The following is a 288,358-nucleotide window of genomic DNA, read 5'->3' as shown; positions in this document are numbered from 1 at the left end:
AATGACTACTGGGTACATAACGAAATGAAGGCAGAAATAAAGATGTTCTTTGAAACCAACAAGAACAAAGACACAATATACCAGAATCTCTGGGACACATTCAAAACAGTGTGTAGAGGGAAACTAGAATCCTCTTCCCAAGGTGGGTCATAGAACACAGATCCCTTTTCCACAAAGCCAGCGATAAAAGCTAAAAATATTATTCTAACTTTCCTTCCACCTTCATGTACAAACTGACAATAGAAAAAGTATCTGATCTGCCTTGTTTTACTATGATTACAAGAACCCCATTCCAGAGAGAGTTCTGCCTCACACCAGAAGGAAGAAACGCATGCTCAGGGAGGCCAAGAAGAATCTTGCTGGGTTTCCCCAAACAGTCTATCAGCATTTTTGCTCAATCATATTTCTACCCAGCTGTGTATACTTTGTTAAACCTATATATAAAAATGGACAATTTCCCCTGTATCTTTGGGTCTTTATTCTGCAGGCTCCTGTGTCATGTAAAACTATGATCAAATAAATGTATATGCCTTTTCTCCTATTAATCTGCCTCTTGTCAGTGATTTTCAGCAAACCTTCGAAGGGCAAAAGGGAAGTTTTCTTTTGGCCCTGACAATGGCTTCAGAGTAAATTTGAATCACAAACAAAGCAAGCCAAGCCCCAGCAAATGCAACAACTGAAAGTCAGCAGAAAGAACTGGGTTATCACCAGGAAGATGAGCAGAAAGGATATCAGGGAAAGTGAGCAAATGTCTTGTAAACTCCCCAAGAACAGGAGTACATGGAGCAACTCTACTAGCAATTTCAAGCAGATGGGAAGGTGAAGAAAATGTCAGACACACTAACAAGAGTAATGCTTATTTAGAGATGATTGTTTAACCCAACTGGCAGCACCAGAGGCAGAACATTCAGGGCTTGGCCTTTCGATTTCCTGCCCCAGCCTTTACAGAAAGTTCTTGTCCATGGTTCTCTTAAGTAAATTCATAACAAATTTAACATTTTGCTCATGTCTGTATCTAAAAAAGAAAAAATACCAACTCAATAGATAACTTACTGTCATCTTAGCTGAGTAATATAAAAACATCATAAAACCGACTAATGTAGCAAAAAATGCTCACTACAAAGGCTGAAAATATCCTGAAAATGTATTCAAATTTGCATAAGCATTTTTTCTACAGCCCTCATGAAAAACTTTTTTTCATTACCTATGTATGAACCTTATAAGCAATGGTAAAAGAAAATTCAAGGTTATTGTTCCCCTACTAAATGCCAGAAACTGTTCAAGGTGCTTGACATATGTTATCCCATTTAAGTGTTCTTAAAACTATGAGGAGCCTTTCTCTCACTACACTGAATCTAGGAGACAATATTTTGCAACAGTTTATGGTGCAAGAGAGACTAGAGGTCATAATTACTGTAGACACTTTTATTTGGCAATAGACAACTCATACTCATTTCCTGATTCAGTTGCAAGTCATTCTCTTGCTTTGTTTAACTGTTACTCCCTATGGTTTTGGCAAGATGGTGCAAAACTAAGTAATATCATTAATCTCAATTCATGACAAGTTACTTCAACCTAAACTAATATGACTATTTTACATTTAGCTGATAAGAAACGATAGCTTCTAAACACTTCAGAAACAAGAGTAAGGAGTTCATTAATAATGTACAGTTTGCCAGGATTTGGACAACAGAAGATATATAAATACAGAGAAAGTTCACCCATCAGTTAACTGATCCACATGACACAACCCACCTGTGAAGGAAGAAGACTTTCATTCTTCACTACTTAGGTTCAACGGGTTGGCTACGAACATACTATGTAATTCTTTGCTGTAACAGACATAGCCCCTTATGTTTTCTCCATTCTTGAGAGAATGAACTTTCCTAGAGATAAAAGGAGTGAACCAGAAATCAGAGTTGACTGACCTTATTTTTCAACTCATATGTGGATGAGAGTCATTTCACTATTTAGCATTCTTGTTTATTTAATTGTAAAATGTGAACAATGACACCTCACATTCACAATGGGCAAAAAATTCTAATTTTTTTTAACCAGACATTGATTTTCTACTGCATACAGATTCTGCATAAATTGTTCCTCAAGTAAGAAGGCAGGACAATTAAAGAGGGTTGCTCATAAGCCATAAACTTCAAAACATTCAAAACCAACTCTTTATAAGTCTCATGTGGTCCTATACATAGCTTATCTCTACTTCCCAAATGCCTTGTGTTAATATTAGAGCTCCATTTTATTCTGATTCTGTAATGTAATTTTTCTTCCTTCACATATGCAGATCATAAAGTACAGGGAGACAGCTCAGAACATTCCCTTAGGGTAAATGCTCAGGAGAACACTTACCAGTTCCTAGGTTGTCAAAAAGGCATTGCTGTCAGCAAAATGTACAGTAGAGTCTGAAGATAAGTTCAAGGTTCAGTTACTACAGTGGCTTTAAGAGATTTTAGGAAAATGTCAATACTAATATGAGGTGATGCTTTCTCTTATCTATTTTTGTCTAGCAAAACGTCTTGATGGACCTCTTTGAGCTTGAAAGATAACTACTTTATTTATAACTCTAATGCTTCCCAGATTGTGGTTTGGAAAGAGAGGATAACACAAAGAAAAACCTAAAATGTTCTATATAACTAAGAAAGAAAAATGTGACACTTTTAAGAATAGTACAAGAGAAACGGGATCATAGGAAAACAAAACAAGGCCCCACAATAGGATGGGAGGATGTGGGCATCCAGAGGGACACAGCAAGTGAGAAAGCCACGCATTAACTGATGGCAGGAGGTTTCTAAGAACAGTGACAATATTTTAGTTGAACAGTGATTAATATTTTAGTTTTTTTTCCAGCCTCTCTGCAGTCACAAAAACTTCAATGAAAGATTGCCAGATGCAACAATCATGTAGTGGAACTTTAGAAAAGTGAAGGAAGAGAGATGTAGTCCAGCATGAGATGAAGCCAAGCAAGAAAAAAAGACTGCAGCAGCAAATTCTCAGAGTACAGCTAAGACAAGAGAATTGGCATTGACTGAAATAGATAGGAGGTGATATGATTAGGCTTTGTCCTGCTATAAAGATACAGAAAATATGGAAGTGACTTTGAAATGGGTAACAGGCAGACGTTTGTACTTCCTAGAGACTTGGAGAACTCAGAAGACAGGAAGATGTGGGAAAGTTTGGAACTTCCTAGAGACTTGTTGAATGGCTTTGACCAAAATGTTGATAGTGATATGGACAATAAAGTTCAGGCTGAAGTGATCTCAATGGAGATAAAGAACTTGTTGAGAACTGGAATAAAGGTGATTCTTGCTATGCTTTAGCAAAGGTAACCTCTTCTCCCCATTACCCAGGAATTAGCCAGGGGTCATTTTGCCCCTGCCCTAGAGATCTGTGGAGCTTTGAACTCGAGGGAGATGATTTAGGGTATATGGCAGAAGGAATTTCTAAGCAACAAAGCATTCAAGATGTGACTTAGGTGCTCTTAAAAGCATTCAGTTTTATGTATTAACAAAAAGATGATTTCGAACTGGAACTTATGTTTAAAGGGGAAGGAGAACATAAAAGTTTAGAAAACTTGCAGCCAGACAATTCAATAGAAAAGAAAAATCCATTTTCTGAGGAGAAATTCAAGCCAGCTGCAGAAATTTGCATAAGTAATGAGGAGTCAAATGTTAATCTCCAAGACAATGGGAAAAATGTCTCCAGGGCATGTCAGAAAACTTCATGGCAGGTCCTCCCATCACAGGACTAGAGGTTCAGGAGGAAAAAATAGTTTCATGGGCTGTGACCAGGGCCTTGCTGCTTTGTGCAGTTTTGGGACTTGGCATCATGCATCCCAGCTGTGGCTAAAAGGGGCCAACATACAGGTCAGGTTTCAGAGGGTGCAAACCTTAACCCTTGACATTTCCACATGGTTTTGAGCCTGCAGGTACACAGAAGTCAAGAATTAAGATTTGGGAACTTCACCTAGATTTCAGAGGATGTAAGGAAATGCCTGAATATTGAGGCAGAAGTTTTCTGCAGGGGTGGAGCCCTCATGGAAGACCTCTGCTAGGGCAGTAGAGAAGGAAATGTGAGATCAAAGCCCCCACACAGAATCCACACTGGTGCACTGCCTAGTGGAGCTGTGAGAAGATGGCCACCATCCTCTAGACCCCAGAATGGTAGATCCACCAACAGCTTGCACTGTGTGCCTGGAAAAGATGCAGATACTCAACGCCAGCTCATGAAAGCAGCCAGGAAAGCGGTTGTATCCTGCAAAGCCATAGAGGTGGAGCTGCCCAAGGCCATGGGAGCCCACCTTCTGCATCAGCATGACCTGGATGTGAGACATGGAGTCAAAGGAGATCATTTCAGAGCTTTAAGATTTGACTGTCCTGCTGGATTTCAGACTTGCATGGGGCCTGCAGCCCCTTTGTTTTGGCCAATTTCACCCATTTGGAATGCATGTATTTACCAAATGCCTGTACCACCATTGTATCTAGGAAGTAACTAACTTACTTTAGATTTTACAGGATCATAGGCAGAAGGGACTTGCCTTGTCTCACGTAAGACTCTGGACTTGGACTTTTGGGTTAATGCTGGAATGAGTTAAGACTTTGGGGGACTGTTGGGAGGTAAGGCTGATTTTAAAATGTGAAAGGGACATGAGATTTTGAAGGGGCCAGAGCAGAATGATATGGTTAGGCTTTGTGTCCCTACCCAAATCTCATCTTGAATTGGAATCCCCATAATTCCCACGTGTCAAGGGAGCGATGAAGTGGAGGTAATTGAATCATGTGGGTGGTGTCCCCCATGCTTTTCTCATGATAGTGAGTGAGTTCTCACAAGATTTGATGGTTTTATAAGGGTCTCTTCCCCCTTCACTTGGCACTTCTCCTTTCTGCCACCTTATGAAGAAGGTGCCTTGCTTCCCCTTCACCTTCCATCATGATTGTAAGTTTCCTGAGGCCTCCCAGCCACGCTGAACTGTGAGTCAATTAAACCTTTTTCCTTTATATATTATCCAGTCTTGAGTATGTCTTCATTAGCAGTGTGGGAATGGACTAATACAGAAGGTAACCTCTTCTCCCCATTACCCAGGAATTAGCAAACATATTAAGGAGAGCACCAGTGGGCTCCTCCAGGTAGGTAGTATGGATGTCACTATACTTTTTTGGATTTTAAAATAAAGTCAGCCCAAGAAAACTAGAGGACAGGGAGGTAGCAGGGTAATCCAGCCTGATACCATTCAAACATAGTTTACGGTTTATTTCTCCAGCAGCCATTACATATTGGTATGAACAAATTGGATTCATAAGCCATTTAATTGAAAAAAAAATCACTTTAGATAATATACTTTCACTGCATTCCCTTCGTCACATTAATTGTCCTCAAAGAAAATGGGGGTTATTCTGTAGATGATGGTTATACTAATGAATTCCAAGTAAAATTATGATAAAATCATTTGTTCTAATTTAATACATTTAGAATACATGGTAATTAAAAGAAGAAATGAGCTAAGTTTATGTTTATCATATCAATATTAAAGACTCACCAAGAAATTGGTAATAAAAATATAGATATAGAAAATTTTGTTTCTTTAGTTTGTTTGTTTTGAGACTGGGTCTCCCTCTGTCACTGACGCTGGAGTGCAGTGGCAAAATCATAGCTCACTGCAGCCTCAACCTCTCAGGCTTAATCAATCCTCTCATCTCTGCCTCCTAAGTAGCTAGAACTATAGGCACACACCACCATGTCCAGCTAACTTTTGTATTTTTTGTAGAGACAAGGTTTCACCATGTTGCTCAGGTTAGTCTCGAACTCCTGGGCTCAAGTGACCCAATCACCTTGGTCTCCCAAAGTGCTGGAATTACAGGCCAAATTTTGTTTCTTAAAAAACAATTCCAAGCATTGCAGATGTATTTGCTTATGCAAACAACTCATTAGTGTGTGTGCGGGGTGTAGCTGATTGGGCTGGTGGTTTACTACATTAATTATACTGGGTTGAATAGTGTTCCCCAAAATTCAGATCCATTCAGAACCTCAGAATGTGACCTTATTTTTAAATAGGGTCTTCACAGATGTAATTAGTTAAGATGAGGTCATACTGGACTAGGGTGGGCCCTAAACCAATGAGTCATGTCCTTATACAGAAGAGAGAAATTTGAACACAGGGAGACACATGGAGAGAATGTCATGTGAAAATAGAAGCAGAGATTAGAGTGATACATCTAGAAGACAGAACACCAAAGATTGCTGGCAAACACCAGCAGCTGAGAGTCATGAAACAGATTCTCTCTCAAGGTCTTCAGAAGGAACCAACCTGCCAGCTCTTGATTTCAGACTTCTAGTTTCTAGAACCATGAGAGAATAAATTTCTGTTGTTTTAGGCCACACAGTTTGTGGTACTTCATTACAGAAGTCCTAGGAAGCTAACCAATCATGAATTATTTCCACTTGATATAAAGGACATTTAATAACAACATATTTTATTAAGCTTATTTGTATAACTGTAAATTTAGAATGAACTAACTTTCCTTTCTTTGAATAAATTTTGCAATTCAGTGTTTTCATTCATTCAGATCAATGTTCTATCAATTATCCACGTTAGTAACTAAGGTTCTATTAATATTTTCAGTTTTGACATATCTTTTTTTCTAAAGAAATGGCACCCTGTTGTTTCAACTCTTGCCTACTGCCTTTCAGATGAATTTTCAGATAATGGAGATCTAGAAATCAAAGCAAGAGACTGTCACTTACTTATCTTTCTAGGACTATTTTATTTCTGGTTTAATTATCATGGAACTCACTCTTTAAATCCCTGATTCAGTAATCAAATGAGTTTCTCAGAATAACAGATTTTGTACATGGTATTCAGGTCGCCTACTCATTACATCTAATTTGATGGCATTGGAGTGGAGGAGTCATTCCTTAATAGTGTTCAGTCACTTGCTTTCCCTGAGAAGTTGACCGAATTTAAAAACTGTTGGTCAGGAGCAATTTTTTAGTCAATTCTTTAGGAAGGCAAAGAAAAAAAAAAGGTTCATTGACTTTTTTTTGCTGTTGTTAGTCTTTTCCCAGAGGTCATTAGTGTAAAGTGACAATCACGCAATCCCTAGAGCCTAAAATAAAAATTGTTTTTAATATTAGCATTCTCTAGCCAGTACTTTCCACCTTGCTTACAGTGCAGCACACATAGAAAAGAATTGCATTCATACAGCACAACGGGGTAACTGGAGAAGGACGTAACTGACCCGTTCACAGCACAGTGTTGTACAGTGAATCGCCAGATAGGCAGGAGCTCTGACCAGGCTTTCTATTAAAGTATTGGGAAACACATTGCTTTCTGTCTGTGCTTTTTACTGTGGGCTTATTTAAATCTCTCAAATAAGATAACTAAACTAAAAGACAATTCCCCTCTTCCTTAAATTCAGCAGCATTTGCTTATTTAATAGCATTATCTGCATACCTATGACATACATCAAATAGAAATATCTTCATATAATTTATTTACCTTTTCTTCTCTTTTAACTCAGCACATATAAGACCTTTTTTACCCTACATTTGATGAAGGGTGAAGTGACAAATCTAAAGCTGGACTACAAATCTTGCATAATAGTCATGTAGACTCTAAATCAATCTTGCATTAAAATCATAAATCTTAACAAAGGTGCAGCCATTATAGAAATGATCCAAAAGAGTTGTAAAATGTTCATTCCAAGCACTTGTGCTAATAGCTATGTGATATAATTCATCCTGCTCTTCTTATAAGCAAAGTATCATCCTTGTATTTCCTTTAGAAAATATTATAAATTCACTTTCCCTCAACCACACCAAGTTTGCATCCCCACAGAGGTCAGATAACTCATTAATTTACCTAATTTATTTATTTTTTCTGACTATATTGACTGGTTCTTATTTTGTCTTCATGACACCATGCTCAAGAGCTAGTAATGGGGGAGAAGAAAGAGGAGGACTTGAGGTATGAAGAGAGAAAGGAGAGATAGATTAGATTCAAGAATAAAATCAAAACTAAACTTGAAATTCCTAATATTCTAAACTATTTATAAGACCAGTTATATATTCCTATTCTTAAGAAAAATATATTCATAACAATCTAGTCTCCTAAAGATAAATTCTGTTTATATATATATACATTTAAATGAATATATTCATGAAGAATATATCCATATATAGAATATATTCATGAAGAATATATTGTTAAGAATTTTTTATAATCAAAAACATGTCCTTATGCTTGTCAGTCTTTCCCTCCCTCTGGCCCTTGGTCTTCAGCTGCAGTAGAAACAAAAAGAACATTATTTAGTCAACTGGGGGAGAAGCAAATTGATCACTACTTTAAAAGCTATCATGAAGACAAAATGAAAACCAGTTAACTAAAATTAATATAATTAAAAGAAACAAGGTCATTTCGCCGATTGGCCACTTGATGAATTGACTTTTGGCTTATTGACCTAGAGCTCATTTCTACATAAGCCTGGCTCTTCTAAAGTGACATTAGCCAAACTTTTAATAGAAATTGGCAGCAGCCAGGTTATGCTTCATTTATGTAGATAATGGTCTTCTCATCTGTCCCCTATTATAGCATGTTTTGATATAATCCTCATTTGAGATCCGTTTATTCTTGACATCTTTCTCTCTCCACCCAGTTATTATCTTATCACCTAGATTTTTTTTTCTGTTCATTGAGAACAGATTTACAGAGAGAATCACAATAAATAACCTTCTATCCAAATGATAGATGCAAGAAGCAGATAAAAAGGAGGGTCCGTGGAGCATCCTCAACCCACCAGCACACTGGGAGAATGGGATGGAGCTAAGGGAAGTTCGTGCCTTGTGCCGTGGGGAGGAGCCTGGCCTCTTAGCTCAAGACTGGTGGCTTGGAATTCAGTATGTGAGATGGCAGCCTGCCTGCAGGATCCCCTCTCATTTTGCTGACGTTTTTTGTTCCTTTTTTCCTTTTCACCCAATAAATTCTTCTCTAATCAATCTTCAAGGTGTCCACATGCCTAATCTTTCCTGATTGTGTGACAAGAACCCAGTTTTAGCTGAATGGAGGAGCAAAGTTTTGCATCACAAATAGCCTAATACCTCCAAAGTCCCCAGGGAAATTATATTACACTTAACCTATTTTCTTTGAGGGTGACAGGACCCAACCATTTGGCATGTAGATCTTTGTTAACAGAACTAACATTTGTTTGCTTTTGGCATTCATCTGATCTTTGACAAACCTGACAAAAATAAGAAATGGGGAAAGGATTCCCCTATTTAATAAATGGTGCTGGGAAAACTGGCTAGACATCTGTAGAAAGCTGAAACTGGATCCTTTCCTTACACCTTATACAAAAATTAATTTAAGATGGATTAAAGACTTAAATGTTAGACCTAAAACCATAAAAACCCTAGAAGAAAACCTAGGCAATACCATTCAGGACATAGGCATGGGCAAGGGCTTCATGACTAAAACACCAAAAGCAATGGCAACAAAAGCCAAAATTGACAAATGGGATCTAATTAATCTAAAGAGCTTCTGCACAGCAAAAGAAACCACCGTCAGAGTAAACAGGCAACCTACAGAATGGGAGAAAATTTTTACAATCTACCCACCTGACAAAGGGCTAATATCCAGAATCTATAATGAACTCCAGCAAATTTACAAGAAAAAAACAAACAACCCCGTCAAAAAGTGGGCAAAGGATATGAACGGACACTTCTCAAAAGAAGACATTTACGTAGCCAACAGACACATGAAAAAATGCCCATCATCACTGGCCATCAGAGAAATGCATATCAAAATCACAATGAGATACCATCTCACACCAGTTAGAATGGCCATCATTAAAAAGTCAAAAAACAACAGACGCTGGAGAGCATGTGGAGAAATAGGAACACTTTTACACTGTTGGTGGAACTGTAGAATAGTTCAACCATTATGGAAGTCAGTGTGGCAATTCCTCAAGGATCTAGAACTAGAAATACCATTTGACCCAGCCATCCCATTACTGGGTATATACCCAAAGGATTATAAATCATGCTGCTATAAAGACACATGCACACATATGTTTATTGCGGCACTATTCACAATAGCAAAGAGTTGGAACCAACCCAAATGTCCATCAATGTTAGACTGGATTAAGAAAATGTGGCACATATACACCATGAAATACTATGCAGCCATAAAAAAGGATGAGGTCATGTCCTTTATAGGGACGTGGATGAAACTGGAAACCATCATTCTCAGCAAACTATCGCAAGTACAGAAAACCAAACACCGCATGTTCTCACTCATAAGTGGGAATTGAACAATGAGAACACAGACACAGGGTGGGGAACATCACACGCCAGGGCCTGTCGTGGGTTGGGGGGATGGGGGAGGGATAGCATTAGGAGATATACCTAATGTAAATGTCGAGTTAACAGGTGCAGCACACCAACATGGCACATGTATACATATGTAACAAACCTGCACGTTGTGCACATGTACCCTAGAACTTAAAGTATAATAAAAAAAAGAAACACCAAAAGCAATGGCAACAAAAGCCAAAATTGACAAATGGGATCTAATTAAACTAAAGAGCTTCTGCACAGCAAAAGAAACTACCATCAGAGTGAACAGGCAACCTACAAAATGGGAGAAAATTTTTGCAACCTACTCATCTGACAAAGGGCTAATATTCAGAATCTACAATGAACAAATTTACTATGTTCTCACTCATAGTTGGGAATTGAACAATGAGAACTCATGGACACAGGAAGGGGAACATCACACTCCGGGGACTGTTGTGGGTTGCGGGGAGCGGGGAGGGATAGCATTAGGAGATATACCTAATGCTAAATGACGAGTTAATGGGTGCAGCAAACCAACATGGCACATGGATACATATGTAACAAACCTGCACTTTGTGCACATGTACCCTAAAACCTAAAGTATAATAATAAAAAATAAAAAATAAAGAAAAAATAAAAAATAAATAAGTAAAAATTGTCCACTATTATTACTTATCAAAATATTTAACCAAAAACAAATGCACTATAGCAAATTCCACACCTTTATTTAGGCCTCAAAACTATTTTACTCATAGAAATAAATTGTTCAGTATTTTTTATTTCTTAGCTTTTGGCCTATGTTTGTATATGTGGGTCATTTTACTATTTTTAATAAGCTTATTGATGAAAATTAGAAAAAAAAAGTTCCTCATAATCAATTTTCTATTCTGTTTGCTGAAATTTTGCTTCTTAATGGCCCATTTATTTTCTTGTTTTTTTTTTTAAGTAGAAATGCTGGTCTCAAACTCCTGGGCTCAAGTGATCCTGTCGCCTCGGGCTCCCAAAGTGCTGGGATTACAGGCGTGAGTCACCACACCCAGGCTTAATGTCTCATTTGGTTTAAGCAAAAATCTTGCTGATTCTTCATTATAACATCCTATTATAGTTTTTTGAGTGGACATACCCACCTTCATTCTCTCATCTCTGACAATCTGATAAATATAATTTCCCTAATGAGAATCCTTGTGGTGCAGAAGAATCCTTCCCCAAAGCAGATCCTTATATGCTTAAGTTACATCAATGATAACATGTTTTCTGAGTTCTCTAACTAATTTTATAATAATCAGTTGTATTTCTCTAACATTCCGGGACTCACATTTCAAAAGCAAATTTTAAATTTATATAAAGTATTTACTATCTTTCCTTTTCTTTTTTTTTTTTTTTTTTTTTTTTTTTTTTTGAGAAAGAGTCTAACACTGTGACCCAGGCTGGAGTGCAGTGGGGTGATCATAGCTCACTGCAGCATCGACCTCCCAGGCTAAAGTGGTCCTCCCACCTCAGCCTCCTAAGTAGCGTGGAATACAGACACACAATACCATGCCCAGATATTTTTTTTTTTTTAGAGATGGGGTTCCATTTTGTTGGTCAGGCTGGTCTCAAACTCCTGGGGCTCAAGGAATCCTCCTGTCTTGGCCTCCCAAAAGGCTGAGATTAGAAGTATGAGCCACTGTGTCCAGCCTATACACCATCTTCTAAAAATATATGCATTAAAATGTTTTATAACACATCTCAATTTTCAAATCAAGATGATAAATTATAAAATGTAATTTCACAGTAGCAGAAAAAAATAGCAATAACTATTTTAAAAATGAATTCTGCATTTGCACCTAAAATAAATGACATCAATAAAATATGTAAATAAAAGATTTTCTATTAAATATTTCTATTATTCTAGTAAATATAATTTGATGTGTAGAAGTTTTAACATTTGCAATCATAAAGACAAAATAAAAACTGGTTAACCAAAATTAATATACCTAAAAAAAACAAGGTCATCTGGCAAACTCACCATTTGGTAAATTGGCTCCCACAGTTTTTATTGTGAGGTGCTTGTAAGATTTGAAATATCACCAAAGCAGAATAAATAGTTTTATCTAATCACAATAGGCAGAGCAGCTGTTTATAAAAATGCATTTCAAAATGTTCTACCACCTCTTTCTCAGAATTTTGCAAACTGAACTAGCACTTTTTGCCTCTTTTTAAACAGACAAAAGTGGCAGTATTTTAAATTTTAATATATTTTTAAATTTAATGTTCAAATAAAATGATATGTTGTTCTTAGTTATATATATTTATAATTTCTACATATAAAACAAGACATTGAATTTTTGTAATACTCAACTTTCATCGAATACCAGAATCGAAAGGGGAAAGGCCAGTACAAAGAGTTATTCTTGGGTCTGGAGTAGAAAAGACTTGGTTCCAACTGTGGAACTATTTCTGAGTCATGTTTTTATTATCTATCCCATAAAAATATTGTACTTATGAATATAAGATGCTGACATTCCCCTGTCCACAATAACAGAAAGGGGGAACCAAGGAGAGAAATTAGATCAGGATTATGGTTTAAGTGAGGTGTTTATTGAAGACAGGTCTAGGCCTAGAGTAGTAAGACTTTGAACAGGCAATCATCCAAATAAATATTCTTTAAAAATGTACTTGATATTTATTCATGGGAGCAGTTTTAGTTAATGGAGTACTACTCTAGTTGATAGGTGTGAAAGAAATCCAAGTAGAAGTATGTTAAAAAATAAAGAAAAAGATATTTGATATGATTTCAATCTTCTTAAATTTGTTAAGACTTGTTTTTTGGCCTAACATGAGCTATAGTGGAGAACATTGTGCTTGAGAAGAACTTGTCTTCTGTTGCTGCTGGGTGGAATGTTCTATGTATGTCTGTTCGTCTTTAACTTTTGACAATTTAATTATAATGTGTGACAGTATGAATCTCTTTGGAGTCATCCTATTTGTTCTGTGGGCTTCCTGAATTTGTATTTCTATTTCCTTCCCCAGGCTTGAGAAGAAGATGGGAAAGTGCAGCCAGGTTATAAAAATGCCTCTTAAAACAAGCTGGACTATGCTAAAGAGCAGAGGAAAGGATAGTAAATGGTGGAAGATGTGTGGCCTGAGCTCTGTTTGTGCTAGTGGTAGTATTATACTAATGCATGAGAGAAAGAAAACAGGGCTTTTCTACCCCATCTTTGCATGCAACTTGAAAGAGAGAAGAATAGAATATTGAAAAGAAAGGCTTGAGTCCATGATGAGCAAGGTGATTAGAAGAGAGAATCCAGCTGATCTAAATGACTTCAAATTCCCAGGGAGAGGTACACCATAATTCAGAGTGCTAAAATAATTTACCATCAAAATGCCATATTGTTGACACCAATTCTTAAAAACATACAAATACCCAAAGAGGAAATTTGGGAAAATGTTCTTTCAATTGTCCAGAGTCAAAGATGGATTCTGCCGAGCCGTGAGCTCAAAATCGATGACATGCAAAATGCTAGCCTAGATCATTGAAAGCAAGGTGTGTAAATGTTTTCAAAAGGAATACAAAATCATCAAGCCCCAGCCTGCAGTCACTTAGAATAAACGGTAGATTGTGTAGATTTTACTTTAATTCATTCTTTGATAGAGCACTAGACTAGCAAGTCAAAAAACTGGGATACATGCCGATGAGTTTGATAAACTACACTCCACAGGCAAAATTCAGCTGGCTGCTGATTTTTGTTTAAATCAAGTGTTATCAGAATAAAGCCATGCTTATTTGTTTACACTTATTTAAGACAGTGTGGTTCTGTACTGTCTCTCTCTTTCTCTCTCTCTCTCCTCTTTTTGTTATGGACTCAATGTTCGTGTCTCCCCCAAATGCATATGTTCAAGCCCTAACCATTAATGTGGCTGTATTTGGAAATGGGGCCTCTTAAGGAAGAAATTAAAGTTAAATGAAGTCATATGTGTGGTGCTCTGATCCAATAGGATTAGTGTCCTTAAAAGAAGAGACACCAGAGAGTGTGCTCGCTGTGTTCCCTCACACTCACAAACTAAGAAAGGCCATGAGGACATAGCAAGCAGGTCTACAAGCCAGGAAGAGGTCTCACCAGGAAGCTAATGGACTGGCACCTCAATTTGAGACTCCAAAACTGTCAGGAAATACATTTCTGTTTTGTAAGCCAGTCAGTCTATGGTACCTTGTCATAGCCCAAGCCAACTAATTCATTCTTTCTCAACCAATGAGGAACTGAGGCCTCCAACCAGATTCTCAAGCCCCAGAAAAGCATTCAGCCTACTGAACGCCTGGCCAACATTTTGCCTGAAACCTCATGAAAGACCCTGAGCCAGACTACTTCAACTAAACCCCTCCCAGGTTCCCGCCCCTCAGAAACTGTGTGAGAGAAGATTTTTTTGTTTAAGCTAGTAAGTTTAAGTTATTATTTCTTATGAATCATGTTTATGAACCCTACAAATAAATCCAAGACTAGCTCTTTTGTATGTCTACTCTTTCTCCCAAATCACTTGTAATCTCAAGTTGTTGAAAATAAAAATATTTAGGGACATAAATTTTAAAATGCTTCAAGTCTCTTTCCTCCACTTTATCTTCCACGCTGTCAGCAGTTTTTTTTTTTTACAATACAAATTTTGCCCCCATTGCATTCCTACTTAAAATCCTCTGATAGCTCTCTATTATCTACAATTGAAAACCCAGACTTTTCAGAAGCACATACTATATTCCTGCAGAGCCTGACTCCACATTTTTCCCATGCATCATTCCTTCTGACCATAACATTTCCAGATTCCCATTTTGCTTGATAATAAGCTCTCTAAGCAAAGGGACATAGTCTCATTCATTATTGTTTTTCCATGGCCCAGTATAGTGCCTGGCATATGGCTGATGCTAAATAAATTTTTCTGCTCAGCCAAAAATGGTCCATCTTGCTTCCTCCAAATTTTTTTCCTGTCTCCATCTACCAAAAAGCTATTATCCAATCATCACCTTTTGACCTCAGTGTCATCTCTCCTCTTGATTCCTAATCTTATATAAATAGTAAAAGTGTTCTCTACATAATATTTACAGCATTTATATGATATTATAAAATTTTGTTTACATTTAAGTCTTCCCCAGTGGACCTAGGGTAGTTGTCATCATTCGTTTTTCTTGGCCTTAAGGATTGTTGAATCAAACTGAAATCCTTAGCCCTACACCTTGAAGCTTTGGATTCAAAGATCCAAGTCACATTGTGTCCTGAGTCTCCTTATATCAGCCCTCTCGACCTCACTGAGGGGAAACTCTCCAATTTAAATTTCTCATTTTCTCCCTGATTTGGGCCACACTATAAGATTGTGCTTCTCCATGTGGCATAACTCCTTAGTTTTGACTAGTTACCTTCTGTGGCTCCCCTATAAGACCATATTCCTGACTTAAATATCAACCTAGAGAACAAAAGCCCCACTTATATTCTCCATTCACACTATCCTTCCTCCCAGGTTAGAGAGCCACAGAATCAGAGAGCCCACTGCCCATTCCCCTGGCTCCCAAGAACTGACCACTGCTTGACTTTCAGCCCACTCAAGGTGGTCTACCCACCAAATTTAATATTAGATACCAGCTGTAGCTACATTAAAACTGAGCCTGTTAGTACCTTGAACAATAGGGATGTCTGCCCTGTTCTGTGGAGAAGTCAACCATTATAGTCAGGACTGCTTATATTCAGCTCTAAAGACAACAAACAAAGCCTTTTATTTTCCTTCTTTCTTTTTATCCACCAACTCTGAGCTGCAAAAAGCACAGGGGATCGATCATGCTTCACGTGAAGTTATCTCAAAATTTGGCAAACGAGTCTCAGCGAGGCATTTGACAAAGCCTTTTCTGGCATTATCTCACATACAAAAAAGGCAGAGATATAAGTTATATGCAGGAACAATCAAGTGAACAAATATATAGTTAAGTATTCATACCCAAAGGTACTGAACAATGTGCTATATGTCATTCTGGAGTTTTCTAGTCACATGTCACATAGCTCAGTCTTCAGTCTTTCCCCATTCAATGTTTTAATTCCTACTGAGAATAACATTACAAACTTTATTACTTTTGTTCACATAGCCAAGTCATTGTAAATGCATTAGAGAATGGGATCATGATTCCATAAAATCTCAGAATGTTAAAATAATATACCATATATTTTCAAGATAAAATTTAATTAGAAAAATGTAAAATCCCACACTTGGATAAATGTTAATGCATTATTTCAAGTTGGAGACTATGATTTAATGACAGACCTTATGAAAAGAGTAAAGGGTTTTCATTATATACAATTCTCTAATATGTAAATACTTTTGTTTGGCTCATGATTTCATTTGCATAGAAGAGACTCCAGTACATAGCAGGCATTCAATAAATATTGCTTGAATGAAGGAGCCAGGTACAAGTTCCAGCTACTACAAAAAGCCATTAAAATCTTAGGCTGCATTAACAGAAATACAAACAATAGAACAAGGGAGGAGACAGTCCTGTTCTGTTCTCTATAACCAGACCACACCTATATTAGGTTTATGTCCAGTTCTAAACAGCATACTTTAGAGTGGATGTAAAAAGCCAGATTACCCAGAGGAAAGTTGCCAAACTGACAATGACACTCATTTTGCAGCAGGAATCCCAAAAAAATGTGACTCCAGGTGAGACACAGGGTGACCGTCTCTAAATGTACAAAGATCCATTTATGGGGAGGAAGGGTTAGCTTCATATTGGTGGTGCCAATGGGGAGAACTGACACAAGTGACGGGAAGAAAGAATTCAGAACAATATAAAGAAAAGATCTTCTAAAACTAAGACCTATTTAAAGATGCCAGAGATGTCTTAAGAACTAGGGAGTTTCTACATTTGGAAGTGGTAATAGAGAGCCACTAGCCAAAAATGTTAGAAGGGGGAATAAGAACATCATAAATTATCAGCCTGGGAAATATTTAAGATACCTCCAATTCCTTGTTCTTTAAATGATTTCAAAATAAGATAATATCAAAGATGAAATAATGTTCTTCTAACTCACAGAAACCATGGAAAAGTAAAGCAAAAAATACAAGTTCATTTATCAGTAAGTCATACGTGCCTCAAGAATATGGGCCTGAAGAAATGTGATGAATTAGAACAATATAGTGATATGAATGTACTTGATGTTCAGCTGAAGTTTTCTCTAAATATACTTATAAAGAAATAGACAAACATTTAAAATACTTTATTGTAATGATTTATTAATCTACCAATAAAAATGGTAATGACAATGATAAATTTATAAAATATTTATGTAAAAAGTGACCTTGGCTGTTAAGACATAATTTAACCCAATTTTTTTTTTGTTTTTGTTTTTGTTTTTGTTTTTTGTTTTTTGTTTTTGAGACAGGGTCTCATTGTCACCCCGGCTGGAGTGCAATGGCATGATCACAGCTCAATGCAGCCTGGACCTCCTGGGCTCAATCAGTCCACCCACCTCAGCCTCCTATGTAGCTGGGACTACAGGCATGTGCCACCATGCCCTGGTAATTTTTGTATTTTTTGTAGAGACAGGGTTTTACCATGTTGCCTAGGCTGGCCTTGATCTACCTGCCTCAGCCTCCCAAATTGCTGGAATTACAAGTGCGAGCCACCATGCCCAGCCTAAGGTAATTCGTTATTAAAACTCTCCAAAGTGTCTGTCTAGACTGACTAAACACCTACAGCATTGAGATATTTATAACCTCAATCCATTTTGAAACCAGTTATAATTGTTCGAAATTATTTTTTGTTATCGTCCACCTATTCATCCTACCCTGTCCTCCAGAGCTACACAAAACTAGTCCAAACCTTGCCACACATTACCTTCTTGCAAATAATCAGATAGCAAGTCCCTAATTCATTCATTCTCCAAGTAAAGTATCTTCAATTCTATCATGGCTGTCCCCAGACAGTGGCCCAAAAACACACTCACTGCCTAGCAATATGCACTCTTCAATTTGATTAAAGAACCTTCTGAGGTGAGTTTTCCAGAACAGAACACAATACCCTGGAGAGTTCTTTCCAGGATGAAGTTGAGAAGCTCTGTTCCAGTCTTCACCAAGGATATTCAACTTCTATTGTGGAGATCACAAAAAAACCCTGACATATTGAGTATATTTTCAACTCTAACTAAAATACTTCTCACTAATAATATAAATCGTCATATTATCTGGCAGTGATGAACACAAGGAGTTATATTAGTGCAAAAGGTCCCCAACATACTGTTTTTGAAAACATGGGAAATATAACTGAATCAGTCAGAAATGTGTTGGAGGCAAATAATATTATCCCCATTTACAGATGAGACACAGATTGAAGAGCTTATTCAAGGTTACATAGTCAAGAAGAAACAGAAATGAGTCTGGAATTATCTAAATCTACTGTGCTACATTTTTCACTTCACCAAGCTTCCTGTGTGTTTTTCATGACCTCTATCTACAGCATAATTTGTAACAAATAAAATTATCCATAGAGTAGTATAGAATTAGAGTAAGAAATAAGTTTACTTTTTATGTATTTATTTATTTTTTGAGACAGAGTCTCACTGTTATCACCCAGGCTATAGGGCAGTGGCGCAACACAACTCACTGCAACGTTGACCTCCTGGACTCAAGTGATCTTCCCACCTCAGCCTCCTAAGTAGCTGGGATCACAGGCAGAGCGCCACAACATTCAATTAAATGTTTTGATTGTTTGTTTCACTTTGTAGCGATAAGTTCTTGCCATGTTGGTCTCTAACTCCTGGGCTCAAAGCAACAGGTTTACAGGCATGAGCCACCATACCCAGCCAAGAAATAGATTTATACATATAACTCTATTGCTTGCTTTTTACCCTTCTGCATACATCTCAAAAATATCTGAAGAAAAGATTTGGGGCTTGTTTAGTACTTCCCACGAACAAGATTCTTCTTATAATATTTAAAAAGGAAATTGTAATTAATTCAAGCTGACAGGTTATTTTTCTTAAGGGTCTCGAATGATGAGAGTGGTATTTTATGCTAAGGCTTTAACATGATAAACAAAATAAGAATAATTATGTGGTTGAACTAAAAATTATGAACTATAGATTCAAAATTTATTAGCATTGACCTAAAAGCCATTTAAAAGATTGAAAGTGATACCAGCTTTCAGCAGCTTTTCAGTTCCTTTCCAGAAGGGAACTGATAGATCCCTTAGAGCCATAAACCTATGCAAGCAGACAGGATTCGAGTGGGATCCTGCCTGACACAGATTGCACCTGTTGCCTGGAAAGTAAGAGGAAGGTCCCTGAACTAGAGAACTCAAGGAACTTCATGTGTGTAATTTATACACCACCCAATGGTCCCAAAAGTCCTATTTTCTCATAAGCTCGGAGACATGTAGGTGCATCTACAATGATTTTTATTCATTTCTGAGATATGTTGTGGGATTATGTCACAAAGTTCACTTGATAGAAAACCATATTCCCTCTGAATTCACTGAGATATCTGGACCTGGTTCTGCTGCAGATTTATAGAGGAAAAACAGTTCAAATCTGTCATTTCCACATAGTAAGTATCCCCCAAGATGGGGGACTCTAGTCGGGTATGTCAGGGTGACCATCGTGGTTAGGAAAATATGCTTATTTTATAATACAATTAGCTAGAATAGCTCAACCTCTCACCTTCCCGGCTGATGACACAATCCATGGTCATCCGAAGGTCTGGCATTTTACCTTGTCATATTTTACTGCATTCTCTTTCATTCTGTTCTCAGGAGGCTCATTTGGCCCTATTTGGCCTTAATTCACAGGGCACAACCTGACAACAATTTCTCATATAAAATATTTATTTGGCTGTGGAAGAAAAATTTTCCTTATAGTTTTATTCTCTCAAACACAATCAAAGAAGATGCACTCTTGTTCCTGAAGTATTTAATCACTGTTCTTCTAAAGATGGGTAGCTTGCAACAACCACAGCAATTTATTTCCCCCAATTTATTTTGGAATACTTTGAAATCATAAAAAGAGCATTGTATTTAAAATCAGAATGTGTGACCTTGAATCCAGTCTCTGCCACTAGCTTGCTAAAAGTACCTTCACTTCTCTACTCTGAGTCTGGGTTTTGTTCTCTTTTAGGTATGAAAACAATACCTATTTTAGAGCTATTGTGATGATAAAATTAGACAAATTATATAAAAACAAGGAAGCATTCATAATGTGTGAATTTTCTACCTAGAGATATAATTTTTGTGAATAAGGCTATTGACTTTGTAAATCCTCAGAATTCCAAACATACTGTATGTGTTCATCCAAGAAAAATTATTATTCAGGGAAGTAAAAGCCAATATAGTAACAGATAGTGATAAAATCTCTATTGAGTATATTGTTTTTGTTAGTATTATTTATTTGGCAGATCATAATTGTGTACATTTAAGGTGTAGAATGTTATGTTTTGATATATGTATGCAATGCGACATGACTAAATCAAGCTAATTAATATATCCTTCACCTCACTTATCATATTTTGTGGTGAGATATTTGAAATTTACTCAGCCATTTTGAAATACACAATATATGATTATTCACTATAGTCACCTTGCTCTCCAAAAGATCTCAAAGCTTAATACCCAGGCCTAAAAAAAAAAACATTGTACCTCTTGACCAGCAACCACTCAACTATTCATTTCGTTGAATATTTTTACATCTAGGTTCATCAGGTACATTGGCCTATAATTTTCTTTTCTTGTAGTGTCATGGTCTGGTTTTGGTATCAGACCAATGCTGGCCTTGCAAAATGAGTTTTGAAGTATTCCTTCAACTATAGTTTTTTGAAAGAGTTTGGGAAGGATTGGTATTAGTTTTTTTAATGTTGGTAGAATTTAGCAGTGAGGCCTTTAGGTCCAGGGCTTTTCTTTGTTGGGAAATTTTTGATTACTGATTTAATCTCCTCACTTATTATTGATCTGTTCAGATTTTCCATGCCTTCATGATTCAGTCTTGGTAGGTTGCATGTGTCTAGAAATTTAGCCATTTCCTCTGGGTTATGAAATTTGGGGGCATTTAGTTGTTCAAAATATTCTTTTATGACCACTTGTATTTCTGTTGTAACATTTTGATGTCTCTTTTTCTCACTTCTTTTTCATTTCATTTGTGAGTCATTGTTTTCTTAGTCTAGCTAAAGTTTTGACAATTTTATCTTTTAAAAAATCAAATCTTAGTGTTGTTGATTCTCTTATTCTTTCTGTAGTTTTTATTTATGTATTAGTACATTCTCATGCTGTTATAAAGAAATACCCAAGATTGGGTAATTCATAAAGAATAGAAGTTTAATTGACTCACAGTTCCACATGGCTGGAGAGGCCTCAGGAAACTTACAATCATGGCACAAGGCACCTCTTCACAGGGCAGCAGGAGAGGGAATGAGTGCAAACAGGGGAAATATGAGACACTTATAAAATCACAACTCATGAGAACTCACTCGCTATCATGAGAACAGCATGGAGGAAAAACCCCCATGATCCAGTTACCTCCCACTGAGTCCCTCCCATGCGGGGATTATGGAGATTACAATTCAAGATGAGATTTGGGTGGGGACACAGCCAAACAATGACATTTTGTCCCAGCCCCTCCCAAATCTCATGTTCTCACATTTCAAAACAAAATCATGTCTTCCCAACACTCCTCTAAAGTCTTAACTCATTCCAGCATCAACCCAAAAGTCCAAGTCCAAAGTCTCATCTGAGATAAGGCAAGTCCCTTATGCCTATGATCCTGTAAAATCAAAAGCAAGTTAGTTACTTCCTAGATTCAATGGGGGTACAGGCATTCGGTAAATACATCCATGCCAAATTGGAGAAATTGGCCAAAAAAAAGGGGCTACAGGCAGCAAGGCAGTCAAATCTTAAAGCTCTGAAATCCAGCAGGGCAGTCAAATCTTAAAGCTCTGAAATGATCTCCTTTGACACCATGTCTCATATCCAGGTCATGCTGATGCAAGAGGTAGGCTCCCATGGTCTTGGGCAGCTCCACTCCTGTGGATTTTCAGGGAAGAGGCCCTCCCCCAGCTGCTTTCATGAGCTGGTGTTGAGCGTCTGCAGCTTTTCCAGATGCATGGTACAAGCTGTTGGTGGATCTACCATTCTGGGGTCTGGAGGACAAGCGTCCTTCTTCTCACAGCTCCACTAGGCAGTCCCCCAGTGGGGAACTCTGTGTGAGGGCTCCAACCCCACATTTCCCTTCCTAACTGCACTAGCAGAGGTTCTCTCTGAGAGCTCCACCCCTGCAGCAGACTTCTGCCTGGATATCCAGGTATTTCCATACATCCTCTGAAATCTAGGCAGAGGTTCCCAAACCTCAATTCTTGTCTTCTGAGCAACCACAGGAACAACAACACATGGAAGTTGCCAAGGCTTAGGGCTTGCACTCTCTGAAGCAACAACTTGAGCTGTACCTTGGGCCCTTTTAGCTACTGTTAGAGCTGAAGCAGCTGGGAAGCAGGTCACCATGTCCTGAGGCTGCATAGAGCAGGGGGGCTCTGGGCCTGGCCCACAAAACCATTTTTCCCCTCCTAGGCCTCCAGGCCTGTGATAGGAGGGGCCATCGTGAAGTCTCTGACATGCCCTGGAGACTTGTTTCCTATTTTCTTGGTAATTGACATTTGGATCTTCATTACTTATGCAAATTTCTGCAGCGGGCTTGAATTTTTCCCCAGAAAATGGGTTTTCCTTTTCTATCTCATCATCAGGCTGTGAATTTTCCACTCTTCTATGCTCTACTTTCTCTTGAATGCTTTGCTGCTTAGAAATTTCTCCCGCCAGGTACTCCAAATCATCTCTCTCAAGTTCAATGTTCCACAGATCTCTAGTGCAGGGGCAAAAATGCCACCAGTCTCTTTGTTAAAGCATAGCAAGAGTGACCTTTACTCCAGTTCCCAACAAGTTCCTCATCTCCATCTGAGACCACTTCAACCTGGACTTCATTATCCATATCACTATTAGCATTTTAGTCAAAGCCATTCGACAAGTCTCTAAGAAGTTCCAAACTTTCCCACATCTTCCTGTCTTCTGAGCCCTCTAAGTACCTAAGAAGTTCCAACCTCTGCCTGTTACCCAGTTCCAAAGTTGCCTCCACATTTTTGGGAATCTTTTTTTTCTCAAGACAGAGTCTTGCTTTTTCACCCAGGATGGAATGCAGTGGCTGGATCTTGGCTCACTGCAACCTCTGCCTCCCGGGTTCAGTGATTCTCCTGCCTCAGCCTCCTGAGTAGCTGGGATTACAGGCACATGCCACTTTGCTCAGCTAATTTTTTTTGTATTTTTGGTAGAGGTAGGGTTTCATCATGTTAGCCAGGCTGGTCTTGAATTCCTGACCTCATGATCTGCCCACCTCGGCCTCCCAAAGTGCTGGGATTACAGGCGTGAGCCACCATGCCCAATCATTTTCAGGTATCTTCATAGCAGTTCCCCACTCCCTCACTACCAATTTACTGTATTAGTCTGTACTCACACTGCTATGAAAAAAATACCCAAGACAGGGTAATTTACAAGCAAAAGAGGTTTAGTTGACTCACAGTTTCACATGGCTGGCAAGGCCTCATGAAACTTATAATCATGACAGAAGGCACCTCTTCACAGGACAACAGGAGAGAGAATGAATACAAGCAGGGGAAATGCCAGACTCTTATAACCACCGGGTCTTGTGAGAACTCACTCACTACCACAAGAACAGCATGGGGGAAACTGGCCCCATGATTCAATTACCTCTCAATGGGTCCTTCCCAGAACATGTGGGGATTATGGGGATTGCAATTCAAGATGAGATTCAGTTGGGGACACAGACATATCATATCAATTTTATTTATTTATGCTGTAATCTTTGTTATTTCCTTTCCTCTAATAACTATGGGCTTATTTTGTTCTTTTTTTGGTTCCTTGAGGTATAATATTAGATTCTATATTAGAAATATCTCTTCTTTTTGATGTAGGCATTTTTTGAGATAAGCTTTTTTGATACAAGCATAAAGTCGAAAATTTTCTCTTTGGACTGCTTTTGCTACATCTCTTAGATTTTATTATGTTGGATATTCGTTTTCATTTGTTTCAAGGTATTTTTTTAATTTCCCTTTTTATTTCTTCTCTCATCCATTGGTTGTTCAAAAACATGTTGTTTCATTTTCATATGTTTCAAAATATTCAAAGATTTCTCTGATTATTGATTTCTAATTTCAGGCCACTGTGATAAGAAAAGATACATGATATGATTCCAATCTTCTTAAATTTTTAAAGACTTTTTGTGGCCTAACATATGCTCTATCTTGGAGAATGTCCTATGTACACTTGAGAGGACTATACCAGTTGTGGCTGATGAATGGAATGTTTTGTATATGTCTGTTAGGTCCATTTGATTTAAAGTTTAATTCAAGTTCAATGTTTTCTTATGGATTTTCTGTCTAAATGAATTGTCCTTTCTTGAAAATGGGGTAGTGAGGTCCCTTGTTATTGTATTGCACTTTACTCACCCTTTAAGTTACTTAATAATTGCTATATGAATTTAGGTGTTCTAATGTTAAATACATATACAATTACTATATCCCCTTAATAAATTGATCAATTTTTCATTATATAATAACCTACTTTGTCTTTTTTAATATTATTTAACTTTAAGTCAATTTTGTCTGACATAGGTATGGCTACCCCTACTCTCTTTTAGTTTCCATTGGTGTGGAATTCCTTTTTCTGTCCCTTCACTTGCAGTCTATATGTGTCCTTACTGATAAGATGAGTCTCTTGTAGGCAGCACATGGTTGGATAGTGTATTTTTAACCATTAAGCCACTCTATGTTTTTTTATTGGAGAATTTATCCACGAACATTTAATGAAAGTATTAATAAGTAAGGACTTGCAACTGTCATTTAGTAATTGGTGTTCTGGTTGTTTTTTAGAGCCTTGGTTTCTTTCTTCCTCTCTTCTGTCTTCCTTTGTGGTTTTCCTTTGTGGTTTAATGGCTTTCTGTTGTGGTATGATTTGAATCCTGTGGGGTTTTTCTATATTTTGTGCAACTACTATAAGTTTTTGGTTTGTGATTACCATGAGGCTTACATAAACATTTTATGCTTAAAAACAGGCTAATTTAAGCTAATAACAACTTAACTCACAAACAAAAACGCTACACTTTCATTCCATCCTCTTACCTTTTTACCTTTTTTTGTAATTTGTATCCCTGAGCAATTAATTACAGATACAATTGTTTTGTCCTTTAACCCTCATAGCTTAGATAAAAATGCTGTACACACTACCCTTATGGTATTACAGTATTCTAAATATGACTACATATTATTATACTATTGATGTTTTTACTTTAATATGTTTTATGTTATTAATTAGGAGCTTCCTGTTTCTGCTTATAGAACTCTGTTTAGCAATACCTGTACAGCAAGCCTAGTGAGGATGAACTCTCATAGCTTTTGTTTGTCTAAGAAAATGATTATTTCTCCCTCATTTCTAAAGAACATCTTGGCTGGGGAAAGTATTTTTGCTTGGCAGGTATATTTCCTTCTACATTTTGAATATATTATCTCACTCTCTCTTGCTTTGTAGGTCCTACTGAGAAATCTGCTGGTAGCCATAATGGGATCTCCTTGAATGTAATGTTTCTTATCTCTTGCTGCTTTCAGTATTTTTTTCTTTTCCTTTGATTTTTGTTAATCTGATTATGATGTGCACTCCTCTTTGAGTGCATTCAGCTGGAAATCTCTGCACTTTCTATTTCTGGATATTGTCATCTTTCCCAAAATTTGGGAAATTTTCAACATTATTTCCTTAATTATGCTTTCTAGGTGTTTTTCCCTTTCTCTCTTCTCTTTCAGAACTCTTACTTTATGGAAGTAGGTCTCTTGATGGTATCCCATAATTCCTATAGGCTTTCTTTACTCTCTCATTCTTTTTTCTTCTTCTTCTCTGAATGGATAATTCCAAATGTCCTATCCATGATTTCACTGTTTATTTCTTCTGCTTATTCAAACCTGCTGTTGAAAATCTCTGTTGAGATTTTTAGTCAGGTATTGCATACTTTGTCTCTAGGATTTCTATTTTTTTAATTATTTCTATCTACTTGTCAAATTTCTCATATTGTTTAGGAACTGTTTTCCAAATTCTATTTAATTTTCTATTCATATTTTCTTTTTCTCTCCTAAATTTCTTTTAGAGGATTATTCTAAATTCTCATCAGTCCTTTAATAGGTCTTTTCTTCAGGGTCCATTATTAGAACTTAATTAGTTGCTTTGGGTTGTGTCATATTTTCCTCATTTCTAAATAATCATTTTGTCTTTGTGTTGTTGCCTGTGCATTTGAGGAAACACCCACACATTCTGGACTTTGCAGGTAGTTTTATGGCAGTGATAAACCTTCACTATCTAGTCTAGCCTTGGACTCTGGGTGTGCCAGCTGGTAGTAACCTTGGCTAGGCAGACCTTGCCGTCAGGCTCTCTGATTGTGCTGGGCTGCTACCTGTGCTCTGGGATCAAGTGGAACTGTTGGCTGTGCCATGAAGTCCAGTGAGACCACTGACAAGACTCTGGAGTCAGGCAGAGGGGCTGGATAGGTTCTGCAATTGCCTCTGATCATGTAGTGTGCAGAATGTCTTCCCTGGCTAGATTCTATAGTCAGGCATAGCCATTTGACGGGCTCAGAGGCTGGGTGAGGTCTCTGGAGTCACGGCTCAACCACTCAGGGTGAACAGGGACAGAGGCTATGCTCCACAGTTATTTATTAGAATGGGCTTGCCTCCCAGCCTAGTGAGGACAAGCAGAGTACTGAGGCTGAGTGGGGTCACTGCTTGGCCACTTGAATTGGGCAAAATCAAATGTTCCCTTCCACAGATATTTGCTGACCTAATCTTGCCTCCCAGCCTGGGGAGGGCTGAAGGAGAGCACTGGAGCTTAACTGAGTCACTGCTCAGCTGCAAGGCCTAGATGGGGCCAGATGCTCCCTCTGCAGATAATCATCAACCTGCCCTTGACTTCTGACCTGGGGAAGGTTTAAGGAGACCATTGGGATGTGGCTAGCTCACTGCTTGGCTGCTAAGCCTGGGGAGAGCCAGATGCTGCTTCTGTGGATAATCACTGACATGCTCCTGCTTCCTGGTCTGGGTAAGGCTCAAGGAGGGCACTGAGGCTGGGTGGAGAAGCTGATGGGGAACTCAAGCCTGGAAGACCTGTTGATTGTGCTTCCTGCAGAGCAATGCTGTTGGCTGGCTTCTATGGTGGGGAATCTCTGTTGGCTGAAGTGCAGAGCCGACACCAAGATCCTTTCACTGGCAACTGACAGTCCCACCCCTGTTTCTTGTTTCTAACCAATATCAGCTTGTCTAGCCTGCCAATATCCTCAATGTTTCCAATGGGGCACAGAGTACCTCCTGCAAAGGGTCCCAGAATGGTGTGGAAACTGAATGTCTACCTCCAACTCTCTCTTCCTATTGTAATACCATGAAATTTAGTTGAAAAAATACTTTTAAAGTTCTTGCTTCCTTCCCTCTGCCTCATTTTTTTTTTTAACTTTTAAATCTCATCAGAATTACTTCCTGATGGATATATGATGGTATGAATCAAATTTTTGGTGATGAATTGGCTATATATTTTATTTACTTATTTATTTATATTTAGAGACAGGGTCTCACTCAGTCACCCAGGCCGGAATGCAGTGTCATGATAACAGCTCACTGTAACTTCTGAGCTCAAGCAATCCTCCCACCTCCATCTCCTGAGTAGCTGGGACTACAGGCATATGCCACCACACCAGCTAATTTTTATTTTTATTTTTGTAGACACAGTGTCTCTACATGTTTCCCAGGCTAGTCTTGAACTCTTGGTTTGAAGTAATCCTACTGCTATGGATTCCCAAAGTGCAGAGATTACAGGTGTGCACCACTGTGTCCAGCCTATATATTTTAAATATAGATATAAAATGTTCTTGATATAAGAGATGTCTGCTTTATCTTTTTTTTTAATTATACTTTAAGTTTTAGGGTACATGTGCACAATGTGCAGGTTTGTTACATATGTATACATGTGCCATGTTGGTGTGCTGCACCCATTAACTTGTCATTTACATTAGGTATATCTCCTAATGCTATCCCTCCCCCCTCCCCCCACCCCACAACAGGCCCCAGTGTGTGATGTTCCCCTTCCTGTGTCCATGTGTTCTCATTGTTCAATTCCCACCTATGAGTGAGAACATGCGGTGTTTGGTTTTCTGTTCCTGTGTTAGCTTGCTGAGAATGATAGTTTCCAGCTTCATCCATGTCCCTACAAAGGATATGAACTCATCATTTTTTATGGCTGCATAGTATTCCATGGTGTATATGTGCCACATTTTCTTAATCCAGTCTATCATTGTTGGACATTTGGCTTGGTTCCAAGTCTTTGCTATTGTGAATAGTGCTGTGGTAAACATATGTGTACATGTGTCTTTATAGTAGTATGATTTATAATCCTTTGGGTATATACCCAGTAATGGGATGGCTGGGTCAAATGGTATTGCTTTATCTTTTTTAAAGAGAAGCAAGGGTTCCTGCAATTATGCCCCTAGGAAAATTGGTGGAGAAAGATTTGGATGACTCTAATTTATTCACTAAATTAAGAAAGCTTCTGTTACAACATGTTGGTCACTACTTATAAGGAATGTAGCCATGAGGTTGTTATTATTAAATATATAAAAATATTTACTTTAGAATCTCTGTAACATTGTTAAGAAAGAAAGTCTATTTTCCATGGAAAAACCTAGATTGGGCAATTCTTTTTTTTTTTTTTTTTTTTTTAGACGGAGTCTTGCTCTGTCGCCCAGGCTGGAGTGCAGTGGCACAATCTCGGCTCACTGCAAGCTCCGCCTCCCGGGTTCACGCCATTCTCCTGCCTCAGCCTCTCGGAGTAGCTGGGACCACAGGCGCCCGCCACCACGCCCGGCTAATTTTTTTGTATTTTTAGTAGAGACGGGGTTTCACCGTGGTCTCGATCTCCTGACCTCGTGATCCGCCCTCCTCGGCCTCCCAAAGTGCTGGGATTACAAGCGTGAGCCACCGCGCCCGGCCGATTGGGCAATTCTTAAGTCTGGTTGTGTCAATCCTCAGAGAAATCATGGTCCTTAAGAGTGGCCTGCTTAAAGGGGCTAAGAAGGGCATTAAAGACCTCATGTGTAAAATTTAAATAATGGAATATTTACTCAGAAATATTTTAGGGCATGCTTGTATTTATAAAATAAATATATTGGCTGTAGAAGGGAAAATGTTCTCATTAATAATATAAACTATCTTGTTCCTGAGGAATAAGCAATAAAGCTACTGAAGATTTTGAGATCTCTAAATAGGCATACAGTGAGTTGAATGCTTACTTGGGTTCAAATTAAAAAGAGAGCAGCCAAAGTTTTCAAAAAGAAACATTTTTTTTTATATTGACAAGAAGGATCAAGAGACTAAAACACTAAGGTAATGTGGAATAGAAGTATCTGTGAGGTATGTATCCAATACAGACTTTGTTGTGTTATTATCCTAGTCTTTTCAGCCACCTGGCTGTATTGTGAGGTCCCCAGTATATTAAACATGCAGAGATAAACAAAATTACCATTAATCTACTTGAACTGAAGTTTTTCTTCAGATGTGAAGATAATTGCTTACTGTCTTCCCTGAAGAAATTTAGTACAACTTATATTTACTCCAATTGGTAGAGTTATATCACCTACCTATCAAATAACATAGAGAAGGCCCTACAAGCTGGTAACACTTGACTTTAACAGATACTCTCTATGTTCATGTTATTTTGGCAGCTATTCACCATGAATAATGATTTTCCTTATTTTTATTTTTCCTAATGTATGTTATTCTATAATGAATCTCCATTTAGTCTTCCTTCTTATCCAATGCACATATAATTATATTCAGTTATTAATTGTCTACATTTACCTCATGTGCTATTTTTATTTTAAATTTTAATACTGTTTTAGTCTGTTCTCACACTGCTAATAAAGACATACCCAAGACTGGGTAATTTATAAAGGAAAAAGGTTTAATTGACTCACAGTTCCATATGGCTGGGGAGGCCTCACAATCATGGTGGAAGGTGAATGAGGAGCAAAATCACGTCTTACACAGCAGCAGGCAAGAGAGCATGTCCAGGGGAAAACCCCCTTACAAAACCATCAACTTTCATGAGATGTATTCACTATCACAAGAATAGCATGGGAAAGATCTGCCCCCTTCTTTCAATTAGCTTCCATCAGGTACCTCCCATGACATGTGGGAATTATGGGAGCTACAATTCAAGATGAGATTTGGGTGGCAACACAGCCAAACCATATCAAACCTACATAGCTTTTTCCATTGAACACAGGCAAAATACTCACAATAAAGCTTGTCATCATAGTTCTCTTATATTCAAAGAAACTGAGTTATTTGGTATGTTTTACTTTAAGTGAACTGTTGTTTGAATCTGAATATTAATTTTGCTATTTCTGTCAACATAGTAATTTTTATACTATATTTTATCTGTATTAAAATCTTTAGCAAGGGAATTGATTTGAAACTATTTCTGTCCCTATTAAAGCTCTGTTAGGAAAATCAATAAGTGTGCTCCATATCTTTTCTAACCTTTCAAAGACAAATCCAACTCATTTAAAATCCTTCATCAGAAATTGAGTTATTTCAACCAGACAGCATGATTTCTAGAAGCATGAGAAATTTTTTTTTCAATTTCCTAAATAGTCTTCTTTGGGGATATGTCGATATGGCAGTTTCATTTCTTATGTGCTACCTCATCTAACAAAATGTAGCACATCATAACAAATCATATGAAATTAGAAAAGTTGTCAAATGTATGACAATACATTTTCCTCTCTAAATATGTGAAGCTCAGATCTGGGAAATCTATATCTACTTAAAGAATATGCTTTAAATAACAAAAAACAATTTTGTTTGGCAATGGGGTAGGAGATGGCCAAGAACAGAAAAACATTCATTTATAAGTATGCCAAACTTAAGACTAATGAATCAACCTAGTTGTCTAAATACGGATAACAAGTGACAATTAACAATTTCTTTATATTTGAATACTTCTTGGACCATTTACAATATGCAATTTCCCATGATTTGTCAAAGAACTCTTAATATAACAATAGACTTAGGGGAGACAGAACAGGGCACAATAGTGATATTTTGCAGTTTTCCTTTGGCCTGTCAAGCAGTCAAGCAATTCCTAAGCAGCAGCACAAGGACTTCTGCTAGGCTGGCTTGCAATACTTCCATAAATTTAGCCAGTAAGGAGATCACCACTCCAAAGAGATTTTTTTTCAATCAATACATAACAATTGTATACACCAAGTATACAAACTTAGACCCATAGCAGATCTCAAAACAGCCCTGAATCTCAGCCCCAGCCCCTCTCATCTATGATTGAAGAATAGTTCTGCCCAGCCAGGATCATGCTAGGAGACTTGCCTATCTCTGTTCCCATGGCAGGCTTGCCAACATCAGTCCCACAGCATGCCCCAAAACAGCCCTGAATCCAAGTGGATGTAAATAGTTTATTACTTATGTCACAGCAAGCAGCATGAGCTTTATGTTTGCTCATGCTGCTTGCTGTGCCCCCACCAGCTTCACAGGGCAACGAAGAGGCAGGCCCAGGTGACTGACTAATGCACACATAAAGAATCTGTGACACAACTAGGGATCATTGAGCTTAGGAAATGTGCAATCTGCTATTCAAGCTCCATCCAGTTGTGGGGATTTAAGACCAACAACCAATAAATGTAGGTCTACTCAGGGCCTTAAACTGATGCTCCTTCACAAGGTGCCACAAGATCTAAGAAAGACTCATTCTCTTAATGAAGTTTAAAACTTATTTTCTTGCTCCAAGCCTGGTGTGCTTAAGGACAACCCCCAAACAATTTTATTCAAAAAGTTAAAATAAGCTACTATATAAAAATTATCCAACACATGGTATGTATCTCAGCAGCCTTAGTTTTCTCCTTCATACCAGTGTGATTTTTTCACCATTTTTCTTATGATAATTTTGTCTTAACAAATTTGACTATACTCCAATTTCCCCTGTAAAACAAAGCAAACAACAAACTCTGGTGAGACTGTCTGAACCCCAGTCCATTTGACTAATACTTACCTCCTTCCTGTCAGCTCCACAGGCTTAGATTCCAACCTCTGCTCGCTATAATCTTATTATAACTCACATAAATTCCAGTTTTGAAACATCATCATATAGCTAACTATAGCCACCATCTTTTCCTAAGATGCTTCTTACCACCATACAGCCTTGAATCAGTCCCACTATAAGACCATCAGCCAATCCTGAACACAGATTGCAACTCATGCTTGGATGCAATGATTTGGATTTCTGACTATTCTATAGGGAGCTATAATATAAGATTAAAAACCTTTTCCAACCTTAACTACACCCTTTTCCTACCTACCTTTTCTCTTCTTGCCAAGTTGTAGCATACCTCAAGTAATGAAGTTGTATTAACTCTAAAGCAATGAGATAAAGGGAAGACACTAATTTTGCCAAATCTCCTACTTGTTTCCTTCATCAATTTAGAGACAATATCCCTTTCAGGAACTGCTGGTGCAGCATTTATATTTCTTAATAAGCTTCTATTTGATCAGCCTTCCTGCAGATAGCTATAAACATCAGAGAGGGGACTACTTGAAGGCACTGCACAGCGAACATTCACAGAGAGTCAGCACATAGAAGAAGGAAGTTTACAGGGTGAATTTTCTATTGCTATAACTGTCAAACTAAAGACAAGCAACCATTGGCAGCTGGCCATAAATGCATATACTTTCTGACTCAAAGAACCAGAAGGCAGAGTTTGGAGAAAAAGAAGACAAAACAAAAAAGCTGGTATAAAGTGAGCAATAACCCAAGAAAAGAGAAAGCAAGAGAGTGAGCTGAAAGTCTGAGTAAACTGACTACTGAAATCTCTTGCTGAATCTTAACCATATATGAGTAGGACAAATTCAGAGTAGGCCAGATAAAGAGAACTAATCTGAGATTTGAACTTTGAACTGATGCCAAAAATACAAAGTTTACAGTTTGAGTATATCCAAGTTAATTGCTTGCTTTGAAAAAAATCAACAGACTTTAGAAGAACATAACAGAACTAGAGAATCTGTGATACCACATTCAAAATACCTTGAATATATGCCAAAATTTCTCAATATATGGAGAAACAAGAAAATGAGACTCTTTACAGTAGGTGCCTGGACTAGGGTTGGGCAAGCTAGAACATAAAATTTAGAGGCACTTACTTACAGGGTCCTGCAAGTGTGGGTCAGCACCTGAGAGTAAGGATATCCTTAAAATTTGTGTTCCAGGTGTCTTGTTTGCCTCATGCAAGTTCCAGCCCTAATCAACAGATAGCATTCAGTGATAAACCACGTTGTAATTAGCAGACCAGGATTTTAAAGCAGTTATTACAAGTAGGCTTAGTATCCTAAAGGAAACTAAAATCATAATTTTTGAAAAGGTAGAAAATTTCAGGAGAAAAATAGATAATGTAAAAAAGAACCAAATGGATCTTTTAGAATTGATAACACACATATGAAATAAGCAATTCATTGGATGGGATTAAGAGCAGAATATTGATGACAGAGGCAAGAATTACTGAACCCTGAAGACAGATTGATAAAGACTGTTGAATCTGAAGAACAAAAAAGAAATGTGACCCTGCACTTGCAGGACCCTGTGATTAAGTGCCTCTAAATTTTGATGAGGCACTCAATAAAAGAAGAAAGGGGAGGCTTTCTCAGTTAACTCAACACAAATGCTAAGCCTCAGAGGCATGCGTGACTATGACATGTTTGCTGAACACTAATGCCCTTTGCTGGTTCCAAATCTTTTGCGTCTCTTTTCAGTGGGATGGGTGTGGGAGGTCTTTAGTGGGTACTTCCCCTGCAAGAGAGTGTCGCATAAATTGTGGAGGATGAATAGTTTGAGGAAACACATCTACCAAAGACTCCGATTTAAGTTTAAAACTATGAGATCATATAAATTATAAGATGGTTCAATGACTTAAACTATAATGTTAGAATATTTCATTTATAAGATCAAGAAGTGGGGCTTCAATTGTTTAGCAAGAGTGATACTACACCAATCAAAGAGGGAGAATATCATTTGCAATTTTTCAAGAAACTTCTATGTGTAAGGCATTCTGCTAGAATCTGTACACTATATTTTATTGAATTTCCCCAAACAAGTTAGGAAATAGATATTTTTACCCCAATTTTACAGATGAAAAATAGTTTCTGTCAGGTATGTTACGTGCCCAAGTGATAAAGTGTAGATTCAAACACAAGTCTACCTGATGTTTTCCAAACTACAAATGTTTTTCTCACCAGCCTCCTTTTTATCCTAACAGCTTTTAACTCAAGGTCTTTTTCTTTTTTATTTGCTGTTTTATATATATATATATATATATATATATATATATATGTGTGTGTGTGTGTGTGTGTGTGTGTGTATATATATAAATATATATACTATATATGTATAATTATAGGGATATGGACATACAGGTAAGAAGATAAAAATTAGCTTGTTACTCATAATTTTTAAGTTAAGTGACCTGTAACTTCAGTTGATTATCTGCAACAGAATATTGCAGATAATTGTTTCCTTCGAGCCCTAGCATATAGGACGTATTTTACTGTTGAAACAATCTCTGGAGTTTACAAAGCACTAAGTCACATAATAGAATATAATAGTTGTTTATCACATTTCATTGTCTATCACCTCTCGTTATTTTTTATTTTATAACATATTGTTTTTCATACACAAGTTATTTGATATCACTAATTATAACACAATTTCACAAGGAGAAATGCTCTTCTCTTTAGAAATGTCTGCTTCACATTATGGTTTCCCAAAGAATATCAGAGTAAAAAGTGCGGGGGCTGAACACAGTTTAATTTCAGAAAACATCTGGAAAATAAATTTGATAACCGGCATTAAATTTCTCAAAGACAGTTCCTTCTGAAAGCCATGTAAGTTTCTTTATTTCTATGTGTGCAGCTGCTGCTATCCTTTAAGTATGGTATATATCTTTGTCCTTGGGACAGCACTCAGAAATGGTATTGCCATCTCTCGAAACACTCATAGCCACAATCTGCCACTTGTGCATTTTTCTTTTTTACCACCTGGTTGTCCTTTTTTTCCACCACCTTCATAAATGCCTTCTCATTCACTGCCTTCTCTACAGATTATTTTATGCTTGTTTCCCAGATCCTTTAACATCAGCTACCCATATGAGTTCAAAGTGATTTATGATTTAATTCTTCAAATTCCCATTCCCTTCTCTGGTCTCTATTAATATGTTCAGCCTTTAGACAACCAGGAAATCACGTCTCCCTCTTTTCCATAAATTTTATGAATAATGGCATTTTGGTTGATCACTTCTGTGACCTGGTTTTCCACATCTAAAACTCTCCAAATGCCAGAGCTCATGCTCAGATGCTCTTATATTTTAAACGTGTGCAGTAGCCCTATAAAGGCAATGACCTCTTTCTTCCCCTGTTAAAATTTTACCTCAAACATCTTACTCCTATTTTTTCATGAATATAATCTAGCTGGCCCATATTTAGGCATCTTTTCAGCTTCCATATTATTTTACGTTATTGTTCTAGCCATGTTATAGTGTTCTAATTATTTTTTCATTTCAAAACAAAATGTAATCCTGTCTGGCTTCAGAAAATTACCATTCAGTTTCCCTAACATTCTCTTTTTTGTTTCAGGCAAACACTTTCTACTATAATTCAAGAATCAACTTTCTATATTCTGGATACAAGATGATTTGCAAGTATTTTTCCTAGTATGCAACTTATCCTTGCATTCTTTTAACTGTTCTTCCCAGAACAAATGTTTTTAATTTCTACATGTAGATGAATGTTTAAATCAGCACTATTTATAATTGCCCCCAACTGGAAATACCTCAAATATGCTTTAGTGGGTTAATGAACAAATAGGTACATCTATACAAAGGCATTCTACTCAACAATAAAAATGAATGAATTCTAGAACACAACCTGAACCTCAAAGGCATTTTCCTGCATAAAAGAAGTAAGTCCCAAAAGGTTACATACCATATGATTCCATAATATGATATTCTAGAAGAATACAAACAAACAAACAAAAAGATTGGAACAGAGAATAAATCAGTTGTTGCCAGTAGTTAAGAGTAGGGGAGAGGGTCTGGTTAAAAGCGTCAATATGAGGGAGTTCTTTGGCATGTTGCAATTGTTCTGTATCCAGGTAAGATAATGGTAACAAAAATCTATGCATACATTAAAACTTGAAGAACTCTGTGCCAAAAGCAGCAAATACTACTGTATATACATTTTTTTAAAAGAGTAAAACAATAAAAGTTAAAATGAAATTAACTTTGATATTACTCACAGGCATTAGGCAATCTTCATTGTGTCTGCATGGTAGTAAATTCCAAGAGAGGATGCAATGCTCTCTTTACCAGCTAAACCAGCAGTACCCAACCTTTTTGGCACCAGGTTCTGGGGAAGGCAATTTTTCCACAGAGGAGGTGGGAGTTGAGGGGGAAATGGATAAAACTGTTTCACCTCATATCATTAGATTCTTATAAGGAGCTCGCAACCTAGATCCCTCACATGCATGTGCAGTTCACAATAGGGTTCATGCTCCTGTGAGAATCTAATGCCACTGCTAATCTGACAGGAGGCAGAGCTTAGGCCTTAATGTTGGCTTGCCTGTCACTCACCTCCTGCCGTGTGGCCAGGTTCCTAACAGGCCACAGACCAGTAAAAGACCAGGCCTGGGGGTTGGAGACCCCTGAACTAAACAATTTGTGCATTTTTCATTAAATAAAATATCCCGGCAATTGCAATTATGCTTAATTACCAAAAGTCATTCCAATTGAAAAACAAATGCTCATAATTATCATGATTATATAAAATTCACATTAGAAACAATATTACTATTTGGCCAATTTAGGATGGTATCCACATAAATCATTATTTTTTAAGTCTTTGGCCTTCCATCAACAGATTTATAGCTTTGTATCTTATACTAACTTCCCTTATTCAGCTTGTTTCATCTGACTTCATTGTTACTTCTCTTGTGCATATTCCCAAATTCAGTGACTTTTATTCATGTCATTTCTTTCCACTAAATTATCAACTAATTCAGAGAATAAATAAGGGCTCTTTCTACCTGTCCTTCTTTTGAATCAGGAAGTAAAGTTTCATATGGCCAAACTTTTTTATTTAGAAAAAGGTAGAGGGTGTTAGTTGAAAAGTAGCACAGAAGATAAGTGACAATTATTTACCCTTAGCAATATGAACCCAATAGTCTAACGATGGAATACCATATATTTACTTCTTGTGTGCAATACTAGAGAATGGTTATCGTGTCTTAGGGATGCTAACACATAGCTTGGTAATTTGGGAAGAAGAAGCATGATTTAACAGGACAGTACTTAACTTGACAAAATATGGGGCAGTCACTCTTAGCCCTCCAAGGTGAGAAAAGATTAGGCAGAAGCTACATTCTAATGGACAGTCGATATGTGCAGAAATAGTTTCAGACACTTTCTAAATGGGAAATATTTCACCATATATTTCTGTGAGTTACTAACACATTTTAAACTAAGAAAAATAGGCTGTAAGCAATAGAAGATTATAAGCAAAGTAATTATTATGCTCTTTTTCATTTCTACTGGTACAGACAACTTGTACTAAAGAGATCGATGCTGTTTAAATTTCTCTCACGTGCCAAAGAAATGCATGTTAAGTTACAACTCTGGTTGTCTCACTGATGAAAAGATTACTAATGCCTTTTTAGGCACAAACATGTTTAATTATTCTGGTTATAAAATTATATTCCCATACTGAAGTAATTAATCTCTTAATGATGAAGTTCCTTATTTCTATAAGGAAGTTTGAAGGAAACATATTGATATTTCTAACCTAAAAATAAATAGAAAAGTATCCACACGTGTAAACTTCAATTGATTAATTAAATTGCAATGAATAGTATAAACTGTGCTCTACTCCAAATAACACGCTCTTAATCAATATTTTTGAAGGTATTAAGAATAGGAAGTAGGGGACTTTTTTTTCCCAGACCAGACTACCAGGAATATAAGGTAGAATTAGAGCAGTAAATATTATAACATTTCCTAGTACTCACTCCTCCAAAAAGGGCTTTCTAAAATCAGAAATATTCAACAAAATAACATTTTAGTATTTTTGTGGGGGCTGGGAGGACATCTGTCATCCAGGCTGGAGTGCAGTGGTGCAATCATGGCTCACTGCAGTCTCAATCTCCTGGGCTCAAGCAATCCTCCCGCCTCTGTCTCTCGAGTAGCTGGGATTACAGGCACATGCTACTATGTCCAGCTAATTTATGTATCTTTTGTAGAGATGGGGTTTCTCCATGTTGTCCAGGCTGATCCTGAATTCCTGAGCTCAAGCAATCCACCTGCCTCAGCCTCCCAAAGTGCTGGGATTACAGGTATGAGCTGCCATGCCTGACCAAAACTTGTTTACATAAAGAAGACCTTGTGAAATTTAGAAAAATGCAAGGGTATAATCAGGATAGAGATGAATCAAAATCTTAGAAATTATAAAGAAATTTTATTAAACATAGACAAGGAATCTCTGTTACCACACTTCATAGTGGTAAGAGTTGAGAGAGAGAATTGAGGATCATAGAGCATTGTATGCAGCTAGCCAGCAGGGTTCCCTCTTGAATTACTGGTGTTCAAGGGGGACCAAGCAAAAGCAAGAGATGGAAATCTTATTCAAATAAATAACTGAGTCTTCCAAACATGGTTTCCAAAAGTTGAGAAAGATATAAATATCCAAGTACAGGAAAGTCTGAGAAAACAAAACAGATTTAACCCAAATAAAACTACCCCAAGGAATATAATAATGAAACTCTCAAAGGTCAAGGACAAAGAGAAGATACTAAAAGCAGTAAGAGATAAGCAAATAACATATAAAGGAGCTCGAATTCAATTGGCAACACACTTCTCAACAGAAATCATACAGGCCAGGAGGGAGTGATACAACATTTTCAACGTGCTCAAAGAACAAAATTGTAACCCAAAAATAGTGCATCTAGCAAAATTGTCATTCAGATTTGAATGAAAGATAAAGCCTTCCTCAAACAAATAAAAGCTAGGAAAATTCAACACGAGACCCACCTTGCAAAAAATACTAAAGGGAGTTCTTCAATCTGAAAAAAAAAATAATAATAACATTAAAGTGCAAAAGAAAACTTTTCAAGGTATAAAATCTACTAGTAAAATTAAGTATATGGACAAATCCAGAATAACCTGTTATTAAATTTGTGGTTTGCAATACATGCATAACTCTAATATGAAGTCCCAAAGACAAATCTATCAAAAACTATAACAGCCACAGCAACCCATTAAGAAATAGGTAACATAAAATATTAAACTGAGACAACTAAAAGTCAAAATGTTGGGGGATGGAGTTAAAGTGTGGAATTTTTATGTGTGTTTTTCTTGTATTTATTTCTATTCTTTTATTTGTGATCTAAGATAAGTCATCCCCTCTGTAAAATAACTTGTTATATCTATGATATGTATTTTGTAAGCCTCATGGTAACCAAAGTGCAAAAACCTATAGCAGATTCCCTAAAAATAAAAAGCAACATACTACCAGAGATAATCACTTAATCACGAAGACAGTAAGAAAGAAAAAAAATGAAGAGAGGAGCTTCAAAACAATGAGAAAACAAACTACAAAAATGACAATAATAAGCTCTTTCTTATCAATAATAACACTAAATGTAAATGGTCTCAATTCTCCAATTAAAAGACACAGAGTGGCTGAACAAATAAATAAACCCAACTATATGCTGCTTTCAAGAAACTTACTTCACCTGTAAAGACACATAGACTAAAAGTTCAGGGATGAAAAAAGACATTCCATGCAACTGAAACCAAAAAAACAAAAAAGCAAGAATAGCTATACATACATAAAATAAAAGACTATAAATCAAAGGCTGTAAAAAATTTTAAGGGGAAGGACTAGGTTGCAGCTACAACTTGGACAGACAGAGCAGTGTTTGGAGGCTCACATTGTGAATTTTAGCTCCAGAACAACTTCAGGAATAAATCAGCAAACCCAAGAGGAACCACAAACACTCTGAAGGAAGCAGATTCCTCCTGCAGGACCCAGGACACACCCCAAATACTGCGTGGTATTCATAGCTGAGAGACCCATAGATGGTTCACATCACAAGACTCTGTGCAGACAACCCCCAGTACCAGCCTGGAGCCTGGTAGACTTGCTGAGTAGCTAGACCCAGAAGACAGACAACAATCACTACAGCTCAGCTCTCAGGAAGCCACATCCTTTAGGAAAAAGTGGAAAGTACTATATCAAGGGAACACCCCATGGGACAAAAGAACCTGAACAACAGTCTTCACCCCTAGACTTTCCCTCTGACAGAGCCTACCCAAATGAGAAGGAACCAGAAAACCAACTCTGGTAATATGATAAAACAAGGCTCTTAAACACCCCCCCCCCAAAAATCACATTAGCTCACCAGCAATTGATCCAAACCAAGAAGAAATCCCTGATTTGCCTGAAAAACAATTCAGGAAGTTAGATATTAAGCTAATCAGGGAGGCACCAGAGAAAGGCAAAGCCAATGCAAGGAAATCCAAAAAAGATACAAGAAGCAAAGGGAGAAATATTCAATGAAATACATACAATAAATAAAAAACCATCAAAACTTCAGGAAACATTGGACACACTTATAGAAATGCAAAATACTCTGGAAAGTATCAGCAATAGAATTGAACAAGTAGAAGAAAGAAATTCAGAGCTCGAAGACTAGGTCTTTGAATTAACCCAATCTGACAAAGACAAAGAAAAAAGAATAAGAAAATACAAACAAAGCTTCCAAGAAGTCTGGGATTATGCTAAACGACCAAACCTGAAAATAATTGATGTTCCTGAGGAAGAAGAGAAATCTAAGTTTGGAAAACATATTTGGGGAATAATCAAGGAAAACTTCCCCAACCTTGCTAGAGACCTAGACATCCAAATACAAGAAGCACAAAGAACACCTGGGAAATTCATTGCAAAAAGATCATTGCCTAGGCACATTGTCATCAGGTTATCTAAAATTAAGACAACGAAAAGAATCTTAAGAGCTGTGAGACAAAAGCACCAGGTAACCTACAAAGGTAAATCTATCCAATTAACAGATTTCTCAACAGAAATCCTACAACTAGAAGGGATTAGGGCCCTATCGTCAGCCTCCTCAAACAAAACAATTATCAGCCAGGAATGTTGTATCCTGCAAAACTAAGAATCATATATGAAGGAAAGATACAGTATTTTTTCAGACAAACAAATGTTGAGAGAATTTGCCACTACCAAGCCACCACTACAAGAACTGCTAAAAGGAGCTTTAAATCTTGAAACAAATCCTGGAAACACATCAAAACAAAACCTCTTTAAAGCATAAATCTCACAGGACCTATAAAACAAAAATACAATTAAAAAAAAAACAAGATATACAGGCAAAAAATAATCACCATGAATGGAGTAGTACCTCACATCTCAATACTAACATTGAACATAAATGACCTAAATGCTGCACTTAAAAGATATAGAATTGCAGAATGGATAAGAATTCACCAAAAAATTATCTGCTGCCTTCAAGAGACTCACCTAACACATAAGGACTCACATAAACTTCAGGTAAAGGGGCAGAAAAAGACATTCCATGCAAATGGACACCAAAGGCCAGGAGGAACAGCTATTCTTATATTAGACAAAACAAATTTTAAAGCAACAGTAGTTAAAAAAGACAAAGAAGGACATTATATAATGACAAAGGGCCTGTCCAACAGGAAAATGTTCCAATTTTTAGTATATATGCACCTAACACTGGAGTTCCCAAATTTATAAAACAATTACTCAAACCTAAGAAATGAAATAGCAACAGAATGATAACGGGGAACTTCAATACTCCACTGATATCACTAGGCAGGTCATCAAGACAGAAATTCAACAAAGAAACAATGGTTTTAAACTACATCCAGGAACAAATGAACTTAACAGATGTTTACAAAACATTCTACCCAACAATTGCAGGATATACATTCTGTTCATTAGCACATGGAATGTTCTCCAAGATAGACCAATGATAGGCCACAAAACAAGTCTCAATAAATTTAAGAAAATTGAAATTATATCAAGTACTCTCTCAGACCACATTGAAATAAAACTGGAAATCAATTCCAAAAGGAATCTTCAAAACCATGCAAATATATGGAAATTAAATAACCTGCCCCTGTATGACCATTTGGTCAACAATGTAATCAAGACGGAAATTTAAAAATTCTTTGAACTGAATGACAATAGTGAACAACCTATCTAAACCTCTGGAATACAGCAAAGGCAGTGCTAAGAGGAAAGTTCATAGCAGTAAATACCTACATCAAAAAGTCTGAGGGAGCACATACAGACCATCTAACATCATAACTCAAGGAACTAGAGAAACAAGAACAAACCAAACCCAAACCTAGCAGAAGAAAGGAAATAACCAAGATTGGAGCAGAACTAAATAAAATTGAAACCAAAAAGAAAATACAAAAGATAAATGAAAGAAAAAGCTTTTTGTTCTTTGAAAAGATAAATAAAATTGATCGACCAATAGCAAGATTAACCAAGAAAAGAAGAGAAAATCCAAATAAGCTCAATTACAAATGAAACGGGAGATATTACAACTGACACCACAGAAATATAAAAGACTATTCAAGGCTACTATGCCTCCGCCCAAAAGCTACTTAAGCTGATAAGCAAATTCAGCAAAGATTTAGGATACAAGATCAATGCACAAAATTTGTTAGTATTTCTATACACCAGCAACAGATAAGCAGAAAGATAAATTATGAATGAACTCCCATTCACAACTGCTACAAAGAGAATAAAATACCTAGTAATAGAGCTAACAAAAAAGTGAAAGACCTCTTCAAGAAGAACTAGAAATCACTGCTCAAAAAATTCAAAGAAGACAGACACAATCAAATGGAAAAACATTCCATGCTCATGGATAAGAAGAATCAATACCGTGAAAATGGCCATACTGCCCAAAGTAATTTATAGATTCAATGCTATTACCATTACTACCATTGACATTCTTCTGAACTAGAAAAAAAGTATTTTAAAATTCCTATAGAACCAAAAAAGAGCTCATATAGCCAAGAGAATCCAAAGCAAAAAGAACAAAGCTGCAGGCATCACACTACCTGACTTCACATTATACTACAAGGCTACAGTAACCAAAGCAGCATGGTATCAGTACAAAAACACACTGACCAATGGAACAGAATAGAGAACCCAAAAATAAGAGCACACTGCTGCAAACATCTGATCTCTAACAAACCTGACAAAAACAAGCAATGGGAAAAGGATTTCCTATTTAATAAATGGTGTTGGGAAAACTGGCTAGCCATATGCAGAAAATTGAAACTGGACCCCTTCCTTACACCTTATACAAAAATTAACTCAAGATTGACTAAAGACTTATATGTAAAACCCAAAATTATAGAAACCCTAGAAGAAAACCTAGGCAATACCATGCAGGACATAGGCATGGGCAAAGACTTCACGACGAAAACGCCAAAAGCCATGGCAAAAAAAGTTAAAATTGACAAATGGAATCTAATTAAACTAAAGAGTTTCTGCATCTCAAAAGAAATTATCATGAGAGTGAACAGACAACTTACAAAATGGAAGAAAACTTTTGCAACCTATCCATCTAAAAAAGGTCTAATATTCAGAGTCTACAAGAAACTTAAATAAATTTACAAGAAAAAAATCATTAAAAAGTGGGCAAAGGACATGAACAGACACTTCTCAAGAGAAGACATTCACACGGCCAATAATCATATGGAAAACAGCTCACCATCACTTATCATCAGAGAAATGTAAATCAAAACCACAATGAGATACCATCTCATACCAGTCAGAATGGTGATTAGTAAAAAATCAAGAAACAACAAATGCTGGCAAGGTTGTGTAGAAAAAGGTACACTTTTGCACTGTTGGTGGGAATATAAATTAGTTCAACCATTGTGGAAGATGGAGTGGCGATTCATCAAAGATCCAGAAGCAGAAATATATTTGACCCAGCAATCCCATTACTGGGTATATACCCAAAGGAACATAAATCATTCTATTATAAAGATACGTGTATATGTATGTTCATTGCAGCACTCTTCACAATAGCAAAGACATGAAATCAACCCAAATGTCCATCAGTGATAGACCAGATAAAGAAAATGTGGTAAGTATACATCATCAATATTATGCATCCATAAAAAGGAATGAGATCATGTCCTTTTACCCAAAAGAGTAAATACCACATGATTCAATTTATATAAAATCCTAGAAAAGGCAAAACTACTCCAGCCAGAAAAAAAAAATTTTTTTCGGTGGAGAAGGGGGATTGAATGGGAAAGCAAATGAAGGAATCCTTCTGAGCAAAGTTCTGTATCTTGACAGGGTTTTGAGTTACAGTTACATGTATTTGTGCATACTTATCTCATAGTATACTTAAGATTTAGACATTTCATTTTATATAAATCTCACCTTAAAATATATAAATGTAAATACAAAAGTCTAGTTAATATGTGCTCTTAAATATTTGAGAGAAATTATTTGAGAGGAAATACTGATGTTTATAACTTACTTTGAAATGCATTAATAGAAAGGAGTGATGGGTGGATACAGGGCTGTATAGATGGGTAAGTATGTGATAATGCAATATATAGAATAGAAAAGCCTAGGTAGAGGGTAAATATAAATTCTTTCAAATTTTCTTAATGTTTGAAATTTTTTTTCAAAAATAATGAGATAAAAAAGGCACTTACAGAAAATGTGATTTTTACATGATTTTAAAATGTTTCAGTATGACATTTTAAAGGTGATGGGGATTTGGTCATAAATTTAGAAGAACTTAGGTTTAAGTACCAACTCAGCTACCTTCCATCTGTAATTTTATATGCAAGTTACTTTGCCTTCCTCAGCTGTGGTTTTCTATTCTATAAAATGAAGATACTAACACTTGAGCAACAGAGCTGTAAAGACATTTACCTAGGAGAGAATACTAGCCCTTTGGTAACTACAGATTCCCCATCATTCCTCAGTGTTTCTTATAAAATGCCATTCCAGGGAATGCCATGCCCATGGGAAAGATTTTTGTTGTGAGTTAGAATATTTGACCTTGTGGACTTCTGATAATCTCTTTCAACTCTAGGATTTCATGTTTGGACATGTCAGTGAGTCCTAAGTGAATTTCTTACATTTTTATATAGGGTCTCTACATTTATTTTTCTTAAGATTTGGGGGTTCCATTGTATATAAATATTACCTTAAAATAAATATGAAACTCTAGTTAACAATATGCAAGCTTTAAGTATTCGAATATAAGCACTACTTACCAGGACATTATTGAATTTAATGTTACATACCCATTCCACTTCCTAATGATATGAAATGCTGCACACTGATTTAAAAATCTACAGTGAAATTGCAGCAGCCCCAAAAGAACGAAGTAAATATACTTATTAATCTTATACTTAATTTATAAACTTTCTTCTCAAGGCTATTTAAGCTATCAAAGGCACTTTGAGGAAAATATCATTGATAGAATGGAGGAAGCTTAAGCTCTGGAAAATGAATCCACTTATAAATCTCCACAGCAAGAAAAAAACTCTAAGATTTATTGGCTAGTAAAAGGAAAAAAATGCTATCAGGTCCAAAATGAATGTTTACATATATATATATATGTATAGTTTTTTTCATTCACTATAAAAACTTGACTCTGACACAGAAATGATTGCTCAAAACCCCTTTGAATGAGCTTACATGAGAAATACTCACTTCAGGCTTCATCATCATGGCTACCATCAATTATAGCTCATTACACTGACTCTAAGGAGAAGAGAGCCTGGCTTGGAACACCAACGCAACTAGGAAACACTGTGAAGATTTGGCATGCAGAACACAGACGTAATTTTTGCTGCTTTCTATCAGAAGAGGTTTTATAGCAAAAAGTAATGTAATCGATGTACTTAACACAGTTGTAAAAAAGGTTTAAATTTGAGTTTTCTTGTTTCTGGAATGAAGCCTTTTGGGAAATAACGAAGCACTCATTTATTGTATGCCTTTTAGAAATTTCTTAAGAATGAATAGTTTCTATTAGCAAATTAAACGTGTTAGATATAAAGTTTATGATCTTTGAACACAGGAAAATTCTGTTTGGACACATCTTTTAAAATATTACCTTTTGAGGAAATCTGATTTCCCTGTATCTAAAACAAACTACTTCAAAATGCCGACATTTTGAATTTTACTACAATGTTACATTTTGTGTGTATGTGTGCTGAAAAACTAATGCAACTTTTCCATTTCTCCAGCCTTATTCTTTAAGCTAAGCTCCTCTAATTCATTTGAATTTCTGTTCTTATATGTAATAGAACATTTATAGATGAACATATTCAAATAGAATATATCTACAAATAAGCTACATTTGTAGTATTTCTGCTTAATGTGAAGGTTGCCCTCTTAAGAGAGCCTCCCCCAACATTTGTATCTGTAGAGCTAAGAGAAATTGCTATAACACAAAACATCACCGATGCATTTTTACAATGCTGAATGGCTCCTCACAGAAACAAGAAAAAGAAAATTCAGAATATGAAACTTTTAATATGTGTTGTACATATTAAGAATGTATGAAAAAAGAAATTTTACTAAGAGTTATCATATCAAGTTCTTCCAGAAAGGTGGTTCTCAACCAGAGGTGATGTTGTGCCCCAAGCAAACATTTGGCACAATCTAGAGACATTTTTGGTTGTCATGACAAGGGGAAAGGGATGCTTACGGGCGTATAGTGGGTAGAGAATAAGAATGCTGCTAGACATCCTACAATGCACAGGACAGTTTCCCAAAACAAAAAATTATTCATCCTGAAGTGCCAATAAGGTTGCAGTTGAGAAACTGTGTTCTAGAAGCAGAAAATAAGTCAAATTACAAAGCCTATTTAATACATAAAATATCAACAATAAAACAATTGATAAGAGTGGTAATATACATAACAACCTACACATTAAAACTGTGGTGACAGAGACAGCAATAAACCTTCCCGGCTTCACTTTAATTTTTAGGCTTCCCAGGCTAACACAACAGGGGGTTGAGTCATGTACATAGAAGATGTTAGTATACCTTCCTCGTAAGGAAGACAGAAAGTCATCTGTGTGGCAGACTGCTTCCTCTGGTTCCATCACCACCACCAGCACTACAACACTGTTTCAGCAAAAATTTCCCAGGCAATAAGGTGAGAAGTAGTAGAACAGCTGAGAATCAGTCATACAGTTGTAACCTACACTTCTCTGCTAACTCAGGCTCCATTGCTGGATTGACAGACCATTTTCCCTTTATCTTTGCAAACTACCATTTGTTGGAGCAGTCTCTTTAACCATTATATTGAATTCTGTTGGTGAACAGAGAGCAAAGACTTTTTTCCTGGGCTTCATGACCTCTATGTAAATGAGGAGATGCAAATGGATATTTGAGTTTGAGGCACCACCCAAGCCCATTTACTAGAAGCATCTAGTCCCCACTATAAATCTTCACACCAGAAGCCACTGAGCCACATCACGGTAAGTTCTGATTTAAAAAACCTCTCCAAGTATTGTTAAATGTCCATACCTTACAAGTAAGGCTAGAACTGGTGCCTAAAGTAGAAAAATTCGTAGTAGAAATAACCGTCACACAGTCTATCTTAATAAGCTTATTGTTGCTAGAGTTTGCTGGTTATTCACATATTGTCCACCTACCATGCCCCAGATACATTTTCAGCCTTTCTCTGTACCCCTTCTCTATTCTTCAAGAGTCTGAACCCTACAGACTCCATCTTGCCAACTGGCTCCCATTTGTATTCAGCCAGTGGGAGGTGGCAATGATCAGAGGGTAGGGGGAGAACGATGTCTGTGTACTCCTCACTCTCTATCTAAGATGTGTTTTCTGACAGTGCTTTTATCCCTCTGTTACAGCGGTTCCTGTCCTGCACCCCTTGTCCAAGGACTCCAGCTGTCATTGGACTACTAATGGCATCTCAATATTGCTAGTCTCTGAATTATTCAACTTCCTTACCGGTTTCCTTAATCCTGACATAGGTCTCTAAATTCTGTCTTCCTTTATGTCTTGTGTTATCTAAGTTTGATAGTTTCTTCCTGGGACTCTAATTGTTATAATGAATACTCTATATGTTACATATATTTACATGTGTTTTAACCACTCTATTCATGTAATAACTTAGTTTCTTCAAGCTGCAATAGTAGGTGAAATTCTCCATAAACAGCACCTATCAGAAGAGGACCAGTCAGGGAGGCAACTCACTGCCAGCCACCACCAAATATATTACAGTAGCTACAATTCAGTAGTTAAAGGATTAACTTCCATATTATCAAGATTAATAGGGGACATGAATAACAAGATCTCTTATGACTTTCTACAATATAAAACACTCACTAACACCAATAAAATTAAACTAATCTCAGCACTAGATCATTTTGCATGAACAATCATTTCTACTGATGATGTGTCTGTCAGATCACTGTGTTATTTTTAATATATAGTAGGACGGGAAATGTATTAGACAGTTTACAGTGCCGACAAGTTATGCTGATCTCAGCAGTGTTGCCAAGTAAAAAGAAATATTATATGAGGGCAGCATTTGTTCTATACAAAAAAAAAATCTAAGCATATTTCTCCCTTATTTAAATTTGTTCATGGAAACCATTTTCTACAGATAAGTGAACAGTAAAAGTGTTTGCAACGTGCTACTTTATTCCTATCCAGAGCAGACAAAATGAGAACTATGTTTTCATAAATAAAAAGCAACAGACCATGTTATTGCCCTCCTCTTTGAGTCCTCTACCCATGAGTGTATGTGCTGTGGGGGAAGGTTCTGCTTCACACTGGACAATGGAACTCAATATTGATGAAATTTGCTGATGGTCAGTTTTTGGATAAAATGTTTCAGCACAGAACACAAAGGCCATGTTTCCTCTAAATACGGCAGGTTTAATTTGATTTGGCTAGTTAATAATAAATATAATGATTGCAAAAGTAAATCAACTAAGAAAAATACCACAGTACAAGGAACTTATGTACTACGTAATTTCCAACCATGTTCTCCCCGGTGAAGAGTTTAGTTAAAATCTTAGTGCACCAGAAGAGTTGCCAAACACCTTTGGTATTGAATTCAAATTTAAAATAATTTAGCATAGCTTGCTTATATAAAAAATATCTGGATACATTATTAAATCACTTGTAAATGCTTTGATAATTAACAGACAGTATAAACTTAGAGGTAACAGGAAAAAAGTTGTTGAGGCATGATTAAGGCACCTAACATTTATCCGTATTCCCTGCATAAGTCAAATTCATAGTAAATTCTGAAAGACTGTTTGAATAAGTGATTATGTTACTTCCGTTGATATAGGAATTTTTTCCCTTATGTGCTAATTAGATGCAAATCTTAGGCAAAACATTTTCCTCACTACCTAGACTTGGCATACACAAATATATTTAAAAGATACCAGTCATCAAGTGGAAATACAGCTGGTGTCCTCCCTACTCTCTGTTACAATGCACTGCATTTATGTAAAATAAATAACTCTTTATTAAATGGATTTGGCTACAGTAAATCCTTGAAGAGGCTAAAAGGAAAAGCTAAAATAAAATATATGCATTGATGTGTACTTCAAAATTAATAAATATCATTTGACCCAGCCATCCCATTACTGGGTATATACCCAAAGGACTATAAATCATGCTGCTATAAAGACACATGCACTCATATGTTTATTGCGGCACTGTTCACAATAGTAAAGACTTGGAACCAACCCAAATGTCCAACAACGATAGACTGGATTAAGAAAATGTGGCACATATACACCATGGAATACTATGCAGCCGTAAAAAATGATGAGTTCATGTCCTTTGTAGGGACATGGATGAAACTGGAAATCATCATTCTCAGTAAACTGTCACAAGGACAAAAAATCAAACACTGCATGTTCTCACTCACAGGTGGGAATTGAACAATGAGAACACATGGACACAAGAAGGGGAACATCACACTCCGGGAACAATTGTGGGGTAGGGGGAGTGGGGAGGGATAGCATTAGGAGATATACCTAATGCTAAATGACGAGTTAATGGGTGCAGCACACCAACATGGCACATGGATACATATGTAACAAACCTGCACATTGCGCACATGTACCCTAAAACTTAAAGTACAATAATATAAATAAATAAATAAATAAATAAAACCATTTTGTGGCTGGGCGTGGTGGCTCACACCTGTAATCCCAGAACTTTGGGAGGCTGAGGCAGGCGGATCATGAGGTCAGGAGATTGAGATCATCCTGGCTAACATAGTGAAACCCCATCTCTACTAAAAATACAAAAAATTAGCCAAGCGTGGTGGCAGGCAACTGTAGTCTCAGCTACTCGGGAGCTGAGACAGGAGAATGGTGTGAACCCAGGAGGCAGAGCTTGCAGTGAGCTGAGATCGTGCCAGTGCACTCCAGCCTGGGCGACAGAGCGAGACTCCATCTCAAAAAAAAAAAAAAAAAAATTGGTAATCTAGATGTAGAGTTTAAGAATTTATTTTTAGAGCTGGAAAGGCTAACTTCAGTCATTACTCATTGAGCATCTACTATGTAGTCAGATTACATATTAATTTGATAGTGCTAGACACTCTTAGGGACACAAAAATATAAAGCATTACCATTCAAAAAGCTGTCCTTACAGAGATAAGATATGCTCTCATAAAGTTATTAAATATTTGACAGTATATGACTATGATATGATAGTACATTGCTGTAAGACGATGTTGTCTTAGTTTAGGTTTTCAACCATGCATTCAAATTCTTGACTTAATTTTTTTTTTGAGATATAGAAAATTTTATTGTGGTAATTCAGAATACCTTGATTAGGCATGGAGATAATAAACAAATTAAGGATATAATTGGAGGAAGTGCCACCTTTACATAATGGCTCTGCAAAGATTATATGCAGATAATTATCCTTCATTTGTAGGCTGATAAAATAATTAAGATTACAAATATGACCCTAAAACTGTTTTAGAAAATTACTACTATAACAACAACAAAAATCATCCTATTTACAAACAATAATAAAAATTACTATTACTCCTAGTACCACCATTTGTTGAGCACTTATTTTGGGCCACTCATTGCATCCATCAGGCAATATATACTTTATTTCATTTAATCCTCACCTCAGTACTATGATTTAAGAGATACTATCCTCATTATACAAATGTGGAGCAGTCCCTCTGTTTTCTTTTGTGGAACCACATCTCCTCTATTGTTTATCCTTATGGCTCAGGTAGGGAATTAGTATTATTAGCAACAACACACCACACAAACACACACACTTCCCAGAGTACCAAACCCCTTCCAACATTGCTCATCTCTCCTGAAGTCTGTCTTTACTTTCTCTCTAGTGAAAATAAACCCTCTTCGTGACTGCTTCTGTTTTTCCAAACTCCCACCTTGAAGATTTTATAGTAATATTTTGATCAAACAGGTAATACCTTTACATAAAGAACATTTCGGCCAGGCACGGTGGCTCACGTCTGTAATCTCAGCACTTTGGGGAGGCCAAGACAGGCAGATCACCTGAGGTCAGGAGTTTGAGACCAGCCTGATAAACATGGCAAAACGCCGTCTCTACTAAAAATGCAAAAATTAGCCAGGAGTGGTGGCCCCTGCCTGTAATCCCATCTACTCAGGAGGCTGAGGCAGGAGAATTGCTTGAACCTGGGAGGTGGAGGTTGTAGTGAGCCAAGATTGTGCCACTGCACTCCAGCCTAAGCATGTGCCACTGCACTCCAACCTAAGCAACAGAGTGAGACTCTGAGAAAGAAAGAGAGAGAGAGAGAGAGAGAAAGAAGAAAGAAAGAAAGAAAGAAAGAAAGAAAGAAAGAAAGAAAGAAAGAAAGAAAGAAAGAAAGAAAGAAAGAGAAAGAAAGAAATGAAGGAAACAAGTAAGGGAGGAAGGGAGGGAGGGAGGGAGGAAGGGAGGGGAGGAAGAGGAGGAAGAGGGAGGAAGGAAGGAAGGGAGGAAGGGCATTTCTACTCTGTCTACTCTGAACACTAACTTTCTAAGTAAAAAAAAAATGTCTTTTTCTGTTTTTAAAAATTTCCTATAGCTTACAACTGCCAGCTATGCCAGCTAGGTATTACTCAAAATTTATATTTATTACTCTTTTAACAATAGCTTGAATTTATATATTGATTTCATTTTTAAATTTTTATTTTCTAATGAACAACAAAAAATAAATAAGGCCCCATTACAGAATGGCTTACAAATGTAATATTTAACCTAAATTAATTCTCACAACAGATTATGTCAATAAAACTGAGCCTCAGATAGGTTTGAAAACTTAACCATAGCTTTAGAGTTCAAAAATGGCAGGGGATGAATCCAAATCCATTTTTTAAAGAGAAAACCTGTTTCTACCACTCATTTGTTCAGAGTTCGGGCTTTTATCCTATTTAGCTAGGGAGATGAAGCCTGAGAGACAGACCCAGGTAGTTACCGCAAAGCAGGCAGGTGGCTTTCGCCATATGGTTGTGTGCTGGCAGGCCCCATAAAAGGATGAGAACAAAATACAAAGATATTCAGAGCCAGTATAACCTACTGGTTCTTAGGAAAGAATAAACTCAACAGCTTTGAATATGTATGAGAGTTTATAGTCTTACAGCTAGGAAAAATAACACAAAAGGCTCCAGACTTTTCTTTTTTTAAAACTGATATAGAAGTATTCAATACCTGAAAACAATAGGAAATGATTAGTCTCACCTTGGGTTGCTGGTTCCTCAGGCTTTGAATAGTCCCCAAGAATAAGCTCCAAACTGTGAAAGGGAGGGAAAAAAGAAAACATTTGGTGCCTGAGGTATAAAACAGTAGTCAGAGTTGACAGAGTCAAGAAGGTTGGTATTTCCAAATAATGTAACTTTTATTAGAAAATGAAGTTGTGTATCATTCATATACTGAATACTTATATTAGATTTTTCTACACAGCTGAATAATGTGAAAGAAAATTAGAAAAATTAACATTTGACATGCATTAGAATTCACTAAATTTTAGTTAAAACTTCCAGTACAGATTTGAGAGTAAAAGTATATTCTTATACAATGTATAAATTATAACATATTCAAAAAGATATAACATTACATTATGAAATCTATGGCATATTTTCATATTTTCCCTCAAAACTAGCAAAATTCCCAGTGTTAATTTTAGAAAAAAAGTGTATTCTTTTAATTAATACTTATAAATACAAACCATGATGAGTACTATGTAAACTAAATTTTAAATTAATTTGAAAAATACAACTGCATTTCCTGGTATGAGCATGAATTATCAATTTGTGAAACTCAGATGCCACCTATTGTTTGGAAAAATAAATACAACTTTTTTGAGTTCTATTTTTGCTAACTGTAAGTTAGCAAAATGGACTATGCCTCTGGTGTCAGGTCTAAGAGCTCTTGCTTAGCCCAAGCCTAAAGATTTTCTCTATGATTTTTTTTCTAAAAGTTTTACATTTTTATGCTTTATATTTAATTCCTTGATCCATTTCTAGTTTATTTGCATACAAAGTGAGACTTAGGTCAAAGTTCATTTTTTGGCCTATGGATGTGTGATAGCTCCAGCTCTCTTTGTTTGTAATCTGTCCTCTATTGAATTGCTTTTCTGTCTTCGTCAAAATTCAAGCATATTTGCATAGGTCTATTTCTGAGTTCTCTCTTCTGTTTCATTAATTTATATATCTATCCCTCCACGAATACTACTACACAGACTTGCTTACTAGAGCCATATAATGTCTTTGAATCAGGTAGAATGATTCCTTCCACTTTATTCTTTTTTCAAAATTGTTTTAGCTATTTTAGTTCTTTTGCCTTTCCATATAAATTTTAGAATAATCTTGTCTGTATCTACGAAATATCTTGCTGGGATATTGATGAGATTGCATTAAACCTACATATCTACTTGAAAAGAATTGTCATCTTCACCATGCTGAGTCTTCCAATCTACAAACGTATTATGTCTCTCCATTTATTGACATCTTGTATTTCTCTCATCAGCATTTTGTAGTTTTCAGCATATAAGTCCTGTACATGTTTTCATTTACAACTATGTAATAGAAGTGTTTTCTTTATGAAAAAGTATTTTTAATTTTGATGCCCACACGTTCATTGCTAGTATATAGAAATACAATTAATTTTGTATGTTTATCTTGTATCTTGCGACTTTGATGAACTCACTTATTAATTCTAGTAGCTGGTTTTTGTTTGTTGGTTTAGGTTCCTTAGGATTTTGTATGTAGACAATTATGACATCTACAAATCAGAACAATTTTATTTTTTTCTTCACAATCTTTATGCCTTTTATTTTCTTTTCATGCCTTTATTATGCTGTCTAGAAATTATATGACCATGTTGACTAAGTGAAGCCATCTGAATCTGGAGTTCTCTTTGTGAAAAATATTTATCTACATTTCTTTAGTATGTAGAAGTCTATTTAGTTTATATGTTTCTTCACATGTAGCATAAGAATCTTCAAACAATATACTTCCATATATTTTCTTTCCTGCATTGTCCTTTATTTTTATGCATGTTACATCTCTATATTTACATGTTATAAATTTTTAAAAGGTAAACTTCTTACTCTCACATTTCCCATTTCTACAATCCTTTCTATTTATTTATTTATTTATTTTTAATTTATTATTATTTTTTTTTGAGGCAGAGTTTCACTCTTGTTGCCCAGGCCAGAGTGCAATGGCACAATCTTGGCTCACTGCAACCTCCACCTTCCACCTTCCAGGTTCAAGAAATTCTCCTGCCTCAGCCTCCCAAGTAGCTGGGATTACAGGCATGGACCACAACACCCGGCTAATTTTGTATTTATAGTAGAGATGGAGTTTCTCCATGTTGGTCAGGCTGGTCTGGAACTCCGAACCTCAGGTGATTCGCCCACTTCTACCTCCTAAAGTGCTGGGATTACAGACATGAGCCACCGCACCTGGCCTCTACAATCCTTTCTTTGTTCATATCTAACTTTCCATCTTTTGTTATACTCCTGTCTAAAGAACTTCTTTTAACATTTCATGTCTGCTGGAAAGGAGTTATTTCTGCTTTTTGCTGTGTAAAAAAGACTTTTAACTTCCCTTTTTAGGGATATTTTCACTAGGTATATAATTCTATGGTTTACTTTTTTTCTTTCAATCTGTATTATTAAGATGATGCCCTCTATTTGTCTTCTGGATTGCATAGTTTCTAAAAAGAACGCTGTTGTAATTTCTTCCGTGGTTACTCTCTAAGTTAACTTTCTTTTTTCTTAGGCTGCATTCTGCTACACATATAAACCAAGTTGAAAAAATATTTTTGATCTCTAAATTTTCACAAAAGTCAAGTATTCTTAATTATAACCGTTCATAAATAGTTTTGATATTCCTGTCATTTCTGATACACAAATCCATTTGAAGTACATAATTTACCACAAAAATGTACATAAATATGATATTCACAAAGGTGATGAATTTGTTTTATATCTCTAAAGAAAATATGCCATTATTTTTAATATTTCTCTGTGTGAGAACATAAAGAATCACTGTACTTCCTGCCTGTTTTCTAAGACATTTATTTAAATGTCAAACAAGTTCCTCTAAAGTGATAGAAATGGATTCCTTTGGTGGAATTAAGCTTTATTTTCTCACTGACTATACCTCTAAAATTAAGGAAGAACAAATACATTTATTCTTCTGATATATACTGTTGATATTACACATACGAAGCTCAGGATAGTGTGTAAGTCAAGATAGATTGTATTTTACTATGGCCAAAGAAACTTCAGTGGCTTAAAACAACAAAGATTTATTTATGTCCATGCTAGATGTCCACTGCAGGTTGACTGAAGCTCTGCTCTGTGTCATCTACACTCCAAGATCCTGGTCAGAGTAAGTGATCATACCAAACTTCACATCAAGGACATGGCAAGACATTTCTGAAACATACTTCATTCTACTACAGTTAGACATACTACATGTAGACAAAAACTCAAATTTTCAAGTCTGGGTCTTCTCACAGGTATTTAATATAGATTGGCCAATTTTGTGAGGTATGGTATGTTTTTATATGTAATCATTGACAGTATTACTGTTAAAAGCCTCTTTCACTTGTAGCATCTGAGATTTGAGAACAATGTAAACAAGACTGAGACAGATTCAGTTAATAGAATATCACAACGTATTTTTTTTTATCTTATTCTATCTATCAGCACTTAGGGAGCTTCTATGCCTGACTCAAAGGAGGAAATGTTCACAAAATTTGAAAAGTAAATGTGTATCTATACTATATACCAGATGCAATTTCCTTATAATTCTATGCCTTCTATTACCATAAAAATTCAGGCCCTTTAATGCATAGATAGAATCACTATTATGAGAGAGGCCAAAGGAAAGTGTTGCTATTTTCCTTTTCTGGTATATTACCCAAACTGTTGTTTTTTTCTCAGGAATTCTTGATATCCCATTATATATAGGAGCAATTAACTGATAAAATTCCAGTGGCCCGCTTAACTCCCACCTTCCAAGTTCCTATTATACTTTGTCTTCCTTAAGATCATACTTTGATTCTTTAATTATAATAATAGAAATATTATATTTATAATTATGTATTTATAAATTGCATATGTATATATTTATATTTATAATTTATAATAATTTATACATATATTAAATATATGTATAATTTATAAATTATAAATCGATATTTATAAATATATAATTTTATATATATTTATAAATATTTATAAAAAATTATAATAATAGAAATATTCTATTCAGGGCATCAGAAGACCTACATTTCCTATAAGGCTTCAGGGCTTCTGCTGGCATTTGGATTCTTCAACAATCCCAATAGTCTTGAGTCCCAGAGTAGGTGTGGTTCACTTGACTATGAAGGCTTTCAGTGCACAGCCAAGTCTTTTGAATAAAGTTGGATGATCCTTCTAGCAAGTGTGTGCGTATGTGACTAAAAGAAGGGTAGGGTACAGATATCTAAACCTGAAGCAGAAATCAGAAATCCATCGTGACATTCTATCACATCTTGAATTTATCTTACTTAAATAGAAAGGAGAAGCTCCTTACTAACTTTTAAGAAACATAAAAATACACAAGGATGATTCATAAGATACATGTTCCCCTTCCTTATTCTCTCTAAATGGTCAATCTCCAGAAAGCAGGAAAGAATTCTTACAGTATCATACTTGTAAATAACAGATAATCACTGTAGTCTATTAATCTCATGTGCTTCTAATAAGAAGAAAAATTACACTAGATGTGGGTGGCTCAGTTGCATTTTCTCCAGAATCTCCATTATGTATACATTCTTCTCAAAATCCAGCATTAATTCCTCAAATATTTTAGTTACATCGACTACACAGATTTTTATACATATAATTTTTACCTTATTTTTTAATTTATGCCTGAATTATCAGGGACATAATCAACATTAAACAAACAAAAAGGAATGCAAACTGTCTCCAGATACACTTCTTGTTGACAATTGAGAAGGTTATTTCAAGGATAAAGGCAGACCTATTTTAATGTGGAGATTGGATCAGTAATCAAAAGCATCTCAACAAAGAAAAGCCCAGAGCCAGATGGCTTCACTAGTGAATTCTACTAAACAGTTAAACAAGAGTTAATGTCAGCCTTTCTCAAACTCTTCCCCAAAATGAAGACAAAGGAGCACTTCCAAACTCATTAAGCCAGCATTCCCTGATATCAAAGACAAACAACACAAGGAAAGAAAACTACAGGTCAACATGTCTGATTAACGTAGAGGCAAAAATTCTCCACAAAATAGTAGTAAATTTAATTCAGCAGCACATTAAAAGATCGTATATCGTATCAAGTGGGATTTATTTCTAGGATGCAAGGGTGGTTCCATATCCAAAAATCAATCAGTATAACCATGCCCATTAATAGAACTAAGAGTAAAACTCCCATGACCCTCATAATAGATACAGAAAAAAGCTTTTGACAAAATTCAACACCATTTCATGATGAAAACTCTCAACAAACTAGAAATATAAGGAAATTAGCTAAATATAATAAAGGCCGTATTTGAAAAGCCTGTAGCTTACATCATTCTCACTGGTGAAAAACTGAAAGCTATTCCTGTAAGATCAGGATCAAGGAAAGGATTCCCACTTTCAGCACTCTTACTCAATCAAGTACTGAAGTCCTTGACAGAGGAATTATACAATAAGAAAGAAAGAAAAGTCATCCAAATCAGAAAGGAGAAAGTAAAATTGTCTGTTTGCAGATGACATTATCTTCTAAATAGAAAACTCTAAAGACTGCAAAGAAACTTTGAATTAATAAACAAATTCAGTGAAGTTGCAGGATATGAAATCAATATACAAAAAACAACTACACTTCCATATACCAACAACCAGCTACCTGAAAAATAAATTAGGAAAACAATTCCATTTATAACACCAAAAAGAATAAACTTAGCTAGGGAGGTGAAAGGCTTATTAAAAGCTATAAAACACTGATAAACTCAAAGTTTTATATGTCAGAGTCCTGGCACAGGGTGGTGGGCTGTCTGCTCAGGGTCTCAAATCAAGGTGTCCACAGGCTGCTTTCTCAGCTATTTTCTCAGCTATTTCTCAGAGTTCTCTTCCAAGTTCATATAGGTGCAGAAAAAAATTCAATAATTTGTATCTGCAGGGTTGAGGTCCCCATTTTCTTGCTAGCTATTGCTCATGGGATGCTCTCAGTTCCTAGAAACTACTCTCAGATCTCACCACATGGCCCCCTTCATACTTAAAGCCAGCAAGAGAGTTTCCCTCACCTCAGATCTTTCTTACATTTGCATCTCTGACTTCTGTGTCTGAACTCTTGACCTAGATTTAAAGGGCCCATGTGATTAGATCAGGCCCAAACAGGTTAATCTCCCTTTTGCCATTTAAGTAACATAATTACAGGAGTGGCACTTCAGCATATTCACAATTTCCAAACACACTCGAAAGAAGAATACATAATGGCATAGGTCACATGGGGTCATTTTACAATTCTGCCTATCCCACAAGGCATGGGGAACCATAAAAGCTAAAGCATAATTTCTCAAAGAAGGTAAGAGATTTTCAATGTGTTATCTATCCAGTTAGCTAAAAAATCTTATAGACCATAAGATGTTGTTTATCTTAGTACTGCCATGCATAATACATGCCTGACATGTAACAGAAACTCAGTATTTGTTGAATGGAACACTTGACCTTCCTTTGTGAATACAAACTTCTAAAGCATGCATTGATTAAACTTACTCTCCAGTACCTTCAATTGCCTTAATTGTTCAAGGCAATCAGGTGTCCTAGATTCCACTTGAAGTTCCCTGCTAGTTGAATACACCAGCAAAATCTCAAAGGAAATAGTTCCTAGTAAAAGCAGCATAGCTTCACTCACTATGTCCATGAATTATGAAAACCCTGAATATGAAAAAATGAAAAAGTAGTAAACCAATCAACACACATTCACATGTAGTCTAGATGCATAAATTGGTCATGTAACATAGACATTCTTTGGTAATATGTTAACAAGTCCTCTGACTTCTAGCCATTCTTTCTGCTAACTCAAAAAAAAAAAATTGTAAATGCTCCAACCACTGAAAGACATGTATAGTTCACTAAACATTTTATTCATTCATTCAACAAATATTCCATTCAATAAATATTTAATTTTAATAGGTGCCTACTAGGTGCTAAGAAATGTAGTAGATATGGGAGAGGATACAAGTTCATTCAAAATAACAATTCTTTTATTAATAAATAAGAACTGATTTATAAATCCCTGTGTATTAAAATAGCTTAAAACTTGAAAACTTGGAAAAAAGGTTTTCTCCCTACAAGATATTGTGAAAAGATCAAATTGGAAACTTTATTTTGTAAAACTGAGCAGCATTTAGATTGTCCACTAGATGGCAAATAGTTACACAGGGAAATACCCAATAGAACAAATACTTCATAGAATTATAGATATTGTGATAAAGAAAAGGCAGAATTTTTTAACAAATGAAGCAAATGCCAAATAAAATATTCTAAAAGCACCTTAAATCTTAATCTTATCCAGAATAAAATCCTTCGATATTCCTATTACCTTATCATTGCTTATGAATCAAAAACATGGCCAAAAAGAGAAAAAAGACAAGAAATGAAACGTTATATAAAGGAAATATTTCTTAACTATAGGGATTAAATAAAAGGTGCACAATTATTTTTCAGTCAAATAGGTGTAAATAAGATAAAAATGTGCCATAAGCAACTCTGTGAGTAAAACAGTCTAGATTATAAAAGACTGTAATCACTTATTAATAATAACTATGTCTAGAAGAGAAATAATCATATGAAGAGGATCTATTCAAATATGTGATAGTTCAGTGAAGGATAAATATATTACTGGGGGTGGAGCTGATTGCTATAAGAAATCACTGAAAAAATCTGTTGAACCAAAGTTAAATCAACTACAAAGTACGTCATATGCAATAAATGCATATGAATGTGTATTTGTAGTCTTCATATTTTAAGTATTAATGAAGGTAATTAAGAAAAAACAGGAAACAGGAAAGGATAGGCCAGGCATTTTATACTATTGTCCCAAAAGGAAATCAAATGGCTAATAAACATGAAGATGTTCTCCCACCACAAGTATCCAACTAGTAGACTCTGAAGATTGCTAATACCCAGTACTGCCAGATGAGAAGAGAGGCACAGGCAAGGTTGATGGGTAAGTCAAATTTATTGTCTTAATAAGTATATAAATTGATCCCAAGTTTATATTTTCTAATGCATCAAAAGAAAATGGCAAAATAAATGCAGTAAAGAACAGCAAAGAATCAGCAGAATCAAGATAGGATACTGGCCAGCAAGCAGGAGGGCAAGAAACTTATTTATCATATTTAGCATTAGGAGATCATCTCACCCTAGAAGTCCAAGGCATCCTCTATGATTGAACACAAATGGCTTCTAAACTTTTGCTAATATTTAAATAAATCTGTGATGTACATCAGTGTATATAAATATTTGCCTTATTTTCTAGTCATTTTCCTAGAATATATTCCAAGATGTGGAATGGCCAGGTCCACTGCCAATGATATCCTTTTAACAGTACAGTTGCTGATTTACAGTAGTCTTGAGTTATCCAGTACAAAGGAGTTCATCTTTCCAAAAATGGATTCTTCCACAAAAATGTCCTTAGAATTATTTTTGAAATGTTATATTAAAATATTAAAAGTTATCATGTTCAAAAATATAGTGAGTTCTGAGGCAAACAGTGTTGCTAGCTTCTTAGGCAAGCTTTTCAGCAAGAGTTTATGTGTTTACTGATTAGATACACTAATGTGGGGAAAATATCTGACTCAGGTTATAAGAGATCCTCTGACCTCTATGTCCACTGCTCCCACATACTGCCTGCCACAATGAACGGTCCATATGTGACTTTCAAATGAATAGAACTGACAGCTGTTTTTTGTTAACAATGGTTATAGTCTCATTACAAAAAAAAAGGATTATTGTGCATCTTATATGGATCCAGTTGTTTCCATTTAATCTCTTTATTTTTATAGCAGCATAGCCCTATAATACCACTAATTAAGGTACCAAGTTGGAGTGAACATTGTTTTCATCCTGTGAAATGTATATGTTTCAAAATATTTCATGTATGTGAGGATGGGGGAGTAAAATCTCAGCCAGATTTTTGAGCCCCTAAGTCTTTTCTCAATAACATTTTAGAATTTTAGGCATTTTTAGAAGATATAGTCTCTTTTTTAGTGTAAGTTTTATTTAAGTCCACATTAAAAATACACTGGCATGGTCTAAAGTTTAAACAATTCAGCAAGCTGAGAGCCAAATCATGAATGAACTCCCATTCACAATCGCTCCCAAAAGAATAAAACACCTGGGAATATAGCTAACAAGGGAAGTGAACGACCTCTACAAAGAGAATTACAAACCACTGCTCAAAGAAATCAAGGATGACACAAACAAATGGAAAAACATTCCATGCTCATGGATAGGAAGAATCAATATCATGAACATGGCCATACTGCCCAAAGTAATTTATAGATTCAATGCTATTCCCATTAAACTACCATTGGCATTCTTCACAGAATTGGAAAAAACTATTTTAAAATGTATATGGAATCAAAAAAGAGCCCAAATAGCCAAGGCAATCCTAGGCAAAAAGAATGAAGCTGGAGGCATCACACTACCTGACTTTATACTAATAACTGAAACAGCATGGTACTGGTACAAAAACAGACACATTGACCAATGGAACAGAATAGAGAACCCAGAAATAATACCACACACCTACAACTATCTGATCTTTGGCAAACCTGACAAAAAGCAATGAGGAAAAGATTCCCTATTTAATAAATGGTGCTGGGATAACTGGCTAGCCATATGCAGAAAATTGAAACTGGACCCCTTCCTTACATCATATACAAAAATCAACTCAAGATGGATTAAAGACTTAAATGCAAAACCCAAAACTATAAAAACCATAGAAGAAAACCTAGGCAATACCATTTAGGACATAGGCATGGACAAAAATTTCATGACGAAGATGCCAAAAGTAATTGCAACAAAAGCAAAAACTGACAAATGGGATCTAATTAAACTAAAGACTTCTGCACAGCACCTCCCCCCACCAAAAAAAAAAAAAACTTATCAACAGAGTAAACAGACGATTTACAGAACAGGAGAAAATTTTGCAAACCATGTATCTGACAAAAACCCAATATCTAGCATTTATAAAGAACTTAAACAATTTTATAAGAGAAAAAAAACAACCACATTAAAAAGTAGGCAAAGGACATGAATAGATACTTCTCAAAAGAAGATATACATGCAGCCAACAATCAAATGAAAAAAGCTCAATCAAAACCACAGTGAGATACCATCTCACACCAGTCAGAGTGATTATTATTAAAAAGTCAAAAAATAACAGATGCTGACAAGGTCGTGGAGAAAAAGGAATTCTTTTACACTGTTGCTAAGAGTATAAATTAGTTCAACCATTGTGGGAGACAGTGTGGTGACTCCTCAAAGACCTAAAGACAGAAATGCTATTCAACCCCACAATCCCATTGCTGGGTATATACCCAAAGGAATATAAATCATTCTACTATAAATACACATGCATATATATGTTCATTGCAGTGCTATTCACAATAGCAGACATGGAATCAATCCAAATGCCCATCAATGATAGACTGGATAAAGAAAATGTGGTATATATATACACCATGGAATACTATGTAGCCATAAAAAAGAACGAGATCATGTCCTTTGCAGTGACATGGATGGAGCTGGAGGCCATAATCTTTAGCAAACTAACCCAGGAACAGAAAACCAAATACTGCATGCCCTCACTTATAAGGAAGAGCTAAATTATGAGAACACATGGACACATAGAGGGGAACAACACACAATGGGGCCTATCAGATGACGGCTAATGGGAGGGAGAGGATCAGGAAAAATAACTAATGTGTACTAGGCTTTAAGAAATCCCTCAGAAAAAAAATCCCTCAGAAAAATAAAACAGAAGCCAGAATTGCTAAATATATTCTCTAGAATGTCCAGTCTTCCACCAAAAAAAAAATTAGACATGCAACTCTGAGAAAATTTGAGCATCAAATTAAGTTACACAATCCATTGAAATAGGAAACTACGAATTCAAGTTCATATAAACGAATGGAAAGTGTAATGAGGATCAGGATCTTTACATTGTTTCAAAATACCTCTCCACAAGATACATATTATTACAAATAGAAAAAAAAAAAAGAGCAACTTTACATTGCAGAAGCCTGGCTGACAATACCACCTTAATCCAGTGATCAAAGTAAACTGCAAATTGAAATGGTGTGGCACAAGAGAGGATATAACAACACTTCTGAGATAATTGTACCAAACACACATAACATGGATCCAATCATAAAGAATTACCAAACTCAAAATCAGAACATCCTATCAAACAACTGGCTTATAATTCCTAAAGTGTCAAGGTCATAAAAATGAATGAAATACCAAATATTTATTGAAAAATTAAGGAGAATCAAGAGACATGATAGAGGCAATATTTGATTATTTTGCTATAAAAACCATTATTGGATCATTTGGGAAAATATGAATGAAATCTGAGAAGTATATGTCAGTATTGTATCAATATTAATCATTCCCCAATTTAGATGGTTATATTATGATTATGCAGAAGAATGTTCTTGTTCGAGGAAAATACACACAAAAGTCTTAGGGGTGATATAACATAAGGTCAGCTACTCACACAATGGTTCAGAAAAAAAAATTGTACTGAGAAGACAATTTTTCTCTAAGTTTCACATTGTTTCAAAATTTAAAATAAAATCACTAAGTAATCTCCAATCCACTCCACTGCACCTGTGGGTAGCAGAATAATGGCCTGTCAAAGATAGCCATATCCTAACGCCCAGAACCTGGAATATGTTATTTTAAAAGGCAAAAATGATGTAAAGATGTGATTAGATTAAGAGTTTCAAGATGAGAGGCAGGCTATCACGAATTTTCCAAGTGGACTGAATGTAATCACAAGCATCTTTATAAGTGAAAGGAGGAGGCAGGAAAGTCAGAGAAAGAGAGTTGAGGACAGAAGCATAGGTCAGAGTGATATAATTGCTGGGAATCAGGAGCCAAGGATTGTGGGCAGCATTTAGATGCTAGAAAAGGCAAGGAAACAAACTCTCCCCCAGAGCCTCCAGAAAGGAACACATCCTGCCAACATCTTGTGGTTACCCCCCTAGATCCACTTTTTACTTCTGACCTCCAAAACTGTAAGATAATCCATTTGTGTTGTTTCAAGTCAATGCATTTGTGGTAGTTTGTTACAGCAACAATAGCAAACTAATAGAACTCCTTGGGAAAGAAATGTCAGGTATTTCTTTTAAAGCAGAAAAGTGATTATGTAAACGTATGATTCATTAAATCTCAGTAAGGCTGCAGAATAAAAGCACCATCTATGTAACACATGAAATGGTTTCCCTTGCAGCTGGTAAAAGAATCTTTTGTAGGGAGAGGCTTTATTTCTGGAGAATGAAAGTGGGTAAGCAGATCACAAGCGAGATGCACACTGTTGATCTGACAAGCTGACCCCATGATTTCTGTTATCAGTCATCTTTTTGCTGGGGACAATAAACAATCTCACAGTATCAGTGGTTTAAACTCCAAACATTTATTTCTTTCTTTTGAGTACTGGCTGTGGCTCTGCTGAGCCTGGCAGGGTTCCTCTTATCAGCTGGGCTTAATTCAGACATGCCCCATGTGTGTCTCATTGGGAGACCAAGGCTGGAGAAGTAGCTGCTATGTAACGTGCTCTCCTTGGGGAGGATGGCAAGAGTGCAAGAGGGTGATGGGCTTCTGATAAGAAAAAAAAAGGCAACGTGTCACTTCCACTTACCTTTGAAAAATTAGAAAAATGTGCCCTTTCTTTGACAGACTTGTGTCAAAGCACATGGTTTAGTCAGCATCACTCCCTCCACGAGGGTGCTCTAAATCTGCACGACTTTATGCCATAACTATAAGTTGGTTAGGGCAAGAGATCATTCATGAAGAAATGTATTCCTCCCAGCTGTCCACATGAGTGAGAAAAGTAGTCTACTTATATGGTTGCTTAAAGGAAGTGTACATGTTTACCTAAAGTTGGGTATGTATTAAATAGTTTTTTTCTGTTGTTAAACTTCTTAAAAGAAAAGTAAATTTGTTCTGTTTTAGATATTACCAGGCACACTAAAAAGTAATTCACAATTTGACAATATTCTAAGAATTGAAATACTTGAGCGAATTCACAAAATTGTTCCTAGAGATTTAACAGTAATGGAGAAGCAGAGCTGGCAAAATCAGATAAAATATCTGTGCACTACATCTGCACTACAGCATACCATTTTAGAGTACACATTTTCCCCAAAGAGTAGTCAACACAAATTCTATTATAAAATATACAAAGTTCTTCATCCCACCTAGTTTATTTTTTTTCTTTTTTATGTCAAGTCAGGCTGGAGTACAGTGGCAAAATCACAACTGACTGAGGCCTCAACCTCCTAGGCTCAAGCAATCCTCCCACTTCAGCAGGAGTCTCCTAAGTATGTGAGACTACCAGCATGTGCCACCATACTTGGCTAAGTTTTAAATTTTTTGTAGAGATGGGATGTCGTTATGTTGCCCAAGCTGGTCTCAAACTCCTGGGCTCCAGTGATCCTCCCACCTCAGCCACTCAAAGTGTTGGGATTACAGGTGTGAGCCAACGTGCCAAGCCTAATTTCTTATTAGATGTACTATGTCAAAATTCCACCTACCCTTTAGAACCTGGTTAAAATCTCATCTACCTCACCAATGTTAACCTTGAGGTGACTTCCTCTCTCCTCTGATTCTTGGGTGTTTTGCTTCTGCCTCTGTTATGAACTTTTTATTATGATTGACTAAGTTTTGATTGGGAGATCTAGAGAAACCCTATTTATTCTACGAGCCCAGCCAAAAATTCCTTTTTAGCTGAAATCACCCGACCCTCCCTAATCTACACTAGGTAGTTTACCACTCCCTCCTTTTCTGCTAATGGCGAAGGTACACTACACATGTTCTAACTCTGCTTACATAAAGACTGGGAGTAGGGAAACTAAACATTTGTGAGCTCATTTAAGACAGAGTATATAAAAACATCTTTTTCATCTTTGGTCCCCGCATATAATATAGAATCTAGATCAGAGTTCTCAGCCGTGAAACTGTTGACATTTGGGGCCAGACAATTACTTGTTGTGGGGACTGTCCCATGCATGATAGGATATTTAGCAGTATTGATTCTCAGTCTTGACAATCAAAAATCTCAGCAGACATTGCCAAATATCCCCTGGGGTCAAAATTGCTCCCAGTTAAGAATCACTGATTGAAACCATAGCAGAAATTAAATGTTTGTTGACTTGAAGTTAGGAATTGTCTGGTTTTTTTTCCCTTCCATTTTAGCTCTTCAATATCACCTAGCACTAGAAATAAGTGAAACAAACATACTTAAATAAAAGAGTGGTTTAAACAAGTTTCAAATTCAAAGAAAATCTTCCTTCTGAGCCATTAAAAGTAGAGCTTACAAGGATGATATGCATTCATTCATGAGAGAAATGACATGACATATTGGTTTATGGTACAAATTCTGGCATGGGACTGGCTAGGTTCAAATCCAGAGAGCATGGGTTTATACACCAGCTCCCAGTGTTCTAGCTCAGTAACCTCAAGCAAGTCATTGAACCATGTTGCACCTCAATGTTCTCATCTTAAAATGAGGATATAAATACTTCCTACCTCAACAAGACTGTGCAAAGATCATGAGGTAAGATATGTAAAGTTACTGGAACAGGGCCTGACAAGTATCACATTATTCAGCAAATTGAATATCTACTATACACCAGGCATTTTACAAGTAGTAGGGAACAAAAAGTTCAAGCCCTCATGGAGCTTTAATTCCAAAATGCAAGAAGAGAGTAGTGCATTGTAAGTGACAGAATGACAGAGCAGTGACTGAGGTCCCATGAGGAGTTGTCCTAGGCAGTAACTAAAGGAAAAAGGGTCTTATAGGGAACTCTTCTGAAGCCAGACCACACTTGATGTGTTTAAGCTATAGCAAAGAGCACAGTGAAAACTGTGAACAATGTATTGTGTTTTCAAGAAGAAAAATGTAAAATTGGAAATTCTCTTTGAGGAAAAAAAAACTAAGCAAATTTTAAAATACTACAAAACATGCCAAAAATTTAACAAATGTTTTGTTTGGGTAATGAGACTTTGAGTGATGCATTTTCTTTTTTCTTTTCTATAATACCTAAGTTTTCTGAATATATATTATAGTACTATAGTGTTTCTAAAAAATCAAAAAGGTTTTACCAGTGAAAATACTTGTAAATAAAAGATAATTTTGATTTACACAGGATTATTTATAATGTTTTCCTTCATTTTGTAGCCGAAATGTATTTTTATTTTATTTAAATGTTTTAATACATGCCTAACACAGTTTACTCATTATTATTCCATTCAATATTTTGACACAAATTTTTTTCTGCCTATATATTGAACACAAATTTATCTTTTCAGCTGATGGTTCACAATATAGATGTTTATCTTTTAAAATTTCTTCATGTCTTCTAACGTGAAAAAAAAAAATCCCATCCAATTAACAAACTTTTCTTCAACTGGCTAGTCAGCAAAAATATTATAATAGTTCACTTAACGGTTCTTTCAAAATACATTTTTTCCAATTCAAGGAAGCGGCAAAGAAATTGTAGAAATGGGTTCCATATCTAGGAAACAAATGATATTTATAATGTCTTCACTTATGTCTAAATATTTCCATTTCCACATGTATTTCTTAAATTATATGCCTCAGCTACAACACAATTATAATTTAGCATTTCTATATCTAATAGTAATTTTAAAATGATTAAGTAGTCCCTTTTGAATCTGACAGAAATATAACTTTTTACGTTCACCATTTTTGCAACATCTTTTGGTAATTTTCTTGACACAATAAATCTACGCTTTAAAATATTAATTAACATTTCACTATGAACTGTGAACAAACTTGCCAGAATAAAATGAGTGAGCCTGGTTTTAACTGTCAACCCTCAAGAGGCACTCAAAATGTAGCAATGATTTTTCTGTAGTTTCTACTGCTTTAGTTCCCTTAAGAAACGAAGTATAAATCACAGAAATTCTTCACTTCTTAGAGCTGCATAGACATTTAAAAGAGAGAGAGAAGTGTAGGAGAAGAGGAAATAAGAGTATACATTAAGAGTAATTCAGAGGGCCAGGCACAGTGGCTCATGCATGTAATTACAGCACTTTGGGAGGCCAAGGCTGGCAGATCTCCTGAGGTCAGGAGTTCGAGACCAGCCTGGCAAACATGGTGAAACCCCATCTCTACTAAAAATACAAAAATTAATTGGGCATGGTGGTGGAGCCTGTAATCCCAACTACTTGGGAGGCTGAGGCAGGAAAATCGCTTGAACCCAGGAGGCAGAAATTGCAGTGAGCTGAGATTGCATCACTGTACTCTGGCCTGGGTGACAGAGTGAGACTCCACCTCAAAAACAGAAAAAAAAAAAAAAAAGGTAATTCAGAGAAATTCTCCCTTAAGTGTATTCACCTGGAATTGATAGGACCAAACATTGTTGTAAGCATTATCACTATAGATTTGTGGGGATTGGGGATGGAGAGGGCTTGAACAGTTGCGAATTTATATGATCTTCTATTGCCTCCACACTCCTTCTATGTACTTTTTATTTTCTTCCATTTTACACTGGGGGTGAATTGTAGTGCAGGAGTCTGCTTGCTAGTGAATACAGAGGAGAGTTCTAAAAGTTTTTCTCTCATCCAACAAAACAAGTCAGTGTAAAACATACTTGTCAATAAAAGCTATTTTTTACAGACCTAAATAACTGTATATATTCTTGCAAATGAATAACAAAATTTTATTTTAGTTGATGCACAGTAAATTCAATTCTTTACAAATGTTGTTACTTTCTTTAAAATTTTATATAATTATTTGGTGTATCTTATATTAAATACTATCAACAGTGCTTATTTAATGTATTTTTACAATAAAATTAAAATTTTTATGATAGTTTTTCATCTATGAAAATATATATGTGCAAAAATTTTCTTATAGCTAGACATGAGACAACGGGTTAAAAAATGATCTTAATCATTAAGCATATTTTTACATTACATCTTTACATTTTCAGCCAACACAGTGTCAGAATATTTTAATCACAAATATTCTTAAGAATAGTTCTTAAAAATATTTGACATTTCAAAATAATAAAAAATTTCCATTTTAAAATTAAATGTTACTTAAGACAGTTTTTCCTTTCCTAAAAAATTAACAAATAAAGAGCAACAAGAAAAAAAACACTAATCCAGTTAGCAATCTTACCTTCCTTTAGTCACACGTAGTGCCAAGAATAAGGTGTCTATTTAGCATGTTTCTTCTTTCCATGGCTCGCAGTGAATTGTGGGTATCTATTCATAAAGGAAATTATGTGTGAATGCCAGCATGCATAGAAATTTAATTCCTAACATATAAGTATCAAATCAAAACCTTACACGCCAGCCAATGCTGCCCCAAGAATGTAACACACTTGAGGACAAGCTTCCTCTTGAGCCAACTCTGTCAACAGACACCACTTTTATTTCATGTATTCCCATTCTCTGGCACCTCTTTTCTTCCTGCTATCACAAATATGATTTTTTTTAAAGCCACTATCAAGATAGTAAAAATGGCTTTAATTTATAGTTGGTGTATTCATTTCCTAGAGGTGCCATAACAAAACACCACAAATGCGGCAGCTTAAACAGAAACTACTTTTCTCATAGTTCTGTCGGCTGCACATTTATTGAGGTGCCAGTAGGGTAGGCTTTCTCTGAGGTCCTTAAGGGAAAATCTGTCCCAGGCATTTATTTGCCTTTTAGATAACTATTCTTTAGATTAGTGATCCCCAACCTTTTTGGCACCAGGGACTGATGCTGTGGAAGGCAATTTTTCCACAGAAGTGGGGGGACAGGGGTGTTTCAGGATGAAACTGTTCCATCTGATATCATCAAGCACTAGTTAGATTCTCATAACTAGATCCTTTGCAAAGTGGTTCACAAGAGGGTTCGTGCTCCTATGAGAACCCAATGCCTCTGTTTATCTGACAGGAGGCGGAGCTCAGGCGGTATTGCTTGCTGGCCTGCGGCTCACCTCCTGCTGTACTGCCGGGTTCCTCACAGGCCACAGACCAGGTCTGGTCCAAGGCCCAGGGGTTAGGGACACCTGCTTTAGGTGACTGCCCTTTAGATGATTGGCCTTTTCATATAAGTCATCCCTCTGAGCGTGAGCACCCCTGTGTCTCTCTGCATGTTCTAACCTCCCCTTTTTATAAGGACCCAGGTTAGAAATTAAATTAGGGCCAACCCTAATGGCCTCACTTTAACTTAAACACCCTTTTAAAGGCTCTATCTCCAAAAATGGTCACATTCACAGGTACTAGGCCACGGGCTTTCACGTGTGAATTTCAGGGGGAAATTCAGCCCACAGCTCTCAGGTTTTATAGTAAATTAACAAAGTGAAGACAATTAACTCAGTCAGGGACTGAAACACGTCCAGTGATGAATATACTTTTGCTCCATGACAGAAAAGAGCCATATGGCTTCTGAATTTTAATGAGAGAAATGAAGAAATGCATGGGTTATGGCTAACCATAAAATAAATACTTAAATAGAATTCCTTCATTTGGAAGTGTTTCACTAATTTTTTAAAACTATGTGAGGAATATTGTCTATGATTCCACTTTACTAAGCCATAGAATCCACGTAGATTCTACATAGAGAGCCAACAAATGATGTTATGAAGCAGCACATACTTAAGTACGTTACATAGGCAACAGCTACTTGAGCAACAAAGTCACAATTACAGAAAGCTTAGTTCCCACTGCAAAAGAGGGGCAAATACTGTGAAAGGACAAGGGGAATTAGACTGTAGTTTTGAAGAGTCACTTGTAATTTTTATTAAATGTTGATCATTTCCACATCCTAGAGGTAATTGCTTAATCATTAGGAAGTTGCTTTTCTTCCCTTTCACCTCTTTGAAAAAAAAGAAAAAAATGTAATTATCTTACAATTTTCGACATTGAAGATATGAATCTATTAAGAGGACAAAAACTTCATGGTCAATATGTTTGTATTTTAAAATTAATGATGGAGCAATCTACAAAAAGAATTTTCTGTTCTAAAAGCCATTTTGGGGAGATAAAGGAAGATTGTAAGATTTCCTTCTCATCAAACTATCCAATAATGCCTTCATGAGACTTGCTTACATATATGTAAATAAGTATTTTAAATATACAAGTTCTGTTTTTGACCAATAGATACATTACTAAACAGATACATGTGTCTTCTAGTTTCATATACACTTTTTAAGTGATGGAAAACAATCATACATAAAAGAAACATTAGGGATCCCTTTTGTAGAGTGAAGAATCCTTTTATAGTTTGGATATTCACCAATAATTTACGTGTTTATTTCATTTAAGATTTTATGCATATGGTCTGCTTAAACCAAAGTAAAACAAAGTACACATGTTCCGTATTACAAAGATGAAAATATTATATTTATTCAATTATGGTTCATGCATTTAATAGAATAAAAATTATTTTGTATCTAAAGTTAAATCAAGACTAAACATCTGTATGTATATGTGATTATTTTTCTTCCCTCCCACCTATGCTTTTCATATGGAATTAATGATTAAAAAGTATTCCTAAAATGTGAATAAAGCAGTGGAAGAAGAATAATAAAAACTGAAAAAAATACCTACTTATAATTTTAAATTGCTTTTAAAATAAAATTATAGAGAAAATACCTTGTATGTTATTTTACTTCATTAAGCTATAAATTAAGTTAGCTACAAATTATCTATAAGTTAAATTGATAAGCTATAAATTAAATTTTTGTATATCATATGTAATTTTCTCATTAACTATTAAAAATCAGAACTTTGTATTCATACAGGTAAATAGTTTTTCTTTTGGGTGTAAATAGAGCGTACTTTAGAATTCTGAACACTTATCAACCTAAGGTTAGCTAATGAAATGTTAACAATAATATTCAAAACATGAATACAATCCATATATTAATAATATCTAAAGGCAATGAAAGGCTTTGTGTGAATGAATCATCTTTTGTCCAACTCTATCACCTATATGTTTTATTAATGGCTATGTTACAAGTGTCTAAATCCCTGTCCTGGCACATTTCCAATGCTCCTGCCTCTGGTAGTTTATCTGCATATTCAGCCCATCTGTAGCCCTTATATTGATTGAACCCACAAACAGAGAAAATCAAGAATCCCTGCACAGATTTGTATGTGGTTACCCCTACTGTTGAGCCTATTCCAGCCTTGTACTTTGGGGCTTAGGCTTTGATCTTTATAATCAAACCCCATACAGTTGTTAAAAGACATGCAGTATCACTTACACGGTAAAACCAAAGAAATAAACATATTCCTCAGCTGTGAATCCACGAGTATCTTTGCAACATAATTCCACACCTTGCCGAAGAAGATGATTTACTGAACATGTTGGTTCACCACTGACAGCAAGCATAAGGGCTGTTCTGGAGCAAGAGATAGAAATGGATGCCCATGTAAAGATCTTAAACATGCCTAATTTTAAAAATTCAGTCTTCTCAATTTACTACTCAAATGTAGGACCTCTATCAGAAAGAGTCAAGGCAAGAATGTAAAAAGTACAGCAGATCTGCTCAAAAAAGTTTGCCAGTCACAGATCATATCATGGAGTCTAAACATGAATAGTACCTAGGAAGCAGCTAGCTCAATCATTTTCAATCTCTTCTTCCTGGAAGCCTAGTGTTTTCAAAAATACGTCTCAAAATTCCATGAAGGAATGTGTCTTCAGACTTTGGATCCCCTGACCCCATTTAACTACAACAGTTGGTCATCTATGTAAGAGTCTAATGTTAAATTCTAATAATAAATGATAAATAATAATAATAACCAATTGATACCTGGCCCAACTGATTTTACAAAGGGAAAAATAAATCCTAAAAGTTTAGGTAATCTGTCCAAAAGCATGTGAGCATACATCCTACGGGTCTTATGGTTCTATATTTTCCCAATATCATATATATTGTGTTTTGTGGACACACACACACACACACACACACACACATAATCCTATTAGGTAGCTCTAGTTATGTGCTATCTTATTTATTAATTATACCTTTGATAATTATCTGAAGCATTCACATCAGCCCCTTTCTCCAGAAGAAATTTTACCATTTTTGGATTATTGTTAGTAACGGCAACTAATAGTGGAGTACACCCATCCTGAAAAAATTATTTTAAAATGATTAAAATATTGTAGCAAATTTTCATGCTCTTTAAAGTTCAACTTAAAATATGTGTGCATAAGAACTTCTGAATATACACTTTAACTCTTAAAAGATCTTAATACATAAAAAAATGTGATTTCAAAGACCAAGAAAACAAATCAGGGTTAAGCCAGACAAAAAAATTAAAGTTTCTGTTTTAGGCTTAATTCAAATTGTAGGTAAGAGCAGCCTAGAATAAGCAAGTGATGAGCACCTAGCATTTAATGTAAGCATTGCATACCATCAATTCACATTTCATAATATTGTCACATTCAGATTTCCACTGGGTTTCATTTAAACTTCCCAGGCTGACACTTATTTTGGCTGTCATGTAGACAAAATATCAGTAAAGTATCAATACGCTTTTTTTTTTTTTTTTTTTTGAGACAGAGTCTTGCTCTGTTGCCCAGGCTAGAGTGCAGTGGAGCAATCTTGGCTCACTGCAAGCCCCGCCTCCCGGGTTCACGCCATTCTCCTGCCTCAGCCTCCCGAGCAGCTGGGACTACAGGTGCCCGCCACGACGCCCAGCTAATTTTTTGTATTTTTAGTAGAGATGGGGTTTCACCGCGTTAGCCAGGATGGTCTCGATCTCCTGACCTCGTGATCCACCCGCCTCGGCCTCCCAAAGTGCTGGGATTACAGGCGTGAGCCACCACGCCCGGCTCAATATGCTTTTTAAAAAAATTCACCGGCTATTCATAATGCCTCAGTAGAAGAGTTAGATTAATTTTAATATCCTGTGATTAGCTATTTCAACTCTGTTGTTATTATTCATGAGTATATCAATAAAATAGAAAAAAGGTGGGTTTTATGATTTTTATCAATACCCAGTTATAAGAGAATTAAATATTCCTCATTTGTTATGGCCTGTTAAACAATTATAGTTGTTAAATATAGTGTTTCTTTGGAGGTCAGGATTACAATCTGCAATAAAATAAAGACTTCAAGAGAAGAAAAATTTTATCAGTTTTTGATAATCTCTTCTCTTTCTCCCCAATTTTAGTCTGGAAAATTCATGCTTTATATAACATATATTTCAACATAGATGAATTATCTGAAATATGCTCTTCAGTTGCTTTCTAAAATATAGGATTTTTTTCTTTAATAGAAAACTACCTTATTTTTCATTTCAAGATCAGCTTCATATTCAAGCAGTTTTCCAACTAATGACAAACTTTGACCACAAACAGCATAGTGAAGAGCAGTATTATAACGAATATCCCTCAGATCTGGGTCTGCACCATAGTTTAGAAGAATAGTAGCACAATCCTCATTTTGACACTGTACTGCCTGTTAATGCAACAAGAGTAGATGAGTAACCAATTTACTACTTGGGATATGATAAATTAATGTTTGATACTATGTTTTAAAACATGAAAAATCAACAAAAGTTAACTAGGAGAACTCAAACACATTCCAATTGAAAAAGAAAAATTATGGCATACCTTAATCAATGGGGATTTGTTTTCACTATCCAGGACATTTATTTTGCATCGTTGCTCAATTAGGAAAAGTACAACATCTGTATGTCCATTAGCACAGGCTAGGTGCAAAGGTGTTCTATGTCAATAAAACAAAACACAAAGTTAGAGATAAGTCTTCGTTTGAGAAGTTACTTGTTTTACCCAAAAACAAGCCAGATTGTACATTGGTAAGGTACTTGCTTCATGCACATATTTCTATTTAAACAAATGTACATTAATTACAATTACCTTTTATTGAACTTTCAGGGCTGCGCAAGTGTGTTGAAGATTATATTTCACTTCAAGAAAAACTTAACTATAATGAGATGAAAATAGGTTTTTTAAAAAATACCAAAATGATATCTGGGCCTTGGAAAAGATAATAAAGTTAGGTATCACAATAAAATTTAGAAATTATATTTAAAACTTGAAATACATCTAATAGGTAACAGGAGGAAAGGATATTACTTAATCAATGACATGCTATACCTAATTGTGTGTTTTTCTTTATTTACTCAGTGATTAAAGTTGGCATTTGTTTCTGAGAAGTAAAAGGTGAATGCCTAAGTACTCTCTAAGTTGTAGATCTTAACTCTATTTTAAGTTATTACACTAATTTCTACTTCTAAAGAACCCTATTCTAGGTAGCCTACCAGAAACCATACACACATTCATGAATTATGACAGAAGACTAATTAGAGCCATTTAAATTTTGCAGTTTTTAGCCTGGACTGGCCCTCAATAAACATTTATCTACTTCTAAGGTGATATCATTATAGCCTTGCTTTTAGATAATTTTATAATACCAAGGCTACATATAAATAATCCATGTTCCAAACAAGAAACTTATTTATTTTCCTTGTTTCACTTTAGCTCCTCAGAAGTACTCTATGGGTACCTAAATAGACCTGCTACTGACACACAGGAATAGCAAAAAGGTGAACCTCAAAAATAAGATAACTACTTAAAAATAAGGTAATTTTCAAAAAGATAAAACCTATACACAATTACTTATCATCTCTGGCAATAAACCAAGAAAATATAAAAACAGTTCAAAAAAATTGGAGAAAGCTAAAATTCTAGTTAAGTTTACCGGAATGTAATCTCTGGAAGGCAAGACTGTAATACAACTACAATATAAAAAGCCAAATTTTAACCAATTATATTATTATTTAGCTAAAGAGAGAGCACAGTCAGGAAGAGGACAGTCAGCTAACATAACTAAATAAAACCAGAAGTTATAATTAATTAACATACTTCATGGAAAAGACAATCTGAATTTAAGGAACGAACAAAGAAGTACTTTGTTGTAGGACAAAAATGATTCATCAAACAACATGGTCTAAATTATGTTTCCCTCAAAACTATCCACCTTACTTTACTGTGATTCCATCCTTACCAAGCAAATTTCTGATGACTAATTTCTCAGTAATCCTGATACAATGAAGCACTGATTAACCTTTCTGTTCACATTTACAGTTTGGCTTAAGGGTGAAATTCCTTATGTAATAGGAGTTTTCAGAGCCCTCAATCCAAACATAACACAGGGCTAAATAGCTTTAAGCCCACCAAAGATAAGCCCTTGCAGTAGATAGCAAATCCTGGCAAACATTTTGATGTGTCTCCTTCATCTGCCATTACACGTATCTTGAGAATTTAGTTCCAAGGAACTTTGGTGGTTTCCACCCAATTTTTAGATCTGCCTCTCCCTCCAACTCCAATTTTTTAACTAATTTAAAATAAATACATAAAATTACACACACACACACACACACACACACACACACACACACTGCTCTTACTAAGAGAAAGTAAATGAATTCCCAATAGGTCCTCCACAAATAGCTGCTGCACCCTGCTGTATACCTCGCTCTTCTACCAACTGAATCTAAAACCTTCAGTTACAAATCTCATAAAAAAATTTCATGGCTCATATTAATAGCTCCAAGAACTTAGGAAATCAGCCACAAATTCAATAAAATAAAATAGCCATGAAAGATTCCACTTTCAAAGGAGGTATTGAACAATACAGCCTGGGGTCATTTATACAAAATCTGAAAATAAGAACTAATCTAGCTTTGAGCATGCACAAAACACTAAAAAGTTCACAATATTCACTCAAACCGTCAATCTTGCAAAGAAGATTTTTACTTAGAATATTTGACATCCTTTTAAAGCAGTTATCTTAGTTTAAAAAAAAACAAAATGTTTTAAAAACCATACAGATTTAACATTTACATTCATTTTATTTTAAATTTTAGATTTAAGTGTCCTTACATTTTAGAGCTCACAATTGGAGCAAGCAGCAAAAAAAAAAAAAATTTGTCATGGCCACTTATCTATATGTTTACACATATAATGTAAATGCTTCGAGGCCAATAGGAATGCTTTTCCACTTAATGTCAAAAACAAAGGCCATTCTATTTCTTGAAACAGTTGAATGCAAAAAGTCTATTTACAGATATCTTAGAGAAACATTTTAAAATCAATATTATTCCATTTGTCAAAAATCCTTAACTTTCATGAATACATTATACTCCCAATTTAAGACTTTAGTTTATATTGTTACTTCTTAACTCATGGTACTTAATCTAATCAGAAATCTAAATTCCTGTGAAGCTTAGTATTGGTTTCTAGGTTTTCAGGCTAACGGATGTCATTTTGTTTCATTCAAGTTCTATTTTCTCCCAGACTCTCACTCTCTCATATATCGACGGAAAAATTGTCAGCATAGACTGTGGACAGGTGATGAATGATCAGATACCAGAAATCTCAAATTGAACTTTAGCAAAAGGGATGACTCAGATGAGTGTCAAGGTTGAAAGATTACTTTGAAAGCTGAAGTGAAAAGTGTTATCTGCTAGACAGAGTACAGGGCCAGGGCATAGCTGTAGCCTTCAATTGAGTCTCATCATGAGAATGCCCTTTTTAAGTGACATTCTTGGGCTCTTGATAACTTAGAGTTCAGGGTGAGTGAAAGAGAAGTAACCAAGGAAGCTAACTCACACTGGGTCATTTATTTTCATCTCTAGGCTGGGCACTTTCGATGTAATCTAGGTTTGAGTAGTATGGTTGAAGGTATTAATTTACAATTGGGCCTCCACTCACCAAGCTATGTATGGATCTTAAGGGCTTTTTTATTAAAAACCATAAAAGTGATTTTATAGCAGGAGAGATATTAAACATCTCCAATTCATTTTCAAACTTGTTTGGCACAGTGCTCTTGAAATAAAAACAAAAATAGAAGCTAACTACGCAGAGCACATTAACAGGGAGCTATTCTGATTTAATAAGATACCTGCAACAGAGCTTTGCAGATCTTTGTTTAGAAAACACTAATCGAGTAGTAGCTCTAGTTTGAAAGATGAGACTGAAGGTATCTCTGCATCATACAGATGTAGAGAAGGCCTCAAACTCAGATCTTGACTCTCAGAACAATGTTTTTCCTACTAGGCCACTATGGCTTCCTGAACTATCTGCTTATGCTATTTCCCCTGTCCCTTTTTTTTCTTTTTTACCAGAAATTCTAATTTTTAGTATCATTTATTTTACTAGAAAACATATCTAAAAATATTACTTCCATTAGGCCATTAATATGCACATATGCTTACATGAGGTTTCAGAGACCTTAAGCACAACGCTTCCAAAATGAGTCTGTGAAACATTTGATAAAACATTTACCTTATTAAAAATTCAGACAAAACAAATAGTTCCCAATGACCATCTCACTCTACTTTCCTCTGCCCACATTTCATCTCTCTCGGAAATAGCAATTTAAGTATATGTCCTTTAATATTTTATCTTTCTCATTTTCAGTATCTCTCTACACACACACACACACGTTCAAACAGAAATACACAGTTTGAGATTTTTTTCATTCAGCTTTATCAAGGTGTAATTTATAATAAAATTAAAGTGTACAATTTTATGAATTTTGACTAGTCAATTTATAGTCAATTCTTTGCAGTCAATTCTTTCCCCTCCCCCCATATCTAAAACCACTGGTAACTATTAATTTACATTATGTCACTATCCTTTTTTTTAGATTCGGGGTGTACATATGCAGGTTTGTTACATGGGTATCTTGCATAATGCTGTGCTTCTGCTGAACTCATTACCCAAATAGTGAACATAGTATCTAATAGGTAGTTTTTCAACTCTCATGCCCATCCCACCATTCCCCCATTTGGAGTCCCTAGTGTCTATTATTTCCACCTTTATGTCCATGTGATAGAGATAATTTCATATACTCTTTGTCAATTTGGATGCCTTTTATTTCTTTTGCCTGATTTTTCTGGCTAGGACTTCCAGTACTATGTTGAATAGGAGTGGTGAGAGCAGACATCTTTGCCTTATTTCAGTTCTTAGGAGGAATGCTTTCAACTTTTCCACATTCAGTATGATGTTGGCTGTGTGTTTGTCATAGATGTTCCTTATTATTTTGAGGTATGTTCCTTTGATGCCTAGTTTGTCGAGGGTTTTTATCATGAAGGGATGTTGGATTTTATCAATGTTTTTCCTGCAACTATTGAGATGATCATCTGGTTTTTGCTTTTAATTCTGTTTATGTGGTGAATCACATTTATTGATTTGCATATGTTGAACCATCCTTGTATACCTGGAGTAAAACCCACTTGATTGTGTTGAATTATCTTTTTGATGTACTGCTGGATTTGGCTTGCTAGTATTTTGTTGATGATTTTTGTGTCTGTGTTCATCAGGAATATTGGACTGTAGTTTTCTTTTTTTGTTGTTTACTCTATGCTACAGTGCTTTTACCTTTTCTAGAATTTCATGTAAATGGAGTCATTTGTGTCTGGTTTCTTTCAGTTAACATGACACTTTCAAGATTCACCCATATTTTTGCACATATCCATAATTCATTGCATTTATTGCTGAATAGTATCTTTAAGTTATCCTATTTATATGTGAATGTATGTATGTATTCATACTTTCATTCATTTATTTTAAAAATATTAAGCCCTCACTATGGCTAGGCAGGGTTCTAGGTGATGAGGATATATCAGCAAACAAAACATATGCAAATACCTGCTTTTATAAATCATACGTGTTAGTAGAAGAGGTAAACAACAATTTAAAAGATAAAAAGTATATCAGACAATATTAAGTTCTAAAGAGAAAAGCAGGGAAGAAGGGTAGGAAATGTCAGTGAGGAGAAAGGGTACAACTGTAGGTAAAGAGTAGCCAGGGAAGGCCTCACTAGTAAGGTAACAGTTGAATAACACCTAAAGGAAGTGAAAGAGCAAGTCATATGACTATCTGAGGAAAAAGCACCCCAGGCAGAGGGACCAGCAAGTCCAAAAACCCTAATGCATGTCTTGCATTTCTGTGGAACAGTAAGAAGGCCAGTGTAGCTGGAAGTAAATGAATGAAAGGAAGAGTTGTAGGAGGTAAGATCAGACAAGTAACAGGGTGAAGATGAAGATCATATAGGGTTGTATGAGACACTGGATGGATCTGGCTTTTACCCCTAGTAAGATGGGAAGTGACTGTAAGTTATGAAAACAAGGAATAATATCATTTGACATACATTACACAGGATCATTCTGACTGCTGTGTTGAGAATAAGCTGAAAAGGGGAAAGTGTAGTTAAGTGGCCACTGTAGTAATTCTAGTTAAGACATAATGGTGGCTTTGACTATGGTAGTACTTATAAAGGTGGCAAGAAATGCTTGGATGTTAGATTTATTTGGAAACAGGAGCCAATAAGATTTGCTGTTTAATCAAATGGACGTGAAGGAATTAGAGGAATCAAAAATATTCTAGAATTTCAGCCTTAAGCAATTGAAAGATAACATTTGGCATTTATAGAAAAAGAAAAGGCAGGTCAGAAGTGGAATAACAGGATCTTAGTTTGGGAATGTTTGAGACCTCAGTTTGAGAAAGCTAAGTAGTGATGTGATGGAGCTAGTGGTTCTTACAAGCTAACTGTTAAATTTTCAGGAATTTTGCAAGCCAGTTGATATCACATTGGTAGCTTAAAATTGGCCACAATTTACAAACTGTATGAATCAGGGTTTTCCCTCTTTCCCTCCCCTACCCATTAAGGGCCTGTTATTAAACATTTATTAGCATACCAGTGAATATTATATATCCAAGTATAAATATAGGCAGCAAGAGGTCTGGTTGGCTGGAGATTAAAAGTTGGAAGGCACTGGAATATATATATTTAAAGCTAATCTCTCTCTTCACCAGGAGAGTGAAGATAAAAGTAGAGAGAGAATCATTTCTGGTGGAATTCCTTAAGTGTTTACAATTCAGGAAGATGAAGAGAAACCAGCAAAGGAGTGTCAAAAGAAGTGTCCACAGAATTAGGAGAAATGCCAGATGGCCCCAGTGTTCTGAAAGACAATATTACGAATACCACTGATATGGCAAATAAAATACTTTGCTGACATGCCAGCAAGGTAAGACCAAAAACTGACCCCTGAATGAAGTCACATTGAAGTTATTAATTACCTTATAAAGTTATTCAGTGGAGTGGTGTAGGATAAAAGCCATCTAGAAGATTGGACAACACTGTTTTTGTTAAAAAAAAAAAAAAAAAAAAAAGTCATAATACTACCAGTAAGGTAAATACAAATCCTTCTCCTAACCGTATAGTTTTCACTTACCCAACTGTGATGCAAGATGATGCTTTTCATACCCTATGACTTGAAAACTCCCAAAAATATTTTAAGGCAGCCACAGATAGTACATATTTACTGTTACTAATGCCAAACACCTTTGTTTCTTAATATGTATTAATTTTCACAGCAAGTGGTTGTTAATGGGTTTGTTTGAAGATATTATGTAACTGAGGAAATTTTTCATAAATGATCCACATTAAAAAGATTAACCAGAGTGATGTCAGCAATATGACAGAGTAGGAAACCCTGAAGTACCCTTCCTCACAACAAACACACCAATTCAGCAACAGTGTAAGGACAAACTACCTTTGTGAAAACTCAGAAACTAATTGAAAGTCTCCTGCACCCTGAGAGAATACAAAACCAGAGGCACTAGAACTAAGAGAGAGATTCAGAACACCCTCTTGCTGAAGATCCTTCCTCCAACACAAGGCCATATGATCAGAAAGAGATCCACGAGCTCCCAGCTGTACCCAAGAGGGCAAAGGGGGTGGCTTGCCAGCACCCCAGCTTCCCCATAAACAATATGAATCCATGTTAATTATGACAACAACAAAGTTTGGGGGGAGATAAACCACGCGGTGGCTCACGCTTGTAATCCCAGCACTTTGGGAGGCCAAGGCGGGCGGATCACAAGGTCAAGAGATAGAGACCACGGTGAAACCCCGTCTCTATTAAAAATACAAAAAAATTAGCCGGGCGTGGTGGCGAGCGCCTGTAGTCCCAGCTACTTGGAGAGGCTGGGGCAGGAGAATGGCGTGAACCCGGGAGGTGGAGCTTGCAGTGAGCCGAGATCGCGCCACTGCACTCCAGCCTGGGTGACAGAGCGAGACTCCGTCTCAAAAAAAAAAAAAAATTTAGAATTTTTATATGCTATTGAACTTCAAGTGTTAGCAACTTAAAATAAACTGCTATGAGCTATTTTATGTAAGTCCCAAAGTAACCACAAAAAAAATCTGTATAAGTTACACAAAAAAGAAAGGAACCAAAGCACATCAATATCAAAGCACAAAATCAAGAAAACACAAAGGAAGTAAGAAAGAAAAAGACAGAGGAACTATAAGAGTAACACGAAAGCTAACAAAATAGCAAGAGTAAAACTTTCCCTATCTATAAATACTTTAAATGTAAATAGATTAAGCTCTGTAATCAAACAGTGGCTGAATAGATAAAACACAAGATGCAACTACAGTTGACCCTTGAACAGCAGGTGTTTGAACTGCGTAGGTTCACTTATACACAGATTTTTTTCAATAGCTATATTAGAAAAATTTTGGAAATTTGCAACAATTTGAAAAAACTTGCAGATGAAACATGTAGGCTAAAAATATTGAAAAATTAAGAAAAGGTTATGTATGCCATGAATGCATAAAATATATGTAGATATCAGTCTATTTTATCATTTACTACCATAAAATACCAGAGACACTATGATCAACCTCTCTTCTTCCTCCTCCTCCATCTAGTCAATGTGAAGAAAACAGGATGAAGAACTTTATGATGATCCACTTCAACTTAATAGTAAATATATTTTCTCTTCCTTATAATTTTCCTAATAACTTTTTCTTTCGCTAACTTTATTGTAAGAATACAGTGGATAATACATATTACCTACAAAATATATGTTAACTGTTTATGCTGTTGGTAACACTTCCAATCAATAGTAGGCTATTTATAGTTAAATTCTGGGGGAGTCAAAAGTTATTAGCAAATTTTTACTTCACAGGGGGTTGGCTCCCCACCCCAACCCCTACGTTGTTCAAGGATTAAGTGTATATGCGCTCTATGAGAAACTCACTTTAGATTAAAGGAGAATTTGATTAACAGCGAGTTCAAATGCCTGTTTTGAAGCAGCCATTGTGCTCTCAAGTATGCCAAGATAGAGCCTAAAACTGTACTTGTTATAAAGCTAACCTGGGTATGACGCTATCTGGGCAGTCCCTCAGTTTGTCAACCCCAGCTTAACAGCAACTCTGAGTTTGGAGATTCTCAAAGTCTCTTTTAAATTGTAACCAAAGTAAGGACAGTGGTTTAACAGAGTTCATATAGCTGATTGTGTTGCATCAAGGCCCCAGGGGGCTATGAGAGATCTTTGTGACTTGACAAGTTCAATGATAATGAGTGTGGTTAATGAATAGTACGGCTTATCATATTATCCCAGAATCTGACACGTTTCTACAGTTGTTACACATATTTGCAGCATATATTTGGTGAGAAAATGAAATCAGATTTAAGAAAATTGGTGATGAGTAATGGGTAGCAATGAAGGGAGAAAAAAAATCATCCTCTGTCCAAATAAGTCTGTTAAGTATCAATAAACTCAGCAAGCTTCTTTTTCAAAAAATTTAAAAGTTACTTGTTTTGATGTTTCCAAGTGTTAAAATCTAACTAACCAATGTTCCAGGGGGTCGTCTCTACTCTTTTCCTATTCTCCCATTAGCAAAATTGTACATCTTAGTGCCTGGGGATGATCTATTACCAAGAAGTAAAACAGTAAGGTGGGGAAAAGATGGACTGCCAGTGGAAACTAAACCAGTGAGAGGAGAGGATGGATTCAGGAAGGGTAGAAAATATTCAAGTAAGCATTTTTTTTTTTTTTTTTTTGAAAGGAGTCTTGCGCTGTCACTCAGGCTGGAATGCAGTGGCCCGATCTTGGCTCACTGCAACCTCTGCCTTCCGGGTTCAAGTGATTCTCCTACCTCAGCCTCCTGAGTAGCTGGGATTACAGGCGCCCGCCACCACGCCCCACTAATTTTTGTATTTTTGGTTAGAGACGGGGTTTCACCATGTTTGCCAGGCTGGTCTCGAACTCCTGACCTCAGGAGACCCACCCACCTCGGCCTCCCAGAGTGCTGGGATTACAGGCGTGAGTGACTGCGCCCAGCCCAGCATTTTTAAAAAATTAAATAAAAAGCCGAAAGTTGGAGTGGGAACCTCTGCCAATGGTTACCAGACAATCTCTCTTCTTTGGGAAACCCGGAGTGACAATCAGTGTCAAACAGCCCCTACTTGTCTTATTTCTGGTTAAACGACCCAGGCCCCAACCCGTCCTCCCGCGCTAGCTCTTCAGTCTGGTCACCTGTGTTTTTTGTCATGCATGTTTACATCATATTTCTTGATCTGAAGGCATTCCTTCAGCTTCTTCAAATCCCCAATTGAAGCAGCTCTGTGAAGTTTCTTTAAATCCTTTTCTAGAAGGTTGTAGCCCTGGCTGCGGGTCTCATTCTTCCTCTTCCAGAAGCTGAAAAGCTTATTCATGGCGGTGCAGGCTGCAGTCTTTCCCTCAGACCAGGATGTTTCTTGGACTCCTAGCCGTCCGCCCTGCCCCTCTGCCCTGGCACCCGGCCGGCAGACCTCTCCAGTACCTGACGAAAGTGGAAATGCTGGAAGGGCCTCGCGCAGCCGGCCGTTATGGCAGTTACAGTCGTTATGGCTGTTATGGTCGTTATGGCTGTTAAAGTCGTTATGGTCCGGTCCTAGGGGCTCGCAGACCTGCATTCTCACCTAGGACTTGGGCCTGACAGCCGCACCTGCAGTCTTCCTATTAGATCATTAACCTTAGAATAGAAACTTACCAGCTTTCTTACAAATAGCCTCTTCTCCTTCAAAAGCAGATCTAAGGGCTTGAACTCTTGCAAACTAATATCTACCTTCCTTGTGATGGGGATGGGGAGGGGTGGATCTCTTCCAGCGATCTTCCCTCCAACCTACTCCCAGCCTCTCACCTCCCTGGCCACATGCTACAAATTGTCTTTATAATAACTGCAATTCCTCAATAATCTCAATTTCATACACACTTTTTAACACCACTTCTCATATTCCAGCTCACTTTGGTCACAAAACTCCAAAAGTCCTTTGAAAATCTAACTCACTGCACCTACAGTCCATTAGTCTCATATCCTTTCCCTGGCCTGGACCCCCACACCCTGTGTCCTCACTTCACTACTTAACTAAATTCCACGGTCAATCGTCATAATCACTCCCATGCAGATACCTTCACTAAGTTTTTCCCCATTCCTTTTCTTACCTATCTGTGCCTAAACCAAAACCCTCATTAAATCTAAACTCTTTGCTCTGCCCTAAGCCACTGAAATATGACCAAAGGAAAAAACACAGTCCTGCCATCATCTTTCATTTCCAGTTCAGGAAAATCCACCTCAAATGGTCTGTTATTCTTTCTCTCTCTTCACACCTCCTTGGCTCATGGCCCTTTTTCCTGATCCATTGAGAAAAAGATCCCATCAAAAGAGAAACTGTACCAGCTCCCAAGATATCTATCCACTTACCTGCACCTTGAAAAAAAAAAAAAAAAAAAAAAAAAACTTTACCTCTCTCTTGTTCATATAGATGATATGTTCAAGTTTCTAGCAAAGGCCCGCACCATTCTTGCATGTACTAGACCCCATCCTCTCTAGCCTATCCGAAAACATTATTCAGTAAACCCTTCTTCCCTGCTTTAATATGTATCTTTAAAGTTTCCCTCTCTGTAAACCAATTCTTATTAGCTTAAATACATCCTAGTATCTGCCTTATCCTAAAAAAACAAACAGGAAGATTGACCACATCTCCCCCTGAAACCATCACCGCAATTGCTCTCTTTTGCGGCAAAATTCCTCAGTAGGATTGTCTAAAATGTTATAATCGGTGCTAGAATTTTTCTCCCTCTGTTCTCACTTAAAGCAGTTCCCATCATCACCTTTTTGCTCCCATCACTCAATTGACACTACTTTTAAGCCAGATTGACGATGATGTCTATCACATGAAAGCTAATGGTCATTTCTGAGTTTTCATGTAAATACAGAAGCATTTGACACAGCTGACCACTGCTAACTCCTTGAAACACTTTTTTTTTTTTTTTTGGTTTGGTTTCCAAGATATCACACTTGTCTGGTTTGATTCCTACCTCTTTAAACATTTTTTTCAATCCAATTTGTTGGTTCCTCTTTATCTTCAATTATTGGAGAGCCCCAGAATCAATCCACCAACAGCTTTTTTTATTCTTTATAAATCCTTAGAGGCATTCTCAAATTTTATCTTTTATACCTACATTTAGACAGCCAGCAAATCCTGTCAATTGTAAATACAAAATAAATTCAGAATTTTTTTTATTGTATCTATATTCCCTTCTGGGTTATTACGGTCTTATGGCTTTAAATGGCATCTATATGCTACTGACACTCAAATTGAGAGTTCCAGTCTGGTTCCTCTCCTGAACTCCCAACTGATATACCCACTTGCCTATTCAATACCTGAATTTGGGTTGTTTATATTATAGACTCAATAAACATCTCACCCTTAACATGTCTAAACTGGTCTCCTCACATTCCACTCTCTTACTGTCTTTCCTACTTGAGATCGAGTAACCCTATTCTTCCAGTTGATCAAGGCAAAAGCTTTGATGTCAACCTTGACTTTTCTCTTTCTCAAAGGCCACATCTAATCGTTAGCAAACCCTGACTGCACGATTTCCAAAATATAAACAGAATTTGACCGCTCCTGTCAATGTATCCCAGACCAACATCATCTGTCTCGTTTGCATTACCTTTCTTTAATATTTTACACTAGAATCCTGACTGATCTTCATGCTTCTGCCCTCATACACTGCCCTTGCCCTGGTCTATTCTCAACCTAGCCACCTGAATTATCCAGTTAACATACTGTCTGATGAAGTTACTTATTTGCAAAAAACTCTCCAATCATTTCTCAAATTCCTAACAGTAAGAGCTAAATTTCTTATACTGATCCACATGGCCCTATGCAATCTGGAACCCCAATCCCATATGCCCTGCCTCCACTTTTACTTTTCTGACCTCAAGTTCTTCTTACCCAAACTCAAATTGCTTCAACCACAGTGATTTGTTTATTTCCCAGCACACTAGGCATGTTCGTCTCAGGGACCCTGACCTTATTGCCCCCCTTCCTGGAATGCTGGTCCTGCCACAATAATACAAACTCTAAGAAGGCAGCCATTTTTGTATGCTTTACTCCAGCTACTTCTCAACTCTCAGAACAGGGCTTGGCATATTAAGTGCTCAGTAAATGTATGTCAAATGAATGGATAAGTATATGAAAAATAACCTCTGCTTCTATTTGCCTTTTGAATTCTTGGATGCAATTTTGGGCACAGAGCTTTTCCTATGCTCAAACTTTTCCTACTATGGAACAAAGCTAAAAACCAGGCTGTAGTATTTAATAAAAAACTTGAGAGTACCAGATGCAATGAGACTACAGAACTTAATGCAAAACTGGCCCGTCAAATATGCCTACTTTCCAAGACCCCAGACTCCAGTCCATCTCCATAAGCTCCTCCAGAAGGCAGTGTCCTGGCCATGGGAGAGTGCCAGTTCCTATTCTACCCTTAGGGTGCTCCTGAGAGCAGGAATCTTTAAAGAGCAGTGCATAACACTCGAGTGATTAAAAAAAAAAAAAAAAGTGATCTGCTGGGTGGGGAAAAAAGTAAAGTACCAGAACTTCTTCATACCTATTTTTACATCTTCCCTTGAAAATAATTTTATGTGCTCTAGAATAGACTGATATATTAGTGTACTGACACATGAACTCCTATATTTAGTATGTAAATCAAAAAAATACAATCATGTCCCTCAACAAGGGACTGCATATACAATTATAGGCCCATATGATTGTAATGGAGCTGAAAAATTTCTGTGGCCTGCTGGTGTCTTGGATGTCTTGATGATCCTGACCCTCTGTAGGCCTGGGCTAATGTGCACATTAACAAGAAAGTTTAAAAAGTTAAAAAAAAAATAGAAAAAAGCTTATAGAATGAGGATGTAAAAAAAGAAAATATTTTTGTACGGCTGTACAATGTGTATTTTAAGCTAAGTGTTATTACAAAACAGTCAAAACGTCAAAAAATTTAAGTTTATAAAGTAAAAAAATGACAGTATGCTAAGGTTAATTTATTACTGAAGAAAGAAAAATGTTTTTCTATAAATTTAGTGTAGCCTAAGTGCACAGTGCTTATCATTCAATCCTTCATTTCCTCTTCCAGGATAAATCTTTTATTTGGATGATTGCTTTTTAAAAATCCACTATGTTTAGGGTAATATACCCTCTGCCTGACAGAACAAGTCATCAGAATACAGCAGTCCAACATCCATATGAGGTATATAAAGACATATGGAAGGATTATTTCCCTCAGGAGCTCCCTTCCATCTATTCTATTTGGAAATAGTCTCTCCTATTTCTGCTACCTTAATTTAGTCTCTTTATCTCTTGCCTAGATTACTTCTGTGACCTTTTAAATAGCTTCTGTACCTTCACTTTAAATATCATTCAAACAGTGGTGGGCTGGAGGTGACTCATATCACCAGGGTCAGATTGCTAAATATACAAGAACTTTTGGAAGCTTACACTCAGAAATGGGAGTATTTACATAATGAAAATTGGCAGCCAGGCACGGTGGCTCGTGCCTGTAATCCCAGCACTTTGGGAGGCCGAGGCGGGCAGATCACGAGATCAGGAGCTCGAGACCATCCTGGCTAACACGGTGAAACCCCGTCTCTACTAAAAATACAAAAAAATTAGCCAGGCGTGGTGGCGGGCGCCTGTAATCCCACCTACTTGGGAGGCTGAGACAGCAGAATGGTGTGAACCTGGGAGGCGGAGCTTGCAGTGAGCCAAGATGGTGCCACTGCACTCTAGCCTGTGTGACAGGGTGAGACTCGGTCTCAAAAAAAAATAAAAAACCAAGAAAATTGGGGCTTAATTTCAATATTCATAGTATGCCTATTCCAAGCAGTATTACAAAACAGACAATATAAATTTAGAAAGAATAATAATTGAAATCAACTGTTAGAGTATCCAAGCAAGATTTATGAAAAAAAAAAGATACTGAATAAAAGTGGCAATGAAGTATGTGTGCTTACAGTGATAAATGGCTGTTTTTCACATTTGTTTATGGTTACTATTTTTGTCTTTTTTCATCAATTTTCCTACTTCTATAATTAACATTAATACTCATATACAAAATTTTCCTAAAAGTTTAGTATAAAGAAACTGTTCTTGGGAAGTACGGGAACAGAAATCTCATACACCTAAAGATTATATCTCTTTTGTTATAATATTAGTAGTTTCTTTGAATTACTTGAAAATATATAATTCCTTTTCCAAATTAAAGAATGTATTTTTAGTATACTCTGTAGATTTTACAAAGATTAGAATTGAGTCCTACTTAAGAAGATTGAAAATTAAAAATAGCAAAATTGTGAGATATTTCTACACTGAAATTATTACCTTTCTTTCTGAATTTTCTTTAAAAATAGCCCTCCAAGGGCCTTTATCCATTAATTCTTTCATTCATACATACCTCAGAGGTGAATTGAGCCCTATTGTGACATTTACTCCCGTTTCTCAGGACCCTTCCAGCTATAAACAATTTTTATCTACTTCTGGTCAGTGTGATTGAAAAATGTAAAAGTATTAGTACTAAGTGCCAATTGAAGGTTTCTCTGTTTCTCTTCAAAGTAAAGCATTTCTGAATAAAGGCTATTGTACTAGTCGATATTTCAAAGCTCCATTTACAATATAATTAAATTCTAGGTGAGCCATTGAAAATATCTGATGTGTGTATATTTTGTGAAATTTTTCCTCTACTGAGTTTAAATGTCACTTGGCTATAATGATAGTTCCCTGATTCACTGACGCTTCCATCCTTACGGATCACTATTTCTTATCTTCTCTACCTATCTCCTACTCTGATCACTTTGTATTTCACTGACGCAAAAAGCCAGCAGAAGACAACTTACACAGGCTTCCTGGACCACACTGACTCTCCTGCCTGCCCCTTGCCCATTGTTCCTTTTTTCCTCTTACTGTGGATGAAATGCTCCTGCTCCTAAGTAGGCCAGCCCTTGGGAAATAGGTCATCACCTCTTAAGTTCTAAAGGATATTGCTCCACTAATTCTCCCTTTTCTGATTTCAATACGATGTTTTCTTTTTCCTTTATTCAATAGCTACTATAATTTCTCAATGCTTTATAGTGTGCTTATGCACACACGCACACACACACACACACACAGACGCACAGCTGCTGCCTAGATCTCATTTTCTCTTAGCACAAAAATTCCTTAATGGAGTTGTGTGGAATGATTTTTCTAGTTTTTCTCCTCACATTCTTTCTCAAACCTGTTTCCACCAGATGTCTGTTCTTTCTCTTCCGGAAGATAACACCTCTATCCTATAGGACCACCCATCAGAACCTACAGCCCAGGAGATCTACATTTATGTGAGAGGTACACAGACATATAGAAGGGTTATTGCCTTCTATCACTAATGAGCTGTTTTTTATCTTTTCCCTTTTCCCCTTGTCTCCCATTCCTGTTGCCTTAGTCCAGGCTCTTCTTTGTTCCTTAAACTATTACAAGAGACATCTAAACGATTACTGAGCCTCAACTTTTATGACTACTCTTGCCCATCCTCTACACTGCTGCCAGCATTAACTTTATTAAAAACTTTGATGAAAACTTCCCAATAGATCTTCACTTCCTACAACTCAAAATATAAACATTAGCCTGATGTAACATAGAGCAATTGCCCCAAGCCCTGTAACACACGGCCTTGAAATAACACAGAAGAGATAGAGCTGGTTTGGAGTATTTTTCAGATAATCTATTGAGCCCTTGATGTCTGCTTATCTTATAGGACCAGGCTGTGCCTAACTGAGAGAAAAAACCTTCTAGATAATTATTATATAGATACTTCTTCCAAAACATGAATCAAATTGTGTCACTCTCCTTGCTTAAAACTCTACGTTGTTTCTTCATGAAGAAAAATGAAAAATTCTTAGCAAGTATATTTAAGCTTCTACATGATCTATGTTCTGTGTATATCTTTAAACCATTCTCCCTTGCTCATTTGTGCTCATGCCACAAACCATTTGTGATCTCAGGGGTCTCACACATGTTGTTCTCTCCACCTGGGACACATTTTAGCTTCAGTTTTGTACTATGAGTGTTTTTTCCTCCATGGTTTAAAAGTGTACATGTAAGAAGAAGCAGCTTTTCCTGGAGGAGGAGAGAATTTTGATTTAGATGATTCCATCCATAACAGCTGGCAGCAGTCAGTCTAAAGTGAGGACTAAAAATGAAATCCTAATCCCCGCAACTGACTGAATGGACCCCAGAGAAACCTTAAAAACTGGGCTCCCAGCCACGACAGTACAGGAGGCTCAACATGCCTCATTATACCGCCTCCCTTTTGTGGTGCAGACACAATAACTGATCAGCATTAATGTCAAAATAGAGATCGTAAGAATGACATAATGGGCTCTTTGTAGCAATAAGATATCAAACTGAAATAAGATACCTAGCAATAAGATATCTATGTCCTGTTTTTAATTTGTTATCTTATTGCTACAGAGTCATGCCAGGCAAGGGTTAAGTGACACACCCCTACACCTAAAGAATAAACGCTGTTCTGTCACCAGGTTTTGTTTTTTTTTTCTCCAGCAGCTAAACAAGCACTGACCTCAAGATAAGCAATATTCAAACAATTGCATTTCACCAACCAACAGACACTGAATAACTGACCCCTCTGTTCCACAGGCCATAACCTCTGCTTTGATTGGACAAGAGACTGATTTCAGTAACTTTCTTCTGATAAGAGAGCACTGACCATAGACTGGCTCTGGCCAGTTTACAGAGGCTCTGTGCTTGAGTGCCTTTATATCCCTGCTTCACCTTTTGACTTATGGGCCTAACCGTAATGCATGTAAATGCAAAGTGAATATGGAATGCATGTAGCATGCATGTATGCTCATCATTCATGTGACCCCTTTTATGATTATTCACAGCTCTTCCTATAACCTGTTAAATATGTAATCTTTAGCCAACCCGTGCAGCATAAAGTTCCTGCCCTAACACTTCCTCCTTCAAAGTGCCTGCTAACAGTCTTTGCTAAAGGCTAGGCTTCCCAGCCTGTCAGAATGGCCGGCCACCTTATAGGCTGCAACCTTTTATAAAAAATAAAGTCTCCTTTCTTAATTTATACATTTGTGATTCTTATGTTGACAAAAGTGATGCTTGGACACTTTGTACCTCAGGTACCGATCTGATGGTTGACCTGCTCCAAACACAGATTCTACAATGTGCCCCTCTCCCAATCCCCTGCCAGGTGGAAAATCAGAAACAGAACTCGAATTCAAGGTCTCAGGACAAAAAAACTGACACCTCATCCAGTTTTTTTTGGTGACCAGAAACAAAGTCTGTCCAAACAGGATGCCAGCCTGGTACATTCACTGGTCTGTGAGACCAGCTTAAATACCAGGCTTATAAAACACTGGATATGTTTTATCTTGTGATTCTCCTTCTCATGACAAACAACACTTTAGATAGCACAATGCAAAATGAAAGCCCAAAAATAGAGCAAGAAGGGACAAAAGAGAATGGCCTGATTTCACCAAAGATGCCAAACAAATGAGACTCAGTAGCAAAATCCAGATACCAAATTAAGAAACCAAGAAAATCGAAGAAAAAATAGTAGAGGAACTGAACACACACACATAAAGCATAACGCAGACTTGCGCTGACTTAGTCACATCAGCAAAGCCCCAACAAGCCATGAAAAGCAAGGTGCAAGGAACCTCTACGGGAACCACTGGTTGAAGGATGGGGTCTGCAGTAATAGGCAGTATAGACCAAATCTTGCTGGTGGTCTAGGGAAACTGTTCACATAAAGATAACCCAAATGAGAATAACCAGAAACTATTTATTCAGAGTTTGCATAGTAAGGGAGTCAGCCATCATTACTTGCATCTGACAGAGACTCAAAGGCAAAAAGGAAAATGAAAAAACTTTAATGGTGAAAAAAAAAAAAGGCTTCTGGTGTGCTCTGATTGGGGGTTGTTGGCTAACTAGAAATGGTGCAACTTATGTGATTGGTTTGAGGATCTATTTGGTTTTCTCTGGTTGGTTATGGTTGGAGTGAGGCAAAATACTGGCAGTCACTGACCATTCTGGGCTGATGGCTGCAGAGGCTGTGGGTCAGAGTTCTACTATCATACATGGTCTGGCCATTGTCTATTTGTACATGCACTCTCTGACACATATTCTAATATTATATCTTTGCCTCCTAATTTTTACGTTTTAAATCTTCAGAAAATGTGTCTATTTAATGAGAGTTATTATTAAAGCTTTTAAATTATTTTTTCTGTCCTGTACAAACATTGTAAGAGAAAAATTCTCCATATTGTATGCCTCTTTAATATATTTACTATTTCCATTGATAATCTTAATTTATACATTTATATATAAATTAATATATATATATTCAATCTTATATATATAAATTTAATCTTAGTGACAGAATGAAAATGATGTAGTAGATTCAAATTCCTACTCAGCCACTTAGAAGCATAATAATTTTCAAGCTTCTTAACTGCTAGGGTTTGAATGCATCCCCTCCAAAGTTTATGTTGAAACTCACTTCCCAACCCAGCAGTACTAAGAGGAGGGGCCTTTTGGAGGTGATTAGGCTATGAAGGCTCTGCCCTCATGGATGAGATTACTGCCTTATAAAAGGTCTGGAGATAACTATCTTGGCCCTTTTAACTCTTTCCTTCTGTCTGTCATGTGAGGATCCAGTATTTGTCCCCTCTAGAGGACACAGTGTTTAAGACATCATCTTGAAAGCAGACACTGGGCTCTCAGCAGACACCAAAACTGCTGGCACCTTGATCTTGGAATTCCCAGCCTCCAGAACTGTAAGAAATAAATTTCTATTGTTTATAAATTATCCAGTCTCAAGGAATTTTGTCATAGCAGCACAAACAGACTAAGACATTAACCATAGCTCCATTTCCTTTGATGTAATATAAAGATGATGTACTGGTCACTTCCCAGGACTGACCTCATAAAGGAGAACCTTTTCTCCTTTACCCTATGTGTATACTAGGAACCATGTATCTTTGATATAAATTGTATTCATTGGCTACAAATTTGATTTCTTCAGATCTTTTAAGTGTATCTCTATGATTGAATTCATGACACTCATTTGACATTAGGGTTAAAATTTAAACGTAAGGTTTTATGGAATGAGACAGAGCCAGAAGAGGAGAGGAGGAGTGATTCTGCTGAATACCTTTTTTTCTTTACATCTAGGCGTACTTTTCTTCTTTCTTATAAGTTTCCCTTGGAGATGTGCTGCCACACTCTCTGAAAACAGCTGGGACATGGGTTGCTGAATGGGCTCTCAATCATTAATCATCCCCTTTACCTTCAAGAAACATATGCGGAAGAGCCCAGAGGGACGTGGGAAGAGAACATGCTCCAGGACTGAGGTAGCTGCTATTAAAGTGGGATAAGGAGACTCTTAAAAAAAAAAATGTTAAGTGCAAGATGCCAGGGGAAGCTTACTGGGACGAGACTTTCAGGGTCCTGGCGCCCTCGTCGGCACGGCCCAGATCCTGTGCAAGCCTGCTTGTCCATAGACACCGCCTTCCTTTGAACGCCTCCCCATATGCCTCCAAACCTAGCAAAGAACACCACCGCCACCGAGTTTAGAGCCTAGAGCCGGCGTGCTTGGTTTGCGCATGCGCGCTGGGTCTGCGCCCGCCAAAAGGACGCGCGCATGGGCAGACCTGCCATTTACGGAGTTGGCCATGGCGTCCTTGCCCGCCTCGGAAGTCACGGACTGTAAGCTGCAGGGCTTTGCTGCGGCGGGGCCACGGCGAGACCTGCTTTTTTGACCCAGCACTAGTGTAAGGGTTCCTGCGAAAAGCAGAGAGGAGAGTTGCGCGTCTGGACTTGTCCGGGGTATCCTGAACCCTCTCCCCAGAGAGATGAAACGGTTTGTTCTCCCGTAGAAGAAAGGGACAGTGGCCCCCGGCTCCTCTGGGGCTAGAGGAGAGGCCTCAGGGCGCTGGCTAGAGACGAGGGATGGGAACCGTGCCCCATGACAGAGCTCGGGAAAATCCACCGGGGTGCCGCGTGGGCAACGTGGCGAAAGTGCGGCACAGTGTTTTGCTGGGGATCTATGGGCTCAACCTAGGAATCAAAAAGGACAGGTAACAGGAAGGCGCTTCAGGACGCAGACAGGCCCCGTGGAGCTGAGCCCAGGACGGATTCTAGGAGAGGCACACTCCGACCTCGACTCCACCGCTGGGGAGCTGGTCAAGTCCTGAAGTTCTGAGAGGCCTGTTCTGTCCTTCTAAGGCTCCTTCAGTCAGGGACACCGAAGCACCTAAAACAGTAACTGCACACAGCTTCCAGGCCAACTGTGCCTGTCAGGCTTTCATGAATCAAATCTTTAAAAACAGCACAAAGGATGGGAGGGGTGGGGAACAGAGGGGTACGGGGGACAACACACCTTTATCTGGATCCTTGTCTTTTCACAACTCACTATTATAGGCCACTTGATTGACAACTTTAAAGTGGTTTCATTAAATATAAATAGCAATAGAAATAAAGTATATACACCATCATTTCCATTTTAGTAGACACCTTTCTGATGAACAAATATTAGCATATTGTAGAAAAGCATGTAATAAGAGAAAAAACTCCCATAACATATTCACTTATGAATTAAAAATATTTTTGATGAAGTCAACATACCTTTTGTTTGTTTGTTTTGAGACTGAGCCTCTGTCGCCAGGCTGGGGTGCAGTGGCGCGATCTCGTCTCACTGCAACCTCCAACTCCTGGGTTCAAGCGATTCTAGTGCCTCAGCCTCCCGAGTAGCTGGGATTACAGGTATGCGCCATCACACCCAATTAATTTTTGTATTTTAAATAGAGATGGGGTTTCACCATGTTGGCCAGGATGGTCTCGATCTCCTGACCTCGTGATCTGCCCGCCTCGGTCTCCCAAAGTGCTGGGATTACAGGCGTGAGCCGCCGTGCCGAGCCAATAGACAATTTTTAAAGCAGTTTTAAATTCACAGCAAAATTGAAAAGAAGATACAAAGATTTTCCATATCCTGCTTGGTCTCACACATGCATAGCCTACCCTATTATCACCCCACCAGAGTTGTACATTCGTTAGTTGATTAACCTACACTGAGACATCACTATCACCCGAAAGCCCATAGCTTACATTAGGGTTCCTCTTGGTCTTGTACATTCTATGGGTTTGGACAAATGTGTAATGATGAGTCCCCCATTGTTACAGTGTCATATAGAGTAGGTTCACTGCCCTAAAAATTCTCTCTACTTTGCCCTTTAATCTCTCCCTCTCCAACCACTGGCAACCACTGATCTTACTGTCTCCAGGCCTTTGCCTTTTCTCAAATGTCATATACTGTAGTTGGAATCATACACTATGTAACCTTTCAAACTGGCTTCTTTCACTTAGTAATATGCATTTAAGTTTTCTCCATGTCTGTATTAGGCTGTTCTTGCACTGCTATAAAGAAATACCTGAGACTGGGTATTTTAAGAAAAGGGGTTTAATTGGCTCACAGTTCTACAGGATTTACAGGGAGCATACCAGCATCTGCTTCTGGGGAGGCCTCAGGAAGCTTCCAGTCACGGCAGAAGGCAAAGGGGAGTAGGCATATCACCTGGCAAAAGCAGGAGCAAGAGAGAGAGAGAGAAGGGCGGTGCCACCCGCTTTTAAACAATCAGGTCTCATGAGAACTCACTCACTGTCACCAGGATAGCACCAAGAGGATGGTGCTAAACCATTCACAAGAAATCCACCCCCATGATCTAATAACCTCCCACCAGGCCCCACCTCCAGTACTGGGGATTACAGTTCGACATGAGATTTGGGCAGGGACAAATATCCAAACTGTATCACTAGCCATGTTTTCATGGCTTGAGAGCTCATTTCTTTTTAATACTCAGTAATATTCCATTATCTGGATGTGCCACAGCTTAAGTATACACTCAGGTGTCAAAGGACATTTTGGTTGCTTCCAAGTTTTGGCAATTGTGAATAAGGCTGCTATAGAAACCTGTGTGCATGAAATTATAAACCACAAACAATAGACTACCTAATAAGCAATGTTAGGATTTACAATATTTTGTGAATACTGCAGAACTTTGAAATCATAAAACCTATGTTAAAATAGACAATGGGTGTTATTTGGGATTCTAGAATAGTTTCAGTAATAAAGCTCAAGAGCAAATTCTTCTGTTACTTCACTATCTCACAAAATAGTAGTATATGTTACCTCGTTAAATTCTGGCAACAACTATTGTAAGTTAAGAAGGACAGATAAGATCCACACCTGATAGAAGACATTGAGCCTAAGAGAAAGTACTTAACCAAGAAAATACAGCTCCGTGTAAGAGCCAGGGCAAGAACTACTAAACTCTTTTAACTTCGTAACTCTTCCCATCATATCATGCCACCTCCAGTTAAAGAGTTGTACCAACCTCAATTTAGGACTACTCAGCCATAATTTTTTAATTACATACTAATATAAAACTCATACAGCTCAGAAATTTGAAGTGGATAGATATATACTAATTTTATATAATTATTAATACAGTTATGAGCTGCTATCTCCTACTGTCAGAAATTAGTATTACATAATATGGTTGCTACTTTATATTAATATCAGTATTAAAATAGTAATGTTACTTATCAAACTTTTTTTAACTTAGCAATCACCAAGTAATTTCTCAGGAAAAATAAGAGACCCAAACGTTCTTTTTCTCAGATACAGCAATCTGGTTAAAACTTCTGATAGTAGATTTTCTTTTAGTAGTCCTGCTAAAGAGGAAAGTAAGATTATGAAAGTTTTGACAATGAAAAAGCATTTTAAAAATCATTATGTAAATTTATTAGTTTCTCTTAAAATTCAGGAATTTTGGATTATTTAAGAAGTGATTTGTCAAATTAAGAAATAATATCTGAAGCCAAACTTTCTTTTGTAATGGTTGAAGATTTTATCACTGCTCTCCCAATAAAGAACTAGATGAAAGGAAATCAGTAAGTACACAGACAATTTGAACAACACTACCAATCAACTAAACCTATTAACATATATAGAATATTACACCTAATACCTGAAGATTACAGATTCTTTTTATATAGTCATGAAACATTTACCAAGGTAGACCATTGAACCATAAAACAAGTTCGAATACATTTAAAAGGTTTGAAATGCTGACAGACCATGGTGAAACCCCGTCTCTACTAAAAATACAAAAAATTAGCCGGGCGTGGTGGCGGGCGCCTGTAGTCCCAGCTACTCGGAGAGGCTGAGGCAGGAGAATGGCGTGAACCCGGGGGGCGGAGCTTGCAGTGAGCCGAGATCGCGCCACTGCACTCCAGCCTGGGCGACAGAGCGAGACTCTGTCTCAAAAAAAAAAAAAAAAAAAAAAAAGGTTTGAAATGCAAGAGTATATGTTCTCTGATGGCAACAGATTGAAATTAGAATTCAGTAAAACATACATTTCTGGAAAATCCACAAATATTTAAAAATAATATTTTAAGATCATTTTAAATAAGCCATGGATCAAAAAAGAAATCATGAAGGGAATTAGAAAACATTTTAAATGATTGATAGTTAAAGCATAAGGTACGAAAATGTGGGATGAAGCTAATTCAGTGATTAAAGAGAAATTTGTACCTTTGAATACTTATATATAAAGACTTAAAATGAATGACCTAAGCTTCCAACTTAAGCTTTAAAAAAGTAGAAGGAAAAGTATAAGAGTAGAAATCAATGAAACATAAAATGTACAAAAGGTAGAGAAAAAATAAATGAAACCAAACATGGTTCTTTGAAAAGAGTAACTAAATTGATAAACCATAGCTAGCCCTTGTAAGAGAGTGACAGAGACAGAATACAAATGACCAATATCAGGAATGAAAGGGGAGAGATCCATAGACATTTAAAAAATAATAAAGTAATATTAAGAAAAACCTATTACCAACAATTTTAACAACTTAGATAAAATGGATAAATTCTTTAAAATCTAAAATATACCAGAAGTAGAAATATAAAGTATGAATATTCATTAAATAATACATGTTTTTTCAATTTTTTTTCTACGTCATGCCTTTTTTTCCATTAATTTTGATTCTCTTGTTCTCCTGTCAGTGAGTATGCTTGGAAGATGGTACAACTTTTGTGCTTTTTGAGGGTTTTTTTTAGTTTTCAATTAACAAATTATAATTACATATATTTATGGGGTACAATGTGATGTTTTGATGCGTGTATTTATATGGAATGCTCAAATCAGGGTAATTAACATATTTGCCACCACAAATATTATCATTTATTTCTGGTGAGAACATTTACAATCTTCTTTTAGCCATTTTGAAGTATAAAATACATTATTATTAACTATGGTCATCATACTGTGTAAAAGATTACCAGAATTTATTCCTCCTGTCCAACTGAAACTTTGTACACTGACCAACAGCTCCCCCTTTTCTCTCTACCTCCCAAAAACCACGAGCATTTGGTAAGCACCATTCACTCTCTACTTCTGTGAGTTCCAATTTTTTAGATGCCACTTATATGTGAGATCATACAGTATTTGTCCCTCTGTGCCTAGCTTATCTCACTTAGCAAATGCCCTCTAGGTTGTTGCAAATGATATTTAATTTTTAAAACTTTGTTATATTTATAAATAGTTTAAAATTGCATTTATATTTATAAATTATATTTATATTTCTAAATAGTTTTAAAAATTAATTGCCAGTGTTGTTTCCTGCTTTTTGAAGCCTGGATAGTATTCCGTTGTGTATATATACCACATTTAGGAGAAACTTTTAAGTTCTACAGTTCACTATGTTCAAGAAGTCCATATAGTACCATTATATAAGTAAAAAGCAAATTAAGTATAATATTTGTTTTTACTTAAATTAAGTAAATTATTTTAAGTACATATATACTTTGAAATAAGTATATTATTTGTTTCTCTATACTTATAACATTGGATTTGTTATAAAATGGATCTACTGCTTTTACAAGTGAATTATTACTAATAACCATTAAATATGATATAATGATTTATTCATAATAAAAATGCTTGTCTATTTAAACTAGGACTGTAAACAAACAGAAGACAATATGAACTACAATAAGAAATGTCAGATTTAAAAAGAAAAAAAGACATGTCAGGTTTAGACACTGTACACTAATACCAAATTATATTTTCAGCTTACTCTTGTGGATTCTTATAGAAATTAAAAGCATTTTTTTACTGAAAATCACAAGTTATTTTACACATGGTTGTATTAACAGTCTACCAATATCCTTTCCCTTTCATAAGTTGAACGGAATGATATATGTTGACTCCCATTAGAACAAAATACTTTTATTTCATCTGTTGGCTAATTGTCATGATTTACTAATTTTGTTAAAACAAAGATACTTTATTGGCATTAGCCAGAAGATTTGCATTTCTGTAATAAACGTACAAAGAGACCATTGCTGGACTCAAAGTTTTAATAGATGTACAAAAATGCATAACAAAAACAAAAATATAATACTATAGTGAAAATTGTTTCCCCTTAGATGTGGTGACTTGTGTAGTGCATGACCTGAACAACTGCATGAGGCCACCATGAGTTTAGTCTACATTTAGTGAAACTTCTATGAGTCAGGCATTTTGCTAGATGCCAGAAATGCAAACATGAAATAGGTGTAGTTCTGATCTTCAAGGTACCCATACAGAACAGTTAGTTTTAATGGTTTTTCAAAAATCTTTTCCAAGGAAAACATTAATTTCATTCACTTATTCATTCAACAAGTAATTATTAAATATCTTTCAGGGGTACTAGGTTATGCCCTAATATTGGGAAATAAAACATATTTTCTTACCTAAATATACTTTTTAAATTACTTTATATGTTACATATGCTTCTACTTTGAGGGTGATCTCTATGGCCCCTTACTTAAATCTTTAATTATATTCAATTTTCAAGGCAGCTAAGTTTTGTTACAATATACCATAATAGACTAATCAGCAAATAGCTTTTTAAATAGTTTAAAAAATTAAATGCCAATGCAATGGATTGTAGCCATTCGAGTTTTTTTGTTTGTTTTTGTCCTTTGGCATAGGTCTTGTCATAATGCTTGATAAAGCATGATTATAGAAAGGTTTAGAAAAGTGACATCCTATGATGCTAACTCTTTGAACCATCATGCTATAAGAAGTAGTCCAGACAGCTTCTCTGCCACCTAAAAGAGAGAATCCCAGGAGATCACCACTTAAAACAAGAATCACAAACCCTTTATTAGAAATAGAGTTTAGGGCTGGGTGTGGTGGCTCATGCCTGTAATCCCAGCAGTTTGGGAGGCCAAGGCAGGCGGATGACCTGAGGTCAGGAGTTCAAGACCAGCCTGGCCAACATGACAAAGCCTCGTCTCTACTAAAAATACAAAAATTAGCTGGGTGTGGTGGTGCATGTCTGTAATCCCAGCTACTCGGGAGGCTGAGGCAGGAGAATCGCTTGAACCCCAGAGGCAGAGGTTGCAGTGAGCTGAGATCTTGCCATTGCACTCCAGCCTGGGCGACAAGAGCAGGACTCCATCTCAAAAAAAAAAAAAAAAAAAAAAAGGGACAGTTTTGCTTACATGAGATGAACAAACTTTTATCCCACTGGAGAAAGGGACAACTGATGACACACTCTGGAAGCTTGAACATGTTAATATGAGTTGCATCTCCAGATGGTACCACTCTGGCTCATGCCTCCACTTTCTTAGTGGTTCTTCTTCAACTTAATTCATTGAGTATAACCTCCATCGTTCATAATAGATGAATTCTTAACATGGAACTTTTTCATTTGTTCTTTCCAAGAGAACAGAAATGGCCACGTTTGCAGGATTCAGTCAAAGGATAGATAAAATGGCTAGGACTAAACGAATTTATTAGGATCTTCCTGAGAAGAAGAATAGGGAGAATAAGTAAGTACATTGGTCTCTCTTGCACATATCTCCCCTGGCAGCTTGAAAGTTTTTGCAAGGGTCATTGTCTCTTACCTGTTTTCTATCATCTGCTATCTTGCAAAATACAATGCCTCTAGGCCTTACAATGGATTCTTTGTGCCATACTCAATGGTGTCTACCAATATTCCCTCCTTGGACTAAAGGATTAAAGAGCAAAATAAGTATGCTCTCTGACCCTACTGGAATAAACTCAGAAACATCATGCTATTTAAATTTGTCATTCTCCAATTGTGACACCAATTCTGTTCATGATGATAATTTCTGTTAGTTTGATAGGGTCAGGTTAGGATTATGATAACTGTAATTCACTTTTAGGTATCAAATTTTCATAAATCACATTGTCCCTTGCATATGATGATGTGCCACGTGAGATATTTTAATGCATTAATTGCCTACCAAGAGTATAATGAATATTCATTCTGAATACTGTTAAATTATGTTCCAAAGGGGTACTTTGTAGCAAAGCCTCAGAACATTATATTCTTAATGTTATTATATATTTGTCTATTGTTTAATTGAATTCCTTATACTTTTTAGTAATGGATGAGAATTCTGAAGAATAGTCTTTACGCTGGTACAATTTTATGATTATTTTATTATCTTTTAACTAAGGGAGTTGGGAGAGATGGAACTAATATTTATTCAGTGTTTTACTCTGGGTTAGACACCATATTATGTGCTGAGCATATCTTCTCTGCATAATTATAATGACTCTGCAAGGTTGCCATGCTGTCATTTTCTTGTTTTTACTAATTACAAAACTATGGTTCAGAGAGATTAATTGGCCCAAGATTCTACAGTTAAAAAAAGTGGTTAAACCGTAATTTAACTCCAAGCCTGCCAGGCTCCCAAACCCATTCTCTTTCCTCTCCCCATAGTGTTTTTACAGCAATAGTATCAAAATGTGGGATCCAATAAGATCCACTTGAAGAAGTCAAACTTAGTTATGTTTTCACTCCAGTTGAAATTTATTTCTGAGAAGACTGATTAGGCCTAGAGTTTGTTCTAGTTGAAGTAATAATACTTGTTTTCCTCATCAAGTGTTTGAAGGCAGATCTCAGTTAACCACGGCCTCAGGACCATAGGTGAGTTGATTGGCTTCTTTATCTTCATGAAATTGACATAAGCAATACCTACTCTGGCAAGTCTGTTCTTCTAGAAATTACTTTACAATACATATTTTGCAACACAATGTACAATGCAAATATACTATGCATGTGGACTATGTTATACTAATTAGATTCAGCATCTATTTAGAGAGTGTTTCTAGTTGGTTTCTCTATTTGGGAAAATAAGTTGAGGGTAAGGAGTCTTACTGTGAATTTAAATCAAATTAATTGTAGCCTTTTATATCAGTTATGCCTAATAAAATGTTATTTTCTTGAATTAATTAATTACAGCAGTAATCATGAAATCTCCCTGGTACCTCTCAGTTCCAAAGCTTTTATATATATATATATATAATATATATATTTTATATATATATAATATATATATTTTATATAATATATATAATATATAATATATGTAATATATAACCTAAAAATTATATATAATAAATGTAATATTATATATAAACACATGTAATATTATATATTATCTATAAACATATATGTAATATATATAAAGCTAATATATATTAGTAATTATACGTATATAGAGAGAGAACTCTATGTATCTAAAGAGAGATAACTTTTTCTCTATCTTCATTACTGGTTCTATACTTCGAATGAACAAAATCTTAGAAATATTGGTTATCTTGTAAGACGAATTTAAATTCTCTTCCCTAGACCAATATTACAAAGGGATTTCGCTCTACTTCCTAAATATATTCATTAAGAGTATGGTAAAAATTCTTCATCCAAATCCCAGAATGCATGCTCTCCTAAAATAATTCCAGAAGCAGTAGCTCTTGATAACCACAATCTAGAGCTTCCCAACCTCAGGAATTTTTGTTTTATTGTTATTCTTATACCCATTTTATATCTCCTGCAGTATTATAAGCTGTTTGAGATCAGGAGTCATATTTGTAGATTTCTTGGAGCACCTAGAATAATGTCTAGCACATAAAAGGCATTAAAATGCAACGTTACAATAATGCAATCTGCATAATATGCCTAGCAATTAGTATTTTTGAATTTCTAAATGTATGGCATACATTTATAGTCCCTATTGATGTTTATGATGTGTAAGTTCAATTGAGTTATGTTAAAGAACTATAAATAAAAAAGAAGAATACAGTATGTTCTCTGATATCTTCTAATTGTAAGCTTATACAGGGAATTTTAGACCATAATTTCTCATGTTTTAACCCATGCCCATGTATCATTAAATATATGTTTCAAACCATATATAGAAATAAGTATCAGATTTTATTAATTTATCTATTTTTGCACCTCTCTCTCTTCCTCTGTCTAGTAATCTACAGCTGTCAGGTAGTACTAATAAGCATATTAAACTGCATGACAGTTTATAGTTATAAAATTAAGCTATTAATATTTATTACAATAAGTTTATAAATAATTGTAAAATAATATACACGAATTTAATTATAAATGTCTATAAAAAATATATGTATTTTCATGGACTTTACTATTCTTATCTTTTTCTTTTACTTCCTTGGTTTAAGCTCATACCTAATTGGTTTGTCCTGTCACATCTCTGTCTCTACCACTCCTTCCTTCCTCTTTCTCACTCACTTTTCTTGCTCCTTTCTCTCTCTTCTTTTTCTTTGGTAATTGTTACAAGCAAAATGTCCACCTTACAGAATCCATTTATTCAATGTCTCTTTCAGTTCATCTCCTTTTTTTCATCTCCATTGTCAGTGTATTTATTTACAGCTTTCTACTTAGTAGCTATGTGTAAATGCAGACACTCTCCCATTGCCCCCACAGTGTGTGTGTGTGCTTATTTTTTCTTTTTCTTTTTGTTTTTCTGGGAAGGACCTGAACTTACACAATCATTTTTCTTTAGTTTTTTAAACAAACCAAAGCAACCTGTACCATTTATAATTTCACTTATCTAAATGACCTGCTACTAATAATTAAATTTAACTAATTTTTTCCACAAGAGATCATTTGGATGGCATGAAACTGGCATTTCAATATATAATGAATTAGATTCATTTCCAAAAATTAATTATTTGTCAGTAGTACTCTAGATGGTAACCTAATGAATACCCTATTCTATGTATAATCATAAAATAGGAGGAAGTAATGTAACCTTTTGTAGATTATGTACATTTAATCTCATTTAATCCACACCCTAGCCTTATAAAAAGGAGTTAGTAATAGACAGAACGTGGAATTGATCTCAAATATGTCTGACCCCAAACCTGTACTCTTTGAATTAGATCACATAGCAAAGATGAATATTATTGTTATTTGGCCCAATTTGATACTCATTATTCTTCATATTTTTCCAGAATGTACCAAAACCAAGTTTAACAAATGAATAACTACCTCTCAGCTGTATAGGAAAATAAGGTATTTGAAATCTGTCAGTTGAGTTCTGTAATAATTTGAAATTTAAATTTCATATACTTTTTTTTTAATTTTAGATTCAGGGGATACATGAGCATGTTTATTACATGGGTATATTGTGTAAAGGTGGAGATTGGGTTTCCAGTGTACCCATCACTCATAGAGTGAACATTACCCAATAGGTAGTTTTTCAACCCTGAGCCTCCTCTTATACTCCCCCCATTGTAGTCCCAAGTGTCTATTATTTCCATTTTTGCATCCATGTGTACCCATTGTTTAGCTCCCACTGGTAAGTGAGAACATGTGATAGCTGATTTTCTGTTTCCAAGTTAGTTCACTTAGGATAATAAGCTGTAGCTCAATCCATGTTTCTGCAAAGGACATGATTTAATTCTTTTTTATGGCTTCATAGTATTCCATTATATATATATAATATCATATATATAATATATATGATATTATATATAATATAATATATATTATATATTTATATATTATATATAATATATCATGGAATGTGTGTATATATATACACATAATATATATATACACTCTATATACACACACTATATATACAATATGTAAACAGTAAATGTTATTGTGTATATATACAAAAATGTTATATATATGTGTGTGTGTGTGTGTGGGTATATATATAATATGTATATATGAAATATTTCCTTTATCAAATCAACCACTCATGGACATTTAGTTTGGTTCTATGACTTTGCTACTGTGAATAGTGCAATAAGCATACACATGCAGGTGTCTTGTTTATAGTTTCATATGCTTTTTTACTGTAGTAAATGAAAAATATAGCCACATCAAACCAGAAAATTTAATCTTGCTTGAGGACAATAATTAAAATTCTTCTTAAATCATCAAAGTCCAGGGCTTTCTTCAAATATAACCTTTTCTTTTTTAAAAAAGTGTGTCCTTGCTATTTTTACATACCATCACTTATCCCATTACATATCACCCTTAAACTATGGCAAGAATCTCAGAAAAAAAAAAGACATTCTTAGTAGCATCTGTAAAATAATTTATTTTTAGGTGTAATAATTAACAGCAATATATCTATAGTATTAAAATTTACATATCGTTGTTAGAACTGAACAATTCGTAACCAATAAGGGAGGAAAGGAATTAGAAAGCAACCAAGAAAAGCAGCTATAAGAATATGGAGATATTCTTCGTATGCAATAAGGTGGCAAATTTATTCAAAAAAGCATGATAAAGGATGAGTATATTATAATATACATGTGCACATATTAAATGTTTGAAATCACAAATTGTGATTTATTTTCTCGACTAAACTGTTACCATAGAATCAGAAGAAGGAAGAGAATCTTGATGATTTTTCCATTAGAGTATACCATGTTAGATCTGGCAGATGACTTTTCACTTTCTATAGTGCCCCAAAAATTGGTACACTTCCCTTTGCCTTTTGGAGACATCACTGAGTTTGATATTCAGGGTGGTAAAATCATGATACAAAAATCCTTTCCCATTAAAACTCAATTATCCTATTTACTTGATTTTTAGTCCCTTTCTTCATTTTCCTTATTTAGATATTAATCTCTACTAAACAACCATTACTCTATTTAAAAAATTTAAGTCTAAAGTTTGAATAATCACAGCTCTATTAATATTGGATATTGGGACCTCCCCTCAATTTTTACTCCTATGTGATATCAGAAATATTAATATCTTCTTCAAGGGAAATGGGAAAATTATGTGAGTTTTAAAAGGGGTTTATATTTCTTTCTTAAATTAGTATTCAGAGTGCCCCATAATTCTGTTCTCATATAAGCATTTCTCCTGTACAATTTAAAATCTGGTTTTTTAAGATTAAATGAGTCTTCTTAGAACATCTTGCTTTGGAGTTTGGGAGTTAAATCCTTTCATTAAATGTTTAAAAAGAATATATATTCTGATGTCTTGGGATAGAACGTTCTATAAATGGCAATTAAGTCAAGATGGATGAAAGTATTGTTCATGTCTTCTATATCCCTACTGATTTAAGGCCACAGTTTTTAAAGACTGATAGGGAGGGACTTGATGCCAGAACCCTGAAGGATAAAGTAAGGTAAAACAGTGTGTAGAAAGACAGTATAGATCAGTGCTCCTCAAACTTTAATGTGCATATGACTCACTTGGAGAATTTATTAAAATTCATATTCTGCATTTTATATCAGAGATAAACAAGAATCCTGTATGGGCATAGAAGTTGTTTTCACCTGCCTCTGAGATACTTGCTTCTATACTAGCACAATGGCAGGCATTATTGGTTGTCCACCCCATCCCCATTCTTCTCTTTTTCCTAACAGCAACGCTTTTTTTATTTGGAGTGGCAAAATGTCACTATAAAAGGAAAAAAATCCCTTACCTTCCTAGCCTCCCTTGTAGTTAGGGTGACCATATGACAAAGATCTGGCCAATGGCATTCAAGCAGTATATTTTGCCAATATAGTCTGCTGGTTATAGTTGGGAAAGCATTTGTTTTTCCCATATGATAATCTCACTTTCCTATTTCGTCTTTCTTTATTCTAATTAGATGGAAAATACGAGTCACGAGACGCCACAGGCAAATTATTAGAACAAAAGAATGGCAAACAGAAAATAGTGGCCTGGGTACTGGGTCACTTCTTTGAGTAGGTGCCCCAGTCTGAACTGCCTTCCTTTTCACTTTTCTGTTCTTTTCTCTCGAGATAAATGAACTCCTGCCTGTTAAAGCCACTGGCAGTCAGAGTTTCCAGTGCTTATAGACAAATACCATTCTAACTGATGTACTCACCAATAATAATCGTAACTTCCTTTCAAATGACACTTTATGGTTTCTTCATCAGCATTATCTGTGAGACAAGCAAAAACAAAAACAAAAAATCTGCCAATGTATCTATTTCAAGACGTCCCCAGAATTCTGTTATTAAATAGCATTGATGAAGCAGTCAGCCAGAATGTTTAAGCTGTCCTAAATTACTGCCTCCTCTGTGTTTAGGGAGTCTGCTCTTGGTCTTACAAGTCCAAAAGCAGAATATTACAAATTCACATAGAAGTGATCAGGATCTAGAGACTTGATTTATGCCATGCAGATTCACAGGGCATTTGTTTATAAAATTTGTGCTAGAAGATTACTTGTGAACTAGGGCCAAACCCTTAATTATGACTAGGGAAACCCAGAAGATAAAGCTGCATTAAAAGCCTGCTTGATGGAAACGGAAACATACAAAAGATGGCCTTACAGGGAAAAAGTTAAAGTGTTACCACAAATGTATACATGAAATGACCAATAATTTTATATTTCAAATAACTAGAATTGTACAGAGTTTAATTTTACAGCTTTAGGGCAAGGATAAACTCATTTTTATTTTTGCAGTAAAAGGTACAAATATTGAAAATTATGTAGGTTTAAAACTTTACTATGATATAGACACATTCTCAAATTAATGAATTTTACTGAGCTTTTTATATCAAACTTACTGATATTTAATGCAAAATAATAAATATTAAGATTCTTGGTTGTACATTATAAAATGCATCACAGAGCGATTGATGCAAAGGAACTGTTTTGGCTCATGTAAGTGAAACGTCTAGGAGTCACATCTTTAGGCATTGCTGGATCCAGGTGCTGAAATGATGTCATCAGGCCCAAAATGTCTCTTTATTGCTTGATTCTGCTTTCCTGAGTCGGTATCACCTAGGAGACTCTCTCTACATGCTCCATAGCAGCTCCAGGCTCACACATACTTAGTATTAAGATTTTCTCCTCTTCTTTAATATAAAGGAAATTCAGCTAGATGATCTCTACCTTTAGTTCGAAATTCTGTGATATATAAATAACTCGAAATAACTGCTAACAGTTAATGAAACATCTGATTCAGTAAAGATAATGGTTATTTACAACTGAGTATTGCATATTAAAAAGTTCACTAAAGGTTTATTCTTATAGTTATTTCAAATTTGCCCTTTGCATTTTTAGCAACTCTTTATGAGTGATACAAGCAAAACTACAACTTAGCGGAAGTTGAAGTATCACAAATTTCAAGTCAATTGCTACCAAATTACAGATTTTAATATAATTTAGATACTAATATTAGTGTATATGTGAAAAGTGTTTGCTAATGGGAAATTTAGCCCATTAATTGTCAATCAAGAGTCAAGATTTAGAAACCTCCTTTTTTACAAGAAACAAGTAGAAACTGGGATGGGAGAATAACATTAGCAATTGCAAACCTCAGTTCATTCCATTAAAATGTTGATTGCCTTGGGAATAGATGCTGTCACAGGAGAAAAAAGTGTAAATTCAAACACTTAAGGAATAAACTACTATAAAGTACAATGTGCTTTATCAATTAATTAAATTTGAATTCCACGGAATGAAACATAAGTCAACAAATATGACAGTTTATGTTTATTATGGAAGAATCATTAATAATTTGATAATTAAATGGTCCTGAATGGTTAGCCATGTTCTCTGCATTTAAACAAATAGTATAAACATAAATGAAAATATTAAAGTAATTTCAACTTGATAGAGACCACTTATTTTTAGTTTAGGTAGAGTTCCAACCTAATGGCAATAGATTCCAGATCCTAAAGATGTCATGTGAATATTGCTCTGAAAAACCAAAATTAAAGCTTTCTTAAAGATGCTATGTAGGGCTGAGAGATTTTTCACTTGTACCAGTGAGAGCTGCACCATTAATAGTCTTCAAATTCAGCAAGTTCTGCCTCTAGAGAGCACCAGAGCAGCTACTTATGATTTGTTTCATGACTCTGAAACTATTACTCCCTCCAATGGCTCTACAAAGACAATATAATATTCACTTGGATACCTGATCCCTCATGGCTACTGCACAATGCTTAGGTTGTTTATATGTGGAAGTCAGAAAAACATTTTGCTTGAAAGGCATTAAGATGCATGGGGTCACTTAAAGCTGTTGATTATATTTTCATTATCTATTGGCACTTAGGGAAGGCCTTTCCAGATAATTGTCTTCGGTATGGCTAGTCATTAGTTCTCTAATCTGTAATTTTGACACTGCTGTCAAACTAAAACATCCAGTCCTTTGTTAAGCTCTGTTTTTTATCACTTGCCCTAAGCTATGAGCAAAATGCCTACATTGACAATAACACATTTATTAAATTGCTATATCAACCTATTCACCACTCAGTCCAGCCTAGTGTTGCTATTAAACTTTCTCTAGGTGTCTGTCCTGTGGGCTCTCATATCACCCAGTACATATCTTCAACATGTCAGTATTTACTTGCTGGGGAGGTGGCCTTACCCTACACTTGAATTTCTCAAAGTCTGTCTTAAAGACAAGTATCTTGTAAGTCTTTGGTTACATCTAGGTTCCCAGCACTTAGCAGTGTCTGGCATTTGGTAACTCTCATTGTTTGTTGAACAGATTGTTGCAAAGTTAGTTGTTTTCCTTCCTTGGCACCAACCTTAAAGGTTAGAATCACCATTCCAAAATTTCCTTTCGATAAATTTATGTACATCTTTTGAAACTCTGTACTTCCAGCCTTTATCATATCTGAAAATCTGACGTGAAAATGTGTCAGCTCAGTTTAATTACTGCAATAGCTTCCTAACTTGAAACAATGTGCCTCCAGTTTCTCCTTCAGGTTACCAATTCTGTTCAATGCATCCAAATTCATGTTCCCTTAAACATCTTACATTTTTAATCCCCTAAAAACAACTTGCCGCTCTAAGAATAAAGTATTAACTTTGCACTAGTATTGAAAGCCATCTTTTCCCTTCTCACTAATTTTCAATGAAAAATTTATTTAGATAGTGAGTTGGGGGTCCCCAAGATCATACTGAGGTTCATTGATACACTGGGAATCATAGGACTCAGAAAAGCTGCTATGCTCCCAGTTGCAGTTTATTATAGTGAAAGGATATAGATTAAAATCAGTAAATGGAAAAGGTGTGCAGGGTGAAAATCAGGAGAAACCAGGCACAAACTTCAAGATGTCCTCTCCCAGTGGAGCTGCACAGACAACACCTAATTCAGCAACCGTGTTTACCAACACATGCAAAGTATTGCTAATGAGCTCTCTTGAGCCTTGGTGTTCAGGGTTTTTATCAAGGTTCAGTCACATAAATATTCAGCTTCCTCATAACTGACCTTAGCTCCTGAATCTCCAGTGTCCCAGAGCTTAAACTGTAACAGCAAGGCCTATGGTCTCAGGCATACAAAAGCACTCTTTAACAGGTAAGATATCCCAAGGACTCAAGAGGTTTTCTTCCAGGAACTGGTGAAGGACAGGTCCTTTCTTTGCAATATAAAGGATTTGAGCCTTTACTGTACAGAGAGGTCAGTCTACTCCTAATTACTCAACCACATCTTACTCCTTCCTGCCTTCCTGCCTTCCTGTCTGCCAATTTGAAGTTTTCCTAACCATCTATGGAGAAATCCTTACTATCCTTAGGGTCCAGCACAAGTCATCCATCTCCATGAAGATTCTCCTCCAACCTCTCCCATATTGCTATGCATAGAGGAAAATGCATCTTTGCTATGCATGAGAAGCTTTTATATATTGCCTTCAAACGCCACTTTACCGGGCATGTCATCTGCGTTATTGTTGTCATTCAGTAAATACTCAGGAAATGAAGGATTACTAATGAGTTAAGGTTTATTCTTCTTTCTTTAATGTAGAATTTCATTTGACCTAAAATTATCCTTCTAATCTTCATAGAATATTTGGTTTTAATATACAAAATTAAATATGCAAGCTTTTATCCATTCTTCATTTCAGATCTCTGGCATATTCTCATTTCTCATTTATCTTTTCACACCAAAGAAATCTAACCTTTTTATAACTTAATCACTTTGACTTTGGTTCCTCCTTTCTGTACTTTCTCTGCCTCGTGTTACTTTTAAAAATTTGATCAAATTTTTAATTTTAAAAAATGTGATTAAAAACATCACATTACCTTTGCACAAGGGAAACCTACTTTCATTTACAATAAATTTCTAGGTCTGTCCAGAATTTTCCTATTTTTTTCATCAAAATTATCAGGGAATGCTATCAATTACTTCTTAGTACTTTTCCTAGGCCGCAATAAATAATTTGGAATCCATCATTCAATATCAGGATAATTGTTAGCTATCATTAATATTGACAAATTAGTATGTTCTAGGGAGTGCTAACTGCTTATCTTAATCTTGACAGTACAAGGAGGCAGGTACTCATTTTCATAGCAACTAAGACATGGGAAGGTTAATATGCTAAATTCTATGAACTAAGTCTGACTCCAGAATCTATGCCTGTCACTACCATGCTACACTGGACTAGCCCAAGACCCTAATTAACAATTTCCTTTTAAAAATCATACCTCCATTAGTGTGAATTGAAGTGTCTCTGTAATTAGCAGAAGCACAATTAAAATAAAGCTTATCCAAGTCAGATTGAGAGAGCTACTTTTTAAAATAAAGATTTAAATTTTAAAATAAAAAATTTAACTTTTAACCATCATTGTGATCACTTTCAGGGCATTTATTTTACAATGTGAAATAAGCCATAGTGCAGCATTTTCTGGCAACTTGTATCAGTTAATGAGTTTTCTAGAGTATGATTTATTATAATCATTTTCTTGATATGAGATGAAACATAAGATAGCTTGTGCATATTTTCATATATCAAACAGAAACACATTAGTTTCCTGCCTGTTCCCCACCCCAACGCACACTAGTTTTTAATACAAGACACAATGTATTGTGTGCCCTGGAGATGTCTCCCACCCACCCTGACTCCTGGATTCTTTTTAACATATTTCAAATGTAATAACAATTTGGTACCATACTAATTATATGGCATTTGTAAAGCCACTATATGTGAAAAAAAAAAGCCTACATAAAAGCAAAATATATACAGTATTATTGAACATTACCCTAAAGAGAGAAAGTATATCATATCATTGTAGGGACATTGATGAGAATTTGATATAGTTGTAGCAATGCTTGATCTGTGCCATTTCTGACAAGTAATACTCTGTAAAATAAAAAGACTTTGGCTGGGCGCAGTGGTTCATGCCTGTAATTCCAGCACTTAGGGAGGCCGAGGCGGGCAGATCACGAGATCAGATCAAGACCATCCTGGTCAACATGATGAAACCCCGTCTCTACTACAATACAAAATTAGCCACGTGTGGTGGCACATGCCTGTAGTCCCAGCTACTCAGGAGGCTAAGGCAGGGGAATCACTTGAACCCAGGAGGTGGAGGTTGCAGTGAGCCAAGATCGCACCACTGCACTCCAGCCTGGCTGAAAGAGTAAGACTTGTCTCAAAAATAAATAAATAAATAAAAATTAAAGGGCTTTAAAAAAAAAAAAGAAACATTAAAAAAAGAAGGAAATAAAAAGGCATAACAAAAAACTAACACAAAAATTGAGTTTAAAAAAAACTTAATGCCAAAACCAAGAAGACTTCTGAAAGATATCTGGAAGAACAATTCTCAGCTCCTTCATTCCCCAAATGATGCCAGTGGGCAGAAGATGGCATACTGTTAACTAATGAAACAAATTCTCCTGGTGAAGTCCTATTTCGCCTTTATCCTTAGAATTATGCAACCTACAGACTTAGCAATCTTAAAAGAAAAAAAAAATAGATGGGGAAAATAATTGATTTGAATTATATTCATTTTAAAAAGACTATTTCTAGTTGTTTTGAATGAATCCAGAACCCATAAATTATATCCTAGAATACTGAAAGAATCTGATTAAATAACACGACCTTCGACAGTAAATCTGAGTCAAGATGATTTGGCTGAGGTAGATACAGATAGAAGCTTCACAAGGACAAGAATACTGTTCCCTGGCTTATCCACAGCTTTGAGCGCACTGCCTGGCATGTATTAATGGCTTGATAAGTGTCCCTGACAAAATTCCAAAAATCTGTTTTTTTTGAAGTTTGTGGACAGGTAGAAAAGAAAGCAATGTCCACTAGGAGGCAGCATCGATTTACGAAGACCAAGCTGGTCTCATAGTTTCCCACTATACATAGGAATGAAGATCACATCACAGCATCTGACCAAATCTCACATCAATAATCCCTATAAACAGGATGGAGCATAAGTACTAGATATCTCACAATTAAATTAATTTGTCGCTAGTTTCATGGGAGCACTATGCTATTTAATGGGTATCAATCTAAATGGAGATAGCTTTACCATCAACATTTTTTTCAGTATTACATGTAGACAGAAAGGAATTTTTATCAAATTTGCCCATGACTTAAAACAGATTCACAGCCCAAGTTTTTTTAAACCCAAAATAAGTAAAATTTAATAAAAATAAATCTATATAATGAGGTGATGACTATACAAGTACAGAATGGAGAGGTTCCTCTTACATGTGAAAGACCTTTGAGTTTACACTTTCAAACTCCTTGAGTCAAGAGTATATGCTGACATAGAAACAAATTTTATTGTACATTTGTTAAAATAGTGTAAACTTACACATACTTCCCACATAACCTGAATTCATCTATTCTCTTGTAGAGATATGGTAGTCAGTGGGACAGACGCTTAAAAAGCTAAGCTGACAAGACCTGTATTTGTAACTTTTATACATTGGCCTTTGACTACCTGGAATAGTATTAAATGGCTGTTTACCGTTATGTCCTCAAAATCATACCAAATGTTTAAAATGCAGCCTAATGTTACTTTTTACAACCCAAGAAGATAGATGTTATTATCCTTATCTTAAGATCCTGTGATTGAATTCAATTCTGTGGGGTTAGAGACTCATCTCAGCACATAAGTACTAGGTCTTTTAATAATTCCACCACACTTTCCTTCACTGTTTAGTGACTATTCCTTTTTGCTCCATTACACAGCTGCTGAACCACAACAATGAGTAGGGCCCAAGAAAATTTTTAAAGCACCTTAGGTAATTGTAATGAAAATGGCCCACAATGCAGGTTTGGGAACTGCGTTAGATCATCTGAGTATTTCTCATCAGGCTTCTGACAGATGCTTGATAGCAGATTTTGAGACTATACTTTCTGATAACAGCAATATTGTATAAAGAGCTGAAAGACCTAGTTGAATTTGAGCACTGTTACTTACTAGTGCTACTTCTTATAAGGCACTTGACCCTGCTTAGCCTCAATTTTCCCATATATAAAATGATCACTGTAAGCACTCGGCATCAGGCCTGGCACATGATATGCACTCAATAAATGCTACCTACTAATTTTGAAGATGAAGGCCCAGAACATACTAACTATACTGTCAGTTAAGAGCTGCCTTACAACCCTGGCTACTAAACTGTCTGGTTGACGTGCCATTATAAAGGGACTTCACTTTCTCATTCACATGATGAATCTCAGGTTACACGGCTGAGGAAAATGTTGACATCGTTATTCTGTATTTGCATTAAATACCGTTTAAAAGTTGTTTTTATCATACTTATATCTCACATTATTAGCTTAAAAATTCAGAAGGATGTTACAAAGTTGTTAAACAGGATGTTTAAGCAAATATTAGTAAAACTTTCTCTCTTGCTCTTCTGGGATCAAGATTTGTAATATTTAAGCCAAAACTGTCAGCATGTGAGGCCAAGTTACCAAAGTGCTTTGACTTAAAAGCAATGTTATTTTAAACTATTATTTTAGATAGTATCTTGTCAGTTAAAAAAAAAAAAAAGTCCCTTTTGCAGTTAATTGCCCTTTCCAAATAACTTTAATGAAAATATCTTACCAAGAAACATCTCTTTGATTCATTAAGCTGGGTTTAGATTGTGCCTGAGTCACAAAGCACAGAGGTAATTACAGGTTGAAATTGATTTGAGCCTCTTTATAAATAAGAACTGATTATAGAATAAATGTCTCATTAAATACAAAATCTTGACAGCATATATTAATTATGTTACTACTCATGGTTGTGGCTCCCTTACAATTCTCATGCAAAAATAAATCCAATTTTAATCGTCGTGAGCATAAGAAGTCCACCATGTGCTTGTATCCAGGAATAAAGAATTACATAGATCATGTGGCATATTATCATCACATCCTCCATAACTATTCATAAAAACAATAATTCACATTTTAGGAATGCTTTTTCCAACATCAATCAGGAAAATACAGCTTTATAAGGTGTTTCAGATTGCAAGAATACATCACATTAGAAACTCATTATCATGAGGGACAGGACTGGTTTTTATTTACTTGTTTATGTGTAATTTGTTTTGATATGCCAAGTATTTTGAGAAAAGATCTGACTCTGGACTTCATTTGTACTGTTAGAATGCATTTTTCTTAGCAACTGAATGATGTGTACTCTAATTTTTGGAATTACTTTACCAATTAAAAATGCCATGTACTAAAATATTTCATTCACAGTCCCTAAATTTGCCTGTTTGCCTTACCCACTTTCCATGATTTTATTAATAAATTGATTATAAAACATTATACTACAAAAGCCAAAGACTTATGAATAGCCAACACTAGCTAACTTCTCTAATTCTCCCAGAGACAGCCCTTAACATCAACCAAATAATTCTAGGGAATAGTGCTTCTCCCCTTACAAGGCTGATTTGAGTGAAGATATTTGCCTCCCCCAAAAAGCTATTATGTTTAATAATATGTTGGAGTTTAATGTATGTATATAAAGTATGGAGTTTAATATATTTTACAATATGAATGAAACCTACCTCTAAACTCTCTATAAGGATCTATTCCAGAATTTATACAAATTGTTCATTTTTTCTTATTGAACTTGTATTAAGCCAAGGGTCAGCAACTATGCCTTCAAGCCCAATCCTTTTTATAAATGAAGTTTTACTAGAAGACAGCCACTATTCATTTATGTATTATCTATGGTCATTTGTATGCCACAATAGCAGAGGTGAGTAGCTGTGACAGAGACCATATGGCCTTCAAAGCCTAAAAGACTACCTGGATCTTCATAGAAAAAGTTTGCCAACTACTATTTTTAAGCACTTTGATAAACACAAAACAAAGAAACTATTTAAATTTGTTTCAATTACAAGGATGTAAATATTTTTCTATGTTCTTCTCATCACGAAGATACACACTTGGGCCTACACATGAGTTGATCAGAAATTTTATGGACTAGCCTGAATATCTAAACACTACTTACAACATTGTTTCTATCAATTGTTTAAAAAACTAAGTTGACGTCTTCTGAAATCAGGTTTATGGATAATGATGCATGGAAAACTGCTGACAATAATACCTAGCACTACTTCAATATAAACTTAGAGTTTATTTACTCACATTTATAAACTAACTTTAATATTAGAAATTCTCCAATTCTTAAAAATTAAAAATTGAAGACTACGTGGAATCAATTTTTTTCAGATAATATACTGTCTGTAAAATTCAACATTAATGTGTTCATATTACTTTCATACCTAACCAACTGGGCATCAAGAGACTTTACCAATCATCTCTGTCAATTCTACCATTCCTAGTCATTCTTAATATTCAAGTTGGAATTTTTGGCCAATCTATTAAAACCTTGTTAGCATTTTTCCTTTTCTCAAGCAAACACATTTTTACCTACCCACACCTCTCAGTGCTAGGGAGCAACTTTTAGAAGCACTAGCAAACTACCACCAGTGGAATCGGATAAATGCCGATGATTCAGATTAACTCCAGGAAAGATTTACCTTCCTGTGATTTTCCTAAATATCAGGGAAAGAAAACACATATATCCTGTACTACTGTTATTTGAATGCCTGATTTATATAGCACACTAATTTCTCTTTTCCACTAGTTTCCATAAATACTAAAGTATCAAAAAGTACTACTTTTTTCTAAAAGTTTTCAAAATGACCATTATATTTTCACACTATTTAATAAAAAAAAGAAACCAAGCTACCAAACTTATATTTAGGCAAAAAAAAAAGTTTTTTTGTCAATAAAATGTAGAAATATTTTAATTTACTTATTACAATGAATCAATAAGGAGTCAAAATCCAGTTACACATTCATAAAAATTCCATATATCATCCTCAGAATAATCAGTTTCTGTACAAAGATTTACAGATGTCCAAGTATGTAGTTTTTCCTCAGTGTGCTACAGAATTTAAAGGTTCTGCTCGAATATTCCCCAAATCAAGCGCAGAATCTGTTTCTTCATCAATTTCTCCAATGACTGCACTAAAAAAGTCAGAGTTAAAACAATCACATTTCTGAAATAAATTTACATGTGTTTCAAAAATCTTACTAATCAAATCAAAGCACTGAGTACCATTCTTCCAAAATATAAAACTGAGACAGCATAGTAAAAAGAACTAATTAAGGTAAAAAGCAAACAACATTGGCATGAGTCAGTGAACTGCATATTTAAGTCACAAAACTCAAGAAATAATTTGAAGGCACATTATTACAGGAACCAATATTAAAGGACATATTGTACATAGTGATTGTATCATGAATCTTTAAAGGAAACAGACACACAGGGATCGATACAGTAAAAAAACCCTCAAACTTCCAAATCATATTTCAATTCAATTCTAGGACTGTATTAAAAATAAATTTCACAAAATCACTCCTAAAATAATTAGCAAGTAAAAGTATCAATTATTTGAGTAACTCTGATGAATTAAATCAATGATATAGATAACAGCTATTAGATTGTTTTCCTAAGTTTTCAGTTAAATCTAAAGCCAGTTCTTCATATACAAAAATAATAGTAGGAACAAGTACTTTGGTATCTAACAAATCATTTTTTGATGTGATTGGCTCAGGTAAAGCTAGAAAATTTTTTCTTGTTCAACACAAACATAGTATCTATAACTTTAAATTCATTAATACCATGCTAGATAACCAACCCATAGCCCTCTAACTGGAAATATTCAATGTTATCACTCAGACCACAAGATGTCTATGAAATATTATTTTTAAAAAGTATTGGTTGGGTTTACATTTGTTTGGTTTTAAAGAGAGTAAATTTTTTTTTTTTTTTTGAGAGAGTTTTGCTCTTGTTGCGCAGGCTGGAGTGCAGTGGCACGATCTCGACTCACTCCAACCTCTGCTTCCCAGGTTCAAGCAATTCTCATGCTTCAGCCTCCCGAGTAGCTGGGATTACAGGCGCATGCCACCACACCCCACCCGGCTAATTTTTGTATTTTTAGTAGAGACAGGGTTTCACCATGTTGGCTAGGCAGGTCTCGAACTCCTGACCTCCAGTAATTCGCCAGCCTCGGCCTCCCAAAGTGCTGGGACAACAGGTGTGAGCCACTGTGCCTGGCCAAATTCTAAAGACAAATACTAGTAATAAGGGATTTGCCAAATTTTGCTTTAAAGTATATAAAGTCTTAAGTCATCTAATAAATGAAAAATATCAAACTCTGGCAGAATGAACTAAGTTTTCTCAAACTAAAGGCCTCAATTCCACTCTTAAATATTCAGTATCACTTAAAATCCCTATGGTAAGCAGGGAAATGCTGATAAATGTTTAAAAACCAGCTCTCTGGAAAAAGAGCCGGAGCCTGATTTGCAGCATTTACTAATATCCATTGTGCAAACACTCCCACCATGGCCAATTTCAAGCTAGTAACAAGACATCAATTAACTAGCTTGTAAAATTCCTTAAAATATAACAATCTGCTTTCATGAGCCAGTACAAGCTGGCTCTAGCACACCACTTTTTTCACTGAAGTTCAAGAAAAAAAAAATTGTTTTAAGTAGGAGAAATCTTAAAATCAATTATTATGCACAGCTCCAATATAAACAGTGTTGTTCTGATCCAGAGACCTGGGCCCTATCTGCTCTGCCTCTCTCTCATTTACTTACAGCTCACCTTGTAACTCCACCTAAAAGTCATCTCTAAAATATTTTATAAACTCTTGATTTTTGATTACAGATCAAATTATTTATTCATCTAAAGGTGATGCTAACATAAACAACTTAAATGAGTAAATTATTCCTGCATTTTTTAAGTTATTCCAGGGGACAGTTAGTACCCTAGAATTTGTTAATGTATCTAGCTTAAAATTGCTAATGTGTCTTTTGCTTCTTTCCAACTATATTTTGATTCAGTGTAGTACTCACTAGAAAATTGATTTGGCATTCTTCTAGCCTGTGTAACTATACTAATACTGGCCACATGTAACTATCAAAATTAATTACAATTATATAAAATTTAAAATTCAGTTCCTCTGTCACATCAGCCACTTTTCTTTTTTTTCAAGATGGAGTTTCACTCTTTTTGCCCAGGCTGGAGTGCAAAGGCGTGACCTCGGCTCACTGCAACCTCCATCTACCAGGTTCAAGAAATTCTCCTGCCTCAGCCTCCCAAGTAGCTGGGATTACAGGCATGCACCACCACACCAGGCTAATTTTTGTATTTTTAGGACAGACGGGGTTTCACTATGCTGGCCAGGCTGGTCTTGAACTCCTGGGCTCAAGTGATCCACCTACCTCGGCCTCTCAAAGTGCTGAGATTATAGGCATGAGCCATGGCATGCGAACCAAATCAGCCACTTTTCTTTTCTCTTTTGCTCTTGTTGCCCAGGCTGGAATGCAGTGCTGCGATCTTGGCTCACTGCAACTTCCGCCTCCTAGGCAAATTCTCCTGACTCAGCCTCCCGAGTAACTGGGATTACAGGCTTGCACCACCACGCCTGGCTAATTTTTTTTATATTTTTAGTAAAGACGCGGTTTCACCATGTTGGCCAAGCTGGTCTCGAACTCCTGACCTCAAGTGATCCACCCACCTCTGCCTCCCAAAGTGCTGGGATTACATGTGTGAACCACTGTGCCTGGCCCTTTTTTTTTTTTTTTTTTTTTTTTTTGAGAAGGTGTCTCAATCTGTCACCCAGGCTGGAGTGCAGTGGCGTGATCTCGGCTCACTGCAACTTCCACCTCCTGGGTTCAAGTGATTCTCCCACCTCAGCCTCCCAAGTAGCTGGAACTACAGGCGCATGCCACCAAGCCTGGCTAATTTTTGTATTTTTAGTAGAGACAGAGTTTTGCCATGTTGGCGAGGCTGGTCTTTAACTCCTGACCTGATCCACTTGCCTCGGACTCCCAAAGTGCTGGGATTACAGGCATCACGCCCGGCCAATTACTCTTAAACTTTTATATCTGTCTGTCCCAAGTAAACTGAAGCCACAGGGACATCTTAACTGTGTCAATGATACTAAAAAATTAAAAGAAAATGAATAACGAGTAAGTACTTATTTATAAATACACCTATGTTATTGAGCATGAATTAATATTGTTCAAATCAGAGATTTCAAAACCATTTTTCAAACTTTGGCCTTGGACTCTAGAAATATGTTCCTCTAAAATTCTGGGTATTTGTAAGAACGTTTTAAGAAGCCTCTTTACTGAAGTATTTAATATAAGGCAGAGCCTTTTCTGGACTCTACCCAGGCTACTTAACTAGTAGAAAAATGGGCAAATCTCAGGTAAAAGTTTAATTTGTAGAGAGACAGCTTTGGTTGAAACCTAAAGAGGTGTTGACATAAAACATATAGATGTGCCTTACTTTACACAAACATAAGAAAAGCTATATTTACGAAAGAAATGAATGCAAGATTCTACTAACTATGTATGGACAACACAGTAGGGTATTTTGGGGAAAACCTCTTCTCCATAAAGTAAGGCAGTATCATTTATAATTTTAACAGATATATTTTACTTACACGTTGTCACCTCTTACAATGTATAATCCTAGTACCACTTGCTCTACCCCCTGTGAAGAGCTGAATACTCGTTCATGGCTTTCATCCAAAATCAAATTAATGGTCTGGTCAAAACCTTTCAGTGTTCCCTGTAAAGAAAATATTCAGGAGAAAAAGAGAAATATTTGGGTTTACCTGAAAGTGTAAATTCAACCTCATAGTCATTTCAGTTGCCAGGTATTCCAATACAAGTACCTATACAATGGCAAATAAAATGCCTTTTTTATAACCAACAGTATTCGAGGGTACACAATTTACCTCTTGGTTATTTGGCTGGGGTGGGGGGACCTGCACCGCACATCTCACTCATATGCAGAGTTGACGGCAGTTACAAAGGACATCTATGTACTAATGTGAGTATCTCCAAGTAAGTAGCATAAAAGCTTATGTAGACCAGCAGCTAAAGGTATAAACTAAAACAAAGGAGATTTAAGGGAAAATGATAGGCAAATATACATAAGGAAGAACCATACATACCAACTACAGCAATGTAATAGTATCACTATATGCTATATACCAGCACTAGGCAGTGTGCTAAACACACCGTACACATTATCGCAACTCATCTCTACCCTTTAATACTATAATTAGCCCCATTTCAAAGAAGAAACTGAGGCACAGAATGGTGTGTCTTATGGTCACATGGGTAGTAAGTGGCAGAGCCAGGAGGTGAACCACAAAAGGCTAGCTCCTGAGCCAGACCACTAAACCGTAACATTCTATACTATTCTACACAAGTAAACATAATTTGCCATATTTCAGATTCAAATCAGTCCCATAAATATACTAAAAATTTAACTAGTAGTTACATGTAACACCTATTGAGTACATACTAGTTACCAGTGTTCTGTGTGTCTCACATGTATTGTTTAATGTGTATCAAATGGATTTATTGTTTAATTCTCCCAGTAAGGTAGATACAAATGTGACTATACTAATTAAAACCAGAACTTGAAGGAAATAATCAGGGGGAGTTTTATGAAAGCTTAGTATTGAATAAAAGAAGACATGGGTCTAGCATAACAGAGTAACTCACATGGTATTCAAGTTTCTGAAGAAATATCAACTAACACTGATTTTGATGGTTAAATCTCTCAAGCTCTTAAACTGTTTTATCTTCTGAAAGTCAAAATATATAAAATGAGAATGAAATAAAATGAGAATGAAATCTATAACTTGGAAGAGAAAAAAATATGGAGTATTTATTGAACTAGTTAGCAAATAGTTATCATAAACACCCATCCATAACTTCTTGACTTAATTTTACACATTATCCCATCAAATAAATTATGTGTCAAAGAAATACAGAACTATTGAACTTTAGAACTTAAGATGCTCTTTTTATCACTTTCCTTCTTCTTTAAAATTAAAAATAATTTCCCAGTTTACTATCTACCCTGTTAACAAAAATAAGAAAATTTAAACTTAAGGTTTTCACCAAATTAAAAAAAAATACAAATATCTATTAATAGCAATAGGCTTCCTGAAGTGTTGAGATTAAAATATGTTAAACTGTCCATATTTGAAACAATACAATGTGAGGTGCCTAAGCAAACATCATTGCTTTCTTAAGAAAGAAGCCAGGCAACTGGCCTTGGCTTTGATGTCAAACCAAATTTAAATCCCAGTTTGGTTCTGTCAGTTGCTACCCTTGTGACTCTGAGAAAGTGAGTCACCTTCTCTGAACCTGTTTCCTAATCTAGAATACAGGGGTACTTATTCTTCACAAGGTTGTACTGTACATTAAATAATGTAACACATATGCACCTGGCACATGATATAAATTTAGTAAATGGCAAAGCTAGAACTTTGACTAATAATAGTCACTAAGGACCCAGTGAAAAAAAAAAAATCACAAGGCTTAAAAAGAAAATGAACAAAAGCAAAACTGAAGAATGGAAAAATAAGGGATCAAATTATTTAAAGAAACTAGGTAAGGTTAGAAAATAGAGAAAGTTTAGTAGCCTTAAAATTCTTTTGAACGCATTCAGAGTATGAATTGTAAGTGAAGAAATAATCAAGTACCCAAAAATCTTGAGATGAATTCCTCAGATCAAATTCCAAATACAAGTATCACCACAGGAACGTTTTATCTTAGTTATATGACATAAATTAGTAAGGGAGAAACAACTTCAAGGAACAAGCCAATTTTACATATATATGTGTATATATTGAGTCAATCATCATAATGTGTCCTACAGAAGACATGTCACACAACCTAAAATCAAAGATTGTATACAAGCCTTAAATGTTGACATCTAGATATTAATAGTATCTAAATCATTAAAAAGTTACTAAGCATATGCAAAATTTCAAAAAATTCTGATTCATGTGGTGCTGAATGGGAAGGAAATAAAAATGGAAGAAGAAAAGTAAGTTTAATAAAGGTCTACAGACTAGGAGCTCTCTGAGGGCAGAATCTTATTATTCTAGCTCATAGAAGCCTTGTAGGTAACACACAATGTTTATTAGTGAGGAAAACGTGGATTGACAGCAAAGTGATAAAGGGCAGAATTATAATAAAATTGCACTACAGGTGTAATGTGCTGTCTAGGCATTACAGATTAGAGGTTTCACATAAAACTTGCAACCAATAAACCTACAGGAAAGCAGAGAATGAAAATTCCGAAGACTTACCACAATCATTCTCCCATCCGATGTAATAACGGCAACAGTTCCTGATTAACTGAATCAAGGAAACTGTTTCTTAGGGAATGCAAATTGAAAACAGACTCTGGCAAGGTAATCATTTGAATTATTAGAAAAAATATGACAACTAGGTAAAGTATTCAACACAGCCACTACGTTCACTACATAAAAACGTTCAGTTTTTGGGACGCCAAGGCAGGAGGATCACTTGAGGTGAGACTAGCTAGGGCAACACAGCGATACCCCCATCTCTATTACCCTGGCCTGGTGACCTATAGTCCCAGCTACTCAGGAGGCAGAGGCAGAGGCAGAGGCAGGAGGATTGCTTGAGTTCAGGAGTTCAAGGTTGCATTGAGCCATGATCAAGCCACTGCACTCCAGCCTGGGCAACAGAGTGAGACCCTCGACTCAAAAAAAGAAAAAAAAAAAAACTTAAAAAAAGCTTCTGTTTTTGTCTTTGTGATAATTACATGATTAAAAAAGGGAAAAAATAGAAAAAGAAAACCTCTTTCTGTATGTGATCGGTGTATCCTATCTCAAAATGTCCTGGATTTTTGACACTTTTCTACTAGGAATGTTACCAATCTATTATTTCGGGGAGGATATTTCGTTTCTTAGGCCTGTTTATTTCTAAAATAAAAATTGGATGAGTACTAAATTAATCGATGTTGGACGATTTTCCAGCATGTTAAAAAACTGTCTTCCAGGACAGGCTTCTGTAATTCAAAAGTAAAGAAACTATATAAGCAGTGTCACAAGGTACCAATAACGCCTGCATCATTAAAAGCATTCGGTATTTAATTTTTGTCACCCAGTTTTTACCTGAGCTTAACGTAGTGTTTTTGTCCTGAGACTTTAAAATGGTAACACTTGTAAAGTCTATTTTAAGACTTCCCATGGGGTTGTTACTTGCTCCTCACTATAATCCATTATAACAGCAAGCATTTTTTTCATTCTACCAACAAGTTGGGACTTCAAGTGGTAAACGGACAGAAACAGTCTGTGAACCATCGTTTAGCTTTTTGCTATCCTCGAACGAGCAAATTATGTGAATAAAACAAGTACATAGACGTGCAAAACTGTTGTCGCCGCCAGGACGACTGTTCATCTTATTCACAAACTTTTAACACTAATGCCATAGGGAAATAGTAAGGAAGAATCAAGAGCGTATATTTTTTAAGAGAGAAAAGTTCGGAATAATCACACTGGGTTTTCATTTGGCTTTTGCAGGCAAAATGGAAAGGACCCCTGGGCCCGCAGCAGCTGGAAGGCTCGAGGCGCGGCCGGCGAACTCTGGGTCTTTCCGGGGTCCTCATCTCCTCGCCCGCCCCCAGGATCCCGCCGCGGCCGAGCCTCCCAACCTCCCACCGATCTCAGACCGGCGGCCTCTCCGCGACCCCGGCTCGCGCCCGCGGCGGCCAGCTTGAGGATACGGTTGATGTAGTTCTCCAAAGCGGACGTCATGCTGCTCGGCCCGGCAGTTCCGGGTAACGCAGCGGTGCCGGCGACAAGCAGAACCGAAAGGACGCGCCAGAACCCGGCAGCGGCTCGCGCCTGCGGGCCGCAGCAAATATCGTGAGAGTTGCTGCTCCGCAGCCGGGCGAGTCGGAAATTGGGACGAACCGGCCAACCAAAGAGAAGCCGGCGGTGACGAGAGAGTGCGCGTGCGCAGTGTGTTTTCGCTGTAATTCTGGGCCGTGTTCCGGAAGCCGCGTAAGACAAAAGCGAACGAGAGGCGGAAAAAAGGAAGACGATTCCTGAAGGTGGGGTATGAGACAGAAGTTGGGGGAGAGTGGGTTTCCAATCCGAGTAGAAGGCAGTGTGGTGGAAGTTAACAAGAGAAAATGTTGAGACAAGGTAGAGCAGGCAGGAAGAAACGAGATAAGGTGTTTTTATTAGGAGTGAAGGAGAGAGACGAGTGCTGTTGTGTGAAATGCAGGTGGGGGTAGTTAAATCCCTAGTTTTCTGCAGCAGAAGCCGAAAATAACACTAAAAATAAGTCCAGTTGCCCGGGACAGAGTTGCGCACGTTATAACCAAACGGTGTACGCCTCTTAAGAACTCGACAATGAAATGCACGTTCGTATGTTCTGCTTTTGTCTTTAAAAGTGTTCCAAAATGGAGGTGTTTTTACTTTTTAAAGAAACTAAATGCAAATAGACAAAGGTGTGTGACCATCCCTTAGAAAACGAATGTCCACGCTTCTGCCACGCCAGGATGGTCTACCTTTCTCCAGGGTGAAATTAGTAAGTAAAAGGCTGCTGCATCACCGAGAAAGGACTGATGCAGGAAGGCACCAAACTTGGTTCTAATCTTGGCTCTGCTAACAAATTGGTGTCATTGCACAGGTCACTTCAATTCTTCTGGGCCTCAGTTTCCTTAGATAGTGCCATAGGTATCATTTCAGATATTTATTTCCCAATGTGATACTGTTCCCGCTTTATTTACTGTGGTGCCCTAACTTGAGAGAGCTTGAAGTTAGAAAGAGATTTATACACAAAACACCAGCAGGAGCGATTTCCCTTTTTTACAAAATATCTTTATGATTTCAGTTAAACATGTATTAAGAATTGTGGCTTTGGAATAACTCTTGTAATGTCAGCAGTTTTCCTCGGAAAAGGAAGCATTTCTTAATTAGAGCATACCCACAAGATACTCCCAAATAGTTAATATTTTATATTCTGGAACTTATTCCGATCTGTTTGAAATCAAATGTAGTCAGGAATTAGATTGTGAATGTCTCATATTCTCAGGGTAACAAATGAAAGTGTCTTCCACAAATGAAAGAACAAAGATAATTGTGTAATTTGCAGATGTTAGGTGTTGAACCAAAACCCAAAAACTAATTAATGATTAACGAGGTGTTAGGAGTTTTGTTAAAAAAAAAAAAAAAAAAATTGCTGGGCGTGTTGGTGCGTTCCTGTAATCCCAGCTACTCTGGAGGCTGAGGCAGGAGAATTGCTTCAACCCGGGAGGCGGAGGTTACAGTGAGCTGAGCTCAGGCCATTCCACCCCAGCCTGGGCGACAAGAGCGAAACTCCATCTCAAAAACAAAACGAAAACTGATCTCTGTGTGATCTTATAAAAATGAGGCCAGGTGCAGTGGCTCATACCTGTAATCCCAGCACTTTGGGAGGCCGAGGCGGGCGGATCACGAGGTCAGTAGATAACACCATCCTGGCCAACATGGTGAAACCCTGTCTCTACTAAAATACAAAAATTAACTGGCGTGGTGGCGGGTGCCTGTAGTCCCAGATACTAGGGAGGCTGAGGCAGGAGAACCACTAGAACCTGGGAGGTGAAGGTTGCAGTGAGCGGAGATCGTGCCACTGCACTCCAGCCTGGACGACAGAGCGATACTCCATCTCAAATAAAAAAAAAAAAAAAAAAGAAATGAATACTCCCTATGGCTTTTCATCCCTTAGAGTGTGCTTTTGTAAGTCTATGGCCCTGTGTAGTTGTCATTAAATTAATATGCCAGATAAATAACAGATGAACTGTGTTTATAGAGCATCACAAAATCTCTTTGGCTGGAAACTTTTTTTACATGTGTCTTAAAACCGCTATATTTTCTGTAGTCTGTAAGGATCACAGATGTAGCGAGAAAGCCTATGGATAAATAAAAGTCCGTTTATTAAGACAAAAAATGAATTATATCTGGATGCAAACACTACATATGTGATTTATCTATATTAGCCATGTACCCTTGGGAGTACATGAATGTAGAGAGCTTAGCATCTCATAAAGGAGAATTACGTTAAAGCTCCAACAAGGGAAAACTGATACATATAAACATCTGACTACTAAAAAATTAAGAGTTAACAGTGCAACTTGCCCCTTAAGTCAAAATCTCTGAAAGTAATGCTCATTTAAATGACATTATATCACTGATAAAGTATCAACTAAAGTATGCTTGTAATAGATAATTTTATTCCATTACTTCTGAATCTAAATCTTGAGCAGAAAACATTAACCTAAAGGATCAGACTTCTAGTAGAATCCGAGGAAACTGAATTTGCCCTTCTCTGAATAGTTTATGGAAAACTATCACCATAGCAATTTTTTAAATAAAACAATATTTTTAACCTATGTGATGAGAACTTTTATTTGCTTTTTTGCGTTTATGCTTTACTTCCCTACAAGTTGCAAAGGTGTTAACCAATCAGTAATATATATTGAATAGATCTAACTAGAGTTCTCCTAGGCAGAAAAGGACATAAGTAGATCATGCATCTCTACTTACAAGGAAATTCCTCAATAGTTACAGACCTTTACTTATAAAAATGAAATAATTATTGCATGAAAAAAATGAATATTCCAAATTACAAATAAAGGTAATTGATAGTCTTCATTTAACACTATAAATTACAAAGTGCTTTACTTATTTTTTTCATTTAGGGTAATAAAGACAGGTAGATTTAACTCCATTACTTAAGGGATGGAAAAGATCAAATATAAGTGATTTGTTAATTGAGAAGCAGTTTAGGATCATTATTAAGAACACTGACTCATGAACTACCTGAATTTTTATTTGTGTGACTTTGAGCATACTTAACCTTCTGTGCCTGTTTCCCCATCTGTAAAATAGGGAAAACTACACAAAACTACATCTAATTGTTGAGGAACTAAAAGTAGTACTTGAAGAGCCTGATATATAATGAGTACTCACTGTTATTCAAGGACATAGACTATACCATAAATAACCTTTTTTTTTTTTTTTTTTAAGTCTCAAAGCTTATTCCAATACGGTGTTTTGTTCACGGCCATTTTTTATGATTGGACAGATTCAGCTGTGCACATTTTAAGTGCTTAAGGAAGGGAAAGATGGATATGAGTTCGAATCTTAGAAGGTTTTACAAAAAAGGTAAGACTTAAATCAGTGCTTGAGAAGAAGTGCAAATACACTTTAGAAAAATGACCTGACATTAATTTTTTTCTTTTTTCTTTTTTCTTTTTTTGAGATAGAGTCTCGTTTTGTTACCCAGGCTGGAGAGCAGTGGTGCAATCTCGGCTCACTGCAACCTCTGCCTCCCGGGTTCAAGCGATTCTCCTGCCTCAGCCTCCCAAGTAGCTGGGATTACAGACATGCACCACCACGCCTGGCTAATTTTTGTATGTTTAGTAGAGATAGGGTTTCACCATGTTGGCCAGGCTGGTCTCAAAATCCCAACCTCAGGTGATCCACCCACGTCGGCCTCCCAAAGTGCTGGGATTACAGGCGTGAATCATCACTCTTGGTCCTGACATTAATATTTAGCGGAGGTAAAAACTGAAGATAAAAAGTCCAACAGGAGTTCAGGTATGCGTTTCTGATTTGTAGCAGGAAGAATGGAGAGGCATATTCTGTGCTCAAAGAGGTTAATAAGTAATAAAAGAATGGAGAGGCAGAAAAAAATGTGATTTAAAGACAGAGCTTAAGAAAGGTGATGAGGCCAGACCCAGTGGCTCACATGTGTCATTTCAGCACTATGGGAGCCTGAGGTAGGAAGATTGCTTGAGTCCACGAGTTTGAGGCTAGCCTGGGCAAAATGGCAAAACCCTATCTCCACCAAAAAAAAAAAAAAAAAATTAGCTGAGCTTGGTGTCATGCACATGTAGTGCCAGCTACTTGGGAGGTTGAGGCAGGAGGATAGCTTGAGCCAGGGAGGTTGAGGCTGCAGAGAGTCATGTTGGAGCTACTGCCCTCCAGCTTGAGCAATAGAGTGAAACCCTATCTAAAAACGAAAAAAAAGAAATGAGGCAGACAGCAAATCCTAGGTGGCATGGTAATGGCAGTTGGTGAATCAGAGGTTAGCAGTATTAGGGAGACACAGGAAAAGGCAAGACTGCTTGTTAACAAAGTAGATGGGGCCAATCTGTAGAACCGTGTAAACATGATACACTTTGCTCACTAGCCAATGGCGAGGCCACAGAACGTACAGGTGATACTTAAATGGGCATATACTTTACCTTAAAGATCTGGAGAACCAGTATATCTCAGGAGGCCCTCTGTTTCACCTCATAAAGGGCAATATATATTAATAAATACTTACGTATGCTTTTATGCATTGTTTATGGTATTTTTAAAATTGATTTTTATTATTAAAATTTTTAGACCAGGTGCAGTGGCTCACACTTGTATTCCCAGCATTTTGGGAGGCCAAGGTGGGCACATTGCTTGAGCCCAGGAGGTCAAGACCAACCTGGGAAACATGGGGAAAACCCAGCTCTACTAAAAATACAAAAATTAGCTGCACGTGGTGGCCCACACCTGTATTCACAGCTACTTGGGAGTCTGCAGTGGGAGGATCACTTAGGCCCAGTGAGCCGTGATCATGCTGCTGCACTCCAGCCTGGGCCGATAGACTAAGACTAGTCTCAAAAAGCAAAAGAAAAAAATTTTTTTTTTTTACCAGCCATTTTTTACTCCCCAAATCCTGCTCTCCCTTTACATTATTTTTATTTTGGAAACTGTTTGGGCTGCTATAACAAAATACATTAGATTTGGTAATTTATAAACAACAAAAAATTATTTTTAACAGTTCTGGAGGCTGAGAAATCCAAGATCAAAGCAACAGTAGATTCTGTGTCTAAGGGCCTATTTCTTATATATGACACTTTCTTGCTGCATCCTCACATGGCAGAAGGGGGCAAGGCAGCTCCATTCAACCTCTTCAGTAAGGGCACTAATCCTGTTCATGAGGGCAGAGCCCTTATGACTTACTTCCCAAAAGACCCCATCTCTTAATGCTATCATACTGGATATTAGGTTCCAACATATGAATTTTGGAGGACACCGGTATCCAGACCACAGCAGAAGCCAAAAAATGACAAAACGTTCTGTCTGTAATATGCTGTGTATAATACATTCCTGAAAATCTTCACATTTTAAGAAAATGGCTCACTTAAAATAAGAGCCTAAGGAAAAAATAAGTCGGAGAAAGCCCTCTCAAACTCTGAACAACTGAGCGGTGGTTCCCAAACTTTCTACTTACTGATGTGATCTTTAAAAACTGATAGCTGGCTCCCACACTCAAGACATTCTGAATTAAATGGAATGAGGTTCAGCTGGGCCTCAGTATTCTAAAACATCCGTAGTTAACTAATACACAACAAAATCTGGCAACCACTGAACCGTAGTGTTAACAGACACAACTGAAATGAAAATAGTAGTTCATTTAGAAGGACATGTAAAACTCCTAACAAATAAAGCAATGTTATATTAACTTAAAGAGTTTTACCTTTTTAAAAAAGTTGAAGGTTGCTTAAAGAATGACAGTTTACAGAAGGGTAGACACTGATGAGTGATGGAAACAAAGGCAGGAGATCATCAGAAGTAGCAGATGGAGAAGCAGTTGCAAACTTTGCAGGAAATGTAGAGTTGCCGGAGATGGATGGCTCTGACTCATTGTCTGATGTCGCTTTTGCCCAAAGATGTGAGGGAGCTGCAAAATAAGCACTATCAAAATGGTGCATATGGCTGAACCAAGCCCAGGGAAGAATGGGGTCCCACACCGTGAAAGGTTATCGTTTGAGTGCTATATTCCCCCAGGCCTGGTTCAATCGCAAAACTAAGTGCAATACTTGTAATTCAGCTATTGTGTCTTTGTACTACAAAGCATTAAAGTGCTATGAAAAGTTATGTATGAACCAACCCACTTTCCTTATTATTCTAACATTACTCTCCTATTTAACAATCTCATGTGACCTCATGTGTGCTATAAAAAACAGTACTCGGCTGGGTGTAGTGGCTCATGCCTTTAACCCCAGCACTTTGGGAGGCCAAGGCAGGAGGATTACTCGAGCTCAGGAGTTCCATACCAGCCTGGGCAATGTGGTAAAATCCTGTCTCTACAAAAAATTAGCCAGGCATGATGATGCGCACCTGTAGTCCCAGCTACTCAGGAGGCTGAAGTGGGAGGATTCCTTGAGACCAGGAGGCAAAGATTGCAGTAAGCCAAGATCTTCTCACTGCACTCCAGCCTGGGTGACAGAGCTAGACTCTGTCTCAAAAATAAAAAAGACAGTACTGTAGCATAACAGACTATGTTAGTATTCCACTGAGAATCTGGAATTTAAATAACGCCATCCTGTCCCCGTTTTACGTATCTCCTTCTGTGGTTCATACTGTCCTTTAGCACCAAGTAATACTTTAGGTAGGCAGTTCTTCCACCTCTGACTTTGCCCTAGAAGGGTACTTGAATTCGTATAACTTAGGCAGCTTTATTTAAATAGCACATACAGCATATGACTAATCCAAATGGAGCACCCACACCTGATCATTTTTCAATGTCTTTTTTTAAAAAATAAATTACCATGTGTGTGTTATCACTATAGTGAACCAGATTAGGGAACTTTATTTTAAGCTGAGTACATTTACTTTTCTTTTTTATTGTTTTGCTTGGCTTTTAAAAATTGTCTTTAGCAGCTTGCATTGCAATACAGGTAAAATTATACTGTCATTTCCACTGAATTTTTGCATGCCAAAATTGGAAAATAATATTGGTATCAGAAATTACTTAGGTCACTAGGATCTTCAGTCTGAATTCAATTCATTCCTTAATGTTATAATCCACACAGAAGAAATAGATTGATTTGGACTTGTTGCAGACATTGTATGGCAAGGTAGAGCAAAGCTAATTTATTGATTTTTTTTTTTTTTTTTGGAGGAAAATACTGAGGTTAGGCAATGAGAGATGAATAATGTAAGAAGGTATAGAAATGTAAATAGAATAGTGAGAGTGAAGTATAAGAATTACATTGACAAAAGCTAAACATAAATAACCTTGAGTGACCAATGGAAAGCAAATGCCTGAAATTACATTAAAACACATGGGGAGCGAATAAGGGTTGAAAATTACTTATTGGGTGCAACGCTCACTACTCAGGTGATGGGTGCACTAAAAGCCCAGATTTCCTATATGCATGTAAGAAAGCTGCAGTTGTACCCCCTAAATATTAAAAAAAAATTTAAATTAAAAACATGGGGCAGAAAAAATATCAAGGCTTTCCCTTATTTTTGATAAATTCTCGTTATATAAGTTTTGTTTCATTTTTGTAACAAATCAGAATGACTCTCCCACCTCCACCCTTTTTCTTTCAGACTATGGATCACAGATATTTAGAGCTAAAAGGGAACCTAGGAATTTTCAAATTTACATTCTGTGTCATGTGGATTAGGAAACTGAATCCCAAATAAGTTCAGTGACTCTTTTAGGGTTACGTAGTAGAGCCTACAATCAAGGCCTCTTGGATTCTAGTTCAGTGCTTCTTACAATAGTTAATAATAAAAGTAACTGTTCTACTCAAAGGACAAAATTTTGAGTTTATATGTACATATGATCAGTGCATATCCATGGATACGTCGTTGCTATTGTATGTAGACTTTTTCAGAAATTAGAAGGAATGTATATACCTTTGAGTCCAAATACTCAAAGGCAGGTTGACATTTTTCAGATGTCACTACCAATGGGAAGAATAGGAAAGGCAACTAGGATATTGTGGAAGATAGAATAATCTCTGCTACCCCCCCAGCCCCCAAAGATGTCCACATCCTAATCCCTTGGAACTGTGATTGTTACTTTACATGTGAAACAGCACTTTTTAAATGTGATTGAAGGTAAGGACCTCGAGATGGTGAGGTTATTCTGGATTACTCAGCTGGCCCCCTCTAATCATGAGTCCTTAAATGCAGAAGAGGGAATCAGAAGAGTGGGTCTGAGAGTTGTGACATGAAAAGACTTGTCCTGCTGTTGATGGGCTTTGCAGTTGGAGGAAGAGGGCCATGAGCCAAGAAATGTGGTTATCTTTAGAAGCTGATAGCAGCTCTTAGTTTATAGCCAGCAAGAAAACAGGGACCTTGGTCCTACAACAGCAAGAAACTGAATTCTGCCAAAATCTAAGTGAGCAGGAAATGGGTTCTTCCCTACAGCCTCCTTCTGGAGGCATACATTCTACTAACACCTTGATTTAAGTCCAGTCAGACCCATATCAGACTTACAGAACTGGAAGTTGATAAAGTTTTGTTGTTTTAAGCCACTAAGTTAGTGGCGATTTGTTATGGAAGGAATACAAAGTGATACAGATATGCAACCTCTTAATATATTGTCTTCCTGGATAAAAGTAAAGTGTCTATACTGTACATAGGAGGTTTTGAACATTTTTTATTCATTCTAAACAACTTAAGTACTATTGCTCATGGCCATCTTTTTCTGTGGCACTAAGTCTTTCTAAATTCTAAACTTCTACCCAGAATTTCCTCTGTGGTGACATTAAGTAAAAGGTGAGTTTCTTCAAAGTATTATTTAATACATTTGTGTGTTTTTCTCATTATACTGTCATTCTTATAAAGTGGATGCTCCACTGTCATGACAAGTAGGAGTGGTACATGTTCAGTCTTTACATAAATCTTGTCATCTTCGTCAGGTACCTACTGTGTTCCACACCTCTGTTACTCCGGTGGTTTCTGCTGGTTTTTTCTCTAGGTTTTGTCTCTTGCCTGAATTCCTTTTGTTGGTAATTAACAGAGCCACTCTTTAAACCTAGACAGTCAAGCTCCAATGTGCTGCACTGCCATTGAGATTGTTGCCCAAGAAAAATTCACAGTAGTGTCAAGAAATAAAGAACATATATAGACAAAGGATCACTTAAGGTTATTCAGATTTGAGTAGTTGTGACTGTTTCTTCAGATTCCTGGGCCTAACTCTTTACAAAGAAGAAGAGACAGATACAACACTTTTCTGCCTCTGTGACATTTTTTCCATTTCTTCAATATTAAGTATCTGTATTATTACTATTTTCTATAACGGGTTGGCAAACTACAAACCTTGGGGAAATCATTCTGTTAGTAAATGTTATTGGCACGCAATGACAATCATTAATTTGTATATCATCTATGGCTGCTTTGAGGCTACAACAGCAGAGTTGAGTAATTGCAACAGACGCCTGCAAGACCTAAAATATTTATTATCGGGCTCTTTACAGAAAGTTTGCAGACCTCTGTTTTCTAATGTCAACAAATGAGATTTCCAGAGCTTTTATATTACCAATTCATCATTCTGACCAGCCTCATGTATTCTCATAATGCCCATTTTTGACTAGCTTTGAGATATGATTCTTCCATTTTTCTGAACTTGACCTCTTGCACTGAGGATAAACAGACATAACAAAACCTCAGAGGACTTCAAAGAAAGTCTGTATTGTTTCCTCCCTACCTACCCTACTACCTATTGTTTTTAGAATTTCTGTCAAGAATATGGAGGAAAAGAAATGAAAAATAACAACAAAAAGAATATGCAGGAACTTTTCCAAGTCTTTACCCCATGTGATAATAACTCACAAAATGGAATTTTTCATGCACGTGGCATGATCAAAAATAATGGTCTGCATTTTAACATATGCACCAGAAACTAAATTGAAAATCACCAACGTGTCAAAATAATGCAGTGAATTGAAACAAAATCTCAGCAGAGAGATTTTTTGAAAACAAAAAGATAATTCTTATTAAAGACAGCTATTTGTTAGGGACATTAGTCATTGCTTTTTGGCTGCTTAACCTCAGTACTGTCTTTTTTTTTCTTGAGAGTTCCCGATTTTACAAGTTTTGGTGATAGAGCTCAATATATCAGGCACTTTTTTTCTGATGTTTCTTGCAGTGAAAGAGGCCTAGGCTCTGCTTATGACTACCACAGATAGCGAATTGAGGGCGGGTGCTGCAAAGCAGCAAATCCTGTAGAGAAACGACTCTGATGGTCATACCAGTTGTAGCAAGAGCAGATTCATAAAGGAGCATGCCATTGATGCCTGTGGTGACATCCAGGACACAGTGGGCGGTGCCACTGTGTGTTGGGTCAGAAGCTTCAGTTTGATTGTTTGACAGTGGTGTTCAAAGGGTCCTGGCTGACCCAGCTTTACTGTGCATTTGGGACCTGCCACCCAGCTACCTAACCTCTGAATCTTATTCTCCTTTTTAAAAGGATATTGAGTAGCTCACATAATTGTAAGACAATTATGAGCTATTTATGCTCATATGGCTTCTAAATTTTAACTAAAAAAATTTAAACCAAGACCCTTTTATGCATGTTTACTTCAAAATGCTAAATTTTTATATACTAAGTTTATTAATTGCAAAGAATAGAACTTCTAGCACATAGTGTTTTGTTTATGTGCTTGAAATATATTTTCATTAAAATTTTGTAGCTGCAAATTTAAGTCATATTTATGGTAGAGGCCATATCCTTATCAAACCCATTAGCTGACTTTATTTTTCTACTTAAATAAATATGTTACCCTGCATCCTGTGAGTGCTGTTGGAGAGTCAGTCTACCATGAGCCCTGAAAAATCACTGCACATTCTTTCTGGGGATGCTGGTGGTGCAAAGCCCTGACTACTCCTTACCTAGGCAAGTTCTATGTCTCTTATAGGTATATTAGTATATAATAATATCCATTTCCCATTTCGCTCAAAATGACTTCACTGTGCTCCAGTGTACTTTCAATTTTTGATATGTGCATCTCCGCGTTTGAAGGCATTTTCTGCACCCCTGTCCGTGTGTGGCAGGCTAGGAATTCTGGGGAATTAACACTCCCTCAGGGAGCAGTCTTCATTCAGTGACTGAGTTTATAAATAACAGCCTCTTCATCAACAAGGTGGGATAATCCAGGTGCTATATCTCTGCTCATTCAACAGTAGCTGGCTTAATTGTGCACATTTTATTGACTCACTTCCTTTCCTTATAACCCTTCTCTACTCCCTTACTGGTTTTCCCTAAATAATCTACTTGCACTTAAATTCTTGCCCCAAGATCTGCTTTTGGGAGAACTCAAACTAAGATAGAGATCAAAAGTACTCTTCCTTTAAAAAGGTCTGTATCTTGAGTTAGAAGCAGGAGTCTAGCCCCAGTCCTTGTCATCATTTGACTTCACCTGATTCTCTTTTATGTGAAGCAAAGGACAGGGTAGGGTTTCTCCCCATCTTCACAGATCTGCACAAGCCTCCCTAAATATTCCTGAGTAGGCAATCTTTGCTACCACCAAAGTTGGTCTAAAGTGGATTGTTTACTCAAAAATAAAATTCCTGTCTTTAGTAGACCATAGCCTGTCTGCTGCACCAGACTTCAACTTGGCCCAATTATGTAGCAAGAAATGATACAAAGAAGTAACTTAGTTATCTGATTGTGGCACAGCAAACATTTATTTCATGGTGTTAGGATGGACTCTTGACTGCGGGTTGCCCCTTACCTCATCAAGCTGGAAATGTAAAAAGTAGAGTGAGCCCACATTTCAGAGCTGCTCTGACCTACTGATTCATTCCTCTGGGAGGGTGAGATCCCCAGACTCTGAGAGAAACTCCTGCTTGTTGCAGCCACGAATCTGTAATCTCATGTATATCATTTGCCTTGCCTGCTTACTGGTTCAAAGCAAGCCAAGGTGAGAGCACTGTTAGGTGAATGTGAGATGCCATTCTCACCCGTCCTCCAGCAATAACAACCTCTCTCTGTGGACTGGCATAGGTGGTCACCACCAAATAAACCTGAACATCCTCCAAGCACATTGGGCTCTTCAAGCAAACATTTTACAGATTTGATCTCACCTTCCTCCCCAACACCACAGTGATCTAGTTGTGGCTTTCAAGAAGCCTGAGCCAAAGTCACAGTGTGGTGATGTTAGTTAGTCATGGAGATGAAGGTATAAGCTACCCAGGCCTTTTCCCTGGAGTAACTGGGCATGGGCTGGTGAATTGCAAGGGCCTGGAGTTTATGGAATTTCACTCTTACCAATTTGATTAAAAAAAAAAAAAAAAAAGTATGTTTCCACAGAGCATCGTGATGTGAGCCTGTGATCTCAGCTACTTGAGAGACTGAGATGAATGATCACTTGAGTGCGGAAATTCGAGGCTACAGTGAGCTGTGATCACACTTGCACTCTAGCCTGGGTGAGAGTGAATCCCTGTCTCCAAAGTAAATAAATTAATTAAAAGTGTGTTTTCATTTCTTATCTCAGAGAATCTTTGTGAAAGTAGCTCTTCTTACTTCTGTTGTAGCTGGCCCTTCTTTGCCTTCTCCAGAGTTTAGACGGAAGACCAGAAGACCCTGAGCGAAGAAAAAGATCTTCTTTGTAGTCTCTTTTCATTCCATACAAATAGATGACTATAAACACTTTAGACATTACCAGTCTATTTTCAGCAATCGACACAACTTTACCTTAAATTTTCCTCCCCCACCATGCCTCTCCAAAGAAACTTACGCAGAAAACTCACTAACCATAGATGTTGCACTGTGCTTTAACCTTTCCTAGTCACTCATTCAGAAATCTTTACTGAAAGTTTGACATGGTAAAAAAATAGAAAAATTATTTTCATACGGAATATTAGAAATGAGTAAGACACATTTTCTTAAGACTTTTACCTTTTTTGTGGAGTGTGTGTGTGAGTATACATGTCTGTCTGTATGTATATAACATTAACCACCATAGGAAAGCAGAAAAAATATTCAGTGGTGTGTATTACCACACAGATACTGCTGGGAACAGTATCTCTCTTTGCACAGAAACTTTTCGGTTTCTCTGTGGGTGGTGTCTCTTGCCCCTTTCAGTTCCCAAGATAATTGGGTATCAAGAGATCACTACTATACAGACAGCCTTATTTCCTGACCATTGTCAATTCTACAAACGGTGGAGCAAGTGCAAGATACTGAGACAGTCATTGGCTCTCTGAAGCTAAATAAGATACTGTTCCTGCTTTTGAGGAGTTTAGCTTGTAATGGTATCTTTTCTAAAATAAATAGAACTAGCTGAGGTGGTTCTCCCTGTATTGAGTTTGGGTTGGCAGGCAAGGAAATGGAGTTATGCACAATTGGCTCAACTTTCAATGCGTGCAAAATCTTAGATGAAAATGAGAATTGGAAGGATCCTGTTTTAGCATTAGCGAATTATTCCTTGTATCCAATAAGTAGAGTGATGGACAAAGGTCTGTCTGGGACTAGTTAGGAGAGACAAAATAAATCCAATTTAGAAGGCTGATATAAAATTTCTAGATTGGTTTAAGAATCAGTTGAATCAATGGATGTCTCCTCCTGCCTGAGAGAGTGGAATAACTTGCCAACATTGATTTAGAGAGTTTATTGATGTCTCTTGGTCATTTCACTTCTCGACTGGCTCCCCGAATATGCCACACGCTCCACTCAAGGCTCTGCAGTGGATTCTCATCTGCTGAGGGGCAAGTGGTTCAAGCCCATACACAGGATGCCTCGATTATTTCATCCTGAATCATAACTCCCTAGTCTACCCCATTTGTTCAAAATTCTAGGAGAGCTACTCTACCCACATCGGACTCCAGGTGAATAAGAAATAAATGTTGTATAACAACAAATTTGGGAGTTTTAAAAAATAGTGGTTAATTCTACACTAAGATTTCTTTTTTCATTTTGTAAATGAAGTTTAAATTCGGGTGAAGGTTGTAAAACATACATAATTTCTGTTTAAGTTTATTAGTGAAGTAATTCTGAGGCAGTTTCATGAGTGCAATTAATGAATATTTTATCCAGGAGAAGTTTTCCTGGAAGAACAGAAATACATTGGGATGTTTTTAGAATGTTTTATAAATATTTTGTGAAAGTTAGGTTGAAAACTTGGAGGAAGAGGGTATTGAATCCTAGTAAAAATCAGAGATCCCTGATTCTGCCATCCTCAGTATTTGGCCTCCATAGTCATTGAAGAGAGGAAAGAGAGGATTTTGGAATCATATGAAGTAAAAGGCCTTGGTGTGGTTTTCGTCACTTTGGTCTACATCCCATCTTTTAGTACTGAATCACAATTCCCCAACTGAACTAATGGGAGGCCAATAAATACAGTCCACCTGTACACTCAGAAAGATGTGTGGAATTGGTAGACATCTAACCGATTCGTTCTATGTTATATTAATAGAAATCATCTAGAATGAATGCTCTTGTAAAAAGGATACAGTGGTTAAAGGGTTTTCTTATAAAGAACTTGCTTAAGACCATACAAATAATGGCAAAACTAAACCAGAACTCAGACCTCCTGACCACAGTACTTCCTCCACTGTTCCAAATTACCTTCCTACATTGGCTGGGAGGCTTTTGGAAGTACCAGAAAACCTGAACCAAAGTGGATTATGAAAGAAAAAACTTGGAGAGTATGAGTTCATGTAATTGAATTGTGTACACACTGCTCTAATTTTAGGCTTTACAAAAGGGAGACTTAATTCATCAGTTCGTGTTGCCATCTGGACACTGAGTCCATTTTGATTCTTGTAGCTCTGTCTTCCTGCAGCTGCTGGACTAGTTTTCATACTAGGTCCCCTCATGGCAGCATTAAGGAACTTCACATTCTTCTCACACTGTTCATGGAAAGTTCCTGGAACTCCCACAGCAGCAAGGAAACTTCGCTTGTAGGAGTCCTTAGCACATCTGTAATGTTTTATTGGCAAAAATGTGATACATCTCCATTTCTGGATCAATCACTGTCACTGTAGTCAAGTGCAAGACATTCTGCAGGACTCAACCTGGGGATGAGGTCTGTCCACTCCATCCACATGGTCACTTTATACTGAGGTTGGGTAAGTACTCCTAAGGAAATCAGGTTTGTTCTGGTTGGAAAAAAAAAATAGAAATGGATGCTGAGGTAACAGCCAACAAATATCTACTATTTTCTAAGATGTGTTTGAAACTAATGCAAAAAAGCTCTGAGATTAAGATGTGTATGTAGCTCATCAGTTTAATTGTATTTCCTATATATAATATTTATGGTACCCAAACTATTACTAAGATGTTTATTATTTTATTTAAAATTTGGTTGAGGTTTTCTCTATCACCCTAAACCTAAGTTTGGAAATAAAGATTTAATGCTATATGACAGGTACAATTGCTATCCTTTAGTGAAAAGTCCTAAAAATCTTACGGATGAGAATACAATATTTACTTTCTGGAAGCTCTGCTCACAAGCTTTCTGGACAAAGAGCATTACCCACAATCACTGCTAACTAAAAGGATAGAGAAACTTTTCTTGGGCTTTCCTCCAGGATTGTCTGTGCTAAATCAGCTCCCCTATATATTCTCAAATAGCCTCTGAAAATATACCACTTGTCCCTTTTTCAACAAATCCCATAATTCTTTATTTTTTCTTCCTCATAGTTACTTTCAAACATTTACAATATCTTAAGAGTGTTATACAAATTGAATAGAATGAATTGTGCAAAATAACAATATGTTTTAGGTCCAAAAGAACTATATCTTTTTATGTCTGAGAAAAAGTTTTAAAATCAGCACCTACACAGCAATAAATGGTTTAATGATAGCCCTTTAAGTGCACCATCAGAGCTCTTTTATAGAATTTTGTGAAAGACATACTAGATAATTTCCATGGAAATTGGTTTCATTTAAATGATACTATCCTAAGGAACATTTCATATAAACAACTCATATTTTCTTTAAGTTTCTTTTAAAGGTTGAGCTGACATTCACATCAGGATTTGATAAGTCAGACTAGTGCTGATGTTATTACAAGGTAATACTTTTGCAATCATCAGCAACAGGATAGGACTGCAGAACTGTAACAGACTTTGCATGAAAAAATACAAAATAATACCATGTTTGAGCAGTTGTGATAATAAATGATGGCATATCAGTGTACAGGTAGTGGTGAAACAAATGAATTATTAAAGAATATAATTTTTAAATATATTAAAGAATATAATATAAAGAATACAAAATCCTTATTGTGCCTATCTTTTTGTTTTTTTTACTTTTGTCAAATAAACTGGGTTGGTAATTGATGGTAGTAATAAAAGGTGTCCTTTAAAAAATATAGGTAAAGAAGTTTACCTGAAGAAAAGTAGGATAAACAATGAAATTATAGTTGTCCTCAGAAATGGTAAAAGTCATCATTAAAAATGAAATGATATCATCTATATGGAGTGATCGTAGATGTCCTCAAAGAACTTTGGAAGCTAAGCAATAACATGCATAATGCATTCAGTGCAGAGAAAAGCAGAACATTTTAAAGAGATGTGTCTGTTCCTAGGCAGAAAGTTATTAACAGTGGTAAGGAATGGATATGTACTTCAAAAGGAAATTTAGAAATAAAGGTGCAGAAGAAGCAAATTTGTAAGAACATGCCTTCACCTGAAGAGAGAATGCTCTGTTAGGCCGATTCAAGAATCCACTCGACAGGAATATAGCTATTTCAAAGACTGTCACATCAAAGCCATATGTCATTACACATTCCAATAAGTAACTCCTTACCCTGCTTCCTTGCTTCCCAAATACCCCAGGGATAATTGGGCTCACTGGTCAGGGGTCACTATGTCTAGACTGCTTGGCAATCAAACTCCTGATTGTAAATAAATAAAATGGCTTAAATATCAGACCCTGATGAGCTTTGTTAGTATGAATCACCTTCCCGAATATGCTAAATGTGTTCACATTGATGAAATTAAGTTTCTAAGTCTGAAAGGCTAAAAGGACAGATCGTGGACTGGTTGGCTGCATCAAGATACATATCACTTTGTGGTGATACATCTGGGTGAGCAGTACACCTAGAAAATCCCTACGTCTCATGACTTGGGTTTTCTCAACTTTTGCAAGACTACTGTTCATGTTATGTGATATGAACCAAGCTCTTAATGTTATTTTCGTGTCATTAACATATGAGATAGGGAGATAATCCCTTAACAAAAAAAAATGTATTTATTTTGCTGCTGTAAGAACTTGAAGTTTTGCAAAGGAAAAAAAAAATAAGTTATTTGAGTACCTACCTGGCCTGAAATTGAAGCATCACATAAATTAAATATTTCTCATTTAAACTACTGTATATCTTTCTCTTCTCTTTCCTTCTTCGTTGCCAGCCTTTTTGAATGAGCCATTTGCTGCCTCCACTCCTTCAGTGCCAAGTATCTCCTCTCCACCCCCCACCATCTGGCTCCCACCCCCGTTATTCTGCTGAAACTGTCTTAAAGGTTTCTGACTGATAATAGACAGCTTCTTAATCATTATTTTACTTGACTTGTCTGCAAAGTTGGATAGTATGTTCTATGCTCTTCTTTTGAGAACATACCTCCTCCCTTTCCTGATGTCCAGGACCTATCTTTTCTTAATTTTTCTCCTGACAATTTATACCTTTCTCTCAGTGCCTTCTACTGGCAGCTTTTTAAAAAAGAAATATAATATGGCAGATCAAGCTAGTGCCCCCTTCACATGTTAGTTTTCATAGGCAATACATAAATGAATGGTTGTAGATATATTCCAATAGAAGTTTATTTACAAAAATGTCAATGGACCAGATGTGGCCCAAAAGCCACAGTTTGCTGACCTCTGCTCTACAACGTAAATTAGATCATGTATCTCCCTATTAAAGCCTTTCTATTTTCTACAGAAGATAGTGTTCACCATCCTTTAAAATCTGGCATCATCCTTAATTTACCACTTAAGGTCAGTGCCTTAATCTCTGAGATTCCAATCTGTATTCTAACTTGTTCCTAATAACTCTATTATTATCATATCATGTAGTTGATACAAAAGCTTAAGATAAATATAACCTTTTATACAAATCATTAAGAGAAAATTTAACACTCTAGTTGGCAAAATAGACAAAGGGTATGAATAAGCATTTTACACTAAAAAAAAGAGAAATGCCCAAGAAGTATTTGCAAAAAAGTTTAACTTCATTAATGAATAAATGAATATAAATTAAAATGATACATCTTTGCTTATAAAATTGGCAGTTTAAACCATGATAGCATCCAGAGTTGGTTACTATATATATTAATGCTATACAAAGAATCCCCAACTTACAATGGTTCAACTTACAATTTTTCAACTGTAACATGGGTTTATTGGGACATAACTTTATGATAAGCAGAGGAGCATCTGTAGAGGAGGTGCTTTTGGTAGAAATAGAGGATATGTTTATTCAAAACATCTAGGGGAAAATTTTATAGCAAATATTGAAAGCCTTATCCCAGCAATTCCATTTTTACGGATTGCTCATGTAGAAATTATTATGAAAGTATGTAATGATTTAGCTGCAGGGATAATTACTACAATCCTACTTAAAAATACCAGAATACGGCTGGGTGTGGTGGCTCATGCCTGTAATCTCAGCAATTTGGGAGACCGCAGCGGGAGGATCACAAGGTCAGGAGACTGAGACCAGCTTGGTCAACATGGTGAAACCCTGTCTGTACTAAAAATACAAAAATTAGCCAGGCGTGGTGGTGCATGTCTGTAATCCCAGCTACTCAGGAGACTGAGGCAGGAGAATCGCTTGAAACCAGAAGGCAGAGATTGCGCCACTGCACTCCAGCCTGGGCAAAAGAGCGAAACTCCATCTCAAAAAAAATAAAATACTAGAATCCTTGAAATAACAAAGGTCCCACAAGAGAGGATCGATTAAAGAGTACAAGTGTTAAAATTTCTGTAGAAGACCAAGTAGGGTTTATTCCAGAAATGCAAGTCTAATTTAACATTTGAAAATCAGGCAACCTAATTTACCACATAAGCAGAATAAAGGAACATTTTCCACCTAAGGTTGCTAACAAGGCAGAGATACCTACTGACATGATGTCTGCTGTGCTGGAGTTCTTTTTCTTTCTTTCTTCTTTTTTTTTTTATTTTTGAAACAGAGCCTCACTCTTGCCCAGGCTGTAGTGCAGTGTCAGGATCTTGGCTGACAGCAACATCCGCCTCCCAGGTTAAGTGATTCTCTTGCCTCATCCTCTTGAATGGGTGGGATTACAGGCGCACGCCACCACACCCAGCTAATTTTTGTATCTTGAGTAGACTGGGTTTCTCCATGTTGGCCAGGCTGGTCTCGAACTCGTGACCTCAACTGATCTGCCCGCCTTGGCCTCCTGAAGTGCTGGGATTACAGACGTGAGCAACACACCTGGCCTGGGGTTCCTAGTTAGTGTTATAAGGCAGACTAAAGAAATAAAAAACATAATGATTGTAAATAAAGGAGTAAAAATATCATTGTTCAACAGTTTCATGACTGTGTATGTAGAAAATTCAAAGAAATCCATAAACTACCAGAACTAATAAATGCATGTAGCACTGAACACAAGTTTAATATACAAAAATCAATTTTGCTTTTATATACTATCAACAAACATTTCAAAATAAAATTTAAAAGCAATTCAGTTACCATTTTGAGTAATACACCAATAAAATTTTCTTAGTTTGACAAAAATAAATCAGAAATGTAAGATACTAACAATGAGAGTAACTGGGTCAGGAGTACACCAGAACTCTGTACAATCATTCTAACATTTCTGTAAATCTAAAATGTTTCCAAACTACAAAGTTTATTTAAAGCAGAAACCCCGAACCAACAAACAAAGAAAAAAGCAATACCAATGACAGTAGCCACAAAACCCCTCAAATACCTAGGAAAAAAATTAACAAAATATATGCAAGACCTCTAAATTTAAAACTACAAAACATTGCAGAAAGAAACCAAAGAAGACCAAAACAAATGGAATAGTATAATAATGTACTGGAAGATTCCATATTGTTAAGATATCAGTAAACCCCAAATTAATCTGTAGATTCAGTGTAATTCATTTGAAAGTCACAGCAGATTTTTTATAGGAATTGACACACAAATTCTAAAATGGAATTATATAGAAGTGCAAAAAATATTAGATAGCTGACAATCAAAAAAAAAAAAAAAAACCAGGTTGGAAAATTTATTCTACCTTTTTCGTGAGGTATAATTGATACACAACAAACTATACGTCACTAATGTATACAATTTGATCAATTTGGAAATATGCATACACCTGTGACATCATCACTACAATCAAGATAATAGACATATCTGTCACTTCAAAAGTTTCCGGGTGGAGGTTTTTCCTTTGTTTGTTTTTTTGTGAATGTGTAGTAAGAGTACTGAACATGAAATCTACCGCAAACAAATTTTGAAGCACACAATACAGTATTCTTAATTAGAGGCATTATATTATACAGCAAATTTCTAGAACTTATTCATCTTGCATAACTGAAATTTTATACTCATCAAACAACTCTCCATTTTTCCCTTTGCCTAGCCCTGGCAACCACCATTTTCTATGAGTTTGACTATTCACTATGAGTTTGACTATTTTAGATACCTCATATAGGTGGAATCATATAGTATTTGTTCTTCTGTGATTTGCTCATTTTACTAATGCCAATTCTTCTTAAACTCTTCTAAAAACTAGAAGAGAGAACAATCCCAAACTCATTTTATCAGCCAGTGTCACCCTGATTTTAAAGCCTAACACATCACAAGAAGAGGAAACTACAGGCCAATATCCTTGATGAACGTAGATGCCAAAATCCTCAATAAAATACTAGCAAGCAGAATTCAGCAGCACATTAAAAGGATCATAAACCATAATCAAGTGGGGTTTATCCCTGACATACAAGAATTGTTTAACATACAAAAAATCCGTCAATATACACATTAACAGGATGAAAGAAAAAACCACATGGTCATCTCAATAGATGCAGAATAAGCATTTGACAAAATTCAACATCCTATCATGATTTTAAAAACTCTCAACAAAATGAGTATAGAAGAAATGAACCTCAACACAATAAGGGTATATATAAAAACCCACAATCGGCTGGGTGCGGTGGGTCATGCCTGTAATCCCAGCACTTTGGGAGGCAAAGGCGTGGGGATCACTTTTGGTCAGGAGTTTGAGACCAGCCTGACCAACGTGGAGAAAGCCCGCCTCTACTAAAAATACAAAAATTAGCTAGGCGTGATGGTGCACACCTGTAATCTCAGCTACTAGGGAGGCTGAGGCAGGAGAATCACTTGAGCCAGGGAGGCGGAGGTTGCAGTGAGCTAAGACTGTGCCATTGCAGTCCAGCCTGGGCTACAGAGTGAGACTCCATCTCAAAACAAAAAACAAAAACCCTGAACATCATAATCAATGGAGAAACACTGAAAGCTTTTCTTCTAAGATCCAGAATAGGGCAAGGAAGTCCACTCTTATCATTTGTATTCAACATAATACTTCAAGTCCTAGCCAGAGCAGTCAGGCAAGAAAAAGAAATAAAAGGCATACAAATCAGAAGAGAAAATTATGTTTGCAGATAACATAATCATAGAAAACCATAAAGACTCCACAAGGAAAACTGTTAAAACTAAAAAATTATTCAGCAAGGTTGCAGAATACAAAATTAACATACAAAAATCAGTGATATTTCTATAAATCAACAATGATCTGAAAGGTTGAAAGAAAACAGTTCCATTTACATCACCAACAAAAAAATAAAATACTTAGGGATTAAACTTAACCAAAAGATGAAAGACTTGTTCACCAAAAATTATAAAACATTGATAAAACAAATTGAAAAAGACATAAATAAATGGGATGATGTCCTATTTTCATGGATTGAATCATGCAAGAAAGTGCCTTTCTTTTTGTTCCTAAGCAAATAACTACAGACAAAAAGTTAAATGTCTCCACAGGTGGCTACTGTGTGTCCCCCTTATCTTATGTAAAGTGCCAATTTAGTGAGTGTGAGATGAATATATAATTGACTATCTCCTACCTGCTCCTTTCCTCTTGCAATATGTGGATTCGGTAATATGACCATACCCTCCCTCTTTCCTCTAAGACTGATTTTTCCCTTTAAATATTGAAGCCCTGAAAATCATCTTTGGAGAAAGACACAGACTTCTCTCCTGGACATGTCCTTAAACTTGGAAAAATAAACTTCTAAATTGATTGGGAACTCTCTCAGGTACTTTTTGGTCTACAAATTGGTGATCATCAAAAGGGACTCTGAGTGGAGGTGGCCCTGACCTTTGGTAACTTTCTCATCAGTGCTTGGGACCAGCTTGAGCTCTTTATTGCTCAAACCAGTAGGAAAATTTGCTGAGGCATAGGAGCTCCCCACTCCAGAGAATCTGTGATCTCTTTGAGATCTGAGGTTTATTTTGCTGTACAACTCCTTTTCTGGAGTTTTACTCACTAACAACAAGGAATGCGAGTTTACCTGCTTCCATGACGTTAGAGGCAGGCAATTCCTTTCCGGAGCTTTAGCTCACTTCCAACAGGGAAGACAAGTTTGAGAGTTTTTTCCCTGCTTTTAAGGTGTTAGAGAGCAGTTTCAGCCTGGGCCGCATTTCTGGGTGAGTAGCTGAATTATGGTTTTGTCTTGGAAATTCTCCTTAATGACTAAAAATTAACAACCAGGTGGTCTTAATTTCTCTCTACTATTAGAGCACCCCGTAATCATATAAGTTGTGTGATCATTTATTTGTTTTGCTTGATTTTTTGTTTATTTGTTTCTGTTTTGTTGTTTTATTTCAGTCTTTCTCCCATTGGGTTTGACCAACTTTACTTGACTTGGTTAAATCTGAAGGAAAGTTCCAAATTATGGGGAACACAGCCTTTGAATTGCCTAAATTCCCAAAGCTGTGTACAAAAAAAGGAAAAAGAAAAAAAATGGCCAAGAAAAGGAAAAAAGAAAGATTTTGACTACCTGAAGGGCTTTATTTATGTAACACGGTCACCTTTTGCTAGCAAAGCCAAACTGAAAGAGCAACAACGGTGATCACTCCATGCTGTAGTTCAGTAGCTAAGGTTCTGCCCTTTCACCATGGCAGCCTGAGTTTGGTTTGTAAATCAAATCCTTTCTGGATTGGTATTTGTGTTACTCTTGAAAAATCAGTTTGTCCCAGATAAAATATGGTAATAAGAGATTTTAAATGATATTTTAAAGAGTTCAGTGATTAAAAGTCAGCTTAATTAAAAGCTAATTAAGATGTATATGTGTATACATATGCATAATACTACATCTATATGTACATACATATGCAGTGTTTAATATATGTATTTAAAAGGCCTTTATACTTTTGTTCTTTCCCATTATCTTGTTTTTTTGGGAAAAAGGTTTTTTTCTTCTCAATCGACAGAATTCTGTTTTCTCCATTTACTTCTGTCTATCTCTCCTTCCTCTTGCTACCCTCTGCTACATAAGGGACCTAAAATAATTTCTAACAGCCTGGAATGTCTTAAAGAAAACAGTGAAGGCCCCAGACTCCATTCTGGCGAGAAATCTCTGTTTTTCATTATGGAATTCCAAGACTACAAACAGACAAGTTCCTCTCAGACCTTAAGCTGCTTGCTTTTGTATTATGTTACCTGATTTTTTTTATTTTTTGACTAAAATAGTCACTACATACAACAGGGGCTATTCTTGGGTGTTTAAGATAAGAAGTGACATGGTTTAGACACTTAGAGAAATGTCCTTGCAACAAAGTGCACTGTAAAAGCATTACCTGGCCTAGTTTCATGATACGTCTCTGTTTTTGGGGACCCAGGCTTTATTGTAGGCTCTGCCCAGAACTCAGAGGTCCAGTTAAAAGACAGAGACTAAATTTAAAACTACCTGTTTAAATAATACTGGCCTCCTTATAAAATCCTATGAGAGATTTCTAGAATTTTATGTTTGACTTGGCATTCATTTTTAACTCCCTCTAACAAACCAGTCTCTCTCTCTCTCAGTCTGTGTGTGTGTGTGTGTGGGGGGGGGGGGTGTGTGTGTGGTGTTTGTGTGTGTGCATATATGTACTTGAGATGTAAATTTCACTATCTGATTTTTACCGGAGTTTTTCCTTTAGTATGCAAATTTAGGGCTATCTGTCTGACAGTTGCCTAGGGTAATGAAACAGATTATCAAGAAATTGGAAGTCTAAAATAGGAGGAAAAAGGGGTCTTATGAATCTATAAGATCTAATACTACCTGTGTATCTAAAACGTCTGCATATTTACGTGTCTTGTATATGCTTCACTACCAAAGTATATAAAAGAGCTGTAATTAATTGGCTTAAAGAAAAAAATTTTATATCAAATATTTTATCAGAAAAATAGAAAACTTAAGCCCAAATACTTTTTCAAGTTCACGTGACTTACGTAAACCTCTAATAGATAGCTGGTTTTTAAATTATTGGTAAAATAAAATTAGATGTGTCTTCAGATTTGTCAACATACATTATTGTTTAGATTTATTGGTCAAATAGTGTTATATTTATTTCTGCTAGATATTATAAGGTGTCAAAATTTGTCATGAGGATTATAAAGCTATAAATACATCCCAAAAGAGAATTATCTTTGTGTAATTTTTTTAATCAAGAAAGCATTAAATATTGTTGTTTTAATGAAAATAGCTAAATCCTGCATTGTTGGCAAAAACAAACAAACAAACAAAAAAAACCATCTATTTAACCTTAAGGTTCTTTCTTAGGTAAACACAGGAAATTCACAGGCTCTAAAATGGTTAACAGGGAAATAACTTTAAATGTTTTCATAAGTAATCTTGGTAAACTATAATAATTTAGGTAAATGGAATAAACTTGTCATATAATTTGGAATGTAAACTTACATTAAATTAAATACTAGATACTCATTAAATGGCTAGGTCATTTCCAATTTTTTTTAATGATAAGAAAAGATTTTTCTAAAAATCTTATTTGAAGGAAAATAATTTTTGTCTAATTCAAAGGTTTTTTAAAGGTTATTTTTGAAACAAAGTAAAAGGAACTAGTAAAGAAAGTAATAAATATAAAGAGGTATTTTTGATAAGAAAGGTTAGAAGGAAAATAATTTTATATGAGAAAGAATCTTGTATGGTAAGTTTTTGTCCTAAAGTAAACTCACTGGTTATTTAGGAATGAGGGATGTTTAGGACAAAACAGCAAGTCCAAGCATGTTGTAAATGGTTTGTATAGGTTGTAATAAGGTTTGTAAGAGGAGAATTTATGGAAAAAAATTGTGATTAAGTTGGCTATATTTAAAAGGAAATTATTTATAATAGTCTTTTAGAGATTTGACTTTGATATTAAAAATACACTAATATGCCAAAGAATTGATTAGAACAACAAGATTTTCTTAAGGTATTTATTTATGCTTAATAAAATCATAAGATTTTAATTTTTTAACCCAAAAGTTCAACTTTTATCATGTCTCACTGTTTTCAGCTCTCTCTCATTCAAGAAGGCCTGAGATAATACCTCTCTCCTTCAACTTTTTTGTCAGCTCCTGTAATTTTTTCACTCAGCTTCTAACTACTCTTGTGGCCCAAAGCTAAAACTTAAAGGTCTAAAGGACATATTTTCTTCCAGTATAACATTCTGTGCTCTTGGCTTCATACTCTTCCTATATCTAACTAATTCAAGTACCATTTTCATTAGTTTTGACTTGCAGGTTATCTAAGTGGACTCGTTATAGGGAAAAGCAGTCACACTGCAGAAAATTGGTTTTTATTGTTTTGTTTTGTTTTTTGACTTTTGGTAACTGGCCTAACAGATTTTACATTTTATCAAAATAATTCCTAGGTCATTGTTACTAAATTTTGATTTGCTTAGGAAAACTGAGATTTAAACATTTTAAAAATTAAGGTTATCTCCTCCATGTAACTTTCTGTATTGCTTTTAAAGTCCTTGTGCTATTAAGTTACAGGGCTTTGATGCATGGGTCTAAAAAGGACACTAAGTCCTGCTAAATCTCAACACTGACAACAATTAAAGCCTCATCTTCAGACCTGGGAGAAAATGACAATCAAAATACACCATGTTCATGAGACACAGAGCCAGAAATTAAAACTATTCAATACCTCTGGGCCCAGGGACTATTGCAGAATAGGTGGACATGTGAGGTTGTAAGGGCCAATTTTGAGAGACAAAATTAGTTCAGAGTTTCTCTATAAATTAAACATTAATATCAAAAACACACTAATGCAAACCAGCATCTAGGCCCCTGTGTCAGATTAACAAAGTTTTCTTGGAGCACTAACCAACTATTTAATAAAAAATTATAGGAGGTTATAAAAAGGTATATGAAAATTTTATCTTATAGTCAAGATAATTAAAATTTAATAGATTTGTTTATAAGATTTGAGAGACAGATTTAATTGTCCTCATGCTGTCTTTTCAAGGGCTTGTTGTTTGGGAAATTAAGGCCTCCTCTCTCAAAGAATAAAGATTTTTGCCTTTTCTTGGAAATCTTTGAGTTATCATTTTGGCTAAATGAATGACTTATTTTACAATGACCTGTGATTCTACTATGTGATATGAAGTGTCCTAAGCTATTTATATTTGACAAACTTTCTAATATCAAATTTTAAATTCAGTTCTGTTGACTTCATTAATTTTTGATATTAGGTCTTCTGAAGCCCAAAAGAGACATGTTCAGCTTATTTGGTATAATAAAAATCATACAGAAAGCATTGTCAAATACAAAATGGTGTTTAACCTTATTTGGATTATATTTATATAAATGGGTTATTAGTATGTGTTCCAAAATTGTATGAGATTCCTGTGATTCTGTTATGTCTTAATATATGTTATCAGTAGTGATTATGATTATTATGTAAAATTGTTGTATGCCACAGAAGTAACCAAATTTCCTTGTCAATTCTGTCTTTAACCATGACTGTTCTAAGACCTTTGTCATCCACAATTGTTGTTTTACTTTAATCCTTCTATGGGGTGATTTATAATCAGCAATAATACTCTGAGAAGTACTCTTAAATATAGGTTTCTGGAACTTTAGAAATTGTGCCATTGGAATAGAGAGAAAACTTCCAGGACTCTCATGGAGAGCTGATGTATTAATGAGGATTGTTGATCCAATCTAGAGCAGGCTGACCTATAGAGTTGATAAAAGCCCCTTAGAAAAACTGACTTCATACATTGTCCTTTACAGGGTTCTGACTTGTCTTAAGTAAAGAATGTCCCTTTCTGATAGGCCCAGGAACCCCAAGTTTTCACCCAATTCAAACAGGTATCTGAAGGCACAGATAAATTGTTGGCTGGGCATGAGGCTTTTAAAAAGGTCTAATCTTAGATTCCTTATGGAAAAGCTTCCAGCAAAGCCAATTTCTAAAAAGAGGGAGCCAGTATGGTAAATGATTATTCTTGCTGCACCTTATGCAAATAATCAAGCCAAGTATAATACGACTAAAACTTATTTTACAGATAAGTTTGTCCTATTATGATTTTGTGTTTAACAAAATTAGGGAATTAGAGAGAAAAAAATCATGTTTCAGAATAAACTATAGTACACTTATTATTAGATTTTAGCCTTGTCTAGTGTTATTTAATTTTTATTATTTTTCTACAATTTGGACTGAATTCTAAAATCTTTCCTGATCAAAAGTCTCCAAAATCATGTTTTCAATTTTTTTCTTCCTTCTTCCCCCCACCCCCCATTTTTTCTGATTAGAAATATGGAAGCTAGACAACTTAAATTTTGGAAGAAAATAACAGCAACCTATTTATAAGCCATTTTCATACCTGCAATCTTATGTATAGACTTCAGAGTAATATGTTATTTATTACTTTTCCAAGATTGTTCTCCCTTGTTTTTTTTTTTTTTGTTATTTTCTCCTTTTTTTCCTTTGTTTTGTTTCTCTCTTCCTCCCCCTATTTTTTCTTGGTGGGAGTGAGACTACAACATGGTAAAAATGAGCTTTCCTAACATGAGACCTATTTATCTAGGAATAAATTGCCCTAGCCACAAGAGATCAGGCAGAACTTGAGACAAGAGACTAATTTTATTCTAAAAAGCTTTCTCCAAAAGACTTAAAAAAAAAAAAAAAAGGAGGGGGAGAAACGTGAAAGGAAAATAAATATGTGGGACTCCAACTCACTATGCCAAAAGAAAAAAATTAAGCTGAACACTGAGTCATGTAAGAAACTGTCCTTCCTTTTGTTTCTACATATATAGCTACAGGCAAAAAGTTAAATATCTCCATACATAGCAAAAAGAGAGGTTTGAAGCAGAGTGAGTTCATCCATGGATTGGATTTTTTGTAAGATCAGCTCAAGTGAAGCAAAGAAAGGACTGGGAGTTGAAAGTATTTCAAAGAGGGAACTGTATTGATTATGGGATCTGTGTTGAACAAGATGGGAAGTAATGGCGGGAGGGGACTGATGGATAAGAAAGTGGTGAGATGAAAGAATTGAATGTCCCCACATCATTGAGAAACTGTGGTTGTATGGAGTACTTCCATCAATGACCTGAATGCATAGGAAGCTGTAGAAGGAAAGTTAGATGTTATTATTTGAAATTTTTGAAAGCGTTGCTGCTTTTTAAGAGATGAAAAGATCCAAGGTGTGACACAGAATGGATGACTGAAGTGGAAAAAATGAAAATGTCATTGGAATATGGAAGTAAAGAAACTGAGAAGCTGAGAGTTTTTGCATCATCCAGTCAGGTATGGAGATCACCAAGGATAAAGGAAGGAACTGGGTTAGAATGGAAGACCTTTTGCCAGGAATGGAAGACTTCAGTAAATGAAGAGATTTGACTAGGATGTTGGCAGAAGATATTGAGAAGGACTAAGAAATGGTGGTATATCCAGATGACATGAACATCAAAAGAACAGTAATTTTTGCAGGAGGGAAGGGGTGAAATAATTTGAAAGTAGCAGTGGGAGGGAGCAAGGAATGCACATACCTCCAATCCTGGCCCTGACATTCTCTCAGGGACCAGATAGGTTTCAACTAAGGTAAGGCAAGGAGATGATGGGAAAATGAGGGAAAGGGGACTGGACTGCTGAACACAGATGAGAGTCACATGAGACACTAGAAGGGTTTATTTGGGGAGGGGAAGAAGTGGAGAGAATAACAGTTAGTGGATTATGATTTTATGAGAAAAAGAAGGACTTAGAGAGGTTGGAACTTCTGCAGATTAGTGAGCTACACAGGGATGTGAAGCATGATGGGCTTGAGCCTGGTAGTCTCATCTTGTCATCCTCTTAGTGGTGTGTGCAGCCTAAGGCATTAAATTATGGTGCAGCCTCTGGGCTAATAGTTACTCTCTCAACAGTGGAGAGTTCTACAATCATTTGCCATAATTAGATACATTACCTTGGAGAAAGTGCTAAACCCTTCAAAATCCCAATTGCTTCGTCTATGCAATGAGGAACTGATCTAAATTTCCTAAACTTTAGACATGTTAAGGATCTGACAGTGAAAAAGTGAGGTTATGTCACTGGTAAGTTTGCAGTATTAAAAATAAATATTCATCTTTCAAATCAATATATCAGGACCTAATATTAGGAAGAAAGAACTGAGTGTTTATGCATCTGCTGCATTTGACTTCAAACTGTGTTAATCTCAACAAAACAGATACATGAAAGAACAATTCAGCATATTTTAGAGAAATTTGTTTATGCCTTCGTGCTAAAGCAAATACATTTTGTAACATAAATATGAATTAATAATTTATGATCTCTCAAACACTAAATAGTTAAGTTGAAATTGAATTGCCAACCATATCTCGCACCTTCCTTCTATTCTGTTGGACCCCTATCCAACTGATGTATCAGTTCAGTCAATGCTGTAACCACACTAACAGCCTGCTGCACAAAACTGCCTATTTCAATCCAAATAGTGGAACAACTTTGGGCTGAATCCAACAATGAATCTTTCTCTCTGGGGAGCTTTTCTTTAGGTCTTCTTATTTCTCTGAGTTCTGTGTCTTGGCAGGTGTTTTGTTCAATGGTTTAGATTCTTCAGGGAGAGAGGTAACTGAGGGAAAAAGCAGGAAAGGCTGAGCTTGATTAGGAAAGGATATTGTATAAAATCAAAGGGGGATAATTTAGACATTACATCGGTATATATTCACTCATTTGCAAAAAAAAAACAAAAAAGTTTATATATGGGAGGTAAAAGCCTGATACAGGTGAATTAATTTCACTAGGCAAAGAGTTAAAAATTAGAATATTTCAGTAGTTGAAAAATATATTTGCACATATATGAAAGGAGTTCTGAAGTTTATCTTATGACAGTGAATGTACTTTTGCATTTTTGTATTTGAGAAATACAGCTTGTTAGCTTCTTTCATCCCAGATATTGTACCTGTAGTTTGGGTAAGTAGCCACTAGATGGCAGGGCCGTGATGTGAATAAAGGTTACAAAACAATACATGGGTATTCTGTACTCATAGATCATTTAAAAAGCCAACACATGGAATTCCTCCCAACACAGTTTAAAAGTACAAGATGAGCACATATTATGTATTAGGATATTTGCAAGTACTTGAGATGCAAATTACATGATCTCTGTCACCAAAGAGATGCTAGTTTTATAGCCAAAAATATGTATGGGATATTTGTGTTTCTTAAAGCACTATAATTAAATGTGATAAATGTTATTATAGATTTATTTATTTCAAAGTATAATGGGAACATAGGGACTATTATAATGAATTTAGACTGCGACTTATCTTTAATTGTGGATAAAGTGGCAATATAAAATTACAGAAACATTTTCAAAAAACTAAAATTAACTCTAATTTTTTATTTCATATCCAGTGTTTCTCAATCAGGAAAGACTTTGCCTCCCAGAGGACATTTGGCAATGTCTGGAGCTACTTCTGTTTGTCACGATTAGGGTAAGGGTGCCACTGGCATCTAGTAGGTGGAGGTCTGGGATGCTGCTAAACAGCCTATAATGCACAAGACATGCTTCCACTATTAAAAAAAATTATCTGGCCCAAAATGTCATAGTGCCAGGATATTATAAATATAGGCAAAGGTATTCAGAGGTTTAAAACTGAACAAGAGGGCATCAGTAAAAGTTCAGTGTTGCAGAATGGGTTAAGATTGGAACGTGAAAACGAAAAGTTTTTGTCCCAAGATCAGGAGCAGATGAGGTCTAGTGGTTGGAAAGTAAGACTGGAAATGACACCTTGGACTAAGGATATTTGGGCAAGCCCACATAACAGCATTTGAACATGCAACAGTTAGAGCTGGGACAATGAAAGCTTGATTTTGGTCTTGGCAAATAAGGGCTAGAGAGTGTGGAGCTGTGGCCAGAGTCAATTCTGTGGGGACAAGTAGAAAAGGGCTTGGATCTTAGCTTGTGCCTATACTAGCTGAGCAACTCATTTTACCTTGTAAGATTTCCTTCCTTTAAGGTGGGGAAACTTGTTAAAATGATTAGAAATGTATGTTAAATGCCCAGGACATAAATGCTCAGTAAATGTTATTGAACATCATTGAGATACTGTTGAAGCTCTAATTATACCTCTCCTTCCATGATTGTCTTTGCCCCCTTTTGGAAAATTAGTCAGGATACAACTATATTGCATAACATGGAAAATAGAAAAACATATGAATTGTGGGATGGGAAAGGAAAAGTGAACGTCAACAGACAAAACATTTGCAAGACATCCTTGGGCAAAATATTGAAAGCTGAGTCAGAATCACCAAGATCTCTGAACAACATTCCTCTGTCAGGAAGAGAAAGCAGATATTTCCATGAAAATGTGAGGGGGATGAGGAGAGTGGAGTATGCTGTTGTGATCAATTAGCCAAACACAACCTGGTTAAATCCAACTGTGTGGCTCCTGCACCCACACAGCTACATGTTATGCAGCACACAATGATGCTGACCGCTTCCACTTGCACTCATGACCACTGTCCTTCAATGTCCTCAGTACTGTGCTGCAATAATATTATATATCCCAATCCATGCTCTCCTAGTTGATACTTCATACTTTTTGAACCTCTTTGCAAACCTCCAACATCTCTTTTACCATAATCACTGTTAGCTAATGACCTTGATACCTATTTGACAGTCAAAATGGAAGTCTTTAGGAAGAACTTCCATGAACTCTCCCACCTCATCTACTTAACTCCTACATCTGTATCCATTCACTCTACCTTCTTTCCTGCTATGAAGAATTAGCTTGAACTGTTCATACTGTTAGCTAAGACCAACCCCTCATTGATGCACTATGAAGGCATTCCTTTACACCCACTAAAGCATGACTCTAGCAATTCTCAATGTTCTCTTCGACCATAATCATTCTCTTTTGGATCATTCCCATCAGCCTACTGTCATTTCTCCCACCTTAAAAAAAAAAAAAAAAAAAAAAAAAAAAAAAAAAAGTTTTACTGTGCCAATTTCATTTTGCTTTTTCCCTTTAATACAAAAGCCTTGAATTCTCTGTAATGACAGGCTCTACTTTCTCTACTCAAGAGAGAGCTCATTCTCTATCTTAATCCATTAGGCTTTCACCACCACTGTTTTTGCAAAACTGCCCTTACCAAGACCATCAATGCAATTTTATTAGTAAATCTAATAGCTCTCAAACCTCATCTTCCTTGAACTGTGTGGAATTTGACAGTCAAATACATTCTCCTCCTTAAAATACTTTCTTTGCAGTTGACCTTCCATATCCACGGGTTCTACATCTAATACATCTGGGATTCAGTGAAGCCCAGATCAGAAATATTTTAAAAATAGGCCAGGTGTGGTGGCCCACGCCTGTAATCCCAGCACTTTGGGAGGCATGAATTGTGTGGATCACTTGAGGTCAAGAGTTCAAAACCAGCCTGACCAACATGGTGAAACCCCATCTCTACTAAAAATACAAAAATTAGCCGGCCGCAGTAGCACACACCTGTAGTCCCAGCTACTCAGGAGGCTGAGGCGGGAGAATCGCTAGAACCCAGGAGGTGGAGGTTGCAGTGAGCCGAGATCATGCCATTGCACTCCAGCCTGGGTAACAGAGCAAGTCTTCGTCTTAAAAAAAAGAAGAAAAAAAAAGTATTTTAAAAATAAAAATAAATAACAATACAATAATGAAAATAATACAAATAAAACCAATTTAGTATTACAACTATTTACGTAGCATTTACATTGTATTAGGTATTATAAGTGATCTACAGATTAAAGTATATGAAAGGTGTGCCTAGGTTATGTGCAAATAATACACCATTTTATATAAATGCCCTTTCCCTACCAACCTCTACAGTTTAGAATACCCAATACTTAGTCTGTAGACCCCTTGTATTTTCTATCTATCCTCAATCTGTTAGTGATTTAATCCAGTCTTATGGTTTTAAATACCATATGCTGATGATTCCCAGATTTATAGCTGTAGCTTGAACCTCTATCCTGAATTCCAGTCTTGTTGATAAAACTTCCTCCTCAACATCTTCAGTTGTAGGTTTAATAGCCATCTCAAAATTAACGTGTAACAGTAAACCCTCAAACATCCTCATGTCAGTTAATGGAAACTTCATTCATCCTGTTGCTGAGGCTCAAACTTCGGAGTAATGTTTAATGCCTCCCTTTTTTTAATCACACCTCACTTCTGATCTGTTAGGAAATCCCATTGCCTGGCTGTATTTTCAGTTACATCCAGAATCTGTCTAATCTCTCCACCTCTCACCACCTGTACTATTACCATTCTGGTACAAGTCATTGTCTTCTTGCCTGGATTATTGCAATTATCTCTTGATTGATTTTCCTGAATCTTCTTTTGTCCCTTTCCCGATATCTGTTTTTAACACAGAAGCCAGAATGATGCTTTAAAACACTTAGTCAGATCATATTACCCTTCTGCCCAAACTCTCCAGTGATTTCCATTCTCAACCAAAATTAAAGCCAAAATCCTATGACTAAAAGATCCTGTATGACCTAGTTCCCCATCAACTCTTAGACCTTGTCTTTTACTACTGTTCTCTCACTCACTCAGTTCCAGCCACAATAGCCTCATCACTGTTTCTTGAATACATCAGGCACAATTTTGTCTCAGGTTCTTTGTTCTTGCTGTTCTCTCCGCTTTTCTCCTAGATTTCCTTGTTGTTCCGTCTCTCTTTTCCTCAAGGCCTTTCCTCAAATGCCGTCTTCTCAGTGCCATCTTGAGCCACTACTATAAAATTTTAACATCCACCCTTTAATATTTTCATCATCCCTTCCCTGCTTTAGTTTTCTTCCTAACACTTACCACTCTCTAAATACTGAATATTCCCTGTATTTATTCTGCTTATTGTCAATCTCCTCTCTTCAAGAAAACAAGGTTTTTTTCTCTATTTTGTTAATTTTCATAATGCCAGTACCTAGAACAATGCCTGCCACGTAATGTGTACTCAATAAATATTTGTTCAATGAATTTTAAATGACTTTTTGTTGAATGAACATTTAATGAATCTGGTAACTCTGTAACCATCCACACTGAGGAAGAAAATTGGAGCATACATGAAAATCTATTACACAATAATGCTGAGCTAAGTAATTTGGCAAGAGATATCAAAAGTATTTTCTGTCAGAAGCGTTAAAATTATTCTGAATCCTCCACAGCTATAACTGACAGGCAAGGATAAGATAAGGGTTACTATATGACTAGGTAAGAAATAGGCAAAACTACAAAATGCAGTTCTCCAATGGTCATGTTATAGAAGACACAGCTGTCCCTTCTAGGGACTTTGGGAACACTGTTTTATTCAAGGTTTCTTGACTGATATTTTGGCTATTGATTGTTGAATAAACACCATAAAATGTAATGGCATAAAATAATGTTTTATTATAGCTTGTGATTTCATCACTTGACTGAGCAGTTCTGCTGCTGCACATGGTATTGCCTGTTGGGACAGCATTAGTCATCTGGAGGATTGACCATGAGCCCCGCTAGAGCTCTAAGCCAGGGGGCCTCAAGTCATAGCGGTTGGGTTCCAAGAGTAAGCATTTCAAGAAGCAGAAAGTAGAAGCTGCCAGATCAGTTAAGGGCTCAGCCTATAACAGGCACAGCATCAGTTCTCTTGTATCCTATTAGAGCAGTAACAAGCTCAGCCCAGAGACAGCAGAAGGGCTAAACTTGTGACTGCTCTGATAAGAGCCATCTAAGAGGTGTGGTTCACTGGAGGTCACCACATGAACCATCTACCACCACATTTGGGTGCTTTTAGACACCCCTGGAACACTGAATTTCATTACGTAGGCCTACCTCTGATTTTAGCTGTAGCTGTGGTATACATATCTATGCAAGCTCAGATTGACTTTGCATTTCCCACCTCAAGAGAGCCAGTATTTTTCTGCTTTCTGCTTCAAGTCCTTCCCTGATGCTGGGGAACCTGAAAGTACAGGTGAGATAATTACCGGGATAGCTTTAAAGCAATAGGAGATGGAAGCTGGTGGATCAATGTTCCAGCCTCTTGTCCTTTAGGAATATGATTCTGGGAAGCATGACATGTGCTTCTCAGTAAGTCCTGGTGAATTGAGCTCATTTTTCCCACAGTGAGAACTGTGGCAATGAAGCTTTATGTTGGCTTTTCCTATCTTCTGAACTAATTTTTCTGGTCTCTCACTCCTATGTCCTAGGATCACCACCCAAATAAACTACCTGTACTAAAAATCTCCTCTGTGACTCTTCCTCTTGGAAAATAAACTTAGAGAGGTATTTTGTCAGATAATGAAACAAAAAAATCCTTTCATGTTCCATTTAAAGAACAAGGCCCAAAGTTAGGACTGGTGGAAATAGTTAAATTTGTGACTGTAAGTTTTAGTCTTACCCTTTTAGTAAAAGGGCTTACAGTCTGAGGACTAGACATTAGCTTCAGTGTATCAAGCTAATAGAAGTGAGGGGAAAAGTTTAGCCTTTTGTCAGTTAGAAGACCAACTGAGGAAGATGACTTATTCTGTATTAGCCATTCCTGCAAAGAATTATGATATCTACAGATATACTTTAAAATCATGCATTAAATGTGCATGCAACTTTCTTTTTTCAAGATAAAATTATGCCTTGTTGGAAAGAGAATACTGTCTTCTTAGGAAAGGTGGCTATTGCAAATTTCCTTTTTTGGGAAAATAAAATATTTAGTATCTAGAGGTTTTAAATATGGTTTGTAATCTAAGATCTGGAACCTTAGATTCAGTAAACAATTCAGTTGTTCAACTGGGAGAACAACTTCTTATGCAAATTTTGGAGATACTTCAATGTGTATGTGTGTATGTTTATGCCAGCAATTGAACTTGTACTTGAATAAATATAAATATATTTGAACTAATGTATTAAAAATATATTTAATTTACTTTACAATTTATTTATTCCTCAGTTTCTTCAAAAAGTGATTTATAGTTACTTACAATAAGACATGAAATGTGACCAGATGGGATATATTAGGATTGGAATTAAAAAAGAGTAAAAAGGATATGGTGCAAAGCAGATATGTACCCACTTATATGTGCTACTCTGCTGGTTTTTGTATCTCTTCCCCTTGAGGCGAGTTAGGAAAATATCTGCAGAGGGCTAAAGTACTCCCCAAAATATAATTTTAGATTACTTCCAGCATGCAGATTAATATAAAATCAAATCCGAAAGTTCTGTTCTGTGTAGCATGGCAACAATTGATTTAGCTTGAAAACAATTTAAAGCAGTATAACCAGATGCTGTATTTGGAAAACAACCACAAAAGCAAAAATTTTTTAAACTGTCCTTTTACCATCCATATATTGTCCAACTTTGACCAGCTCTACTTCCTCACATACTCTCCAAAGAGATGCCCTGTTTGTGAAATGTTCATCAAGATAATTTGTTGTATGAGCTTGTACTTTATAAACTGGTTAAAAGTTCTGGGACATCCTTCTAAAAGTAATTATTTTCACATTTGAAAAGTTGAGCTACAACTTGGTTTTATGGCAATAATGAGCTTGCAAAGTCAGTTGTTTGTTCAGGCCATTCACGAATAAAGATAATATAACCACATCATTGGAATATAAAACAATATTTCTCTGTTCTATATGAGTCTTTGTCCAGCTCATCTGAAAGTGCCATTCAACCATTTTGAATCAAGTTATAAAGAATAATAGGGGGATAATTTTGTTTAACCCTTATGGAAAAGTTTAACTCTTCTATCAGACAGACCATTTTTTATACATTTAAGAATTGTTCTAGGCTGCTATTCTAGTTGAAGAATAACTTGAATTCATTTTGTTATGTGATTTTTAAAAATAGTATGTTTAATCATCTATCAATTATCTGAGCAGCCTCAGGGTAACATTTATAATCCCATAGCACTTTTACAAATTCTAGTTTATCTAAGTTGATCCTACAATGTCCCCATGACACCAACTCAATAAGCTTGGTATTAGCTCTTTTTTTCCTGCCTTTAACCTCTAACCCCAATACCCTAAACTATCATTTCAACTCTAGAACTTTTTACTTCTTTTCCAAGCTGTGCCAGTTTAATAACAATGGCCTTAGCTAAATCATGTACCCTTCCCAGGTCTTATTCTTCAGCTGAAAACACCTATTTTGTAGTGTTGTGTTGAGGATTAAATGAGTTGATTAAATACACTCATACACAAGAGCATGTAACGATAGTAAGGACTCTCTGAGTGCCTGTTGCTGTTATTGTGATGATTGCCATGATGGGATTCAGCTTTGCCTATACCAGAGCCTGTGTTTTCTCCTTTTTGCACCAATTGAGAATAGACATAAGAGGGGAGCAGTACTGTATGACACTAAGACAATATGGATAGAATTGGAGCTCAAAGTCTCTGGGTCTGCTTTCAGGGTGGGCACTTGAGGTGGCACGACCAGCCAAAAGCTATGCAAAGTCCAGGACTCCTCTCTAAGAGTCCAGATAATAGCTTTACATTTAAAAAATTAAAGCTAAATGGGTTTCTGTTGCCACTGTAGAAGCAGAGTGTTTTTCTTTCCTACAGAAGGTTATAATTCTTCTACTCTCCTATGGCTAAGGAAAAGTTGAGAATGAACCAATTTGACATCTGCGTTAAACTGATATCACTCCCCTATTTACTAATTGTGTATAAGCTAAGTCACATCACAGAAATATATGTAGCAGAACAAAATAGCCTAAGAAGATAGCACTCATGTTTGCTCTTTCATTTTAAGGGTAAAGTCCGTCATTGACTCCTGCTGGAATAGAGCAAGTGGAAGCAGGCCTCGTGTGCCTCAGCGCCTGCAGGTGGGGTCCTGCAGACCTGCCAGGAATAGGAGGGGGTAGGCACACACAAGTGAGCAGCTCCACCAGGGGTGGGTTTGTAGAATAAATTAAGAACAAAGTAAGCCATATGTCCAGCTTTTTTACTCTGCTGGTGGTTTTCTGTGCATACATTTTAAATATCTTCTGTGGCAGCCTCCAGCCATGCTGAGCTGCCTCTCTGGGCAGTCCAAGTTTTCTCTGAGATGCTAATTATTGTTTTGTTTTGATTGGCTTGTTTTTTAGTGCGTTGGTCACCAAGTTTTGAGTGGTCTGCCCTATTCCGTTTTCTCATAAGCTCTGGTAATTTTACTGAGCAGTTTGTTTTGAGCAACACACATATTTTATTATGTAATATGAAACATACACATATACACGCAATTATCTCTCTGACAAAAACCGCAGCATATCAAGAGAATTTGGAGAATGTGGGCCTTCCTGCTTTGTCTTAAGCTTCTTGGTCCAAAGGTAGGGCTGACCTACTAGGGCTTTTTACCATATGGAGGCCAGAAGTAACAAAGAATTCTGATCCTTTTTTTAAAATTTTTTTAAATTATTATTTACAAGGAAAAGGGTATAAGAGAAAGTGAAAGACATAGAAAGTAGGCCATGTATGAACTCCTACAATGTGCCAAGGACACCAACTCAATAAGCTTGGTATTTGCTTATTGAGCACCTATTTTGTAGTGTTCTTAACATCATGGTTAGGAATGTGGATGCTGTAGTCCAGCTTCCTGAGTACAAATCCTGGCTCCTCTACTGATTAGCTGTGTGACCTTAGAAAGTAAGCCCTATCTCCCCACTGGAGAAATAGAAGTGGTATTATGAGTACCCATCTTCTAGACTGACATTGTGAGAATTTAGAGATAACCCATGAAGGGACCATGAAGGATTCTCCCAAGAAGATATGTCCACATCCTAATTTTCAGAATCTGGGAATGTTACCTTATTTGGAGAAAACGTCTTTGCAGGTGTAATTATCTTAAGAAAAGGTGGCCATCCTGGATTATCTGGGTAGGCCTTATATTCTAATAAATGAGTGTCCTTAGAAGCGTGAGGCAGAGGAATATTAGACAAAGAGGAAGAGGCAAAGTGACCATGAAGTCAGAGATTGGAGTGATGCAGCCACAAGTAAAGGAATGGTAACAGCCACTAGAAGCTGGAAAAGGCTAAGAACTGATTCTCCACTAGAGCTTCTACAGGGAGTGCAGCCTTGCAGACACCTTGATCTCAAACTTCTGGTGTACAGAACTGTGAAAGAATAAATCTCTGTAGTTTTAAGTCACAAAGTTTGTGGTACTTTGTTACAACAGCCACAGGAAACTAATGCACCATAGAGAAACACGTAAAATCACCAGCAAATAGGAAATAATAAATATTAGGTATTATTATTATTATTACCCCTGATCAATTGAGAAATGTGGCCTTATAGATACTGGTTTCTCCCTAGTCTACCCAATCAGTTAAGTCATTCCTCTTTGCATTATGAGTTGCTAGTAATTGAGAGTTGCTAAGATCCTTCCTTGGGAGTTCTGAGAGAGGGCAGAAATGTTAAAGTAGCCAACGCTTTCCCTAGAAAAAGGAAACAATGCAAATCCGTACATTTCGAGCCAAGGCTGAAGCATGCAGTGCACAGATAATGAAGGTTCTATTTGTAACAGACTTGTATAGATTTATCTACCCAGAGAAACCAGAGAGTTGGACTACAAATCGCACATGTGTGCAAATATATTTTGTGCAATGTAGCCAGTGTCAAGACTTCATGGAGCTGCAAATAGAAGCATCATCCTGGCAGGGGTGACACAACAACTTGTTTACTGAAAGCTGCTTCTGCACATTTCCTTTTGGAGAGGGAAGTGCACATTATGTAGGAAGGCCATGCCTGTGCGTTCTGGTTTGTCTGGACTGTCCTGGCATTCTCCTGATGTACTTGCACTCCAACTGGTGTAGCATTTGTCACTCTCAAAAATGTTCCAGGCTAGGTGATAAACTATATGCTTACTTTAACATGGAGACACATGATATTCAGCCTGCCAATAAGTAAGATCAAAAATCACAAGAAAATATTTCTTTCCAGATGTGTTAGGCAATTTTGCAGCAGTAGCCCTAAATGTGAAAGAAGTAAGGACGGTGGATTGATCTGTACCTCTGGAAGAGATTTTTTCCCATGATGGCTAGAGGACTAAAAGGCCTAAAAGGCGACATACAGGGAAATGGATGACGTAAAATTCAGAACTTTAGCAGGCAATTAATATTAAAAGCCCTCAACATTTTGGAGACCTTCATGTCAGATTCCAAACCTGCTAAAATCCAAGAGGGGACTTTTGGAGAATGCAGATCATGCTCCAGGTCTACCAGGCTTAAAAAGCCATACTCCTTGGTGATGTTGTGTGACTGTGGCCTGCCAGAGTGCCACCTCCTGAAAACCAGTGCAATCCACATCCACCCGGCTTGAGCCCACCTGGGCAGAAATGGTGGGTGAATCTGCAGAATTTCTGACTGTTTCGCCTATGGGCTGGTGACACAGCAGGAGTCAGGCACTGGATCAGATCTCTCTATCTGGAGACAGTGAAGTGACTGCCCACTTTCTGAAACTTTGTGGTATGTTAGAGATGGCAGAGCATAAGAGGTAGGAAGAAGGCAGATGGTTATTTGATATTGGAGAAGACTTCCTTCATGAGGAAAATCTGTCTCTCAGTGGAGGAAATAAAGCCAACAGGAGATATGGAATAAGGAGGAAACTGTTATCAGAGTTATCATTATGATCTGGACCCAAATTTGATAAAAGTGTCCCTTGAGGGACTCTAGTGTTCTCAGGATAACATCCTTTGCTCTCTAGGGACAAAGAAAAGGGACTGGAAAAGCATAGTTCAGTTATTTCCCTATAATTCTGTTTATTCCAGAATCTGGGGGACTGAGGGGATTTGGGAACAGGGTAATAGAGGTAGAAGGGAAACATGGATCATTTGAAAGTGGGAAAAAAGATACCAAATATGTAAATAATATATAATACATAATAATACTAATATTGGAAGACATGTAGATAATAAAATTGTATGAACATGCATGGGAAAAATGCATATATGCTCTGGGGAAATAGTTATCCTCAGAAGAAAGAGAGGACACAAAGATGGGTAATAATGGGTATTTTAGTTATCTCTACCACTATCCTCCCAAAGTTTTATTAAAAGTGACTGTTTTAAAAGAAGTAACAGGAACCTGACTTGTGCCATAGCATTCCCAGGGGGTCGTCTGGGAAATCCATTACCCCTGGCTCCTCATAAGAGTAAGGACTTAACAGTGTATTATTGGGTATGAAGTTCACCTTGCTTTTCCCTCGTGGCACACATTGCTAAGGTTTTTCTAAAATCCAATCATTATATATTTTGGATACCATGGATTCAAAGTCACGGATTTTCTCATAAAGGGGATGGTGTGAGGTTTGAATAGATAACTTTTCAGTAAATCAGTAACCCACATACAGAGGGTGGCTGGGAAAAGTCCACACTGAGCAGGGAGTGGAATATGTTGGGGAGAATAAAATAAAGCATATTGGGTTTATTTGGTTAAATAAACTAAACCAATTCTGACCACTGGTGAAATAAACCAAACTGGTTGAGGGTACATGGAAAGGGTTTTCTCTAGTATAATAAAGACTCTCTCCCCTGTTCACACACCCTCAGACCGGTGGTTCTCAGAATGTGGTCACCAACCAATAGCATCAGCACCACCTGGGAACCTGTTAGACATGTAAGTTTCCAGGTTGAAACTCTGAGTGTGGTGCCATCAGTCTACTTTAACAAACTATTTAGATTATTCTGAGACACATTAAAGTTTACTAATCACTTCTCTAGACTGCTTTTTGATCATAATTAAAACAAATTATTAAAAATCACCACCACCATAATAACAATCCACATGTGCCCCCACCAACACCACCACCAGTCCAACCAACCAAAAAGAAAAAGAGGAAAATACAGGGTGTCAATAAAACCTAAGGAGAAGAAAGGCCTAAAACTAGTAATTAAAATAAACCATTGGAAAATTCTAACAGGAAAGTAGACCAAATCGAATATAATGATTTAAAATAATAGACTTAGCAACCTGAGAAGAGAAAAAGATGCAAGATAATGCTAAAATTAAAATTCAAGAAAATACATGAAAGTTAAAAATCAGAAAAAGTGAAAAAAGTGAAATTTCTTATAAAAATTATAACATCTGACCCATACAGCACTTCTTTCATATCAGGCAATGTTCTAAGAATGGTGTGTCTTCTATCTCATTTAATCCTCCTCAAAACTCTATGAGACAGGCACTGTTGCCATCTTTATTTTATTGCTAGGAAGGGAAGACAAAGAGTAGAAACTTTGCTGAAAATCAAACAGCTGGTAGGTAAAGTGAAAAGCAGAAATCCAACTAGCAAAGCAGTAAAAAAACATACCTATTAAGACAGCTCATATCAAAAATAGAACTTAGTCCTTGAGGTTAATGAGTTAATGAGTTTAAAATGCAAGGTCAAGAATTAAGCCATGCAAAATATGCAGGTGGGGCAGGAAACAGAGGAGAAACAAAGAATGAGGTCTCTAATGGGGTGTGAAGATGGGTGTGCCTTCCCAGGGTCAAGGCAAAAGGCCTTACTGTTCCTTGCAGAGAAGTGAGGGGTGGAGAGTTTGACAGACCCTCATACCTTCCCTTTCACTTAACTCCCTCTCACGTTCAGCTCTACACAGAGGTCAGATGCAGATTTGCTTAGATCCACAAAGATGTACAGTACAAATACTCTACCTGTTACGGTGATAGGACTTCGTTTTATTCTTTTTTACCAAACATCGAAAACCTTTGGTTTGTCCTGGCTAAGTAGGAGTCATTTGGCTTTGAATAAATAGAAAATTTTGTTTTGCTTTGTTTTCACTGAATCTTGTATATAATGGTTTCAAAGTTTTGAAGGACTTAAATATTCCACTAACTATCCAGTAGCAATGAGAACCCAGAGGCCATTACTGTAACTACTGCTACTACTGGGGTTAAGGACAATTAAAATGGCCTTTTTATTGTAAACTTTGTTTTTTCCCCTTCTAGTCTTATTCTGACTCTAAAATGAGGAGGCAATATCTTAATATGTTCCAAGAACAAGGACAAAATATCAGGGCAGTTCACACTCCAGCAGTCTCCCACTCTCAGAGGTGAAGAGAGAAGAATGAGAGTTTCAGCTTGCTGTGTCCAGATGTGTCCTGGGTGCAGGCCCAGGATAAACTGCCTAAAGCTGTGGCTAATAAATAGTTGGCTTGAAAGCCAGTAGGAAGTTTCTTTGTTTTTTCTCGCTGGGGAGAGATCCATAAGGGAGGTGAATTCTTTCCTAACCTCAGATGATCAAAGCTGGGTAAAATGCTTAATCAAATTGGAGGCAAAACTGAAAGGGTAGCCACTTTTCTGGATTGAAAAACTGATACTCAGCACTACTTTTGAAAGGAAATGTTTAGAATTGAGTCAGTGTGCTCTTCTGCTAAAAGAGAAAAAAGAAATGTTGGGAATAATAAAACTGAAAGGGGCAATAAATTGGGCAATATTAATATAAATTTAGTTCACTAATATAATTCAGAGTGGACATATTTTAATTAAAAACATTTTAAATAAGCAATATATGCATATAATACAAAAATTTAAAACTACCAGCAAATTCACCATTAAGATGAATTTTCTCTTTTACTCTTGTTCTTTGGTTTTCTAGTTTTTCCCAGCTAAGAAGGCTACCAAATATATGTTGTTAAATTTAAAGATTTTTAAATGTTTTAGGTTGTCAATTATTTTATATTTTATTTGTATTCTCAGGTAGGGGACACACTATAAGTTGCCTTTTGGTAAATTTCCTATGCTTTTAGCCTATGCTCTACTTAGCAGATGCCAACAAATGAACAAAACCTTTCTTCTGCATTCAGTAAGCACTGTAGAACCAATATGTTCCTGTAGGTGTGTACTTTTTACCGATGTGTACCTTTAAAGTGAAATACGATTTTCTAGATTTTGGGATAGGCAAGTGGGTGAAATCTGGAATTGTCTTCTGCTATTAAATAAAGTTTTACACAGAGATTTTTAATAAAGTATATTGGAGGATGCCATAAAACCACTTTTTTTTTTTTTTTTTTTTTGAAACGGAGTCTCGCTCTGCTGCCCAGGCTGGAGTGCCGTGGCGTGATCTCAGCTCACTGCAAGCTCCGCCTCCCAGGTTTATGCCATTCTCCTGCCTCAGCCTCCTGAGTAGCTGGGACTACAGGTGCCTGCCACCACGCTTGGCTAATTTTGTTTTTGTATTTTTAGTAGAGATGGGGTTTCACCATGTTAGCCAGGATGATCTCAATCTCCTGACCTCGTGATCTGCCTGCATCGGCCTCCCAAAGTGCTGGGATTACAGGCATGAGCCACCGCGCCCAGCCCATAAAACCACTCTTAAGAAAAATAAAATGAGAGTGAGAATAATAATAATGATGACCATTATTTATCCAGCACCTATTGTGTGCTGGATCTTTTAATGCATTACTTCAAACTTTGGGCTCAAATACTCATAGCAACTCTGAAAGATAAACATTAACATGGCTATTAAAAGATTCAGAGATACCCAAATCCCTATAGTTAGTGACAGCCAGAGTTCAAACCTAGGTATTTCCAGTTCCAAAATCTGTGTACTTATACACTGTTGCTTCTCACTCTGATCCATGCAACTTCTTTTTTTGTTTGTTTGGTTTTTAATTGACAAATAAAAATTGTATATATTTGTCATATGCAGCATATTTTTTGAAATACGTATACATTGTGGAATGGCTAAATTGAGCTAATTAACATGTGTATTATCAAGATACTTTTTTGGGGTAAGATCACTTGGCTGGGTATGGTGGCTCACGCCTGTAATCCCAGCACTTTGGGAGGCTGAAGATGGCTTAGGAGTTCAAGACCAGCCTAGGCAACATGGCAAAACCCCATCTCTACAAAAAAATATAAAATTAGCTGGGCGGGTGGTGCATGTCTAGTAGTAGTTCCAGCTACTTGAGGAGCTGAGGTGGGAGGATGGCCTGAGCCCAGGAGGTCAAGGCTTCAGTAAGCCAAGATCGCACCAATGCACTCCAGCCTGGAAGACAGAGCAAGACCTGTTTCTAAAAAAATTTTTAAAAATAAAAACACTTAAATTTACTCTTAGCAATTTTGAAGAATATAATACATTGTTATTAACTCTAATCACCATGTTTTAAAATAGGTCTCTTTAAATTATTTCTCCTATCAAATTGAATTTTGCATTTTGTATCCTTTGACTAATATCTCCCCAGCTGCTCCCATTCCCTGGTAACCACTGTTCTACTCTTCAATGAGATCAACTAGTTTTAGATTCCATGTATGTGAGTGAGATGATATGGTATTCGTCTTTCTGTGCTGACTTATTTCACTTAACATAATGTCCTCCAGGTTCATCCATGTTGATGTAAATAACAAGACTTCCCCGCTTTTAAAGATTGAATACGTTTTCTTCCTTCATTTATTGATGGACATTTAGGTTGATCGAATATCTTGGCTATTGTGAATAATGCTGCAATGGACATGGGAGTGCACATATCTCTTTAACATCCTGATTTCATTTCCTTTAGATATACCCCATAGTGGGATTTCTGGATCATATTGTTGCTAGATCATATGGTAGCTCAATTTACACTTTTCTGAAGAACTTTCATATTGATTTTTTTAATGGCTATACTAACTTACATTCTCACCAACAGTGTTTGGTGTGCAAGGGTTCCCTTTCCTCTACATCCTCTCCAATACTTATTTTTTGGCTTTTTGTTAATAGTTATCCTAATAGATGTGAGGTGTTTTAATTTACATTTCTCTGATGATTAGTGATTTTGAGCGTTTTTTATATACCTGTTGTCCATTTGTATGTCTTCTTTTGAGAAATGTCCATTCAGATCCTTTGCCCATTTTTAAAAATAGGGTTATTTGTTTTCTTACTATTGAATTGTTTGAGTTGCCTGTATATCTTGGATATTTACCCCTTAGCAGATATATGGTTTGCAAATATTTTCTCTCATTCTGTTTTTTCTCCACTATGTTGATTGTTTCCTTGGCTGTGCAGAAGCTTTTTTGTTTGATGTGATCCCATTTGTCTGTTTTTGCTTTTGTCGCCTGGGCTTTTAGGTTTATGTCCAAAAAATCATTACACAGGCCAATGCCATAGAGCTTTTCCATGCCACCCCTTAAGAGAGAGTGGGTATGGAATTGCTGAGTGCAAAGAAAAACTAGAAACAAAAAACAGAACTAGTGCACGATAACATGTGAGAAGAAACCACAGGATTCAAACAGAAGCTGGGTTATATGCAACAAATCTTGGGTTGCATTAAAAAGTTATTCCATGATTTATATAACATCACATCACAAACTAATGTTTTCCTTTTGCTAGTCATTTTCTGTACTGCTTGTAAAAGTTGTGTTGTCACATTAGATCTTTTGGAGACTCTCTGGAAGGATGTTTTTTTCTTTCTGAATTGTTGTGCTATTTTGCCTGCTTAGTTTCTAGCACAGGTCACCTTGGCCCAGATACTCTAAAACCAATTTCTGGACAATTGGGCTGAAGGTCAACAATATTGAGTGCAAGATCTCCACACTGATTCTAAGTGGGTACTGGAGAAACACCTGTGACAGAATATATTAATGGATTTCCAAGAAAAAAATATAATATTTGCTATCAATTTTTGCATAACTAGTTACCTTAAAGTTTAATGGTTTAAAGAAACTGTATTATCTCACAGTTACTATGGGTGAGGAATCCAGGTGTCTTTGGTTCCAGTTCTCTCACAAGTTTCAAGGGATTATCTGAAGCTATAGTCATCTCAAGGCTTGACCTAGGAAAATCCACTTGCACACTCATTCATGTGGATGTTAGTTGGAGATATCAGTTCCTTGCCACATGGGGCTCTCTATAGAGCAGCTCCCATGGCAGCTGGCTTCCTCCAAAGCAAGCTAGCAAGAGAACAAGAAATGGTGTTCAACAAAGAATTTATAATTTTATATAATCTAATATTGGAAGTGGCATTCCTTCACTTCTATGCTATTCTATTTCTTGCCTACAAATCAATAAATCCAGCCCATACTCAAGGAGACAGGATGACACAAAAGCATGAATATCAGTATATTAGGATGCTTGGGGTATTTAATATGGTGCCAATAAATGTTTAATAAATAAACAGGTAAAAGGACAAATTTTAAAATGTATCATACAAGTGGGCATGTATCAAGCCTTCTATTTAACTCATTAATTGGCAAGAAAACATGTTATAAACCACTCAAGTGAAAGCAAAGTACCAAACAGTTATTGTGAGATAAGAAATGCTGAAATGATTTTTATAAATGGCTGTCATATTAGTCTGTTTTCACACTGAGATAAAGACATACCCGAGACTGGGCTATTTACAAAAAAAGATTTAATGGACTTACACTTCCACATGACTGGGGAGGCCTCACAATCATGGCAGAAGCCCAGGAAAAGCAAGTCACATCTTTTGTGGATGGCAGCAGGCAAACAGAGAGAGCGTGTTCAGGGAGACTCCTATTTTTAAAGCCATCAGATCTTGTGAGACTTATTCACTATCACAAGAACAGCACAGGAAAGACCTGCTTCTATGATTCAATTACCTCTCACCGGGTTCCTCCCACGACACATGGGAATTGTGGGAGTTCCAATTTAAGATGAAATTTGGGTGGGGACAGAGCCAAACAATATAATTCTGCCCCTGGCCCCTCCTAAATCTCATGTCCTCACATTTCAAAACCAGTCATGCCTTCCCAACAGTCCCTCAAAGTCTTAATTCATTTCAGCATTAACTCAAAAGTCTGCGGTCCAAAGTCTCATCTGAGACAAGGCAAGTCCCTTCTGCATATGAGCCTGTAAAATAAAAAGCAAGTTAGTTACTTCTTAGATACAATGGGGGTACAGGCATTGGGTAAATACAGCTGTTCTAAATGGGATAAGTTGGCCAAAACAAAGGGGCTACAGGCCCAATACAAAACTTTAATCCATGGGGCAGTCAAATCTTAAAGCTCCAAAATGATCTACTTTGACTCCATGTCTCACATCCAGGTCTCACTGATGCAAGTGATAGATTCCCATGGTCACGAGCAGTTCCACCCTGTTGCCTTACAGGGTACAGCCTCCCTCCTGGCTGCTTTCATGGGCTGGCTTTGAGTGTCTGCAGCTTTTCCAGGTGCACAGTGCAAGCTGTCAGTGGATCTACCATTCTGGGGTGTGGAGGACAGTGACCCTCTTCTCACAGCCCCACTAGGCAGCACCCCAGTGGAGACTCTGTGTGGGGGCTCCCACCCCACATTTCCCTTCTGCACTGCCCTAGCAGAAGTTCTCCATGAGGGCCCTGCCCCTGCAGCAAACTTCTGCCTAAGCATCCATGTGTTTTGATACATCCTCTGAAATCTAGATGGAGGTTCCCAAACCCCAATTCTTGACTTCTGTGCACTCACAGGCTCAAAACCACATGGAAGCTGCCAAGGCTTGGGGCTTGCACTCTCTAAAGCTATAGCCCAAGCTTTATGTTGGCCCCTTTCAGCAACTGCTAGAGCAGCTGGGATGCAGGGCATCAAATCCCTAGGCTACATGCAGCATGGGGACCCTGGGCCCAGCCTACAAAACCACTCTTTCCTCCTAGGCCTCCAGGCCTGTGATGGAAGGGGCTGGTGTGAAGACCTCTGGCATGCTCTGGAGACATTTTCCCCATTGTCTTGGGAATTAACATTTGGATCCTCATTACTTATGCAAATTTCTGCAGCTGGCTTGAATTTCTCCTCAGAAAATGAGATTTTCTTTTCTATCACATTGTCAGGCTGCAATTTTTCCAAACTTTTATGCTCTGCTTCCCTTATAAAACTGAGTGCCTTTAACAGCACTCAAGTCACTTCTTGAATGCTTTACTGCTTAGAAATTTCTTCTGCCAGATAGCCTAAATGATCTCTCTCAAGTTCAAACTTCCAAAAATCTCTAGGGCAGGGGCAAAATGCCGCCAGTCTCTTTGCTAAAACATAACAAGAGTCACCTTTGCTCCAGTTCCTGACAAGTTCCTCATCTCCATCTAAGACCAGCTCAGCCTGGGTTTCATTGTCCATGTCATTATCAGCATTTTGTTCAAAGCCATTCAAGAAGTCTCTAGGGAGTTTCAAACTTTCCCACATTTTCCTGTCTTCTTCTGAGCCCTCTAAACTGTTCCAACCTCTGCCTGTTACCCAGTTCCAAAGTTGCTTCCACATTTTCTGGTATCTTTTCAGCAGCACCCTACTCCCAGTACCAATTTACTGTATTGGTCTGTTTTCATGCTGGTGATAAAGACCTATCCAAGACTGGGCAATTTACAAGAGAAAGAGGCTTAATGGACTTACAGTTCCACATGACTGGGGAGGCCTCACAATCATGGTGGAAGGCCAGGACGAGCAAGCCAATCTTATGTGGATGGCAGCAGGAAAAGAGAGGGTTGTGCAGGGAGAGTCCCGTCTTTAAAGCCATCAGATCTCATGAGACTTATTCACTATCATAAGAACAGCATGAGAAAGACCTATCCCCATGATTCAATTACCCCCCACCTGGTTCCTCCCACAACACATGGGAATTGTGGGAGTTACAATTCAAGATGAGATTTGTATGGGGTACAACCAAACCATATCAGCTGTAAAACTGGCAAAACTGATCAATATCTACAGGGCAATAATCAATGACATTCTACTGGATGCAATTTACATTTCTATGGACAGAAATTATTCTCATTACTCCCAGTTTTCTACAATTAACTTCTATCACTACAGTGTTGTAAAATAATATAGTCAAAGGCAAAGGCAGAGATAACCTGGATTGCTGAAATAGACAGTATTCCCACTAAATTTCAAAATCTTCCATAATTTTTCCTTGCAAATGCATGGTACAAACTGGGAGAATGTGCACCCCAGGAAAAGCCCAGGAAAGAGTAAAGTCTTACCTCTTTTTAAGTTCATACACTGTTTAGGTCACTTCACTGGAAATCTGTGATCCTTGATTTTTAGAGTATAAGACTTTCCGAATATATTAGAGTATCTCCGATTATCTTTATACCTTCGTAATATGTTCCTGGCTTCTAACACATCACTCTTAATCTTGTAGAATATAGAGTATCTCTGGTGAGAGAGATTGAAACCAAACCATCCCACTGATCCTGGGAGTGATGGACTCTTGCAGGTAGATCTCGAGTTCTCATGGCTAAATGAGATCCAGGGTTCTATCAGCAATTGCCAAACACAGGTGAGTCAGCTACATCAAAATCCTCTGTGGTAGAAGTAGGGAGATGGGGTGATGTTCTTATCAAAAATTTTGACTCTTGGACTCTATCCTGGACATACTGAATCAATATGCTCTGATGAGCCCTGGATAATCTTATTTTTAATGTACTCCTCAGATAATTCTATTTGGCTGGTTTTATGATCCACTGGCCTAGATCACTTCTCATTGAAGGCGTTGAGCAAACTGCAACTGAAGAGTTTATGGAGGCCTCTGAATCTACCACGGAGTGGTTATAGGTGGCTTTCTTCCTGAATTTCTCCAGGTGACTATGGAGAGAAAGATTTCTCCTCTTCTGGGTCATTAATAAAGGAAGTTAAACTTTGAGAAAACATACATCATGCTATACACTTAGCTCTAAAATCATTAAAGAAAAAAACTAAACAAAATAAGAGGTACTAATACACAAATGTTTTCCTATATCCTCAAACCACAGACTATGGTATTATAGAATTACCTCATTTTCTTCTTTGTAGCCTCAATAAAAAAAGCCTTTGTTTTTATCATCAATCAGTGGATGTTTCAATAGATATTTGCAGTGTCCTGCTGAGTCCTGTTGGAATAAATGAAAAACAATTATGTACATTTTTCCTACTATGCAAATTTTGCTGAATCGGTTCACTACATTTGAAAAGCTGCAACTATTTGAAATTCAAATGAACATTTACCATCTGTGGTCTTCATTAACATTATAATGGCATCATGATTTCAGACATTTCTGTTGATGAATATTAGTTTTCTTGAGTCTTATACTGCTACTTTTAATTTTGTAGTCCATAAAATATAACAGGTAATCTGTGATTTATTATATACAAATCATTGAGTGAGAAGACCCTTTAGAAATGATCAATTCCAATATCCCTATTTTATGAGAAAGGAAACCAAGATTCAGAAAGGGGAGCTCTTATGGGCTGAATTGTGCTCCCCTGAAAAAAGTTTGTAGGTTGAAGTCATAACCTGCAGTACCTCAAAATGTGACTGTATTTGGAGACACCATCATTTCAGATTTCCAGCCTCCAGAACTGTGAGAAAAAAAATTTCTGTTGGTTAAACCACCCAACCTGCGGTACTTTATTATGGCATCCCTAGCAAACTAATACGGAAACCAAACTGCTCAAGGTTACAGAGCTAATTAGTTGTAAAACTGGGACTCAAATCCAGGTAGATCTTCTGCTTTTCAGTTTGTCATATAGTCATGTGCTGTATAATGATGCTTTTGTCAATGACAGGCCACATATACAATGGTATACATAAGATTATAATGGAGCTGAAAAATTCCTATCACCTAGTACATTGTAGCAGTTGTGAGGTCATAGTGCAACAAACTACTCTCATGTTTGTAGTGAGGTTGGTGTAAACAAACCTGCTGCACTGCCAGTTGTATGAAGGTCTTGCACATACAATTAAGTATGGTACCTAATGCTTGATAATAATAATAAACAACTATGTTATGGGTTTATGTATTTACTATACTATACTTTTTATTGTTATTTTAGAGTACACTCCTACTTATTTTTTAAAAAAAGTTAACTGTAAAACACCCCCAGGAAGGTCCTTCAGCTTAGGTTAACATGTGTGCTTGTGTCTTAGTTTTTAACAAAATAGTTTAAAAGGGAAAATATTTAATAAAAAAGTTTATGGGATAAAGATGTAAGAAAGAAATTATTTTTGTACAGCTGTACAATGTGTTTGTGTTTTAAGCTAAGTGTTATTAGAAGAGTCAGAAAGTTAAAAATTTTTAAGTTTTCAGATTAAAAAATTATAGTAAGCTAAGGTTAACCTATTATTGAAGAAAGAGAAAATTTTAAATTAAATTTAGTGTAGCCTAAGAGTTCAGTCTTTATAAAGTCTATAGTTATATAGGGTTATATCCTAATCCTTCACATTCACTCACCACTCACCCACTGACTCACCAAGAGCAACTTCTAGTCCTGCAGTGTCCATTCTCAGTAAGTGCCCTGTATGTTTGTACCATTTTTTATCTTTTATACCATAATTTTACTGTTCCTTTTCTATGTTTAGATATGTTTGGATACACAAGTACTTACCATCATGTTATAATTTCCTACAGTATTCAGTATAGTAACATGCCTACAATAACACGCCTACAAGAACTGAATACTGTACTGAACAGTATTCAGTACAGTAACATGCCTAAGCCACAAGGAGCAACAGTCTATACCATACAGCCTACATGTGTAGTAGGCTATACCATCTATGTTTGTGTAAGTATACTCTATGATGTTCACACAACAACAAAACCACCTAACAACACATTTCTCAGAACATATCCCCATCCTTAAGTGACACGTGACTGTATTTTTCTCTGTCACTAGACTACATAAAAGATAATTCTCAAAAAATTATGTTATGCAGAATTATAGTACTATAACACAGCAGTTTGAAGATTGTTCTTGTTCTTCACTTGCCTTGAACATTAGGTAGTCTCAGTGAATATTGTATATTAGCGTAGGGTTGAACATTAGCTATAATACATTTATGCCCTGAAATCCAGACTAAGGATTCATATCATGTCAATACATGGACCTATAAGACATGAAAAACTCTGACTTTTTTTATTATAACTATAATAATCTCATCTTTGGCACCAACTATCAACCCCAATCTCACAGCTGCTTTTTTACATACTGTGTGTAGTGTCTGCAATTCCATGTCTCTTTCTATATATAGTTTGATTCCAGCTGTCATTCTACCATGACAGATAGCTGTTAGCCTGCAGTTATAGCTGAAGCCTTACAATTTGGTGCTGGAAAATTAAAAATAACAGAAGTTTTAGAATTCTTTGATAGAATCAGAATTTTTAAATCTATTTGGAATTTTGCTTTTTTTCCACTTCATCTATAATTTGCCTGTCAAACTAAGGAACCTAAAGTAACTACTGTATTCAATTTTATAAAGTGATTGCCATCTTTCAGATTAAGAATAATAAGCAAATGGAAAAATCTTTGTTGTTAACGTGGAGCCACAAGTCCTGCAGCACAGGTTTTACGTAGAGTTGCTTGATAAGACAGAGGACCCTGTGCAATATTTGGGACACACTTATAATTTGAAATTACTTATTGTTTCCTTGAAATTTAAATTTAACTGGCTGTTCTGTATTTTTATTTGCTTAATATGGCAACCCTAATTTTATGGAATTTAATGATAGATTGAATGCAAAGATTTCTCCTTTTCACGAAAGGCCCCAGAACTTTTTCTTGCTAACATGTGCAGAGAAGATCATATCAAGCACATGGAATCCTTAGTTTTTTAAGACAGAGACCTATTTATTGAAAAGAGAATCATCTAAATATAAAAGATTGTCCATTGCCATCTACCAGACCAACCCATTTATAAAGGAAAACCAAGTTTATTTCTTATTGCTGTATGATAGGTCACTAATAACGACAGTGCTCTAGTAGTGACTTAGGAAGAGAAGGTGAAAGACGAGCCATTTGTTAGAGCTGGAGAGTCTAGTTTATGGTGGGTCTTTCAATATGGTATGCGGATTGACTGAGATTCAGCAAAGTTTATGAAATAATAGTTTAGGATTGGTGTACCCAGCAAAGCAAGGGTTTTGAAGTTGGTCTTAAAGAATAAACAGCCTTTGATGAGACCAGTGAATGATCTGTTACCCTGATCAGGGTGAGTTTAGTGGTTGAATATTTGGATTTCCAGAACACTCTTGTAACAAATTATAAATAACAAATAACAGAAACAACAATAACAGTAACAAAACAAATGCTAAAGTTATTTACAACTTCATCTTCCAGAGCCAGAATTTTGTGCCATAGTTAAGTCATGTTAACACAGACTGTCTAATAACAAAACCATCTTAATGTAGACATTAAGCTGTGTGGCTACAGATCAACAATTCTCTAAGTGTGGTCTAAGGACCACTCAGATCCTGAAATCCTTTTAGTGGATTCACAAGTTTGTCTCTTTTCCAACTATATGTCTGTGTGAGACCAGATTTTTGTCATATATTTCAACCAAAACAACATATTGCAAGAAGAGAATGAATCAGATATGAGAACTCAGCTCTCTATTACTAAGCCAGACATTGAAGATTTGCAAGAAAATGTTAATGCTGCTTTTCTCATTATATCATTTTGTTGTAGAAAATATAGTTATTGTCAAGAGCTGTAAAGAGTATAAGATTTTACACTACTTGCAAGTTAACAAATTAGCTTACCACAGTTCAATGAAGGCTGTCAAAAGACATAAGACTCCTTTGTCAGAGTTGAAAGACTGTTACCACAAAACCTGTAGCCAGCATGTCCACATGTTTACATCTGTTTCCCCCAGTCAGTACCAGTTCCTCAAGGGAGGCACAGATGGAACTAGGCCAACACACACAGTGGGTTGCATGATAGGAGAGGAAGACCGAGTTTGAAGAACCTGCCATTTACAGCAGGCTATAAGCAAGGCTGCTATTTGTCTTGGAAGGAGACATTGCCGTATCTCTCAAGTCTTCCTGCAGCCTTTGCTACCATGAGAAAACCTGTCAAGAACAATCAGAATCTTGCATTCTTGGTATATACTGCAAGATGTCACAGAGCATGAGACACCTAGGGAGAAAGGCCACCCAATAGTTATTTTTCATAAAAATATATCATTATGGCAACATGCCCTAGATATATTCTTGTTATTTTAAATTAAGTAACATTTAAACTTTGTCTTGGTTTTGTTATTGGTAAATATCAATAGCTATAATGGATTTGAACAAGGTCTCTGGGGTCTCAGTAATTTTTGAGAGCATAAATAGGTCGTAAGCAAAAGTTTGAAAACCACTGCTGTAGATGGTTTCACTTCTCACCTTTATATCCCTTTTAGTTATTTCCCTTCCACTTAGTCCTAGAGATAAGTTATTCACTGCTGCCAAGGGAACAATGCATGCTCTGTAATAAACTTTTAAAAATGTTCTCTTGATAACTCACCACTGCTGATCCTCACTGCACTGTTTGCCCCAGAGTACATGAAAAGTTAGGTGGATTCTGACCTAGATGGCAATATTTTGCAGAGCAACTTCTAGTTTTTTCATTCTCCATTCCTTGATTTCAGGATGGAAACAGTCAGTTCTGAACCTTGACTGACTGCTATGTGTGCCATTAGTTAATCTTCAGTTATCTTCTATTAGAAATCTCTGAACTGTTTTTTGTTTGATTTTTCTTGAGAATTCATTGTTCTTTTTGTGTTTATTCAATAAATATTCCTTTCTTTTTTATTATTTATTTGATACAATTTAAGTGCTAGGGTACTTGTGCACAACGTGCAGGTTTGTTACATAGGTATACATGTGCCATGTTGGTTTGCTGCACCCATCAACTCGTCATTTACATTAGGTATTTCTCCTAATGCTGTCCCTTCCCCCAGCCCCCCACCCCCAGACAGGCCCCAGTGTGTGATGTTCCCCGCCCTGTGTCCAAGTGTTCTCATTGTTCAATTCACACATATGAGTGAGAACATGTGGTGTTTGGTTTTCTGTCCTTGTGATAGTTTGCTGAGAATGATGGTTTCCAGCTTCATCCATGTTGCTGCAAAGGACATGATCTCATCATTTTTTATGGCTGCATAGTATTCCATGGTGTATATGTGCCACATTTTCTTAATCCAGTCTATCATTGTTGGACATTTTGCTTGGTTCCAAGTCTTTGCTATTGTGAATAGTGCCACAATAAACATACGTGTGCATGTGTCTTTATAGCAGCATGATTTATAATCCTTTTGGTATATACCCAGTAATGGAATCGCTGGGTCAAATGGTATTTCTAGTTCTAGATCCTTGAATCACCACACTGTCTTCCACAACTGTTGAACTAATTTACACTCCCACCAACAGTGTAAAAGCGTTCTATTTCTCCACATGCTCTCCAGCGTCTGTTGTTTTTTGACTTTTTAATGATGGACATTCTAACTGGTGTGAGATGGTATCTCATTGTGGTTTTGATTTTCATTTCTCGGATGACCAGTGGTGATGAGATTTTTTTCATATGTTTGTTGGCTCCATAAATGTCTTTTGAGAATTGTGTGTTCATATCCTTTGCCTACCTTTTGATGGGCTTGTTTGTTTTTTTTCTTGTAAATTTGTTTAAGTTCTTTGTAGATTCTGGATATTAGCCCTTTGTCAGATGGGTAGATTGCAGAAATTTTCTCCCATTTTATAGGTTGCCTGTTCACTCTGATGGTAGTTTCTTTTGCCATGCAGAAGTTCTTTAGTTTAATTAGATCCTATTTGTCAATTTTGGCTTTTGTTGCCATTGCTTTTTGTGTTTTATTCATGAAGTCCTTGCTCATGCCCATGTCCTGAATGGTATTGCCTAGGTTTTCTTCCAGGGTTTTTATGGCTTTAGGTCTAACATTTAAGTCTTTAATCCATCTTGAATTAATTTTTGTATAAGATGTAAGGAAAGGATCCAGTTTCAGCTTTCTACATATGGCTAGCCAGTTTTCCCAGCACCACTTATTAAATAGGGAATCCTTTCCCCATTTCTTGTTTTTGTCAGATTTGTCAAAGATCAGATGGTTGTAGATGTGTGGTGTTATTTTTGAGGGCTCCGTTCTGCTCCTTTGGTCTATAAATCTGTTTTGGTACCGGTACCATGCTGTTTTGGTTACTGTAGCCTTGTAGTATAGTTTGAAGTCAGGTAGCATGATGCCTCCAGCTTTGTTCTTTTTGCTTAGGATTGTCTTGGCAATGCGGGTCTTTTTTGGTTCCATATGGACTTTAAAGTAGTTTTTTCCAATTCTGTGAAGAAAATCATTGGTAGCTTGATGGGGATGGCATTGAATCCATAATTTACCTTGGGCAGTATGGCCATTTTAACGATATTGATTCCTCCTATCCATGAGCATGGAATGTTCTTCCATTTGTTTGTGTCCTCTTTTATTTTGTTGAGCAGTGGTTTGTAGTTCTCCTTGAAGAGGTCCTTCGCATCCCTTGTAAGTTGGATTCACAGGTATTTTATTCCCTTTGAAGCAATTGTGAATGGGAGTTCACTCATGATTTGGCTCTCTGCTTGTCTGTTATTGGTGTACAGGAATGCTTGTAATTTTTGCACATTGATTTTGTCTCCTGAGACTGCTGATTTTGCTTATCAGCTTAAGGAGATTTTGGTCTGAGACAATGGGGTTTTCTAAATATATAATCATGTCATCTACAAACAGGGACAATTTGACTTCCTCTTTTCCTAATTGAATATCCTTTATTTCTTTCTCCTGCCTGATTGCCCTGGCCAGAACTTCCAACACTATATTGAATAGGAGTGGTGAGAGAGGGCATCCTTGTCTTGTGCCAGTTTTCAGAGGGAATGCTTCCAGTTTTTGCCCATTCAGTATGATATTGGCTGTGGGTCTGTCATATATACCTCTTATTATTTTGAGATACGTTCCATCAGTGTCTAGTTTACTGAGAGTTTTTAGCATGAAGGCTGTTGAATTTTGTCGAGGGCCTTTTCTGCATCTATTGAGATAATCATGTGGTTTTTGTCATTAGTTCTGTTTAAGTGATGGATTACGTTACTGATTTGTGTATGTCGAACCAGTCTTGCATCCCAGGGATGAAGCCGACTTCATCATGGTGGATAAGCTTTTGATGTGCTGCTGGATTCGGTTTGCCAGTATTTTATTGAGGATTTTTGCATCAATGTTCATTAGGGATATTGTCCTAAAATTCTCTTTTTTTGTTGTGTCTCTGCCAGGCTTTGGTATCAGGATGATGCTGGCCTCATAAAATGAGTTAGGGAGGATTCCCTCTTTTTCTATTGATTGGAATAGTTTCAGAAGGAATTGTACCAGCTCCTCTTTGTACCTCTGTTACAATTCGGCTGTAAATCCTTGTGATCCTGGACTTTTTTTGGTTGGTAGTCTATTATTTCTTGCCTCAGTTTCAGAGCCTGTTATTGATCTATTCAGAGATTCAACTTCTTCCTGGTTTAGTCGGGAGGGTGTATGTGTCGAGGAATTTATCTAGGAAACTAGATCTCTTAATATAATAATTGCCAGGTCTGACCTGCAGACCATGACGGAGCGACAGATGAAAAAAATGCACTCAGACACAGGTACCCAGTGAAAGAGCAGGCTAGGGGACCAGGCTGCTCACAGATACTGAGCAGGGTGCTGTAAAGAGTTGTAGCAGCCACGGCCCTGACAGGCTGGCACTGGCATTTATTTAGTACAGACTTAATGACAAAGGATTTGAATCAATACACTTGTGGGTAATTAACATGGTCAGCCCCCAGAGAGAGTAGTCCTGCGTGCGGATGATTAAAGGCCAGGTTCCAAGGCCTAAGTAGACTAACTTATCTAGATCAGTTTAATTACATCCACTACTTAACTAACCTAAGCTCTTAAGATAATTTAGCTGCCTTCAGCCAAATTTTCTTTCGAAGCTTTTGCAAAACCTCCTAGGCTTCCAAGAAGGTTTGCTTCTTTCTATAATTTCCTCTTATAATTTCTCCTACCACCCCTGACCAAACTCCTACATCTCCCCGTTTTCTGTTTTTTGCATCAGGTTTGTTAATTGAAGATTACAGATGTGTGCAGCAACAAGTCTGTCAGGCATGGCAGTTATAACTCGTACTCCAGCTTTGCATCCCAGGAGTAGTAAATAACATAAGACAAACATGAGTATAAATAGCAACATTCTTTTCCAATCAAGGAGTGACCCCCAGGAGTGGGGGTCTATCCAGGAGAGATGTTCTCGCACACCTTTCCATATAGCTGTTTGTTGGGCATGTAGATCTATGGCGTTTAGGGATTCTAGAATTTTAGTTTTAAGTTGCTTTACATCTGCTGTTAAATTGTCATGAAAGGTTCCCCAGAGGTGTTGTTTCACCTCATCCCAACTGTGTATCAATTGATGGAATTGGTGGTAGAGAGGTGACACAGATGTGCTTAAGCTCCCAGTCACAGTTTAATTGCTGTGGGAATGCCAGTGCATCTTGTTGCTCCCCTGCATATTCCAAGGTAACCTCTAGGGCTTGCAAATGTGCAAGAATCTTTTGATCTATACCATGCTCTAGGAGAAGTTCATTAGACACATTTCTGGCCAAATTATCTACAAAAGTAGCTGCTTGTACAGACTTAGTAATAGATGCTACAGCAACACTAGCAGTTGCTGGGATGACTATGGCTGAGACGATAAATGCTGTAAGTGTAACTATGAATCTTTTGTGTCTGACTTTGGACAGGGAACATTCTAAGGTGGCAAGGGCAGAGGAACCTTGCCAATCATGTGTTAAATTGACTGGTAGGAAAGCCTCAGATTGTCTCCTCAATACCATGACACTAGTAATATTTAAATTAGATATAATAATTATTGATACAAGTTAGGCAAACCAAGCCTGTCCCTGCACCCAGGTCACAAATATGGAGTTTTGGGGTGTAATAGAAATATTGGTTCCCATAAGGAAAACATATGGATGGGTAGTGAACATCAGGCACTGATCAGTGTGATTATGGAAAAAGGTCATAGTATAATTGTGAGTGGAATTATGATGTCTCATGCCAGGTGTTAAGGGGGGTCCTAAGATGTGCCAGGCTCCATAAAGTGTTTTGGGGTGGCAGGGACTCTACTTGGGTTCTGAGATATCCCATCCCTCTATCGGTCCAAACTATAGGGGAATGGAATGTGGCCACAAAACTGTCACTGATGCCATGATAGATGTGGACATCAGTATGATCGCCCTGCAAATGGCTGTGAGAACTCCAGGCTAACATGTTATAATTGCCTAACTGGAGGCTATGGGCCTGCCCCCCATGACACCTCCCAGCTAAAGTGGAATCCCTTACTTTCCCAGGTTTGTTCTTTATCACAGGGAGGAATGTTTGGGAAAGTGGCATTGATTGCGTTGTCCACTTTGAGGCTACCTGCAACTAAGACTGTTAAGGCATTTCCTTTGCCATGATGTAGCCATAATTGTGTTTGGGCAGGTACACAGTAAGGGTTAGAACTTTTATAACTTACACACAGTGTGTGGATAGTGGAGTGATATGTAGTGTTATCTGGCATCTTAGTCCAATGTCTGCCATTAATGAGGGACCCCACTGGGGGTAAATCTATCCCTCCTAGCCAAGCAGTTGCGTTCTTAGAGGCTGGGAAGGGAGTATCTGCCCAGGTGACAGGGTGAAAGAAAGGCAGATCTAAGAGATTAGCCCAATAGAGTGTAGCAGGTACAGGTTGCATGCAAAGCGAGAGCATAAAAAGGATCAATACCCTATGTGAGTTGCAATGTACAACAGAGAGCATAGCAAGGAACAAATTATCTGGAGTGAATGGTGTCTGTTTCTGGAGCAGGATTCACTCAGCCTCCTGAGTTTTCTTCTTCAGCATCCCCCAGGTAACGTCCTGGGCTTGTGTCGTCCGAGGAAGCTGCATCATCCAGGGCTGTGGGTCCTGAAGGGTCACTTTCTTCATTTCTGGTACTGGGTTGGGTCCTAGCCATGCCATGGTATGGTTTGAAAAGTCATCTTGGAGTCCAAAGAGGACCCGAGGGAGTGTGAACACAAGCGTATCCTCTTCCCCATGTTAACAATTCATTTGGACCATGCCGTACATTACTGTTTACATCTTTCATAAAACTGCAGGTTTTATGTCTTGAGAGGTTTTAGCAAAGTGCTTTTCTACAGCTGATTGAAATTTATCATTTAAATTTTAAAAATTAAGGGTAAATAAGGCTTGTGCCAATAGTGTTGCAGGGTCCTCACTCATATTCCCCCTTTTTTGTTTTCTGAGCATATTTTTAAGGATGGAATGGGTATGATCTGCTATGGCCTGTCCTTGGGTGTTATACAGAATGCCTGCAGAATGTTGGATGTTCTATATGTGATGAAATTGTTGAAATTATGAGCTGGCATAAGCCAGACCATTATCAGTTTTAATTTTTGTGGGATGCCCCATACATGCAAAAGTTAAAAGGAGATGTTTAATGATATATTGGGTGGACTGTCCAGGAATGGCATGAGCGCTAATTAAGTGAGAATTGGTATCAACGGATATATATACATATCTAAGTTTTCCAAATTCAGGGATGTGTGTAACATCTGTTTGCCATAACTGATTAGGTTCTAGTCCTCTAGGGTTAACACCTGTTGAAGGAGGGGGATGTGGCTATGAGCTGGCAATCTTCATTGCAGGATAATTTGTTTAGCTAGTCTCTGGGTAAGTTGAAATTGTTTAGATAAGTTTCTTCAGCCTTGGTGGGAAAACTGATGTATTGGCAGACCTGTAGGTCTGCTTGATCATTGCCATAAGCCAATGGGCCAGGCAGTCAGCTATAGGCTCGAATATGTGTGATAAAAATAGGATGTGTATGTTGATCTAGCAAATGCTGAAGTCAAAGAAAAAGCGCACATAGGGTGGGCTCCAGAGTGGACTTAATGAGGGCTGTCTCAAGGTTCTGCAACAAATAAACAGAGTAAGCAGAGTCACTAACAATATTGATGGGCTGTGTAGAAAAACTCTCCAGAGTCAATATTAAGGCTCCAGCCTCAGCTCTCTGAGTGCTATTAAATCCAGAACGAGTGAGGGAATTATGCAGTCTCCACCAAACAGCCACTTTTCCATGTTTACCAGAGCCATCGGTAAACAGTGTTAAAGCATTAGGTGTGGGGGATTGAACTATTTTTGTAGGCAAAACAGCAGAAGTACAAGATAAGAACTGAAGGAATTTGTCAGCAGGAAGGGCAGGCTCTATATGGCCTGTGTAATCAGAGAGTGCTATTTGCAGGTCCATATATAAGGGCAATACTGCTTCGAATTGCTTTTAACTTAAAGGAATTCTGATGATATCAGGGTCATAACCTAGTAATAGATTGCATCGTCTGTGGACTGAATAGATGACTTTACTAACTAACTGTATATAGGGAGAGAGTATTTTAGTCCCAATATGTGAGCAAAAAACCCATTCCAGAAAGCGTAGCTCTGGGGTCATCTGTCCTACTAACCGTGTAGGGGAGTGTTTAGTGGGAAAAACAGACAATTGAACTGAATACCATGGATCAATGTGATCTAGTTGCCTCTGAGAAATAGTTTGCTCTACTTCCTCAATTTCCCTTTGTGCTGCAGGAGTTAAATACCTGGGAGAGTCTAGAGCAGCATTGTCTTTTAAGATAGAAAACAGATTCTGTAACTTATCAGTAGTTATGCCCAAGGTGCGGTGAAGCCAGTTAATATCGCCTAGTAATTTCTGATAATCATTTAAGGTGTGTAAGTTGCTAGTATTTAATTTAACCTTTTGAGGTCTTACTGACCACGAAGTTAGTATGTACCCAAGACATTTCCAAGGAGAGGACATCTGTACTTTTTCAGGTGCTATGATTAAACCTCTTAACTGTGTATTCTTTACAACAGAGGCACATAAACTTAGAAGTACTGGATCCATTGGGGCTGCTAGTAAAATATCATCCATAAAATGAATAATCTTGCAATTAGGAAATTCTTTTCTACTGAGGAGCAAAGCTTGATTTACATGATACTGACACATGGTAGGACTGTTTAGCATCCCTTCAGGAAGCACTTTCCAGTGAAATCAGGGAGCTAGCCTTTCATTATTTATAGCTGGTATTATAAACACAAGTTTTCTCTGTCCTGTTCTGCAAAGAGAAGAGTATAAATGCAGTATTTTAAGTCAATAACTATTATAGGACAATCTCAAGGAATCACTGAAGGGGAGGAGAACCCCTGCTCAAGGGGTCCCATAGGTTTCAAATTAGCATTGATAGCATGTTAGTCATGCAAAAGTCTCTATTTACCAGACATTTTGGGAATGACAAAAATGGGTGAATTCTAAGGTCTGTTTGATGGTTCTATATGGCTGACTTTTAATTGCTCTTCAACTAACTCATGGGCTCTTTGCAGTTTCTCTCCCTTTAAAGGCCACTGGTCTACCCAAATTGGATCTTGAGAGAGCCACGTCAGAGGTAGGGGAGGGATAATAACAGTGGCCATTATAGAAAGGGGTCCACAGAGTGACCTCCCATTGGGCTAATAAGTCCCATCCCCAAAGATTAGCAGGGATGGGCGTTATTAGAAGTTGTATAACTGCATTTCTTTACTCTGAATCACAACATGTTAGGGGGTACTTGCTCTGCTTAGCTGTGTGAGCTTCCCCAATGCTGACAATTTTTTGTTTCTGAGTGGCCCAAGGCCAAGTTTCTGGCCAGTTTTGATCACTAGTGATCGAAGTATCCGCCCATGTGTCCAATAAGCTAGTAAAATTCTTATTTCCAATTTTTAAGGTAATCATGGGTCTCTGATCAGTGATTAATTGATTCCTGTATACTCCTGTGGCTCCTGTGCTTCCAAAACTTCCCTTTCCCCTTTCCTTTCCATGGGCGTTGGGGACCTAGTATGGTAAAAGCAGTAACTAAGCTACTTTAATCCAGGGGGAAGAATATGCAGACCTTTACACTTCATCATAACTGATATCTCACCTTGAAAATCACTATCAATCACCCAGGTGAGCACATTAATTCCTTTACTGGATAGGCTTGATCGCTCTAGGACTAATCCCACTGTTCCCAGAGGCAGTGGGCCCCAGATCCCGGTTGCAACCTTTTAGGGTCTTCTCCTTCTTTTAGCACTAATTTTTTGGGGCAAAGTAAATCCAGCTCTGCGCTCCCAGCAGTGGCTGCTCTGAGAGAGAGGACTGTGGGCTTTCCATCTGACCAAAGCAAGCCTCTGGCATTGCCCCAGCTTTTAGTGGGGCCTGAGGCCAGCCCCTCGTGAAGTTTCCCGCCTGGTTACTTATGGGCTTGCCGTTTTTGTCAAATTTGGACCTGAATTGATTTGCCCATTGTTTCTCCTTTTTATGTTGGGAGCATATAGAAGGGGGTTCTTTTCCTGAGTTACCTGGGTCTCTATTTTTGGGGCATTCCCTCTTCATATGACCTGGCTGTCTGCGTAGAAAACAATTTGGGTTTCTGTCCCTTTTCACTTTAGGAGGCCTTAATGCCATAGCCAATATTTTGGCTTTGTGTGTTTCAGTCCTCACCAGTTGACATGCTCATATAAGTTCCTCGACTGTGGCTGCCTTTCCTCTGATTGCCTGCATTGCTTGTTGGCAATCGACGTTAGCATTTTCATAAGCCAATTGCAAAAATAAGATATCAGTGGTCTGGGCATGACTAATTTGTCTCTTAATTGCCTGGGTTAACTGACTGATAAATTCAACAAATGGCTCCTGAGGCCCTTGTTGAACATTTATAAAAGATCCCTGTTGAACTCTGCTTTCAGAAATTTGTCAAGCCTTAATATCGCACAAAGACACGTGTGCATAGGCCTAGGGATCAAAATTTAGTTGTCGTTGTACATCGGCATGGGGACTCCTCCCCTGGAGCATATCAGCGTTATGTTTTGCCTAGCCAACTGATTCTGGTAGGCTTGTTGTTCGCACAACTCATCATATTGTGCCCTCCAGAGGAGGTATTGGCTGGGCTCCAAAGTCGTTTTAGCACTGACCAGATCCATGGGGTCTTATGGAAGTTGTCTGCCATGGCTTCAATAATTCCTTTCATAAATGGGCTAGTGGCTCCGTTTTCTTTAATACTTTTTCTTAGCTCTTTATAAGCATTAAAAGAAATGGGTTCATGTACCTGATTGCCTTGTTGATCTTGCACTACCTGGCATGCTAAGAGCTCCCCTTCTAATGCCGCTTGCCTAAGACAGGGTCCCATAGCTGTAGTGTATCCCTTGTCTTTTTTCCAATTTATTGGAGGAGGCGGCTCAGGCAAAATCTTCGTTTCCTCTTTGTTATTTTGGCCCAGTGTTAGCGGGGCTGAGGGATAAGGAGGTTGTAAGGTAGGTGACGGTTCCTCCTCCCTTCCCTTTTTAGGCTCTTCTGCATAGAGTGGGACTAGAGCCACCCTAAATAAAGCCCATAATGTTAGAGATGTTACTGGGACCTGTTGCCCTTGTGCATGATGTTGTTTAAGATTTCTCCCCACTTGTTCCCACAGCTCTACGTCTAGTGTACCTTCTTCTAGGAACCATGGGTTATGGGAAACAACAGTTTGCATTAGGTCCCTTAATTGAGCCTGCGAAACTGAGGCTGCACTAGCTTTAAGCAGCTGTTTCAATACTTCTGTATACTGTTGCTGTTGAGCTGATAACTGTTGTCCCCAGATGAAACCCTAACCTGAACAATTCCTTTGAACTTGGAAATCCCTAGCGGACACCAATGACTTACTGACTTACTGACTGCACAGTCTCTTCACCTTTGTTTTCAAGGGTTCTGTCGTGAACCGCTGCAGCATTCCTCCTGTGGGCCACCACCTGCTGGGTTCAACCTGCAGATTGTGACCAAGCGACAGATGAAAAAATGCACTTAGACACAGGTATCCAGTGAAAGAGCAGTCTAGGGGACTGGGCGGCTCACACACACCAAGGAGCGTGCTGTAAAGAGTTGTAGCAGCCGTGATCGTGACAAGCTGGTGCTGCAGGCATTTATTTGGTACAGATTTAATGACAAAGGCCCTGAGTCAACACACTAGTGGATAATTAATATGGTCGCCCCCTGGAGTAGTCCTGCCTGTGGATGATTAAAGGCTAGGTTCCGAGGCCTAAGTAAACTAATTTATCTAGATCAGTTTCTTTACATCCCCTGCTTATCTAACCTAAGCTCTTAAGAGAATTCAGCTGCCTTCAGCCAAATTCTCTTTCGAAGCTTTTGCAAAACCTCCCAGCCTTCCAAGAAGGTTTGCTTCTTTCTATAATTTCTCCCACCACCTGGACTCCTACAAATAATTAGTTGGTAGCACAGACTTTAAAGCTAATGTTTCCATTCAAATTCAAATGGAATATAGGCCATTGGACTGCAAGTTCCTTAAGGTCATGAGTTACATCTTATTCATCTTTCTATCCTGAACACAAAGAAAGTGTTTGAGCACCCTACAGGTGCTCAATAAGTGTAATATTGAAGGGATGAATAATAGCACAAATGTATTAAATGCTAATATCATGGAAATCATAGACATCCCCATGGAGTTATCTTCTTACTAGATCACCCAAATGTTCTCATTCCAACCTCTAAATCCCTGAACATAATTTTTCAATAGATTTCTACCATAACTGAATATACCCAACTTTTCTGTTGAACCACATAAAATTCATGTTTCTGTAGAATGGCCAAATAGTAGCTATTACCAGTGACTTATCCTAAATAGATCTAGGTTAATGTTAATTTTTTGTTATATATAATTTGGTAGGGGTAAAGTAAAGAAAATGAAACAGGTGGATGGTCCCTCAAATGAAATAACCTCGTCATGTTTCCACATTGCTGGAAAGTGGTTGGATTCAGGATGGGGGATATTATCACTTGTTAGAGAAACAGGAGGCATTTGTGAGTGGATCAGCAAACCCTAATCAGACATATTTTGTTTCTGAACCACTCATGCTAATGTTAATGGCAGTCTAAAGGGAGGAGAATAAGAATTTGGATTAGAGTTCTGGAACAAATACAGAATGCTGTAGAGTTATATAGTTCTCTCTGAAAAGTGAAGCATATAGATGCACGATATTTCATTTTGTACTTGAGATTTTAAAAGACACTACATAGTTCCATTTATAATAGGAAATGCAATCTAAGAAAAGGAAGTTCTAACTGAATCAGTGATAACCATTCTGGCCAATGATTACTCAAGTAACTGGCCAATCTCATGGTTTCAATTATCCCACTGAAACCTTTCTTTCTGGGAATAATATGCTTTATGGCTGGCATTGTTTGGATTCTTAGAAATGTCGGATTTTCCTACCTTTTGTCTCCAAATAAACAAACATGGGAGAATTTTACTGGTAAAGCAAATGCTGGATACAAGATATGCAAGTTTCTGGGTGGCTTGAGGCAGCAAATATGCTTAGAACAAGTATTTCAAACTTTTTTACTGCAAACCTCAATAGGAAATTTATTGCATATCATGACCCCAACACACACACACACACACACACACACACACACACAACTGAAACAAAAGTTTCATAAAGTAATACTTACTTTTGATATTCAGGATTCATACTAATAACATTAGTGTGAATGAATGTTTATTTTTATTTTATTCTATTTTATTAAAAAATAGCCACACCCACTATATTAGTTTCCTGAAGCACCAATAATTCCCCACCAATAATTGGGAAACAAGAAACAATTCATATATAAACCCATCACATTTGTATTTCAATAACAGCTGATACAAAAAAATGTAAACAGGTACAGTTGTCTACAGAAATGAAAATTTGTAGGAGAACCTCCTTAGTGGAACAGAAAGCCTCAGCAATATTTTTTGAACAATTGGAGGAAATTTAGAAGGACTGCCTGAGGGTGGGTTTTTATTATTGTTTAATCTAGGTTGTTTGGAAGCAGATGCCTTCTATAACTTCTATTTACTGTGTTTCAAATCTACATATGTAGTGTTATTTTGATTATTTTTAAAATGTATCATCTATTTTCTGAGACCTTGTTATTGCTAACCATGGTTTTAATAATCATAGTATTTTTTCAGAAATGCAATTCTCATGGCTGGCAAAGGATTACTAAAGATATATAAAACAATCTATTACTGACCGTGTCTATACATATGTGTACAGTCAGCCCACAGTATCTAAAAGGGGAATGGTTCCAGGACCATTGCAGATTACTAAAAGCTGTAGATGATCAAGCCCCTGTATCAAAGGGTGTGGTATTTCATGTAACTTACACACATCCTCTCATATACTTTAAATCATCTTTAGATTGCTTTTAATAGCTAATACAGTGTAAATGCTATGTAAATAGTTGTTATATTGTATTATTCTATTTGTATTATTTTTTATTATTGTATTATTATTTATTTTTATCTTTATATTTTTAATCCTCAGTTGGCTGAATCTGCAGTGGTTGAATCTGGGTTGGCTCAGTTCACAGACCTGAAACCCATGGATATGGAGGCTTGACTGTATCTGTATCTATATTTATGTTTTTCTGTATATAAGTAAAAAAAATATATATATATATAATATTAAATGGTCATAAGTCTAAAAGCAAAGCAGGGAAAGGATATAGGGAGTGCTGGAGGGAAACAGTTGTAATTTTACAATGGTCAGGGAAGGTCTCAATGAGGTCACATTACCTAAAGTGAGAAGAGCAAGCCATGTGAATGAATATCTTGAGGAAGAGTTTTTAAGACAGAGGGAACTGTGACTGTGAAGAACTTGATACAGAGGCTGTCTACTGTGTTGAAAGAGGATCAAAGAGGCCACCTTGGTGAGGTAGAGTGAGTGAAAAGATGAGTAGTAGGAGATATCAGAGAGGTCACCCTGGGCCAATTGTACAGGATGCTGTGAGTCACAGTAATGATTTTGGCTTTTACTTGGAGTAAAATGTGAAGCCTCTGGAGAGTTGGGAGCAGAGGAATCATATAATTTATCCTACAATTGGATAGGATCTCTCTGGCTGCTGTGTGCTCTATAGACTGAATGAGGGATAAGGGCAGTATGGGAGAAGGGAGACCATTTACTTGGCCTTGGAAGAATCTATACAAAAGATGACAAAATCTTACATTTTGAAATTGAAGATATCTAGGTGGTAGCAGTGGAGTGGGGAGAAGTGGTAGGATTATGGATTTATATTGAAGGTGCTGCTGAGAGTATTTGCCTACATATTGGATATAAGTGTAATAAAAAGAGAGGAGTCAAGGATGACTCCAAGGATTTTGACTTGAATTGCTGGAAGAGCTCTGATAGATCAATTAAACAGTAATGAACACCTCAATGACAAAAAGCACCAAAATGTAATTGAAATTTAACAAAGAGTGATTTTTCTTTTTAAGCAGTATTTTCTAGTACACTTTAATTGAGGAAAAGTGCACAAATAATAAGTATACCACTGAATGAACTTTCACAAACTAAGCAAAACACAGCATGTAGCCAGAACTTAAATCAAGAAACAGAACATCACCTGCACTCAAGAAGCACTCCAAAAAGTCATTATTTTTAAAATTAACTCTATATTTACGTTAAACTTTTTCTAAATAGCAGTTGATGTAGAGCAACAAACCACAGAGCAGAGGAATCTTCAGTGATAAGGGGAAGAAGTGTTAAGAAAGTCATCCTGCAATCCTGTGATGGGAATTAGTCACCCGCTTCATCTCATGAAATTCATACTGAAAAGTTCTTTCCTAATAATACAATGTGAGACAGGCAGATGGTAAAAATAGATACATTTTCCTGCATAGGTTTCAGAGTTAGAAAGTTCACAGGAGTTGCTAAAAAGAAAAGAACCCTGAGTTGACAAAAAAAAAAAAAAAGTCAAGTTGAATATACTAAGGTCAAATGATTTTTACTTTTAAAGTAAAATATTATCTAGAAAGGCTGGTAATGATGAGCATCTGAATAAGAAGCTTTAGATGCTGGGACTAAAAACAGAACATGCAACACAGAAACTATGGTTTTCTCAGAAGTTACATATGAAAAAAAAGATGAACCAAATTGGGTGTGTGAGAGGCTGGGGAGAGAAGGACAGGAAAAATAGGAAATAAAATTAAGTTCCTAGGTGACTACTTCAGTCTCCCACACCATAAAAAAGTACTTTGGAAATAAAAATCTTACATTTTGAAATTGAAGATATCTTCTGTAGATTCTGAAAATGCAAACTAATTATAGAAATTTTTCATTTCCTTGTTTTGGTAGCATTGAAAATGTTAAGTATATTTAAAAAGTCACTGTTTTTATATTTGATTAAAAAATATGGCTGTCAAAACACATTCATGTGACCTTTCAGTCAACAATGGACTGAACATACGATGGTGAAACCATAAGATTATAATACTGTATTTTTACTGTACCTTTTCTATGTTTAGATACACAAATACTTAACCATTGAGTTACAATTGCCTTCAGTTTTTAATACAGTAACAAGCTATACAGGTTTGTAGCCTAGGAGCAATAAGCTTTACCATGAAGCCTAGGTGTAAAGTGGGCTGTACTATCTAGGTTTGTGTACCTACACTCCATGATGTTTGCACAATGATGCACAATGACGAAATCACCTAATGACACATTTCTCACAGTGTATCCCCATCATTAACTGATCCATGACTGTAGCAGAAATTTAGTGTTAAGAAGAGCAAATCTTGATCCCTTTATTTAAAAAAAACTAAGAAAATTACATGCTACAATTATTATATTGAGATTTTTATTTTTGTTTATTTATTTTTGCCTCCCAGTACTCGTTAGCCCTTCTTTGGGTAAGACACCCTTATTTTGTCCCGAGGAAATTATTTATTCCTGATTGTGTACAGTCTGTAAGGGGGAAGTTAAAGTACCTTAAACTCCCTGGGCAGCAAATGGACCTGTGCCCCAAAGGAAGCGAATTATGCTCTCTCTCTCTCTGGTATATTAATTGTGAGCTAAGTGACTGAAGACAGTATGTGGTTAATGCTGGTTCATTGAAGAGGTTGCCCCCCAAAGACAGTGTCCCTCATTTCCTTAACCTGCCTTGATTCCTGCTCTTTTTGAGATCGGTTCCTCAACTTTTCTTTTTTTTTTAATTTTTTATTTTTTATTATTATACTTTAGGTTTTAGGGTACATGTGCACAACGTGCAGGTTTGTTACATATGTATCCATGTGCCATGTTGTTTTGCTGCACCCCTCAACTTTTCTTTCACCTCTGGGAGCCACCTTATGTCCTTTAACTTCCTTTTTTGCCGGAGTTAATCAGTTGTTTTCTATATCTTGCAATCAGAGAATACCAACTGATAACATTCTAATACTATTCATCACAGAAAGCCTCCCTTTCCAAAATTTAACTAGCAATGACAATTTGGTTGAATGTTGAATGAGCATTTAGAAGAAGAAGAGGAATTTTTTTTTGCTATTTATTTATTTATTTATTTTTTATTATACTTCAAGTTCTAGGGTACATGTGCACAACGTGCAGGTGTGTTACATAGGTATGCATGTGCCATGTTGGTTTGCTGCACCCATCAACTCATCATTTACCTCAGGTATTTCTCCTAACGCTATCTCTCCCTCAGCCCCCCACCCCCCAACAGGCCCCGGTGTGTGATGTTCCCCTCCCTGTGTCCATGTGTTCTCATTGTTCAACTCTCACTTATGAGTGAGAACATGCAGTGTTTGGTTTTCTGTCCTTGTGATATTTTGCTCAGAATGATGGCTTCCAGCTGATAAGGAAGTATTTTATATTTATAAATAGAAATGTTTTAAGGAAAAATATTAATTAGTGACATCCTATTTGAGATACATAAATATTTAAGAATAAATTTGATAATTACTAAAGTAATTTATATGTATACACACGTGTATGGATGTGTGTGTATAGTAAATGCAGCTATGAAGTTTTTCATTTTAGAAAGACTAAAAGCAGTATGAATTATATTGTTTTCATATTACCACAATTTCTAGAGGGCAAGATCTACCCTGCTGTTTATGCATAAGAATTTGGTATTTATTCTTTGATGGTGATAAAGGTAGTGAAACTAAACCATAATCCTGCCAGAAAAAAATATCCCTGTTGGATGTTTGTGGAGTCTATTTCTTACAATGACTGAAACTTCATAACTATAATATGAAAGTATTTCAAATAACATGCAAGCAGTCATTTAAATTTTTGTTCAAAACAAAACCTTTTGGGGCAAGTATGTGAATTTTGAAGTAAGAGGCTTAGGTTCAGACCCTAACTCCTAGCTCTGTAGCAATGAGAAAGTTAATTGTCTGCCCTGGGCCCAAGTTTCCTCAACAGAAAATTGAGAATACTTCCCTTATTTCTAAAGTATCCTTGAAAATGATCACTTGTTATTATTAATAATTATGTTCAGAGATAAAAACTAGTATTTCCAGACACTACTTGTATCAGAAATCAGTTTATAAAATTTGCATGTTTGGAAGATAAACTTCGAAGCAAAAAGATTTTCATATTTAAATTCAAACCATGGCTATCTAGAAGTTGAGATTTTTTTTTAAAGGAGAGTTTTTATTTTGGAAATAATTTAGAAAATTACTTATTTCTGATTGGAAAAAAAGACATCTGTAAGTATTTAATGCTGACAACACAGGATGCAGCTGTGCAAATATAATTTTTTTTTTCATTCTTCTCAGGCAATATAGAAAAAATTTTTAGAGCACTAAGAAATGACTAGAAACATTGAAAAACCAACTAAGGTGCTTTCAATAATTGGCAGACAGCAGATAAATAAGCCTGTGAATTACAGCCAAAGAAAGACTCCTTCATATTGATTTAAATATATATTGATCTTATTCTGCCCAGAAAAACTACTCTACTTGATATACCTAAATATTCTTGATATCATCTTCCTTAATTTTACAGGCTGTAGTTCTATGACTTTGAGTCTGATACCGTGTCTTTTGATGTCAGTTAACACACTTGACAATTCAAAACCAGAAAACAGAGATATCAGATACACAAATCATCTAGATATTTTATCTTTAAAAAGCCAACTTAAAAAGACACTCATGCTTGGAATCCTGGTTTCCTGAAATTAGGTCTCCAGAAAATGATAATTCTAAATTCTAAACAAACCGTGATCATCAGGCTTTCAAGAATCACCTGAATAAGAGATCTATTATGTAGAAGGTTTTATACTCAGGAAATCTTCCAACCATTCTAAACTTCGTGGTTTATTTTACCCATTTAAGTGATAGTTGTGGCTACATATTCATATACATTTTATTGCAAAAGCATAATTGTCATCAGATATTTTAGGTATCTTCAGTGGATGTCTACTCACCCTCAGGTATGTTCATGGGTTTATCCAATCTTCTTTTATTGTTACTGTCCTAATCACCTTTTTAAGAACTAACTTTCTGACACCAGAATGGCCTATATGTTCCATGACGGCAAGAACCACACTGACTTTGTTTACTGCCGTATTCTAGCTAGCAACCATACAGTCTACCACAAAGTTGGTGCTTAATGAATGTTTGTTGAATGATAAATTTCAAACTTGTGGAAGCCCATGCACTTGGTGAGAAACCAACCATGACAGTACTCCTAGGTTTGTCTTTATTTTCCTTAGCAGTCTTCTGGTGTTGACACTATCCACTTACAGCATTCTGTCAGGAGGCCTATAGGATGACTGGGAAACATGAAGCCTTAAATTACCCAAACTCTGTTTGCCAGGTATTCTCATGCCAAGCCTAGCAATGTACCTGGCTCTGCCTCAAATATTCATGTGTTACTGCAGACACATAATGGAGTGGGTGGGATTATGTGCGAACATGCTTTTGAAATTGTTGAACTATGAAATATTTCAATGCAATCGCATTCACCCATCCTTCACTTAATCTCAGATATCTGTATCTGAAAAATGTAGTCTATTTTATAGTCATGTAATTTTTATCAAAAATTAAATAAGTAAAAGGCAGAGATGGTGCCCTCCCATCCCTGGAGCCAGCTCTACATATTGTCCACCATAAAAAAAAAGAAAAGAAAGAAAAGGAAAGAAAAAAAGAAAAGAAAAGAAGAGAAAGAAAGAGAGAAAGCCAGCCAAAATCATATAATGAACATTTCTAATATTTTAATTCCTTCTGTCTCCCTTCCCCCAATTATTCCTCAAGAAAGGAAAAGGGACACTCAATATTTAAGTGTCCCTATGTGATAGATGCTTTATGTGTAGGATCTAATTTAACACTTACAACAATGCTGGCATATAGATATTACTTACACTAATTTACACATGAGACTCCTGGAAATGAAGTGAACTTCCCAAATTAGTAGACATAAGAGCTAGAATTTGAATCTTTGCCTGTTTGATTCTAAAACCTATGTATTACATCTCAATATAATAAATGTGCACTAAAGTTTACTACCCTTAAAGAAATATCAGACCTGTTTAACCTTTTTTTTTTTTTCTCACCTGTATTTTAATTACTGTGCTGTTTTCAGACTTTTTCATGGTGAGAGCGGAATAGTGTGAGGACCCCATTAAGGGAACTTTTCAAAAAGGGAATTTATAATGTGTAGCTAAAAACTATGTAAGTGTTTAAGTATCTATTTTGCTACTTCAGTTTCACAGATTATTTACCAAATGTCAGAATTATTGAAATAAACTTTTCACTGTGTAGAAATTTTCTCTCAAGAAAATAAGTTCCTTGCTTTTTGAAAGTATTATTTGGAGCAACCTAAAGGGTAGTACAGAAGTCTGTTAGAACAGATTACTTGAGTCAGCAACTCTGTACAGACACAATCTGAAAGATTTGTGAATTTGGGTAAACACTTCTGGATACCGAATATTTCTGGGTTCCAGCCTGGTTTAGGAGCATATTTTAAATAAACAAGTATCAGTCATTGCTCTTTTCTATCTGTGACTGTAATTTCTTAAACTGTTGAAAGAATGGGCTAACCTTTGCATGCAGCACAAACATAATCATTCCCCATGAGTTATTTGGGCTGAGGATTAGATATAATTTTGTTGTCTATTATTTCATAAAATTCTGGTTAAAAACCAATAACAGTATGTAATATGATGTTTGCTTCTAAATGTTTCCTGGAAACTCATTCATATTTATATGTCCACTTTGCATTTTTTTTACTCATAGTAAGTATGCAGTATATATTTAATTGAATTATAATCTTATATTTTGTCACAGTTGTACACAAATTGCAATCCTTTCTACTCTAATCAGATATACTACATCTAAAGCAGAATGAATTTTGTATATTTCATTAATTACCTTTTTCACATATAGGGATTTATTTTAAATAAATTGAATTTGGAAACTTTAAGACATTAATAGTATTTATTTTTATTTTACCTTCCAGCAAGGAGAAAAGAAAGAAAACCAACTTTTATTGAATACTTATTATGTGCTGTTCCAAACAACCTGCACAAATATTATGTCATAGCATTGTTCATATACCAGTAGATGGTGCTATTATTACCTAACTTCACTAAAACCATACCATCTTGCTTTTGCTTACATTCATTGCAATGGGTTTTAGGTTGCAAAGCTTATACATCCAAATAATGATTAGCTATTTTGTTAATATGAAATAAAAATTATATTTTAGAACTATGGAATTTAGAATAGTGTCCAAATAGCAACCTGTGTCTTGAATTTTCTTCATACAAATTCTTCCTGATGGGAAGAAACAAGAACCTTCTTTCTCTAAAATCCGGTCACTGGTCTTGAATTGATCCCTGAGGGTCATGTAGAAACAATCTGTTAATTTATTATTCAGTAATTATTCATGGAGCATATTCATTTCCTAGGGCTGTTGTAACAAAGTACTGCAAACTGGGTTGCATATAACAACATATATTTATTTTCTCCCAGTTCCAGAGATTAGAAGAACAGAATCAATATGTTAGCAGGGACATCCTATCCCTGAAGGCTCTAGGGCAGAATCTGTTCCATGCCGTCTTCTTAGCTTCTTGTATTCCCAGAAATCCTTGGCATTCCATGGCTTATAGGTGCATCACTTCCATCTCTGCCTCCATCATCACATGGTATGTGTCTGTGCATTTCTCTTCTTAAAGAGACACCCGTTATATTCGATTAGGGCGCATCCTAACGATATCATCTGAACTTCATTACCTCTGTAAACATCCTATTTCCAAATATCACATTCACAGCTACTCTGGGTTAGGATCTCAACATATTTTTTGAGAGACAATTCAACTCAGAACACTGAGCCTGTATTCTACTGTAGGGTTTGGATTAGTAACTGAGGAGCAAAAAGGAGAACATATAGATGAAATAACTCCACTTTGAAAGACCTCAGTGGAAAGAAAAGTCCATAAATCATTAGTACATGTTTAAAATAGATAAGCCAAAATGTTATGAGAATATAGAGGAAGAAGTAACCCAGATTAACTAGGTAAGTGGACCAAGACTTCACAGAGGAAGTTCATTCTAGCTGGGTTTTTCTTCCTTTCATTAATTTTCTGCTTGATTATAAAATAACTCCAAATTCTATGTTGATCATTGGAGGATATGAAAAAGATAAAGCAAATAAAAATTATGTATTGAACTTTCACCCAACAATACAATATTTACTAATTTAGTGAACATTTTTCAATGTTTTTCCTATGCATAAATAAAAGCTTTTATACAAAAAGCCAGATTTAACATAGTTTTGTAAGCCTTTTTTTAAAAGTTAATAAGACCCCAATAATATATTTTTTAATGCATTAAAATATTCCTTTTAGATGTTTTTTGAGTTACATAGTAGTCTGTTTTGCAGACAGATCTCAATTTACTTAAACTCTGTTACAGAAATAAAATATTGTTTTTAATTTTTTATTCTTAGAAATAATGCAGAACTCTTCATCATGATCAAAATATTCCATGCACCACTGAATATTTTCTAAGAGTAAACTATAAGCAATTGAATTATTGGATAAAATAATTTTAAAAACTATTTAGATAAATATTACCAAATTGCCCTCCAAAAACTACTCCAATTTCTCTTACTGGTAAAGAATCTAATTCACTGCCTTGTCAACATTGTGTATTTTTTAAAATCTTGGACGTTTGATTGGTCAAAAATTATATATTGATTTGATTTTCATATCTTTGACTTTTACTGAGGAAATTTTTTCATGTCTATTGATCATATATATTTCTGCTTTTATCAATATTGCAAAAGATAAGATTCATGAAGTTGAATACTTTAGCTGTCTTTTTAAAAGACAGATACTTCTACACAGCAAAAGAAACAATCAACAAAGTAAACTGACAACCTGCAGAAAGGGAAAAATATTTACAAACTATGCATCTGATGAAAAGCTACCATTTGGAATCTGCAAGAAACTCAAACAACTCAACAAAATAACCCCATTAAAAAGAACTCCATTAAAATATGGGCAAAGGACATGAAACAGACATTTTCCAAAAGAAGACATACAAGTGACCAACAAACATAGGAAAGAATGCTCAACATGACTAACCAGAGAATGCAAATTAAAACCACAGTGAGATACCATCTTACACCAGTCAGAATGGCTATTGTTAAAAAGCCTAAAAACAATAGCTGTTGGTGAGGATGCAGAGATAAGGGAATGCTTATCCACTGTTGGAGGGAATGTAAATTAGTACAACCTTTATGGAAAACTGTATGGAGATTTCTCAAAGAATTAAAAAATAGAACTACCATTTGATCCAGGAATCCCATTACTGGGTATACACCTGAAGGGAAAGAAACTATTATATCAAAAAGATACTGGCATTCAGATGTTTATCACAGCCCTATTCACAATAGCAAAGATATGGAATCAACCTAAGTGTCCATCAATGGAGGATTGGATAAAGAAAATGTGAGAAACACACACACACACACACACACACACACACACCGTGGAATACTACTCAGCAATAAAAAATAAAATCATGTCTTGTGCAGCCACATGGATGGAGTTGGAGGCCATTATGTTAAATGAAATAACTCAGAAACAAAAGGTCAAATACCACATATTCTCAGTTATGAGTGGGAGCTAAACAGTGGGTATCATGGATATGCATGCAGTGGCTCATGCCTGTAATCCCAGCACTTTGGGAGGCCGAGGCAGGCAGATTACTTGAGGCCAGGAGTAAGACCAGCTTGGCCAACATGGCTAAACCCCATCTCTACTAAAAATACAAAAATTAGCTGGGTGTGGTGGCATGCGCCTGTAATCCCAGCTACTAGGGAAGCTGAGGCATGAGAATTGCTTGAAACTGAGAGGTAGAGGTTGCAGTGAGCCAAGATCATGCCACTGCACTCTAGCCTTGTTGACAGAGAGAGACTCTGTATCAAAAAAAAAAAAAAAAAAGTAGGAAGATGGGAGGGTGGGAAAGGAGTGAATATTGAACAATTCCCTAGTGGGTATGATGTTCACTATTTGGGTGATGGGTACACTGAAAGCCCAGGCCTCACCACTATGCAGCATATGTGTGTAAGTAACCTGCACTCGTACCCCACAAATATATAAAAATTTAAAGAATTCAAATATATATAAATATGGAGCTGGAGGCCATTATCCTAAATGAAATAACTCAGAAACAAAAAGTCAAATGTCACATATTCTCACTTATGAGTGGGAGCTAAACAACAGGAACCATGGATATATAGAGTGGAATAATAGATACCGGAGACTACAAAAGGTGGGAGGGGCCGGGCACAGTGGCTCAGGCCTGTAATCCTGGTAGTAGGCATACTGCATTTATTGAGCAAGTACTAAACAAATATTTATTGAATGCATTCAGGCATTGCTTAATTTCTTTTTTAAGAAATTAAAAAATCAATGTGTTTGGATTTTTAAGCAATGTGCTTGTATTTTTCTTATTAAATAGTAAGTTCTGTGTATGTTTTACCAATACTTAAATTCCCAATTGTGTTGTTGAATATTTTCCCCACATTTTTGTTTGCCATTAAGTTTTGCTTAATATGTTTTTGGTTGATTAAAAATTTTTATTTTTATTTCTTGTAGCAAAATCAGATATTATTTTCCTTATGCATCATGTCTTTGGTGTTTTCTGAAAAAGACTTTATTCTTAGGTTAACCATTCATTATCAATTGCAGGAAGTAATTTAGAAAGTAATGGTCGAACTCATTTTCTCTCAAATTCTTAATATTATAGGATCATTTCCTAAGTAATTTAAAATTCCAGCTTCATTATATCAAAGTAATACTTTGATAATAGTAATCCTAAAGCTAGGAATTATTGGTGCTTATTGTGTTACTCATTTTAATATAAATTAGCCTGCTTAAAAATTATAATGCTTTTAGTATCTTGTATTATGTGTTATATCATCATCATCTCTGCTTTACAACCAAGAAAACAGGAGCTAAGAGAAATTAATAAAACTCATATATAAGTTTGTTTCTGAAATAGTGCTTTCTGATCATTGTTGCACCAAAACATTGATTATTAGATGCTTTATTATAGCTTTATCATTTTCACATCAAGTAGAAGGATGGACGAGGTTTTTGAATATAGGTTTCTCATGTTCTCCAGACACAGTCTAGCCTAGCCTTCATCCGTGGTGTTTTGTTCACATTTTTCCAGTTGAAATAGCAGCTTAAGAACTCCAAGAGATCCCATAACAGCTACTTTTGAATATTGTTGAGCGCTCATAGCAAAAGAAATTCTTGGAGGTCTGCTCCTTGTCTGTATCATGAGAAACATCTTGGATCTCCTCAACTTGCTCTCCAAAATACCAGCTAACTTAAAGGAGAAAAGTAGCAGATTGGTTTTAGTGTGTTTTCTCTACCTGGGCCTACATGCAGTATATCTAACAGACATCCCTAGAGTTTCTGGCATGTATGAACTATTCATCCCTATTTTCCATTCCCAAGTTAGGTTTTCTTTTTTTTTTTTAATTTTTGTATTCCTTTAGTCATTTCAGTGAGGATTTGGGTGTACAATAGGAAGTTTTTTTTAATACAAGTTTATACAAGTCCAAAATTATCTTTTAAGGATGAGTAAGTGTCCTTAGGCAGAAAAGAGGATAAAGCATTCTAGGTAGGAAAATAATATGTGGCAAAGTGTAGGAGTAAGAAAGAAGTCTGGAACTGATGTAGTTGCAATTAGAAAGACATAATTTGGAAAACTGGAATCAGATTGTGCAAGATTTCCTATGCCCAACTGAGATGTATAGGCTTTGTTCTTCAAGAAGCCAGGAGCCATCAGAATCTATTCTCTCTACAAATGGCGATCCTGCCAACACATAAAACAGCTAGCATATTTCCCTTGAGATTGGCTTGGCAAACTAACATGCCTGGTTTCTTTCTTTTTTCTTCACATAATTTGATTTCTTCATTTTTTGATAGTTCTTCTATAAACATACTTGAGCTTATATGTGACAGTTGCTAAATATAGTTTTTCCTGTATCCTTCCGCATTTTAAAAATGCTGCTTTCTGATATAAAATATCTTGGAAACAGAGACTTTCGTATTTTCCTCTTCTGTATTCTCTCTCCTCCCACCACACATAAAATACCTGAATAATCTTATTTACTGAATACACATATTATTAATTATTGTTCGATGAATAAAGAAGTGTTTTATTGCTAATATTACCAACCAATTTATATCTGGTAGTGATGCTGCAGACCTCTTATTCTCTTTCTCTCTGTCCAACAAAGTATCAGAGTAGATGTTTTTATAAGTGTCTGAAATGAGGTGATACTCAAATATCAAAAGTAGGAGAAAGTCAAGCTCTCAATCGGGCCCATCAATTAAATACTGACTTCTAAAATTTCAATGTTTTTATCCTGAATGCAAAAGGACAATTTATTTAGAAATTTAAAATATTTTATTCTACTGTTTTCTGAAAGCTGGGCTTATAGCAAAGCTAAATCATTACCATGCACTCATTAAGCCAAAATAGAAAGTTCAATTTTCCAGAAAAATTTTCTACTTGTTACATCCCTTAAATTGTCTCTAGCTATGCAGAGTATCTTTAATGGCTTTGTTGTTAACTTGGACATGGCATGGAAAAACTTTTGCAGATGTACCAACTTAATTAGGAAATAAACAATGGCTGTGATACAAAAAAGGGCGGGGTAAAAACAAACACACCCCAAATACTCTAAGCAAATTTCCTGAAAGTCAGCCAATGGAAATTTGGAATGTTGTCTAATTATCTAAGTGCAACACCCACCATTCTTGTTCAGAGGTAAAATGTAACATATTAAAGTGATTTTCTTTTCTTTCTTTCTTTCTTTCCTTTTTTTTTTTTTTTTTTTTTTTTGTGACAGCGTCTCGCCGTGTCACCCAGGCTAGAGTGCAATGGTGTAATCTCGGGTCACTGCAATCTCTGCCTCCCAGGTTCAAGCGATTCTCCTGACCCAGCCTCCTGAGTAGCTGGGATTACAGGCGCCTGCCACAATGCCCAGCTAAGTTCTGTATTTTTAGTAAAGAATGGGTTTCACCATGTTGGCCAGGCTGGTCTCGAACTCTAGATCTCAAGTGATCCATCTCCCTCAGCCACCCAAAGCGCTGGGATTACAGACGTGAGTCACCACACCCGGCCTAATTCTTTGAAAGTGATCGTTTACTTAAATACCTGGCTCAAGAAGAACTTGGAGAAAAAATAAAAATCTCCTTGTGAAAATTAGTAATGAAAGACATACTTTAGGAATAGTTGGCAAGTCCTCTATAGCAAAGGGTAGCTCCCTGAAATTTAAAGTCATCTTTGGCTGTAAGGGATGCTGTGTGAGTACATGGGGGTGGAGAGGAGTCTTGACAAACACCTCACTGTGCTGTCCTATCATGGTCAGTGGGTGGCATCATTTTTGATAATGAAGCTTGTTAATATAAGCAAATGAGAACAATTATAAGAAAAAATTCAATAAGGGATATCAGAACATGGTGAAATCTGAATTTTAAAAAGAATGTAGATGAGTGTGACTATGATTGAATGTTGAAATTAAAGTACTTAAGCCTTAGCTTTGGCTGAGTCCTTAACAGGTATGTGCAAACTACTCCATGCTTCAAAATGAGATGTGCGATTACTAGATGAGGCTTGCAAAGGACATGGTCAAAAGCTAGTTTTCTGTAGGAATTCACCCACACTGAAGTTACAAAAGGGCAGAAATGGAGATTAAAAAAGGTTTTATGGGAAGAACTATCAGAGAATTGTGAGTCCTCTACCTCCCACCCCCTTATTCTACCCAGGAAAATAGGCATCAAAAAAAAAAAAAAAGAAGAGGAAGAAAAGGAAGAAGAAGGAGGAGGAGGAAGAGAAGGAGAGGGAGAAGAAGACGGAGAAGGAAGAAGAAGAAGGAGGAGGAGGAGAGATAAAGGAGGAAGAGGAAGAAGAAGCAGAACAATAACAACAACAACTATACCAAGAGCTTTGCATGTCCTTTGCTACTTGGAAAGTACAGGACACACTCTCAGGCCAGACAAATTGAAGAGTAGCCAACTGACAGTGACTGGATAAAGGAACTAAGAGAAGCTGATACATTAGGGTAGACTATTCTTTCAAAATTTGTTGAGGGAAAGAATGCATAAGAGTCTTTCATCAGGGGCTGGGCGCGGTGGCTCATGCCTGTAATCCTAGCACTTTGGGAGGCCGAGGCAGGTGGATCACGAGGTCAGGAGTTCAATACCAACCTGGCCAAGATGGTGAAACGCTGTCTCTACTAAAAATACCAAAGAAATAGCTGGGCATGGTGGCGGGCACCTGTAATCCCAGCTATTCAGGAGGCTGAGGCAGAGAATTGCTTGAACCCAAGAGGCGGAGGTTGCAGTGAACCGAGATCACGCCACTGCACTCCAGCCTGGGTGACAGAGTGAGACTCCATCTCAAAAAAAAAAAAAAAAAAAAGAGTCTCTCATCTACTAGATAAGAGAAGGAATGAGAAAAGGAGAAGCAGGTTGAGCAACATTGATCTTCAAGAAGATTGCCTGGAGACATGATCAAACTAGAGAAGGGAGGGGCAGGAAGTGTAACATGGATGTTTAGGAGCTGAGGATATGCACTGCCCTGCACCACAGGAGCTTTGAATAAATGATCCTTAGCAATGTGCTTATCTCCAAAGAACCTTGAAAAGCATCTCAAAAGAGAAATAGAGCCTTAAACACCTACCATGCCCAGAGAACATCAGCTACAGTTCTCTATGTCATTGTCTGACAAGCAAAACATTTTCCCTTCCCTCATCTTTTCCCCAAACCCCAGCAGCTTCACCTTGGATGGAAACCACAGGTTAGCAAGCTGGGAGAAGAGAGATACAAGCATAAAACACGAAAGCGAAGAAGATGACCCTCCCTTGAACAGCTTCAAGCTAAGGAAGAGAGAAGAGTTGATATAGATGTAATTGGAAGTTTTTACAATTACACGGGGATTGGTCATTTTAATATTAGAACGGTGACTTAGGAAACTAAAATGACCAGAGGTTATTCTGAGAGTGACCAGAAAAGTCAACAGTATTTGTTCTAAAATGCATTTAAAGCCAGAGTCGAACCAGCCTCACAGAATGGGTTTGAGTGAGCAACTGTTTCCTGGTTGCATGTGAATACTTTTTGTTCAGTATGTGATTAGCTGCCTGCCTCTTGCTAAAGCCTTCTAGGTTCTGGATGTGAGGCCAATTGGATCCCATTCATGATCTCAACATCCTTCTAGACCCAAGAATAAAAGGACCCCTGCATCCCTACATAGTTCAGTAGCTCAGGATCCAGTTACCTTATTTATCCAAGGGAAATATTGCTCTAAGGCCCCTCTAACCTTGTTCTTTATACCTGGTCTGAATAGCCAGTCTTTTACATCTTTCCTCATCACCAAGCCTCCATTTTGTTTTCCAAATCTAAGTTCAGTTTGTTATTTGTCCTGACATTCTCCAGCTATTCTTACTGAGGCCTAAGCTGGAGTCCCTCTAGTTAGACTAACACCACATGTTGCCAATCCACCTGCCAGCCAGCCTGCCTCACAGCTTGTTTCTAGACTTCTTGAGCTCTGCAGAATTTACCTGCCAGGACACCCTACTCCCTTACAAACCTCCCTGATAAAAGATTTCTGCCCAAACTTCTCCCTGTCCCTGGCTCTACATTCCATGTCTTTGCTGAAGCGGGCTCTTTCTGTCTATGTTGAGCCTCTCTGACGATCTTTACTTGCTACTTAAAAAGCCCAAGTTACTGTCCCATGACAATGGTTCTACTTCCTCTCCTGGCCCAAGAGCCCCGAATGACCAGGGACAAGCTCCCTCCTTCAGTCTGCTGTGCTTTGATTAAGGCTATGTAAGACATTTTCCTCGATTTAAGAAATACTTAATTAGTTCCTCCTCTGGTTTAGGTGCTTTGGAGTAACAAAGAAACGTATCTTTGAGTGCCTTATATGACAAATGCCCATTTATATATATGTAAATTGACTGAAAGTTCAATTTAAATAAAAATCTACTTCTTAATTAATTGCCCTTATGCTTTTCTATTCCTTTCTCACCAAACCCTCCTGAATGACAGTTACAACAGAGAGAGGCCTCTTCTATAATCCCAGGCCAATTTACCACGTACCAGGAAAATAATCCCCTTCCACGTCCAAGGCTGCTTCTAGGCAGCAGTGACACCTTGTAGAACAGGTATAACAACATGTCTAGATTTTATTGTATACTCAGATTTATGATTTATTACCTACACCAACTTGATCAGCAGGAGAAGCAATATATCTGTAATACTAAAGATGTCAAAAATACAGGCTTGGATTTACACATTTGTACCAAGCAAATTCTCTTCCTTTTTATTCTCTTTCTGTTCCACTCAGATCCTATCCAGTATCTCCCTATAGCAGTTTTATAGTAAAGCCTACCCTGAAACCATATCTCACATTCTGGGTTCCTTCAGTTCTCATGGCATTTGACAATAAAGTGCTAGAACAATATTAAATTCTAAAGATCAGGTTTGGCTGCAAGTGATGGGAAAACCAAAACAACAGTGATTTGAGCAAGATTCATTTTTTTTATTTATCTGATTTGTATTCTCCACGAGTACTATGATGACTCCATGATCATCAGAGATCCAGACTCCTCCTGGATTTTTGCTTTGCCGTCCTCAATACCTGGCTTTTATCTTGGGTGCAAGGTGGCTGCTTAGGTTCCAGCCATGAGGTCCACAGTCCAGCTGGCAGGAATAGAAGTGACAGAGCACACTCCTTCCGTTTAAGGACATTTTCTAGAAGTCACACAGGACACTTTTGGTAAATCTCATTCACCAGACTTTAATGGCATGACACCATCTGCCTACAAGGAAAGCTGGGAAGTATAACTTTTATTCTGGGGGAACACAGGCCTTGATAAATTTGGTGGTTTTATTACTAAAATGGAAAGGGAGGAAAGATTCTCAGGTGACAATTAGCAGTTCCTAAGACAATTTTCCATTTTGGCAGAAACCTGTTTTCCTTAGATTACTTTTTTACTTATATCTACTTGCTTATAAAACACCATGAGATTTTTAGTTGTCTTATATTTTATTTTATACCTGTGAATTGAATATCATGTCAGTAATGATACAATTATTTTTAATTTTATTGTCACCATAATTAACTTTTAATATGACATCTTGCCTGGGTTTTAAGTAAGGAGATACTGAATAAATTTTTTTTGATTTGTTAGTAATGCAAAACATTGTATTAAGTATGCAGATATATTAATAAAATAAAGCATGTCACCAGTCTAGATTATCCTTTATTATTACTCACTTAGACTTCTTTAATAATTACCCATCTCAAACTCTTTCTCTTAAATATATTGAAAACATCACTACTGGAAAACTTTCCCTGAAATGTAATTATGATAATACACTTTTCTATGTAAAAACTACAATGATTTCCCTGTTCCTATAGAATAAATCAATATTCTTAGCCTAGAATTTATTACTCCTCATAATCTTATCCAAATAGCTGCCTTTAGGTTTGTCCTTCATTATATCTTTTGTAAAAAACTCATCCTTAGTGGAAATATTCCTTACTCCCCATAAGTGCCTGATTATTATGATCTCTCTAACATTGCTTATGAAATTTTTTCTGCTTTGACTAAGCACCCCATCCCATCCCCATCACCAGTTTCTTCTCCCTCTACGTATTTTATCATTTCTTTAAGGATCTGTGAAATGCCACCTTCTTCACTATGTCTCTGGCTCACCACCAATACTTCTTGTAAACTTATTACTATAGGAGTTTGCACATCTCTTCTTCTCTTACTGTATCACACATTTATTAAGTAAATAAATTTCATTTAATTTTAATTCACCCCACAGCACGTTGTAGATAAAATTTATGCAGTAAATATTTACTGAATGAATGAATAACATAATTCATTGGCTTTGTCCACAAGTTAGAGCTCTTTAGAAGCAAAACCTGTATCACAAGCGATAAAGGAGCATATTTGGTCTCCCAATTTGTACTTTCAGTTTAAATTTAGTACCACACAATAGGAAGCATTACTACCTGATATCAAATGAATAATTCACAAATGAATTTGGAATCAGTCTAGCCTCTTTTGCAAGAACAATAACAACAACAAAATTACATTTCAAATTCTACATATTTTATCCCCATAAATAGTGTATCTTTATTAGTCACGTTATTCCTTCAACAGGGATAGTTTAAATTTATAGGTAAATACTTTCTCAACAGTCAAAAAAGAAAAAAAGGTGGAAACCATCAATTTGGACCAATCTGCTTGCCATCAAATTTGGGAGGCACTCAGCATAGGTAATTGAACAGATAACTTGTGAACACTTCAAATAGAATGTGGTAGTGATCAGAAGCCATAAAATACAAGTTACAACAAATTAGACTTGCTTCCTCTTTTGATCAAGTTATCAAAACAGAAAATCAGGGAAACATTATGTACCAAGTACATCTTGCTATCTTTTTGTAGTTATTTTAAAGTGTTCTTTATGTAATATAGAAAATAGTACTATAACAACAATGAAAGAAATAAAAGAGAAACTAATATTACCCCATTCACCACCTAATAATCACTTCTCTTTATTTTCTCAAGTTCTTTCTAGTTCCTAATTCATTATTTATTCACCAAACATTTGTTGAATACTTCTCTATATTACATATAGAATATATTAAGTTAATTTGACTTCCTAGATATTCATGTGAACAATATGATCAAATATGAATGTAATAATAATGTAGCCAGATTAATTCCCAATTTGTTAAACACACCTAAACATGTAGATTAATTACTGATTCGATATTAATCTGAAGGAATGCCAAAATCTTTACTCCTAGCTCAATTTTAATCAATATGTTCACCATAGCCTTAAATGTTGAAAGAAATAATGCTTATCATGTATGCAGACACACAAATGAAACAAAATTTTAAATGACAGGTAACATTATAGAAAATAAAACGGTAATTCAATTTTTCTCCCATTATCATGTTATAAGCTCCAGGGATTGGGTCTATATTATTATTAATAATAATATTGATGGTAGTTAATGCTTTTAAAATAGAACTAATTATGCATCAACTATCAACCATTGGGCTAAATATTTTTCCAATTTTATTTCATCCTTACTAGAAATTTTGGGGTGCGGTGATCATTTCATAGGTGAGGAATAAGGGTCAAATTGGTTAGGTAACAAAATTCCCAGCTAGTCATGAGCAAATCAGGATTCCAGTCTGTTCTTCTGATCATAAAGTCTATCCTACTTTCTCTGCAATGTGTTTTTATCCGAGTACACCTAAAAAGTTCTCTTTAACTTCTCAGTTTTTTCCCCAATCTTTAATTCATTCTGAAGGACTTCTGCTCTACTCATATGATATCTACAGATCTCAGCCTTCTTGACCTTTAAAATAAAAAACAAAAGGAGGAATTCAGCACAGACCTCCCTATGTAGACACTGATGAATTTAGGTGCTTCTCTCTCTCCTCTCCCTCTGAAGGGATTCTTTCGTAACGGTGTTCCTACTCCTTCCTACTCTCCTTAATCCATCATGAGTGACCATTGAGGGGCCAGTGTAGTTTCTTTGAAGTTTTTGACTGTTAACTTTTTCAAAGACTAGTGACCTTAATGCCTATGCCCAATACAAGCTTTTTTGACTGTTATACATTCTAAAATGTCATGGTCCCAAGGTTTCTGTCAGTTTCTCTTCATCAACCCTCTGCAGTCTTCGTAACGTGAGTTTATTGCTTTCTCTAAAATTTGAAAAATAAAATTGTCTTGACAAGTCAAACGTTTACCATATGCACTGATTTTTAGCAGGATGTAGCTTTAGAAAATGCCTGGGCCATTAGCTTTTTCCATTAGGCATACATTTTGTTTCTGGAAAAGCTTTGTGATTGCATTTGGCAGCAACTTCCACACCTCCTATCTGACTAGATAGTCCCAGTTCATAGTTCTCACACCATCACATCGTCATTCATTTCTATCTTCATCAAGATTTGGTCCTCTCATCCCTATTTCTAGAGGACATCCAAAGTTTCTTCCAAAACCAAGATTCTATTATTTGTATTTTCTACCATTAAAAGCATATCACTAAGGAGAGATGTCCTGAAGGGATAACTTTGATATTATTTATTTATTTGTGGTTTTCTTCTTAAATAATAGTAATCATTGTTAGTTGTATAATTATGGTAGGACAGAGCAGTAGTATCTGCAAACTTATCTTGAATATTTTAAACAGATTGCTACTATTTATTAATTGCATTTATACATGTAAATATCTAAGTGAATTTTCCTAAATGAATTTTTCAGATAATCACAAAGCAACCTCTCCTTTAGTAAAAAGAGACTCAGATTCATAATGTCATGAAGGAACCCAGGATTTAACTCCAAACATCCTTGATTCAACGCGAAGACCTAATTCTATATCCTTTCCATAATTCCTGTAGCAGAAAGTGCAGGTTAGATGTTACTATTGATAAGATCATTTTCTGTGCAATTTGAATAGCCTTATCCAATCAACAATGAAAGAGTGAAAAGTGCCTGGAAAATAAGAATTATTTCTGGTATTTAAAAAATGTTGGTTCAATATTAATTGAGTTCATAGATATACACAGAACTAGTTTTCAAAGCAACGGTAACTGAGTTGCCCATAGAAATTCAACTTTTGAATTATTTATTTCTCAGAGAGTTTTCAGTAGGGAAAATAAAAACATACTACTAATAATATAAACATACTACTACTAATAAAAACGTAAGTACACAGGAGCTATCCCATATTTACAGCAGCTGATGTCTGAAAGAAAAATAATGTCGCATTTAGAAGAAATAAATATTCGGAACCACTACAATTTGTACATGATTCTTCCTATTTACCTCATCTTAACAGTATGGAAAAATATGTGCAAGAGAAGAGATAGAAGTTGGGCTTTTTATGTCATGCGCAGGTTAAGCAGGGATATTGTGTTCAACAGGGATACATAGCTAATGGGGAGTAAAAGATCTAAGCACCATTCTACCAGCAAGCCTCTCTATTTGGGTGGAGAGGGAACTCTTATTCTCCATTAAGCAGGGCCATTTTGTCCACTCTGCCTACTGATGAGGGGGCAGTGATTCAATAGGTAATAGACAGCAGGAGTGAGGGAGGTGATTTCACCAGCTGAGGCCAAAAAGATCCAAGTTTTAGATGCATTTAAGCAACCTGTGAGAGCTATCCACCATCATTGAGGGGTGAGATTTTTCTCTATAGTCCTTCCATAGGTCCCTCAGATTGATCTCTGAGAATATATTTTGTTTGGGGGTTTATTTTTGTTTTGTGTTTTTTTGTTGTTGTTGTTTGTTTGTTTGTTTGTTTTTTTTTTTTTTTTTTTGAGACAGAGCCTTGCTCTGTTGCCCAGGTTGGAGTGCAGTGGTATGATCTTGGCTCACTGCAACCTCCACCTCTCAGTTTCAAGCGATTCTCCTTCCTTAGCCTCCCGAGTAGCTGGGACTACAGGTGTGCACCACCACACCCAGCTAAATTTTGTATTTTTAGTAGAGAGAGGGTTTCACCATGCTGACCAGGCTGGCCTTGAACTCCTGACCTCAGGTGATCCGCCTGCCTCGGCCTCCCAAAGTGTTGGAATTACAGGCATGAGCCACCGTGCCTGGCCGATAATATATTTTATTCTCTTCAAGTCTTTAAACCTGCTTTCTCCATATGCAAAGCTGAGTGATAGTGCTGAATATTTAGCATTTCCTGTATTAGCACCCCTTAGGCATACACTTAAAATGTTAGTCTTATAGCCTAACATCTCTTTTCTCTCAATCTGTAGCTCTAACAAAAATTATATTGTAGCATGAGGCTTTCTATCTAGCTCAGTTTTCTGACAAGGACGTGAACATGATGCCATGCTTTCCCCAGGCTGTTAAAGGGCTCTCATTCAGCTCTGTCACTGGTTCAATGTTACTAAGAACAATAGATATTAAAGGCTGATTCAATGGCTTCAGTCTTGGTGTTCTCTCTTGGACAGAAAAAAGCAAAGGATGATGGGAACACGGCATAGCTGCTCAGAAACATCTAATACATATGTTGTCCTAAAAATTGTAGCTGAATTGAGAAAAATGCAACCTCTATCTGTCCAGGATCTGTGTATTGGAAATACAGGCAAACTATTAAAAGTAATTTTAATATTTTGTAATTGTTCTTTTTAAAACTGCCTTAATGATGAAAAACACTTCCTTTCTGTGAAATAGAAAATTGACATTTTTTGAAGAAAGTTTGGACTGCCTGTTTCCTCAGGTGACATTCCATTTATATTTAATGTTCCCAAGTGTGTTTATTGATACTTAGCAATTAATTAGTTGTGAACATTTGAGTAATCAGTCTCCCCAAAATGATGATAAATAGTTCTTCTTAAAATGGAGTCTACCAGCAACAATAGTCCATTGAAGTTATATGACTTTGACACTTAATTAAAAGGTAGTAAGTGGGCAGCTATTTCACTACTGGCCTAGGACTCCAAAAATTAAAATCTTCCCAATTTTCAGCCATTCTAGTTCTCCTACAAATTCCATGGACTGAGTATCGCAACCCAAAATAATTGGTTCTCAAATAGATGCTATCCTGTCTAGATGTCTCTACTCCTAGACATAGTATCCCAGTATTTATTATAAAAGAGAGCAAAGATCTGAAAACATATTCCAAATCTTCTGCTAGCAATGGATCAATATAGACATTGCTTACAACGGTCATAAATACTTTCCTGTATCTGTCTCATTCCAATAAGGTTTGCGGGCATTATTTTATAAGCACTGAGGAGAGGAAGAAGGAGGAATGAATAAAAGCTGATTACAATTAGTTACCCAATTTACTACCATTATGCTGCAACAAATATGAAGAAAAATTGTTTTAATTTAATAATCTGAATTAGTTCTGTGCTCAGCTAAGTACAATATTTGAGCACAGGATTAGTGCTTAATGATGGAAAGAATTTCCACCATTGGACATTGGAATGGTGGAAAGAAGAGGAAAGGGCTCCTGGAGAGAGAAATGGAGCCAAAGTTAGGGAACGGGGTGCGAGGGTTGCCAAAGGCGTACTTCCCCTGCTGAAAACTCTTGGATTGGGGAGAGAATGGAGAGTCCTATTACGGCACATATTAATCAGAGTTGTTATGAATGATTCACAGAAATATGACGAACTCAAATGTAAATGAAAACCCTATTTGTTCACTTGAATTTCAAACTTTCTCATTTTTCTGTCCATCCATAAATTTTATTCATTGTATGTCTGCAGTAAATTCACTTGTTCATTCATTCATGTATTTTAAAAGCCTTACTGTGTTTCAGGAACTGTGCTAGACACAGGAAGTAGGGAAATCCTGTTCGCCCAAGGTTTGCAGTAGGGTAAAAATGTTGTTGTTGTTTGTTTGTTTTGAGACGGAGTCTCACTCTGTCGCCCAGGCTGGAGTGCAGTGGTGTGATCTCGGCTCACTGCAAGCTCCGCCTCCCGGGTTCACGCCATTCTCCTGCCTCAGCCTCCCGAGTAGCTGGGACTACAGGCGCCCGCCACCACGCCCGGCTAATTTTTTGTATTTTTAGTAGAGACGGGGTTTCACCGTGTTAGCCAGGAGGGTCTCCATCTCCTGACCTCGTGATCCGCCTGCCTCAGCCTCCCAAAGTGCTGGGATTACAGGCGTGAGCCACCTCGCCCGGCCGCAGTAGGGTAAAAATGTTATGGTAGAGATCAACAAACAGTGGTGGGGGTAGGGGGGCGGAATCCGGGAAAATTTAACTTAGGAAGAAACATATGAACTGGTGAAGAGCATTCCAGCCCAAGAAAACCACAGATGAAACCCCAAACCTATAAAGATGATGTGACGGGGGAGTACACCCAAGGTACAGTTACTTGGCAGGTTTAGAAGCATAAAAAGGAGAAATTAAGAAAATGCAGCTGGAAAGGTAGGCTGAAGAGAAAGGACTCTGCAAGTCAGGGGTTGGCATTTTATCTTTTGGGCACTAGGGAGACCCTACAATTTTTTAAAGCAGAGGAATAAAATGATAAGATTTGTATCTTTGGACAAAAGGTAGACTTAAAAGAGGAGAAAATGAGTGAAAAGAAACCAGCAGTCAGGCTAATTTTTGTGTGTGTCTTATTTGGTGCAATGTATAGATTCAGTGGATAACTGAGGAAAGAGTAGTCACTGGTTAAAAATACAAATGTGAAGCTCAGAAGAGAGATGGAGATATATAGGAATGGCTGATAATATCAGTTGGGTGAGGCGCCTAGGAAGAGGAAGAAAACATGGGATAGGGCTCTAGAAAACACCAGTATAGAGCAGTAGGCAAAAAATGAGAAATGGGCCAGAAGTCTGGTGGAATGGGGAAAAACCAGGAGAATTTAGTGCTCATGAGCCCGACGGAAGCAAATTTTAATTAAGAAAAATGAACAAAATAAAATGGCACAGCAAGTTCCAGTAAGATGAGTGTTGGTTTAAAGGCCATTGCCGACCATAATGACAGCGGCTGCAGAAGAGTGACAACAGAAGGAAGCAAACCGCCATGAGGCAGGTAGGAAAAGAAAGTGAAGGCATATATAGTGGAGGGAGGAGAATGATGGGATTGCAGCGGAAGTGGGAGAGAGTGTTAAGTAGTGTGAAGACTTTTTTGTTGTTGTTGTTAATTTAACGTGGGAAGAGCTGGACCTGTTTACTAACTGGGATGAGTGGTCAATGGAAAAGGAATAACTGAAGAAGGGAGAGAGACAGAGGCAAAGACAGAGAGAAGGAGAGAATAAATGATGGATCAAATCCCAGAGAAGGCCATATGCTTACTAAGAAACTAGATACCACTTAATTGATTGAAAGATGTTTTATGAGAAGGATATCAGCTTAAAAAATGTTGAAAATGGAGGAGGAGTAGGGGACAGAATTGAGCCATGACACTTTATTCATACATCTGACATCAAAAAGTTGATCTAAATTGAATCCCTAATTCTGGTAAGAAGGGTAAAACACCCAATTTGAATGGCTATTTTTTATCTTATTAATTATTTGTAGATTTGTAGATTTTAGATTTGAACAGGACTTTAGAGGATCTCTTAAAGCTCCTGTCAGGTCAGAGAAGCATTGGTAATGGAGGGAAATCATGACTTTAGGGTCTCTTTTTTTTTGGATCTTGCTTCTAGTGATTGCCACTGTTAATGGACCGGGGGAGGTGCTCCTCTCTGCCTTCTCCTGCTGCTCCCATAGCTGCAGGGAGGTCCAGATGGTAGGTGGGAGAGGATGGGGGCTGAGATCTGTCTGGATCTGCTCCTAAGTGCAGTAAGGATTTATTTTCATTGCTTTTGATTAGTGGTCTCTCTGTCGAGAAAGGGTTGCAAGAGTCCTTTGGGCCTCATAGCAAAAATCAAAACCACTTTTTAAAAACTTCAGTGGGAATAAGGTAATACGAAGTTATAAACTACAAGATAGAAATTTCAGATGCAAGTACAAAGTGATGTCACCATAGCAACTCAGATTGCACACAGGAAACTGGACATAATGTCAGGAATTTCACAAACACCCAATATTTTAAAAAGCTAAATATTATAGAGGAACAAAAATTATTTTTAATTTTACTTCATCAAAAAGTTGATTTGCATTAAAAAACATACTTTTTGTAATATAACTTTCAACCCTGAGAAATAATGAATGTTTGAAATGTTTCAAGATCTACTTTTCAATTAGCAAAGAAAATAATTTTATTTTTCTTGACTGTACACTATAATTAAGACATTAAATATGTATTATAATAATACAAAGAATGTTTTTAAAAATTGTATGAAATACCACCACCTAGAGATAAACACGATTTTTATTTAGGTGAGTATCTCCTCAGATATATTACTGTAAAGCACACAAACATAGAATTATCTTTACTAAATGATTCTTTAATATTTAATGACCTTATGAAGCATTCAAGAATATAAATTCCTGGGGGATGAGACCATAGGTTCTAAACATCCTCAGTGTTAAGGCCTATACTGAAATGTGGATATTCAGAAACATTTGGCATGTAAGGATATTTTATGTTGGTTACATTAGTAGCCATTGCTGTTTTTTTTTTTGTTTGTTTGTTTGTTTTTTTTTTTGGAGACAGTGGTGCTATTTCAGCTCACTGCAGCCTCTGCCTCCAGATTCAAGTGATTCTCCTGCCTCAGCCTCTGGAGTAGTTGGGACTACGTACGGTACACCACCATGCGTGGCTAATTTTTGTATTTTTAGTAGAAATGGTGTTTCACCATGCTGCCCAAGTTAGTCTCAAACTCCTGACCTCAAGTGATCTGCCTGTCTTGGCCTCCCAAAGTGCTAGGATTAGAGGCGTGAGCCACCACAACCGGCTGCCACTGTTTTCAATAAGAAAGTGACCAGTTGAGCAGAAGTTCTTTTGTGTTTCAAGGTAATTCTCCTCCACCACCCACCCCGACCCTTTTCATATAAATCTTTATGACACCTTCCATTTCCTACCAGCCGTGTTTTTCATCAGTAAACAGAAAGAAGGGCACAGCACTCAACAATGATGATATTTATTTTCCATGCCAGGACATAAAAATTGTCATGAAAATAATTGTATTTGCTTAGACTAAGAAGTTTTAGTCACAGCTTGAAGACATGATGTGGGGAGACTTACTCAAAATGAAAAAGGGAATCATATTTTTGTCTATTGAAGAGATTGTAGGAAAAACAGTCATTACCATGTGACTTAGGAGTTGTTCTCTGCCAGACAAAAGGAGGAACCAAAAGACATCTGAGACAGGTGGGGGAGGCTTCCTAAATTCCCAAAGAGAGATGATAGCGCATCCTCTTCAGTGCGGTGCTTCAAGGAGAGCTAACCTATTTTGGTTAACTCTCCTTGGTTTAAAAGAGTCAGGAAAATAATGAAAAGTGAGGGAGAGCAGGAAGATATAAAAGAAAAGAGAGAGAGGAAATAAAACAGAAGCAGAGGTAGTACAGGGGAGTCAGCACTGCCAACTCCCAGGACCCCTAGTTCCTTTCTCTGCCTGGCAGTGGTGAGCTCCTTGTTCCAGGATCCAGCCCTGGAAACAATTGCTTCTGATCGTTAGGCCACATGGATTTGCTCCATTTGTGCCAGTGTTGACAGTGTTTTGATTTGCTGTCTGGTCTTAGATTCCTATCCTTCACTTGGCCTTTCTTGTGTTTACCAAGAAAAGTAAGATTAAAGGGCTTAAAGATGAGTATCAGGATAAAGATACCTGAGGAAGACCAGACATCATACATGGCTAAGGTAATGACCTGTGTGCCTCTCAAATTTCTGTTCAGAATAAGTCTCCTGACTTCCATCTTGAGTCAAATAAGCACTGAGCAGTGACCTTTAGCCCTTCTAGATAGGATGGTGGCCAAGAGCAAAGAGTGAGAAGATCATTGCAAAAGTTCCATCTTGGTTGCATACTTAAGTTATAACTCTACCACTGTTTTCAGTATTTGGTGTCACATATTCTGCCAATATTTACCCATTTGTACTATTTACTGTTTTTTAAAAGAGACTCTTGAAAGATATTTGTGAATAGCCTGTCCTTTTTCCTATTGTAGTTTCAATTGACTGGCACCTTTGAAGTAGCTTTTCTATGTGGATTTTAATCAAATGGAAACAACAGGAGAAATAAAGTGTTTTCTTAGGGTTTTCTGATATATGAAAAGAATTAGTGGTTTGGCTTTTCTACAGAAACTAAAATAAAAATTTAACCCTTTGACCCTTTCACAGGCTAACTAAATCATGCTCTGCTGAAGTAAACATGCAGTAAAACTAAAGCCTAGAGGGTAATCACCCCAGTCTCTGGAGTAATCTGACACTCTGGGCCTGATTATTTCTACTTTAAGAGATGATTAAGTGTACTTCAGTATATAGTCTTTACCATCCTCCTCCTTTTCTGCAGATACACATATATACAATAATTTTTACAGAAAATAAAATGTTATGAAGTAATATTTTGCCTCAAAAAATGACTGAAAGTAAATAAGAAAATATTAGTTGTTATTTATTCTAGTTGGAGGGAATATAGGCATTGTGTTATGCTTTTCTAAGAGCTTTAAATATTTCAAAAAAACTTTTTGCTGATTTCAGTTTTTTATTTTAACATTATTTCATAATTACAGAATAATTGCAAGAATAGTACAAAAGTTCCTATATACCCTTTGCTCGTATTCTCAAAAATTAGCATTTTATCACATTACCTTTAGCACTCAGTCTTTATACATATAGAGGTTTATTTTTCCTGAACCATTTGAGGGTAAGTTGTATATCCTTTTTCCCATAAATACTTTAGTGTATGTTTACTGAAAATCAAGGACATTCTCTTACATTACGACAGCACAATTAACAAAATCAGAAAATGAATACAATATTAGTATCGTGGTGATAAAATACTAGTTGCTAATCTATAGACTGTACTCAAATTTTTCCAACTGCCAATAATGTTCTTTGTAAAGAAAGAAAATTCTGGATTATGAGTGTATTTGACTATCAAATCTACTCAGTCTTCTTTAATCTGGAAGAATTCTTCAGTCTCCCCATGTCTGTTATGACTCTGGCATTTTTGAAGAGCATGAACTAGCTATTTTTTGTAAAATGCCCTTAAACTTGGGTCCTCAAAAAAAATTATTTTACGGTTTTAGAGACAATTTGTTCCTGTTTCTCAAGCTATTAAAACTGCATTTACAATTGCATGCACTTACCCTCCACCAGAACTAATTCTCTTCTATATCTTATTTCCGTAAAAGTTTTTTATCAGTAACCAGTTGTTCAATCCAAAAACCTGGGAATTACCCTTCTTTTCCTCATTCAACCCTCATGGCAGAGATTATATCTTATAAACACGGTTTTGTCATCCTCTACTCTTCTTCCTCCCCACCACTATTCCTGAGTTTGGGTATGCCTCCCTTCCAATAGCCTCTAGGTCATCTCCAGTCTGCACCAACTCACCCCGTGTCAGTGCTTCATCCCTAAAGCTCTCAAAACAATTCTTTGTATCTCAGATAGAAGTCTTTTGGTGTTTCCTCACTATTTAAGATACTTCAAAGATTATACAGAGTTTGTAGAATAAATTGCAAATGTCTTTTTAGTGCATCCCAAGCCTACCTTGCGGGCTTTAACTCCCAGCCCTCCCTTCACACCTCCAATGCTTCAGTCATACTGAACTTCTTGGAAATTCCCAAACAACCCCATTGGTTTATGACTCATAGTCTTTGCATATGCTGTTTCTTTGGCCTGAAACATGCTCCTCCCTCCCCACCCACACATTCTTTTTTATACAGCTGTGTTTTTTTCTATTAAAACTCACCTAAAGTAGCACTTCCTTAGCCAGGACTTCCCTACCTTCATCCTCCACCACTAATCCATCCAATCCAACAGAAGCTTGTCTTTTTTTTTTTCTCTGCTATCTGGGGGGAGAGGGAGCAAGTTTATGACAAGTAAAACCATCAAAGAACATTTTCTCGTAGATGAAACCATTCCTGAACCAAACTAGCAATCCAGAAGCCAGAACTCAACTGTGTCACCCTAAAAAGCATAAAGGATTTACTGATTTTATTTTCCCTATATTGCCCTGCAAAAGTTGGCTTCATTTATGACTACTCTAAGATGTATTTACCTGTATGTCTGGTTATGTGAAGTTTCTTATGATTTTGCTGTTATACTTTAAGCTCTCAAACTGAGGGTTTTCCTCCCGGAAATGGACTCCCGTTTGTCTTTTTAAAATCACTTCACTACTAATTGTCATAGATAATTGGAATTGTAAGAATAGTGAATGGTAGCAATGTTACCACTGTAAAGATTAATTACCTAGGAAAAATGTTCCATGTGATTATTATTGTCAATGTGTTTTGGAAAGCACAATTGGTTGTTATAAATGGTTTATGGGTACCTGGCTAGGTGTTCTCTACTCTAGGTCACTTTGTGCCTAGCAGACTGCCTAGAACGCAATGCATATTTGTGAACTAAATAATGCCTTTGTCAAGCCTAAGATCCAATCAAGCCTGTGAAGAAATGGAGAAACTATTATTCAAGTTTTCTGCATCAAAGAAAATACTCAGTGCTGTAGGCATTAAAACCAATTTTGACATACTTTCACCCAGACTCCTGAAACTGTGGCCAGAGTCTTGCACTGAGCTTTTGTTTGCTGTAAACTTAATCCAGCTTGTGTTTCATTCCTAATTTTCTTTCCTGCAAGTCACTGATTTTCTGCTTTCACATGAGAATCCTCTAGGATGCTTCGAAAAAAAATACTGATGCCTGGGACCCACCCCTAGAGGTTCTGATTTGACTATCTCCAGCACTAGTATTTTTGGAAATTGAGCATTTTAATACAAAGTGCCAGTTGAAAATGACAGCTGGAAAAGAATCTATATTCCTTCTGTGTGATGTTAGAAGAAAAAAATCTTTTATAATTTCACTGTTGTGAAATTATAAAATTATAAAAGTTGGGTTTGTTTTTTAGAGTTTGCATGGGGCTACCATGCTAGTTAGACCTTGCATAATCATCTTTTATGTAGATACAGACATCACTATGTTTAGCATATGATTTTTTAGAGAACAGCAACATGGAAACCCTAGAGAGATTTGACATTTAATCATTTGAAACTCCACATAAGAGTTCTGGAAAAACATCAGTATAATTATAACACTGAAGTTATCAATGCTTAAATAAAGACATATCCTAAACTTCTATGGTTTTTTGGAGTTATACTATGAAAACTACTAATGGACTTTTCTGAGTTCCAGAAAAAATAAAATAGCTAGGAACTCTAGTAGCTAAGAATCTGAACACAGTTTAAAGTAGATGGAAAGCCTTTAACTGATGAATGATTGTTGAGTCATCTAGTTCTTTTTCAAGTGGCCACATGTCTAGTCTTTCATGAAATAAAGAGTTTTCACTGATAGAAAAATAGAACAGTCAACTTTTAAACTATCAAATTGCATAGCAATTGCAAACAAAACTTGTTAAATAACACTGGTTATTTTGCTGATGTGTAGTTTAGATGTCAATCCAAAACTTGAAATCGGAAAACATTCTTTTTATTAGATTTAATTGTTTTTCCATATTGCAGTTGCTTTTTTATTTCTAAAATTATACTCTAAATTTGTAGTCTATTTCAGCTGGGCACATGTAAAGATTAAAGAAAGTCTAAACAAATTGTAGTTAGATTTGGCAAGGTTTGACACCAGATTAATGTATTACAAAGTAAAATTAGGGTTATAAACATTTGTACTATGCTTGAAGTAACTCAAACTCTGTACATAGGGAGAAGTGAGAGTGCTTAAAATAATTTATAATGTGCCAAATTCAAGTCCCTGGTTCTAAGATGCTAATAGGAAAACCATCTTAAATAATATTATTATCATTTAGTTGTAAATGAGTTAGAAACGTGTATTCTGTTTTTATTAAAATACAATTATTAAAAGACTGGTAAAAGTGTAGAAGAGAACAAAGGAGTGGCCAGTCTTCAATTGACACTTGTGCACACACAGATGCTGGTCTTGATTTGACCTTTTCAAATGGGCCCAAACTTCTTGGCATGATGTTCCAGTGGAAATACTGTTTCTAAGCATTCTCTGCCAGCAAACAAGGAAAGTGCTGGTAAATTGATCAATGGTTGCAATACACATACTGTTTACAAAAATAATGGGAAAGTCTCCAGTGTGTCCTGTATCACCAAATTGGAACATACTGATTGTAAACACACAATGAAAGAGCTGCTTTGGAGGTTGTGTGACTTATTTGACAATATCCATCCTGTGGGAACTCCCTTGCTTGGCACCCAGTTATCTTCCCCCTTTGGCTCTGACTTTATGGTTGGGAGGTATAAGAGACAATTTGCTGCTAGGATTTCAAATTTTAAATCACAGCTCGTTTACAGGAGGAATTGCTGTTTCTGTGGCTCTGCCTGCAGAGTATTCAAATATCCCCTTTACAATTATTTCTAAAACAGTGATGATTGTATGATTATAACACAGGGAGTATGAGAATTGTATTTTACTTACCAATGGCTCTAAGAATCTTATTTTATATCATGTAAATATAACTAGCCAAATTGAAAACTTTATAAGCTATGGAGCAAGTGTCAACTGGCATTCTTCATGTACAAAATTACAATGCCTCCTATGCGTATGTGACTTTTAAACAACAGTGAGGTCATGCTTAAATTTTTCTGCAGTATTTCTGTTGCCTGGCCATAGGAATAATGGTCATGACTCCTACTTACTGAGAGCTTCTGCTGGACAGTACCATAGTTTCTCTTCATCCATAATCAGGGAGAATCTGATTGTCTAAGACCAGAGGCAGTATAAGTTAGTGGGTTTTGAGAGCACTCTCAGTGGTGTCTTGGAGGGCTCCTCTAAAGTGTTCTGTGTTCATAGGAATTGAATATTCAGACATGGCTTGATATGCTGGTGTAGGAGATTTGAAATGAAAATTGTTTTTTTTTTTAAAAAAAGAGGCAGTTTTCATCAGTCTGTTCATTCATCCCCTACCAGTTGTGATACAATGGTGAGGGGTGTTAATGGCATTACATGGAGTCATTTGCTTGGGGGAAGTAGGTACAGTTGTGATAACTCAAATGGAAGTGATTTTGTTGACATTTTTGCACAGTTGAAGGCAAAGCAGACTTGCTGCCACTCAAAGAGGAAAAAGCTGAGGAGAACATTGCAATGGGGGTGGGTTAAAATGCTAGGAGAAGAGAAACTCCATTTTCTATCCCTCAAATCTGTAAAATGAGACAGGTTGTGTTTCGGTCAATATTTAAAAAAATAAAGTCATTTCAAAATAAAGTATTATTTTGAGGAGTCTAAGGAGCAATGTTTAAATTTAAGATTTTGTAGAAGAGTTTACATACATTGGCCAAAGTAGGAAAGTACTCTTCTCAGTCAGCCGCCTGAGCTACCTTACACTCATCACCACAAAACATGGCTTCACCAGCACACAGAGAAAGAATGGTTGAGCTTTCCACAAAACCCCTAGGAGCTGCTGTCTGTTTCTTATCGAGTATTATAGAATTTTAATCTGTTCAGCAAGGAACTATAGTAACAATGGGTACTACTGCATTATAAAAAAGATCTTTTAATAGACAAAAGACCATCACCTAAAGGACTTCCCTATCTATTGGTTGTCTGCTCACCACTCTGATTTTAAAAATAAAGAAATAAAACTGTTTTACAAAAAAAGAGTGCCTCTTCATCTTGGCTATTTTAAAACAAACATTTATCACAGCATGTTTTAAGTACCCTGACTCCTCCCCAGATGAAGCATCCTACAGTATTATGAATTCGGATATGACATAAATTTGGATATAATGTGATCAGTGGTTGGCCAGCTTTCCCCAGGCTCCTCATTTCATTAACCTAGAAAATCATTACCCCCACATTTTACTCAACTGAAGATTTTGGACTCCTCATAATATATGATGAGTTTTTACTATATTGCTAAATTATGTTTCAGAACTAAACACTAAAACTTAGGATGTTACATATTGCTCATTTTCCTCAAAAGTATTTGGAAAGGAAGAAATAGTCATAAGGAGTGTCAGATAAAGTCATCATGATTTATAGTCATTATGATTCAGATGGGAAGAACTGGAGTGCTAGTGTTGTGTAACTGAACTGAGCTCTCTCCGAAGACCTTGTTTCTATAAATGAGTGAAGGCTGGAGGGATTGGGGATGGTCATGAGAGTCCTTAATTTTTCTTTTTTCTTTTTTGAGACTGAGCCTCACTCTGTCGGCCAGGCTGGAGTGCAGTGGCGTGATCTCAACTCACTGCAACCTCTGCCTCCCGGGTTCAAGTGATTCTTCTTCTTCAGCCTCCCAAGCAGTTGGGATTACTGGCACGCACCATCACCTGGCTAATTTTTGTATTTTTAGTAGAGACAGGGTTTCACCATGTTGGCCAGGCTGGTCTTGAATTTCTGACCTCAAGTGATCCACCCACCTCAGCCTCCTAAAGTGCTGGGATTACAGGCGTGAGCCACGGTGCTTAGGCCAATTTTTCTAATTAAAGGGAATTTTCTTTTTGAAAATATGTCTCTCCCAGATTAGTTCATCTTATTGGGAAAAATGCTCGGGCTTTCATAGTTCTTTCCCCTCCTTTCCCTCCTTCTCTTCCAGCCAGAGGCATGTGAGCACCAAGAAATTTTGAAACCTCATGGCGTCAGAGGGTTGTCTGACACATGCTGACCTGGGGTGTTCTCTGGTCTCTCTGGGGTGTTTTATCCCCAGGAGCCTTTACAATACTCTGTAGTAATGGATGCTACATACATTTGGGGCAAGTCATCCAAATATATCCAGCAGTTGTTGTCTCTGATGTCTGTGGTCCTTGCTATGGCTTCTGGTAGTAACATCTACACTCTTCTTTAACACGAGAATCTTCCAATATACATGCCCTCTTGATATTTAAAAAAATCCTTCCTGGGGTGAAATTCTGGAGCTTTCCCTGACTTGGGGAACCCGGAGAAGATACTCATGAGACCTCTGTATACCTGAACACAGCTAATTGCTGTTTCTACTCAATAACAGCTAGCCCATGTCATCACTGGTTGCCAGCTGGGAGGTGAGGCATAAATCCTATCTGCCCTTAGATTCCTCTGCCCCCAGTACCCTCCTTATCCCCAATCAAGGTTTTCATTCTAGAAGAGGGGCAGGACTAAGCCCTTCTCAGAAGCACCATTCACCTCACAGACTCTTCTCTCATCACTCTCCAGGCTGTCATGCCCTGTGTGACAAAACATTGTCTTCAGAAAAATCATAATGAATGTTCTTTCTCTTCCACAGCTTGCAGCAAATTTCTATGCTCTATGATTTTTTTTTATATATTTAAAGGGGAGCTTTAGGAATTTAGGGAAGACTTTCCCTTCTCAGGCACAAGGCTGTTACAGGAAGCCTTTGTTTTCATGACCATCTTTAGTTAACTTCCTGTTAGTTTATTCTGAAACATTGTTCTTGGTTGGTTCTGCTCATGCTCTCAAATAATGGCCACTTCATCTTTGATGAGTAAAGGGCTGAGTACAGCAAAAATTACTAGAATGGAAAATTATATCCAGTGATATTTTAAAATATTATTTATAATACAATGATTAACAACTTTTAATTATTCTCTAATAAAAGTATTTTCTTTTACAGGGACAAGCATGATAGGCAAGTTACAAACAATGAAAGGACTATTTGGTGACAGACTGAAACCATCCTATGAAATAAGTTTAAGGAATGCAGGGTTTCTGCTTCTTAAACCATATGGGCCCAGTAGAATAGGGGTGCATAGGAAACAGACTGTATTAATGTGTTAGCAGGTATTACATATCTAGTTACAACATGAATTTTGTATGTTGGCCAAATTAGTTTATTCACATTATTCCTATTCCCTCAAGATTTCTTTTTGGGATCCAAATGTCTGGATTTAGTGACAGACAGCTGAGAGCAGTAAAACTAATGTCTCACCAGGAATAACTTCATTAATCAGCTTGAAGCAGAGAACAACTTTGAGGCAACCATCTTTGCCATCACTATAGCCTAGAAGTTTCCATTTATAATGGATATCAAGGTGAGGGTGGAAATAGCAAAAAACATTTTAATCTCTTATTTCTTAACCTTATTTTCTTTTAAAAGGTAAGCAACTCTGAGCAGCAACTTGACTTGTTCTAAAAGAACCACTGATATGCTGATATATCTATGTTCTCTGATTGCTTCACAGGAGAAGGTTTTCCCTTTATAATAAAATTAAGAGACTTTAAGAGCAGTGACCATGTTATAGATGTATTGTGCATTTTTGGGAATGTCCAACCAATAGTAGGCATGTTCTAAATCAATTGTTATACTCAATCGATAGATTGATTTTTCGTAATTTCACGGTGGATACTTACAGAGGAATCATGGAAATCATTTTGCATGATACATGGAAAGTAAGACAAGATTTCCCTTCTACTTTGAACATTGATAGGCGTTAGTTAAGGACTGAGAGGACAGTTATATTCAGTGAGAAGGCTGGGGAGAGTGAATGCAGTGCATTAAGAGAGAGTATGCACATCCATTTGAATATAGATGGGACAGAACAGAATTAGAATCTGACTGTTGGAATGTTCAAATATAGACAATAAAGAGTAGTGAGGTGACATGATGGAAGCAGGTAAGATTCATATTTCCCACACTTCCACCTACATGGAGGATTAATGGGGCCTCAATAGTACAAAAGGAACAAAGAAGATGCATTCTGGCTTTGGTACCAGCTTTCCTCAAGTCATTTAGAAAGACTCTGGGGTGTATTATGCATAACTCTGATTGGCTTCTTCCTGCCTATCTTGTGTTCCTCCCAACTCCCTGTGATAGACCCTACCAATGGCTGCAGGTGTCCTGAACCATTGCTAAGACATCATCTGTCATCTCTGGTGTAGACATTGTGGCACCCAAATCATGGTCATCTCTCCTGCTTTTAATGTACTTCTGGTGCCATAACACTCAGCTCCTCCCTAGTCCCTTTGCTGAAGTGGGATAACTCCCACTCATATTATACTCTGTTACTTGGTCCATGAAGTAGCAGGTTCTCTCTTCTCAGAGTCTTGTTGAAAATTATTATCGCAGCCTATTGCCCGCCTGGGCTCAGACCACAAGTTGTAGGGGATAAGGAGAAGGCCAGAAAACAAGGTGGATTTATACATACTAAACTGTTATATTAATTATCTATTGTTGCATGACAAATTATCCTGAAAGTTAGAAGCTTGAAACAATAAGCATTTATTATCTCATAGTTTCTGTCAGTGAGGAATCTAGGCATGGCTTATCTGGGTCCCCTGGCTTGGGGTCCCTTCTAAGGCTCCAGTTAAGGCATTAACAAGGGCTGTAGTCATCTCAGTGCTCAACTGGGGGAGGATCTACTTCCAAGCTTACTCACATGGCTGTTGGCAGGGTTCGGGTCTCCTATTGACTAGACACCAGCTCCTTGCCACATTGGCCTATCATACAGTAGCTCAGAACATGACAGCTGGCTTCTCTCAGAGCAAGTGAGGAAAAGAGTGAATGAGAGCAAGCAAGAAGAAAATCACGGTTTATTTTTTGTAAATTGATCTCTGAAATGACATCTCCTCACTTTTGTCATATTCTGTTTGTTACATGCAAACCAGTAGGTCCAGCCTACATTCAAGGGGAGGGAATTACTTAGGGGTATGAATACCAGAAAGGAGAGATCACAGGGGCCATTTTAGAGGCTGCCTATCACAACTATTGAGAACTTCCCTTCTTTTCAGGTGACGGTAATCTTTGAAGATCTGAAGTTCCTTATGTAACTATCAGGCAAACTCACACAAGTCTGAATTTGTCTAGGTGTTCACTCTCAGACCTGGTTTTACAATTTTTTTTTTTTTTTTTTTTTTTCAGAAAAGGAATCTGGCAACAAGGTACTGGATGGATTAAAGAGAACTTGTGGCTGGGGATGTAAACCAAGGGACTATTGTGATAGTCTTGACAGGAAGTAATACAAATCTAAACCAGGATGCTGATAGGAAACTTGAATGAAGGAGAGGGACACAAAAGAGGCAGAAAAGCAAGAATCAAAAATACTTCATGCCAGACTGAATACTGAAAGTGGTAACAAAAGAACAACAATGCCTTGGATTCCCAGGTGCCTCCAGAGTATTGGTGACATTTATGAAAAATGGGAAAGTTTGGAGAAAGAAAATCCAGGTTTGGGGAAAAATGGCTAGATCTGATGTGTTAAATTGAGGTTTTATTTAAATTATGAATGAGCAAATACAGTCTCCCTTGTTTTGTTCTGGTTGGTTGGTCTGAGATATGCAAACACATAGAAAAGAGTTCCATGACCTTGAGGATGTTATAATATCTAGACAGTTGAGCCGGTGACTGAAGCTAGAAACAGAGATCACAATAGGAGTTTTATAGTTATTTGTCATCAATACAGAAACTTTGAGAGAAGATAAGATAAAGAGGAAGGCTCAAAGTTGGGAGACAGGGGAAAGAAGAGCCCTCAGATAATATTTTAGATTCAAAATCACTCTGTGATTTACAACGTACTCTAACTTACATGATTTTTTCTTTGATATAGCAGTTATAGTTATATCCATGTTTTGCATGAGTAGACAAAGGATGGATCAAAGGTTAAGGAGTGATCTCTCTAAGGTCGCACAATTTGTAAATAGTAAAACTGGGATTTGAATGCAGATCTTTTGATGTCCTGCCCAGTGTTTTTTTCCACTCGCCTGGAACTGCCATTTTAAAATATGTGGGAAAATAAAAAAACAAGAGAAAAGAAGTATTTTAGCATAATATGGTGTTATGAAAAAAAAAAAAACAGAAAGCAGAGTGGTCCCCTTGTAAAGGAATTTATTATTAGTCACAAACACTGCAGAAAATTTGCAGAGAATTACTATGAAAAAAGACCATTGATGAAAATAATGATTTCATTACTTGAGGAGTGAAACAATCTAATCTTTTACACATTCAAAAAGCAGCAGATTGGGAGTGCATGGTGCAAGCTGTTAGGTCACTCTGATTCTTAGGAAGAGTAATTCTTACAAAAATGTTCTCAAAGCTCTGAGTGGTAAAGCCAGAATTGTGAACAGCATATTCAAGGAGTTACTGTAGGATTTGATGTTTTATATTATAATAGAAAAAATATCAATTATAAGGCATACACACCAATGGAAAGTATATTTCACCAATGTTATAAGTTCAGAGTTTGAAACATATTTGTATGAGCTAAATCTATGAATATTTCCCTTTTTTTTGGTACTTTAAGAACTAGAGTTTGTTTTGAACATTTAATCTTTTTTATGTCCTAACTCTTACACAATTCAAGATTTTTAATATTTCATTGACAAAGAAGGCAGCCATTTCTTTCTTCACGGTATCAATGTTGTTTACATATTAAAGTTGTATCAGACCATAAGAAAATAAAATAGAGTTCCATGCCACTTCTAACAATGACCTAATTGGAAATATCACATAAAAAATAAGCAGGAGCATTTTCTCCTTTGGCACATAAAAAATTTGCATATAGAATTATATCTATAGTATGAATAATTAAATGCCCAAGAGTGGCTTATGAATCAGTTTCATTAAGTCAGCATGTCCTGATTTTGAAGGAAGTGCCAATATCTGGGATTCTTTTGGCAGCAAGGTAGAGTAGTAAATTTCTTCACCCTTTCTTCTTCTATTGGCCCCTCTCTCCCTCACAGACCCCCACTTCCAAATCCAGTGCAGCTCCAGGAATAAAAGGCCTCTGTCTACTGATTCCTATATGATTTTTGACATTTCATGTTATTGTAAATGAAAATATCAGTATTCTTATTTTTGAAGTGACACAAAATATTTCATGATTTAAACAACCCAAATTCTGAACCATTTATAACTTGACTTCAAAGAACATTCACTTAATTATTCAATGCATGCACAAGAGAAACCAAGGCCCAGTGTGCAAGTCTAGACCACTGCTCTGCCCGATGAGCCAGTTAGCATCTGTGCAATGGCTTGGTGAAGCTGCTAGGTCACAATGCTGCTATGTCTAGTCAGACACTTGCCAAGTGAGTGGATTATCAACATGACAGTGATGACATGAGCACAACCAGAGCTGCATGGCCGTTCCACCTGCCTGCAGGGAAACTAACGAAGATGAAGAGGAGCAGAAATGCTTCATCTGAAAGAAAATCTCCAGTTTGCTATTGATAGAAAGATTGCAGTCCTTGCAGCAAAAGGGAAATAAAACAGCCCTTCTAATTAAAAAAACAACCAAAACAACAAGCAAAAATGCAACTAACCAACCAATCAAACAAAAAGCCCTGAAAGTTTTTTTTTTTTTTTTTATACCTTAAGTTCTGGGATACATGTGCAGAACGTGCAGGTTTTTTACGTAGGTATACACGTGCCATGGTGTTTGCTGCACCCATCAACCCATCATCTACATTAGGTATTTCTCCTAATGTTATCCCTCCCCTAGCCCCCCATCCCCCAACAGGCCCCGGTGTGTGATGTTCCCCTCCCAGTGTCCATGTGTTCTCATTGTTCAACTCCCACCTATGAGTGAGAACATGCAGTGTTTGGTTTTCTGTTCTTGTGTTAGTTTGCTGAAAATGATGGTCTCCAGCTGCATCTATGTCCCTACAAAGGACATGAACTCATCCTTTTTATGGCTGCATAGTATTCCATGGTATATATGTGCCATGTTTTCTTTTTCCAGTCTATCATTGATAGGCATTTGGGTTGGTTCCAAGTCTTTGCTATTGTGAACAGTGCCACAATAAACATACGTGTGCATGTGTCTTTATAGTAAAATGATTTATAATCCTTGTATATATACCCAGTAATGGGATTGTTGGATCAAATGGTATTTCTGGTCCTAAATCCCTGGGGAATCACCACACTGTCTTTCACAATGGTTGAACTAATTTACACTCCCACCAACAGTATAAAAACGTTCCTATTTCTCCATATCCTCTCCAGCATCTGTTGTTTCTGGACTTTTTAATGATCGCCATTCTAACTGGCATGAGATAATATCTCATTGTGGTTTTGATTTGCATTTCTGATAGGATTAATTAAACAAATCTGAGAACAATATTTGGATGCAGCTTATTTTGAACTCTTCCCTATTTCTCCCCTCTCCTACCTCTTTACCTTTTTCACTGTTTTCTCTCCTGCTCCCTCATCTTCTCTCTTTCCCCTGAATTCTCCTCTCCTTCCTTCTCTTCCACCCCTGCAGACCTTCCTATCCTTCAATGTCTAATTCCCACAACCAACTAATTTTGCGGTGGAGCCTCTCAGAAGGGAGGGTTGGTGGGTGGGAGGCAGACTCCAAAGCAAGACCTTAACTATGGACTCTGTCCCATGAGGGTAAGAATCCCTGGCAGCTAGCAAGGAGAAAGTTTACAGATTTTCTGTTCTCTCCGAACTCATTTACAGCAGAGTTGAACAAAAGGTAAACAGAAGGTTTTCTGGAGAATCATAAACTATTACAAAATATAAATATAAAATATTAGACAATGCTATAAAGGTGGAATACTTCATTTCTAATTTCTTTTGTAAATGGATTGTTAGTATAAGGAATATTCTTTAGACAGCTTTTTTAAAAAATTGAAATATTATAGAATATGGAAGTGATCAAAAGCATTAACATAAAATTTAATTATGAATATTTTGTAGGAAATAATTCAAAATGTCAAAAGTATTTTTAGTACAGCGTTTTTAGTATAGTAAAAAATGTGTTACAGAAATGTGTAAAAATGGAGCTGTAGATCCATAAATCATGGTGTATACATACAATGAAATCTTGTGCAGCTTCTAAAAATGATTCCAAGTTTCCAATGAAAAATGGAGGTGCCTAAGTAGAAAGAAGAAAGGGTGGATACATTATACAGCCAGCTAAAAAATGTCATTAATCTACATGTATTGATCTGCAGCCATCTTCAAGACAGATGATGTAACAAGATTTTCATACTCACAAGTTTTGTTGAGCAAAAATATAATTTTACTTTTTTCATTGCTTGCTATAATATCTGACTCTTATTTCCAATTGGAGATGAGGAACATATAATCTAGTCATTTCTAGGTAGCCTCCAACAAGGGCAGTGATTTCTTAGTCATTTCAGAATTTAGACCCAAGCAAATCAAGTAACTTGAGGCTAAAACTCTGCCATGGCTAACCCTGAAATACCTAGATGTCTTCACCACTGTACTTGCCACAAGGCACATGTCCATTCTCTCATGCACTCACTTCTATGTCCAAATCTCACTGTAGGTTCATCTGATTGCCAAATTAAGCTACACACCTGCCCAATTGCAAGTGGATCTCAGAATATAATTTGTTGTTTTGTTTTACTTTCCAGCATTTCTGGTAAGGAGTGGAACCCATAAGAGTTTGGAACCATTTGGTAATAGAACCATAAGTGACTTCAGCATCATTTCAATTAAAATGGCCAGAATGGTCTACTGTTTGCAGTTACCCAAAGTGTACCAGCCCCTTGTTACCTAATAATTGATATTAATGATCAAATCTGATTATTCAACTGACTGCAAAAAGAATGACTTTAGTATATTTCCCTTTCCAAATATGTCAGGTTTACTCCTGTGAAATTATAAATCATTAGTAGAATGATAACATTTGTCAAATCACAAGCTTTCATTTAGCAATCATCAGTATCTACTAAGCACCATGCACAAGACAATAAAACAGAAATTAATCATGCCTTATATTTGCACAATGTTTAGATTTTATAGAATACACCTCTATGTTTTCTTACTTGGTCCTAAAAATAAGTTTGTGAAGTGGACTGGGTTGAGATCCCATTTTATAGATGAGGAAACTAAGAAGATTCAGAGTTGAACCACTTGCCTTTTGTCAAATTGCTAATAAATGATGAAATTGAGGCCAGGAATTAGTTGGTTGTACATTGAGTACTGTTTCCAATATACCACATCATCACACTTTCTATTGACTCTGTAAAGAGGTTTTGTTAGGGACACAAGAAATCCTAGGGAATGAGAAGGAGTTATCCCTGGAGTGAGGAAGATGAAGGAGGGCACCTTTTAAAAAGAGAACCCAGTGGAGCTGAGTGCTATGCTTTCACCAATGTCCCAACATGCCCAAGACCAGCTCAGCTGGCTCTCGCTGTGAGTAGGTACATTTCTAGCTTAGGCTCTGTTCTTTCTTTTATTCTGTTTGTTTTTATGTCTCTCTGGCAAAAAATAGCCTGATTGTTAGGAAAAAAAAAAAAAAAAGTTACAAGATGCAAATATGAGATCCCACAAGATCCCACTTTCAAAAAGCAATGCTTATAAAAAGCTGTGGAACATTGGCCTTGGTGAGGGTGCTTTTCTTCATTTTCAGAATAACTCAGCGACCTTCTGCCTCTGGGATCTGCAAACACAGCATTGTCTTTAAAGCCAAGGATGTCTTTGGAGTGTGTTGAAAGGATGATAAAGACTGTAAACACCAGCCCTCTAATTCTGAGGACCTAAAAATTACAGTTTCCCTGCTAATATTTGTATTTTAATGTTTGTCACAGAGGTTGGGAATAATTCCAGAAGGCTTGATTAGATTTAAAGACAGCAGGCTTTCTGAAATCACAAGTGAGGAGTGGGTGGGAAAAATAGAGGTGAAGAGAACAAGACTGTCTTTGCAGCATAGTGTAAGCCAAAAGAGAAAAGCAATGCACCTCTTTTGCCCAGTTTTCTAGAGAAGCTCAGCATCCAATGTCAGCAAAGGAAAGGAACAAAGGGATGAAAACAAGAAACACCCATCTCTTTCACAGTAGAAAGGAATGAAGAGACACATTATGTTAATAATTTTAACTGTGTTCTGTCAATCTGAAGATAGAAAGACAATTGACCTGCTTAGAAAATCCTCCTGCTTCTCTTGATTGAGCCCAGGTGGTAGCGGTGGTTCTTCCCATACATTTGCTTTGGGAACGTGTTTTCACATCGGCAGTTGCTAAGTTTAGTCAGCACATTGTGATAGTGAAGCCAAAGTCGTGGGTTTGGTTGGTTACTTGTTTATTCATTTACACGTTGTCTTGTTCCAAAAATGGTGTGAGGTGGCAGTATCCAATAATGAGTTGTGCTTTGTGCCTCGTTCATATCTAGTGAGTTATTAAAAGCAAAAGTGATCATTTCAAAGGACACTTGGGTGAATAGAAGGGTACAGACATCACTATGATTAGGAAAATAAACCAGATTTTTAAAAATTAAACTAATAGTAGGTCTGTAGCACTTTCAGCAATGGATGAAGGACAGCAAATTTTAGTTAAATGTAACAAACAGTGTGCTGTACTCTGAGGCATCATGAAGGCCTGCTGAGACCAAACTACCCCAGAAGTGTACTCCTGTGAGCCTCAGCCTCAGAGAATTTTAACCCAAACCAGTGCCTCTTATACCAGAAAAATTATGGTATAGAGACACTAGATGTGTCACTAAGGCCTGAAGTAGATTTTTTTATAACTACCGATAATTCTACTCAAGCTAATTTTAATTTCATACTAAATCAGAATCTCTCTCTCAGATTCAAGAACAAAACATTTATTATGGCAGAATTGGAAATGGTTAAAAGTGAAGTCTCTGTCTTTAGAGAGATGAGATTGAGGACTGCTGCCACCATTTTCTACTAGTTGTATGGACTTAGACAAGTCAGTTAAATTCCCAGTGCCTCCATTTCCTCATTTGAAAACACGATAGTAAGAGTACCTGCTTCATTGCCTTGTTATGGCAAATGAAACAACACTTATAAAGTGCTCAGAAAATTGTAAACACTTGTTGATGTTGACTATTTTTACCATGCGCCTCATACTGTCTTGGGCCTTACAGATGTCAAGATGACTAAATACAAAATACTCAACAAGCTGGTAACATGGTATAGACAGATGTGTACATAAGTTACTACAATTGAATGAGGAAAGTGCAATAATGAAAGAATATACAAATAGTTTTCATAGTCCTGAGAAGGAAGATGCTAATCAAACTGGGGTAGTTGGACAAGGTTTCTAGCAGTTGTGTATTTGAACTTGTAATCTGGGGAGTTGTTTTCTGTGACCAGTGAATGGAGGGACACATAGAATTCTAGGCCATTTCTTGCCGAGTTGGTTGCTAGCATGCCAGTCCAAGTGACCGTCATTTTCACTACACTCTTTCACTAGACTTCTAACTGGCCTCCCTGCTTTGATTTTTGTGCCTGTACAATCAATTCTTCATACAGTGACCAACAGGAGCCTCTAAATCCACAAATCAGCCCATGGTACACCTGCTGTCAATACTCCAATAATCTTACACCACACTGTGTAGAAAATTCCTAACACTGCAATGCCCTATACAGTATGACACTTCCTTACCTCTCCAACCTAATTTCCTGTAACTTTCCTTCTCTGTTGCTGGCTTCAGCTACACTGAGCTCCTTCATGAGCCTGACAAACTTGCTTTGCTTTCAGGGCATTTTTTTCTAATGTGGAACATTTATCCTATAAATATTCATATAGCTGTCTTCCTCACTTCATTCAAGTCTCTGCTCAAAGTCAGCAGCTTTAAATGACACAATATGCCTGTTATCAACCTATGCTTCTTCCTTTGGTTTCGCTTGTTTTTTGTTATTATCATTTTGCACACCTCTAGAAAGTTTCCAGCATGAGAAGATGCTTGAGTTGGATTTTTAAGAATGGGTTAGCAGGTGAGAAAGGGAGAGAAGAGAATCCTAGGTCAAAAGACCAGCATTTGAAAAGGCTCGGCAGCAAGAAACAGAATGCCACCTTGGGGAAATGCAGGTGGTTCAGCTAGCACAAAAGGTGCTGTGCAGGTGACTGAGTGAAAGGAAGCCGGAGAGGAAGACAGGACCACTTGGTGAACATGCAAATATGGACGCCTATAGGGCCTGCTTCTCTTGCCCATGTCTCCCAGCACCACATCCTTCTTTATGAGGTGCTAGTCTCATATTTCATGTCTTACAACGGTGTTTCTCAACTTCTTGAGGATGTGGAGAAATAGGAACACTTTTACACTGTTGGTGGGACTGTAAACTAGTTCAACCATTGTGGAAGTCAGTGTGGCGATTCCTCAGGGATCTCGAACTACAAATACCATTTGACCCAGCCATCCCATTACTGGGTATATACCCAAAGGACTATAAATCATGCTGCTATAAAGACACATGCACACGTATGTTTATTGCGGCACTATTCACAATAGCAAAGACTTGGAACCAACCCAAATGTCCAACAACGATAGACTGGATTAAGAAAATGTGGCACATATACACCATGGAATACTATGCAGCCATAAAAAATGATGAGTTCGTGTCCTTTGTAGGGACATGGATGAAACTGGAAAACATCATTCTCAATAAACTATCGCAAGGACAAAAAACCAAACACCGCATGTTCTCACTCATAGGTGGGAATTGAACAATGAGAACTCATGGACACAGGAAGGGGAACATCACACTCTGGGGACTGTTGTGGGGTGGGGGGAGGGGGGAGGGACAGCATTAGGAGATATACCTAATGCTAAATGACGAGTTAATGGGTACAGGAAATCAACATGGCACATGGATACATATGTAACAAACCTGCACATTGTGCACATGTACCCTAAAACCCTAAAGTATAATAAAAAAAAAAACAAATTTTAATACCACAGATATGCCGTATATCTATTTATGTACTGTATGTATATCTGTACTTTATACATTGAAATGATAAGATTTTTCATCTCCTCTAGAGAGCCAGTTTTCACTCCCATTGAGAATACATGTCTTGCACGTCTTACAGATTTTACTGACAGCATTGTTATGTTTCCTTCTACCTTTCTTGCTCTGTCTCTCTCTGTCTCTTTCTCTCTCTTTCTTGATTTCCCTTGGACATACAGTTTCCAAGGAGCATCTGAATATCACAGAAAATCATAGCATCACAAAAACTGAGCCACTTTTGCATTTAAATTCACATAAATCATGGTATGACTTTTCTTTTGCTACTATAAAAGGTTAATGGTACTTTGCTAATTCTGCCCCATCTCCCATACATGGATGTTATTCTATATCAATGCTTCTTAAGTGGCATTTGGGACTCTGAAACTTTCCAAATGATAACAGATACCAGACTCTTAAAGTTCTACCTTCAGTAGTAACTCAATCATTCGGAGGTTATTCACCCTCAAAGTCACCCTCTGCTCCCACTCAGGACAGAGCTGAAGATGCATGGCACAGGAGGGAAGCAAAAAGGACTGGCAGAAACTAGCCTCAATACCACATTGTACATGCAGCAAAGTTTGTGTATTTCTTTTACACCAATTGCTTACACAATATTTATTTACATTTAATGCACACACAATCCTATTAAGATTGGTAATCTAAATTTATGATTGAGTTGAGGTAGCAAAATAGAAAGGAGAACAAAGGGCTGATGCAGGCAAGCACATGACAATGAAAAGTGGGGGCTGATGACAACCTGAAAAATAAAATACAGAAATGCAGTGAAAAATCACATCTAATAATATAAAAACACATCAGTCTAAGGCCAGTTCGTATAGGTGAAAATGTTCCCAGGGATGTTAATACACAGAGCTTTACTGGTATTTATAATGGTATTTCTAAATGATCACCATATTACCTCTAATTTAGGAATATAGACAATGTGAAACTTATTTTCTTAAATTTTCAATGAAAATGGCTAAAATGAAGTACACTGCTTAAAGGAATAATGCTTCATCTAACTGGATAATTTTGTTATCTGTAAAGACTTATGCAAATAGATGGATGGTAATCAAAGCTCCCATGAGACAAAAATATAGACCTTGTTCATTTTGAATAATGACTTATAGTATGTGTGAGTCTCAAATGAAAAGTTTAAAAGTTATTTGGTTTACATAATCCAATATCACAAGTAGCTATTACACGGGTCAGCACATGCTGTGATGAAAGCTGTCAATAATTCTCTTAGTAGTGATATTGGAAACTAAATGTGTACAGAGATTTACTTATATCAATATATGTAGATGAGTTGACTCAGTGATTGAGCAATGTAATGTGGCTAGCAGAATTGTGTTCAGGGTAAGCACTTTGTCAAGAAGAATGTTGCCTGCAAAGATATTAAGCCATTAGGATAAATTCATTTCCAATTAATCTAATACCTGAGCTTCACTGAGAAAAAAAAAAAGCAATTTCTTAGTGGCAGGGGGATTAGCCAGGCATGGTGATGGGCACCTGTAATCTGGACCACTCCAGAGGCTGAGGCAGGAGAATTGCTTGAACCCAGGAGGCAGAAGTTGCAGTGAGCCAAGATCATGCCACTGCACTCCAACCTGGGTGACAGAGTGAGACTCCATCCCAAAAAACAAAACAAAACAAAAAACTGTAGTACCTAACATAGAGCAACATGGTAAACACCCTCAGTGGGCCTCAGGGTCTCAGGGGGAGTGATTGTAGATGGAGAAAAGGGAACAGACCTAAAGGGAAAAATGGAATGCTATTGGTTCTTCTTTCCCACTCTTCGAAAACTGCTGCTTTCCTCACCAGGCTGCTTACTAGACATGAGACTCAGAAAGTTCTGAACAGCTTCTTTATTTGGAGGAGATTAAAATGAAACTTTAGCCAGACATGATGGTGCATACCTACAGACCAGCTGCTTGATAGGCTGAGGCAGGACGATTCCTTGAGCCCAGGAGTTTAAGGCTGTAGTGTGCTATAATTATGCCTGTGAATAGCCACTACACTCCAACCTGGAGAATGTAGAAAGACTCTGTCTTTAAAAAAATAAATAGATGAAAGAAAGAAAACTTTGAGGAGAGGGTGCTTGGCAATCTACATAAAACCTTGACAATGACTGGCCTAAAAGTTACAATCATGTTGTATTAACAAGAGGCAAATTCACACTGATCAGGCTAATTGCCCTGACCATTTCCTTTATTTCTATTTTGCTATGATCTTTCTAAATCATAATTTTTGGAAGAATGTCCAAACTTCAAAATTTTTTAAATCTTGGAGAGTCATTCCTGTGTAGACAATCCTTGAATTCCAAGCAGTGAATTTAAGAGGTAATTTCATGAGTTAATATTTTGAAAATACAGAATTTGAGGCTCTGCTCATTTTCCTTAAAACTTTCTTCTCCCTGAGTTACATAGCACCAATTTCTGGTTCTCTCCTCCCTCCCTGACTATTCCTACTGCTTACATTCACAAGTTTCTTATCAGAGCCTACCCGTGGATTTCCCATCTTTATATCTTTGGCAATTCCTCTCTTCTTACTCTAAATACTCTGTCTTGGCAGTTCAACTTTATGTTATTGATTGGACTGCTATCCATATTCTATGAGTATTCTATACAAAAAGAGAAAAAGCTTTCCAAAGAGTATTCCTTATACTAACAATCACCAGTTATAAGAGAATCTAGAAATGAAATATTCCCTTGTATGACATTCTATAAAATAGAAACTCTGCAATAGTTTCTATTTATATTTATGTGTGTCCAGAAAGCATTTAATTCACCCTTTTTTTTGACTGTGCTATAAATGAGTTCAGAGAGAATAGAGAACCTATAAACTCTCTCTGTCATGATTGATGACCAGCTAAGGTCTCATATACAAGTTACTCTCAGGGTATTTTTCTTGATTTCAGAAACCAAAGACTTAAAATACTAAAATTTATAAAACGTTTACAAAATAAAATTAAAAAAATGTTTAAAAGTAGAAGCTCAGTGGTTGAACTAGGAAGGTGCAAGCTTTTCTGATCTGCTTACAAAGACAGCCCAGATGGTGGCTCAGTGCCTGGGTCCTGGCAACTCATGGGGTTGGGTCCTCCTAGATCTGCCCACCTTCACCACCCTGGGTGATTTCCTGTCAAACACTGGACCTGCTTATCTTTCAAGTACCAAGGCCCCAAATCCAAGCTGGGAAGGAAAAGATTGGCACGTGGTGGCTGCTGGGACCAGATCGGAATTTCTGTCCCCACCAGATTCTTGGTGATCAGAGCCCACAGTTTGTCCTCTCACACAATCCACCCCTGGAGGGGATTTAACCCAATTTCATCCATACCCACCACCTTACGTTAGGAAGTGGAGACTGGAAGTGGGGAGAGGAGGTGTGAGGAGGGAAGAGCAAAGATTAGGGGGCAGGAGAGAAAAAAAAATTCAAGAAGGCTAAAAACATGAGAGATGGAAAAAGGGAAGGACTATGAAGAAGAATCCCATCTCTGGTTTAATAACTTTGAGGATTGTTTAAAAACAATTTTTGTATTTCTTGTTTGGTTGGTTGGTGAGTTTGGATTTATGTGTGTTGGTTGGTTGATTTTATTTCATTTTAAATTTTAACAGTTGTTTTATTTCGTTTTGTGGCAAGGACTGCAGGAAGCATTTCTTGAAGCCCCGTCTAATGAGATGTTCTTATCTGTGCCCCACTGGAGTGTGCCCCTGACACTACTGTGGCACTTACAGCTCTCTGTTCTGCCATGTTTGTTGTCAATTTAAACCACCAGGAAAGCAGGGGCTGATGTGTAGTGTGTGTGTGTGTGTGTGTGTGTGTGTGTGTGTGTGTGTGTTTGCTTTTTTTTACATCATGCTTTCACCAAAAAATAATCTTTTCTGCAATGTAGAACCTGCCCATATAAATCCTCAATACATAATATGTGAAGAATGAGAGGAAAGTACAAATATCTGCGGGTGTGTTTGTTGTCTCATAATTCAGTTCTACTTCATGTGAACATGTGGGTATTATTGCGGCTCAATGAAAGACATGCTCAAATTATGTCTCTTTGGTCTTCCCTTTGATAACACTCCCTAACTGATTACATATTTGGCTAGCCCCTCTACTAGGTTGTGAATACTTTAAAACTGGAGAATTTTTTAAACGTTAGCAGAACATCTGGGTAGTTGTGAAAATTGATTTTGGCTGAATTTGCAACTGTAGCATCTCTTTGCTTTGTTCAAGAGTGTTTGTTCCCATATGGTTGCACTTGCATCTAACTTCTACCAAACCTAAATAACAAGGAATTTTACCTATAGCAGCCTTTCTTATTCCCACCCCAAAAACCTAGAAACCTAAACACCAATCTTTCCTCCTGATTTTCAGTTTATTTCCAATCTTTCCTGCTTATTAAGCCCATTCCTAAGCCTTGGCATTTATTAGTTTCTCATGCTATAACGTACATTTCAATCCATATGTAACTTTGCTTATGTCTATAAGTTATGTCATCCTCTAATTCATTCTTTTATGCACACATTCATTCATGTGTTCAATAAATATTAAGGAGTTGCCTTGGCACCACTAGAGATAAAAGTAATGGTTTCTTTTCTCAAGAAATTTACTATGGGGAAATAGTCAGATACACAGCCCATTATAGAACAACACCTTAAATGCTATTAATATTTATTAAGTCAAGTGATTTCAGAACTCCTACTTTGTCCAGACACTGTGCAAAATAGAAGTTATGAATAGATTTCATACAGAAGGGGCATTTAAATGGGGGTAGAGGGAGTCTTCAGAAGAGGTCCTCCCCATGTTTGGTCCTAAATGATAAGGAGGTTTAACTAGAAAGGTTGGGACACGGGAGAAGGGGAGGGAGGGGCATGTTCCAAACAAAGAGAGCAGCACCTGAAAAGTTTTAGAAGCAGAAAAAATCTGCTGGGGCATTGCAAGCTCTTGGCTGTGGCTGGCCCTTAGACAAGTAGGAACTGAGTTCTGGGTCTGTCATAGCAGCATTTTCCAGATGTTTGTTGAATGAAGAAATAGAGCAAAATGGGGCTAGAGAGGCAAGCAAGAATGAAGTCTTACAAAGCCTCATAAGCAATGCTAAGGAGTTTGGACTTTATCTTGACAATTATAGGGGTCCATTGAAAAGAATGGTAGCATGAGTGGAGCTGGAACTGGGGTTAAGAAAGAGATGTTATCAAACTTATATTTTAAATTTCTTACTTTGTTGTTACTGTCAAGATTGACATAGGCAAGGGTGGAGTCAGGAAGCCCATGAATGAGGTTACTGCTGTAATCTAGATTTTAGTAACACAAAATGTGGTCCTAGAACAAGAGCATCATTTGAATCACCCTGGAACTTGTTAGAAATGTAGAATCTTGGACCATAGCTGGACCTAATGAGTCAGATTCTGCATTTTAATCAGTGCATCTAGTGATTCAAATTCATATTAAAGTTTGAGATGCATGGGTCTAGACTTTATCATGTTAGTGGTAGGAGGGTAGGAAGAATGGAAAGATTTGAGAGATATGTCACTGTAACACTTGACCAGACTTTGGGAATTAATGACGAGGAGAGGAAGATGGGTGGGCAAATATGATAACTCTAAGTGAAGAAAAATGGTGAGGGAGAGAGCTGATACTAATAATCTCTTGGGCCTATACTTTTTCAAATTGATTTGCAATCTATACATAGTAGTAGTAAAATTGATATATAGCTAATCTCTACTCTAAACTACAGCCAGAGGAATGTTTAGAATGGTAACATAGGAAGTATCATGGAACCAAAAGATGTCAGCTCAGTAGGGTAGCATTTTTTAGATTATACCTACCTCAAAACCTCTCTCTTCATGGCAACGTATCAGGAGCTGAAATAATACTTTGTCTTAGTTCAGCTTAGCAAGAGACAGGCAGATCAGAGAGGGAGAAAGAAATCAGAAAGAAAGAAATAGACCAACCAAAGCCTTTTCAAAGCCATAGGTACAGCCACCATTTTTTGGAGTATGTTGGAGAAAAGTAAATTTCCTCATACATAAAGTTGACACAAATCCTAAATCTAAGGTAATTTCTCCTTAAAAACTGAAGGGAATTGTTAAGATACCTAATGCCTACTATGTGCTCATCACTACCAAGTCACTGTATGTATTTAATCTCATTTATTTCTCCTAACAATCCTGTAAAATAGGAATTCCCCTCCCTCCTTACAGTTAAGGAGCTTGACTATAGTAAGTGTGCAGGTGTTTGCCCAAGGCAGATCAGCCAATGGAACTTCAACCCCAGATTTCAACCCAGGAAGTGCAGCCTTTCCCTACCATGTCACATTGTCTTTTAAAACAAATAACTCTGCATTTGACAAAACAGAAAAACAAAAACGAAATAAAACACTTACAAAGAACAAACATTCCAGCAGAGGTAAAGCAGGACATGGATGCTACGTGCAGAGGGACACATCCAGCCCAAGACAAGAAGAAGATGCAACCAGACACAGTCAGAAACATTCCCCTTAGCCACAGAACTGCAAATGTCATCAGTTCCTAGGAGAAAAAAAGGTTAGAAAAGTTAACGCTAGATCCATAATGCATATTATTTGAACTTATATATAATTGTATTTTATTAATTATATGTCACAATCATTGCCTTGTACATTGTTAGTCTCAACATTTCTGTTTGTAGTCTTTGTATTATCTCGATGTAACACAATGCTTTTAATTTAATTAAAGCAGGTGAATTCAATTGACAATTATAGCCAGGAATTTAGAGACAGACAAAAGTAGAATGATGCTTTCACAGGGCTAATTCTTGTCTACGCTGGAATTTACAAATTCACTCAAATTTTGAGCACATTTTAGAGCAAGGCATTGTGGAAGACACAAAAATCAATAAGCTGTAGGTTCTGCCATCAAAGACCTAGTGATCTAGGATGGGAGATAGGGTATGTTTAGTAATAACAACAGTGAAAGAATAGGTTAAGTACCAAATGCAAGACAGAGATAAAAGAAAAATGAGAGTTTTCATTATTAAGACTGTGTTACAAGCTTTCCCAAGACTTAGTGGTATGCAATACCCACTTACTATTCTGTGGCCCAGGAATGACTACAGGGTACAGCAGAGACAGTTTGTCTCTGGTTCGTGATGTCTGGGGCCTCAGCTAGATGACTCAAAGTCTGAGGTCTGGAGTCATCTGAAGACTTGTTTGTTTGCATGTCTAGCAGTTGAGGGTGACTAGGTTCAAAGGACTGGTGGGCTGGAATCGCTAAGGCTCCTCAGGCATCTCACCCTGTCTTTTTGTGGGCTCTTCACCTGTTTTCTCCAGCTTCGCATGTGTCTGGAGAGAGTGCCTCATGAAAGCTGTATGACTTCATGCAGCCTTACTTTATAGTATGACTTTATAGTAACATCTACAACATTCTATTCATTAGCATCAATTCACTAAGGCTAGCCCATGTTTAAAGGGAAGGGAATTAGACTCCACCTTTTTTGGGAGTAGTAGGAAAGAATTTGCAGGCATGTTGAAAACCACCACACTGGGGGATCAGAAAAGCTCCATGAAAGTATTACCAGTTGATCTGGATATTGAAAGATGAATGTAATTTGAATAAGCAGAGGTGAGATAAGTGGAAGTAAACACGGGGGATCTACCTCATCAGCAGGTGAGCAATGCGTGAACAGAAAGACTAGTTAGTCTTTCTGCAAGTGTAGGAAATGAGGCTGAAAACATAGATGGGAGCAAGCTGTGGCAAGATGTAAATGCCAAGCTAAGGAGCTTGGATTCGATTCACCTGGGAATGGAAAACTATTACAGTAGTGGTTTTCAACCTTGGCTACCATTGGAATCATCTGGGGAGCTATAAAAAAACTAAGGCCTGAGTCCTACCACCAGCGATTCTAACTTAGTTGTTCTGAAATATGGCCTAAGCAGCAGGACTTTTGAAGGCTTCACAGGTGAATCTAATCTTGGCCAAGGTTGAGAACTGCTGCATCCAAGGATTTTGAGGAGAGGAGTCACATTATCAGAGATCATTTGGAACTTTCTCTGGAAAACCGGTAAGTAGTTTACAGCAGAGCTATTTTCATTTGTCTGTTTCTCAATAAAGCCAGACTCCTGAAGGCTCTTATGGAAGTTTGAATGAGGTGCCCCGGGGGTCAATAATTCTGAATTCACTAAAATGTAGGCTTCTCCTTTTAAATACTAGATACTATAGTTTTAATGTAATCTTGAAGAAAAAACCTACTAGTACGTTGCACTTCTCCAGAAGCCAGCACTTCTGAGCAGATCACTCCATCGCCAGGACCCTGGCAAATCTTCTTAGCCCTGAAAACGAAGTGCTCATTCAGTAAACTTTATACCACCTCATTGTATCACTCATCTTAGGGTTTTTAGGAATTCTAATATCCTCACGCATTTTTTTAAAGCCATCAGAATCCTCACATTTTCCCCTCTGTATTAGGGTTATCCAGGGAAACATTTATTATGAGGAATTGGCTTACGTAATTATGGAGGCTGAGAAGTCCCATGATCTGCCATCTGCAAGCTGGTGACTCAGGAAAGCCAGTGGTGTCATTCAGTCAAAGCTCAAGGGCCTGATAGCTAAGGGAGATGATGACATACATCTCAGTCCGAGGGTCTATGAAATGATGAGATGATGATGAGATGTCCCAGCTCAAGTCTTTTGTTCGGTTCAGGCCCTCGGTGGATTGATTGGATGATGCTCACCCACATTTTGGAGGGCAATCTACTTTACCGAGCCCACTGAGTCCAATGCTAATCATGTCCAGAAGCATGCTCACAGACACATCCAGAAATAATGTTTAATTCGGACATGCAGCGGTCAGTCATGCTGACACATAAAATTAACCACCACACCCACCTACCTTACAATCTAGCTCCACATTCTAAGAATAAAAGGTAACTGTACTAAGGTACCCACGGAAGAGATGCCTAGTGGTATAAAGTAAGTACATTCTTAAAGACTGAGAATTGGAAAGCTGATAAATGGAAACTTCAGACACTGAACTCAAGAACCATCAGTGTAATATTGGGTCATCCTGATATTCTACGTCTCAGTGGTATGGAGGATATTATTTCAGAACACCTTATGTATAAATGTCAATTTGTTGTTAATATACTTTCAAGTGTGTTATATTTATTATTCAACAATTCTCTAAGGAAAGTCTTATCTTTTTTTTTGTTTCTTTGTTTTTTTTTTATTATTATACTTTAGGTTTTAGGGTACATGTGCACAATGTGCAGGTTTGTTACATATGTATCCATGTGCCGTGTTGGTTTGCTGCACCCATTAACTCGTCATTTAGCATTAGGTATATCTCCTAATGCTGTCCCTCCCCCCTACCCCCACCCCACAACAGTCCCCAGAGTGTGATGTTCCCCTTCCTGTGTCCATGTGTTCTCATTGTTCAATTCCCACCTATGAGTGAGAACATGCGGTGTTTGGTTTTTTGTCCTTGCGATAGTTTACTGAGAATGATGGTTTCCAGTTTCATCCATGTCCCTACAAAGAAAATGAACTCATCATTTTTTATGGCTGCATAGTATTCCATGGTGTATATGTGCCACATTTTCTTAATCCAGTCTATGGTTGTTGGACATTTGGGTTGGTTCCAAGTCTTTGCTATTGTGAATAGTGCCACAGCAAACATAAGTGTGCATGTGTCTTTATAGCAGCATGATTTATAGTCCTTTGGGTACATACCCAGTAATGGGATGGCTGGGTCAAATGGTATTTCTAGTTCGAGATCCCTGAGGAATCGCCACACTGACTTCCACAATGGTTGAACTAGTTTACAGTCCCACCAACAGTGTAAAAGTGTTCCTATTTCTCCACATCCTCTCCAGCACCTGTTGTTTCCTGACTTTTTAATGATCGCCATTCTAACTGGTGTGAGATGGTATCTCATTGTGGTTTTGATTTGCATTACTCTGATGGCCAGTGATGATGAGCATTTTTTCATGTGTTTTTTGGCTGCATAAATGTCTTCTTTTGAGAAGTGTCTGTTCATGTCCTTTGCCCAGTTTTTGATGAGATTGTTTGTTTTTTTCTTGTAAATTTGTTTGAGTTCATTGTAGATTCTGGATATTAGCCCTTTGTCAGATGAGTAGGTTGCAAAAATTTTCTCCCATTCTGTAGGTTGCCTGTTCACTCTGATGGTAGTTTCTTTTGCTGTGCAGAAGCTCTTTAGTTTAATTATATCCCATTTGTCAATTTTGGCTTTTGTTGCCGTTGCTTTTGGTGTTTTAGACATGAAGTCCTTGCCCACGCCTATGTCCTGAATGGTATTGCCTAGGCTTTCTTCTAGGGTTTTCATGGTTTTAGGTCTAACATGTAAGTCTTTAATCCATCTTGAATTAATTTCTGTATAAGGTGTAAGGAAGGGATCCAGTTTCAGCTTTCTACATATGGCTAGCCAGTTTTCTCAGCACCATTTATTAAATAGGGAATCCTTTCCCCATTGCTTGTTTTTGTCAGGTTTGTCAAAGATCAGGTAGTTGTAGATATGTGGCATTATTTCTGAGGACTCTGTTCTGTTCCATTGATCTATGTCTCTGTTGTGGTACCAGTATCATGCTGTTTTGGTTACTGTAGCCTTGTAGTATAGTTTGAAGTCAGGTAGCGTGATGTCTCCAGCTTTGTTCTTTTGGCTTAGGATTGACTTGGCGATCCGGGCTCTTTTTTGGTTCCATATGAACTTTAAAGTAGTTTTATCCAATTCTGTGGGAAAGTCTTATCCTTATTTCACAGATGTGGAAAATTTAGATTTATAAGGATGTAACTTGGTCAACATCATAAAGGTAAGTAGGTGGCAGAATGAAATTTGAGTACAGCTCTTCTTACTTTAGTGTTCTTTATGGCATAGCATACTTTATGTTTTGAGAGAATTGGAACATAATTTTTTTTTACCATTATAGCAATCTCAGAAATGTAGTGACATGAACATTCTTGTTTCCTTTAATATGCTTTTTAGATTATATTAAATCCTATTAAAGTTTCATATACATTTTCAGCACATCTACTTTATACAGTAATGAGATATATAAATTTACTGTGTGCTTTTGTAATTTCTTTTTATTTGACCTATATTTATGTCCTTTAAATTTCAAAAAATACCTTGTATTTATTACACACTGAATTTTGGGGGAGAGAAAATCCATTTGTGTTATGTGCCAGTAGCTATGATGAGTAAATCTGTAAGGCTTTTCCAAAATGACTCTCTTTCTGGAGATAAAATGACAAGAAATTCATGAGGCAGTTCCAGTGAGGCTAAAGCTGGTGTGGACAAGGAGTTGATAAGAATTTCTGTCTGATATTCATCCTTACTATACTCATCTCTTAGCCTTCTTAATTGTCAAGTTAATGCCTTCAACACATTTTAGATGATTTTCTTATAAGAAATTAATAGATCAAGCATACTTTCTTGTAAATCATAATTTTAAAATTTTACAAGTTTAATTTTTATTTGATCCTTAATGAGTAATCTTACATTTTCTCATATTAAAACTATTTTGTCACTTTACCCACTAACAACACCTTGTTCTATCTAGTGGCCCAAATCCAGAATAACCGTTGTTCTTTTAATTGCTAGAGCATGATTATCTGCTTCACTTATTTTATTTTTAATTTTTTTATTTTACTTTATTTATTTATTTATTTATTTATTTATTTATTTATTTATTTTTTGAGATGGAGTTTCACTCTTGTTGCCCAGGCTGGAGTGCAATGGCACGATCTTGGCTCCTTGCAACCTCTGCCTCCCAGGTTCAAGTGATTCTCCTGCCTCTGCCTCCCAAGTAGCTGGGATCACAGGTACATGCCACCATGCCCGGCTAATTTTGTATTTTTAGTAGAGATGGGATTTCACTATGTTGGATAGGCTGGTCTCGAACTTCTGACCTCAGGTGATCCACCTGCCTCGGCCTCCCAAAGTGCTGGGATTACAGGTGTGAGCCACCATGCCCAGCCTGCTCCACTTATTTTATACTGACCTTATGTTGCTAATTACTTTTACTCATCTCTTGTTGAAGGTACTCTGTCATTCCTGCTAGATCTCAGTCTTATTATAAAGGATGATGTCAGTCCGGGCATGGTGGCTCATGCCTGTAATCCCAGCACTTTGGGAGACCAAGGCAGGTGAAACACAAAATCAGGAGTTCGAGACCAGCCTGGCTGACATGGAGAAACCCCGCCTCTACTAAAAATACAAAAAAAAAAAAAAAAAAAAATTCGCTGGGTGTGGTGGCGGGTGCCTGTAATCTCAGCTACCTGGGAGGCTGAGGCAGGAGACTCGCTTGAACCCAGGAGGTGGAGGTTGCAGTGGGATGAGATCACACCACTGCACTCCAGCCCGGGTGACAGTGCGAGACTCTGTCTCAAAAATAAATAAAGAAAGTACTATGTGTTGGCTTTCTCTCTGTCCTCAGCATCTGGCTCAGTGCCCAGCACACAATCACCATCCAGTGAAAGCTTATTGGTGGTGATCTTACATAATACTGTAAGAATCACTTAAATATTATTATTATTATTATTTTTTTTTTTTTTTGAGAAGGAGTCTCGCTCTTTCACCCAGGCTGGAGTGCAGTGGCGCAATCTCGGCTCACTGCAGGCTCCGCCCCCCGGGGTTCACGCCATTCTCCTGCCACAGCCTCCCGCGTAGCTGGGACTACAGGCGCCCGCTACCTCGCCCGGCTAATTTTTTGTATTTTTAGTAGAGACGGGGTTTCACCGTGTTAGCCAGGATGGTCTCGATCTCCTGACCTCGTGATCCGCCCGCCTCGGCCTCCCAAAGTGCTGGGATTACAGGCGTGAGCCACCGCGCCCAGCCCACTTAAATATTATTGACTGCATGTTACTTGAGAGATGTATTGTCTGAATGTGTTGACAAGAGTACCATTTCCTCATTCATAAGGAAATCAGCCTTGCAACTTTAAACACTAGCTAAAGGATGTCCAGAAGTTGAGTCTATTGAATATTTGCTCTGGACATGTAACAGTTTTAGTAATTGTCAAAATGACCAGTACAAATTACCTAGTAGATTTCACAGAACTTACATGTTTTTTAATCTTGGAGGTATTAAATGTCACCAAGATCCCTAACTGTAAGTCTGCCTCTATGTTAGTAAAAGGAAATATAAAGTAAAAATAGGTTACATTTATAGAATATTTTACATACACTCATTTAATATTTACAACAACCCTTGGAGGTAGGTGATAATATTATTGCCATTTTATAGATGAAGACACAAGATACAGAATGGTTAGGTAACTTGCTCAAGGTTACACTGCTGATAAAAAAGAGAGCTGGGATTTGACTAGACAGCCTGACTCCAGAGTCTGTACTCCTAACTACAACATACTGCCTTTGAGAAATAAAGTAAAGGATTTAATTCCCATCCTCAAGAAACTCATAATGTAATTAGGGTAAAATGAATACGCCATGAAATATTTTGGTTTCTCATATTTTAAAATGAATGGTCAGATATGAACCAGCAAAATTTAATAAAGAAATCTGAGTATTAGGTAGGTTGCCTTTTTCAATTGGGAATGAAGACCACGTGAGTGGTGGAAAAGCCCCTGAGAGGAAATGCATCACACCAGCTCAAGGTCAGCCTGTGATACTCAGTTACTTTCCCATCTTTAAGTTATTTTCCATCAGTGTAAAAGCAGAAGCAGAAGCCCTGGCTGAGGTGAAGAGGGGCTTTCATCTTCCCAGGCAGGGAACCACTTGGGAAGGCAGGCTGATGAGAGCTGCGGGGGAGCTGAGCCATTTTAAAAACACATGAAAGTAAGAGCTTAAGAGAGAATTTTTATGAGGATGGCAAAGTCGAGGGTGTACACTTGTGCACGCATGCAGGAAACGTGGGTTAAAAGTGATCAGTGATTAAAATTCCTTAGACCTTTAAAATGCAAATGATTTGAAAAATGTCATATATTTGAAAAGTAAGCATTCTCGTTTATGGGAGATACAATGTGGCACTCTATTTTAGAGAATATTTGAAGTTGCATGGAATTCACCAGGTCTCTAGTACAAATTATCAGATAAAAATATTGCCTGCTGGGCTTGGGAAATAATTCTATTGATTTCTCATCCCTACCTTTTTATCCTTCAGAAAGTGGTGGGGCAATTAAACTTTTCCTTTTTTAACCTTTATGCAGATAATGGCATGACTGCTTCAGTATAAATTAGGAAGACAATGTCACAGGCCCCTGCTTTTCAAAGCAAATTTCAACTTACTGCTTTGGTTTCTTTGAGATCGAAGTCAGGCACACAACATTTTCAATGCCACCCATTTTTTATTTGTCCTTCTGGACTTGCTGCTGCAGTTTTCTCTAACTAATGCATGCTGCCAGCCAGGTTCTATGTGAATAGCAACTACTCTGTCTCTCTCACTGGGAACCTCTAATTATAAGGCTAAGTTTGAAGATTTCAACTTATTTTGTCACACAGGGTGGTGACTCAAGATTTAATTCTCTCCTCAGGCTATCTAATTAATAAAACTCTCTAATTTTTGTCAGGATACATTCAGCAGGGGTTTAAATAACCAGTTCTCAAAGAGCCATATTTCGCTATTGTCTAAAACTGTTCTTTAGATCTGCTAAAAATATACCAGAATACAGTAAAAGGAATGCACAGCTTCTTCCCCTTGTGAAAATATGGAGAGTTTCTTTGCATTTGGCTGTTTTAAATATATGGCAAGAAGAGAGGGAAGAAGAGGTGGGGAATTTGGGGCACCAAAAACTATAGGGCTCAAGTGACTAAAGTTGTTCTTCATCCAAAGGAGATGGGAGAAGTTTGGAATTTTTAGGCGTGTCCTTTCTTTCTTTCTCTCCTTTATTTGAAATCTGCACATTCTACCTGAACAAATGATTTTCACCAAAAAACAAATTAAGTTGCAGTTGCATTCTTCTTCCAAGAAATAAGGTAGGGAATTTTCCCTTTGGTTTTGCCTTAACTAGATTCTACTATAATTAGCAGTCAAGGATAGGAAATCAAATCAATCACTGACCAACAGAAATTACATGTGAGGGTCAAGAAATATACTAGTATTTTGAAAATATCTACATTATGAAAAGATTCCAAATCTTTATGGTGCTTATGATTCACCTACAGAATGATATACTCTGTGTAATTGCAGTGAAGCAAACAGCATGTTGTGTCTCTGGTTCACTGCAATGAAATTGGCTCATGTACATTTCTTAAAAGTCATCTTAGGAAAAGAATTCATTAATTAATTTAATGAATATTTATTGAAATTTTTATATGTGCCAGACAGTAAAATTTGGCTCTCATGCTACTTTATTTTAGCAAAGTTATCAATTCAATGAATATCTATTGAACATCTTCTGTGTAACAGACGGGATTCTAGGTGCTGAAAAACAGCACAGAATGAAACAGACAAAAATCTCTTCCTTCACTGAGTGTGCATTATAATGGGGGAGACAATTAACAAGCAAGCAAAATACAAATTAATATTAGATAGTAACAACTGCTAAGGAGAAAAAATAGGGAGTGGGGAATATAAAGTGTCCTAGGGAAAGGTTATTACAGTTAGAGAGAGTGGCCAGAGAAGGTCAGTTGAGAAGTTGACATTTAGATAAAAACTGGAGAGAAGTGAGGGAAGAAGGTTCCCTGCAAGGGAACCAATGCAGAGACCCTCTGAAGTTGGGGCAAGCAAAGTGCTCCCAGATACATCAAGGAAACTGTGATTGGCACAGAGTAAGCAAAGAGAGGAGAGGGGATGAGTCAGAGAGGTACTGGGGGCCCTGTCTTGAGGGTTTTATACATAATGAGGACTTTGTGTTTTGCTCAGAGTAAGATAAGATTTTTGAGCAGATGGAGGTTTGAGGCAGAAGAACAATATGATCTGACAGCTTTTAATAGGATTGCTCTGGCAGCTGTTTTGAGAATAAGGTGAAGGTAGATCAAAAGCAGGGAAAGCAGATTGGAGATTTCTGCAGTAATTCAGGTGAGAGATGTTGATGCATTGGACTAGCGTGGATCAAGGGAGGTGGCAAGATGTGGTCAGATTACATATACACACACATACATATATATGTATATATATGTATATATGTATGTGTGTATAGACATATATATGTGTGTATGTGTGTATGTATATATGTATATATGTATATATGTATGTGTGTATATATGTGTATATATGTATATATGTGTATAAATATATACATATATACGCGTGTATATACACACACACATATATATACACGTGGATATATATATATATAGAGAGAGAGAAGTTATAGATGACAGGCTCTACTGATGACCAGCAGTGATGAGAGAGAGTGAGCCAAGAATGGCCACGGTAACTAGAAGGCTAAGATTGCCTTACTGAAATGAACTGCATGAGGAGCAAGTTTTGGGAAAGATGTTAGTTTTGGAAATGTTAAATTTGAGAGATTCCCATCAGACATCTGAATGAACGAGATATTAAGTCTGGAGTTAATGTCTTCAATATACAGATGGTATATAAAGCCATAAGATTGAACCAGATCTCCAAGGGAATGAGTATGGAAAAGAGAAGTCTAAAGACTAATTCCTGGGTCATGTCAGCACTTCGACTTCAGGTAGATAAACAGTCACCACTCAAAGAGACTGAAATGGGGTGATGACAGAGGTAGGGGTGTGTCAAGCAAGTGTGGTGGGTTAACCCATGTCCTCCGTGCAGAAGCCAAGACAGAATTAAATATGCAAGTATTTTATTAGGGAAAAGTCCGTGAGTGAAAGTAAAGGAGGGAACCACACAAGACCAGGATATCTGAGAGACTGTCTTGCAAGTCTGACCATGAGTGAAGAAGAGAAGGAAAGTTGAGTGGATGCAGTTTACAGAAGGTTCAATGGTCCACTGGAAAGTCCTCAAGCCAAAGTCATCCATCTGGGGGGTGCTGTGCCTCCCAGGAATGGGTCTGCTTAATTCCCCTGCCATATCTAGCCATTTGGGAAGCTTAGTCTTGATGTAAACATGATAGTGTATTTCAGAGGCAGCAGTTTGGGGCCCCTGACCAATTAAGCTTCCTCTAGTTGGAGGCATGTCTTCATGCCTGCCAAATGTGGTGACCTATTTATTGCTGCGTGATAAACCAACACAAAATGTGTCTTAAGCCAACAATGTATTATTATATGTAAGGGTTCTATGAATTGACTGGGCTCAGTTAGGTGATTGTTGCTTTAGATGCCTGTCATCCAGGTGTAGTCAGATATTGGCTGGATCTGGAGTTATCTGATGCAGCTGATTTGGGCTGATAGGCTAAAATGGCTTCTCTATCCACATATCTGGCACCTCACATGTAATTCTTCCACGGTGTCTCCTGGTTTTTCTACATGGTAACTCAGGGATACAGGAGGCAGGAAACAGGATCTTCCAATTCTCTTAAAGGCTAGATCCGAACTTAAAGTGTTATTTCTACTGTATTCTATTTCTCAAAAATAAACAGCCCAACCCAGATTTAAGGGAGTGGAGGAATGCACACCATTTCTCAATGAGGATGTGGTGTGCACTTACAGGGAGGGAAAGAATTGATCATAGCTATCTTTGGAGATAAGCTACCTCAGCAAGTAAAGAAAATGTTTGAAGGAAGAAGACAGTAATCAATTATGTCAAATGCCACTGAGAGGTGGTTAACAGTGAAGGAAAGATGTACTTTGCAATGTAACTTTGTTAAGAAAATATTCCCTGTGATAAAATAGGTAAAAGTTGACTAAAGCGGTTTGAGGAGAATATGGGAGGGGAAAAATTGGAGCTAGATAGTATAGACAATTTTTTCAAGGAGTTTTGTTGGAAAAGGAATGAGAAAAATGAGACAGTGGCAAAAACAGGAAGAGGGATCAAGAGAAGATTATTTTAAACTTTGAGGAATAGCATCATGTTATGCCCATGGTAACGATCCAATAGGGAAAGGGAAATTGACAATGAAGAAAAAGGAAAAATTTCTAAGTAATTTCTTAAGCAGGCCAAGAGGGTGGAAATAAAGTACGAGTGGAAAGTTTGGCGTTAGGCACAAGGACAGCTTCTGAGCACAGATGTAGGTAGTTGAGTAGATGTAGCTGAGTTGCTGGGGGATTACTTTTCCAATTACAGATATTTTCTCAATGAAATAGGAAGAAAGGTGATCCATTGTGAATAAGGATGGGGAGAAGGTGTTCAAGTTTTGTGGAGAGAAGAGAGACATGAAAGTTATCCCAAAGAGTGAAAGAAAAAAAATATTTAGGAAATAGAATGATTGCTGTTCAACCTTAGAGACCCTCTGAGGTTCATGATATTAAAGGGTGACCAGTCAGCATAGGTTTGTATTTTACTCATGCATATCAGAAGCACAGTGCAGGCATGGACTAGTAGAAGAGATAGACTTAACCAGGGTTGTGGCTTAGCCAAGGGAGTAAGACAAAGCTAGAGTGAAGCAAGAGAATTGTACGTACATGCAAAAGGGTGATTATAATGATTGTGCAGTTTAAGATGTTGACTTTTATCACCAAAGTGGTGTCCATCTCAAAAATCTATACTTGTGACTTTTTACATTTTGCCTGTGTTTTATTTCTTCCTTAAGTGAATTAAAACTTCCCAACAACTAAATGAGTGTGCCCAGGAGACAATGAGTTACTTAGCTTTGGAAGTACCCATGCAGAAACTCAGCAGATGCCTTGTGTGAGATAGTTAAAAGAATTCATATTTCAGAAAAATTTTGGACTGAAACATTTTTAGGAGTTTCCTGGGGTTCAACTCTGACAGTCTATGTTTGTCCTAAAGATTGTGCATCTGTTATGTGTAGTGCTCTATGGTGGGGGGAGGGTGCTACCAGGACTTATAAAGATATATTGGATATAATGTCTGACCACAGAATGGTAATAATTTAGTATTTTTAAAGTAAATTTACTTATATAGGTATACTTAAGTATTGAGCAGTTGATGATTGTTGATTACTTGTCTATCTATTATTTCTGCTCATATGCAGCTTCCATGGTGGGTTAACCCCATGTTTGCCCTGGCCCTACCACATTATTAGTTAAACTCCAGGGTTGAGTAATTTTCCCTCCCAGAAACCTAGATCTGGGGGTGGGGGTGGGGAACTGGCTGGTTTTACTTTAAAAATTATCTCAAAAATGGTGAATTCAAAGGATTTTCTCATGCAGAGTCATTGGCAAATGTGGGGCACCCTGATGACCCTAAGAAGGAAAGAATATCCTCCTTTTGCTGCCATGTAAACAGAATCATAGTCTTCTTTGTATGGAAAAAAATGTTGGCAGTATCTAGGCCATTTCTATATTCAGCCCCTGCATTGAACTGGGGCACAGCTGATACATTCATTTCAGACAGTACCAATTGCTGCAGATGGACTTTTCATTATCAGTTGGCATATTCATTAACTTGGCAGAAATGATTGGTTTAATTGTGCCACATTCTGGTTGTTTTATGTATAGAGTCCTGGTGTTACTTTGGATACATTGGATCTTCAGGCAGAAAACGTCATCAATGTAGAAGTTTATTACTCTTGACATTTGTATCATCCAGAGACACCAATTTGGTACTTAATACAGTGTATGCTTGTAGAACTGAGGAGCCGTAGAGAGGAATTTCTCCACTATGTACAGGTTTTATAGTAACAAGTACTATAACCCAGTTAGGTTGGAATTATTCTCCTTCTGTAGACAAGAAGGATTATCAATGACACAAGTTATTCTCAGGTTACTGTAGTGTTCTACTTTAATAAAATTCAGTCTAAATGTATGAAAAATATACATTGGGGAAATGACTCATAGTATAAAAGAATCATTTATAATGTATAAATGTTTGCTATGGAAATCCTATACATATTGTATTAGAGCTATATTTTTAAGTTTCCCAATTTACAAAAAAAGATTTTTGTATTTATTGCATAACATGAATTGCAGGAGAACATCGATTGTCACACTTGTTACTTGTAATTGAAACTTTAAGAAAAATGAGATGCTGTGGGTTAAATTGCACACTGCAAAGCTCATTCTATTAAAAATCATAATGCGTCAGAGGAGCAGACAAAGCCAGATCCATAGTTCAGGCAAGCAGGTGGGCAGGCAGGCAGGTGGCTAGGTGGGTGGTCCCAATAGTGAAGAGGTAGATACGTAAGCTGGCAGACTGTTCCATCCATGTATGAGGAAGGCTTGGTAGGCAGGGTCCAGAGAGTGGAAAAACAGATTGGTACCCAGAGAAGCATCAGAAAATATGGTTGGTGGAGGTTAGTATTAAGACAGAGGTTATTTGCTTTGTGCTTGTTCTGTGTGGGCAAATCACCTGCTATGTGTGGGCAGTCCTGGCCTTCAGGGTTACAAAGAGCCAGAAAATGTCAGGAGCTCAAGTGATTTCTTCCCATGATGAAAGATGCTAAAATTATCCTCAGAATAGCCTTGTGACTGTGAAGGAGTAGACCACTAACAGAACTCTCCCTGTGCCTCTGGGAGTTGATGATAGTAGAAATAACTCTACATTCTCTACCAGGGACTTCAGTCATGCAACAGGTGTGAGGAATTTTAGTCACACAGCAGGTGTCACCAGAAACTATGAAGAGAGCATGGCCCAAGAGACCAGATGGGCTTCCTTGATGTTACAAAAGACCCTGATGGAATTTGAAGTCAATTTCACTTGAGTCTCCTGTTCGGATATGCCTCAATTAATTTATTAGCGAATATATAAACCCTATGGCTAATATTTTTTACTTTATCAGAAAAAGATTGATCAAACTAGAAACAATAAAAAAGTGTCAGCTGTCAGGTTGATTGAACCAAGAAACAGTAAAAACGAACAAACAAAACTGTCACGTGTCAGGGAAACTATTGGTTCCCCAGTAAGGAGGCAGGGAGGAGGTATGGGGTAGTTGCTTTTCCTTCTGGGACCAAACACCATCTTTAACATCCTGAGGATGCAGAGGGAGCTCACCACTAAATACAGACATAATAGAAACAGAATCCAGTGGGCCAGATAAGATTAAGTGATGGCTATATCAAAGATTGTCTGCATATTGACAATCCTCAGTGATTTTGCTGGATGCTGTACTCCCAGATGGTGGTATATTTCCAGAGTACATTTATTCATTGTTTTAATGAGTTTCCTTAGAACTAGCTATGGCAAATTCTGTAGGGCTACAAAGACTTATAAGAAGTTGGGTGAACTAACACCTCTCACCTAACTTTCTTCATACTTCTCAGTCTTGTCTCTTTCTTTTGGGAGCTCTTAAATCCTCCACTGGTAATTTAAATTTTGAAGTTCACCAAAGCTTCACTTTTTTTGCTTACTTATGCTCCCCTTTGTGAGTCATCTCATCTACTCCTATGGGTCCCCATACAATCTCATGCACTAAAGAGTCCCAAATATAAAGATCTACCTCAGTGGTTCTCAAAATACAGTCCCTGAACCAGCAGCAAGAGCACCACCTGGGTACTTATTAGAAATTCAAATTCTCACCTCTCTATTCCCCATGCCCCTAGTTACAAAATAAGAAACTCTAGGAGTGAGGTCCAGTCATCTATGTTTTAACAATCTCCACAGGTGAATCTGATGCTTACTGAAATTGAAGAACCGTTGCTTTGGTTTGCACTATTTTTCTGAGCTCCATGCTCGTGTAACCAACCAACTACAACTTCATGGGTGTCTAACAGACATATCCAAATTGGAAACCATGATCTTCCTGTATGCATTCCTCAACTTGTTTCACTTTTGGTATTCCATATTTCAGTAAATGATATCATCACTCAGTTTCTTAAGCCAAAAACCTGTCATCTTTGACACTCACTTCTACCTGACTTCCCACATTCAATTAATCATCATATTGTGTTTAATTTTATCTCCAGGATGTATTTGGCACCTGCTTCTCTCCATTACCAATACCAGCACCATCCTCTCCCACCTGGACTACTGAAATAATATAACTGGTATCCCTATTGCTTCTTTTAGCCCAAAACAATCCACTCTTCATTTGCTCTTTCTGCAGTTTCTGATCACATCAATCCTTAACGTAGCAACTTTCAAGGGCTCTTGTTTGCACTTAGAATTAGGACCCAAATATTTAATAGGTTCTACAAAGCCAGTGTTGTTCAAAGTATAGGCAGCAAACAACTAAATTAAAATCTCTTGGAACAGGGGCTAGAAACTTGTATATATAATATTATATAAAGTACTCCTATTATAGTTAATCTTCATAAAATTTCATTTTATACAATGTTTAATGTTATAATATGTAATTATTTTTTAGTAGAAAACATTATTCTCTAGCAGTAAACATTATTCTTTTTCACTAAAAGCCTAAGGAGATTTTATTGTTCATCTCATTTCAAGAAGCTGTTTCACTAAAAGCTTACTTTTATGTTTAATTTGCAAAAAAATTAATATTTTTGTTATTTTGAAGAAGACTGTATTATTAAAAATTATATTGGTAACTCAACCCAGAAAAACACCACAACACTTAAAGTCTCATGGTTAGAGATAATTAAAAAGTAAAATTTAAAACTATATGTGCAATTTATTACATGTAAGCATGGTATGATGAGAAACAAAATAATTTTTAAGCACAAAATATATTACATAAAAATAAGTATCTAGGAAGTATAGTAAAATGTTAATATGAGTTCACAAAAAAAGAAGGAAGAATGAAAATTTCTAAATGTTAAGGAAGAATTTACAAATACATTTTAAATGGATTATGGTGGTTATCATATGGCATTTGATTTCTCATAAAATACTTAGAAGAAAGTTGTAATAGTTTTATTTGCTAAAGTCCAACTTTTACAATGTGCCAGAAGTTAAATGCTTTACAACTACTTAATAATTTGATGATTTTTTCCTGCAAACAAACTTTGGAGGAGACAAATTATTTCTCAAAATTTTGGAAAGGATTTATGAGGAAAAATATAAAGACCACTATTCTAAGTCAGAATGGTAGTGTTTGACACGAGTTTCTCCATCCCAGCTAGTTGAGTTCTCAACTGATGTAAAAGTGTGTGAACAATTATTTGTCATTAAAATAAAATTTTTATTTCTCTATCCCAGCTAGTTGAGTTCTCAACTGTTGTAAAAATGTTTGACAAATTAATTTTATTTGTCATTAAAAGTAATAACAAAAACTGCAATTACTTTTGCACCAACTAATTGGCATTGAGACTCCTATGGAGTATTATGCATAAGGATATTCTTTAAGTTGGAAAAAAGTCTAATAAGGGCCCCTCTTATTTGTTTATTTTCCCAGAATAAGCCTCAAAAAAAGGCTGTGGCCCCAAAGTTGCAGGTTAAAGGATGGTTATATAACCAATAAAGTCTATTTAATCCCTAAGGGCCTGGAGACATAAGGAAAGACAATCCTTCCTATCTGACTTATAATGACTGTCACCCAGACGCATGTCTGAATAGATAAAAATCTAGGAATATGCAGAAAAGTAGACCTAGACAGGAAGTATCTGAATACTGGGAAGTCTGAGATTTCCTAAGAGTTACGCCACTGTTGAGAATTTGACCAGAATTGAAATTCCTTGTTTTCACAGCAGGGCTCTGGGGTTCATCTGTTGTGTTTAGAATTTTTCCCATCCATTTTCTGCAATAAATCAGGTTTCTGCCTTCTGTTATCCTGCATTTCTTTACCTGTTAAACAGAATTACTGTGTAAAAACTTATTATTCTTTTATCTTAGAATATTTTCCTTCCCACTCCTTTACTAGTATACAGGATTGTGTGTGTGTGTGTGTGTGTGTGTGTGTGTGTGATTCTGATATTTGTTTAGTCTACTGAAGATGTGCCTTGAGCAGGGAGAGGGATACAAGTGATAGCTTTGAGGCAAAAATGTCAAGCTGATTTCTTCAAAGAATGCCAGATACTAATAAGATGAAGAAAAAAATCACAGGGCAAACATGGAATTTAGGGGGAAATGAAGCTTGCATTATAGTGGAAAAGACAATAAACAATATAAATAACTAAAATATATAGAGATAAACACTAAGGAGAAAAAAGTGCGGAAGGAAGAATTTGCAAAGGAGGAAGTAAGCCATGTGACTCTCAGGGAAATGCAATTAAAACTAAGGAAACAGCCAGTTAAAGATCTGGGTGGTGAAAGCATGCCTAGTAAACATCAGTAACATAGGAGAAAAATAAGGGTTGAGGCCAGAGAGTTGATGGTAGCCAGGTCATACAAAATATTATGAATGACTTGAGGGACTTCAGCTTTTATTCTGAGTATGCTGGGAAGCCATTGCTGGATTTTTAAGCAGAGATGTGATAGGTTATGACAGAATTGGTTGAGATTAGACTGATGTGGAGCAAAGGTAGACTCTAAATGCAAGTTAGACAAGGACGTTAATACAGGTGAGATTTGATAGTGATTTAGACAATAGGAGTCACAAACAGAGGTGGTGAGAAATTGTTGGACTGTGGATAAGATTTGAAGGTATCAAAGATTTTACTAAGTAGAAAAAAATCATAAACAGTTTATAGGTCTGCTGAAAATAGCATGACATGAATAATATCTAGAGATTTTTCAAGCTATACCCATCTATTGTATTCCCCCTGATACCTTAAAGGCAAAATATACTGAAAAGGGAGTTTATCCTCGTAGAAATCAAATGCCTGGAAACAGGTTGTTGGCTCTTTTTGCAGGGAATGCTGGACTCTTGCCATTGCCTGGGGCCAGAAGACAGTCAGTGGTCTACCTGAGCCTGGCATTGGGAACAGGGAGATAGGATTATAGCCCAACCACAAAAAAAGGCCAGGTGGGAAGCACCTGATGCTGCCTAATGCAATTAGCTCAATGACAAAGATGCACAGACATGTGGTAGGGGTGAAAATTTGAATTTGTAGCCATATGTGTCCTATTTATAGTGATATTTTCTCAGCAGGCAGGAGCCATGGGTTGGAGAGGTGAGGTGAGGGGACTGTTGCAGAAAGTCAGAGCACATGGAGTTGAGCATTTGCTTCTGAGATGAAACAGTCAAATTTCTTTCCAACTGACAACACACCCAGAGCTCTCAACGTTGTTCCAGAAGGTTCTTTGTTCTCCTAGTTGAACATACATCTGCTAGCTGACAGCTTGGGAATTTGAGCATTTAATTCTCTTTCCTGCCAGAAACCAGCTCTTCCTGCTAGACTCAGGACTAAGTGATTGCCAAAGTAGCCAATTAGTCTTATATCCTTTCCAAAGAGACACCAGCTACATTTTCACATAAAAGGGAGCATTCCCAGTTACAAAATCCACAGGAATATAATTACAGTGGGGAGTAGGTGGTGGGAGAGAGGTGATTATTTAGGAGAGGGAAGGTGAATTATAGAAATCCAGTATAAAATGTTAGATGGAATATGCCAAGAACCTAATCCAGGTTCCTTTGCTCACATTTTATCTTGGATGATAATAGTTCATCAGAAAACCATAAAGGATCTAATAAATGCTGTTTCAGATGATTTTTACCTAGCAGGGAAATATTCACATGCCTAGTGACAGAGGGAAAATAACCTTTCTTTGAATATTACTGACCACATTATTTTTTTCTTTCACTGGCTCTCATGACATTATAGATCAAATTGACCACAAATCGCTAACTACCTCTTCAAGATTATTTGCACTTCTTGGCCGGGCGCGGTGGCTCACGCTTGTAATCCCAGCACTTTGGGAGGCCGAGGCGGGCGGATCACGAGGTCAGGAGATCGAGACCACGGTGAAACCCCGTCTCTACTAAAAATACAAAAAATTAGCCGGGCGTCGTGGCGGGCGCCTGTAGTCCCAGCTACTCAGAGAGGCTGAGGCAGGAGAATGGCGTGAACCCAGGAGGCGGAGCTTGCAGTGAGCCGAGATCGCGCCACTGCACTCCAGCCTGGGCGACAGAGCGAGACTCCGTCTCAAAAAAAAAAAAAAAAAAAAAAAAAAGATTATTTACACTTCTCCTTTTTACCTTTCCCACTTCCCTCTCTTTAGTTATTTTAATGTACTCATACATAATTGCATAGAATTATAACATTCTATTAAGTGAAATGACTAAGCAACAAACTTTACTGTCACTAGGTCAAAGCCAAAGGCCATTAAACTTTCTCAGGATATTAGGCTCTTTGAGAAATATACAAATACATAAATCCTCAGACAAGGCTTCTCAGCCATGAGGCCTCTAAGATGGTAGTGTGCATTGTCAATCTACTGTTAATAGACTTCTACTTCAGGTTCCTAGGTAAACTTTCTGAAAAAGTAGCTCAGGCTCCAATCTCCTGTATAGTCCTCTTGAAAGGATAACTAAGACATTTAAAATGTTAAAGCACTAAGCAAGGCTATGTAACCAAGAGAATTTATTTAAATTTTTCACTTTATAATCCCAACTTTTGAGATCAGCACAAGGCTGGGGTGGGGGTAGGGGCGGGTCAGTATACCTGTCCATGGTTCTGAAAGGGTGGTCATTTTGAAATAATTCATTTTTTTTAACAATGTCTACTAATGTCTAATAGATTTTTCAATATCTCTTGGTGTGGTATGTATCAATGACTTCCCACAGCTCTTTGGTTTACCACTCTACTGTAAATAATTGGCATACAGATTGGTCTGAATTGTTTCTTGGTCATCAAGCTGGTTAGAAAAGATTCAGGGTTTGAAAACTTCACAGTCCTTAAAAGAAAAATGCTACACTAAGGCTGAGTCCACTGAACTACTATGAAAATGAGGTTTAAACGATAAAGAAGTTTAATGAAAGAATGTTGAAGAATGAAGAGTAAAATTATGTGGGGCAAAATTGACCACACAATGTATTAATATGTTCAAGTTCAGACAGAATTTTACACAAGAGAAGACTTTAACATCTGAAGATAAGAAAACTTAAGCTTAAAATGGAATCAAAAGTTCAAGGATGATGAAATATTGGTATCAATTTGATACAAAGAGATATTATGATATAATAGAAAGTAGAGTCTATCTCTTTATATGATTTAGATTTAAAAGGAAAAATATGGTTTGTACACATTTGGAATACAACCAGCTAGCAAGGGAATTACTTCAAAGAACTATGCTGAAGCCAAATGAGATTATCAAGGACAACAAGTGACCTCCTTTCTTGCAATGTCACATCAGTAAAAGCCTAAGTGCAACACTGAATTAGGGAATTTTTCACTGAAAACCTGGGTGGAGTCAAAAGAGAGAACAAAGATTAAAATGATCATGGGTTTTGTATAAATATGTAAATTTATAGATGAAGAGAAGACTATCCTTGGAGGAAAGCTGTTTCAATTTAGTGACAAAGAAACTTCTGAATGATTTTATTTATCAGCAAGTATTGTCTGTTTTCATTGCCAGGGAGAGAGGGACCCATGTAGATGCTGTGGTATAAAATAAATCACTAAATTATTTAATACACAATAATTCTGCCACCATCCATGTCATTCCCAAGTGCACGAGCAAGAAAGAGATGAAAGAGGGTGTTCAGGATACAACTGACTAAAACCTTTAAGAACATTAAATTTTTTAATGTCCTGAAACCTTACTTTTTGCCTTCATTAAAATAAGGATTACAACAAGCCAGAAAACCAGTGAAAAATCCTATTGGATATTTGCTAGGTTGGACCAGATCAGGTATTCTTGGCAATTCACACACCCTTCAGTGTTTAGGATGCAAAACTTAGACACACACTCCATGCAAGATCCTGCACCAGCACACAACCCTTCAAGCCTTCAGGTGGACATAATAATCCTGCCACTAAGATACATTGCACCAAGTGCCTCTATGCTTTATCTCTATTGGTTGAGTCTAAGTGAAGAAAATCAACTTGTCAGGACAAGGACTTGCTCTCTTTCTGGAGTCCAGGATTTGAAGGAGATCTTCTGTGATCCATGAGATGCTAAAAGAGAATGCCATCTTTTTGCCCGAACCTAACCATTTCACCCTATGGGTTTGTTTGAAATTGAAGATCAGGAGAAAATGTATTCTTGAAGAACTGCCCGAATAAATGCTGTATGTGGAACAGACTAGGGGAAGGCCATGTGCATCTTGATGTTAGAATTTGCAATGCATTGGTGGTACTTACCTGTATTATCCTATGACTGTCTTCTAATATCAGATTATCCATGATAAGGGGCTCCCAATCAAGAGGTAATGCCTCAACTGCAAAGATCCCTGATCACCAAATGTGGCCATGGCCGTGGTTACTGGTTGGCCTATACTGACTTTTTTCAGAGGAAGTATTATTCCATGTTTAGATTTTCAGAAGAGACTACTGCTTAATGTGTTATTCTGCTTGCTCTGCAGCTGGAAGCCTCCCTTTTGCTGCCCACTTGTGTGAGCTCCCTACACCCTTCAAGGTGAGCTTTCAGGGAGGCAAACCACCAAGTTCAGGAGAAATCTTGTTTTTAAATTTCAAAAAGCACTGTAAAATAATTGATTTAATCCAGTGTAACAATCATCTCAATCAGAATAGACTCATGAATAGATACCTAAGACTAAATTAGAATCCTCCCAAAGTTATTTTGTTCTCTCTAATACTTCTTACGGTTCTTACAGTTTAAGGAAGGATAAGAAAATAATAATTTTTCCACCTCACTCAGACCAATGCTGTCTTAGTAAAGTAATACAGGTGCTGGATCTGTGTCCATGGCTCATTTTAAATTCATGAGGGTGTGCTTTTAACCAATATTTCAGCCAGAGGGTCCATTTGGAACCAGTCTCATCTATCTTAACCAGAATATTATTTGAGGATAAACAGGACCTTTCTAAATAGTAGAGCAGGACCACCAACAGGTAGAAAGTTGGTCTTAGAGTTGAAGCTATATGGTTCCCTCAGTGGCAGGTTTGCATAAACACAACCCTACTCTTAACTGTTTTTCAGTACATATAACCAAAGCAGTTTTTGTATGGGGAAAAACGATTTGTCTAAATTCTATCTCTGTGAATTGGCTTGTGGAAATGAGACTTGCTATTTGTACGAAAATAGCATCCTCAATGCAGCTGTTATGCTACCACTAACTGTTCAGTAACAGTGAAATTCTGCAAGCTGAGACACACCTATTCAAAGTTCTGTCCTTTGTTTTATCTGTATCCATGTCTGTTCTTTTATGCATGTCAAAAAGATTTTTCTCATGTTTTATATTGGAATAAATACATTCTGCAAGTTTGAACATCTCAGCTGAAGAGCTGGTAATGTACGCACAATTACTAATATATGTCTAGAATAATTGTTCCTATGTACATGGAATAAAGAAGAAAAAATCAGAATTTTTCATTTGGTTTGTATTTTATCCTACATATACTTACCAGCAGGAATGGAATGTAACTACAGCCAGAATCTGGGACAAATCTGGCTCAGAATCCTAGTCCCAGTCACTTGCTTGCTTGCTTTCAGCTCTGCAATATATTACAGGATGATAAACCCTGCAGATTATGCATCCCAGGATTCCATACCAACTGGCTTCCTATTAGGTTCAGCCAACGCAAGTCACAGGTAGGAGACTGAAGAGCAAGTAAAGGGGAGAAAGGAGAGTTTTCTTCTCTCAGCTTTAGAAAGCATCTCCAGCAGAGGCTGCATCTCTATGGTTCCAGATGCTGTTGGGAAGCAGCTCCTTTGAAGACCTCAGCTCCCAAAGGTAGCCCAAGCTCTTACTTGCTAGTACAGTTGACACTTGGGTTCAACCTGGGTTTGAATTGTATGGGTCTACTTAAAAATAAATACAGCCAGCTCCTTTATATCCTTGGATTTTGCATGCATGGTTGCAACCAAACGCATATCAAAAATACAGTGTTTTCAGGATGCAAAACCTTCAGATATGGAGGGTTGACTTCTTGTATTCATGGGTTCCACAGAGCCAATTGTGAGAATTGAGCATGCGCACATTTTGGTATCTGTAGGGGTCCTGGAACCAATCCCCTATGGATACCGAGGGATGACTGTAAAAATGTTCTCTCCTTTATCCCTCAAGCTCTACAAGGTGGTGTGTAGCTTCTTTTTGTCCATCTCCGAGTTGCCTGCCCAGACTGTTTTTCTTTTCAGCACTTCCAACACTTCTAAACTAGTATCCACATTCAATTCCTTTTGCTATACTACCGGGCATAAGTCTATTTTCCCTAAGTAGACTCTGACTGTTATCACGAAGTGGAATGCAGGCAGTTAATTTCCATTTGAAAAGTCAAAAATTATAGCATTTGGCACTGATAACTGGAAGTTTATATATGAACTTTTGACCATTAAGAGTATACTGCTTGCAAAAATGTTAATGGGTATGGTAGTTTTTGCTAACCTCACATAAAACAAAGGCATTCTCTGGCCATTCTGAATTATCCCACAACAACCTACTTGCTAACATGAATGCATTCTCTTGAAAGGTACATAAAGGTACTAAAGCAATGGTTCAACCTCAGTTGTACATTAGCATAACCCAAGCATTAAGAAACTCCCATGCATTTAAGAAAATCACAATGTCCAATTTGCACCGTAGACAAAATGAAAGACCCTAGTAATGAAACCTAGGCATCACTACATTTTAAAGCTTTCTAGGTGATTTCAACATGCAGCCAAGAGGAGAACCACTGTATTAAACGCTGTTGTTTCTCCTGTTGACCCAGTCGTTTGTAGATGTAAATAACTCAGTGTTAGCTGATTCAGGTAGTTGCTCTCTCTTTATCTGCGGTCAGCATTATCACTAGGACTGGTCCTTCACACAGGAGACAAGTGGCGCTCACTCCCTTAGTAGTGCTTGTGACTTGAATTGAAGTCGCTGGGGTTGTAGCAGTTGTGATAGCCCACCACCATCATTGACCCACTCTCTGTGATCTTTATAGCTGCAGGAAAGGTGAGGCTGCCCAGAGAGAAGGTAAATGAGGTTGTCAACACCAGAGAGAGGAGAGCAGGGTAGAATTCAGTTTCAAAAGATTTAAAAATTATATTTTCTCACTTTGATAAAAAAAATCTGGGTCTGTTACAAATATTTTCAAAATTTGTTGTATATATAACATATTTATTCTATTCTATGGTCTATTACTTCCAGAGTTTATAAATCTTCTCTTACTCTTGTATTTTTTATCCTGGCTAATGGTGCCACTAATTTCCCAGTCCTCTAAATGAGAAACCTAGGATTTATTTCAAAGCTTCACCCCCATCACCACCACCCACATATCCAATCAACCGCCAAGTCTTGTTGACCCTAAGTCCTGTTGAGCCTAATTTCTAAATAATACTCAAGCTTATCTCTTTATTTCTGTCCCCATTGACTTGGCCAAGACCTATTGTTCTCAACCCTAGCTGCATAATATAATCACCCGGGGAGCTTTAAAAATCCTAATGGCCAAATCACACTCCAGACCAATTAAAAGAGAATCTGAGTGTGGTACCCAGGCATTATAGTCACTCGGCCCTTTGTGTCTGCACTCAGGGTCCACATCCTGGAACTATTATCACATGGATACCTAAGGACCACTGCAGTTTAAAATATTTCCCAGATGATTCCAATGAACAGCTGACTATGAGAACTACTAACCAAGTGTTTTTTTTTTCCTCATCTGAACCATTGTAGTTAAGTTCCTAATTGGCTTCTTAGTCCTGTATCACTATCAGTTCATCCTCTACATTGTTGCCAAAGAAATCCTTCCAAAATGCAAATCTGATCATATGGCATGGCAGTGTGAAATTCTCAAATGGCTTCTTATTGCTTATAGGGAAATAATCTCCAAACACCTGTATGTGATATAGAGAAGAGAAATGCATGCTTGAAGACCAACCAGATCTGCATTCAAATTCTACCTATATCCAAGCTATGTGACGTAGGAAAAAATACTTCATCTCTCTGAGCTGCAATTTCAACTGTAAACTCCCTCATAGAACAATGTATGTAAAGTACTTGACACAGTCCCAGGCACATATTGTCAAGTAAATAAAAAATGGTTGTTGCAATAGTAGTGTATAAACCCATGACTGCTACTGACTTCTTCAATCTCACTTTTCCCTCTTCTCCTATTGCCCACTAAAGTCCAATAGGATTTAGAATTTAGACAAAGGTTGGGATGCAGACTCCCAATATCAAGCCATTTGTGACTGCATTCCTGTATATAAGTGTGGTTCCTTCAGCTTAAAGTGCCATTCTCCCGTCTTGCTGCCCAATCCTACTCACTACTAGACCCAATTCAAAGCATCGCTTCTGTGAGGGCTTCTCTGTCCATCTTCACCTTTGCAAACTCCTCTTTCTATTGTGCAACTCCATTACATTACATTATATTAAGATTATCTACATGCTTCTGTCTTTATCACTAGATTATGAGCTGTTTTAGTTCCGAGGCTGCCTTATGCCTTTACATGACCAGTGGCAAGTATAGTGCCTGGCACTTGGTTGGTACACCAGTGTTTATTACATGACTGTATACCTGAGAATAATCAATAAATTACATAAATTTAAGAGGAGATTAAAGAACTGACAAGATTGTATAGTACAAACCTTTGAGGGCAATGCGGTGCAATGCAGTGGAACAACAACCTTCTTCCACAAAGAGATTCTAATATCCTTTGAGAGAGAACACTGGGCTATAAAGACCACAGTTCATATATCTTGTGGTACAAACTATGTGTTTTTATTTTGGAAGATGAGATTCTAAGAATCAACGTCAGAAATATTTCCTCTTAGCTCCACTATTTGCTAGCTCTATGATGGTGGGTAAATTACCTAACCTCTCTAAAACAAAGTGTCCTTTTCTAAAAGATGAGACAATAACAATAATATCTACTTTGTGGTGCTGCTATGAGAAATGAATGACATAATATGCATAAAATATTTGGTATAGTAAGTCCCCATTAAATGGAAGTTGTCATTTTTATTATCATTAGAAAAAAAAAGCACTGCATCTGCTTTCTTTCTTATTTTGTTTTACATGACAAAACTGGTTTGATTTTCTGGACCAAGTGATTTAATAGAAATATTCAAATTGGTTAATGTGAATACACAAAACCCACATATAGGTAGTTAACGTGGGGAGTTACTATACTCCTGCATTTGTTTATGGGGGCATAGTAATGTGTTTCAAGTTATTTAATTTAGAATCCTTAACTAAAACAATCCGAGCTTATACAAATATAGCTAAGAGTATCATTTGTTGGTAGTTAGGACTTTTTTCCTCAACTAATGCTTGGTTCTATTCTCTGCCTCTAAGGAGACATCTTGTCCCATCTCAGTGGTTGCCATGGTAATAGTGTATTTTTGTCAAGAGATAAGGTAGCAGGCCCCTTCCATTGCTACTGCTAATATTCCTGAATTATCTTAATGAGGAAAAAATAGTAGTTTCTCTCCCCACAGAGATAGACAATATTTAACATTTTATGTAACTTAATTTTTCTTATTTTTTTTTACTCACATATTCCAAACTTCAGACACTAATAAATTTGTAGATGGTTTTAAGAGATTAGCAACTTCTATTTACTCTCCTCTGAAAGGAAGTGGCTAAGGTCTTGAGATTTAGATCACATAACTCAGAATGAAGTGTGTAATTAGCAATTATATTCTTTAACTATATATTACGTAAGCAATATTTCCTAAACCTAGTAATGGTCAGAATCAGTTGGGGAACTTAAAAACACATGTAGAGTCCCCAAGCCTAGGTATATCAGAATCTCTAGAGGTGTGGCTTCAGAATCTATGTTTCTAAAACCTCTTCAGGTAATGCTAACGATCCAGTCAGGTTTAGGAAATTTTGCCCCATAGTATTTAATACATATTTTGCACATAGGAAATGCATAGTGAAGATTTACTGAGCTGAACTGCAGTGCAGCAAAATGGGATATATTACTCAAGACAAAACTATGTTTTTGATTCTCAAGCACATGATGGTATCGCATTATTAATTATTTGGACCAAATCAAAATGTCCTTATGGTTTATCGATCTGGAAGTTTCTCTTCAGATTTAGCAAATATTTACTGAATATCTAGTTTGTGCAAAGCTAAAAATGGAGCCTTGAGATGGGAAATAAAAAGAAGGGTATTAGCTGGGCATGGTGGTGTGTGCCTGCAGTCCCAGCTACCTGGGAGGCTGAGGCAGGAGGATCACCTGAGCCTGGGAGGTCAAGGCTTCAATGAGCCTGACTGCACCACTGCATTCCAGCATGGGCAACAGAGTGAGACCTTGTCTTAAATAAATACATACATACATACATACATACATACATACATACAAAAAGAAAGAGAGAAAAAAAGAAGAAGGGTGATTCTTGCTCTTAAAAGTTTATTCACTTTGGGAGGCCAAGGCAGGCAAAATGCTTCAGCCCAAGAATTTCAGACCAGCATTGGCAACATGGCAAAATTCCATTCTCTAGAAGAAAATGGAAAAATTAGTTAGAGGTGGTGGCACATGCTTATAGTCTCAGCTACTTGGGAGACTGAGGTGAGAGGATCATCTGAGCCAGGAGTTTGAAGCTGTAGTGAGTCGTGATCATGCCAATGCACTCCAACCTGGGCAACAGAGTGAGATTTTATCTCATTAATTTGTTTTTTTTACTATGTGCTAGAAAAGAAAGCTATATACCCAAGTAATACAAGGCTTATTACAATAAAAGTTTGGGGAATACTAAGTAATGTTCCAGATTGGATAATTGGGTCAATGGTCTGGGTAAGGTCATTTTTGAGTCTCATCCCAGCCATGTTGCTCATGAACCCTCCTATGGATAAAACAGCAGGTTGGAGAAAATGATACTTTTGATAAAATAAAGAATGTCTCCTCCCTTCTGTTTTAACATAGCTTTTTGAACATACCTCCTGCTTGCGTTTAATGCGTTTTTTGTTATTTATTTGCATGATCTCCTCAGTTTTTCCTATCTATAAAATGAGAAGCTAGACTCTTAATTTTGTTTTCAGTTTAATTATATGATCCAATTAATTTTAATAGTGAAAATCAAATTGAATCACTAAAATAGAAAATAAATTTTCCTCTTGATAAAGCAAAAACACTAAATTGGGAGGCAAGCTAGGAAGCTATCTAAGCTCATTCAATATTTTACAGATAGTTTCTTAAATGTGGAAAGAGCACAGAAAATTTTCCAAAACATGCAACTGGCTTACTGGTAGAGCCATCTTTTAGTTATCATTTCCATACTCGCAATCATACCTGCCCTTTTAACTATGTTGTGTGTTTGTGTTTATGTGTATGGCTGTTAAGCCAGGCTAAGAAATACAGAAAACAATTCACACTACCTACAAAATAAGAAATTTATCTAGAAGTTCATTTTTCATCTATTTATGGAGCATTTGCAATGAGTGCCTTGGGCCAGATGTAATAGCATAGGAAGCTATGGGGGATGTGGCATACCAAAAGAGTATATCATTGAGTTTTTTGCAGATTTTTCTGTGTGAAATATAGCCCCAAGAATGACAGATCACCCAACTTTTTAGGAGAAGCCAGAAATATAGATTTTGTGTAAAATCTCTCACTTTTTAAATGCATCAAAAAATGTTTAACAGTGTACAGGTTGAACAAACACATTTATAGGTTGAACCTAGCCTCTTGGCTATAAGATTTAAGGCTTCTTGTCCATACACTAATAAACTTGATATATCTCACCAAGTGTGCAGGGCTCTGACCCTGAAAGTGGCTCCTGCATTTGTCACCATATATTTTGACAACTTAGTAGGAGTTTTGCAAACCGACTGGCTGAAATGCATGGAACTGTTCTAGGAGTAACTTTCCCTGTCTTTGTTGTAATTATTTAATTCTGAGAATAGTCTAAGTATATAGTGTTTAGATACATTAAATTATTAAAATTTACCTAAAAATCTCCTGAGGAACTGCATTTTCATGTAAATGATATGGCAACTGTAAATAATACATTATGTGTGACCTGAGGTAAGCCAAAAGACTTAAAGATTCATCCTTAAGGTCTTAATTTTGGTCTTCTCCCTACACCATGCTCACATATTCTATCTCTGAACGACCTGTATAGAGTTTATTTTTTCTGGCCCTGAAATAATCCAGGCAAAAAATATGTCCTGCAAGCGAGAACTACATTTTGAAGAAGAAAAGGAAAGGGATAAAAAGCCAGATAATGTTCCTTTGCATCTAATATCTAAGATCAAGGAGTTTAAAATTATATTCAAGCACTGGTTATATGGCTGACTAATCCCTGATATCTTTTCTGTATCTATTTCATCTACCTCCTCCTTTATTCTGTTTCAAATTTGTCTTCTAGTTCAAAGAAACTGTCTAAGGGATAAAAGGTCCCTATGTTATGAAAGAAACTTTGTAATCCTCAACTTTACTTTGGAAAGCCTTGAACAAATATTTATGGCAGCAAAAGGGGACATATTTTCACAGTGGGAGTAAAGAGATTTCCCAAATCAAGTACTATGACTGTTATGTCCCAAAGCCAGGGGAGCTGAGAAGTAATGACATTCCTGATCTTTTGCCTCTGTTTCAATGAGGGACCACAGGGCACTTAGCACCACGGCCGAGGCCTGGGTAACCTTCATCCCTGCCTGAGCAACTGTAATCCCTTGGTCTGGGCCTGATTTCACTTTGTGTTACTACTCTCTTTGGAATATATGCAGCACCAAAACGCAGGCATTAAGCCAGAGCACTCACTCTGGGCAAGCAGGCTAATTAATATGTTTCAGAGTGGCACCTTTCCATGATTCCTGAAGGGTTTGCCGACATGGACAGAAGATAAAACGGAAGGCCAAGCCAGATCTGATTGTGTTTTTCTGGCATGCAATGTGACTAATCTGACACAAAGATGGGTGCCCATTTTCTTGTAATAATGGGGGTGGTGTTAATTTGCTTTGTTGGCTCAACTAATATCCATGATCCTAAATATATTTGAAAATTATTTGCACAGCTAGGATAGGACGGAGTTTGTCAAAATTACTTAATAAGGATTCATGCTGACAGTGTGGTCACTGACAGTATTATTTAAGAGGTTTTTGAGGATCTGTGTCAAGCTTTTTACGTGAAAAGGGTTCAAAAATGCTGTTTTTCATACTTCAGCTGTACAAGATGGCACATTTACAAGAAACTATCACTAAAATCTCTGAATTTAGTGCATTTAGTGCAAAAGATACCCTAGACTGGAGTTCTAAAAAGGCAATTTTGTCTTTCTTAAATGTACACAGTAAAGTGAACCTGGCTGTTTTACTAAGTAGAGATCTTAGGCTACATTATCAAACAGATACAACTAGTATTTAATGAGCATGTTCTGTGATGATAAATTCTTCTAATGACCTTAAATATAGTATTTCTTTCCTACTGGCTTAATCAGTCTCCCTATAATCTTTTCCATAACATTGTTTTGGGGATTTTTTTTTTAGCATTTGCTTCTTTTATAATTACAAAAGAACTTAGACCTGACATTCAGTTTTCCCAAAATTTGAACTTGTTTAAATTGATGAGTTTTTTGTCCTTTCTTTGCATCAGCTGACAATTATGTCTGCACCTCTCCCTACGTCCTCCATTTATCTCAGCCACACAATGGTCTTCCTTACCACCCAGTGACTATAATAATGGCTAATATTAAGGGAACACAAGCACAGAGCTAAATTATCTTTATGACTTATCCTGCTTAATGCTGAAAACATCCCCATGAGGTAGGTACTATCGTGATTCCATCTTTAATGGATCAGAAGCCTGAATTGCCCATGATCACAGAGCCAAAAATAGTAGTGATCACTGCCCATGCTCTTAGCCCCATCGTTGGCTCTTCCCTACTCTTCTAACGGCACCACAAGAGGGGAAAAAGTTTTAAAATAATTTTTCTCCCATGCCACATCTCTAGGGACTACACATTGTCTATGATAGATCATGGAAAGTGCTGGTGAGGGGCCAGAAAAAAATGAGGAGAAATGGTGAGCATAGGTTACATATTGGTAAATAAATCTTATGACTATTTTAAGACTTAGACCTTAACACACACACACAAATTTGAAACTGCAGAAACAATATAAACTCTTTGGTATATGAGTAGCAACTTATATTCTCTTTTAATTCAATTAAAGTGCAGTTGGTAACTCTTTCAGACAGAAACATACTTGGGAGAATAAAACACACCCAAAGAACACTTTCCCTTGAATTGCCCGCTTCTTTGTTTTAATCGCCATCCCCTCAGTGAGTGGTTCTGGAAGGAAAGGCTATTCCCCCACTCCCAGTTCCCCAACCAGCTGATCACTTTCCTTGATTTTTGTCATCAAGTTTTAATTCCAGGTTTGACATCTCACAATTTGCTGTAATGGAACAGATAAGCATGTTTAAATCCTTGCACAATTCAACTTAAACTAAATTAGCCAGCAGATACATCCGTTTACACCTTGCAAAGCTCTTTTTCACATGCATTATCTCATTTAACTGTCACAAAACTCAATTAGGAAGAAATGATTGGCAGGAAAGAATTAAACCTTTGCTTAAAGCACAGATGTACTGGTAAATCAGTAAACAGAAATTATTGCAAAAGAAAAATGATAATATTTATGTGAACCAGCAACAGATTGTGGATGTTGGTTGATTCTGACCTCTGTATGTCAAAGTTTTCCTTCAGCCTTCCCATCAGTATATAAGCAAGGTACTTGATCTAGACTCCCCCCTTCCCATAAAAACACTTTATTTATTGCAGTTGCAGAAATAATTGGCCATCTGTTCGTTTTACTCATTGTGCCATGATAAATAATAATGGATCCTAAAACAAGTTTCCCTTTTACTTTCCACTTCAGGTGAATTCTGTGGGTTGAGAGGATGTAGCTATTGCTGTACAGCTGTGCCATAGTAATGGTTTCAGAAAATATTCAGGTGTATTCTCGTTTAATTCCTTTTACATCATGTTATTTTTTCATTGATAATTTATTTTGATTGTGCTTCAGACAAGATATTGTTTTAGCCTCATGAAGTGATTCTTATTTCAAATGTCCACCCCTCTCCAGACATGCTTTCTTGGCTATCCTGTGTTTACTCAAGGCCAATCTCAATAACAGGGGACAGCTATTGTGCTCGGAACATTAAGTGCATCATCTCATTCAGTCTTCATAGTAATCTCAAAGAGTAGGGAATTTTATTATCTCCATTTAGTGGAGGAAGGCCCTGAGCTTAATAGTTAAAAGAGACTGGTATAATAGTGCTAGGATTCCAATCCATGTCTACATACTCCAAAATTTGAATTAGTGATCACAACATTCTTCACAACTGATTAATGAGTTCAATATTCACCATCACTTAATGGATTAAAAGTATGGAAGAGACCAGGTGTACTGGCTCAGCACTTTGGGAGGCCGAGGCAGGTGATCACCTGAGGTCAGGAGTTCAAGACCAGCCTAGCCAACACAGTGAAACCCCTGTCTCTACTAAAAATTCAAAAATTAGCCGGGCATGGTGGTGGGCCCGCCTGTAATCTCAGCTACTCAGGAGGCTGAGGTAGGAGAATTGGTTGAACTTGGGAGGTGGAGGTTGCAGTGAGCTGAAATCGGGCAACTGCATTCCAGCCTGGCGACAGAGCACGACTCTGTCTCAAAAAAAAGAAAAAAACAAAAGTATGGAAGAGCTTGGAAGTTAAGATATACCAGTTTTTGTTACAATAATACTACAAAACAAACCAGTAGCTTAAAACAATAATTATTTATTCTTGCTCCACACTTACACATGAGCTCATGCATGGCTGATTGAAGCCTGGTTTGGCTGGGCATGGTTCCATGCTGCAGACTGGACCTTTGTCTGTTGCACAAATCTTTTATCCTATCCTCCCACCAATGAGATATCTGGGACATATTCTTCTTATGGCACTACCAGAAGTGAACAATTGGCAAGTAGAAACACATAATGTCTCTTAAGGTCTAGACTTAGAACTGGCACACTGCCATTTCTGTCCATGTTCCATGGGCAAACTAAAGCAACATGGTAAAGCCCACCATCAATGAGATGGTAAAATATACTCCATCTCTAGTTGGAGGAAATGCAATGGCACATGGCAACAAGTGTGAATACAGGGAGGAATGAGGAATGAGAACAATTTATACAGAAACATGAGGAGATAAGAAGTTAAGAAAATGAGCTCTCCATGTTGTATGAATGTTTGTATAGAAGAAGAGAAAGGAGACTTGAACTCAGCTGAACAGAGGATAAGATCTAATATTCTATCCCTGTTTCTTACATTTAGAGATGAAAAAGAATATCCAAAAGGTCTGTGGGACTATTGCCTTAAAATCTACCTGCTGAGCAATGATTTTAAGGCTAAGCAGGTCAGCAGGGAAAATACTGTGTCACAGCATGTGTGCTTCTAAGATAGAATTGGCCAACAAGTAAGATTATAACATATGTGAGAATTAAAACAATTGTAACTGGGAATATATGAAAAACTCAGGCCTTACAGAATACTTTTAAATCACGTTTAGCCCCTCCAATCCAGGCATACAATTCTAGACTCTGAGTTGAAAAGGATCTTAAAGGTCTTCGAGTCTAAATACCTACTCAATGCTTGAATTCTCTCTGTAACATGCAGCTTATATTTGAACATGTCCTGTAACATTACTTTCCAATTCCATTTTGAAAATTTCCAACTTCTTTTTCCTTATCATTGTCATTTAAATGCAGTCCATGTCTCCACACTACTCATCAGTGAGTCCATGAGCAAGTAAGAACCACCCCAAAATGATAAACCCAGGAACACTCCTCTCCTTCCTGGTGATCACCCATTCCTATGCCAGGCCAGTTTCAAAGGGCCCTCTGCATGACTTAATACTCTGCTGTTGCAGTCTTGAAATTCTTAAGTTTTTAACAAGCAACTGCATTTTCATTTTGCACTGGGGCTCACAAATTAGGTAGCTGATCTTTTTCCTAAGTCATCACCAGCACTGTCTATACCTGAGTCAGGTCCCCACCTCCTGACACCTGCTTCTAGCCATTCCACTGGGGCAACTCCACTCTCTATCTTACCCGATTAGGTTCCTGATTGATTCTCTGTTCTTCATGGTTTCTGGATTTCACTCTTACTCAGTTTTGGTGGAACGATTTCCTAAATCTGTCCCAGCTGGACCAGACCCTCACTGACACCTTACTTCCTCCCGAGCAGAGATTTTGACCATAGCTCTCAGATAATTCTTCCTAAGGTAAATTTTGATCTGGGCCATTGATGCTCTCTCTCCTTCTTGGAGCTATGCAAAACAAATCTTTCTAATTCTTCATCTACTTTGAAGCTAGCCCTTCAAAGCAGAATGGAGGAATCACTTGATAGGGAGACATAGTTGAACTTTGGGTAAGGAGCAGGTGGCACCTGCTCATTGATGAGGGGTGAATAGAATGTGCTCAGCTTGAGCTGACATTACTCTCATCTTCCTACTTTTCTTATCATACATCAGCTGAACTGATTTGGTGCCCTCTTGCTTGGATGTGGTGGACTCCATCTTTAAATGGCTGTGTCATACTACCATTAACAATCTAAATTCAACAATCACGAAACCAGGTGATTTGTATTGAAGACCATCTCTTCCCCATAAGTACATAAATTATTCAAGCAGATCCTTTAGGTTTATGGTAGAAGGAACAGTGTAAACATGAGAATTTAACAGACTTTTTGAACATATTTAATTTGGGCTTTTATATTTCATGCCAAATTTTGAAATAATATTTAGTACTTAGCTTTCTTTTTTTCTTGTTTGCAAAAGTAGCACTTGTTTTGTAGGAAACTTAGAAAATAATTTAAAACCACAAAGGAAAATAAACATCTCTTATAGTTCTACCTACTAAAAATAACTACAGTTAACATACAGTTTAATATCTCTTTATCTCTTACCCTGAACACATACACATATATATCTTAAAAGATCATATTGATTTAACTGCAGTTAACATAGTTTAATATATTTATCTTTTACTATGAGCACATATACATATATGTACACTCATATGAATATGAACATATATACATATTACATATATTAAAAGACTATTATGAGCATGTTATGGATAGTGTTTCACATCTTACTGTTTTTTAAAATTTTTGTCAAAATGATTTTTCTATGTGATAGGATAACTAGAAAGCAAACATAGTTAAAGCCATACAGTGACACAATTGGATATTTCTGTCAAAAGCAGTCAAGAGGAAAGACATTAGAGTGATGTTCTTGTAGTTATGTAGGCCAAAAAGCAGGTTGATTTTCTCACTATCTACTAACACTAAAATCCACAGCCAATTGACACGCTGGTGATGTGTGATCAGAGTCAAGGCTTAGGACTTAAGTTATACATTGTTTTAATAAATACTTAGCTGCTTTGGATCCTTTTTACACCTTTCAATAAAAGAAGTTTCCTAGGGGTTTTTATTTTAAAATAAAGGGCTCAGTTCAGAAGGAAAGATTTTTATCTTCTTTAATGAGTTGCAAAAACATGCAAAATAACATCCTGAGCTTGTTAAAATTAGAATTTCTAAGCCTAAAGGGGTCAGAAAAACCCAGGAGTATTTTGATGCCCTGAGTTTTTTTGTTTGATTTGCCTGGAGGTACACGTTTAATAACTAAGTGCCCTTTCTTCCCCTTTTAAGCTTCTCACCTTCAAAGATTGTGCAGTATATGAATATTTGTTCCATTACTAATCTGTTCATTTAAAAATATGTTTAAAAGAACCTGAATCCATTATTTAGTGAATATTCTTTAAATGTGTAACTGTAGATAAAAAATCTATATTCAAAAAATAATTCCTGTACACATGGATATTGATAGTCTCTCTCTCTCTCTCACTCTCGCTCTCTCCCTCCCTCCCTCCCTCTCCATCTCTCTCTGTTGTGCACGTGCCGCATTTTAATCATCCCTGGAGTTTTTTCAAAGCTTATACTAACAGGTATCTTCCAAAGAGTTACATGTTGTGTTTATTTTTGAAAGTGTGAAGCAACTTAACATTAGCCTTATCCCATCTATATTCCAAAATCAGTGTAGCTTAGTTGATTTTTTATGTTGTTTTTACTAACTTTACATTGGTCCTCAGATTTGATTCTTTCAAAAATAGGCATGATATAAGTGGTCTACAACAGACTGTTGACAGTGAATGAACTTAAAATCTCCTTCAATCTTCAGGATAATCATAGCACAAATGCAAACAAAAACAAAACCAAAGTTCAACATTTCTGGACATTGACTTCTGCTTTACCCTATCAGCTTCTATGAAAAACAGAAGAAAATTGAAAAATATGACAGATTAATTCTCAAACCTTGATACTGAGCATATTTCACTTGCAGAGCTCTGTTCTTTTCTCCCTACCCTTTATTGTATTCTTAATATAAGTTTGTTTAATATAATGAGTAAAACTGCTTTCCTCAATGTCTCTAAGATGATACATTAAGACTTCCACACTTATTTACTAAGTGCACACTCCAAATTTATAGTTACAGATTATCACCTCGACCTCTTGCTGCCATGTATGCACTGATTCATTACATTTTTTAGACTAAGTTTTACCCAAGATACCACAGCCAGTATATCCAGATTTGAAGAGCTTGAGTTATTCTTCAAAATGCCTTGAGATTATGGTCTACTTACTCAAAACATCTCTGGATCTTATTTTGTGGAAGACAAGTTGGTGGTTTAGACTGAGCACCGGTCTGGTGCCAGGTGTACCTAGCTTCAAATCCCTGTCCTTCCTTTATGACACTTGGGCCTCTTAGCGTCTCTATTCCCATTTGTAAAATGGAAACACGAACGTTACATAAATAATTTGGTATAAATTATATATGAATTATGAAGATTAAGTGAAATAATGCACACAAAGCACTTGAACTGATTAAGTGCTCAAACTGTTAGTTCCTATTATTATTACATCATTCCAGATTAGTGCATGAGTAAGAGAGTGACCTCATTGCTTCATAGCCATATTTTATTATAGTCTTACAGTACTATTCTCCAGACTTATCAGCCATTTTATTTATGAGATTTGTCTTTAAATGACTTTTTATTGTGCTTGAGAAGCAAATTTACCCTTGCATTTAAAAAATAGAAAACAAAATGTCATGAAGTTTAATGAAAACTCAAGGCATTCTGAGGCATGACTCAAACACACTCTCAAAACCAAGCATATCAATAAAGAAAATAATTGTGATATTGGGAGGTAGAAAATGGGAGTCTCCTTTAGCTACTTCAATTCTGCAGGCATTTATTGAGTGCCTGTGCTTTGGCCACCTGGGTACCCAACCTCCTCCAGCAGTGTGTAAAACGCCTGGAGAGTGGAGTCCAGGTCTTTTTCAGCATTTCATCCTCAGCATTTAGGGATTATGGAGGAGAAAATTTAAGGACTTGGTCTTGGTTCAAAGGGCATGCATATATATATGCATATATATATATATATATATACACACACACACACATACTTTTTTTTCATAAGTTTTTTTGGGGAACAGGTAGTATTTGGTTACATGAGTAATCTCTTTAGTGGTGATTTGTGAGATTTTGGTGCACCTATCACCTGAGCAGTATACACTGAACTCAATTTGTAGTCTTTTATCCCTCACCCCCTTTTTACCCTTTCCCCCTGAGTCCCCAAAGTCCACTGTGTCATTCTTATGCCCTTACATCCTCATGGTTTAATTCCCACTTATGAGTGAGAACATATGATGTTTGGTTTTCCATTCCTGAGTTACTTCACTTAGAGTAATAGTTTCCAATCTCATCCAGGTTGCTATGAATGCCATTAATTCATTCCTGTTTATGGCTGAGTAGTATTCTGTTCTATATATATATATACCACAGCTTCTTTATCCACCTGTTGATTGATGGACGTTTGGATTGGTTCCACATTTTTGCAATTGTGAATTGTGCTGCTACAAACATGCATGTTCGAGTAGCTTTTTTGTATAATGACTTCTTTTTCTCTGGGTAGATAACCAGTAGTGGGATTGCTGGATCAAATGGTAGTTCTACTTTTAGCTCTTTAAATCTCCACACTGTTTTCCATAATGGTTGTGCTAGTTTACATTCCTGCCAGCATAGAAGTGTTCCCTTTTCACTGCACCCATGCCAACATCTATTATTTTTTGATTTTTTGATTATGGCCATCCCTGCAGGAGTAAGGTGGTATCACATTGTGGTTTTGATTTTGCATTTCCATGGTCATTAGTGATGTTGAGCATTTTTTCATGTTTGTTGGCCATTTGTATATCTTCTTTTCAGAATTGCCCATTCATGTCCTTAGCTCACTTTTTAATGGGATAGTTTGTTTCCTTGCTAATTTGTTTGAGTTCATTGTAAATTCCGGATATTAGTCCTTTGTCAGATGTATAGATTGTGAATATTCTCTCCCACTCCGTGTGTTGTCTGTTTACTCTGCTGACTGTTCCTTTTGCCATGCAAAAGTTCTTCAGTTTAATTAATTCCCAGGTATTTACCTTTGTTTTTATTGAATTTGCTTTTGGGTTCTTGTTCATGAAATCTTTGCCTAAGCCAATGTTTAGAAAGGTTTTTCCAATGTTATCTTCTAGAATTTTTATAGTTTTGGGTCTTAGATTTAAGTCCTTGATCTATCTTGAGTTGATTTTTGTATAAGGTAAGAGATGAGGATCCAGTTTCATTCTCCTACATGTGGTTTGCCAATTATCTCAGCACCATTTGTTGAGCATGGCGTCTTTTCTCCCATTTTGTTTTTGTTTGCCTTGTCAAAGATCCATTGGCTCTAAGTATTTGGGTTTATTTCTGGGTTCTCTATTCTGTTCCATTTTCCTATGTGCCTATTTTTATACCAGTACCATGCTGTTTTGGTGACTATGGCATTATAGTATAGTTTGAAATCAGATAATGTGTTGCCTCCAGATTTGTTCATTTTGTTTAGTCTTGCTATGGCTATGCAGGCTCTCTTTTTGGGTCCATATAAATTTTAGGATTTTTTTCTAGTTCTGTGAAGAATGATGGTGGTATTTTGATGGGAATTGCTTGAATTTGTAGATTGCTTTTAGCAGTATGGTCCTTTTCACAATATTGCATGGGACATGTTTCCATTTTTTGTGTCATCTATGATTTCTTTCAGCAGTATTTTGTAGGTTTCCTTGTAGAAATCT

The 288,358-nt window shown here is 36.9% G+C and overlaps 2 protein-coding genes and 2 long non-coding RNA genes across 7 annotated transcripts in view; 1 reads left to right on the top strand and 3 right to left on the bottom strand.

Annotated features, from left to right (window-relative positions):
• The window catches only part of LOC129484931 (uncharacterized), an 87,031-nt gene extending 27,110 nt beyond the window's left edge, over positions 1 to 59,921 (bottom strand). For both annotated transcript variants that reach the window (XR_010121589.1, XR_008658567.2), the window contains exons 1-3: positions 59,856 to 59,921; positions 53,305 to 53,357; positions 1,756 to 1,886 (exon numbers count right to left, since the gene is read on the bottom strand). This is a non-coding gene — a long non-coding RNA (uncharacterized lncRNA). The remainder of the gene's footprint in view (positions 1 to 1,755; positions 1,887 to 53,304; positions 53,358 to 59,855) is intronic.
• Positions 59,922 to 68,516: 8,595 nt separating this feature from the next.
• On the bottom strand, positions 68,517 to 86,012 carry ANKRD7 (ankyrin repeat domain 7). 3 transcript variants are annotated; one of them, XM_055283794.2, is made up of 8 exons: positions 85,706 to 86,011; positions 82,457 to 82,516; positions 75,959 to 76,073; positions 75,630 to 75,803; positions 74,363 to 74,469; positions 73,599 to 73,736; positions 70,518 to 70,603; positions 68,517 to 68,883 (listed from the first exon to the last, which is right to left on the bottom strand). In XM_055283794.2, exons 1-7 carry the CDS (start codon positions 85,882 to 85,884, stop codon positions 70,555 to 70,557), a joined length of 822 nt encoding a protein of 273 aa, XP_055139769.1. In that variant the 5' UTR covers positions 85,885 to 86,011; the 3' UTR covers positions 68,517 to 68,883; positions 70,518 to 70,554. The 3 variants fall into 3 exon arrangements, with proteins under 3 accessions (XP_055139769.1, XP_055139770.1, XP_055139771.1); XM_055283795.2 differs by lacking the exon at positions 82,457 to 82,516 and having other exon boundaries at positions 85,706 to 86,010; XM_055283796.2 differs by lacking the exons at positions 68,517 to 68,883; positions 70,518 to 70,603; positions 82,457 to 82,516 and having other exon boundaries at positions 73,595 to 73,736; positions 85,706 to 86,012.
• A 30,239-nt stretch (positions 86,013 to 116,251) lies between these two features.
• LSM8 (LSM8 homolog, U6 small nuclear RNA associated) lies at positions 116,252 to 127,913 on the bottom strand. Its single transcript, XM_055283793.2, has 4 exons — positions 127,739 to 127,913; positions 126,294 to 126,334; positions 123,618 to 123,745; positions 116,252 to 120,123 (listed from the first exon to the last, which is right to left on the bottom strand). Exons 1-4 carry the CDS (start codon positions 127,767 to 127,769, stop codon positions 120,033 to 120,035), a joined length of 291 nt encoding a protein of 96 aa, XP_055139768.1. The 5' UTR covers positions 127,770 to 127,913; the 3' UTR covers positions 116,252 to 120,032.
• A 32-nt stretch (positions 127,914 to 127,945) lies between these two features.
• Positions 127,946 to 233,982, top strand: LOC134737037 (uncharacterized). The gene is made up of 2 exons (XR_010121585.1): positions 127,946 to 128,068; positions 233,610 to 233,982. It is a non-coding gene; the product is annotated as an uncharacterized lncRNA (long non-coding RNA).
• The last annotated feature ends 54,376 nt before the right edge of the window (positions 233,983 to 288,358 follow it).

The sequence above is a fragment of the Symphalangus syndactylus genome, chromosome 6 (assembly GCF_028878055.3).
Source record: "Symphalangus syndactylus isolate Jambi chromosome 6, NHGRI_mSymSyn1-v2.1_pri, whole genome shotgun sequence".
Lineage (NCBI taxonomy): Eukaryota > Metazoa > Chordata > Mammalia > Primates > Hylobatidae > Symphalangus > Symphalangus syndactylus.
This window is presented reverse-complemented; position numbering and strand designations above follow the sequence as displayed.

Excerpts from the sequence above, each read along its gene's own strand:
- ANKRD7 (XM_055283794.2), bottom strand. The coding sequence starts at position 85,884 with ATGAATAAGCTTTTCAGCTTCTGGAAGAGGAAGAATGAGACCCGCAGC. Across the intron at positions 82,517-85,705 it reads ATGCATGACAAAAAACACAG|TGTTGTCCAATCTTCTAGAT; the intron begins GTGACCAGACTG and ends TAACAAAAACAG. Across the intron at positions 75,804-75,958 it reads ACAAATCCCCATTGATTAAG|GCAGTACAGTGTCAAAATGA; the intron begins GTATGCCATAAT and ends TTGCATTAACAG.
- LSM8 (XM_055283793.2), bottom strand. The coding sequence starts at position 127,769 with ATGACGTCCGCTTTGGAGAACTACATCAACC. Across the intron at positions 126,335-127,738 it reads TTTGGAGAACTACATCAACC|GAACTGTTGCCGTTATTACA; the intron begins GTATCCTCAAGC and ends TCAGTTAATCAG. Across the intron at positions 120,124-123,617 it reads ATTGTAAGAGGTGACAACGT|TGCAGTCATTGGAGAAATTG; the intron begins GTAAGTAAAATA and ends TGACTTTTTTAG.